General features: G+C 39.3%; 3 protein-coding genes and 2 pseudogenes across 10 annotated transcripts; 3 read left to right on the top strand and 2 right to left on the bottom strand.

Moving 5' to 3' along the window:
* Window positions 1-60,527: 60,527 nt before the first annotated feature.
* Rps6ka3 (ribosomal protein S6 kinase A3) lies at window positions 60,528-168,213 on the top strand. 5 transcript variants are annotated; one of them, XM_085837936.1, is made up of 25 exons: window positions 60,545-60,611; window positions 82,097-82,190; window positions 83,154-83,190; window positions 88,591-88,611; window positions 89,242-89,298; window positions 112,400-112,516; window positions 119,021-119,102; window positions 126,977-127,057; window positions 127,877-127,956; window positions 128,469-128,575; window positions 130,635-130,672; window positions 130,864-131,006; window positions 132,153-132,223; window positions 137,678-137,766; window positions 137,942-138,006; window positions 138,165-138,267; window positions 138,915-139,039; window positions 143,877-144,002; window positions 147,028-147,117; window positions 148,748-148,906; window positions 151,019-151,180; window positions 153,073-153,149; window positions 154,013-154,130; window positions 162,600-162,740; window positions 163,337-168,213. In XM_085837936.1, the coding sequence occupies exons 5-25, from the start codon at window positions 89,257-89,259 to the stop codon at window positions 163,457-163,459; spliced, it is 2,139 nt and encodes a 712-aa protein (XP_085694062.1). In that variant the 5' UTR covers window positions 60,545-60,611; window positions 82,097-82,190; window positions 83,154-83,190; window positions 88,591-88,611; window positions 89,242-89,256; the 3' UTR covers window positions 163,460-168,213. The 5 variants fall into 5 exon arrangements, with proteins under 5 accessions (XP_021008760.1, XP_085694062.1, XP_029328931.1 ...); XM_029473071.2 differs by lacking the exon at window positions 88,591-88,611; XM_085837937.1 differs by lacking the exons at window positions 83,154-83,190; window positions 88,591-88,611.
* Window positions 168,214-172,303: 4,090 nt separating this feature from the next.
* On the top strand, window positions 172,304-187,920 carry Eif1ax (eukaryotic translation initiation factor 1A X-linked). Its single transcript, XM_021153342.3, has 7 exons — window positions 172,304-172,558; window positions 176,512-176,595; window positions 177,592-177,695; window positions 178,067-178,117; window positions 179,428-179,509; window positions 182,380-182,471; window positions 185,347-187,920. The coding sequence occupies exons 1-7, from the start codon at window positions 172,543-172,545 to the stop codon at window positions 185,350-185,352; spliced, it is 435 nt and encodes a 144-aa protein (XP_021009001.1). The 5' UTR covers window positions 172,304-172,542; the 3' UTR covers window positions 185,353-187,920.
* A 3,183-nt stretch (window positions 187,921-191,103) lies between these two features.
* On the bottom strand, window positions 191,104-191,948 carry LOC110286437 (macrophage migration inhibitory factor pseudogene; annotated as a pseudogene).
* An 8,933-nt stretch (window positions 191,949-200,881) lies between these two features.
* LOC110286175 (small ribosomal subunit protein bS21m pseudogene) lies at window positions 200,882-201,135 on the bottom strand (annotated as a pseudogene).
* Window positions 201,136-203,722: 2,587 nt separating this feature from the next.
* On the top strand, window positions 203,723-286,615 carry Map7d2 (MAP7 domain containing 2). 4 transcript variants are annotated; one of them, XM_021153551.3, is made up of 17 exons: window positions 203,723-204,037; window positions 230,334-230,411; window positions 232,354-232,517; window positions 247,115-247,220; window positions 248,012-248,110; window positions 249,856-249,966; window positions 257,241-257,371; window positions 260,311-260,435; window positions 269,579-269,877; window positions 270,465-270,591; window positions 277,064-277,286; window positions 278,656-278,760; window positions 279,748-279,804; window positions 280,308-280,386; window positions 280,882-281,068; window positions 283,074-283,349; window positions 285,247-286,614. In XM_021153551.3, exons 1-16 carry the CDS (start codon window positions 203,872-203,874, stop codon window positions 283,321-283,323), a joined length of 2,307 nt encoding a protein of 768 aa, XP_021009210.1. In that variant the 5' UTR covers window positions 203,723-203,871; the 3' UTR covers window positions 283,324-283,349; window positions 285,247-286,614. The 4 variants fall into 4 exon arrangements, with proteins under 4 accessions (XP_021009210.1, XP_029329540.1, XP_029329542.1 ...); XM_029473680.2 differs by lacking the exon at window positions 279,748-279,804 and having other exon boundaries at window positions 285,247-286,615; XM_029473682.2 differs by lacking the exon at window positions 248,012-248,110 and having other exon boundaries at window positions 285,247-286,612.
* The last annotated feature ends 1,743 nt before the right edge of the window (window positions 286,616-288,358 follow it).

Below are 288,358 nucleotides of genomic sequence, written 5' to 3'. Positions count from 1 at the left end.
TATTGAAAGGTTGTGGTTTTTTTTTTTTTTCAAAAGATTAGTTAATGCACTAGGGCATGGATTCTATTACATGATCACATAACACTGAGTAGCAGAACATATAGTGAGTGATCTAAAAATAATTACTGCTCAGATATCAATTAGCCAAAAGTTGGCCATGAACCGGGCTTTGGAAATGTGAAGCTGGGGACTAAGAGTGCACTTTCCTGGGACCCTGAGCTTTGATACAGCTGCAGGTCAGATGTGAATAAAATCAAACTACTGCTACTTCAGATCTCACTCACATTCCCTTCCTATTTTCCATAGCCACCCCTTATACTGTGCTATCAGGGCTGCAAAGGGTCAATAAATGACTGTCACCATCCTTCTGTAAAGTTGGAAGCCATCTTAGTCCATTAAATACCAAAACAGAATCAACCTAATGTCTATTTGTGTTAGGCACTACTGTCTTTCTAGAATACTGCGTGACTTAGAAAAGTCACGGGAATGAACAGAGATGAAAGGAATGAGTGGAAGCTGGAAATGTTACCTTGATACAGTATGACAGAAAGGCATTTTGCTTCTGTGGTCCTCCTCTCCAAAGCGTAGCTCCAGTCCAATTATATGAAGAACGCTAGACAAATTTCAATAGAAGGGTGCCCTACAAAATACCACATAGGCACACTTTCTATGACCTAGTTATCAAAACCAAGAAAAATATAAGGAACTGTCACAGTTAAACCTAAAGAGGCATGACAACCAACTGTAGCATGGTGTCCTGGAAGGTGATCCTGAAACAGGAAACTAGCACTGGAAAAAACAAGGAAATGTGAATAAATGATGGGTTTGGTGAATAATAATGTTTCAAAATTGGCTCATTAACTATAACAAATATGCCACACTAACACAAGAAGGAATTGATAAAGGAACTGAATGCTGAGGAGAGGGGAAGGGGTGACACATAGAAGGACTATCTTACTTTTGGATTCATTTTCCCCAAAATATAAAACTTTTTTAAAGCAGTCTATTTTAAAATGCATGAAAGGAAGTAGAGGAAGGGAAGGGAGAATAGAGGGAGTGGAGAAGGGCAGTAACTGAGGGGAGAAAGGAAACACAGCATTAACAAACTGTGCTGTAGATAAGGGCCAAGTCAACTGTGCAGAAACATAAACAGGAAATTCTGCTATTTTATTGTATTTATTATTATTGTGCATGTGTGTATATAGTGTGGAGTGGAGAGGTCACATGTGGAAGCAAAAGACAGCTTTCAAGAGTGTGTTTTCTCCTTCCACGGTGGGTTCTGGGGGGAGGGGTCAAACTCAGGTCTCCGGGTTACTCAATAAGTGGTTTTACCCACTGAACTATCTCACTGGCCCCATATGTAAGAGAGTCTTGCAACACACAGTGTACATACGGATAACAGGCAATTGCCTGGTGGTACCCCCCAACAAGAAGAATTTAAAGGGTCAAATCTGTGCTTTAGTCCTGAATGAAAAGATGTTATGTAGACAGTGGGGAAGAGAGAAAAAATAAAAAGATGTTATGTGCCAGACTTTTTTTTAATTTACAGTAGACTTGACCCTTACCTACAGCACAGCCTTGTTTTATTGGTTATGGGATTTAAAATGGACCTACTCTCTAAGGCACATTTGTCTTAAGAGACAACCTATTGTTTTCAGACTGCCAATATCACTAAGAAATGTAGAAGAAATTTCATCTGTCTTTATCCCTGTACCCTTTATAGAGTTTGCATGAGTTATTGACTAATTTGAGAGAAAACTGAAGTATAAGGTAACTTGACATCTTGTTCATTCAGACTAGAATCTTCTATGGTCCCTCACTCATTAAGAACTAGCTTGAGCCAGTCATTGACTTATCTGAGAAATTCTGCTGCTTCCTTCTATTCTGAACGTCTATTCTGCCTAGTTAAGGAATGCGTATTGAGAGCCTTCTCAAGGATGGTATAATTGGGAGATACAGGTTCTGAGGTTTGAGATCACACCATCAATAGTAGAGTTCCTCTCAGACTTTTCGATTTCAGATTTAGTGTTGAAGATAAGCAGTAATCAAAAGACCAAGACCCTGATCGTTTCACAAATTCTTCAACACACAATTCTGTTTGCTCCTCTCTACCCACCTTTACCACTGGCCTGATCTCTGGTCTGTTGGAAGGTAAATACCAGGTCAAATAGAAGCCTCAGTGGTTAACATAGGTATAATTTAGAGTCAGAGACCTTCAGTTGTATTTCAGTCCTCTCCACAACTAATTAAAAGGTTCTTTAGTGTTCATACTGACAGACACTTCAAAGTGGAGACAGCACAGAAGATGCTGATTAGTTTAGTATAATATCATATCAATATCATATATTCAGATATATCCACATATCATATCAATAGCAACAAAGCAACTTATTACTATTATGGCAAGAAAGGCAGTGGAAACTTAGCAAATGGTTCTTCCTAGTGTTTCCCAGGGTAGAATATCCATCAGCTGGATTTTTAATTTCAAATTCCCACAAGTTGACATCAACATTAAGTGGGGGGGAAAGGGAGATTGGTGTTCTTTGGCTGATACAATACAACTAGTAAGACCTCATCAAATAAGAATCAGGATCTAATAGCAAGTGATTTTATGTTCTTCCTTCTTGGCCACAGTCCTTTCTAAAGTTTCACTGTCCCTAGATACCACTGCTAATACATCTAACAACTAAATATGTCTCCATCCTGTGTTTCCTTCTTGAATTTCAAGTCAGTTTGTACGATGTCCCACATATTCTTCAAGGCCAACATAGACAGAATGAGCTCATTACGCATCCTCCAATCCAGCTTCTCCTTAAGGACTTCCAGTTGCAATAAATAGCACCACAGTTCAGTCAACTAGAAAATCCGAAGTGTGGAATTCTTATGCTGTCTTCCTACCTGCTGCCACAGTCAACGAGTAAACTTTCTTAGGTCTCAAGTCTTCGACCTAAATAAACCTCCAAATCCTCTACTGCTTCCTCTCCCCACTCTTTGTCCTTTATCTATGATCCTACCTTTTATCAACACTGGTCTTTCCATAAGTCTAATCCCTTCCTTCATTCACAGCCTCTAATTCTTCTCTACTTGGAAACAACACCCTGTTACAGTGCTACCACCCCCAGTTATCTTTTTAGCCTTGTTCCTCTGACTTTATCTCTGGTACACTGTATACAGCAGATTGAAAGTACATTGGTTTTGCAAACATCCATGTAGCTCTTGCCTGACTACCCTGTACCCACTTTAAGACTCAGTTCAACAACCACAGTCACTTCCTCTATGAATGTGTAATGGCCTATGTCCCCCCCACCCCACCCACACACATAGTTGATTACTTTCTCTCTTGGCTGTGTACTTGAAAGTGATTCTTATTGCCATGGATTTAAATTCTTTGGTCAAATGTCTGCTCCCCACCAACATCTGGAAGCTCCCTGAGAACAAAAACTGGGCTCTACTCATCATTACATCTACAGTGGCTAGCCCAGTATTCATAAATACACATCTAAAGTATGCTGGAATTTGTTACCAATGAATCATAGACCCACTGAAGGAAGCAGAGTAAAATGAGTCCACTTCAAACCCTGACACCAAGATTTGGGGGTGATATGACTTGCTCAATTTACAGACTGATTTGACAACAACAGTAGTAAGTAGACTCAAATATCCTTCTTTATATCAGTTCTATTTCTATTATCCATCACTGTGTCTCAGATTCAAAGCATAAACGTCACTGAGCCTGTCAGTGTCTCTGTTTCTACTCATAGTCAACGGAAATTACTAATGCCTTCCTTTCCTATAGCATGGCAATTTTATTTAACCATGGTTGAATGCTGTCTCTAAAAAACGCTTTGAGTTCAGAGTCACACCACAGTCAAGAGTCAGCGGCCCACCACTTTGATTTCAACTTCTCAGTTTACTCTCTCGCTTCCTCTATTGACTTGTCTTCCTCTTCAGCCTGCAAGCCAGCAGAAGCTAGAAGAGAAAGAGATTTGTGATTTCCTCTTCCACTCTAGCTCTACTTAACTAAGGAGAAAAGTATTGTGGAAAAAATAAAACAGAAGGTCCTGCACTGCAACATTTAAAATACTGTCATTAATGACTAAAACTTCACAACAAGTTCTAATTTCTTTAAAAAGAGGGCTTGAGGGTTAATGTGAAAAATAACAATATTATAAAAGACAAAGAAAGGCTGTTGAAGTGTTGCAGATTTAAGGAGACGGAAAAAACGTGATAATCAAGAGTGATAACGGAGCCAACAGTCAAATCCTATGCTGCAGGGAAATGCTGTCATAAAGGACATTGTCAGACCAACTGACAAAAGTGGTATAAGGACCAAATAAATGTGTGATGTCAATATTAAGGTGATAAGAGATTATAATAATTTTGCTGTGGTTAGGTTTTAGAAAACTCATACAAAAATATTTAAGAGTAAAGACATGTTGAAAGCAACTTACTCTTGTGATTTAGTGAAATACTGGGGGAGAAACGGTAGAGAAATGGGTAGGTAAATTAATGGATAGATGAATGGATGGATGGATTGATAAAGTACATAGAAATAAAGTGAAATAAGACATTTCAGTAGGAAAATGTAGCCCAGGAAACTATGCAGATGCCCTTTCTACTATTTTTTCTGCTTTTTTGAAACAAGCAGTTTCATCCCAGGTTGGCCTGGAACTCACTAGGAAACCCAGATTGACCTCATTCACAATTCTCCTACTTCAGCTTCCCAATTGTTGGAATTGTTCATACTTTTTTTTAATTCTTGCAGCTCTTCTACAATTTGAAAGTAAGTCCAAGTAGTTTTTAAAATTATGTTCGAGCAAGACATTACATTTGTGATATTCGAGTTCAATAGCCATATGTCTGTCATTTATCTGTCTATCTTCATTAATTATGTTCTTTGCACTAAACTAAAAAGTACAGGATCTAAAGAGACAAATAAGCCTAATTTTGTCTAAATGGCTTCTTTCTAGTTCAGAAGAGAAGACATAAATACATAAAGTCCTGTCCATCAAGGGAGCAGTAGCCGTAAAAGGTGGGGAGGCAAAATGGAATTTCAGAGTGTTACAGCAGAGGCCAAACATGAGTGATCCCTTTGATCTAGAAAGGCATAGAAAAAGTAAGGTCATCAAAAGCAAAGTGGGCAGTGAAAGCTGAGTGGCAAGGTGGGAAAACATATCCTGTCCCGAGCAGCATAATTCCAAAGGCTTTGCGGGGAGTGGTGTCAAAGATCAGGGTAAGAATGTTGGTTAGGGTCAATTGGAGACACCTGGAAATGCCCGATTAAGGAGTTTGGACTTTGCAAAGGCCAGAGGTCAGCAATCTCTTAGAAGTGCTGACCCCTTTTTCTTCTGTTTCTAAACAACACAGATACAAAGGCTGGTTGCTAATGATTGTGCAAGAACACTAAGAAGGCTCCAGTATTTGGAATTTGGAAGTCCCTCCTTTACAGCTACACTTGAAAACAGAACTATTGCATTGCTCACAATTTTTTACTCATTTTCTATTTCACTGTGTGGGGGTAGGAGAGAGAGGAGGGGGAGGGAGAGAGAGACAGACACACAGACAGACATGCACCATAGCATGTGGGTCCCAGGGATGGAACTTGGGTTGTTGCCAGGCTTGGTGGCTAGTACCTTTACCTGCTGAGCCATCTCACCAGCTCGATTTAATGCATTTTAATTAGTTATCATAAACCTTGCCTTTAACACATGGCTGTTTTTAGTTATGTCGTCAGCCTGTGGAGGATTATCTTGATTGTAATTAATTGAGGTAAGAAGATGTGTCTACTGTGGGTAGCACCGTTCCTTAACTGGTATCCTGGACAATCTCAAATGAGAACTCAGCAGCACACATCCATTCCTCACTCTCTGCCTCCTAAATGTGAATACAATGCAGCCATCCATCCTCTTATTCCTGCCGCTATGTTCTTCTTACATCTTCCCTGCCATTATAAACCACATGCCACTGGAACTGTAAGCAAAAGTAAACCCTTTCTCTCTTAAGTTGTGTTTGTCAGGATATTTTGTTACAGCAACAGGAACAGAAATTGATACACTATATAAAGCAATCCATCCATTGTTTCCCTGGAGAAATAGAGACACTGTGCTATTTGTCCTCCAACTCCTGTCCTTTATGGTTTAAGGGCTGACCATGGGAAATTAACTCTCTAGAACCTCTGTTAAGCAGACCAAGCATTCTTCAAGGGTCATGGACTGAAGTAGAGTTTAAGTGTTGTGTACTAAATAGTGAAGACAGAAGGTCTATAAAAGAGATCACTGTAGGATCTGCTGCAGTGAATACCTATCAGTAACTTCAAGCCTCTCTCCTTCACCAGAGATGACACTGATAAAAATTCTCCCTAGAACACCAAATTGCAGCCTGAGGAAATAATACTGGGGTGTGTCCTAGAAATATAAGAGCTCCCCAGAAGAGCTCAAGGCAGCTTATAACAGAGCATTTGGAACACCTCCCCTTTTCTATTCAAGCCTCTGTCATCTTGCTCAAGATCATTCCAGAGAAACTTTTTTTCTGGGATAATCAATAGCCTCCCCATTCAAATTTTATTGGATCTCCATGTCTTCAGCTTAGTCATTAGCCAGATGTTAGTATTTCCACCTTCATGACATACTCTTCTCCTTCTCTGTGTATTTTCCCTGCCTTGTTGTGTGTACATTGTACACCTAAAAACCAAGCAGCTTACTTCCTTGTAAGGACACAATTGCTCCTTATCACCACACCTAAACACCAAACCTAAAAGAATCAGAAATGGTAAGTGGGGTAATAATTGCCTAAAGTCATGTATTGACAAGGAGTCTAAGACTACATGGTCAATTATGGTCAATTAACGGTGGCAGACTATGGGTGTTGGCATAGTGTGGACGAGGTTTACATTAGTCAGCTCCACTGAAGATCTTGCACAAGTTTGTATCTCCCTTGATAATCACATTCATTTTTAAGGGGACAGCTATAAATGACACCAGAATATATATTTCTATTCAAGACTATCCTCAGCAGTTCCAAACAAAATTCAACTCATCGGTGGGGGAGAGGGGTACATGTTAACTTTGATATTTACTTTCTAATTTAGTCTCTTTAATTTACATCTTTCAAGCTGCACTATCTTAACATCTTGCTTGTATATTCAGTTCCTTGAGATCATCTTACCTTGTTCTCATTATTTGGTGGAGTGCTCATCACTCTCCATGAGTTCTTTCCTGGCTCTTCAAATAAATAAAAAAAAGTGAAATCTGAGATAGGGAGATAGCTAAGGGGGTAAGAGTGTTTGCCATGCAAACTTGAGGACTTGAATCCAAATCTTCAGAAGCCATGTAAAAAGACACGTATGGTCACAAATGTTTTATAACCCTAGAGCTATGGAGGACAGAGATAGAAGGATCACTGGAGCTTGATTGCTGCTACCCTAGCTTAAGGTTTAGTAAGAGATCAGAGATCCTGTCTTGAGGGAATAGGCTAGAGAAACATAAAACAGGATGCCCTATATCCTCCTTTGGCCTCACACCCATGAGTGCCTGAAGATGTATTCAGATAGATAGATAGATAGATAGATAGATAGATAGATAGATAGAGATGTATCCCACATACATTTAGTACATGTTTTTTTCTTTTTTTTTAAAACTCACCTATCTTTTCCACCCCATATTTCTAATCATTTTCTAAGTTGTGCTCATCACTCATTCTTGCTGTCTCTTTTCCTTTTCCAGATAAATACACACACACACACACACACACAGAGAGAGAGAGAGAGAGAGAGAGAGAGAGAGAGAGAGAGAGAGAGAGAGAGAGAGAGAGAGGAGGCAAAGAAGAAGAAGAATTTAAAGGAGCAATATTTATCTTTCCCAAATTAGAACAAAAATATTTATTTGCAGAAAAACTGAAAGTTAGTGTCCACAAAGGACACAGACCTAATAAAAATCACCATTATCAATTTTATATGTGAATTCTGAGGTATTAATCCATATATATATGGAGAGAGAGAGAGAGAGAGAGAGAGAGAGAGAGAGAGAGAGAGATGAAATAACCCAATAACCCTTCTTTTATACTTCATCTCTGAAAACCAAACTCCTTGCTAAGTTGTCCAGACCTTGACTGAACAGGCTTTAACATGTTTTGGCAGATCTCTCTCTCCTCAATGATCCTCCTCACTGACTTCAGCCACCTCCCCCATCTCAGTTTCTTCAGTGTACTCTTGACTTTCTGTTTCAGGGGCTTTGTTCCCTGATATATGCGTTCATCTTGTTCTTTGTGTTTCTCCTACCCAGCCCTACCTGCAGAAATATTCCCTGGGCCAGATCAAATCTCACTTCCTCAAATCTGCAGTGCAATCGTCTCTTCTTTTAGCTTTGCTAAACACTTGGCTTATCATATGTTTTCATAGCATTAATAATGTATTTTATACAATCAGCTGTGTACTTCTTGCTGGAATGATTTACCTTCAATTCTTCTAAAGTGTACAGTACATGGAGTAGATATCAACAAAACTTTATTTTATATTTAAATTTTAAGACAAAAACATGAATACACATTTTTACTAATTAATTACAATCACAAATGTTGTTCCCTTCCAAGACCCCCTTTGGAAGAGTTCTTTCCCCCATCTCCCCTCCCCTTCACCTCTGAGAGGGTGCTCCCCCATATCCACCCACCCTGGGACATCACATTTCTACAGAATTAGGTGCATCCTCTCCTACTAATACCAGACAAAGCAATCCTCTACATATGTGCCAGGGGCCTCGGACCAGCCCATGTATGCCCTCTGGTTGGCAGCTGTCTCTGGGAGTTCCCAGGGGTCCAGTTTGGTTGACACTGTTGTTCTTTCTATGAAGTTGCCATCCCCTTCAGTTCCTTCAGTCCTTCCCCTAACTCTTCCAGAAGGCCCCCAACCTCCATGCAATGCTTGGCTGTGAGTATCTGCATCTGTCTCAGTCAGCTGCTAGTAGAACCTCTGAGAGAACAGCCATGCCAGGCTCCTGCCTGCAAGCACAACATAGCATCAGTAATAGTGTCATGGATTGGTGCCTACCCATGGGATAGATCCCAAGTTTGGACAGTCACTGGTCAGCCATTCCTTCAGTTTCTGCTCCATTTTTGTCCCTGCATTTCTTTTAGACAAGAGCAATTCAGGGTCAAATGTTTTGTAGGTGGGTTGGTGTCTCTATCCCTTCACTAGAGGTCCTATCTGACTACTGGAGGTGGTCTCTTTAGGTTCCATATCCCCACTGTTGGGCATTTTTGGCTAAGGTCACCCACACTGGATCCTGGGATTTCCCTCATCCCAGGTCTCTGGGACTTTCTAGAGGTTCCCCACCCCCACCCCTGGCAGCTGCACATTTCCATTCATTTTCCTGACCCTCTGAGTCTCTCTCCTGTTCTCCCTTTCCCCTTTCCCCTTTCCCCTTTCCCCTTTCCCCTTTCCCCTTTCCCCTTTCCCCTTTCCCCTTTCCCCTTTCCCCTTTCCCCTTTCCCCTTTCCCCTTCCCCCTTTCCCCTTTCCCCTCCCCCCTTTCCCCTCCCCCCTTTCCCCTTCCCCCTTTCCCCTTTCTCCCCTCTCCCACCCAGGTCCCTCCCTCTGCCTTCCAAAATTATTTTTCTCCTCCTAAATGGAATTTAAGAATCCTCACTTGTGCCTTCCTCAGAAACTGGAATCAACCCAGAGACAGAGACAGAGACAGAGACAGAGACAGATGATACAGAGACAGAGACAGAAAATATGGTTCATCTATACAATGGAATACTATTCAGCTGTTAAAAACAAGGACATCATGAATTTTGCAGGCAAATGTATGGAACTAGAAAATATCATCCCACAAACTCTAAGATGTTAAATAAATACGCATTTATGTATTTATTCCATCAACAAGTACTATGGTGGCATACTGTATGTCAGGTAGCCATATCTAACCCAAACCAGAAAACTTCCTTTGCTTTCACAGAACCATATAGTTTTCAAAATTGTTGTTAGTTTGTTTCTATGGGGTTTGTTGTCATTGTTGTAGTTGTCAGTAGTGGTTGGTGATGGCGTTGTTGTTGTTGTTGTTGTTGTTGTTGTTGTTGAGATAGGGCCTCACTTTGTAGCCCTGACTGCTCTAGAACTTGCTCTGTAGACCAAGGTTAGCCTTGAACTCACAGAGATGTTTATGTTTCTGCCGCTTTAGTGCTGGGATTAAAAGCTTGTGCTACTGTGTCCAGGTAATTATTATTATTAGAGGCAGGATTTCATGTGTTCTAAGCTGGCCTCAAACTCATATAAGGATGATCTTGGTATTCTGATCCTATCAGTTCACTTCCCAAGGTCTAAGAAGCCTGCAGTGTGTGGGAATGGAGTGTTACAGGGCAGATGCCACAGATTGCAGGTTTACACAACCACACTCAATTTGTGCCATGCTGGGTATTGAACCCAGTGTATTATGCAGGGAGCGGAAACACTGTGCCAACTAAGCTCTATACTTTGTCTACTGCATATTTTATTTTTTAATTCATGAAGAAGAGATGTGGAGTGTGTACAAATATTAAGTGCACACCTTATTGACTTTCTATATATGTGTCATCTATTCATGTAATCACTAAACACATGAAGACAGAGTGTTTCTAGCACTGCAAACTCTTTCCCAGTCAATATTCTTCTGCCCAGAGGCAACCACTATTCCAGCTTCTGTCATCATAAATTATTTTGACTGTTTGAATGCTATAAAAATGAAATTCTATAACATGTTCTTTTGTGCCTGGTTTCTTATATTTGTTATTTCTATGATATGTACCCATATAATTGTTTTTTGTTTATAGTTTGCTCTTTTTCTTGCTGTATAATATTATATTGTGGGATAGTCTATTGAATATTCTACCATTTTTTATTTATTCTTATTGGTGGATATTTGGGTTGGTTCCAGGTTTTAGCTATTACAGATAAAGCTGCAGTAAATATGGATTGTTTTAATGTACACAGCACTCATATATCTTGAATGCATACCTTGGAATGGACTGCTGAGTCATAAGTGGCTTTACTAGGCACTGTCCAACAATTTTCCTATGGGGGCAATACCAACATACACATACCACCATTTTGTGTAGATAAGCAAATAAGGTGAATATCTCATAATAACGATGTGATATGAAAAAACAAGGTAAGATGACTACTTTAGTTGCATTGACCAGGAAAGTGTCTATAAAAAGAAAATTTTCCTGCCTCGTCCTTCTAAGTGCTAAGATTACTGTAAGTTCACACAAGCCTAGTGTACACAAAAAAATGAGACAAGCCTGAGCTACATTGCAAAAGCCTCCTGAAATACCATAATTGAAAATGATATGCAGAATTTAAGAATTAAATTACAAGAAGCTGACCCTACTTGTGTGAATGGAAGAGCATATTAGACAGTGGGTAAAATCAGAAAGAATCCTGGACAAGAAGTAACAACTCACTTAAGAAATAGAAAGGACAGCCAGGCCGGGCGTTGGTGGCACACGCCTTTAGTCCCAGCACTTGGGAGGCAGAGGCAGGTGGATTTCTGAGTTCGAGGCCAGCCTGGTCTACAGAATGAGTGCCAGGACAGCCAGGGCTACACAGAGAATCCCTGTCTCAAAAAAAAAAAAAAACAAGAAAGAAAGGGTGGGGGGAGGAAGGAAGGAAGGAAGGAAGGAAGGAAGGAAGGAAGGAAGGAAGGAAGGAAGGAAGGAAGGAAAGAGAGAGAGAGAGAGAGAGAGAGAGAGAGAGAGAGAGAGAGAGAAAGGACAAGGCTAAGGACCTTGGAATGTGTGGGAGAGGAGTGTTATAGAGCCAGCTTCTACAACAGGTAACTGGAACTTAACTCCATAGGGAAATTATGAGAAAGGTTAAAAAAAAATCGCACCACAGAATTGTCCTACCCAAGAGCCAAGAAACATCAGGTATTTATGTAACAAGTCCCAGTGTCATTGGTTGAGGATTGTTCCTGGTAGATGGAGATTTTAATTTCCTAGAATTCATACATATAGTCTCATGAATGAGATTCAATGTCTTCTACTTCATACAGACTTCCACTTCATTCTATTTCGTTGCTCGTCTTCTGGGCACTGAGCTCTATAATCATCTCATTGAATTCACCCATCTCCACTCACCTGTATTCCCATGGCCAACCTTTTAGGATCAGGTCCATCATTGGCTCTGGTATTTTCTTAAGCTCCAGCTCACTGGGCATTTAACCTGGCATTGTGTCTTATCACTAAGATTGATTCCATTCGTACCTTCAGAATAACTACTGGTAAAGGATGCATAACCATGCTGTTTTGGAAAAACTCCAAAATGCTTTTTAAAACACAATTTGATTCTTGTTACTATAATCCTCTCGGTCCTTTGTTACTACTTCCTATATGTTATTTGGGAGGGGGGTGGTGCTTGAGTCTCCTATGTATCCCAAGCTAACTTTTGTGGAAATAGGACCAAGAATGGGAGTGGTGAGAGGTGACAGAGTCACATGATGAATCCCAGGACTCTGAAGACCAGCATCTGGGTGCAGATCACAGTATATTGCCCAGCCCATAAGCTTATAGACAGTGTTTGAGCCAATCCCAAGCCCCTAAATCCTTAGTCAGTCATATGTCACTACACCATTATCATGCTCAAATGAAAGCCCTGCCTAATGAAGTAACTCAGAAGGAGTTGGGGGGAGTATCATCACCTGTGAGGACTTCCATAAAAACAGGATCCCTTTTTTTTTCCTTTCTTTTTTTTTATTACGTATTTTCCTCAATTACATTTCCAATGCTCTCCCAAAAGTCCCCCATACCCTCCCCCCACTTCCCTACCCACCCATTCCCATTTTTGGCCCTGGTGTTCCCCTGTACTGGGGCATATAAAGTTTGTGTGTCCAATGGGCCTCTCTTTCCAGTGATGGCTGACTAGGCCATCTTTTGATACATATGCAGCTATAGTCAAGAGCTCCGGGGTACTGGTCAGTTCAGAATGTTGTTCCACCTATAGGGTTGCAGATCCCTTTAGCTCCTTGGGTACTTTCTCTAGCTCCTCCATTGGGAGCCCTGTGATCCATCCAATAGCTGACTGTGAGGATCCACTTCTGTGTTTGCTAGGCCCCGGCATAGCAAAGACAGCTATATCTGGGTCCTTTCAGCAAAATCTTGCTAGTGTGTGCAATGGTGTCCGCGTTTGGAGGCTGATTATGGGATGGATCCCCAGGTATGGCAGTCTCTAGATGGTCCATCCTTTCATCACAGCTCCAAACTTTGTCTCTGTAACTCCTTCCATGGGTGTTTTGTTCCCTATTCTAAGAAGGGGCACAGTGTCCCCACTTTGGTCTTCATTCTTCATGAGTTTCATGCGTTTAGCAAATTGTATCTTATACCTTGGGTATCCTAAGTTTTGGGCTAATATCCACTTATCAGTGAGTACATATTGTGTGAGTTCCTTTGTGATTGTGTTACCTCACTCAGAATGATGCCCTCCAGGTCCATCCATTTGCCTAGGAATTTCATAAATTCATTCTTTTTAATAGCTGAGTAGTACTCCATTGTGTAAATGTACCACATTTTCTGTATCCATTCCTCTGTTGAGGGGCATCTGGGTTCTTTCCAGCTTCTGGCTATTATAAATAAGGCTGCTATGAACATAGTGGAGCATGTGTCCTTCTTACCGGTTGGAACATCTTCTGGATATATGCCCAGGAGAGGTATTGCTGGATCCTCTGGTAGTACTATGTCCAATTTTCTAAGGAACCGCCAGACTGATTTCCAGAGTGGTTGTACAAGCTTGCAATCCCAACAACAATGGAGGAGTGTTCCTCTTTCTCCACATCCTCACCAGCATCTGCTGTCACCTGAATTTTTGATCTTAGCCATTCTGACTGGTGTGAGGTGGAATCTCAGGGTTGTTTTGATTTGCATTTCCCTGATGATTAAGGATGTTGAACATTTTTTCAGGTGCTTCTCTGCCATTCGGTATTCCCCAGGTGAGAATTCTTTGTTCAGTTCTGAGCCCCATTTTTAATGGGGTTATTTGATTTTCTGGAGTCCACCTTCTTGAGTTCTTTATATATATTGGATATTAGTCCCCTATCTGATTTAGGATAGGTAAAGATCCTTTCCCAAGCTGTTGGTGGTCTTTTTGTCTTATTGATGGTGTCTTTTGCCTTGCAGAAGCTTTGCAGTTTCATGAGGGACAGGATCCCTTTTTGCTGTCTCACTGGTGTGCCAGGAGCCATCTTAGACCTAATGCTGTGTGCAGCAGATCAGGACTCCTCAAGGAGTCGCAGGAACCTGTGGCATCTCACCCTCCGTCCCACCTTTTCCTTCACAAGGTTTACTTCCACATCCCCCACAGAGCTTGAACTTGCTATGTAGACAAGGATGGCCTTGTACTTCTGATCCTTCCACCTGTGCCACCCTCATACTAGGATTATAGTTGTGTGTAACCATACCTGGCCTTTGAAGTGTTAGGGATCAAACACAGGATGTCATGCTTGCTAAGCTAGCTCTCTATTAAACTGAGCTAGCCATGGTTTGTATGTTCTCTTGATAATTCTTTTCATTACTGGTTGTCACATGATTCAATGTAAGAAAACGTTCTAAGTATCAATGTCTTCAAACAATACACTTTTATTTAAAAGTCTGTGGGTTGGAAATTTAGCCTGAACTCAAATGAGCCATGCTTCTGGTTGCAACTGAACTCATAGACCTTACAGAATGATCTAGGGAAACCGCAGCTGCAATAACTAGGGAAATCAGCCCTGATCTTGTTGAATCTTCTAGAAGGTTCTCAGGCAAATACAAAAAAAAAAAAAAAGAATGACAAGGGAGCCCAAGGTCTCTTGAAACCTAACATTGAAACTGGCCCAACCAACATTTCTACCCCATTTTATTGTGAAACATAAATCAGAAAAGCAGCTTCGATTCAAGGGAAAAGAAACAGAGTCTTCCAGTTTAATGAATGAAGCACCAAGGAAGTAGGAAGACATGAAGGACTAAACTCATCAGTGAAATCTATTATACTTTAACATTTGTCTTTTGATAAAATGTTGAATATATTTTTGTACATAAATCATACATTAGACGAGTAGCTTTAAGTTTGAGTATATGGCCTCTTCTCTTTTAATCTCCAAGTTTCTACATTATAAAACATCAAAATATGTAAGCATGTATTACGAGCAGCAGGGATTTTACTTTGCATTATTAGATATTCTTTTAGCTCTCATGCTTATGCAGACAGCAAAGAATGTTGGGGTTCTTGTGTCTATTCAGAAAGCAATGTTTCCAGGTTTTTTCGTTTGGTTTGGGGTTTTTTTGGTTTTGTTTTTATTTTTGTTTTTATGGGTTTTTTGTTGTGGTTCTCATTTCAATGTAGACACAATGGGAAGGTGGAGAGTATGTAACATGCACAGTACCCTGAGTTCAGTTCCCAGTACTGTAGAAAGAGAAAGGGAGGGGGGGTGGATGAAAAGGATTATGCAAAGTATAATTCCCCTCATAAATATCCCCTTCAGACTTTAGAAACAGGATTATCACTTGACCATCTGACAAGCCATCTCAAACCCAAGTTAGATGAAGATCACCCACCACATTAGAATGTGTTTGCTTCAGTTCATGTTGAAGAGAAGAGTGTTTTTCCTATATCTGATATCTTCACTGGAATTATGTCATTTATGAAAGGAAACAAAGGAGCCACCACTGCTACCACCATCACCATGGCCAGATCATCTTAAATCGGGACAGAGGAGGTTACTGAAAACAGCCCTTCAAACACAGTGTCTCCCAGTAAGACACTGCTGCCACTGACGTCAGCAGGAAGGCCGTGTACAGAGTGTCCAGTGGAGAGACAGTACAAAATATTCAAGCTGATGAAGATCCTATGAATCAAATGGCCCTGCTGTGCTCTGCTCAACACTATTTCTGTCTTGCGTGAGGTATGTATCCTGAATTTGATTCACTGGTTTTTAACACCATTCACTGACAGTATGGTGTTTGGTTGAAGCAAGAGACTTCAATTAGGAACTGAAAAATCCTCTGCAGTACGATTGAAGCATAGCAGTTTCAGACAGGTAGAAAGCTGTAAGGACTACAAAAGGCCGGGAAGGAATTGCATTTGTAATTCCTTGCTAAGGGAGGATGGGCAATGCAAAAGGTAGCTAAGAAGCAGGTAACTCAGCCAGCCTCAGGCTTGAGTCTGGGACCATTACTAAGGAAGATCTCTTAGTATCCATTGGCCTCAGTTTCTTGATGTGAAAAAATAGGGCTAGTGCAGAAATAATCCAAAAGAAAAAAAGTTTTTACATGATGAAATGAAGCAGTCACTAAATGCAGAGTGGGACCTTTTTTTTTTAAACCGGAAGTGTTCTTGGAAGTCATTCAAGCCAGTGCTTCACCGCCCCCACTTGAGAAGATATAACACAGAGCCACAAGAAGACTGAAGTCCTGTGGTTATTGCAGCTCGTAGCACAGTCAGGCCGGTAAACCTAAGACTGTTCTCTGTGCTTATTTGCATTGTTCCTTAACCAGCATACCCTGCTGCCTACCCTCTTCCACAGAGCAGAACTCTAGGAAATAGCTAGGAACTTCTTCCGCTTCCTCTAGAGAGACATGTCTCAGGCACAGGGAACTAAAAGGTATGGACGTTTCTAATGAAGCTTTTGCCTCCTGCTCACTTTAATCCACTGCAAATGTCTCTGGGAAATAAAATATTGGCAGCTTTGTCCAACAGCTGCTCAGCCTAGAGACCACAGCTTATTTTGGTCCATTTATGTTAACTCATCTGTCTTAAGCTCTTTGTTAGTGACTCACTGCATACTGCTACCAAAAATATACACCAAAATCCAAGAATCATTCATATGAAGGGCAAACCTCTTCCTTAAAATACTGCATTTCTGCCTTGTTTTGATGAAGTTATTCCTCCCCTGCCCCCATTTCGTTTTCCTCTCTCCTTTTCTTTCTTCTCCATCTTTGATCACCACCAGTGGCATGGAAGCTGCAGGGTGTGATCAAGAGAATTGTTGACAATCTGACTTTGGTGCTGGCCTGAAATTCTTCAGCTGTTAAAACCTTGCAACATCACAACTGTCTAAAGCGTAGTTTCCTTCCCTATACTATGGGAATCGTGCTGGTTGGAGCACTTTCTTGTAACTTCCCCTTAAAGATTCCAATCTCAAAAGAAAGGATCTTTTCTTTCATTACCCTCCCCGTGTGTGTGTGTGTGTGTGTGTGTGTGTGTGTGTGTGTGTGTGTGTACATGCCACAGCACACCACACTTGAAAAGGTAAAAGGACTCTTTTGTAGAATTGGTCCTCTCTCCATGTGAAATCAATGAAATTAGGTTGCCAAGCTTGATGGCAAGCACCATTACCCACTGAGCCATTTTGCCAAGCCTGTCAGGAGGGTATTCATTTGCTACATAACCTGCATTTTAAAATGAAACATTAACATCCCGCATCTCCTATTAATTGCTCATATAAACAATCTAATTAACATACAGAAGAAATAATCAAGAATAGTATTAAATAGGAAATGAAAAATGTGTGCACCCAGACTTATCACAGGAAAGAAAACATGTCATCTTTGTTAGACTGAGCGAAATATTGAAGACAATTTATATGCTATGCTGTAGATTTAAAAATAGACAGATGTGGGAAGGATACAGACCAACCTCAGGATGATGCTGACTTCCAGGGAGGAGGAAAAGGAAGGAGATAGGAGAGCAGATTTCCAAGTGGATGTGAAGTGTATATGTAATATTTTACTTAAGATTTGACACAAACACAGAAAACTGCTAGCATGGGAAACACTAGCCTTTCTTTCTAATTTTAAAGTATATCAAATTTTTAATAATTTTACTACTCAAGTTCATGTAAAATAAGCATATCAACTGAAACTCATAGGTTGTTTGTGGAAGTATAAACTGATTTAAAACACTTTTGGAAATTTAGGTAGCTAACTAAAAAGTAAAACGTATACCAATCACATCTTCTGCAGTATAGACCCAATAGAAACAAATTGATACATTTACAAGAAGATGGGTGCAATAATGTTTGGGGTGAGGATGTTACTAACTGAGAGAGTGCCTGCCTAGCAAGGACAAGGTTCCATTCTCAGTATGAGGAGGAAAAATAGAATGCATATACCAACATTATCCATAGTAACCACAAATGAAAAAGAGCTCGAATGCTCATCAATTGATGAAGAAATAAACAAATTATAAATTATTTATGTAATGGAGTACTATTTAGCCATAAAAGGGAGATGCACTCTTTACTCTAATAGTATGGATAAATCTCAAAAAAACAAAACCATGCTGAGTCAAAGAAGCCAGATACAAAAGTGCAGTTCTATTTACATTAAATCCTAAACCAGGCAAAACAAAGCTAGAGTGATACAAAACAGAACAGCGGTTGCCTGTTATGGGAAGAGACTCCTGGGAAAAGGGGACAGAGACATTTCTGGAGTGAGGAACATATCTTGATTGGGAAATATCTTGATTAGTGCGGTGATTAGACAGGTTTTGCATCTACAAAACAAAACTTTTCAAACTGTCCATTTCATAGTGTGTAAATGTTGTCTCGATTTTTTTTTATTTTTTATTTTATTGTATTGTTTTGTTTTTGTTTTTTTGTTTTGGGGGTTTTTTTTGTTTTTTTTTTTTTGTTGTTGTTGTTTTTTTTTTTTTTTTTGGAGACATGGACTCACTATGCAGACCTGGCTCAACTAGAAGTCACTATGCAAGCAAGGCTGGCCTCAAATGTACAGAGATCTACCTGCCTCTGTCTCCCAAGTGTTGGATCAAAGATATGCAGTAGTATGCCCAGCTTACTTCAATCCTTAAAACTACCTAACACCCATAAACTCATCAAGTATCTTCATAGAGTCTCAAGAGATTAGGGAACTCCCCAATTTCTGGGAATCCTTGTACTAAGGACCCCTGCAGCTACTTTCCTCTCTGAATGATGTAGGAGCTTACTTTCCATATTGTTCTTCTCTCTCATTATAAATGAAGGTTTTCTTTGTGGATATTTTAAAGACAGTGTGCTGTAACACAGAGAACGTGGGTTTTAGAAATAGCCTAAGTTTTGCCTTTGAGCTTCTGCTCCCTAGCTGTGTAGCTCTAGGCAAGGAAGTGACCCCCTGGAGTTTATTTTCTTAACCTTACAGGGAAAGTGCAAAGCCTAATTCCTAAGGTTATTTGGAAGATGAAATTAGCTCACACAAGCAAGTGTGTATTTCACACCACCAGGCTTAGCACAGATGCTCCATACATTCTGGTTTCCTTTTCTTCCTTCCTTTACTTTTTATAGACCCTCCACGGAACGGAAACTCTGTATCTCCTCCATCATCACAGTTCAAATCCTAAGGATATAGGAATAGCCTCCCTGCTCTCAGATGGAATGAACAAAAGTACACTGCTTGGGTACTGGCAAAGGGGCTGCTGCTCTGAGTCACATGATTTCAAGGGTTTTATTCTGTCACCTCCACTCTGGCCGTACAGAAATTGGTTGTTCCAGGTCTGTGCCCATCCGGGACCTCAGACTATGCTATCTAAATGGCTAACCTGGGCATCTTGCCTGGTCCATCTTTCGGAGAGCAGACTGTCACAAGTGTGTACATCCCCAACACCAAGAAACCATTGGGAAAAACAATGTCGGAGCTGTGTGGGCAGAACTTGGACATTCAAATCAGGTGTTCACCCACTTGATGTAAGACACTTCTTGGCACTGTGACAACTTCAAAGTGGAAAAAAATGAAAATTGACCTTGGAATTAAGACTAGGATCCAGGGGGCAGGCATGACCCTGAGGAGGCCAAGAATTCTAAATCCTGATGTAGTCTTCCAAATACTGAAGAATTTTAGATGAAGTAAAAGACATAATTGTTATAAATTCAAACATTTAAACATATAGACAATATGAACTTCTATTTGTATTCTTGTACCATACCCTTAAATGGTAGGTAGGGGTTGCTTTCATGCCTGCCTCTTTTTTTTTTTTAAATCTTATTACAACTTGTCATTTAAATTTTTAAGTGGCTAACTCTCCATTTAGAAAAATTTCTGCTTTCATGACTGCTATATTTACAACCTGCAAAACAGTGCCTGGTCCACAGGAGGAGCAAAGTAAGATCTTTCTTGAACTAATTCATGGGCAATTTGATGAATGGATTTTCATTTGTATGCCTTGGTTAGACTTAATACTTCACAACATGAAAACAGAAAAAGAAAACACAATAATATTGGTGAGACTGTGGATATAGCTTAAAAGGCAGAGTGCTCACCTAGCGTACGTGAAGCCCTGGGTATAGTGGTACACACCCATTATCCCAGCACTTGGAAAGGGAAGGCAAGAGGCTCAGAAAATCGAAGTCCTCTTCAGCTACTTACCAAGTTCAAGGCCAGCCTGGAAAGCATGAAACCCTACCCCCCCAAAATTTTTTTTCTCAGAACTAAGATCTGAAAATAAAGCTTTTTAAATAGGCCAACACAGTTGCATTTTGGATATTTACTTTCAATAAAACCTATGGGCACAGACTCCATTTTTCTTTCTTTTGCTTTACTTTGCCTATAGCAAGCCGGCTCATATTACACAGAGCCCAGGCCTCTTGACAGTCCCCTACTTCATCTTTGTCAGGCACCGTTCATGCATTCATCTGCTTCTGTCTCCTTCCCTTTTCTACTGAGAAGCACGAGGCACATCACTTCCACCTTTGTTCTGTCACAGCTTCCAGAGCCATTCCCTTTTGCCTGGCACAGTCTCAGCCTGGGAGCAAATCAAGGAATATCTCCATATCCATACTTAAGCTACATCACAGTATAGTCGAGAGAGGTAGCAAAAACGATCTAAAAATACACACATTTTTTTCCTGGCTAAAACTCTTGCCTACCAACTATTGCACATTCTTTATATGGCTAAAATTAAATATGTGAGTCTTCCATGGCATTTAACTAGCAATCTGGCAGAAAAAAAGTGCTGCTCTGCTTCCATTCACAAATTTTAGTTTAATTATATTCCATACCCTTTCCCAAGCCAAGGAGGCTGGGTTCAAACCTCTGGTTAAGAAAATGCAATGTAAGGGCTGGTGATATGGCACACTGAACAAAGCTGCTTGCCAGCAAACCCAGTGACCTGAGTTTGTTCTCTGGGAACCACATGGGAAAAGAGAACAGATTGCTTCAGGTTGTTCTCTGGCTTCAACCCATGTACACACACACACACACACACACACAAATGTATAAAAAGGCTCCTTTAAAATGAAAATGCAAGGTAGATGTTACACCCCTTTTGAAAAGCCTAAAATTCAAACACCCCCCATCTAGAGTGATATAGTTCTATTTTACAGTTCCCTTCCAGAAATTTCCAATTACTTTTAAGCATAGACTTGACAATAGATAGCAAAATACAAATTTCACTTAAGTAAGACATGTAAGTTCAAGAGATCGATTGTCCAGCATGGTGACTATAGTCAGCAATACATTGCACTCTTGAAAAATGCTGACAGAATAGATTTGTCTATTATCACTACAAAAATGATAAATCTGTGTAATATTACATATGGCAAGTAGCTTAATTTAGCCACTCATTAATACATATGTGTCAAAACATCATAGTGTACATGAAAATACAAGTAATTTTTAGTTGTATTTTATTTACTTTTGTACATATAGTTGTTTTTTTCTGCATGTGCAGTGTCCACAGAGGTCAGAGATGAGGGCATAGCTGGAGTTGCAGGCGGTTGTGAGCCATCATGTAGGTGCTAGGAACCAAATCTTGGTTGTCTGCAAGAACAGTTAAGAGCTCTTAACCACTGAACTATCTCTCCAAACCCTTCTTTGTATTTTAAAACTAAATTCAAACATTAAAAAATGTGTTCTGATGGCAAGGAAGTTATGGTTATATAGAGCCAGAACTAAGGTCTACTGTTCTGCTATTGCACAGTAAGATTACTATAGATAATGATAGGATACTTACATTTCTAAAACCTTGAAGAAGAGATTTTAAATGTCTTCACCAACAAGAAGTAAATGTTTGAAAAGGTAAATATGTTTAAACATCATGCAATATATCCCTATATCAGAATACCATATAGTAACCTACAAATACAAGCATTCCATGTTTTATATGAAAATTAAAATTAAATAAAAATTAATACAGTATTGTACAGATATATATATATATATATATATATATAGAGAGAGAGAGAGAGAGAGAGAGCTATATATACTATGATTGCTAATATATCTAGAAATGTAAATATGTATAGGCAGCAAAAAAGAGTTAACAAACAAATGGTAGTCGTAGTATTAGGAATTTGATTTCCTTTTAAAAACCTACAGGATTGCTTTTACAGTAAAAAATGAGGACAGGTTAAAGAAGGTGGAGACGCTGCAGAGAGGATGTGATTTCCTTTTGAATTTCAAATTGGCATTCATGCCAATGACGTCTAAAAGCAGCATCTCTCTGACCTTTACTAAATGTCCTAACAAAGTCAAAGTGGGCGCAGTAGATGCATTCTACTTATTACAAATGTCTTACCCGCCCTTTCCAAAACAATCTCAGGCTACAGAGAATCCAAGTTATTTTGCATGGATCTTAAGAGTCTCAATAAAGCTACAAGAGAAAAATCACTATGAATTCTCATAAAAATACAATATTTTAAAGATTATAAATAATAAATGGATTGCTAAAATTACTTTGTAATATAAACATATTGCTTTTACAAAAGTAAATCTAAAATGAAATGTAGAGCCCAAAGGCTTAGTTCTTGCAAGAAGATAAGATCTCTTTAAAATTGGCACTAAATCACTACACTTAGAAATAACACCACCCCTTAGGTCCAGGTCCATAATGAACTCAGAGTTTCTGTAAACAACTTAGGTAAATGACCCATTTGTGACAGTATTAATTTCATGCAGCTACTTCCTAATAAAGACAAAAATAAACCCTAGACATAAATGCATCTTACTAATGGCTTTTCCCTAAATAAAAGTACAAATCAATAATTACGATCATTTCCTTAGCAATGCCTTAATTATTACCCACATTCTTGTATAGAAATACCAGCAAAATATAAACAAACAAAATTATATTAAGAACAACCCATCATCCCAGTAGACAAGCTTTGGATATACATTTATTATGAAGTCTAGTACTGTTATATAAAATACATTTTGTTTTATAATGTTGCTGGGGGTTGGAAGTAAGACCTTGCTAAGCACCCAAACTCCCACCAGGCTGCTCTTCCTCCTGACTCCATCTCTGCTACTGCTATCTCAGTTTTTATCAAACCTATGTGTCTTTTTATGTTGAGAATGTTTTTTTGTGGGACAGAGGCTTGAATTAATGCAATTAAATGTCCTGGAGCTTTCTAATAATGGAGGATGGTGAGCTTTACGGGCATTAGCTGAATTATCAACTGTAACATGTTTCCATTAGCATGCAATTTCCTCCAAGATAAAATTGTTTATGATTTCCCATACATTTGTATTCTTTTGTTTGCTCTCAAATTTTGTTTGCAAAAATAACAAAGGGGTGGGGTTGAACTAAAATTAAGTGCATGGACAACAGAGCCAAAGGTAAAAATGCTACTTTTAAGCATGATACTGTAATCATTCCTTAGGGATGGCCCTGCCTACCCTTTCTGTAAGGCTGCATTATTGAGTAATAAAGCATGACCAGGGCAAAAGATGATATAATCCTTCACACTTACTGCTTGCTCTGTGCTGTTCAAGTTCAAGTCAAGGGACTTCCACATCAGTAAATGTATTGTACTAAGCAGTAGTAAAGAGAGTCCTGGGAGATCCTTTTCTAATTCACAGGTTTAAATATAAGTCATAGACTTACCAAAAGTGTTGTCTAAAAGTGTGGGCCTCCTGTGTCCTTATGTATATGTACACACATGCACACACACGCTCATGCTCACATTCATGCTCACATATACACACTCAGATGTGCACTCATGCGCGCACACACACACACACATACACACACACCCCATTCAAATAAAAGGTAACTCACACTGAGAGTATTGGGCTAGTTCTGGAAGATCGGTGCTCAGGTGGTTTCTGTGTTGGGGTGGGACATGAAAGTGCTCAGACACAATTCACCTAAATTGTTGAAAACTGTGGAGAACCTCACAGATGAGAGACGCACAAAGAAAGAAAAGAAGCTGCATACTGGCCTATGCCATACTACACCGCAACATTTCCCTTCATGCAGTACAGGCTATCACCAAATACTGGCTTGCTGGATACTTTTGTATCGGAGCTTTTTCTTTCTTTCTTTCTTTTTATTTTTATTTTATTTCATTTTTTTATTTTTTTGGTTTTTTGAGACAGGGTTTCTCTGTGTAGCCCTGGCTGTCCTGGAACTCACTCTGTAGACCAGGCTGACCTCAAACTCAGAAATCTGCCTGTCTCTGCCTCCCGAGTGCTGGGATTAAAGGCGTGCACCACCACCGCCCGACTTCATGTCTCCTAATTTTAAGTTACTTCTATCTCTCCTTTATTTAAAGTCCCTGTCCTATATATTAATTGCTAATGTGAGTTAACTATGGGTCCAAATCAATTTCAATTGTTTGTTTCTTTTAAATTAAAATAATAGCCTAGGTAGCAAGTATTGTCACCAAAATATTCATAGTTTTTCTTCAATCATGAGAGTGAGAAAGAGTAAGGAGAGGAAAATCAATTTTCCAAGCAGTAAAAAAAAAAAAAAAAGTTTAATGTGTTGTCAGTATCTCGTGCTTTAGCAGAAAATCATTTAAAGATCCATCCACATCTTTTATTCCTCCTAGTGTCAGAACTCCAGAATAACAAACTTTAGTTCTTTTTTCCTCCACACACACAACACACACACACACACACACACACACACACACACACACACTTTCACCTTGGTATTCACTGAATATCCGGTTTTATTGTCTCTTAGTAGCCTTCTGAATTCGTTTGTTTCTTTGAGACAAAATCTTGCTGTGTGGCCCAGATTGGCTTCAAACTCAACATTTCCTCCCTCAGTCTCTCTACTGCTGGGATTATATGTATATACCACCCTGACTGACACTAGCCTGCTAAATTCCAAGGCTAGGTAGTTTAAGGGGAGGATTGTTTTGGGCAAAATTGCAACACTTGGCATCAAAATAGCTTTCTGGTTGGGCAAAAAAAAAAAATAACATTAAACAATGTGTAACTGTTAGAAAAGTTGGAAAACATTAGACTTATGCTTTGGTTATGCACAAGGTAAAATAAGTCCAGACACAGAACCAGGGCCCAGGTAATTATAACTCCTGCGCAAGTAACCTTGACCTACAGATACAGTCCAAGCATTTGAACTTTAGACAAAACTTTTTGTAGTGGATTTATATTGTGAACATTATCCTCTCTTCCCTTAGCTTTTTTTCCCCCTGAGGGAAAAAAAATTCTTTCCCTAATTTACTTCTCAAGTCCTACCAGAGTTTATTTGATGTCTGTCCTAACTTAGAGACATTCTCTCCTATATGTTGAGTAACAGCTAACTAATTTCGTTAAGTCACATGATAATGGGTATCATGTGGCTTCATATTAAGGTTTTTCCAAATGTGAATTTCCTCGAGCATAATAAGGCCGAGTTCTGTGGTTAATTTAAGCCACAGATTAAATATTATGATTGACCCTCACCGACCTTAAATCTTTCTGAAGAAGATGTTTATGGAAGAGTGATGTGCATCTTTACTTCTTCAGATACTCTTCCTCTCTATCCCCAGTTCTGGGCTCCTGTTGACCTGTATGGATGGTATGACTCGGCTCCCTTGACCTCTAGCTTTCAGCTCAGTTCTTAAAACAAGAGGCATCATCAGATAAAGAAAGCATTAGGAACAAGAATCTAGAGTAGTGAGTAGTAATTCCTTTGGCTCTGTGTCCACAGAATTACTTCAGCTAGCTGCATCCCTCTGTTGAAGGCAACAGCTGCTGCCATACAGCACTCCAAGCTGCTGTGTCTGCCCCCCCCCAGTACTCCCTTATTTTGTTCCTCTAAACCCAGGGATGATGGCAGCCTTTCTATTACTATTCCAGGACAGTTCACTATGCCTTGCCAGTTTCACTCCTCCCTGCTGATGCTTTTGTGGGTATTCCCTCTGCCAAATCTTCCCAGCTACACAGTTTGAGTGCATCCTCTGTTTCTGGGCAAAACCTTAACCCACACAAAGTAAATTAGACATTAAATAATCTGACTAATTAATTTAAATATTTATTTTATCACAAAGATAGGTTTGTTGAAAAGTACAATGGAAATATAAATTTGTTGTTCTCTACGAAAGAGCATCTGTGTGGAAAATTGCAGAGCACATTGGAAAATGTAATTCTCTTCCCTTTGGAAGCTTTATAATCACCACAGCTCCATCAGAACGTCTGCATTACCACTTTTGCTAGTCTTTGGCTTATAGCAAAAGAGAAAAGGGCAAGAAAATATGAAAAGAATTTCATGGTGGGAATCTGCTTTAAAAATAATATTTCAAATTATGCCCTGAACTTAGGAGACCTAGATTCCCTTTTTTTTTCTTTTACAAAATCTAATATTCTCATCTATTATTTTCTTTTTTTTACATTTCTACCCACAAATACAATTTTATAAATGTGATTATGTCCTATACATTTGGATTTTTGATGCAGTCTTCTTTTTTCTTTTCCTACTCAGCTTGGCTTCCCTCCCTCATTTCTTTCCCGCCCCTCTCCTACATATCCTCTTGCCAAATAAATCATGAGAGCAATTTAGTCTCTATCTACACTTGTGTGTTCCAAGCTCATATAATTTTACACATATACACACATCTGCACATACACATAAAGAGTTATTTTGGTCATTGTTTTGGAAAGATAAGATTATAGTGTATATTTCCGCACCTTGCTTTTCTTATTCCAAAACGCCATCTGGAAGTTTCAGGTACACTAGTTTGCCTATCATTCATTGTTTAGCTGACTAAACAATATTTAAAATGATTGGGTGTGTCAAAATTTATTCAACCATCCCCTATTACTGGGCATTTCCTTTTGTAACCATGCTCTACCAATACAAGAGAGCTCTCAATCTCTCTCTCTCTCTCTCTCTCTCTCTCTCTCTCTCTCTCTCTCTCTCTCTCCATTTGCACACACATTCACAATTGTTAATTAAAGGAATGACTGGGTCAAGTAGCATGGATATTTTTAGTTTTAATAGATGTTGCCAAATCGTCTTGCAAAAGGCTGTAACAGATCAAATTTCCTCCAGCAATGAATGAGAGTGCCCTTTTCTCTGTATCTTATCAGCAAAAACTGTAATAGGTCCTTTTAAATTTTAGAACTATTTTGTGGGCAATATCTTATTTTATTTTCTATTTTCTTTTGCTAAGAGTATCTTTCCCCATATTGTTGAGTATCTTGATTTTGCATTTGGCCCAATTATTGTTGTTGTTTGCAAAGAAATTACATGTGCAAGCTAAGAATATAGAAAGCTTAGGGCATATGATTGCCATGGTTTTTTATGCTTATTTTTCAATTACCTATTCTACAAAGAACATCCTTGAAACATACAAAGCATAAAATGATCTAGACTTTAAATTGGTGTCCATATGTCCAATTTTATCTACAATAAACAGTGTGATTGAAAGTTTTTTTTTTATTTTCTTTGAGGTGCGAGCTTTGGAGATTTCGAAAATATTTTGCATCTAATTGATTAAATTTATCTTTTAACAGTTTCACAAATTTATTTAGTGCATTCTGTTTTACTTTCCTCACCACGCTCCCTTTCGTCTCCCTTCCACACATGTCATCACTGTGTCTTCCCCACAGATCCTCTGTCCACATTCATGTTCTTTTGTTTTGGTTTGTGACCCTCTGATTTAGAAAGTACAGCCCCTGGAGTCTGATAAGCTCACAATTTAGTACACAATTGCAGGCAATGACTGTCCCTCCCTCAAACTATCTGCCTGCCAATGGTTTACCAGGGAGGGCGAGGGTGCCATGAGCCCCTCCCGATCCATGATTGGCTGTTGACAGGCCCAGTCTTGTGCAGGCTTATTGCAAGCAACTGCAGTTGCTGTGAGATCATGTTTGCAATGGTTGTGTCATGTACCGAATATAGCATTTCCCAGACCTTTCCCTATCTTCTGTCACTTACATTCTTTCCATCCCCTCTTCTGCAACGTCCCCTGAGCCTTAGAGGATGTTATATAAATGTCCTGTTTAGGACATTTATTCTAATCATCTTGATTTCTACATTCACTGCCATTTTCTGAAAAGAAAAGGAAAAAAAAAAAACTTTCCTGATTAAGGATGAGGGTTGCATCCTTAATGGGTATCAACATTATTATTTAAAGTGCAGTTGTCGTTGAGTCAATTTAGCTAAACAACAATAATGAATGCCCCCAATGGCCTTACATTCTTCCTAGACATTGGTTTTCGACTGGATTTAAAACGTCAAGCATGTATTCCTCCTATGGATTCCTTAGATCTAGTCAGAGAGCAGTTAGTAATTCTTAGAACAGTGGTACCATGACTGCACCAATAGGCACATCTTACCTGGACATTTCCATTTATTTAGTTCACAGGATTCATAGCTGGATAGCACCACTAATGCCATATCTCCCAAAGCAATCTGTGCAGCACTTTTTAGCACTGAAAAGTTGTGAAAGCTACTGACTAAGGAGAAAGCTTCCAGGAAGGTTCCAGGTCACTTCATCTGTATCTTCCAACCATTTCAAGATATATGCTATCTTTAGCATTAGAGTCTTTACCATCTAGTTCTGGTGGATAACCAAGAGAAATAATAATAGCCTATATTATTTAGGGGGGCCTCTGGGGATCCCTTACCAACAACTCATAACGAGGTATCCTACTCCTGACACTAGGATTTTTATTTTATAAACAGTGGCTTCTAGGAACACCGTTTTCCAGTTATGTGATATTTCTCCCTTTCAATTTTTTTAGTATATTATTTCCATATGGTGTTTCCATGGTTAATGACCTTGGTTAATCTTTCCTCCACACCTCTTCATTTCTCCATGCTATTTGAACTTTTCCACTTCATTATTCTTCCTCTCTACCTTCATTAATCTCAGTATTCTCCCTCTTTATTTCATATCACCTATGTTTTACTAATTTCCTCACCCACTAATCCTTTCCTATTTTTCTGGCTTCTATAGGTGCTGCAGGTTAAATACTTAACATTAAAGATTTGAAGCTAAGATGCACGTGTGAAAGAGAGCAACAGTATTAGCACATGTCCGATGTATATTTCAATGTGATTACATTTTCACATATGCAGACTGAGCCCATTGATCATATCCAACCACCTTTATTCTACCATCATCTGCCTCCTAAATCCTTTCCAGTGTCTGTTAATCAGTATTGTGCTTTGAAAGCAACTCCTTTTGGTTATTTCCACATATGAGGTCCATAGTACTAGATTTTATGTGTTATTTAACATGGTGTCTTCCATTTCCACTCATTTTCCTGTAAAAGTCATGATTTCATTCTACTTTATGGCTGAATAATGTTCCACAAAATTTCTTCATTCATTCTTCCTCTGACAAGCGCCTAGTTTAATCTTAGCTATTGTGAATACCACTGAAATAAACATGGCTCCTCGGGGATCTCTTTTTAATGCTAACTTTGTGTACACAGACACACACACACACACACACACACACACACACACACCAGAAGTCAATATAGCTAGATTATGTGTTAGTTTTACTTTTAGCTTTTGTGAGGAACGCCATAATATTTTCCATAACTATTGTACCAGTTTACATTCCCACCAACAATATACAGATTTACCACCTGCTCATCAGCTTTTCCTGTTGCTGTTTTGGTGAAATAGTGTCTCCTTCCAGTTTGGGTTTGCATTTCCTTGATAACTAGTGATGTTGAGCACTTTTTCAAAATGTTTATTGAGCGGTTGTATTTCTGCTTTTGAAAAATGTCTACTGAGGTCATTTGACACTTTTCATTAGATTATTTGTTTTCCTTATTGTTAAATTGCCTTGGGTTTTTGCAGATCCTGGACATTAACCCTCTGATATATGAATAGCTAGCCTTTGCTGGCTATTTTCTCCCACTTCATAAATACTCGAGTGACAGTTTCCTTTGATATGCAGGTGGTTTTGATCTAATTTCAAATACACAGGCCACTGAAATCTGCCCCATTAGTATGTCTTCTCCCACATATTCTCTTTTCTTTTACTTTCTTATATTGTTCTCAAAAATCTATATCTCTCTCAGGATTCCTTGTCATATGTTAAATTCTTTTTTTGTTTTTTGCTTTTTGTTTGGTTTGGTTTTGGTTTTGGTTTGTTTTTCGAGACAGGGTTTCTCTGTATAGCCCTGGCTGTCCTAGAACTCACTTTGTAGACCAAGCTGGCCTCGAACTCAGAGATCCGCCTGCCTCTGCCTCCCGAGTGCTGGAATTAAAGGAGTGCACCACCATGCCCGACTCATATGTTAAATTCTTAAAGACATTACGTTCTTTTTGCAGATTCTGTTCTGTTCTGTTGAACTATTAACCTATTTTTTGTTTAACTGCCATATGATTTGGCTTTATAATTTGTTCGTAATATGACAAAACACATTCTCCTGCTCTGGGTGTGGTAGAGCATATGGGTAATCCCGGCACTTGGAGGACTAGGGCAGGATTGTCAAGGCCAGCCTGGGTTACATAGGGAGATCCTGCCTCCAAAAACTAAATAAATAACACACTGTCCCTTTTTATTTATTAATTTTTAAAAAGATTTAACTCTTTCTATTTATTTACTTATTTATCTATTTTGTGTATATTAGTACACTGTTGCTATCTTCAGACCCACCAGAAGAGGGCATCAGATCCCATTACAGATGGTTGTGAGCCACCATGTGGTTGCTGAGAATTGAACTCAGGATCCCCGGGAAGAGCAGTCAGTGCTCTTAACCGCTGAGCCATCTCTCTAGCCCTTCTTTATTTATTTAATTTGACTCTTCTCAGACATTTTGCTACTCAAGAAAACTAGACCTTTTAGTCATTTAGAAAAGGATATATTGACTATTGGCATTTTAAATAGAATAATTAAATTAATATGTTAATTTAGAAAGAATCACATTTTTAAAATTGTTTCTTTCTCCAAGATTTAGAGTATCTTTCTATTTTGTCAGACCTCATTTTTGAAACCTTCATGCTTCTTTTCTTACTGTCCTCCTGATCATATAAATACTGTTGTGTTTCCTCCTCTTTTATAAATAGACGAGTCCCCAAAGAGAGCACTTTAAGGCTTTAGAAATGTTCACAGGCTGTGTGTGATATTTGTACCCAAGATTTGACATTTATATAGGCTCATATTCAAAACATGTCTTTCAAAATTAATATAACATTGAAGGAAATACACTCAAAGTGGCTCTGAACACACTTCAAGGTTTTACTGCAAACATTAACTAGAAACTGGCATCAGAAATGTGAAATCACAAGTATCTATTGCAGTGTTCTTATGGGCAAACCATCCTACAAGTGGGCCCTTCAACCCTAGCCCAATCTTCTATTGACTGCACTTCTGGCTGACATCTTGACATCCGCCTCAGGAGATCAAGAGGCAGACCTTCCTAACAGACTGAAAATTGCTTATCCACAGACAAAGCTAATAGGCATTTTTATTTTGTTGCTACAATGTGTTAATTTTGAGGTAATTTGTTACTCAGCAAGGAATAACTGATGAATAAGGAACTATATATAAGATCATGCTGATTTCTACGATTGTTCCAAATGCCAGCTAATTCTTACCACAGTGGTAGTCTTTATTTAAAGAAAAGGTTAATAAAATCCAAGACTTCTGAACCCAGGGAACAGAAAAGATGATCAAGAAAACAACTGTCAACCCAATGAGAAGAATATCTAGAACTTTGCCACTGACAATTTTGTTTTCAGGAAGAGATTGGGATCTTTAACAGCTCAATACTATATTACTGATCGAAAGCCAATTTCTTTTTTTTTTGATTTTTAATATTTTTATTACATATTTTCCTCAATTACATTTCCAATGCTATCCCAAAAGTCCCCCATAGCGCCCCCCACTTCCCTACCCACCCATTCCCATTCTTTTGGCCCTGGCATTCCCCTATATTGGGGCATATAAAGTTTGCAAGTCCAATGGGCCTCTCTTTCCATTGATGGCCGACTAGGCCATCTTTCCACCCTCATCAGCATGATCTTCTGATAAACAAAATAGTTTCTAGGTATACCGGGAAGGGAATGCCTTGGAGAGAAGACTTTACTGCTCAAGTCACTCGAAAAGTCTATACCCCTCTATAAATAAATAAAAGTCTCATCCTGCTTCATGAGCAGGACACCTATAAATTTTATTTTATGCTTTTCTGAGACTTGATTGCTTCCCAGAGCAGAAGGAAATATACTAATTTGCTGTTGTTTCTTTTCTCTCTCATGGCATATTCAAAAGGAAAATCAATATACTAATGTTAAATGCACTTAAAAACTTTTTAAGTATCTTGACAAATATAATGGGGAAGTCTGAATTGTAGAACACTGGTAATAAAATGGTTTGTTTAATTCCTGTGTACAAGAATCTAACCTGATAGCAGACTTTTCATAAATAGGAGACACGTTAAACTTGCTTCAGTTAGAAGACAATTCATACTGAATTAGCTAAGCCCATTTGATCAAGAGAACGTTATCTTTTAGTGCTGTGGATTGAACCCAGGGGTTCTCACATGATAGACACGCTATCACTGAGCTACAACAAATCCTGATAATGAATCACTACACTAATACAAGGAGAAGTTCTTAGCCCCTAAGTAAACCAACATAAATTGCAAGAACAGTCTTACACATATCTTGTATGTCAGTAGTATTCTTTGTTTTCTGTGAGAAATAATGGGAGCTAACGTGATCAAGATAAAAAAAAAAATCAACAACAAAACCCTCAGATTCATGGCTGGCTTAGTTGTAAAAACTACTGCCCCAGCAAGCTGCCATACATGACTGCATTCCCACCTACTCAGAAAGCCGAAGCAAGCGGATCACTTGATCTCATAAGTTCAAGACCAGCCTGGGTGACATAAACAGACTCCATCTCAAAAAAGAAACGAGCTACTAGAATAGGAGCTAGGATAGGAGTCTCTCACACTCCCTCCTCCTTAGCTTTTTTCTTTCTACTGCAAACTGGCCTCCTCCATGTGACAGAAAATATAAATAATGATAGGGTTCAGGACACAACTGCTCCAAAATAAGGCATGTTGGCATTCAAGCAAACCACAGAAGCAGGAAGGACACTCACTGACCTTACTGTGCGTCTCTTTTCTTAAGCATGTCATAAAGTCTAGGAAGTATTCACTTACCTTCCTCTAAAGCAGGTCATAAACCCTCATTAAAGAGGTGCCCTCCAAGTACCTCTAAGGAGCTCTTATCCATAAAAAGACAAGTACAGAAACAAAGAGTGTATAATTCCAATTCTCTCAGGAAACAGGGGCAAGAGTCTAGAGCCACCCTGGGCTATATGGTAAGCTCCATACCAGCCTGGATTACACAGAAAGATTCTGGCTCATCCCACAACAAAAGAACAAAGAGAAAACAGGCATCTTTGTTAAGCCTCAACCTCATTGCATCATTAATATTATTATTATATTATAACTTTTTATCCAATCATCTCCTTCATTACAATCCACTTTCCCACCAAACCTAGCATGAAAATACACAGGTTTAACCTACTTCTTTGGGTTCTAACCTTTCCTAGTGCTGCCACCCCTTAGTTCAGCTCCTCACATTGTAGTGCTCCCCACCCATAACATTATTTTCATAACTACTTTGCTAATGTTATAAATCATAATGTAAATAGCTAATATACAGGATTTCTGATCTGAACCCCAGCAAGAGGGTTATGACCCACAGATTGAGAAACAGTGCTTTAGTCAGTCTGCCTTTTGTCTCAGGGTCTTCTCCAGCCACGAACCCAGCAGAGATAAGAAAGGGAGAGGTTTTACACTCTACACTAGCAGCTGCGTCTGGCTTTTATGCTATGAATTTCAAGCCTCTAAAGAGAAAATGGTTCTCACTTTTCTTTCCAGTGTTATGAGGTCCAGACTCTGATTGGCTTGACTTGGGTGAAGTGGCCATCTATCAGCTAACTGACCTGACCTAGCAGGAATGACTGAACACACATTGTGATCCAAGTGGCTGAAAAGGCACTTATCTGTCAGAAAACAGAAAGCAGAAACCCCAAGTCTTTGTGCTGGCGTGTGCATAGTTAGTTTCTTGGGATGTGAACAAATCCTATCAAATGCTCATGGGAATTCTCAGAATCCATAAAACTTTTTTAAAAAAAAATCTCAGTGTTTATAAACTTCTGCCTTAGTGTAGCTTATGTTCTTAAACATTCCTCCAACTCAGATAAGATAAGATATACTCTCTTCAAATTTTCTGATTTCCCCCCCATTTGGAAGCAAGACATCCCTATGTAGCACAAGCTGGCTTTAAACTAACAATCCTCCCACTTCAGCCCCTCAAGTGCTAGGATTACAAGCATGCGTCACTATGCCTCACTTCTTCTCACACCTCACTTTTCTTAAAGATTTTGTGAGATAAATACAATAAGATCGCCACAAACTTTAAGACAACTGAATACAAACCAGCAACTTTGTCATACCATAGATCCCATAGATCCCTTTAGAAATGTTTTCCTTGTTTTACATTATCATCCTGTTTACTATAATGAGAGACATCCATTCATGCTTTTGCTTAGAAAAAGCACTTTCATTACTGCTATGGCCATCCTGAAGACAGAAGCTGATGCAGAGAGCATGGAGGGATGTGGCTTACTGGCTTGCTCCCCATGACGTGCTCAACCAGCCTTCTTCTTTTTTTTTTTTTTAGATTTACTTATTTATGATATGTAATTACACTGTAGCTGTCTTTAGACACCCTAGAAGAGAGCATCTGATCTCATTATGGATGGTTGCTGGGAATTGAACTCAGGACCTTCAGAAGAGCAGTCAGTGCTCTTAACTGCTGAGCCATCTCTCCAGCCCCTCAACCTACTTTCTTATAGAACTCAGGACCACCAGCCCAGAGATGGCAGCACCCTACAATGGGCTGAGCCATCCTATCAATCATTAATTCAAGAAAATGCCTTATAGCTAGATCTTATGGAGGCATTTTTTTTCAATTGAGGTTCTCTCCTTTCAGATAATTCTAGCCTGTGTCAAGTTGACATAAGACTAGCCAGCACATTACATTACCTGGGTGATCTCTAATGAATGTCTGACCATGACAATCCCAAGATTTGAGCAGCATGAAGGGACTAGAAACACCCCTCAGCTTACCAAAGCTGTGTACTGCCATATGTCTGCACTCAGGGCCTATCACCCCCTTACCGTGCCATCACCATGAAGGGTATTCTAAAGGAGATAAGCCAAGGTGATGGACAAGCCATAGAGAACACCTGCAAGGTGGTTGGTCTGCTTAACCTGATCCTTAAAGCCAGAGCCTAAACCAAACAATACCCCTGCAAACGAGGGAGCTGGGGGTGCTACAGATGCCAAAAGAGTGCACTGCTTAAATAACTGTGTATTTCTTTTGACTGTACAATTCAAAACCATTTTATCAAATTTTAGAAAAATTCAGAATTTTGTTTCACTTTTTACAACAGTTATGTTGTTAACACAGAGAACATTTCACTGTTTGAGGGTGTTATACCCTGAGGTTATAACAAAGGTATGGGGACAAAGGGCACGTGTCACTAACAAAATGTCTCCCAAGCTGAATTCATGGGAAAACACCCTCCTACTAATCTCAGTTGACTCATCTTCACTTCAGGACGGATTTCCTGATATTCACACACATGGCCCCCTTGGCACAAAATAACTAGTGCCATGGGAAGATCTCAAGTTCACTTTTAGATTTCCCCTCCCTCTCCATCACCAACATAGACTTAACTCTCTTAAAACCATAGACTTGTTGGGATCAAGGTTTAACCAGTGATCTGTACCTTGCAGTGACATCATCGGGATGGTGTTCTGCAGAAGAGCAGTGGATCCTTTTCTAAAAGACATTGGCTCTTCAGACTGATAATTCTACCATTTTTATTTCATTTCCTAAAAGGCAATGCTTGTTTGTGGAAAATTGTTAAACAACATCCTTATGTAAAAGGTCAACCCTTGCTCCAAAATGGAATTTCATAATGGCTTTCTGATCTTGATAGCCCATATAAGAAGGGAATTTGGAAGTTCTTGCATATCATTAATAATCATTGCCCCATATCCTTCCTTAAACACCATGATGGTGAATGAAATTAATAAAGCTGGCTATGTAAGCCGGGCAGTGGTGGCACACTCCTTTAATCCCATCACTTGGGAGGCAGAGGCAGGTGGGTTTCTGAGTTCCAGGCCAGCCTGGTCTACAGAGTGAGTCCCAGGACAGCCAGGACTATACAGAGAAACTCTGTCTCGAAAAACAGCAACAACAACAACAACAACAATAATAATAATAATAATAATAATAATTAATAATTAATAAATAAAGCTGGCTATGGTCCACTTGAAAACAAGAAATGAAACACAATGCAGCAAGTTTGATGCTAACTTGGGCTACATAACAAGGCCCTATCTCAAAATAGAGTACTTTTTAAAGAGCAAAAGAAATGAAATATAAACTATTGAAGATTAAGAAATAAAGCTCATAAGAGAAACTCCTTCCCTGGCCTGATGATTATATCACTATTAATATATTTAATCATTGATATTTTCCCAATATTGTTTCCTGGGCTTTTTTTGTGCAGTAATAACCTCCCAAAACTACAGTATGGCCACCCCATCCATCCAATATTATGCAGGTCACATGAGTGATTAATAAACTTCACACACAGGAACATTTCATACCATATAGACCTACATCAACAGGTGAAGCATTATCTTACACTCTATCTACACTGCTTCAGCTAAATCTTCTAATTACTCTTCAAAAATGGGGGATTTGAAGAATGCATTTAAGGAATCAACAGATTAAAAAATACTCTTTTCAGGAATTATTTGAGTTTATGCACTAAAAGATTTTATACGTGTAATTCTTATAATATTGTAAATAAAGTCAGTGTAGAAACAGGAATCAGTTTCCAATCTATTTTGAAATATATGTGCATATATGCTTATGCATACATAATTTTTAATATATACATATGTATATATGTACATATATTCAAAATATATTATGTGTATATATTTTATGTCTATTCAAGATATGTGTCTATATAAGTATATATGTATATATCTATATTTCAAATGTATATTTGAATATATATTTAAATATATTTGATAGGTAGCACAGATTAAGAAAAAGAGCTGAAGCAAACTGTATTTTAGATCTAGCTTCACACACACTCTATTTTTGTGCCCTTGGTTTATGACCTCTGGAACTGAGTCATCCTCCATCTGTAACATTCTAAAATCTTTCTGTCTACCAGTTAGAATTAGATTTGGTAGCAAATAAGACGGACCCAAACAACCATAGCTTAACAAGATTAAAAATTTACTTCTTTCTCACATAACAAAATGAGGGGCTGGTGAGATGGCTCAGTGGTTAAGAGCACCCGACTGCTCTTCTGAAGGTCCAGAGTTCAAATCCCAGCAACCACATGGTGGCTCACAACCATCCGCAATGAGATCTGGCGCCCTCTTCTGGAGTGTCTGAAGACAGCTACAGTGTACTTACATATAATAAATAAATCTTTAAAAAAAAATGAGAAGTGAGCAATGTAGCCTTTATCTTCACAGTCTAAAATAGTGGTTAGAGAGCCACTCGTCACTTACATGCTTTAGACAACAAGAAATGCAAAGGATACATAGCTTAGAAGTAAAATGCATACACAAATTGTCTTATAGCAAAATCCTGAAAATTGATAGTCATGATTTCTGCCAATATCCTGCTGACCACATGGAGTTTTGATTGAAAGTTGAAAGTGTGGTCTTAATTTAGGATAGCAATTTCCAACTGATGATGGAACAAATGTTATTAGACACACCTTGAAATGTACTGGGAGGCTAGAGAGATGGCTCAGTGGCTAAAGGTTCTTGATGCTCAACCTAACAAATTGAGTTCAATTGCCAGAACCCACATGATGGAAGGAGAAAACCAATTACTGCAAGTTCAGTTCTATTGTGTCACATGTACACACACACACACACACACACACACACACACACACATGCTGGTGTTAATTGTCATCATAAATTAAAGCAAGGGAGAGGCATAAGGAATAATGGATGATGCCAGGTATGGTAGCAAATGCCTATAATCATTCTGGGTGGGGATGAGACAGGGGGATCGCAAGTTCAAGGCCAACCTGGGGTACATAATGAGATCCTTCATCAAAAAAAAAAAAAAAAGAAAACAAAAAGTCAAAGTACAACAGAGGCGATAGTTGTTATTCTTAGTAAAGTGGCCTCTGCTCACCTGTAGGAAATGGAATCTATCTTATCTGAAGGACAAACTGCCAAGCACCACAAATAGTGTGTGCAACCACCCTAAAGACAAAGACCAGTTCTATGAGGAGTAAAGGTACTTATTCCCACTCAAGCCCCTATTTTTTCTACATATGAAAACTGAAAGTATTGTGAATATCTTGTAACCATAACAGATAAGCCAGAAGTCCAAACCAATTTTCTTGAGAATTGTGGGCCAAAGTTATGGGATTTTAAGGTCAGGAAGATGATTCCATAGATAAAAGTGTTTGCCACCAAGCCTGACAACTTGACCTGAGTTCAATCCTCTCCACAGCTCATGTTGTGGAAGGGGTGTGATGACACCCACAGGATGTCCTCTGGCCTCCATGTACATGTGTGTGTGTCCACATGTGTGTGTGTGTGTGTGTGTGTGTGTTCGAGTGTGCATGTGTGTGCGCTTACAAATGCATGCATTCACAAGCAGACTATACCACAATCATATGCAAATAAATAAGCTGATGTAAAGGTAGGATCTCAATGACAATGCCATCAACTAAGTAATCTCGTGAACTCCCTTTTCCCTTGGGCACAAATTGTACCAAAAAAAAAATGCCCTTAATCCTTAAGCACCTCTTGACAGGTATTCAGCACTCTGTAGTTCAGAAATGAAGAAAGGAAGGAAGGAAGAGAGGGGGGAGGGAGGGAGGAAGGGAGGGAGGGAGGGAGGAAGAAAAGAAGAAAAGAAAGGATAGTTGAGAAACCTCGCCTAGTATAATACAAAGGAGTGATCCTTTTGCTTGATTTTACATTAGCTTTTGTGCACTTCTCTTAAAGCTTGACCTCCAAGATAAAATGATGAATAGAGTTGAGGTTTTGTATGAAATGGAAAAAATCTTTTCTATAAAATTACTGGGAGAGAGAAAAGGTTATTCCTCTTCAGTCAAATGTATCTGGGCAGATAACAATGACATCAATGGTCTTGAATTATTTAATACTTTCTTCCACAATGTCACTTATGAGTAATGTCTTTTTCAGGTCAGGATAATAAGAAACTTGGCTTTGTGCTTAATTTACCTGAATCACATAGAGTCTTTTTTTCATCATGTATTTTGCCTTTGTAATTGTGCTTTTCAACTAATTAAATTTAAAACACCACAAGATACATGCAGAATACAAAAGCAGAGAATATCTAGATAAGAAAGCAATTGTTCCATATACGAAATCCTCAATCTAAATCATTAAGCTATCATCTGTACAAAGAGTTAAGAAAGTTCAAAGAGCCAAAAATGACCAACAAAGTATAGCATTAAAATGAAGAAAAGGTTCTGTTAGATGAAAATTATTTAAAGAGTGTTTCTCTCTAATGTAAAGCTGCTGTAGCATTAATGGACCTGGGGAGTAAGTTTAGATTCTGAGTATGAGCTTGAAATAGCACCAGGAAAAAGCATAGTTCAGTAGCAAAGGCTGAAAAATGGGAAGAATAAATTAAATGAAGCCAAAGAAGAAGCTGAGATCTTAAAACGCTGAGATCTGCTTTGTGTAAATAAATGTAAATAATTTCCATTATATTCACATAGATTTTTATGTGAATCAGCATTTAAACTTTATAAATATGTCCCCCCAAATTGCTAACCTGTCCATTATGTCAAGATATGCATGGGAATCTGCTGCTGAATTAGAGGGGATTCATTGGCATGTTTTTATAATATTTATAATATTTAGATATTCCTAAATTTTAGGAAGTGTTATTTAAATTCAACTCAATTGGAATACTTCAGTACTTTCCAACATTTGTAATTAGGCACTAAAAATTTAAAAGCCACTTAAAAATATTTCATAATATAGACTTAAGTGTATGAATTACGTTACATTACTTCCAAAGGGACTTAGGAATGATCTAACTAAGACCACTGTTGGCACTGTTTTAATGTTAGTGGTAATTCCCTTCAATGGAAATAAATATTGACTTGGTTACTATTCACTCACTCAATATCTATCAGCATGATTTTGAGTGAAGCCCCATAGAAGGTCAGGGAGAGAATACTCAAATGAATCAGGCAGCAACTCTGCCCTTTTTGGTTTCCAACTACAAGACTATAACATGAGGGTGGAAGTGGTAAATACTACAAGAGACATGATGGTATTCACATAACTCTGACCAAGTATAACATAAACAACTTAGAGAAATTACTTGTTTCAGTTCATAGTTTCAGAGGACTCAATCCACAATGGCAACAAAAGAGCAGGTGTATGGTAGAACAGAGAAAGCAATTAATATCATAGAGGCCAAGAAGCATTGAGGGAAAGTGATTACAGGATGCAATCAACCTCCTTTAAAAAAAAAAAAAAAAAAAAAAAACTTCTCAACAATAAAAGAACCTCTGGTGGAATCACTATGCCTGACCTCAAGCTGTACTACAGAGCAATTGTGATAAAAACTGCATGGTACTGGTACAGCAACAGACAGGTAGAACAATGGAATAGAATTGAAGACCCAGAAATGAACCCACACACCTATGGTCACTTGATCTTTGACAAGGAGCTAAAACCATCAAGTGGAAAGAAGACAGCATCTTCAACAAATGGTGCTGGCTCAAATGGCTGTTAGCATATAGAAGAATGCAAATTGATCCATTCTCATCTCCTTGTACAAAGCTCAAGTCTAAGTGGATTAAAGACCTCCACATAAGACCAGAAACTTATGGAGGAGAAAGTGCAGAAAAGCCTCGAAGATATGGGCACAGGGGGAAAATATCCTGAACAGAACAGCAAGGGCTTGTGCTGTAACATCAAGAATCGACAAATGGGACCTCATAAAATTGCAAAGCTTCTGTAAGTCAAAGGACACTGTCAATAAGACAAAAAGGCCACCAACAGAGTGGGGAAAGATATTTACCAATCCTAAATCCAATAGGGGACTAATATCCATATATATATATATATATATATAGAGAGAGAGAGAGAGAGAGAGAGAGAGAGAGAGATCAAGAAGTTGGACTCCAGAAAACCAAATAGCCCTTTTTTAAAAATGGGGTACAGAGCTAAACAAGGAATTCTCAACTAAGGAATACCAAATGGCTGAGAAGCACCTGAAAAAGTATTCAGCATCCTTAATCATCAGGGAAATGCAAATCAAAACAACCCTGAGATCCCACCTCACACCAGTCAGAATGGCTAAGATCAAAAATTCAGGTGACAGCAGATGCTGGCGAGGATGTGGAAAAAGAGGGACACTTCTCCATTGTTGGTGGGATTGCAAGCTGGATCAACCACTTTGGAAATCAGTTTGGTGGTTCCTCTGAAAATTGGACATAGAACTACCGGAAGATCCAGCAATACCACTCCTGGGCATATGTCCAGAAGATGTTCCAACTTAGTTGGAACATAGTGGACACATGCTCCACTATGTTCATAACAGCCTTATTTATAATAGCCAGAAGCTGGAAAGAACCCAGATGTCCCTCAAGAGAGGAATGGATACAGAAAATGTGGTACATTTACACAATGGAGTACTACTCAGCTATTTTAAAAAGAATGAATTTATGAAATTCCTAGACAAATGGATGGATCTGGAGGATATTATCCTGAGTGAGGTAACCCAATCACAAAAGAACACACATGATATGCACTCACTGATGAGTGGATAATAGCCCAGAAACTCAGAATACCCAAGATACGATTCGCAAAACACAGGAAACTCAAGAAGGAAGACCAAAGTGTGGATACTTCTTTCCTTCTTAGAAGGGGTAACAAAATACCCATGGAAGGAGTTACAGAGACAAAGTTTGGAGCTGAGACAGAAGAAAGCACCATCCAGAGACTGCCCCACCCAGGGATCCATCCCATAAACAACCACCAAACACAGACAATATTGCATATGCCAGCAAGATTTTGCTGACAGCAGTATTGGAAATGGAAATTTTGCTACCTGACCATTCAAATGAAATAAAACTGCGTTTATGTTAAAAAAAAAAAAGAGATTTTGCTGACAGGACCCTGATATAGCTATCTTCTGTGAGGCTATGCCAGTGCCTGGCAAATACAGAAGTGGATGCTCACAGTCATCTATAGGATGGATCACAGGGCCCCCAGTGGAGGAGCTAGAGAAAGTACCCAAGGATCTGAAGGGGTCTGCAGCCCTATAGGTGGAACAACATTATGAACTAACCAGTACCCCCAGAGCTTGTGTCTCTAGCTGCATATGTAGCAGTGAATGGCCTAGTTGGCCATCAATGGGAGGAGAGGCCCTTGGTCTTTCGAAGATTCTATATCCCAGTATAGGGGAATGCCAGGGCCAGGAAGAGGGGGTGGGTGGGTTGGGGAGAAGGGGGAGGGTACTGGAGATTTTCAGAGAGGAAACTAGGAAAGTGGGTAGCATTTAAAATGTAAATTAAGAAAATATCGAATAAAAAATCTCCCAATGATGTCACAGCATTACGAATCCATTGTTAATTAATCCATTAATCCATTGATTAAGTCAGAGATATCAGGATGCAACCACTTCCCCCAAAGCCAGGCACCCAGTTTCCATGAGGCCATAGGAGACATTGTATATTTAAACCATAACAAACATGGAGATGACGTTTAAAAAGAGTAAGAGTACATTTGTAGGAGGGAGATACAATAGAGGCTTTGTGAAGACTGAATACTGATGTTGGCTGTGGGGTTTTTCTAGCAAGGAGAGCTTCCCAGGAGGAGGGCTTTGAGGGTTTAGAGCTTTATCTCACTTCCAGTTCACTCTCTGCTTTGTGTTGTAGTTGGACATGTGATCTCTTTGCTTCCTCATAGCCTGCTGCTGTGCTTCCTTCCACTATTATAGGCTCTCCCAAGATTTGTATAGCTAGGTCATATGGAAGTACAATTTTTATTTCCTTGACTAACCTTCATACAGTGTTTCTCTTTTCCCATATTCTCACCAGCATTTGTTATCATTTTTTTATGGATAGCCATTCTGAATAGTGAGATTGAGACTCTCAGGCAATTTTAATTTGCATTTCTCCTATGGCTAGGTATGGTGAGCATTTTTCATAAATACCATTTTTTGTTTCTTCTGCTGAGAACTGTAAGTTCAATGCATTTAGGCATTTATTTAATGGGTGATTCAGTTTTTTGATGCTCAATTTTTATATCTCTTTCTATTCTAGATATCAATTCGCTATCAGATGTATAGCTGTCACATATTTTCCCTCGTTCTGTGGTCTCTTTTTTTATTTATTTATATTTTTTATTAGGTATTTTCTTCATTTACATTTCAAATGCTATCCCAAAAGTCCCCCATACCCTACCCTTCCCCACTCCCCTACCCACCCACTCCCACTTCTTGGCCCTGGTGATCCCCTGTACTGAGGCATATAAAGTTTATAAGACCAAGGGGCCTCTCTTCCCAGTGATGGCCGACTAGGCCATCTTCTGCTATATATGCAGCTAGAAACACGAGTTCTGGGGGTACTGGTTAGTTCATAATGTTGTTCCACCTATAGGGTTGCAGACCCTATAGCTCCTTGGGTACTTTCTCTAGCTCCTCCATTGGGGGGCCCTGGTTCTGTAGCCTCTTACCTCTGATAATTGTTTGTATTGCTATACAGATTTTAAAATCATGTGCAATCCCATGTGTCAATCTTGCTATTACTTCCTGAGCAATTGGAGTTATTTTCAGAGCATTTCTGCTATGTCTGTGTCCTGAAATGTTTTACCCCAACAGTTTTTATAGTTTCAGGTCTTACTATTAAGGGTCTCTGATCCATTTTGAAATGATTTTGTACAGGGTGAAAGATAAAGATCTAATGTCATTCTTATATATGTGGATGCCCAGTTTTAGTGACACTATTTTGCTGAAGTGGCTGACTTTTCTCTAGTGTGTGTTTTTGACAACTCCTAGAGAGATGTGGACAAGCATCCAATTACCTCAGGTAGGAAACAAACAACAGACCTAAGTAACAATATCCAAATCCACCTTGGTAAGTCAGTGAGAATTTTGGGTTACTTAAAAGTGCATATATGCAGGGGTCAGAAAAACAAATGCCACAAGTTCTCTCTTAGATGTGGATGTTAGCTATGAACCTTTAGATGTGTATGTTTAAGCTTGAGTACCCATAAAAATCATGAAAGTAGTAAGGTGACATAGGGGTGGAATTTAAGAGAAATATAGGGCACAGTATGGAAGGGGAAGAGGAAATAATGGAGCAAGAGAGGTAAAGTGCAATGAGATCGGAAGACAGGGTAGAAAAGGGAATATGGGAAGGGATAACTATATGAAAGACCTTGAAAATGTCATATGGAAACATACTACTGTAGAAGCTTCCTAAAATATAGACATAGATAAAGAGTTTGCACATGTTTCCTCTGCAGTGGGGTGACAATGCCTATATTAGACAACAAATGCTCAAAAAAAAAAAAAAAACCGAGAAGAAAAAAATAAAAGGCCCAGCACCAGGAATAAGGTACCTCTTTTGGAGTCTTTAGAAAGGAGTCCTCATTGACCCCTCCTAAACATTGTAGACTATTGCCAATGCTGTTCATATGCTATGTAGCTGAGGATAATTTACAATTACAATTACTGAAATGCCACATGCTTAAATTATAGAACATGGAGAAATCTACTTGGTACTGACATAGAAACTTCACCGTTATTGGGTAGCTTTTATATTGCTGGAAAGAGTTATGCATGCTACTGGGAGAGAAAAATAAACAACAGTTTTATATAGCCGTGATCCTTGCAAGCTATGATAATAAGTAGCCTGGCAAGATATGCCCATACACAATAGTGACACAAATGTTGTGAGAGTAACCAACCACTTTCTGCATAAAATTAAGAGCTGCTCCACAAGATAGGATTCATGCCCTGCATCATTAAAATGTCAAAGAATCCATGGTTGGATAAATCATAGAGCCCAGGAAAGAACCTCCTATTACTACTCTGCTAAATGGATGTAGCATTAAACCTACCCCTAAGTACTTATCTTCATACTCATAGATGTGTGTACCTCTAAACCCTCACCAGAGAAGCTTCTTTTTGCAGGAGATGCCAATTAACACGGGGCCCATAACTGGCCAATTTGCAGAGAATAAGAGACTACAGAGTGCTAGTACTAAATGGGGCATCCTGATCACAGCTCTTTCTCCTATAGCTCAGGAATCCTCACAAGTGAGAGGGCAGAAAGATTACAAGAGCCAGAAGTAGTAGATGACTGCAGTGAAACAATATTTTACAGACATGACAGAGCTATTGCACACACGCACTCAGAGAGAAGCTATAACAGTATGCATAAGAGCTGTGCAAGGGCTGGAGAGATGGCTCAATGGTTAAGATCACTGACTGCTCTTCCAGAGGTCCTGAGTTCAATTCCCAGCAACCACATGGTGGCTCACAACCATGTGTAATGGGAATCTGATGCCCTCTTCTTCTGTGTCTGATATACAGTATACTCCTATAAAATAAATAAACTTAAAAAAAAGAGCTATGCAAGATCATGCTAGACGTAATCCCAGTATGGATTGGAAAGGGGTCCATGAATCCCACCCCTAGCTAAAGAGCTAATAGCAACTGATGGTTGCTGGTATTGGGAGAGCCAATTTTCTCCAGGAATGCTGCTCCTGAGCGACTAACCATTCTCTCTGATGATCCTTCACCATGCAAACAATGGAAGATCTAAGTGGATTCAGTGGGGTGGGAAAAAAAAGAACCCCTAAAAATTGGGAATGAATAGTGGTGGAGGGAATAGAGAATTGGAGAGGTGTGAATGTGGGGTGGACTTAATCCAAATATATTGTATGCCTGTATGAAAATTTCAAACAATATAAAGTTATATAGGTGAGGGGTTACTTATAGCCACATCACCAAATGCTTACTCCCACAAGGTTGATAGTTCACAAAAACTGGAGCCCTGGAGTTCTCCACACTACTTGAGGTCCCCTTGACAGGTCAAAGAGTCTCTCCTCTTTTGTGGCCTTTGCTATTTACTTAAACTGGAAGAGAGAAGTTTCCTGTGCTTCTGGTAAACTTTAGGAAATTCTTCCTTCTTCAATCTTAATGGGTCTCCTTTTAGAATTTTCTGAGTCCTACAGAGTCGCTTGTCCAAATGGGATGTTTCAACTTCTAGGATATCGCTGCATAACAACTTTGTCAAAAAATTGGTGGCTGTGACAATGTTGGTTTATTTTTGCTTTTTATTATATCTAATAAGTGTTTGTTCCTGCAACAGTTGCATACTAGCTTTGTTACTATGGCTCTGCAATATAATTTGAGATCAAGTGTTGTGATACCTCTAGCATTACTTTCTCCCTAGAATTGTTTTTGGCTACTCAGGATTATTTGTGATTGCATACAAATGTTGGGTTTGTGTTTTCTAGGTCTGTGAATAATTCTGAATGAAATTTCATTGAATCTGTAGGATGTTTTTGAGAATACCAATTTATGAAGCACTGGACTATTTAAAGCCATGGACTTGGATAAGACCAACAGGGAGAAAACATTGCTACAGTAGTACAAGAAAGCTTGAACCAAGTCTTAGGTATTTGAAAGATGAATAATACTTCTATAGACAGTGATATAAACACCATCTAACCATGCAAAACACAGTGAACAAAAGCTAAGTTAAAGAAGAGCTCAGCATAAGTAGGAGAGCATAAGTAATTCTTAGGGAGAGATAAATCCTAGCTTGAAACCTCAGATTTCAACTGGAGAGTCATGGAAGGCTTTTAACTTGCAGAGAGTTTCAGCTTCTGATGATATATGAGTAGGCCCAACATATGACCACCAATTCTCTTTATAACTATAAACATGAAACAAAATTCTAGTGGCACACACATTTAATTCCAGGGAAGCAGAGGCAGATGGATCTCTGAAGTTGAGGCCAGCCCGATCCACAGAGTGAGTTCTAGGAAAGCCAAGGCTATGCAAAGAAACCCTGTCGTCAACAAATAAAATCATCATCACCATCACCAGCATCACCACATCACCAGCATCTTAGTAAAGGCACCAGAGAGTAAGCAAAAACTGTTGAGTGCTGAATGGGTAAACCTCTGAAGAGTACCAGCCATCGGAGTGTTCATATTTATTAGCTGTTTGCTCAGATAAAAGTTGTCTTCACCAAACAGGGTAGATATAACTAGTAATATTTGCTGAAAACCTAGAAATCAGTTTAGATAGAAAATTATAAATATCTTAAAGAAGATATTCAGATACCAAGTGCTTTAAATTCTATATTTGAACTGTGCCTCAATCTCTGGAAGACACTGAAAACACATGAACATGGCAGGACAAGAAAACCACCTTAAGCTTAAAGATTTGGTCTAAAAGGTCGACTGATGCTCAGTTTGAAATCGGAGTTCAGCCCAGTTCATTGCTTGTAAAAACAAACAAAAGAGACTGAAACTCCTTTGCAGGATCATAACTTAATCCAGACTCCCCAGGCATGCCATTTACAATATGTAGGATATAAACCATTATCAGTAGATAGCTGAATAGGAAAACATGACCCATGCTCAAGAGAAATAATAAACAATGGAGAAACTGTTGCAATAAACATCCAAAAGGAAAATGTACTTCCAGTGTCTAAAGCTGGGGAGTTAACTCGTTCTTTCATAACTTAGGAGAATAAATCATTTAAGTCAGTAGATGAGATGAATTTGAGAAAACAAAGGCCAGAGGTAGGAGAACAGCAAGGAAGCTATAAATTAGCAAAAATGTACTTTGAGGAAAACATAACTTGGATATAGGATGAGAAATTCAGGTTGGTACATATTCGATTTCAAATGTTAACATGATGTTCATGGACAGTATGACGGAGTGTCCAACCTAGAGTCCCAAATAAAAGATGGAGTAGTGCAAAAGGCCAGAGTAAAGCCTAAGAAAAATAATCTGGAGCCAGTCAATATGGATTACTGAAGCTTTCAGAAATGAGATTAGATTTGCAAAGCAGAAGGTGGCTACTTCAAAGATAACGTGTGCAAAGCAGAAGGTGGCAATAGCTAGCAAACACTATGATGCATGGTGCTTAGTGCTGTCAATTTAACAAGATGTAGTAGAATCTCAGAGCATGCCCTGAGGGATTATTTTAATTATATTTACTTAATATGGAAAGACCCATCTTAACTGTCTGGGGGACCCATTCCCTGGGAAGGAAATCCGAAATACATACATACTTACTGTTCTCTGTGAACAGGTTCTTCAAGAGTCTGTGGCCTTGACTACCTGTCTTGATGGGCCATACCCTTGAATTGTGAGCCAGGATAAACCTTTTCTCCTTTAAGTTGCTTTTGTCAGAGTATCTTAGCTGGAAACAAATACAGTTACCATGTGCTTAAAGTAACAACCAGCTAGAAGACAAAACACATGCCTATAATCCTGGCAGAGACCCGAAGATTTCAAGTTTGAGCCTAGCTTGGATTACATAGGGAGATCCTATCTAAAAAAAACAAACAAACAAACAAAGAAACCATTTATTTGGCCTTAAATTTCATAAAAATGGAAAATTTGGGCTGAGTTCAGCTCTTTGATATACACTTATTCTGCTCCTTTGTAGATCCCCTTATGTGTGTAGTTAGCTGTCCAGACCTTGGCTGGGCATTCACACTTTTTTTGAGCCTCATCTGATATGCTTTATCTCTACTTCCTCTGCTTTTTTCCCCCTGAATATTTCTGACCTAAATGTATTCATGTGGATTCTAAGAAAGGAAGCAAAAGGTGTGCAGTATTACTGCAGCTCAGGCTTGAAACTGGTACCACAGTACATCCATCACATTCTATTGGCTAAAGGTACTCATCAGGTTGTCCCCAGTTTAAATAGCAGAAAATTAACTCTACCTTGATGTGAGAAAATGAAAAGTCACGCTACAAGCTAGCATGGCATCTTGTGACAAAATTTTTTCCTGGGGAGATGTAACACACTTGTCTCCTCGCCCCAGAAACGGTGTCCACGACAGACTTTTGGTACAGATAGCACCAAAAGTCCAACTTGGTAAACCAATGAGTTGTATTGGGGTCACTTACAAGAATATGGGTAAATGGTTACTTATAGGAACAGAAATGACTCAAACACAGCTGAATCATCAAAGCCCACCCCAGCATGGGTAACAGCTCACAAAAGCTGGGAACCTGGAGCACCTGCAGGCAGCTCAACATATCGGGGAGTGTCCTTTCCAAGTGACTCTGGTTCCAAGATCTTTCAGGCAGCTTAAATGGATTTTGCTTCTTCCAGGCAGCTGGGCTGGTATCAGAGAATTCTTTGCAGCTTTCCTCCTTTGAGTGTTCTTTGAAGCTCAGTTTTCTATCAATTACTCTAGCAGGGAGGGGCCTAGTGAATCTGGTCAGTTTCAGGGAGTGCTTGAAACTATTTTATAGTTGTTTACCTCCTTGCTTAAGAATCTCCCCTGACTAGGCCGGGGCCTGGCAAACACAGAAGTGGATGCTCACAGTCATCTATAAGATGGAACACAGGGCCCCCAATGGAGGAGCCAGAGAAAGTACCCAAGGAGCTAAAGGGGTCTGCAACCTTATAGGAGGAACAACAATATGAACTAACCAGTACCCCTAGAGCTCGTGTCTCTAGCTGCATATGTAGCAGAAGATGGCCTAGTCAGCCATCATTGGGAAGAGAGGCCCCTTGGTCTTGCAAACTTTATATGCCTCAGTACAGGGGAACGCCAGGGCCAAGAAGTGGGAGTGGGTGGGTAGGGGAGTGGGGCGGGGAGGGTATGGGGGACTTTTGGGATAGCATTTGAAATGTAAAATAAGAAAATACCTAATTAAAAAAACTTTAAAAAAAAAAAGAATCTCCCCTGAAGGATGAAATGTTTTAATCTCAGAGGAGACAGTTACACAACACATGGATAAAAGTTTAGTGTGTGATTTGTAATCTACCATATAATCGAGGCTATAACTGAGATTTGCATACTCATGTTCATAAAACATTATTCATGATAACCAAAAAAAGAAACCCATTTTTCCAATGATAAATGAATAAATAAAATAGTTTGCTTGTTATAAAACAATACTACAAATCACAACTGGACAATGTGCAGAGATCATCTGTAGAATGTTCAACCACAAATGGGACATTTCTATTCCATCCCTTCCTCCTAAGTGGGGAGCTATTGACATTTGATGCTTTCTAGGGGAAGGAGAGTTCATTTTCTTTAAGGTTATGGCTCCTGGTAGGTCGACCATACTCCAGTGGGTGGCCCCAGACCCATGAGTATATGAGTCTCACAAATTGGAACAAGAATCTTGTCTTTTAAATAGAAGACACAACATCAGGAAGAGATGGGGGGCGTGAACTTGGGAGGAGTCAGAGGGAGGAGTAGGGGTTGAATATTAGCAAAGTACATTGCATGCATGTATGGAATTCTCAAAAGATTCAGAAAAGACGCAGAGAGGCCTTAACTGCAAGAGCCTGTAGCCCTGTGAAGTTTGGATGCACTACCCTCCTGGCACATGAATGTGTTCAACAGCCTGGAAACACTCCAAACCCCACAGCTTAGGAAAATTTAATGGCTGCTTCATCATATAGGCATGATTAGTTATTAACTCAATCTCCAGTCCCTCTCTTCTCCCTGGAGCATCGCAAAGATGAAAGCTCCAAGCTTCTAATCATATTCAGAGTCCACCAGAGTCACCCTATTACCACTCACAAAATTACAAGAGTTTTAAGAGCTCTGTGTAAGGAATTACGGGCAGATACCGTGTGTGTGTGTGTGTGTGTGTGTGTGTGTGTGTGTGTGAGAGAGAGAGAGAGAGAGAGAGAGAGAGAGAGAGAGATGTTACAACATGCAATGGAATGTTATTCAACCTTAAAAGAAGGAAAGTCTGTCACAAATTGCAACATAGGCAAATCTTGAGGGCATGGTGCTAAGTGAAATAAACCAATCACAAAAGAGAAGGCAAATGATATGTATGTCCAGTTAGATAAGGTATCTAAAGTAGACAAATCCCAGAGACAGAAAATACCATGATAGCAACCAGGGCCTGAGGGGAGGGGGAAATGGGGAGTTGTTTACTGGGCGTAGAACTTCAAGCTCTGCAGGTAAATAACAAACAAAACCCCCAATGTTCTGTAGATGTGTGCCGCAGTGTGAGTTACTAAAGACTACTGAACTGTGTGTGCACTTAAAAAGGATTAAGGTATCAAATTCTGTATGATGTATTTTTGTCACAAAAATAAAATATTGCCGGGTGTGGTGGTGCACGCCTTTAATCCCAGCACTTGGGAGGCAGAGGCAGGTGGATTTCTGAGTTTGAGGCCAGCCTGGTCTACAAAGTGAGTTCCAGGACAGCCAGGGCTATCCAGAGAAACCCTGTCTCAAAAACCAAAAAAAGTAAAAATTAGAAAAATAAATAAAATATTAAAAGACTAGACTTTATACACGATCTATAATTGTGACAGAGGAAAAGAAATGGAAAACCGAAGAAAACTTTTTTTTTTGCTATGTCTGAAACTAATGGAAACCAACCTAACGAGTGGGGTTGGAAATTGGTTTCAACTCCTCTATCTTTACATATCACTGTCAGGTACAAGGCTCCAAAATGCAGTCTTTGCTTACAGAAGTAAGAAGGAGAGCTCGTTTATTTGGCCTTCATCTTTCCAGGCAAGGGTTCACACTGTACATCCTATTTCCCACACTTACAACATCTGGTGGAATTCCAAACCCAAATACGGATTCTTTTTTCCTTTTTCTCAGACCTGTCTATGCAAAAATACTTGATGTTTATCTTAGTTTGTGGATTTTAAGAAATTAGATGAGATTTTCATTAAGAATGCGTCCTTTGGCCATAGATCAGAGCTAGTGAGAAATGCTTTGAAAGGCAGACCAGAGATAAGGAGAGCCTAACCTTCAGAAGCTGTGGGGGATGGGGGTGGTTAGAGGAGGAGGAAAGAGGAAGGGAGAGAAGAGAGGGGACAAAAGACTGCCTTACAGTTGTAGAGGTTACAGCTATGCAATGAAGGTAACCCACAGAATCCTATAGAAAACTCTTCTTAGCCCCTCCTTAGCTGGTGCTTTGACATTCCTTGGCTGGCAGAGGCACCATTTCAGTCTTCCTTTGTTACCTAACATTCTCGCCATGCTTCTGTTAACAGAGCGATCATCTTATAAGCACACCAGTTATATTGGATTAGAGGCCCACCCAATTAAAGTATGGCCTCGCTCTAACACTTTACACCTGTAAAAGACAGTATTACCAAGTATGGTCACATTCTAAAGAAGTAGGAATTAGGAATTCAGTGTCATTCTATAAGGTGGCATAAATCAACCCTTAAGTTGTCTAATGGCCTATAGGAAAATTTTTTATTACTATGATTTCAAAATACCTGTTTTTTTTAACATTTTCTTGGGAAGGGAACCCAGGAAAACATTCTACTATTGACCAGTATCACCAGTCATCCACAAGCTATTATATTGCCCTTTGGAAACAGTAAATACTTTGTGTTTTTCTAAAAAGCATTTCACAAATTTTCTTGTAAAAACAAACAATTCAAATGTACACAATTTTATTAGGTGGGGTTCATTACATTTTCAAATAAAGGTACTTATAAAATTCACTCCTTATTTAGTAAGCAATTTTAAGTTATGTTCAGGTTTTTAAAAGAATGTTTTTGGTATTCATACCCCAAAGATATTTTTATTACCAGTTATGTTTAAATAAGTTGCTGAAATCATAATCAATGTGGTTACTTGGTGAACGTGTACTCCATTCATAAATAGCATACTTAAATCAATCACCAGATTTTCTAGCAACAGATCTGATCTAACACTGCTTCACTTACACAGTTTTGTGATTAAAGTTGCATATTTCTGAAGCATAGATATTTGGGATTTGGTTAGTAGCCACAGAGTAGAATTCCATTTAATTCCATGGTATCACTTCTAATTGAGCACTGGTTATGGGATGAGTTAAAATCCAAATCTCTTTTTAAAAGAAAAAGAAAAGAAAAGCCTAGAGTTTTTCTTAAAGTTATCTTCCTAGTTGCAAACTCAAATTTACATTCAAAAGAACACAAACTTTAAAATAACCACAATAGCAGTCACATTTTAAAACCATAGTTTCACAATGTTTAGGTGTTTCTTTTTCTTTGCTTTGCTTTTTTTTTTTAATTTCCTTTTATTTTTTTTTTAAACAGTGATGAATAGAAACCAGTGGTCCTTGGGGTTTTTGCTTCAAAATGGTTTGTGAACTGGAAAAAAATGAGAACCACTGTTCTAACCAAGCACAGTAAATTGATAGTTATAAAACAGAAATGTTGGCCTCTGAAGGAACACATTATACTGTGATTTTTGCTTAATGTTAAAGCAGCCGTTTTAAATATTGGTTTGAAAATGAAATTTGAGTGTATTATCTCCCTCTTATGAATTAGTGTTTATAGACAAGAACATTTTGAGGGGCTTTTCTGCTCTAGTCAAAACCTGAAGGGGAACAGTAGCTTATTAGTGCTCCAAGAACGGCTTCTCAGGTCCTTGTCAAGTCTCAAAGCCTCATAATTCTTTCTCTTCAAACAACTCCAAAACAGAATGACACCTCCAAGGATTAAACATTTTGGAAACCAATAAAAGAGGAAAACATTAAAGCATGCCTGACGAAGACTCCGTATTTCCCTTCCCCCTTTCCCCTCCCCGCTGCCCCTCCCCCCCCCCCCCCCCGCCTTGTTCCCACCATAAGTATGAGTCAGGTACTGTTAACTTTGAATCAGGCATTTGTTAGTTTCTTTTGAGCATTCTATAAACAGATTTTGATCATAGCCTGTGAGGCAAGTGACCTGTAATCATTTGCATTTCAACACATGTAGCTTGAAACACAGGAGAGCCGGTTATCCTACGTGCTCTTTTATTTGAATCCCACAGGAAGTTACTCAGGGTACCTTTGGTTTTTTCCAGTAGTACAAGTGCCCTAAAGAAATAGATAGTACTACAATCAAATGCTCACTCAGCAAATGAAAAGAGGTAGCTTTCAAGAGTCACCTTAGGTATTCAGGAATTCTACCTTCCCTAAAAGGGTAAGTAATAAAAGTCCCATTTACTGAAGGCTTTCTAATGATGATGTTAATGACATGCTTAATACACATGATTCCCACTGAATCTTCCCAACCATCCTATGAGAAGAGCACTAGTATTCTCCTTTCAGATGAGGAAATAAAAACTTATTTGGCAAATACCTGTTGAGCAACCATCATATGCTAATGTTTTAAACAAAATTGAAGCTAAGAGAGATGAACTAATCTGAAATTTAGGTATGAGCCTGCTTCTACTCTTATCATGACCCCATCCTCCCTTCATGGAAATAATGCTAAATAAACTGTTCCCTGGGCTAGAGATGGCTCAGCAGATAAAGCACTCACTGCACAAGCCTGAGAACCAGAGTTTGGATTCTAGAAATCGATATAAAAGCTGCCACTATTCCATAGGTAGATACAGAAGAGTCCCTGGAAACTCGAAGGCCACCTTGCCCAGCACACACATGTGGTGAAGAACAAAGAAGAGACCCTGACTCAAACAAGGCGGAAGGCAAGGACCACAGACACCTGAGGTTGTCCTCTGACATCTACACATGTATGCCTGCAGTCACACATGTAAACACAAATAAATAATTTAAAGATTTAATTGTTTATAAGTACACTGCCCCTGTCTTCAGACACACACATCTGAGGGCATCAGATCCCATTACAGATGGTTGTGAGCCACCATGTGGTTGCTGGGAATTGAACTCAGGACCTCCGAAAGAACAGTCAGTGCTCTTAACCACTGAGCCCTCTCACCAGCCCCAATAAATATTTTTTTAAAAGGAAGTATTCCATGTATTTATATTGTAGAATTGCTTTACCCTTGTTCCTTATAGAATTTATTAATACTTTTCATCATGTTATTGAACTTCCTATATGGAGAGAAATCTAAGAGAAAATTCTTACATTTCCAAATATTTGAATTTTCGCAAATAAAATAAAATACCCAGAGGCCTCTGCTTCTGGAGTGCTGAAACTAGGGGTGTATACCACCACACCTGACCTTGATAACATTTTTACTTCAGTAGTTTTAAAGAAAAATCATATACATGAAAGATCCACTACCATGCTTTTTGTTAAACTGTTGTCTTGTGTGATGCACAATAAGAGCCTGAATCGTATCATTCCTTCTGTAGAAATGAAAATGACTAGTACTTGTTCACCTTATCTTTTTGTGAAAACAGATATACTTTGAATAACATAAAAGGGAAAACCTTTTCCTGGACTTGACGATTATGCTTTGTGAGTTTTCTATGCTAGCAGCAGAACCGAGATGTACAGAACCGAGATGTACAGAACCGAGACTGAGTGGCAGTTGCACCTTGAGCCCCAGCTAGTCATGTTGTGACGTTTCCAGACTGAGCGAATTCCTTCCTTTGACAAATGTTATTTTGTCAAATGAGTGCCCATTTAAACTTGTACACAAAGATTATAGTTATAGCAGGAAATTGTTGGGGGCCGAGGAGGTTAAAGTGAGGTGTCCTGTCATACATTAAGAATCATTTCTCTTTTTTTTTTCTTTTTTTCTTTTTTTGGTTTTTCAAGACAGGGCTTGTTGGTTTTTGTTTTGTTTTGTTTTTAAAGAATCATTTCTGAGAGAGAGAGAGAGAGAGAGAGAGAGAGAGAGAGAGAGAGAGAGAGAATCATTTCTTGGAAACGTAGTTTAGATTTTCTGCTCAGGTTTGCTGATTCCTCGGCTGTTTTGTTTCAAGAATTCGTTTATACGTTTTAAAGGTAAAGTCAGAAGCCAGGCATGAGGGCGGTTGCATACCTGCAATTCCAGTACTCAGGAGACAAAGGCAAGAGGATCAGATTCTTGAGGCCAGCCTAGGGTAGGTGATGAGATTCTGTCACAAACAAATCAAAAATGAATTTAATATAATGAAATTGCATTTAACACAAGAGAGTCATAATATCATCTCAATGTACAGTCCGTACAAAATTATTGATGAGATATTTTATATTCTTTTCTTAAGATACAGCGAACCAGCTCATCTTGTTTTCTTTGTTTGCTTTCCTCCTCCTCCTCCTCCTCCTCCTCCTCCTCCTCCTCTTCTTCTTCCTCCTCCTTTTCTTCTTCTTTGGTTATTTGACACAGGGTTTACCTGTGTTGCCCTTGGCTGTCTTGGAATTTGTTCACAAAACCAAGCTGACCTCGAATACAGAGATCCTCCTGCGTCTGCCTCCCAAGTGTTAGGATTAAAGGCATGTGCCACAACCACCTGGATGTTGTGACACATTCGAATTTGGACCAGCATGGCTCGGTAGCTACATAAGGCTAGTGGTTAGAGAGAGGGGACAACTCTTCTTTGAATAGCAAGATGAAAAAGTTCTTTATTAGAAAAAACCAGAAGTAATCTTGTTGAGGGCAGCATCGGCTACTGTTTCAAAATCCTTTTTTTTTGTTTGTTTTTGTTTTTGTTTTTTGGTTTTTTCGAGTAGCCCTGGCTCTCCTGGAACTCACTTTGTAGACCAGGCTGGCCTCGAACTCAGAAATCTGCCTGCCTCTGCATCCTGTGCTGTTAAGGGTCCCTCTCTCTATACCCACTGGGAACAGGACTTGTAAAAGGCAAATATGTCTCCAAAGCTGCAACGCAACCATTTTTTCTGGCTGTAAACGGGGTCTCCAGAACCAGAGCACTTGGTTCTTCTTGAAACAGAAAGTGTTTATGCCTGAGATGAGACTGAATCTGGCAAGAGATGTGCTTATGTGTATAAAAGCAAAAAAACAAAAACAAAAACAAAAACAAAAACCCAACATATCGAGTCCTGGAGGCCAACTGAACAGAGCAAGCGCAATCTGGAGAAAGGTAACCTGGGCCTGTGAAAAGAGTAGCATGATTCATGCCAAATTCCAAATTTCAAAGCAACCTTCCTGCTAATGAATGCCATCAGACACAGACTGTGTGATGCTGTGCCCCTCCTGATTGATGAAAACAACAAATAAAAGTGTACAGGGGATGAGGCAGGGATAAATATTGTAGTCTTAGTCGATATTTTTCCTAAATTATCCAAGCAAAGGGGATTATTGCACTACTTTTGGATCTGATTAAATAAACGGGGGAAACACTTGCCCATCATTTTCTTTTCTTTATTTTCAGAGGCAGAGAGAGAGAGAGAGAGAGAGAGAGAGAGAAAGAGAGAGAGAGAGAATGAATTGTATTTTTCTAAATCAGTTCCCAGTTCAAGAAGACATCTGTGGTAGGGGTGTTTGAACCCATACTTACCAGTCAGTCCCCACAATTAACCTTGTTTTCAAAGTTATTCCAGGCAGGGTCTGATGCTACTGGCCTGTAACTCCCAGCTACTTGCTAGTTCAAGGCAGGAAAACTACAAGACTTAATCTTAACTGGGAGACTTCGTGAGAGCTTGACTCAGAACAACAACAACAACAAAGTCTTGGGAATATAACTCAGAATACTCGAATACTGTGAGTGAGGCCCCAAGGTCAATCCAGAGAACTACAAAAAATAAAATTGAATTAAATTACTCTGGTTTGTTTTCAGGGTAAACAGAAACCATCAAAAGTTGGTTCTGAAAACAGCACACAGCATGCTTTGCTTTTAATTTTTTTAATTACATTAATTTCTTTGTTGAATATGTGTGTGCCTGTGCGCGCCAGCCTAGGAGACCACAGGACAACTTCTAGGAGTCAGCTCTCTCTCTCTGTCTTTCCACCATTCTTGTCCAAGGGATCAAAACTCAAGTCATCAAACAGCAAGTGTCTTTACCCACTAAACAAACCATCTCCCTGGCTCAAAAGGCTTATTTTATTATATGGTTTCTATGGGGTAATTAATGCCAGAGTGTGTTTGGGCACATAATTTAGGCATTCTGCATATAAATGCGAAATAATACATAATTCCATAACGTCAAACTTCTTTGAGCACGTTTGTGTTTTGTTGTTGTTGTTTTGTTTTGTTTTTTACATCAAGACAGCGCGGCCAACTAACCTGTGTCAGGGCCCTGGTTGTACTTGCAGCACCCGAATCAAAAATGGTGACAATCTCCTCGTCGTGCCTCTCTCCTCCAGTTTATTCTGAGCCTGTCTAGCTGTTGTTTAACGCGATCTGTCCCTGAGTTCAAGGCTGAGGGAGTGGGCTCTCAGCAAGAATTTCCGGCTGCCCCCCGACCCCCCCCAAAAAAACAGTTGGAGCTTTCATCAGATGAGGTTCCTAGGCCTGGAGGGGCAAACTGCAGATGGCAGCAAAAGGAGCCCAGCACCTGTCTCTGTCGGACCAAGCAAGAAACCTCGCACAGCTTGCACAGCCCGGGCCAGCTAGGTGTGGGGTTGTAAGGTCATTCTCACACCTGCCGAAGGGAGTGAGGCGGGGACACTCCAGGTGTCTGGATCCCGGGATGATTAAAGGAAACTGTTAAAAGGCATGCAGGGAGAGCACAGCGGGGGGACGCGCTGTGGTAGCCAAGCGTGGGAGGCTAGAGATGCCTCCCTCCAGGCCTTGGGGACTGGGGAGACAAGCTGGCCTGAGAGATGTGTGTGTGTGTGTGTGTGTGTGTGTGTGTGTGTGTGTGTGTGTGTGTGTGTGTGTTTCTTTCCGATGCAGGGCGGTTAGCCAGGGTCTGCAGTAGCTTTCCACTCAGCCCAGCGACTTTTACACATCCCAGACATACTCAGCGCATCTAAGCAGCAGGCTCGAGAACCCAGGATTGAGCCTTCCCGGAATCCACTCAGAGCGCCCAGCCATTAATTCTCAAACTCTTAGAATTCTGTGGCTCCGTTGCCGACCGAGGATTGGGTTCCCTTAACCTAGGGCTTCCTCTTCTCGGGCAGGAGGAGGAGTCACAACCTCCCCTCCCTTTCTCCTCCGCCTACGACCAGCTTGATTTAAAAAAAAAAAAAATCTAATCTTTTATTTAAAGTCAACGGAGAAGCAGGAACCCCGCGCTCCTGCCTAGAAGATATTTTTACTAACTCCTTAATCTCTGCCAAGAAGGGCAACCTTAAGGAACCTGTTTTCTTTTAAGCTTTAGGTAGCAAGGGAGGAGTGTGACAGTCTGGGCCGAAACTCGAGGGCTCTGTGCACTTGGGAAGGGTTATTAGGGCGGAGGTAGGGTGGGACGAAAAATTTCCAAAGTACTAAACATTGAACACGAGAGTCAACTCGAAAAGCTTTGAATCAAATTGGGAGCCGAACGTACGTACGTACGTATGTGTGGCTAGCTCCCGGGAAAGAAGCCTCTTGAGTCCCGTCCAAGAAGGAGGAAAGGGGTCAGGTGAATGAATACCCAGCTTGTGACCCTGAAGAAGGAGAGTCTTGGGCCAGGAGGGGATGTGCCCATAGCCTAGGCGCGCCCACGCGCACCCCTGGAGGAGAAAGGCCGAAAAGACACCTCCTGCCTCCGCCCGGGGCTGCTACCACGGGACTGCGCCCCCAGCGCCTTGCCCAGCTTCACCAGCTGAGCGCAAACCCCTCTGCTCTCCGATTCTCAACTAGTCTCCGAGCTGTTAGGACTCGTGGCAATCAAAGGCACCTCGTCCGCCCCTCAGAGCCCATTTCTCTCCCCACCCCATCTCCCGCCAACGCCCCCAAATTTTTTGGGCTCGCCCTTCCTGAAAGTAGGCGAGGCCCAGAAGCTGAGGCTAGGGGGGAGAAGGAGGAGGAGGAGGAGGAGGAGGAGGAGGAAGGGGTGGGGGTGGGAAAGGGGCGGCGCCGAGCGGGTAGCCAGGGGGCGTGTCCGGCACTGGCCCCGCCCCTGGGTGCGCGCGGTGGTGGCGGAGGCCGCCCAGCCTCGCTCTAGAGAGACAGGTATCGCTTAGACGCCATGTTGTGAGCGGAAGTGGGGGAGCGCGCGGCCGTCGCTGTTCTGCTGGGATCGGGCGCGGGAAGCGGCGGGGAGGGGAGGCGGGGGGCGGAGCCGTAGTCCGGGCGGCGGAAGGAGGAGAGGAAGAAAGGGGCGAGCCCTGGTGCCTGGCGGCGGCGCAAGGCTCTCGCTTGGAGTGCGGGCGGCTGTGGCTAGGCGCTGGGCGTTCGGGTGGTCGGCGTCGGCGTCGAGCTCGCTCTCGGGGGGAGCCGCGGCTGCCCGGCTGCTGCTTCTCGGCTCTGCCTTGGGGCTCGAGTGGCTAAGGAGCCGAGCCGGCTGTGGGGCGGGTGGGGAGGGAGGAGGCGGTGAAGGCGGCGGCGGGCCGGGGAGGGGGGGAAAGATGCCGCTGGCGCAGCTGGCGGACCCGTGGCAGAAGATGGCTGTGGAGAGCCCTTCCGACAGCGCGGAGGTGAGTGCAGCCGTGCGGCCGGGCAGGCGCGCCCCTTCCCCACGCCCCCGCCGGCGCTAGCTCTCTTCCCCGGAGCTGCCCCCCTTAGACCACCTCCGCCGCCGGCTCACCTCTTGTTCCCGGGGCGAGATTCTGCTTTGGGTCATTGGGCTTTGCCGATCTGTCTGTGCCTCCTTCCCGCACCCTCACCTCTCCCTGCTTTTGGGGTTGGGGGGTGCCGGTGTGGCGGCGCGTGGGGTTTGGAGTGGGCGCTGAGGCTTTGCAAAGAGCCTGTTTTAATCAACTTTGCGTGGGGGAAGCAGGAGGCAAAGCAGGAGCCGGCGGCGGGGAGTTGGGAAGTTTGGCCCTGCCGGCTCTAGGGTCTTCTCCGGAATCTTTGGGAGACTTTGGGTTCGGTTCACCAGGAGCCAAGACTTCAGTCTGGCCGCGGGAGGGGGTTGCTACAGGGAGACGGGCACCCACAGGGCAAGGTGGGCGAGCCAAGCCGTGAGGGTTTTGAGTAAGGGGTCCAGGACTGAGGGACCCCCCCCCCCCAATCACACCCCGGTCAGTCTGCCGCAGCGCTCTCTGCCGCTGCTGCAAAAGAAAAACGGAGCGCCTTAGGTCCCCTACTCCCAGGTTTTGAGGTCACTGAGTTGGAAGACCCCAGTATAAGTTTTACTTCCTGTCCATGGAGGTGAGCGGGTGAAATTCAAGATCATCAGCGGACGCTGTAAAAGGGCTATCTGATTTTCCTCCCGGGATCTGATGATCGGCCCTGAGATACCCACCCCAGTGTCAGAAACCCAAACAGTATACCCAAACAAGGCAAAACAGAATTTCCGCGGACACATCCCAGCACCGAGCTTTTCACAGCCGCCCCTGTCCCAGAATCAAGTGGCGATCTAAGAAAATAATGCAGACAAGATCCATTCCAGGGTATCAGCGCTCCTCTCCAAAGTGGAAAATCAGTTCCTGATGGTGGCGCGTCTGTGATTCCTCTTTCTTGACTTTTCGCTGCCTTCTATCCTCGCAGCGGACTTTAGGGGATTACAGAATGATAGGCTGGGTGTGTGTAATAGTTACTGAGCGAGTGACCCCATTTCTGGAAAGCATGACTGAAACGCGGGGGTGGAATGGGGCAGGCTCTGATGAGTGGTGTACTTGGCGGCAGCCACTGCCCCCATCGGCCTCCGCAGTGTGAGAGGTGGGTAGGGTTACTGGTTACGTCAGTAAAACTCAGGGCTCAGTTTGGTGTGAGATGCGGGACGCTGACATTCTCTGGGAGGGGGGAGGGGGGAATCCATTCAGATCGTTTTTTCTAATTTTTCTCCCCAGTCACCTCCACTACCATATAAAAATATTTACTTGTCGTTAAATGCAGGAAGAGTTGTAATAAAGCTTACAAGTTCATGCTTAATAATTTACTACTGGATAATGCTGTTCTAAAATAGCAAAGACATAGGTATATGTTACTTTTTTTTAAGGAAAGGCTGGTGTAAAAAAGGAAATAGTGTTTTTAAGACTGGCAGAATACAAGAATTTTATTTGAATTTAGAGCCAATATGATACTATAAATCTTTAATAATAAAGTTAAACTTAGAATGCTTAACCGTCATTTGAATGGGTAGTGTAGAAAAACAGTATGGCAAGGGAGCCTCTTCATTTTTTCTTAAAGAAAAAAATTTGCATTTAAAATACAGCTATAAAGGTGGTTAAAATTGCTAAACCTGTCGAAGAAATTGTATTTGCTTATAATCTGCTTCTTCTTTTAGTTTTTTTTCCTTAGTTTTTTTGAAACAGCCCAGGAACTCACTATGTACACCAGACTAGCCTTGGTCTCACAGAGATCCACCTGCCTCTGCCTCCCAAGAACTGGGATTAAAGGCATGTGTCTTCATGCTAGGCTATGAGTCTGCTTTTTAAATATACACAATAATTATGATTCAAAAAGAATCCACTGATATATTAAAATGTTTTATTAAAGCTATACCTCAACAAATTGCCTTTGAATAGTTTGTTCCTTTGGTTGTTTGTTAATCCACATTTTTCCTTGACATGCGTCAGTATGCAGGGAGAAATCATTTAAAATTCTACTTTATCCTTTTTTCTGTATAGTATGCATTTAGATAAAGTACAAGCCTACTTATTTAGCATCTACTATATCCAAAAGTACTATGTTAACCATGCTGTTTCATTTTTATCCTCCCTGTAACCTAGCAGGGAGGATTGCAATCCCTATTGTTACAGAGTAGGAAACTAAATTCGGTGGTTAAGAGCACAAAGATTATAAATAGTAAATGGCAGAGCCACAATTTGAAGCCAGGTAGATACAAATTGTATGCTTTGCTTTATGTTAGGATAGGTTCTTCTGACCATTTGTGAAAAGAGTCAAAGCATAGACATGCTAATAGTTAGAGATTGTGTATTTTTATACACAAATATTTGCATATAAAAATGTACAATCTGATTTGGCAAAGCCTTAATATATTACTGTATTTATATATATGTGTGTGTGTGTGTGTGTGTGTGTATGTATATACAGTATTTGTGTGCACACATGCATGTGTGTATCAGTGTCATGTTTTCCAAAGCCTGATGGATAAGATTCCACAAATTTTAATTTCTAAAACTTTTCTTACTATTCTGGCAATAAGGTATGTCAGAGCCAAGGGTTGCTTCGATTTATTAAAAGTAGACTTCAACAAATTGCCTTTAGATACTGTTTCCTTTGATTGTTAAGGTATTTGGAGTAAATTACTTCTGATATGATTTTCCAATACTGAAAGCAGTGAGAGAAGAGTTGAGAGTTTTCAAAAAGAGGTCTAATATTGATACCTATTATTACGCCATCTTCATGTCAGTAGATTCACATCAGGGAATAATTGTATTTTACCAGAAAAACATCAGGGTTTCTAAAGAAATATTTACTTGAGCAAATGCATCAGAAATTTTCTCTCCATGTTAAAAGATTTTAGGTTTGTCTATATAGGATTGCATTTATGGTCTCATTGCTAGTTAGACTGAGCTCTTGAAAACAAACACTCTTATTTCTCTGAATCCTCAGCAGTTAACACAATGCCTGGCACATACATATTATGAACTCAGTAAATGTCTGCTAAATGAATCGTGAAGGTAGGGAATAGGGTGCTTATGACTCTTATCTCTGTTCTTATCATTTTAATTCCTCATTGAAGTATGAACAATTTTAGAAGACCTGAGTGCCTCTAAAAGCACAGACAGTTTCTTATTCCTTCACACCACCCTTCCTGCTTTAAGACCTCACACAAGTCTCATGGTGTTCAAAACAAAAAAACCCTTGTGGTTGAACTCAAACATGGGTCATAGCATGATAGCCTAGAACTAGGCCAAATGTTTAAGGCAAATTTAGGATAATGAAGTACTGTGTAAGCAAAGTGAGGGTTATTAGAAGATTTTTAAAAAATCAAAATCACTTCCTAAATAATTAGATGAATTCAGACATCCTTAATGGATTATTTAAAGTTGCAAGTACCTTTTTTTGATATTTGACTATTTAGGGGGTAGATATCAAGAAATTATGGTTCTGCTATAAATCCATTGCTACTGCTTCCAGGGACAAATAACACTGATGACAAGCCTAACTTAAAGTATATGGTTTTCCTTAATTCGTGGAAATGCTAATCTAAATAGGAACGATGTACAAAGTAATAAAATGAAGGGTATTTTTGCTCTTTAAAAATGACCACAGTGCAATGTATTGTATATGATATAAACAGTGTTTTTATACAATGTGTGGTATAGAAATAGTCACCTGACTTCCTTTAAATAACGAGTACCTAACAGGCTCTGAAAACTACTATATTTGATCACAGAAGACAAGAACTTTGTATTGTAGATCATCTTTGGTGAACATGGGACCATTTTTTAACCTCAAAAATTATGCAGTAATCCTTAGTGTGATATAGCATAGGGTTTCTACAGTGTTTCTAGTATGTATTATATAGGGTTCCTAAGTTTCATCTGCTGGGAAAATGTTTTATTCATCTATAATGAATTGACTTGGAACACGTGTTTTAGTAGGTTCTTTTCTGCTTCCTGTTTCATTTTTACCGCTTTGCAGGGTTGTTGTTGTTATTTTAATTTTACCCAAGCAAAGATATAAGGCAAAGACAGTTACTACTTTATGTTAATTGTCAAGTAACTGTGACACATTACTGAATATTTCACCGTTTTCAGTGATTCTGATAGAAGAAAGCGTTTTTGAAAATCTAGAAACCTGCTTTCTTTTGGCAGCCAGATCCTGTGTTAGTAGAGTATCCAAAACGTGAAACTTCCCATCTTAATTTGAACCTTTTAAGATAAAGGGATTGAGGTGTTTATTCAAAGAAGCAAGTATAGACACACTTGGTCTTTTCTTTATTACATTTCTGGAGATCACAGTAAATATAACCTAACTTTACATAAGAAAAATGGCATAATTTAGATGTGTAGTCCTGAAGCAAGGATTTGACTTGGTAAGTTGTTAAATAAACAGGAGTGTAGCAAATTATTTATCTAGAATACTGAATTGCAGAATTGTTTGTAAAATTTTCCTTTAATTATCGTGTAGTAAAAACTTCATGCCATCGTCACAACAAGCTTTGCTCTACCCTTCATGTTTGAGAACATGTGTAATGTCAGGCTATAAATGATGAGTGACATCAGAGTGGCCTAATTCACTCATTGCAGATTGGATGCTTTAGGCCCAGTAGTGCAGATTGTAATAAAGGATAATAACATTTAGTTGTATCTCTAATGATGCCTAAGTGTAATAGTGTTCAATTGTTAGTGTGTTTGAATGAAAAATACATTTTTTAGCTTTAAAATAAACGTGTATGTGTGTGTGTGTTTAAATCCATCCCATCCTTGGAATCATGGGAAAAAATAAGTGATTAAATTTTAATACTCAGTATTAATACATCCTTGCTACCACCAGTGTGTTGTTTAGATTTAATACAGTGACTTGTCTCATGAATCTAGAATAAAGATCAGCTGCTAGGTAGCCTGATTTATCAGTTTAATACCAAAAAGCATAAACACAAAGGAAATGTAAACAATATTTTACTGGCTAAGTAAAATGTGTCAAATGCACATACTATAAATATGCTCATGTAGCATGTAATGATCATTTAGGGTATTTAAGTGAATTCACTAGTTATTTACACTTATAAGTAGAAAATACTGACTTCAGAGTTGTGATAAGGAGTAAGTGAAATAATAATGCATGTAAAGTAATTGTGTAATCTATGATTTGTGTTTATTAAATAATATCTATAAGTGACTCACTCAAAGAACTGTCTTGGATTTTTTTTTTTCCAGATTTAAGTAAAGCAGGTAATTTTTTTTTTTTTTTTTTTTTTTGCTTCTTTAAAACAGAATCATTGTACTATCTGAATGTAAGGGTAAGATAAATAGAAATTTCTTCATTCTTGTTCTTTTTGTATTGTTCTTGCTAAATATTATCTTTAAAGGATAAAAACCAACAAAGGGTATCATAGGGACATGTAAGGAAAAGGATATTTTCTAAGTGTGTTCACGTTTGAAATTATTCTAATCAGAAGGCATGTCATGAATTAGCATGTTAGTTTTTCCTTGGAGCTATATAAAATGATAACACACTTTACACATGATGGTATCCTATGATGAGTGAAATACAGAATCACCTGTACAGAAATGGTTAAAGTCAATATCTAGCATCAAGAGATACAAGTATCACAAAACAAGGATACACATCTCCTTATAATTTAGGAGTACTCAGTGCTTACTCAGTTCACTTTTAGGGAAATTAATATAGCACACCTCCTCATTACTGTAAGTACATTTATTTTGATTATTGAATAGGCTATGAATAAATGGAATTTTCTGTCTAGTAATGGTACCCTTTGGATTTTGTGTGTTGTGTGGTGTTTATATTTTTAAAACTTTGAGTACTATAGAGAACTTTACAAAGAAGACTTTAGAGACACTATTTTTTAAATGCCCAGAGATTCTGGAGTTGTTATTAAAGGATATATGACTCAACCCCTTCCCCCAAAATAAGAGTACATTATATTAGTAAGTGTAAAAATGTGGAATATCTTTACTGCATAATTTCTGAGAACTTGTAAGATGGTGTACACAGTGGAAGAAAAAGACAAGAAATAGTCTAGGAGTCAGTGGTACCTAGTGAGACCCTGTCTTTATAAAACAAGCAACAGTATTTGACAAAAAACAAAGCAGTATTTGAGACCTGATGTCGGAACCCTGTTTTCACGAACCACCTATCGGAACCTCAAATAACAGTAGCTTGTAACTTGATTCAGTATTGCCCGGAAAAGAACTCCTAATTTTAATTGACTGTTTGGAAGCTTTTGGCTTTGTCAACAACAACAACAACAAAATTCATTTCTTTTTTAATTAAAATCTAAGTTGTACAATAAATTTCCAACTCAGTAGTGAACTAGAATGTAAATATAACCTAAGGCCAACAAGATGGCTCAGTGAGCAAAGGTGCTTGCTTACCAGTTCTCATGACCTGAATTCTATCCTGGGGCCCACATAGCAAAAAGGTACAACCAACTGACGGAAGCTGTCCTCTGATCTCCACACATGTGTGCCATGCTACATGTACATGACATGCTCGTACTTCCTCCCCCCTCCCCCAGCAAATCAATACATGTTAAAAACAACATAATTTTTAATAAAATATTTAAAAATTAAAAAAATTTAATTCAACTTTTAATAATCATTTGTTCCATAGTTCTTCAATAATATCAAGCCTTTACTAAATAACCCCTATACTGACTTCCTATTCTTATCAGGTATTTATAATTTTTAATATTTTCCTTTTTGTTTTTCAGATAAGGTCTCAATGTAGTCCAGGCTGGCCTCAAATTCACTGTGTGGCCAGGCTGGCCTAGAACTGCCGCTCCTCTTGCCTCCCTCAGCTTTCCAAGTGCTTAGATTATAGGTGTTCACCACCATGCTCAACTTTTTTTTTTAAAGTGTGTTTTGTTTTGTTTATCATATGCCACTTTATTCTTCTGTCAATCTCCCTGCCACCTGACATTCTCCTTTTTAAAATTAACTGCTTCTAGCTTGCAGCTAGCTACCCAGAAGGTAGAAAACTAAGGTTAATAATATTTAGATGGAGCCATTTTTAACATAGGAATATTTTGACTTTCTTTTTAAAGTCACCAAATAATGTAAAAGAACATCCTCCATCTTTTGTTAGGCTCTGCTCATCACATAGACTAGAGATATCCATCTTTTGATACTGCAACATGACATCATCTACAGATAAGTCATAGTTACATGGAACATATTATATAAGCTGAGGGTTGCTGTAGACATACACAGAGGATCGGGTATTTACTAGACATGTTACCTAATTGTAAGTGATATTTTATGTTTTGGTATACCATAACAAAATGGCTCAATTATTTATTGCCTTCTCTAAAAGATGTCAGCTAGGAAGTAGAATGTGAATGAATGACCAGGCTGTAAAGTAGAAAGCTAGCTTATCTCCCCACATGGAGTCAGGTTTCCACACTGTGAGTCCAGTTTTGTGAGTCCAGTTTTGTTCTTGGGAGATTTTGCTGGCTTCCCAAATAATTAGTTATTCTACACTTAGAGGTCAATTCAAAAGCACTTTTAGATTTCTTCCTCCTTCTCTCCTATAGTAGTAGTGTTATAGCCAAAGTAAGTTAAAGAGAATTTCTCCATCTCAGCTAATACAGTCTCTTAAGTGTTGATTATGTTTTGTTGACCATATAAATTGATTTTTATATCATGATCTTATATGTGAAAATCTATAAATCTGACCTGGTCATCTAGATTTCTGTGCATTTAGCTCTAATCCTTTGGTCCCCAAAGCTTGATATAGGAAACTTAGTTCAGTCATAAGATATGTTAGGAGCAGGTATCAAATGATAGCCTAAAGCAAAAGACCATTTTGGCACTAATAAATTGAACTGCATCTTACATACAGTGGATAGGAAGAAATCTTTGTTCTACAAATCTTATAAAACTTACAGTAAAATCCTCACAATTAAAAATGTTATGTATTTCTACTTATTTGCTAACAGAGGTGACTTTTTTATACTGAAAACACTATAAGTAGTGAAGATTTACTTTTAAAAAAAGAAGTTAGCTGGCCAGAGTTGTACATGCATGACAAGTGGAGGCCTGAGCATGAGTAGTTCAAGGTCATCCTGAACTACACATTCAAGTTTGAGATCAGCCTGGGCCATAGATTTCATCTCAACTGGAGGAAAAACCTGATCGGAATAAAAGCAGTTGCCATACTACATGAAGACCTAGGTTTGAATTTGCAGAACCCATAAAAAAAAATCTGTAGCATAAGCATTTACAATTCTAACAGTCCTACTGGGAAATGGAAGGTACAGACAGGGAGAATCCCCTGAAAATCAAGGGCCAGATGGCTTGGCTTATGCAGAGGAAAAACAACACAGAGCCAGTCTCAAATAAGGCAGAAAGGGAGGACCTTCAGAGATTGTCCTCTGATCTCCATGCGTGCACTTTGGCCCATACATACCCACACTCTTTACACATTGTCCATGCACACAGATACACAAAAACAAATAAATTTTTATAAACTGAAAGGGGTCGGAACATAGCTGAGCAGTTAAGAGTGCCTGCTGTTCTTCCCAAGGACTGCACTTCAGTATCTAGCACCTATGTCCCTTGGGGAACTTAACCACCTGTACCAACTCCAGGGGATCTGTCGCCCTCTTCTGGCTTCTGTGGGCATCTGCATGCACTTGCAGCCTGCCCCACTCCATTTCAATAAAAATAAATTCTTTTCTAAAGTTAAATCTTGTAGCTCAGCACTGTTAAACTCAGTATTAATAGTGGGTTGATACGCACTTGAAATACAGTCTTCTGTGACTGAAGAACATTCTGAAGATGGAACACAGGACATATGCTAGGAAATTGCCCTATCACTAAGCTACAACCCAGTCCTGAATTTTTAGTAGATAATCTCCTGTGTTTATTGTTTATAGACCAGTGCACTCATAGATTATAGGATTTGTACAAATAGGACTGCCTTGCCCTTCTGCTTCAGTGTCCAGATTTCTAGTTTTCTACATATTAGTGTTTTGAAATGAACAGGCTAAGGTAGTTTTCTAAATAAAGATATATTTGATGCATGGCTTTCACAACTAACCATTTCCTACTTTGATGATTTTTCTAAGCCTCCTTAAGTGATTTATGCTCACAACTCACCATTCTGCTCTTCAGTAGTTTTCCTGGTGGCATTTCCTGTTGAAGCAATGAGAATATTTAGCTACCAAAATGTCGTAATTATAAGCTTCCTCTTGTTGACTGAGCTTGTGGACAGAAGTACAGAACAATAGAAATAGGGCAGAAAAGTACATAATTATATTCTGTGTTGTTGAATGAAGAAAGGCTGTGTGGTAACTTCAAATGTTGCCTTCTTTACATTTTACTCTGGCTCTTAAAATTGAAAGTGGGCTCAAGTGTCTTGTGGAACTAGAAACTTTTAAATTTTAATTTAGTATAGAATTATTTATCTAAGAATGATTTAGCCCTAGCCAGGTGTTGTGAGTACCTTTAGTCCCAGCACTAGGAAGGTAGAGGCCGGCAGATCTCTTTGAGTTCAAGGACAGCCTGGGCACATAGTGAGTTCCAGGACAGCCATGGTTACACATAGAAGCCCTGCCTCAAATACAAACACACATACACAAACTGAGACCTGTTCAGAACATTCCATTTTACTAAAATTCATTTTTCTATTCACAACATACATAATTTAAAAGAAATGTAAAGAGCCACTATGTAAAACTTCAACTATTTCTCTCTCCTTTTTGTTAATTTAACTTGGTTTTCTTTGTCAGAATAATAAAATCAGCCTGCCTTTAGTTTGTAAATTTGGAAACTGCAACCAGCCCTTGGTGTAAAGAAGCAGCTTTGGAGCATTACCTGTAATCAAATAGTGTGACTGTGAGTACTCAGATTTACTCGGGGCCCATTTGATTCGGTACTCAGTGTATATTAACTACAATGAGGTATATAATTATTCTTCCCTTAAAAACTGGGCAAAATGAAGCCCAAGGGACGTAAACTGCTCATGAGATTGCACAGGTAGTAAACCGGGCCACCGTTTCAAACCCAAGTCTCAGAGATTGCAAATTGTGTGGACTTTCCCCTGAGTTGGCCTGCTTGAATTGAGAACATCCAGATGAGTGATTCCATCTAGATGAAATCATCTGCACTGCAGAAAGTATCCAGGTGGTTTGCATAAGTAGCTGTATCTGAGAATCCAAGGAGGTTAATGACCTAGAAAGACGGGCACCTTTTCATGTATGTAAAGTCTTCTCACTGAGGGACCCAATGGAGGATGTGATCCTGGTGTGAACTAGGAATGCTGTTCACAGTAGAGACTACATAATAATAGTGTACTTAGGAAAATCAGCAAAAATTAATACTGCTTTGTACATACAGCATTCTAAACTGTCCCGAGTAAAAGTATTTCATATTATATGGGAAAATGCTTTGAGCTTTCTAAAGTTCAAAAAAGCTCTAAAGCTATGCTACCAATGAAACAAAGTGTCTTGTATTTGAAGTAGGGAAGGAGGCTGTCTAAACATTACTTAACAGCTCTCCTTACAGAAGCCCCTAGGTAGGTATCTATTTGAGTAAATGTGGCCTGATAGTTGCAGTTTTTAAATGAACCTGTTGATATTTGACTCCTGCTTTCCCGGGCAGGGAGGGGGGAGTTTATTGGGTACTCCTTTAAAGTGCCAGGATATAGGATCTGCTCTATCTAAAAATAAATTGAAAAAAAAACTGAAAAAAATAGTTATGTTGCTGTAGTATAAGAAAAAATTAAAGTTAATTAGACCAATCTGATAGAAACAATTCCCCAATTGAAGTCCCCTCTGCCCAGGTGATTCTGGTTTGTATCTCGTTGACAAAAACTAACCAACACAGTCAGTGACCTGCTTTTACTATAGTCACAATATTGTCTTATCCATTACCACTCACTGTCTGATTACAGAACATTGCCCTTACTCCAAAAAGGAATGTCCTATTCATTAACTGTCACAGTTTCCCCACACTCACTGGCAACCAGTGACCTACTTTCTATCTTTATAGATTTACCTGTTCGGGACATTTCATATTAATGGAATCCTATAATATGTGGCCTTTGTGTGTGTTGTCTTTACTCGCCGTGATGTTTTCAGGGCTCATCCATGCTGTGTAGAATGCACCAGTGCTCATTTTTCCCCACACTGTGGGAGTGCACATCTTATTTACTCACCAACTGATGGAATTTGATTGATTTCAAATTTCTACTTTTTGATTATAATGAGTAATAATATTTTGAACATTTAAGTAAAGGTTTTGTGTAAATGTATGTTTTCTGTTTTCTTACGTGTCCAGAAGCTGTAGAGTTACATGATTTATACTGTTGAACGGTTTTGAGGATTCACCAAGTTTGGTGAATCCAACTCAGTTGCAGCATTTTCCATTGTCCTTAGTAATATTCCTCCACCTTGTCCTCGACATGTGTTACACTTCTTTACTGAAACTGTCTGTAGTTACTAAAGTATGTCATTGCTATCATTTGCATTTTCCTAGTAACTAATGATATTAGGGATAGCTCCATTTGCTTTTTGTGCTTGTTACTGATTTGGGAGTTTAAATGGTGGGGTTTTTTCCTACAGAAAATGAAAGTACCCTATCTGTTTGTGTTCTCAATTTCATTTTAGCTATAATTACCAAACTTGCCCTAGCACAGTGGGTTTTCAGTTGGATTCATGAGGACCTGGTTCCTATGACCATGCTTTAGGATCCCTCGTTCCCTAGGATTCCTTATCTGAGCAGGAGCAGACTTCCTTCAGGAACACAACATGGAGCTATAGATTGGCTATAGAAATCTACAGACAGTACTTGAGGATGGGGCGGTAAATAGTTCCCTTGCTCTTAGAATCTCAACAGATTCTTAAGTAAACGTATAGGAATCCATTGATGATAAGAACAGTCAATCTTTTTAAGTCTTTGAAGTTAAATCAGCATATTAAATGACTTCTTTTTAAGAATCTATCTCTGTATCCTTTGTCTTTACTTAGCTTCTTTTCTTCAAGTTCTTGCTAGCAATTGATACAATTCAGGAAAAATAACTATTACAGTGTGTGTGTTGGTATCAGTAAAAGGAGGTTGCTTAAAGAGAGAAATACTATAGGCAAGTTAAAAATAAGATACGCCTTAGATGAACAAAAAGAAGAACGTGTAAATTAGTTTTAAAATGTTCTTTTCCTTGGCTCCGTTTTGTGTGGAATATAGTACTAGGTGATAATGAATTAAGTAGAAGTCTTTCCTTTGGATTATTATAGTCTAAAAATACTTAATTGTCTGGACAGACAGCCAAAATAGCATAAAACAAGCTAAGTTTGGCCAGGAATACAAACAGATGTAATTGGATATTTAGAGGAAAATTATAATCTGTTATAATGTAACAACTTTCCATAGTACAATTTTAATGATGATGTGCAAACTAGAAAACAAATGTCATTTCAATATAAATATCACTTGGAAGAAACTTTTGGTTCTGCCAAGATGGAGGAGCCCTACAGCTCCCAGGATTTTCCTTCCAACTGAAACTCAACAAATAAGACCAGGAACACTGGAGCCATTGGGAAAAAAGGCAGATTGCCTGAGGACCTTGGACTCTAAAAGAAATACAAGTAAAGAAGTCTGTGGACTTTCTTACTGATTACTGTATATCACAGACAAGATGCACTACAAAGGCACAAAAAGACACTCAAAGAAAACTCGATTATCTTTAAGCAAATCAGGAAATGGCAGCTCAGTGAGGTTCAAGCTTCTTGGCAGTTCTTGCTCTAATCTATGCAATGCTGACAGGTGCATCTCGTTCTACCTCCAAGAAACAAGTGACAGGACTTTGCCCCCTTCAGCCCAAGGGTGTTGTCTAAGGAAACTAGGTCCTAATTACCCAGTTCTTATCTTGCAAAATTAATGGGCAGTGCTTTGGTTCCCTCTGCTGGGTGACTTGCAGATTGTTAGGGAAGATGGATTCTCACTCTTCTACCCTTAAAAGGAAGTTGTGTTCTAGTCAGTGTATTGTCAGCAGTAAGTTCAGCCTCTACCAAAAACCCAAAATGAGACTTAAAGTGTGTGAGGTATGGATACTTCACACTGAACTTCTTTCTACCTTCCCGCCAGCATCAACCAGGTTGGTGGCTCACTCTCTGCAACCAAGCAAGCGTATAGTTGAATAGAGCTGCAACAAGCATTTGAGACATTGCTCCACTATTGCTTAGGCAGTCTTGGTAGTGTCTAGAGAACATACCCACTCATCCTGCCCTCACACTATACCTCAACAAGGGAATGCTTGCCAAAGTACATGAAATAGGAGCCAGTTAAAATGTTTGCCATACAGCTTTTTAAAATGTCATCAAGAACCATGGGGAAAAATGTGAAAAGACAGGAGACACCAGTACTGATGATTTAGATGTTACAATTTCCTGGTCAGGATTTTAAGCAGGAACTTTTAAAAGTGAGTAAATATAAACAGCTAAGAAATCTTTGTCTCAGGAAAAAAAAAAAAAAAAGACGTAAAAGGGACCCAAATGGAAATTTTAGAACTGAAAAATACAGGTGAAATAAACTGAATATGAAATCAATAAGATAATAGGAATGATGGAAAATCATAATGTGGAAGGTAGAACAAGAGAAATAACTCATCTAACTGGATGTGTTGGCATACCATAATCCCAGCACTTGAGAGGCTGAGGCAGAAGGATTGCTGTGAGTACTAGGCTAACCTAGGTTACATTGCAAGATCCTGCCTCAAAAAAAAAAAAATACCCAGTCTGAACAACAAAAAATAACCTGGAACAAATGAACAGGACATTAAAAGGAATTAAAATTCATGTTTTCAAAGAGTCCCAGATAGGAGAGCCATCTAAAGAAATGTAATGGTTGAAATTTACCCCAATCAGACAAAAGGTCCAATCCTCCAGATTCCAGAGTCTTTATCAACCACAAGATAAGCCCAAAGTAAGCTGTTATCTGAGTGATCAAAATCAAACTCTTATAAACAAGGACTTACTGGTAAATGGGTATGAAATTTCAATTTTGCAAGATTGGTTGCACACCAATATGAATACCACATAGCATGGCTGAACCCGACACTTAAATTGATTCGGAAAGTAAGTCTCATGTATAATTTATCGACATTTAAAAGCAAGGTGGAAAATGAAAATCTTTAAAGCAGCTATTGAGAATTGTGCTACTACCTATGGGAGTGATGGGCGTGCCAGGGATTTATCATCAGACTCTAGGGAAGTGCAGCATTTTTTAAATTCGGAAAAACTTTTACCCTAGAATTCTAAATCCAGTGAAAAGTTTTTCAAGAAATGTGGGTAAAAGCATAGTAGTTTCAGGTATAGTCTAACTAAGAGTTTTGTAAGTATCAGACCCTCAAAGAATTGGTTAACAGAGTTCCTTCAAAACAAGAAGAAAATGGTAAAAGGAGAAGTTTTGGAACATCAAAAATAAAGAAGCAACATAAATTCTACGACTTTTCCCAAGAAATAGAAGAGAAGAGAACATTTCATATGAGACTTGTTAAATACTAGGACTCAAAGGCAGTGCAGAAATTCTAGACCAGTGTACCATAAAAACGTAGATTCAGAATCCTCAACAAAATATTAGCCTCAAGCCCAGCAATAAAGACTCAAGTACAATAACCAACTGGGTATGATTCCAGAAATAGAAGCGTTTCAGCACTGAAAAGTTTGAATTGACGATAGTCCAGACATTTTAAAAATTAAAGAAAAATCACATTTTGATGCAGAAATACAAACACTAAGTAAAACATTTTAGGATGAAAACTCAACAAACTGAGAAGGGAACATTTTCAGCTTGATAAAGAATAAGAAAGCCCCATAGTTGACATGCTGTAATTATGAAAATAAAAATCAGTGCTTCTTAAAAATCCAGGGATATGGTCAAGATGTTCATTTTCACAATTACTGTTTAGCATAGTCTTAAATCTTGCCAGCATAATAACAAACAAAGGAGGTAAGAGGTGTGTAAACTTCACAGGAAGAAGTAAGAGCTGCTGAGCTAGCTCTACAGGTAGAAAACATTGGCTGGGAAAGCCTCACTGTATAAGTTTGAGCCCCCAAACCATGCAAGTAATCCTAGAATTCATATGCCAAGGTGGGAGGTGGAGACAGACATTGCCCAGCTAGCCTAACATACTCATTATGCCAGAAACAGCAAAAGAAACCCTACCTCAAACACAAGACAGAGGGACTACTGCCAGAATTGTCCTGTGAACTCCATTATGTTGTCCATTGTTAGCTAACCCCACACACTCCCCATATATATCCATATATATATAATTGTGTGTGAGCATATGGCTATATATGGGGAGCAATAGGACTGCCCTGTTTGCAGGCACATACTATTCTCCAGTGAAAATTCTGGGAAATCTACCAAACATTCGAAATAAATGATTCCATCAAGGTCGTAAAATACAAGGTTAGCCTACAAGAATAAATTATGTATATAAATGTGTGTATGTATAACAAATGCATAGAAACTGTACATTATAGTATCACTTATATGTAGTATTTATGTGCTGAAAATAAAAAGTTCCTAAGAGTGTCTAAATAAGTGTAGAATAGGTATGTTCACAGATTGGAAGACTCAGCATAGTAGAGATGTTAATTTCTCCCAATTCAACTAAATACCTTAGCACAAGTTTATCTTAGAAATTAAGGGAAAAGTTAAAAAGAACTAAAGCATTTAAATAAAAGTGGAATGTCCTGGCATGGTGGGAGATGCCTTTAATCTCAGCACTCAAGAAGCAGAGGCAGGTGGGTCTCTTTGATTTCAAGGCCAGCTTGGTCTACAAAGTGAGACTGTCTCAAAAAAGAAAAGGGGAGGAAGGAAGAAAAGATGGCAAACAAAAGAGGAAAACCAAAGTGGAAATGGTCACCTGATTTTTTTAAGCTTTTATATCTACCTTCACTAATCAAATACTGTGGTATTGGCAAAAGAGTAAACATAGTGATGAGTGTGACAAAGCAGAGAATCTAGAAAAGCTTTTCAAGTGTGAACTGCATATAGCAGATACAAATGCAGCACCTGACAATTAAAAAGAAAAAAGTACTGAAAAAAATCAAATACTGAGGAAGACAGACCTCTGGCCCTCAACATCTTACCTGAAATCTAAACAGGAAAGCAGGTCACTTTTTTAACAAGCTATTTAAATTCATTGTTTGGAAAAAAGCTAGAAGGGGGTGGGGCAGCACTTTTTGGATAAAACTACAAAATAAACATTCTATGAAAATATTTAGAACAAATAAACAAAACTATTGATCATATAATAAATGTGAAAATAGAGGTCCAGGTGGTTTTGCCACAATCACACCAAAATAAAGGTTTGATCTCTGAAGCAAGATTGATGGTACTTCTCGTTTAGATATGAAGGCTTCTTGCGCCTCTGGAAACTGACTAAACAACTCATCATGCTTGATCTAGAGATCTCTGAATTAGTCAACCCAAACAATAAATACAATCATTTTGGATTTTTAACTCTGAAAATGGGAGGTGACTCAGGACAGGGAATTCTTCTAAACACTCCTTGTATGATATTTCTCTCCCTAACAGGAAAAGGAGAAGCTGAAATTTACTGAATACCCTATATGGTTGAGTATCCTGCATTTATGACAGACAGCTTTTGGTGAATTGAGAGTTTGAGCCAGGATTGGGAAGCCCTTAATCAATTACTAAAGACACCTGTGATAAAGGGCAAGCCAGGTGTTGGACATCTTAACCCATACACCTTTGCTACACTGATTTTCCAGACTTGTGCAGTCAGAGACTTGTGCCATCCAGAGTGCTTAAAAAACCTGAGCTGTGCAGCTTCTGCAAATGTGATTTTGTTTCTGTGTGGAGGAAGTCCAAATAATTTCATTTTATATTGTATTTGTGTTACTAGAAATTGAATGCAAGGCTTCACGAGTGCTACACAAACCTTCTACCTACTTTATGTTAACAGAAAAGTAATTCTGATCATTGGAAACATACCATTTCGTTACAAGAAATAGGCCTTGGGAGACAGCAATAGAATTAGGAATCATTATAGGTGTTATTAAAAAGTTAGCACTATGCCAATTTCTTTACTAGTAAAATACTGTAAGATTGGATTATGGAAATTATAAAATCGAATTTGAGTCCTTCATCTGTAAAGAAAACTGTATTTTTGTTATTTTTCTTTTAGGTGACAACAGTTGTTCCATGCATTGTTGAGAATTATCTTTTTTTTTTTTTTACACTAGAAAGCAAATGCATCACTGATGGATACAGATAAACTATTCTGGATACAGATGAAAGAAACACAGAAATATAAAATAGCAACAAAAAAGAACTAATAAAACAGCTGTAAGCTTAGAATTGCTAACTTCCTCAAGTGAAAAAAAAAACTTACAAATGCTTAAATAATCTTAATCTAAAGCTTACTTTTTAAAATCAAAGGATTATAACATTTTTAAGCTGAGGAAACTCTCAGCCTTAGGGGCTTCCCCCACAGTCTATGGCAGACTCTCAAATCTAAATTGGCCAAAATTCCTTAGAACTCTGAGGGTTGTAGATAAGTACTCCCCCACGTGACTTTTCCAAGACCACACTAGGTTTTCGAAATATATTTGTCAGCAAGTCATGTTTACTTTTGATTCCTTGCCTTGTCTAGTTTTACGTTATCCTTTTTTTCATGACCCTATTGAGACTAGATTATGGAAACTCTTAGAAGATAATATATTTGAAATATATTCAGACAATTAAATATTAGAAAAATGAACCACACCCTATTAGAATAATATGCCTACAAAGTGATTATTTTCAGAATATTTTGTGTTAAAGAACTCTGGTTTTCTCCAATTTATTATAAAATGTTGTATTCTGCAAAGAGATAGATAAGCATACCTGGGTATCAATTCTAAGATATACAGCAATCACGTTTCTATGTTTGCTTAGTGGGCCCTTTGCATTTTGACTTTGATTCCGTTATTTTATTTACCAAATATAGCTGTGATTTTAAAATACTCTCACTCTCAACCTTCCTTCATCTCTACTATACATAATATCAACCCTGGTGATTTATTAATAATTGGAAATAAATTATAGAATATGTATCATTGGACAACACCATAACGTAAAAGATAGGCAGTGAGTATGTTGCTACTATTTATTTCCTTAACCAAATGGTTATTTAGAAGAACATTAGTTTCTGAGTGATTGATTATAGGGTTTTTCCTAGTTTAATTTGTCATAACCAAGGAAAATATGTGATTCCTGTTTTTAGTTATTTTAGGATTAGGGCCCTTGAGATAGGCCAAGCCTAGCAAACCAACTATGATCTCTGGGCCAGTGTGTTGGAAGGAAAAACTGAATTCCCCATGGTTTGCCCTTTGACCTCCATACATATGCTATAGCATGTGCATACACACACATACACACACACACTCACACATATACAAAATAAGTATATCTTTATAAAACTAATTTTAGAGGCTGTTTATCACTCAGAGGACCCAAGTTCAGTTCCCAACACCCGTTGTTCGAATGCTCACAATCGACTTAAACTCCAGCGTATATACACAGAATTACAAATAAAAATATTGAAAATTTTATATTTGCTTTTATAGCTTATAAACACAGTTTTAATAACTTTTTCGTATATATTTAAGAGGCCTTAATCTTTTTACATTGTTTTATGCTAAAATGTAGTATTTACCTATCCTAGTATAAATTAGAACAAAATATTGTCCTTATTCTATTTTTATATTAGTTGATACTCAATGTTAAAGTTTTCATATCTCCCTTGTTTCCATTTATTTCATGTTATAGTCCTGATACATCTGCTTTTGTGTTGTGGTTTGTTTAGTCTGTGACTGAATGTTCAGTACGTTTATAGATTTACTATTTGATTATTTCTGTGTTTAAAAAATAGCACATGCTAATTATTTAAGACCTGAAAAATAAAGAAACATACAGAAGGAATTATACATCTTTACTCTTGCTATAGTGAAGTATTATTGAAATGTTTTATGTGACTAAAGAACAGAAGGGTTAGGTTTAGATTTGAATCTAAATGTGGGCCCTACTTTTATCCTTGGACATATTGCATATCCTCATGTGTTAACCATGTATTATTGAGCATGTACTATGTGCCAGGCATTTTGCTGAGATTATACTTAAAAATATTGGCAAGTTCATCTTGGCTTAATTTTTTTCTATTTGTAAATTGATGATAATGTCTCTTGGAGTTGTTAGAAGCATCAGAGATAATAATACTTAGTATTTGCCTAGTGGGCAAGAGTGCAGTAAATGATAGCAACCATTACTAGTATCCATTTGGTACTGGACTCTGTAGTCCAAGTGACCTTTGTGATCACCTTCATAGTTCTTCGTCTTAGGTTTTATGTTTACTCACATTACAAACATCTGCTCCCATTTTTAGTTTTTAAAGTGTGTAGTAATTGTACAAGAAGAGTTTGGAGATGATATAGTTCAGTGTTAGAACACTTGCCTAACATGCATGAAGGTCTGGGTTCAGTTCCTGGAACCCCAAAAAGTTAGGTGCATGCATTCTTTTTCTATACGGTTTTCTATATTTACCTCTTTTCTTTGACAGTAAATAATGTTTTTTTTCCTTCTTACAAAATGTAAGGCTCCTAGTCACAAAACTGGCCAACTCATGACCCGCTATTTTGTTATTTGATACCCCTCCCACCAAACTACTTTACCCACTTCCTCATCACATCTCTAGTGAATTATTTTGAAGCTAATTCTATGTAAGTCAACTCCAGTGTAAATATTTGCATCATATTTCTTAAAAAATTAAAATACTTATTGTCGGGCAGGCAAATGGCTCAGTGGGTAAGAGCACTGATTGCTCTACAGAAGGTCCTGAGTTCAAATCCCAGCAACCACATGGTGGCTCACAACCACCCATAATGAGATCTGACGCCCTCTTGTGGTGCATCTGAAGAAAGCTACAGTGTACTTATGTATAATAATAAATCTTTGGGCCAGAGTGGGCCGATTAGAGTGAGCAGGGTTGACCAGAGCAAGCAGAGGTCCTAAAAATTCAATTCCCAACAACCACATGACGGCTCACAACCATCTATACAGCTACAGTGTACTCATATACATAAATAAATAAATCTTTTAAAAAATATACTGTCATACCATTATCACACTTAAAAATAATTCTGGGTCTGGGAGTGATGGTTCAGCCACATGGGAGGCTGAGGCCAAAGAGGCTTGCAAGTAAGTATAAAGCTTGCCTAAGCTGTAGAATGGTTTCAAGTCCAGGCTTGTCTACTTAGTGAGACCCTGTCTCCAAATGAAAAGTAAGAAGACTACAGATACAGCCTAGTGGTAAAATATTTGTCTGGCTTTTGTGAGGTTCTGGATTCTGCCTCTAGCTGTTCAAATAAAAAGACTCCAATAGCATCAAATACTTAGTCATGTTGTTTTAATTGGACACTTGAAATTCATCGCCTTTAAAACGATTGTTGTCATTTTGTATTAGTTCTTTTGAGTTTTTTTTCTTCTTCCATATGGAATGTTTTGTTTGAAAAAAAGTTTTAAAGATAGAAGAAAGACTATTGAGCTAAAAAGACCTGTGTTTGAGTCCTGTTTCTGAGATTTACTAATTTGTTTGCCAAACTTTTGTTTCAACTGTGAAATACCGTTAATTATACGTATATTCTTAGGTTTGAATTATAATGTCAGCATAAAGGACTATCATGTGTTATCTGCCACATAGTACCTTCTTTAGTGATTTGGACTGTAATAAATACTTATTTTTATTATTATGTGTTTTTTTAAACATTCAAAAACTTATTAGATGCACATTAAACATAATGGTTGTTAAATACACTTTTAGGAAGGATGGAGAATTAATTTTTTCTCCTATTTTTTTGAGTCACTATTAACTTATTCCAAGGTTGCAGATTTTAACTCTATAAAATATTTTTATCTTTTACATTGTTCATATATTTATAGAAATTATATATTTAGTTTTCCACATTCTCCTTTAGTGTGATTATATTAGTCAACTATTTCTGGATATTAATTTGGTGTCTGTAGATGTAACTTCTTCTCATATTCTTGAGTTCTTTATCCTCCTGGTGATCTTCTAGAGTGTGCCTTTGAACAGTTTATTTTTAAAAGATGCTTCCAAGATGGTGACATTTTATAAGATGTTGCAGATGTAAGAATAATTTTATACAACCTTTGAGCTTGAACCACTAGGGTGAGGTATGAAAGCTTTCGATCTTAACTGTTTCCTTTTAACTCACTATAGGTCATTACTTCATCATCTTCTGGCATTTTATTTTGAGGAAAATTCTGAGGTCAATTTGATTTTAGTACCTTTGAAATAACCTATTTTTCTGCTTGTATGCTTATAGGATTATATCTTTATCCTTGAAATTTAAAAACATTTGCCAGGACATGTCTTGGTGTTGATGATCTCTGTTGAACCTTCTCAGTCTGCAGTCTCAGGTATTTTTTTCAGAACTGGAAAGTTTTCTTATACTTTTGATTAATTAATCTGCTCTGTTTTTTCTTAGGAACATTTGTTATTCATAGATTATTTCTGTCTGTCTTCCATAGTTTTAAAATCTTTTCTTTTTTTCTTTCTTTCTTTTTTTCATTTACTCAAGTTTGTCCTTTGTGGCATGGATTTTGTTTTCTGCAGTGTGTGTTCTGATACTTGCTATTCACAATACAGACTTAATTTTGGCTGCTGTGTTTTCATTTCTTTATTCCCAACATAACTTGTTTCATAAACAGAATTTCCCTTAGGGGTACACTTCAAAAAACATGAGGTGGATCTAGGCCTAAACTTTATTTTCTGAGGCCACAACAACAGGACCAAAGAAAAAGAACAACTAAATAAAAAAACTTAAGAAAGGGCCCTCATAAACTTAAAAGTGTAGATACAGCCAAAGGTCATATCGACCTAGTCTAGAAAATAGAACAGTCCCGAGTACTAGCAAGTTTTTGGAAGCAAGATAGCTAATAAAGCAGGCAGAACAGCACTGTAACTAGAAGATAAACTGATTTTTCTAATTCCATTTCTTGGTTTTTTTCTCTTTAAAAATACATAATAAATGCATATAATTTTGAAAAGCCAGTACCAAGAAGAAACTCCTATGGCCCAGGTAACTGCTGACGAGAGGCTGTGTTTGCTAGTTACGAGCTCCCATGTTGGGAGGGAGGGTACAGAACTGGGATCATACTTAGAGTTTTATATCCTTTTAAATGTAATATATTGCAGGCATATTTTGCATCATTTTTATTAGGCCCTGATTTTAACCATTGCTTAGTGTTCCTACATATGAATAGATGTATTGTGATTTATTTAACCAGTCCCCTGTCGCTCATTTAGATTGTTTTCTATTTTAAAGTATAATGAATATCACTGTACATAAGTCTTTATGCACATCTCTGATATTTCCTTAGGATAAATGAGGAGCTGATTCTTAATCCTGTCACATTGGTAAGGATTATATCCATTCCTTATTAAGACTATGAAATGCTTGTTCTTATTGTTTCACTGTGATTGCATAGAAGCTTCTTTGGACTCTGAACAGTACAATGGTATCTTGGCCACAGTTGGAAAGAGGTTCTACTGCCTCATGCACAGCACCTTGATGACAGAACTTCTGCTACATACACTCTCGACAGGAAAACTACTGCTGACATCAGGGAGTTTGGAAGGCAGATATACTTGTGGAAATGTGAGGGGGTTTTGGTTTTGGGTTGCTTTTTTAAGTGTGGTTCCTGCTCCTTCCTGCAACTTGGCTCTCCATGTTAATTAAGTACGGCTTCAGGCCCTTTTCTTCTTCCTTTCCTGTGACTTCAGACTGTTGTTCTCTATGTAAAGGAGTAATTCTTCCCTCCCAGTGTTCTTACGTGCATTTCATTTCTAGGTAAGAGAGTGTAAGGTAAAGGTCAACTTTCATTTGTCACAGATCACATCTTAGTCTTACTACACTTCTTCCAGATGATCTCCTGTTTAGAAAGGCAAGGAAGTTTTTCAATTTCCCTTAGATTTTTCCCAGAGATACCAAACAACACCCTGGGAATATATGATGTAACATTCCATTGCAGCAAAATAATCTCTATAACACTGTTGCTAAGAATAAAACATGTTTAATTAATAAAATAGTTTTATTTTTAACATGTCAGCATTTTCTTTAAACTAGATAAGAATACTGGAGAGGTCTTGAAACCCTCAGGTTAGAATTACTGACTGACTCACCCGACATTGCACCTCAAAGGTGATCTTTAGTGATTCCTGATATAATGTGGAAAGTTGTTTTGAAAACAACTTGTGCAGAAACTGAAGGGAGTATCTGCTTTGTTCTGATCAGACCCATATTATGGTTATTCCAATTTGTGACTTGTTACACATTTCAAAGTAACAAAGTAAAGCATGATTAGCATTTCCTAACCTTTTGCAGGATTTCCTGTCATCTCTGCATATATCCAGTCTGCCAAGCTCTGGAGTTTTATTGTATTTTTTGGCTAGCAGGCATCTTGGGAGGATGAGAGAGGATAAATACATTCGCCTCACTTTAAAACTATTTTTCCATACTTACTCTCAGCCACATTGTACAGAAAAATAGCACACATATGAGCGATTTCTTCTATCTTGCTGTGAGTGGTGAGAGAGGAAATTGACTGCTGTGAGTGGTGAGAGAGGCATCTCTCCTGTTCCACACAGCATAATATCTTTAGATGTTATCTGCAGAAATGGAAACATTTCCATTTGAAGCAAAAAAAAAAAAAAAAAAAAAAAAAGAAAATGTGGCATTTACTATCCTGTGATGCCTTCAGTGCACACCTTTGTATTTGTCTTAAAATTACAGAACTATATTTTTTTCGTTTAGTAGCTCTTCTCCCTCTACCTTTAGAAACTATAGAAAGTAGAGCATTGAGTCATACTGGTCATCTGTTTATCCTAGTCTCTAGTGATAACCAAGGGCCAGTTTTCAAAGGGGAAATAAACCTCTTAACTGCAACAGTAACATTCATCTCGAATAATGTTTGACTTGTTGTTTTGATGAATGATACCAAAGGTTTGTTAAGACAAATATTTTCTTTTTTAGTACATAAGGGACTTTGTAAAGTTGGTATATAGGATAACACTGCCTTTCATGTTTTCCTTTAATAATGAAGTTCAAGATTATTAAATCTGTGCTAAATTCAGAAAGAAGTGGATTATTCCCCAACACAAAGCAATAGAATACCATTGAGATCATGTTTCACTTCAGTCATTTCTTAAAATGTTTATTTTCAATGTTAATCAGCTAAATAGCTCAGAGAAGATAATATGTTATCAAAATTTATAAGTGACATGAAGTTGAAAATAGTGAGGTGGTTTACAGGATTTTTATTCCACCCTATGAAACTGTAGCAATAGACTATAGGTGGGAAAGATTAATCAAAATATAAGGCTTTTCTGTGGAAATAAGTAATAACAGGTTCAAGATGAAAAGGTATGCTGTTGGCACATAATAAGTTGTACTGTAAGTTAAAGGGGGTGGGCACTACATGGTTCTTCAAGTAAAAGTAGCTGCTGGGAAGCTTGACGGCCTTAGTTTAATCTCTGGGACCCACATAGCAGAAGAGAAGCCAACCCCTTCAGGTTGCCTCTGACCTTCATACACAAACTGTACCATATATAATGCCCCCACTACCACCAAGACCAATTGAAATAAACGATGGGACTAGACAACTAGATCAATAGTTAAGAGGAGTTTTTCTTGCAGACCCACATTTAGTTCCAGCACCTATATTAGGTGGTTCACAACTATCCAGTAAATCCAGGGGATGCAACATATCTAGCCTCTATCAGCACTTGCATACACCTTCACATACCCACCCACAGACATGCAGATATATGTAACTAAAAATAAAATAAATCTTAAAAAAATCACAAGGACTGAGTGAACAGAAACTTAACATGTTTCAACAATATGTTGAGGCATACCTAAAATACAGCAAATATGAACAGCATCAATAAAAGTTTATTACTTAGGACAAGGGAGGTGATATGCCCTTATTTCTGCATTTTTAAAAAACAGAGTTATCGGGCTGGCGAGATGGCTCAGCAGGTAAGAGCACTGACTGCTCTTCCAAAGGTCCTGAGTTCAAATCCCAGCAACCACATGGTGGCTCACAACCACCTGTAATGAGATCTGATGCCCTCTTCTGGTGCATCTGAATACAGCTACAGTGTACTTATATTACTTATATACTTATATACTATAGTGTATAATAATAAATAAAATCTAAAAGAAAAGAAACAGAGTTTTAATGCTGCATATATCTTAATATGCTACTCTTTAAGATGAATCAAGGATGTGCTCAGAAAATGGGATCTCAAGTCTCCTCTATCTTAAATGTTTGAAGAAACTTGAGTTATCTGGAAAAAGATAAGACTTGGGCAATTTATAAGCATGGATGTAGATTTACTTCCATGACTTTGCAAGAGGTATTCTAAAGGGAAATTAATCTTCATTTATTAGTAATCTTAATTCAAATTCATGACTGAGGAAAAATTACTGTACAGTGACGAATTATGTCTAGCAGTATTTTTCCAAGGCAATCTAGTAGTGATGAGCCTACCTGATGAACCTACATTCTTCTGAGAGAATGTGAACATATTAAGTAAATTATTTGCAGTTGAAGCAAAAGACTTCTGAGATCTCTTACTGATTATCAAAAGGACTTTATGTTGTATCATTTTATCCTTATGAAGCTATTTCATCTCATGGTTAGTTAACAAACTGCTTTCTTAAGAATGATCTAAATTGTGAGTGGAATAATAACCTTTTGAGTAGACAGGACAAGCAATCCCCATTTGAACAGAGGAAATGATAAGGATAGGCTAAGTCCAATTTCCCCAAGACATAAGGCTTATGAGTGCCAGGTCTTTACAAATTCCAAGTTCAGTGCTATTCCTGTTGTACCAGTTTGCCTTAGAAGTAAATTCACAGTTGGGATGGTTGTTTTGCATACATCAAAGCTTACAAGGAGCTAAGGGTTCTGAAATTCTATCCCATGGAAATATAAGTGTACCTCCAATTATACCAAGAGTTCTAAAATCCAAGTAATAGAGAAAGGTAACTACAATGACTGGAGCAAATGCAGGAAAGGTAGCAGGTTGGCTGGCCACAGATGATGCGATTACATCTAGACATAATAAAAAGTAACTGATGCTGGTTGTTTATGGAATGCCAGATACTCGGCTTAGGTTTTCATGTAATTTATCTTTCATCTTCATAAACCTCTGAATAATACTCTCTAAATTGTCACTTTCCATGTACAGAAAATAAACCTTATGTGATTTAAATAGCTTACCCAAGGCTTCACTATTAGTAGTATGAGAATAGGAATTTAAATCTACATACTTGACTCTAACTCAGTGTTCTTAAGAACTAGTTTAAGGCTTCCTTGGAGTCCCTAGATTGGATTAAAAACAATCAGTAGTCAGTTAAATAAAATTTATACCTTTTAGAAGAAACGTGTGTCTTGGAGCTAGTTTAGATGGCCTTACCACAGAACTGTGGGTACTGTAGCTTCTGAAAGTGACCCAGGAAATGAAGGTTTTATTTACCTGGAGCCCCTCCATTTTCCTGCATTCTGGCATCAATTTTACCCTTTGTGTTATTGTATAGACAGCCCGTAGCCTAAGAATGTAGGTGCCCTTTGTTTTAGTTAGTAGACTTTTCAGGATGAAAAATATGCTTACATTTATCTCCAGACCAGTACCTAGAGGATGAATAAATGAACAACGAAGAATGGATGAGTGAATGGTAAATAGACCTAGATAGCAGGAGAATTCAGAGAATCTGCCTTATGTGATATTGGGGGCTACCTTTTATTGCTTCCCAGTTTATAATGTTCCAAAAATTGCTAACTTAGATCCTGGTATATTTGTTGAATTAACAATGAGTTAGAAGGCTTTTGTCCACTGAGGGAATAAAAGAAGACCCTTTCTATTCCTGGATTCCCTCAGTTTAAGTTTATTTTTTCTTTGAGACATGGGCTTACTATAAAGCTCAGGCTGGTCTCAAATTTACAGACCCTCCCCCCTCACTCCCAAGATCCCAGGTTCTGAAATTATAGGCATGGTTCATTACTCCCTACTGGTTTTATTTTTCATTTACACAAATAATACATTTTTATTATAAATACTGTAGATACATTACAAAAATCAAGTAAGCAAAATAAAAGTCGAAGACATCTGAAATTCTGCCATTCAGAGATAGCCACTGTTAACATTTTGATGTATATTCTTTCAGAGTGTTTTCCCATGCAAATATATACATGTTTTGATGTATATATTTGTTTAAAATGGGTTTGTTATAATCCATATTGTTTTGTAAACTGCTTTTTCACTTATTATATGTGACTGTCTTTCCATGTCAATAAATTTACATCTTTATCATCATGTTAATGACCACATAGTATTCCATTATATGGATGCATCAAACTATATTTAACTAGTTCTCTATTGTTAGGAATTTAGGTTTCCAATTTGGAGTTCTTTTTGGAAAAAAAATGATGGTGAGCATCTTGTATATACATCTTTGTATATTTGTCTATTTTAACAGAAGTAGAATGGATGGGAACCTTTAAACTTCTATGTGTGATATTTGTTTGTTTTTAATACAGACTCAAATTGTCTTCCTGAGAGACTATGCTGATTTATCCTTTCCCCACCACTCAACCCAGATTGCTTTTCCCCACGCCCACTGAGTGTTAGGTTCAGTCTTTTTGTAAACTCTTACTGATTCGGAAGGCAAAGGTATCTTGGGTTAAATGCATTTCTATGACTGGCACTAAGGCTGAATTCTTTTTTCCCTTATTGCTCATTTCTGTTGAGGTTCATCGTTTTTTCTTACAGGTTTGTAAAACAAAGATCTTTATGTATCAAGGATACCAACTCTTTGTCATGTTGCTTTAGTTTTTTGTAATCAGTTTGTCTTTTGTTTTCCTTTGTGTCTGACAGAATAACTTATAGATGCAAATGTCACCAGATTCTAATGCTTACCCTCTTTGACATTTGAACGTTAAGTCCATCTGGAACTTATTTTCATGTAGAGATTGAGCTTAGCTGTCTCTACAATCATTAATCAGTTTTCTGATTAATTAGTAATGGAATTAGAGTTTCAAATGTGTTTTCTGTACCAAGCATTATGAATGATGTTTGGTAAGGCTTAACTAAGACCATTTGTAATGCATTTACCTATGAAGCATAAGAGCTCACCTGGAAAGGTAATTATTATTAGTTCCATGGAAAAATGTTCAGATATTTCAAATAATTAAATTACCTATGAACTCTTGAAACAAAACTTGTTGCAAAGTTGTACCTGCATTCTTAGATGGTGGTTCTACTTCACTGAAGCCCTTTAGGGGAGAGATATTCTAGATGATGGGGTGATAGTTTTGTTGGTTTATTTTCTTTTGGTTTGTCTTCCTATAATTCTTATATAAAATCTGTTTGGTAACTTTCTACTTGCTGTGCTTTTCACAGAATGGACAGCAAATTATGGATGAACCTATGGGAGAGGAGGAGATTAATCCACAAACTGTAAGTAAAATACTGTGTCACAAAGGACAAAGACAAATCGGATACTATAACATTATTCTTAATCTTAAACTAAGCAAAGCAGTCATCTTACAATATAAGGAATTCACATTGGTTTTACCAAAATATGCCAGGGACCTTTCTTAAAACTATTTAAGATTTGTTTTAGAAGGATGACAAAGCTGGATCTGGTAACATGGGCCTGTAATCCCAGCACTTGGGAAACTGAGGCAATAGAAGCACGTGTTTGACACTAGCCTGGGTTACATACACTCTGCTTCTGTGCGTGTGTGTAAAGGTATGGGTGTGTAGATGAGGATATGTCCCTGTACATACTCATTTGTATGCGTGTACATATTAAGGTCATACTTTAAAGAAACACTTAACACAGAAAGTGGAGGTTGACCATTTCCTCCCTTTTTAAATTGTTGTTTAATATTGAATATTCAGCACTTAGAACTTGGCACACGTTTAAGTACTCATGAAATATGTATAAATGAATTAGTAACTTGTTCCCAGCTCCACCCTGAATAGCTCTCCATTATCAGCAACTCAACTGTAATTTTATTATTCTATACATATGACAGTAATTGTGCAACTTGATTTTTTTCACTGACATGTCTTGAAACATCTTTTCATAACATACATAAATGTATCTCGTTTTTTAAGTGGTGGCATCTTTTTAGAATGGTTACACGCTATTCTATTCTTTGCGTATCTTACATTTAATATAATTTCCATAAATTTTTCATAAGACTACATAAAAAGTTATATTGAGCTAGAAAGTATGAACATTTAAATTTCAATAACCATTATTAAATGCCTTCTGAAATTATTGTTTAAAGTTTGAACATATGATAGTATCTATTTGGCCATTTCCTATCCCACACTGGAGTGTTATCTGAGAAGTCTTTATGAGCAGCTCTAAATATTTATACTTTCTCACTTGAGTTTATATCTCATTTTAATATTAGATTAAGTATCCATATATTGTTGGCCTTCATGTTTTATGTGTAGCATAATCTTCTTTTGGATAACTAATTTCCTCTTTGGTTTGTACAGTTTCTGAATATATTCTGGACAATAACCTCATGTTTACTATCAGTGTCCTAAATATTTTTATAGTTTTTTTAAACACCGTTTTTAGGCTTTGCATTAAATATGCACGTAAATTTTATTTTTGAATTAGCACACCTGGCTTCTGGCTTTCAGGGTAGAATACCTATCTCTGTTATTAAAACAAATGGTTACATTGTCACCTAGGAATCTTTTGATTTTTCTTGTGTTGGTGGTTTAGTTTGTATTTTTCTGTTTTTGTATTTACATCTCATCCACTTGGTATTATAATTTATGGTATGATGTTTGCATTTGACTTTACTTACCAAATAGATAAACCTGTTGCCCTAATTCCTATTTATTCCATAAATAAAATTCATTCTTTACCCACTCATTTAAAATACCACTTTTAGGACAGGTTAGAGAACATGTAGGCCAGGAGGGAGAGGCTGATTAAGCCCCTACTACCTCATTCCCTAAAGACAAATCAGTTTAAAGAGCACACTGTTCCACTAATCTTATTTTGCCTAGTTGCTGATTCTGCCCCTGGAAAATGTATAAAAACTTGCTGAACAGGCCACCAGGGGTCGCTACCTCTCCTTCAGGTCAGGGACGATCCCAGTACACTAGTAGAACAATAAATTATTCCTCCTGCTTTTGAAAAAAATAACACTTTTAGAGTATTTTAATTTTCTTTTACATGCCATACAAGTTTTACAGTGTAGTCAAAAGTCTGATGTCAGAGTTTCCACAAGACTATATATCCCTGGCAGCTCTAGGGTAGGCTCCTTCCTCGCCTATTCCAATACCATGCCATTACATGGCTTTACTGCTGTCTATGACTCCCTCAAATTCCTGCATCAGAATGCTAGCCATTGGTTTAGGGACTGTCTTATTCAGTATAACCTTTTGAAAAATTAGTCTTATGCACTTAATTTTCCAATAATTTTATATTCAGTTTGTTGATGACTCCTGAAGAAGGTATTAGGACTTTTAAATAATAATTGTGCCAAATTTATAGGCTAACATGATAAAATTATTTCAGTAATACTGAGTCTTCACAACTAGACATATTCACTTATTCCAATATCCTTATGTGTCTTTTCTCAAGTTTTATGGCTTTTTACATACAGTTTTTATACATTTTTACTAAGGTAAGATAATTTATGTGTATTTTATAGTTCTTTTTATTGTTTTGAGTTTTTCTACTCCAAGGCTAGTCTGGGATTTCCTATGTAGCCTAGGATGGCCTCAAATTGGTAATTCTTTTGTCTTGGCCTCAGCCAAGTCCTAATATTATATGACTACACTACCACACCTCATTTTAATTTTTGTTACTGTAAATGTCTTTTGTTTATGCTGTCTTGCATCTAGTTACTGATAATGTATATGCATGTTTTTCTCTTCTACTTTAATAGAGAAGTGGTTTTGAGACAAGGTTAAATGTAGCCCAGGCCGGCCTCCGTCTCTGTATAACTAAGAGTGCCCTTGCTTTCCTGATCCTTTTGCCTTTCCCTTCCATGTGATGGAATTATAGGATGTTCCATCATGCCTTCCTAGTTACATGTGTTCCATTGGCTTTGTAACAGTTTACAAAAAATAATTTTTCAGAAATCAATCATTCTGAATTATGGAAGAATGAGTTTACTTTAGAATAGTTTTTTGCTTCCTTTAAAGAAGGGCTAAATTCTGTAGTATGACCTGTGGTGTCCTATAAAGCCTTTCCACACTTGCTACACCTCCTCTCTGGCCACACTACTCTGTCCTCTACTCAAAGTCCACTCATTCCAATATGTCAGCTTCTCTTTTACTTCAGCACTTTCACAGGTATCTTTTCTCCTGTTGTTCTCAACCACGTCCACCCTCCATTTAATTCTTTTTCTTCCTTTTTGTTTTTTAAGATTTATATAATTATTTTTATGTATGTGAGTACACTGTACCTGTACAGATGGTTGTGAGCCATCATGTGGTTGCTGGGAATTAAACTCAGGATCTCTGTTTACCTGGGGCCGGCTCACTCCAGCCCAAGGATTTATTATTATAAATACACTGTAGCTGTCCTCAGACACTCCAGAAGAGAGCATCAGATCTCATTACGGGTGGTTGTGAGCCACCATGTGGTTGCTGGGATTTGAACTCAGGACCTTCGAAAGAGCAGTCAGTGCTCTTAACTGCTGCGCCATCTCACCAGCCCTTATTTTTGTTTTTTGAGACAGGGTTGCTTTGTGTAATCCTAGCTATCCTATAACTCACTCTGTAGATTATGCTTGCCTTGAACTCAGAGATCCACCTGCCTCTGTGTCCTGAGTGCTGGAATTAATGTCATGTGCCACCACTACCTGGCCTCCATTTAATTTTCAACCATCTCCAAGGTTCCATTTTAGCTGAGACATCTTCCCGACCTAGCTAGCACTTTGACTTCCATCTTAAGTCCACATTTTCCTTTGTCCTGACATAGCTATCTATGCACTTCCTTATATAACCGCAAGCACTAGATTCCTTCCCTACTAAAGTGTAAACTGCATGAAGAGTGGCCAAATATGGCTTATTCATTGTTTTATAGTATCTAATTTTTGTCTCGTAAATATTTTGTTGGTTCATTGTATGTGTGGATTAAGTTTTAGCTGTACAGAAACCATACATAAAGCCTAGGGCTGGACTATCTTTAGATTTGTCTAGATTCCTACTCCTCTCAAGCCATTTGAGGCATTCAACATCATCATCTATAATGTATATTGATATATAAACATAAAAATATCAATAAATATTAACATTGAACCTTCTGTGTTGTACAGTTCTTTTAGAAGGAAAACCTCCAAAGTTTCTACTTGTAGTCTACAGTGAAAGCATATGATGTCATTTGGCTTGTACTTTCACCTGCCACACCCCTAGCCCTCCCATCTAGGAACTGCATTATAGAGACAGGCTGGAAAAATTTAGAACTATGGTATTACCAGCAGTGCAGATGATCATTCTACTGAATATGGAATTAGGTTCCATTACCAGGTATAAACTTAGTATTTCTGAAATGAACTTAGCTCCAAAAGAACACCCAGCTGAGGGAGTGGCCCTATGGGTAAAATGTTCACTCTGCTGGCATGAAGGCCTGAGTTTGGACCCCTGGGACTCACATCAAATCCAGGTACATGGTAACATGAGCCAGTAACCTTAGTTAGCACTGGGGGACTGCAAAGACAGCTGGATTCTTAGTTAGGTTGCTGAAATCGTAAGATAGCCTGCCTCAAAAACAAAAGTGGGAAGTAATAAAGGGGCCTGCATTGTCAATCCTTGGCCTGAATTCACATGCACAGCCAGGAACATGAACACTTATATGTACCCACTCAAATGTGTATACCTCACACATATATACAAAAGAAATAAATCTAGAAAGATTACCAACACTTATATTAGCCTTCTACTTGAAAATTGTACTTACCTTTAAAATACAATTAAAAATTTGCTTTTTGTCAATTACTAATAATTTACATGGTGATGGTTAAAATGCTATATTAATCACCTATTAAAACATTTATTATCTTATAGTTTGTACAGGCCAGTATTCTTTTTTTTTAATTAGGTATTTTCCTTGTTTACATTTCCAATGCTATCCCAAAAGTCCCCCATACCCACCCCCCCAATCCCCTACCCACCCACTCCCCCTTTTTGGCCCTGGCGTTCCCCTGTACAGCTTAACATAACATTTGAGTTTCAGAGACTCTCATAGACTACAGTCAGGATGCTGGCCCCTGACAGTCTCATCTGAAATTTGATTAGGCAAGGGTCTGCTTCTAAGTTCATACAGTAGCTGGTTCAAATTCCTAGTCCACTGGAACTGTGAAATAATAATGTATGTATGTATGAAGAGTGTTAACTGGTACGGAGGTCTGGAATCCAGAGTTATGATAAGCTAGCTTTCACCAGGACAATACAGATGATGAAGAGAAAGGAGAAAGAAGAAACCCAAGCCTCTTAAAGACCATGTTCTAATGACAGCTCTTCACCCTAAACTGCCCCCGTACATGAAATAGACACACTTTACTTGAGTCCTTGCATTTGGGGTCTTCTACTTACAGCAGTATAATCTGTATCTAACCCACTCGAATACTTGATTACGTGAGTTTTTCATGTCTTAGGTGCCAAGAACACTGCTACCTTGTTAAAGATACAAAGGAGTGTTAAGAGAACCTTGTAGTTTTAAAGGCAAAAGAAAAGCTACCTTGGTCAACTTCTGGGAGAAAGTGACACCCAGAACAATTAAGAAAATAAGAAACAGAAACTTGTTTCTTTTAATCAGAAAACTTATATAACTTGAATCACAAGACATATATTAAAAGCTAGATAGAAGCCTAATAATAGGAAGTTACAGAACCTGAGTGATTTTAGACGAATACTCTAACATGAAGCAAGCTTGTTTATAGCCCTGGAAGCTCAAGAAGAGGTGCTCCGTGTTCTACAGGAAGTAGAGTTGTAGCATAGGGCTAAGAATATGGCTGTCTACAAGAAACCGTGTCAGCTGATGACATCCAAAATTCTCATGCTATTTAGTGCCTCTTTTTGGTATAGAGCTGCCTAGGCTAACTTTGAACTCCTGTGTTCATGCAATTCTGCTTCAGCCTCCTGAGTAGCTGAAACTCTTGGTGCATAATACCCCCACCCTTATGGTAACAAAAAAAAAATCTAAAAAAAAAAAGACAATGGAAAAAGGAAGGAAAAGTAGAATGGAAACACCATTAGAAATGTATTTTTTCATATTTTAATCTCTGAATTCAGAATGGGATGATACCTTTTAATTGCCTTATTTTTCTTTCATACTTGTATAATGTTCCTCTTGTTTTTATATTAGGTAAAATACAATAGCACCATTTTACCCCAAATAAGAACGAGTCTCTGGATTAAAACAGCCCACCAGAAAAACTATTAGTAGGAGAAAGACCAAAAAGGCCTGGTCTTAAAATAGCCATTTTTTATGAAATAATAAAACAACAGGAATAAAGGTAGCTGCCCCCATCCCCGTTTTTGTTTGTTTGGTTTGGTTTGGTTTGGCCAGCCTCACAAATAACAGGGATTATCGGTATATATCACTAGGCCCTATTTCTTTCTTTCTTTCTTTTTTTTTTTTTTTTTTTTGGTTTTTCGAGACAGGTTTTCTCTGTGTAGCCCTAGCTGCCCTGGAACTCACTTTGTAGACCAGGCTGGCCTCGAACTCAGAAATCTGCCTGCTCTGCCTCTCGAGTACTGGGATTAAAGGCGTGCGCCACCACGCCTGGCTACTAGGCCCTATTTCTTTTTTTTTTTTTTTTAAGATTTATTTATTTATTATATGTAAGTACACAGTAGCTGTCTTCAGACACTCCAGAAGAGGGCGCCAGATCTCGTTACGGATGGTTGTGAGCCACCATGTGGTTGCTGGGATTAGAACTCTGGACCTTCCGAAGAGCAGTCGGGTGCTCTTACCCACTGAGCCATCTCACCAGCCCCTAGGCCCCTTTTTTTTTTTTTTTTTTTTTTTTGGTTTTTCGAGGCAGGGTTTCTCTGTGTAGCCTTGGCTGTCCTGGAACTCACTCTGTAGACCAGGCTGGCCTCGAACTCAGAAATCCACCTGCCTCTGCCTCCCAAGTGCTGGGATTAAAGGCGTGTGCCACCACGCCCCGCTTTTCTAAGAACTTTTAAAAGAGATTTTTAAAAATGATATAAAGGAGGATTAGCAAGGTCGCTGGGCAGTGGTGGTATATGCCTTTAATCCCAGCAGTTGGTAAATAGAGGCAGGTGTATTTCTGAGTTCCAGGACAGCCAGGGCTACACAGAGAAACCCTGTAAAAAAATCATATAAAGGATTATATAAAAAAATACTGTCACATCATAGAAGAGAAGGAACAATGATTTTAAAATGCATAGTGAAAATAATCTTCGGCCAATATATTTTCAGACATTACCTATTGAAGAAAGTTTTTAGAGAGTTGTTGATAAAGAAAAAGAAACATGGTACTTGGAACACAAAAGACCCAGTAGTACAGTCTCACTGAAGAAAGGCCCTTCTCATTCTGATGAATAAAGGAGTCTCCAGAAGGTTGGTTTATACAGTAGGCTTAAAGAATACTAAATCCAGACTGAGACACACAGCTCCAGGAATGCTGCCCACAGAAAGGCTAGGGAAGCCGCCAACAGTATAAAAGTGGTGAAGTATCCCCTGGATCTAAGTGTTGAAAATTCACTTGAGAAGCTGTTGCAGAGCAGAAAAAGCTTGAAATAGATACAAGGAAAGGAAGTTTTAAAACAAAGCCACCATAACGTAAGCTTAAGACAGGAAATGCAGCTAGGAAATTAACAGTTTCTACACAGTCACAATAGTTAAATGTTATGACTGCTAAGTTATAAAATAGGATGTCTAATGATATCAGAAATTGCATTGGATGACATATCAGGAACAGTAAAAGCAGGAAGGTTGCTACAAGGCAAGTATGGGCTACATACTGAGTACCAGGTCAGCCTGAGCTAAAGAGGAAGACTGTCAACAATATCAGAGGGACTGATGAAAAGAGCTGAAAGGGTTAAGCCTGGCAGCCGATTTTTGACCCTTTTACCTTTAATAGAAAATTAAGGAAACATTTTTAAGTAGCTATATCATGTAATCAGAATTAGAAATTATAAATCTTAGAATATATAAAATGAGTATTAGAGACTAGGTACAAGATTTTGAGAAGTAAACATCAATGTTGGGGTGAAATGTTTTTGTATAAACAGAAGACAGGGAGGGAAAATAAGCTGTGCGATGGTCTTATCAATTTCATATTTATGCATAATTAATTTATCTCACAACATACTTCAGCCATTATCTTTTGTCTTCTGTGCTAATGAGAGGGGGTTATTTTTATCTTTCATCCTGTGGGACTTAGAAGAGAAATTGCCTTAATAGCAGAAGATGAAACATCCCTTATAGTACCCCAAAGTAAGACAGCCTCCTAGACTTCAGACTTCTCTGACATTTCTCAGCTGGCCAGAGAATTCCATGGTCTTCATGATCTGTGCTGAAGAATTAGCAAGTCTTCACTTTCAAGACAGCCATCAAAGAATAACGGAAAACAATTTTCTGTGTGGTGGGGAATTGATTCTTTTAACAACTCTCATAATACTATGGAAACTTTCTGAAAACTGAGAATTGGAGAAGAGAAGTAAATGCCTAGCACAAAATCAGAGCCTAATAAGTGTTCATTTCCTGTATTGTTCCTTCCTTCCAGAGGCTGCTCCTGTTTCTCACATTGTTTGCCAGAGATAAAATGTGTTCCTAAGGAACTAGCACTGTAGCCAGGGTTTTCTTAGTTATTCTGTTATTTTGCTTAAAGCAGGACTGGCCCTAGGCAAAATTGTGAAATGAGTTCACTTCTCCTCTAATTTGGTCCTTTGGCCCTTCATTGGATCTGCCATTCATTCATTTATAAATAAGAAAATAAGACACAGAATTGTGCTTTCTGCTAACCAGCTTCAAACTCCCGAGCTCAAGCCTTTTTCCTGATCAGCATTCTGAGTGAGTAGCTGGGACCAAAGTCATACACCACTGTATTTTACTGAGACAGGGTTTCTCTGTGTAGCCCTCCCTGGCTGTCCTGGAACTCACTCTGTAGACCAGGCTGGCCTCCAACTCAGAGATATCCGTCTGCTTCTGCCTCCCGAGTGCTGGGATTAAAGGCATCTGCTACTTAGTACCTCCCAACTCAGCTTTTATATTACAGTTATTTATAAGATTGTTAAGAAGCAAAGAAAACTAGTAAAAGCTAGCACATTTAAAGTGCTCCAAAATCTAGAACTCTTTTAAGTATAGATATGATGGTACAATTTAAAAAATTACACACCTGCACCAATATAACAGATTGTAGTAAAAATGAAGGCTTATGAAAATACTGGATAAAATTAGCTTCTGACTATTCATATAAGGTAGATATGAAACATACATGAATTTTATGTTTAAATATACCCATCCCCAAAATACCTCATTTATTAGGCATTTGAAAATACTCTGAAACTTTTTTTTGCCATGTTGAGGATTGGACCCAGGAGCTTGTACATTTCAGGTTCCTTTATGAAGGAAGGACGTAGGCAGTAGTAATATCTTTTCAGATCTCTGGAAGTCATACCTGGGGTATTAGCAGTTGGCAACAGTTTCTTCTGTCTTCTACCTTTACCATTATTTTAGCTCCTGCTTGTTCAGTAATTAATGAGGCTGCAATGCTATACATGATCCTCTTCAAGGAATTTCACTTGTTTATTTAAGCTCCCTCAAGCTACCTTAAAACTTGAATTTGAGCATCCCAAATAACACTCATAACTACGAGTTCAACATACCATTAACAGTCACAGTTGAAGTACAAAATCAACTACAGAAAGAATCGTAAGCAGAGTAGACAATGGGCAGGGAGCTACTCAAAATAGGAAAATACGATTGATTGCTCACTGGTAAGAAAATACGTGGTATGGCAGAATAACCCTTATTGACTAATTCCATCGATTATTGTCTGTCATTCTAATTCATTGACTGAGAAGTGTAGTTTAGCACTCAGAACTTGAGGGCAAATACTCTAGTTGATCTAAATAAATGCCACTTAGGGCATTTCTGAAATAAATAGGATTATAATTAGCATGGCATGGTAGCATTAAATAGGATATGCGTGCAGTGAGCAAACTTTCCAAACGTATAGGGCTTCCTTTTGCTGATTTTTGGCATTCTTTCAGAGTTTTTTTAAACTTCCTAGAGTCCCTTTTTTCAACCCCTTAAAAACACCTCTTCACCAGAGCTTAAAACAAAACCAAACTCCTTTTCCTTTTATCCCAGCTTGCCACTGGTATGGCTTGCCTCTGCCTAGAGTGCCTCCTCCTATTTAAAATGACCTTTCTGCTCTAGTGTATTCGTCACAAAATCCTTTTGTTTAGGTGGACTGGAAGGAAAGCAAGTGACTTAACTTAGTGATATTCAAGTATGAATGGTTGACTGAGGCAAACTGAAATACTAGCATATGAAAAACCATGGCCCCTTTATCTAAGTGAATATTTTAAGCTATTTCCTACAAGCGTTACTTGAACCTTAAGAGTATGCAGAAGAAGCAATGTAGTCAAAGAGAGAGGCTATAGGCTCTTACCTGGGGACCTTGATGCTGCCTCCTCACTCTCTTACGGCCCATGGCAAGGACAAGCAGAACATAGTGCGCTTTCTTTCCATCGAGACAAGGCGTTCAAAGAAAGCGCTCACAACGCTTCAGGAGTCACTACCATTTAGTTCAAGTCAGCTGTCTTTTTGTAAAACTTGCATTCTGTCTTTCATTTAACACCTTAGACCTTTAGCACCTTATAGTAGAGTTATTGATAAATGTGCACTAAATCTCTTGTACTTTGAGGAAAATCTTTAGTTGTTGAACCCTTCAGTGTCTAAAAAACTTGGATTGCTCTACAAAAATATATCCTAATGAAATTAATTAAGAACATGATGATTTTACATTATTAGCATACAAATTTGGTTGTGTTTTTTGTTTGTTTTGGTGTGAGTGTGTGTATTTTAAGAGGGTTTCCTGTATCCCAAGCTGCCTTTAAATTTCCTTGAACATCTGACCCTCCTGCCTCCAACTCCAGAAATACTGGAATTCCAGGTGTGTGCTCCAATACCTAGTTTATGCCTGGCTAATTTTCAACCCCAGGGCTTCATGTATGCTAAGCAAGCACTCCACCAACTGAGTTGCACAGAAATTGTTTTGTTTTCCAAAAGGATTCATCTGGTACTGGATCATAAAGATGGTTGCTAATTGGGTTTGACTGTGTTCGTGATCTTGCCTTGGACCCTCTTCTGAGCTTTCTTCCTTCAAGGTTTTATCAGAAAGTTTAGCAACTTCCTTTTTTTTTTTTTTAACCTAAGTTATCCACTAGTTCAGTGGTTCTCAAGCTGTGGTTAGAACTCATTTGGGGGTTGAACAGGTCTTTCACAGAGGTTGAATATCAGATATACTGCATATCAGATATGTGATTATGACTCATACTAGTAGCAAAATTAAAGTTACGTAGTAGCTGCGAAAACAGGTTTCTGGTTGGGGGTCACCACAACATGAGGAACTGTATTAAAGAGTTGCAACATTAGGAAGGTTGCCACCTACTGTACTGGTTGTTCACTTACACTCCATCCTCCATTAAAGTGCTTTCTTATGCTGCCACTAAAATCCCATCACTTCCATATTCAAACTGTCTAGACCTGAACAGCAGTTATTTAACATTCCCTCTAAGCCTCAAGCCCTTTATCTGTAGTGCAGATAATAGTGCCTAAACATGAGTTGAGTGTTAAGAATTATCTGAGATAATTTCATATAAATGGTGGTGGGTAGGATATAGTACTATATTAAATATTATTATTATAGCTATATCTGCAAGAGAACTGCTTCAACAAGTGGGAGAATTGAAATAAAGCAATCCCATATTTACTTAACAAACAAAACTAGTAAGCTAATCAAAATCAAGAGGAGGGGATTATATAAATTCTTTTTTTCTTCAATGTCAGTGAAATAAAGTGGGTGATAGGGAGGGGGTCAAATGTACAACACTGGGAAAGCAAAATGAGCCGTATCTACAGACACAAATGAGATTGGGAGCTATTTCAGAGTAATTACATGAGTAAGGAGATGTGAACATATAAAGCAAGGTCCTGAGGTGAAAATTGTTAAAGCTGGCCTGGAGAGATAGCTCAGTTAGTAGAACCCTTGTCTAGGATACAGGGAGCCCTAGGTTCCATCATACCACATAAACCCCATTGTGATAGTGCAGACCTGCAATCCCAGGACTCTAGAGGTGAAGGAAAGAGGAGGAGAAGTTCAAGGCTGTCATCATCTACATCATGAACTCGAGGCCATTTTGGCTACAGGAGACCCTGTGTTCAAAAAGAAAATCAAACCAAACCAAACCCAGGAAAAATGTTAAAGTTCCGTGATGGGCAGCGTTTACCATACCAGTCTTTGTATTGCTGGGTATGCTCATAGTCTAAGTATAACACGAGATGAATTTGTTCTGAAATACATGTTTTAAAAGAAAATCTAAAGTATATTACTCATAAATGAACAGAAAAATCAAGTGTACTAATAGTCTTGGAAATAATTTAAATCATTAGTAAAATGAGCAAAAATCATAATGCAGGCCTTCTTGTTAGCCTCTGATTTGCTTTATAAAATTATAGCCATGAAAACAAAAATTGGCACAGAAAAATAATAGCATGATAATTTAATGTATGACTACAAATCCAAAAAATTTAATAAAACATTTGCATATTAAGTTCAGAATTACATTAAAACAATTAATTTTCTCCAAAATACAAATACAGGTCAATATTAAGAAATCTTTAAGTTAAACATTTTAAAAAACTACATCAAAGAGTTTTAAAACTAAATGTGTTTGTCTAAGTTCTTTAGTGACTATATTTCCAAAGTCAAGATCAAAGTAACATTTGATATAGCTTACTTTAATCTCCATTGAAAGAGAAATTTAATTTTGTTATAGTAAAGAGTTTTGGGTAAGACTGTAAACTATTTTAACTTCTGTTTGGTTTGTGTTTCTGGGTTGTATTTAGGATATTGTATAAAGCCATGGATAAATAAACAGTTTTTATTTGTGTGTTCCGTATTCCTTTTTTAAGATATGGTGTTTCTCATTGTATTGCCCAGACTGGCCTTGAATTCTAGGTCCTCTAGCCTCCTTCTCCCATGTGTTGGAATTATAAGCCTATACCACCACAACTGGCTATGATTTGTGCTTAACGTTTATTCTGCCTGCTGTAAAGACAAAGAACTGCATAGGGAAAAATGGAAACAAGAAAACAGTATTCTTGATAATATACTACTTTGAAAAATGAGTTCTAGGTAAGTGTGACCGTGTCTGAAAGGTAGGGACATCATAGTGATATAAAAATCAAGTGCCCCACAGTAGATTTGTATTGTAGAATTTTTGGCATTCATTAGCAATGTATTTAAGTTTTCTAATAATAGAAATGAAGTCAGCAAACTGTATCAATGGGTCTGTTACCTTTTTTTGTAAAGGAAGTTTAATTAAAACACAGTGTCGCCTATTCATTTTCCATTGTGTTGACAGGATAGAAGCCACCTGTCCTACAAAGCTGAAATGGTTTGCTATCTGGCCCTTTACTAAAAACATAGCCTTTTATTGGGTACAAGCAGTGTGGTCCAAATGTGTAAGTGTGTATGTGCAGAACAGAAAAGAAAATCTCCATGACCCAATGGGTTTTTCTTATGGTTCTAAGGATTGAACCAAAGACCTTGCACACACTATGAGAATGCTGTGTCACTGAGCTTCATCCAGACAGCACATGGGGATGGGCATGGAACAAGTAGGATAAGATCTAGTCCAGTCTGGGCTACATAGGAGGGTGAAGATCAGCCTCAGATATACATGAGATTTTGTTTCAAATGAAAAAAAGACTGGTTCTTTGTTTGCCTGCTTGAGAAAAGTATCTCTCTTTTTTGTTTTGAGCTCAGTCAGCTTTTCTTTATTTATTTACATTCCAGATGTTTCCCCCTCTCCAAGAGTTGTTCACCCCACCTGCCTCCCCTTTGCCTCTGAGAGGGTATTCCCTCACCCACCCCTATAGCCCTCATCCACATACCCCTCTTCCCTGGGGCATTAGGTCTCTACAGGTTTGGGGACATGGACTGTTGTATACCAGGAACTCTTTCCATAACTGGTCGTGATTAAATATGGTGTTTGCTGTAGTGGAGTCTGATGGAGGCACCTCATGTCCAGACTGCAATTGTGCATTAGGTGGCCTTCCTAACTTTGCCGCCCTGTTGGAGCTTCTTAAGAAGACTTAAATGATTCATTTTGAGATCTGGGAGAATTCTGCTCTGATGAAAAGCTTCTAAGTGCTTTCTTTACTGAAAAACAGAGTCATCCATTCTTAACTGAGACAAGTGTGCAGTCATCTGGGCATAATTCAAAGATCCAGTGGAGACATTTATTTTAGTTGATTTCTAATGTATTTGGTGGTGTAGCATTTTTTAAAAATTATTCTCCATTTACGTGAAGTCCTTGCCATGAAAATTTGATGTAGCAAGAAGTGCTCTGGCTTTTTACTTATCACATAATGGACACTATAATGTATGCTCAATCAATAAATGTTCAGCTGAGCCCCAACTATAGATAGCTCTGCCACCAAGAGTGCCTACCTCTGCCACAGTTTCTTCATCTAGAAAGTTAGTTTATTCTTCTTGTTCTTCCTCCTTCCCCTTCCCTTCCACTTTCCCTGTATTGAGGATTGAAGTCTGGCTTTCACACATGCTACACAAAATGATCACCGAGCTATATACCCTAAAGCCCACATACGGGGTGTTCTTAGAGTCTTTGGTGGTTTGACATTTCCATTGCTTTTATTAAAAGTTATAAGCTAGATAGATTAGTACTTGGGTTTTTCTTAAATCCACATAGATTAGATTTACATTAGCTTACAGCTCTTCTATCTGCTGATCCTTTGCTTATTTTAAGTGCCAGTTGCAGTAAAATGCCAGTTGCAGTGAGATGAGGAAGAGCTTATATGAAAGCCATGCTCCGCCTTCCTTTTCAGCTTCGTTTATGAGGACTTCAGTTTTGCTCTCTAATAAACCCAGAGGGTGGACTTTTTCATTGAGATTTCTATCAACTGGGAGTTGAATTTTAGTAACTAGAGCCATGAAGTCTATAACTTGTTTGCTAGTAGATGATTACAATCCGTGTACATTTATTTAAGTTCAGTTTACATTCATTTAAGATGGCAAAACATTTATTCTTCACTTTAAGGTTTGGGATTTTCTTTTTTGCATGTAGCCTTTATTTTCTAACCATAGTTATGAAACTCTTCCTTACTGACAGGAAACACCCATGGCATGTCTATATATAGCTTTGAAGTCATCTGGAGGCCATATCTTGTATATGTGTATAAATATTACAAAGGGTAAATTCCCACATTTGCATCAGCAGCTTTTATTTTAATAACAGTGACTAGTTTCACTTGCTTTTAAGACTCAAAGTTAAGAAATGCTGCCGTTTCTCAGGATTCTAAAATGGCGTTCATTTTACTGGTTGTAAAAGTTGTTAGGACTGCTGGGAATCAGGAGAAAAAAAAAAAAAAACAACTTCAACAGGATTTGGTTATCAGCAGATCTGTGGCAGTTTCCTGTTCTAGCCTCCCTACCTATGAGCTACACGAAAAGCCTCTGTAGGCAGGTTCCTCCTTTCTTTTACCACAGGAAAACTGTCCAGCCTCTTTTCTAGCATTTTCAGGACCCGCCTGACAGGAAATTTTCTAATTGCCGGAACAGCTGGTAGGAGAAAACTTTGCAGGGGCTTAAGTTTTACCGTCAGAATTCTTTATCATCAGCATGGTTTCGTAGCCATGTTTAAATTTTTGTCTTTCCGTGTTCGCCCTATACAGGTAAGCTTTGTTCAACTTCTTTTAAAAAAAATAAGATGTTTTATTCAGAATGAACTAGAATTATGCTACTCATTCCGTTTTCTAGATTCTTTTAAGGAACTTTTAAAAGTTCAGAATGAGTTTTGGATGAACTTTTAAAGAAGTTTCTATTTACTACAAGTAAGCTAGTTGGTTGTATTAGACGTTTCAACTCTTCATTTTCTTAATTTATTTTTATATTGAATTATTTGTGCGAGAGAAATTTTGCCCTGATAGTGATAATTCATAATTTTATATAATAAAACAAATGACCTCTCAGAATTAAACTAGTTATGAACAGAATTGCAAACTTAACTAATATTAGATTATTATTCTGTAAGTAATATTTTGGCATATAAGAGAGTATTGATTAAAGTAGTCAGACACTTAGTCAGGTTTTTGTTGAAACTGGTTCCTGTAAAGACTTGAGAGCTTCAAGCAGCTCAACAGTTAAGTAACTTGGTGGTTGAGATTCCCAAGTTGCGGGCGGGAAGTGGAGTGGGGGGAGCCCAGGGTTAAAATGTTGCTCTGGAAGAATTGGCTCATGATATTCTCTTAAAGTATTTTGTTAAGTAACTCATTTGTTAAGAACTCGTTTGTTTCATTAGCATATGCAGTAAATTAAATCTAATCCAATGTTTTCTAGAATAAATTAAAATGTTTTTTCTTACCATGGCTTGGGTAACCAGCTTCATTGTCTCGATCACATTAAAAACAAAAGTTAAAGAATCCCTTTCAAATAAATATAGCGCTCTAGGAATCTCTGTGGGAAGTGATTGTTCCATTACTTTAGTCTACAATACCTTTAAGGGATAAGCTGTGTATATTTCTTTTGTAAGGTCTTTTTTATGTTGCACCAAGAAATAGGTCCATAGTTAAATGCTTTGTATGTTCTTGTACCAAGAAGCATTTAAATACTTTTCTTTGAGCTTTAAAAATGTTTTCTGGTGTTCAAAACAATTTGGAAAATACAAATGCCTCAAGAATACATTTCCTGACTCAAGGGAGGGGAGGAAAAAGGAAATTATGTATACAAGGTAGGGCAAAATGCCAAACATTGAATCATTCTTTAAAATCAGTTAATATTACCCAGTTTGTGTTCTTAGTGCTAGCATGGTACAATATTAGGTTTTTCATTACTCAAAAAGATGGTGTTAATTTTAAGTACCTTTTCTTTAATTCTTTTTACATTTTAGGGCCATGGTTACATTTCCCCTCCTGTCTTAAAAATTATTATTATTATTATTTTAAAACAGAGTTTCCTTCTGTAGCCCTGGCAGTCCTGGAACTTGCTTTGTAGATAAGCCTGCCTCTGCATCCCAGTGCTGAGGTTGAAAGATTGACCACTACACCTGGCTTGAAAAGGAAATATTATTAACCTTTTTCCCGCTTTAAGGATGCACTTTAAAAACTGAGAAGGAGCTCGATTGAGGTGCACGGATGAGGATTGGTTCAAGAACAAGACCTGCCTAGACTTCAGAAATGAGAGAATCTTTCTCAAAGGAAAAAAAAAAAAAAAGTCAAGCTGGGTGGGCAGTGATAGCACATGTCTTTAATCTCAGCACTCAGGAGGCAGAGGCAGGTGATCTCTGTGAGTTCAAGGCCAGCCTGGTCTACATAATTAGTTCCAGGACATCCAGGCCTACATAGAAAAACCTTCTCTAAAGATTTTTTTCAATATAGAAGTGGGAAGATAGTTAAGAAAATTTCTCAGGAAGCAGAGACATAAGAGATTAAAATATATAATTACAAATCCATCCCAAAAGGAACTTGCAAAAGTAGAGGCCCTGAAAAATGATTGTAAGGCCCTGAAAAATTATTAAATATTGGAATTCTCTGCAGAGGTGAAGAATTCATGGATGATAAAAGTTATCTAAGCACCTAATATTCTGAGAAAAATTGGACTCTGACTACTTAGGGTAGTGTTTCAAAAAATAAGGACAAAGGAAAATCTTCTTTTAAAAAATTAAAAAGGGTTGGACACTCAAGAGGCAGAGGAAGGTGGGTTGTTGTAAGTTTGAAGCCAGAATGGTCTTGTTTATTGAATTCCAGCTCCTTTCTCAAAAAAGATAAGTAAATAAATAATAAGGGCCAGCAAGATGTCTCAGTGGGTAAGGTGTGTAAAGACATTTGCTGCCAGTACTGGCTACGTGAGTTCAGTCTCAAAGACCCACACAGACAAGGAGATAGCCTACTCCACAAAATTGTCCTCTGTTCTGCATGTTGTCACACACACACCACAAATAAACGGTAAATACATTTTTAAAGGCCATCTAAGGCTGGTGAGATGGCTCTGTGATTGTGAGTACTTACTGCTATTCCAGAACCATATAGCACCTTCTAGACATGTATTCCATGGGATCACACATCCTCTTCTGGCCTCCATGGGTGTACCCATGCTGCATAGGCATACATGCAGAGAAAACACTTACACACATAAAATAATTTTAAAAAAAAAAAAAAACAGCACAGAGATGTAGACCCACCAAAGTCCCTCCCCTAACCAAGAAGCTTTCCATAATCAATATGGAGTGTCACCAGGTACATCAACCACCCTCCAGCACAGGTCCAAGGCCTAGGGACAGTTGGCTAACACAAACTCCATGCTTCTAAATGTGTACTTTTTGTTTCATTTTGCTATTTTTTTTCTTGTTCGTGTTTTTTGGTTGATTGGTCTTGACCTTGGCTTTTTTTCATTTTAAGTTTTGTGATTTTTTTTTTTTTTGAGCAAGAGACAAAATGAAGTTGGGTGGGTAGGGAGGTGGAGAGGAGCTGAAGAGTTGAGGAAGGGAAATATAACCAGAATAAGTTGTTTGTAAAAACTGATTTTAAGGGGCTAGAGATATGGCTCAGGGGTTAAAAGCAATGACTGCTCCTCCAAAGGTCCAGAGTTCAATTCTCAGCAACCACATGGTGGCTCATAACCATCTGTAATGGGATCTGATGCCCTCTTCTGGTATGTCTGAAGACAGCTACAATGTACTCATATAAATAATATAAACAAATACTACAAAAAGAATGATATTAAAAGGTTATCTGCAAAGTTTGACTAGGCTAGCATCACCCATATTGTAAGCAACACTGTTGCTAGAAGGCAATGGGCAAATTCCACCGAATTTCTAAGACAAAATTATTTTCAGCATGAAATTTGACATCAAGCCAAACTTTCCAACTATAAAGACAAAATAAAATCAAGATTTATTCAGTCCAGAAAATTGCCTTTAAGCAGGGTATAACTATACACTTGTGACTTTGAGACCAGCCTGGACTACATACCTTGTCTTAGGAATCTGAAAAAAGAAAAAAAATGTTTTCTTCCATGTAATCCCTCATAGAAGATTATTAGGGGATAATCTTAAAAGAGGGAGACATAAAAAACACAAAATAGTAGATTCAGCCAGTGACAAAGTCTCCTTGGATTGGCTTTGGAATCACTGTGAGGGGCTCATATATTGTCTAGTATGCACTTGCGATGCCAGTGCTGTTCTATAGGGATTTAACTTAGTTAGGGCCAGGCTATAAAAAGTGCTTGTTAAATTGCAAAACAGAAAACAGAACACTGGTGTTCTTCTCAGCATACAAATATACAAAAGTCATACACACACACACACACACACATTGGCTCAGGATGACTTTGAAGTGCTCCTCATGCCTCAGCTTCCCTAGAACTCAGGATAGCTGCTGCAGAGCACTAAGTATTGGGCTCAATGATGTAAAAACATAGCTACCAATAGGTGGGGGAAAGTCGCAGAAAGAATATGTGAGCACTATTGACTTTCACAAAGTGAGGGGTTAAGATTATATTCCAAAACAGGAAAATAAAAGGGTTTGTATAAAACTAATATAATTATCAAGCAGTACAAAAGAAGGAAGAGATGTAAGTGATCTTTTATCTTATTTTAAGGACATTAGATGTCTTAAGCTTAGTAAATTATCAAAGGAAGTGCAAAATTAACTGCTTTTAAAATCTGTGCTGAGCAGTGCATAGTGGCACATGGCTTTAATACCCTGACTGAAAATGCAGAGGCAGGCAGATCTCAAGTTTGAGCCAGCCTGATCCATATAGTGAGTTGCAGGCCAGCCAGGGTCTAGAGAAACTGGCTCAGAAGTTAAGAGTGCTTGCTGTTCTTGATAAGGATTGACTTTGATTCTCAGTACCCACATCAGGTGCCTCTCAAGTGCTCATAACTTCAGCTCTGAGAAACTCCAGTAGCACCTACACGCTTGCTCTTTCACCTGCATTTGTCACATGCATACATACAAAAATCTTCAAAATAGAAAACTAAGTATTTCAGGCTCACAAAAGACTATTATAGAATAAATAAATAGATTTAAGTCATATTGCAAAGGACCTCGAATGTTAAGATGAAGCAGTGCATGAATTTGGGGGAACTTAGGTGTTTGAACAATCTGGTCATATAACTGGGAGCTGAATGCTTTTCAGAAAATGTATCAAAATGAACTAGACACAGGCAAGATGAGTTATTTTGCATAATCATACTCATTTCATTTTTTACATGAAAGAGTAAAAGGTTACATCTGCATGATACTATTGGCAAAGGAAGAAGTAAGGCTGAAAGGTCTCGCAAGCACTCTACTTGATATATAGCTGGTATTTCAGTATGTATTTATTAACTGAAGTGATCAAAGGGAGCCTGAGAGGAAAGGACGGGTAACCATCAAAGATGAGAATAGTAACTGCTGTTTATTCTGAGAGCCATTCCCTGATTGTAGCCTACACTGTAACAGTTACCCTTGATCCTGTTTGCTTGCTGCAGTCTGCTAAATACTTATTCAGGAGCTAGCTGTTCCTCCTTGTTTATGTTACATCCTTGTGAAAGGCATTGTAGTATGTATTTGTTGTGGACTATAAGATGCAAAATTACTGTAACAGAATTAAATCACATCCCACTTACCCAAGAAAAAATTATAAAAATGTATACTATTATAGAATATAGTTCTTTATGGCCATATGATTTAAGGACATAAATGATTCTATAGAATCTATAGAAACTAACTGATACATCCTAGAATCTAACCAGCAAACTTGGCTCCATGAGTCAAGTTTTACACTCCATTATTGGTCCTTAAAATGCAATATAATGACACTTTGGGTATGGAGAAGAAAGAGAACTTGTCTTATGTGTGTATAATTTATGAATCGATAAGCATACAAATACTGGTTCAATGATTATCATTTTGTTGTTAGGGATGTGCTACTGAGTAAGTGAAGCAAGAGATAGATGACTTGTTAAAGCCAAGCATAGCGGCTTATGCCTATAAATGCAGAATTTAGGAGACTAAGACAAGATCAAAGCCAACTTAAACAAAGACCACAAAGCCTAGGGGCATAAGTCTCTAGGTTCCTGTCATTCCAAGAACATCCATCAGCCTTAGAGGAGTGTCAGTGTATGGGCCTTGTTTGGAAGTTAGAAAACTAGAATTGAGTCCTTAGTGCACAGCATACTTACTGGCTGTGCTCTTTAGTGCTCATTAATCTCTTTAAACTTTAGACTGCAGAGTATTCAAAGCATTTTGCCTTTAAAAGATATGCTAAATTTCTCATGGTGAATGGAGTCGGGGGTGGGGAACACATGAATTCTGAAATGCTTTTGCCTGATCAGGGAATTTACTCTGTATTATCATCAGCCCTCAAAACATTAATTGAAAAAGTCAGAGGTTTGTCATGAAACATAAATGTAATATATAAGGTAGAAAAACACCTAATGCATGTTTGATACAAAATAAAAATAAATATTTCTGTATTTTCATCTAGACCTTATTTATCACTCCTACATACTCATTTTTCTTTGGAAAGTTTTTTTTTCTATTAATTTAGTCGTTCTCTTCCTGCTTTTCTTACTGTAACTGCTCAGAAAGAGGGTAACTCCTCTAAGAATCCATTAATGCTTAGTTCAGCTCAAACACTTGACATAGAGCATTGTCATGAGAATTAAAGGGATACTGCTGGGAGGTTACAAAATACATGAAGCCAGCGGGGAAATGTTATTGTTTCTAGAATTCTAAGATAGTCCAAAATGAGTAAGCTGCCAAGTAGTAGGCTAGCCTATCAGCTGTCCACTCCTCTGCCTTAGAAAGGAAAATGGAAAGGGATCAATTCCTTTGTAGCCTACCCCTGGAGCTTCCTTTTCTTTTTGCTGAACATTTCCAGGAGCTACATTATGGTATCTTGATGTAGTTTTCTGTTTTGTTGTTGTTGTTTTGTTGTTTTTGCTTTTTTTGTTTTGGGTTTTTCTTTTTAGAGAAATCTCTACTTAAATTATCAGTATTCTTGATTGGTATTAGTCGATGTTTCTGGTCCTGGGGTTGAACTTGGGGCCTCCCACAGGTTAAGCAAGTATTCTACCACTGAGCTTATTGCCACCCTTTTAAGTGTATATGAGAAACTGCTAAGGAAACCTTTGAAGAAAAGATTATAATGCTAAAAATAATGAGACCGGATATAGTGAGTGCCTCTAATCTTGGTCCTCTGGGGGCTGAGGATCAGTAGGATCATTAGTTTGAGGCTAGCCTGGATTACATAGTGAGATTCTAGCTCCAAAACCAAAAGGATTTGTATAACACTTTTGGATTCTTCTGCCAGTACTTACGCATGTAAAAAAAAGCCACATTTATAGTCAATAGAATGGGAATGACAGTATTTATTTAACAGACTTGTACTTCTGGTTTTGTTGCTGTTTTTGTCTATAACACACAGTATTGTCTTGATTCATTTGTTCATCTCTACACAAATAGGTAATTGAAATTCAATGTATATGTTATCTATTTTCTAGTATCCACGTTAGACTTTAAAGAGCCTTTATAAAACTGAATGTGGTATTACATGCCTGTAATCCCAGCACTGGAAAAACTAAGGCAAAGGGATTGCCTACAAATTAGAGGCCAGCCTGATCTACATAATAAGACACTATCTCAAAATATCCTTCCTCCCTTGGCCCAAAGAATTTTCAGTTTTATTGTGTTAAACATTCATCCTCACCCCATGATCCATATTTCCAAACGTTAAATCTTTTTCTGACCATAGTTAATAACCCTGTGTCTCTTTTGAGGTCAGGAAGGAAACTTAGGAATTTCAAACCTAAAACTTCACTCTCCTTTCCCACTCCGCTTTAGTATGCTTGCTTGGCAGCTGTGTGAAGGATAGAACCATGTTTACCCCACAACAGTTGTCAGTCCCTCTCCCCAACAAACACATCTTTAACATATGACATTTGTTCCACCTGATATACTCAGACGCCAGACACAGTACAGTACTCTAATCTGCTATTCTCAAATGTTCTCACACACTTTTGTTCAAAACTATCCTAATTATGTCCAATAGAAATAATGAAGACTTGCAAATAATTAGTGCTAGTATCGTGTAGAAGCTGATAGGGCCTAATATTCTCTAACATTTAACTTAAAAGTATAATTACTTGTATATTTTCTGCTTACTTGATAAGTCAGCAAAGAGTAGTTTTGTGTATAAATTCAAGAGATTCTTATACGCTATATTAAGTTAAGATTATTTGGTTCCTAATGAGAGTCATTCTGGGCTAACAATGGGTTGTCTCTTTATATTTACCTTAACAGGAAGAAGGCAGTATCAAAGAAATTGCAATCACACATCATGTGAAGGAAGGACATGAAAAGGCAGATCCTTCCCAGTTTGAACTTTTAAAAGTATTAGGGCAGGGATCATTTGGAAAGGTAAGTCATAGTTGTTTGCTATAAACAAAGTTTATAGAAATTCCATAGAAGTAGAAAGTAGAGTGCTAATCACACAAGGCTAGGGATAGAGGGAGGCCAGCTAATGGGTACCAACATTAGATACATAGAAGAAATAGGATCTCATGTTCTATAATACAGTAGCATGACTAGAGCTAACAACAATTCATTGTATGTTTTTTAAAGATTTATTTATTTATTTTATGTATATGAGTACACTGTAGATGGACAGATGATTGTGAGCCATCATGTGGCTGCTGGGAATTGAACTCAGGACCTCTGTTCACTCGGGCCCAGCTTGCCCCAGCCCAACGATTTGTTTATTGTTATATCTAAGTACATTGTAGCTGTCTTTAGACACACCAGAAGAGGATGTCCTGCCAGATGGTTGTGAGCCACCATGTGGTTGCTGGGATTTGAACTCTGGACCTTTGGAAGAGCAGTCAGTGCTCTTAACCGCTGAGCCATTTCTCCAGCCCCATTATATGTTTTATTTGAAGAGAAGTTTGAAGCTTCTCAGCACAAAAAGTTAACATTTGGGGAGCATAAGCTCTTACTGTGTAGCCCAGGCAGGTCTTCCTGCTTCAGTCTCCCAAGTCCTAAGGATTATAGGCATGTAACATGACAACTGGCTATAGATGTTTAAAGATACAAAAACACTAATTACTCATATTTGGTCATTTATACATTGCATATATTTATCAAATTGCCACATTATGCCCCATAAATAGTTATGTATCCATTAAAATATACAAGATAGGTCTGGAGAGATGATACAGTCATTAAGAATGTTTCATTTATGCTGTTAAATGAAACAGTCATCTATAGGATGAAACATAGGGCCTCCAATGGAGGAGCTAGAGAAAGTACCCAAAGAGCTAAAGGGGTCTGCAACCCTATAGGTGGAACAACAATATGAACTAACCAGTACCCCAGAGCTCATGTCTCTAGCTGCATATGTAGCAGAAGATGGCCTAGTCAGCCATCACTGGGAAGAGAGGTCCCTTGGTCTTGCAAACTTTATATGCCCCAGTACAGGGGAATGCCAGGGCCAAGAAGTGGGAGTGGGTGGGTAGGGGAGCAGGGCGGGGGGAGGGTATAGGGAACTTTCGGGATAGCATTTGAAATGTAAATAAAGAAAATATCTAATAAAATTTAAAAAAAATGTTTGCTATTCTCACAGATAGTGTAGTCCGAACCCCTCATCAAAGAAACTTCTAGAGAAATATACATATGAATCCTAAAGAAATAGATAGCTCATAAAATTTAGATTTAAAAGTTACAAGCATGCCTGGCATAATGGCACATGCCTGAGGATCTCTGTGAATTCAGGAGCAGCCTGGTCTACATAGAGACTTCTAGGACAAAAAAACAAAAGAAAAAAGTTACAAGGAAAACAGAACCAGATATCATGAGACTATAATCCCAGCACTCAAGAAGAATCGTAGAGAATTTGAGGCCAACCTAAACTGCATAAGACCCTATCTTAAAAGTTAAAAGGAACTGAATCCAAATTTAAAAGATGTCCAGATTTAAAAGGAGTTTATGTCTTGGGTTGGTAATCCCAGCAACTAAAAAGATGAAAAAGGATGATTGGCATGTGTTTGAAGCCAGCCTCGGCTATATAGGTGAATCCAAGGCCAACTTAGACTAGAGTGAGAACCTTTCTCCAAAAAGAGAAGAATTTTTAGAATTCGTGGATGTTTTATCACATTGTAAAACAAATATTTTATGAAATGCTACCAGTCTTTTTACCAGCAACATTTTCTTTTATATGTTTTACTAAGTATAGAAAAGATGAATAGTTACTCAGAACTGCAGTAGGAACCTTAGTAACTTGGCAGTGTTCATACTCATTACATCTTTTAAGAGTGCCCTTTATTATCACCCTACTGGGGTAGGTGTATGAGCAGATTGGTTGGTTTGGTTTTATGTCTGATAGGAAGGTTGAGCTTAGGGCTTCAGGGCACGATGAGCAAGCACACTATTGATTGCTAAACTGCATTCCCAGCTCTCTTGTTTTTTAAATAATTAAAAATCACAAGCTATCCCCTTTATATCCTCTTTTTGTTTTTATTGTTGCCATTATTGTTTTAAGACAGGGTCTCCCTGTAGCACACACTAGCCTTGAACTCCCAGCAGCGTTCCTACCTTCTCTTCCCATGATGCTGCCACTTGATTTTTCTAGACAGAAGATAAAAAGATTGCACACAACACTGGTAGTGCAGTTCTTCCTTAGCACCTCCATCTTAATAAAACGCTGCAAAGTGTCATGGTCTGTAAGCATCAAAATGGCATTAGCAGATCTCTCGTGTATATTTTATTGAAGCTGTTTAGTAGCTGTTTGCTAATATAGATAATTTGTTATGGTTGTTTAACCACTTTTAAGCATAGACCATACTTTTAATCTAAATACAGACTCAATGGACAGCAGAATATAATGTTATAATTTTAAACCCTAGGTCAGCCAGACTGAACTCATTTTTTCTTCTACTTATCACTACGTTACTTAATCTCTTGAAGCCCTGTTTCCCTGTTCTAGCATGTCATTCGATATGGAAGTTCATTGATGTTGGATTCTGAACTGCCATCTCTTTGTACCACTCGCTACTTGATTTTATCTGTGCTCCTGTATTAATTGTAACTCATATGCTGCTGACATCACAGATTTATATTCCCAACCTAAGTTTCTTCTCCAAGCTCTGAACTCTTTCCATAGCTGCTCCTCACCCCCACTTATGTCTCAAAGGCATTTTATTTTATGCTTGGCATATTTAAGACCAAACTCATAATCTTTCCTACCCCCAAACCTATCCTAGTTCAGTTTTTCTCTGTCACTATGAATGGCATCCAGTTAAACAAGCCAGAAAACCAAAGAGGCATTCTTAGCATCTTTTCAAGTCTGCTCCTGCCTCCCTTTCCTTCTCCACCCCCAATCCCTGCCATGTCTTACACCACCCCAGCCAGTATGATCTGTCACCAGATCCTGTTGATTTAGTAAATAATTTGGGAATCATATGATCCTATCCTCCATTGCCACCTCTCTAGAATACGCTGCCTCTACCTTTCCCTGGTCTAGTCAAAAAGTATTGTAGAGCAGCTTCCAAAAAACTGTAACCTCAATTGTGTCCATTAGAACTGGCATGAACTAATATTGTACCCTTTAACTCCTCGGCCGCCTTGCTTTGTTTTCATGATAAAGACGGTTTCTTACAATTGCAGAGGAGCTCCTCCTTAGTCTGGCCCCTAGCCACCTCTAAAGCACCAGTTTTTATACTTTTCAGCTGTGTTCTGACCCCACTGGCCTTTAGTTTGGGCCTAAGCTTTCTTCACCTGGTTGGCTCTGGAAGTTCTGATCAGAGAAGACGTCCTTACTACCCTACCGTCATTCTCCCTTGTGATACCCTCGAAGAACTTTCTAGACCTCTCCTCTTTGACACTTACTGCAGTTGCACTTACTCATTTGCAAAATTGCTCATTGGGTATCTCTCCCGCTAGCCTAGAGGTTCCATGAGTAGCACTATGCCTAACATCTAATTCTGAAAAACATTAATGAGTCATAGTGCTGACCTCACAGGAATATGGTGAGAATTAAATTATATAAGGCCAGACACATAATATCTGGCATTAACCGTATTGCCATACTGTTCAACAAACGAAATAGATGAGTTTATTTTTATACATTAGGTTTCAGGGAACATAATATTTAAGTTCCAAGGAATTCGAATGCTTCTCCCTTTATTTCTGTAAAAGTACTTTAAATGCCTCACTATAAATAGCAAACATTAAAATAGGGTGTCTTCTTTCTTACTCATCCTTAAAGGCCAGTATAAACCAAGGAAACAGGATGACCTGTCAGAGCCTATAATAGCTGCGTGGGCAAGTGAGGACTCCTGCTGCTCTCACTGAGCTTGGAGGCTCGCTGGCTTAAGGAAACAGTTAAAGAATTCCTTGAGCAGGAACCCAGAACTGGGTAGCTGACGTGGATCTAGTTCCACTGTGACGCCAGGCAAATGGTTTGACTACTCTAAGCCCTGATTTGGGCATAAAACTGGCATTGTTTAGTAGGCCTACTTCCCCAGATTGTCATGCTGCTGCACTGCAGATGCTTTGGAAGGCATTGTGGAAGTTCAGAAGTGCTACAAGTAATTAAGAAGGTACTTTCACGGAACTGCAACAAGTTTAGAAGCCAGCCGCACGAAATCTCCTTTTAGAATGGAATAAAGACATTGTTAGGTAAATCTCCTAATTAAGTTTACCCAATTAGAATATATTTTTATTCATAGTTATTACTAATATCTGATTGCCTTTCACATTTGAACAGCAGTCTACCTTAGAACCACCCTTATTAAAAAATGCTTTTCTCCTCCTAGATCGGCTCCCCATAATTGAGTCAAAGAGCTGTTAGGTGGGGCTTAGTGCTGGCAGAGAGAACTCAGTACAAGAGATCACATTCTGCCTCTGCGGGGCCGAGGTCACATGTGCTTTTCACTTGATTTCATTACTCATTACCTTTGTACTGTTTTGCAAAATGATAAAATTTTACCTTGCCTGAGAATCACTTAGATAAATAATTTTGAGATTTCTGGTTAATCACATTGAGTGTAAGTCAGATCAGTGAAAGCTGACGCTAAACTTAAGTCTTGATTGTAATTACTTCTCTTCTTCCCACCTGTAGCAGCTCAAGAACACTGCTCTTAGTCAGCCATGGTGGCGGCTCACATCTAGAATTCCCAGCAGTTGGGAAGCTGAGGCTGGCACATTATTCTGAGTTCCACACCAGCCAGGGTTATATGGAGTAAGACCCAATCTCAAAAAGCAAAACAACACAAACAGAGGAACACTGCTTAATTTGAAAGAAGAAGTAGAGAAAAATAGGTTAAAATTCAGGTTCAGAAGCTGGAGAAATGACTCAGCACTTGCTCCACAGGCATTAAGGACCACAGTTCAAATCCAAAGCACCAATGTAAAAAACGGAGCCTGGCCCTGTGCATCTGTGACCACAGCACTAGGAAGGGCAGAAACAGGCAAGTCACTAGGGCTCACTGGCTTCTGTCTCAGAGGAATTAGGTGGAGAATGATAGAACAGAACACCCAGCTTTCTGTTTATGATCTTTATCATCTACTACATGTACACATGCAAGCACACAGTAAATTTCAGGTCTATTTTGCAGGTCTCTTTAATGCTTGTTGGAAAAAAATCAAGAACGTAATAGTCAAAATGATTATGATGTGTTGATAGTGTTCGAATCAACCATACTACAGAATAACTGAGCTATTTAAAGCACATCTTATTTATTTTGCTTAAACCCTAGACTCTTTTCAAAATATCTTCAAATATACAGAAGTTGAAGATGCTAAATAATGATCCTAGGCTTCGTTTTTCATATTTTGATGTATATGATGATTTGCTGGTTAAAAGGCAAAAAGGTAGTGTTTTGTTAAATATCTGACTAGTATTCTTCATTAGCAATGTTTTAAATTACTCTTTCTCTAGCAGTGACATAGATGTGTGTATACTTTTCTTACACAGAAAAGACGCTTTATCTGTGAATAATTGTGTCAACAGAAGTTTGTCACAAAATGCCCCAGTGTACGAATTTTGATAGGGGCAATTCAGAAGGGCCCACCCCTCCCTGAGGATTCATAGACAGGTGATGTTTGCTCAGGAAGGGAGGCAATTTTTTTTTAAAGATTTATTTATTTATTATATGTAAGTACACTGTAGCTGACTTCAGAAACTCCAGAAGAGGGAGCCAGATCTCGTTGCGGATGGTGGTTGTGAGCCACCATGTGGTTGCTGGGATTTGAACTCCAGACCTTCGGAAGAGCAGTCGGGTGCTCTTACCCACTGAGCCATCTCACCAGCCCGCAATTTTTTTTATTAGCATAGCCACTGGTAAGTTGTCCATGCTGCCATGAGCAACCCTAATTAACCTCATTGGCTCACCATAAAAAGGCATGAAAATAGACAACTTAGGAAAGAGACGATGGCAAGAAGGGAATGGAGAAGGGGAATGTGATCTTTTAAAAAAAAACTAAAAAAGCAAGAAATTGTCGTGTGGGACTGGGGCTCTAGCTCAGTAGGAAGGAGAGTGTTTGCCTAGTTTGAATGAGACCTTAAGTTACAACCCTAGCATCTGAAAAAATTGAGGGACTCAGAAGAATTTTGTTTTGATAAAGCAGAGCCGACATTTCCTGTGGTATACTTTGAATGTGTGGAGTTATTCTCTAGCTGCTATATTCATGGTTGAGTTATTTGTCGTATTGTGTATATTACATGCTGCTTGGAAACTGGCAAACAACAAAATGAAAAAGAAAGCAACTATCCACTTACAATGAAATATCACGATATAACTACTGTTTGAAACGTCAACATATATGTGTGTGTATATGTGTGTGAATATGTAAATGGAGTCTTGGCTGTAATAAAGGAATATGGTTTGTAATTCTTTGTAATGTTTATTTTCTGTCATTTAAATACAGGTTTTCTTAGTTAAAAAAATCTCAGGCTCTGATGCTAGACAGCTTTATGCCATGAAAGTATTAAAGAAGGCCACGCTGAAAGGTAAGTGCTGCCAGTATTTAGCATGCTCATGTAACCTAACCAAACTGACGGTCTCAGAGCTCACGGGACCCTGAGGCTACCTACTAACATTCTGAATTGGCTCTGTAAACACTTTAACTTTCTCCTACTGGACTAAGAGTCATATTACTGTTAAGAGCAGGACTTGCCATGTTAGAATAGAAGGACTATGAGTTCATCTTGGGCTTTAGGCAAGTAGAAGTTGAAAAGATTAAAACTGGGTTTGACAATACAGGGGAATGCCAGGGCCAAGAAGTGGGAGTGGGTGGGTAGGGCAGCAGGGTGCGGGGAGGGTATAGGGAACTTTCGGGATAGCATTTGAAATGTAAATAAAGAAAATATCTAATACAAAAAAGAGTGCCCATGGCAAAAAAAAAAAAGAAAACTGCGTTTGATTCATTTTCAAATAATTAGTTTAATATTTTTGGAAAATATACTAATTACCTAGATGCAAAATAGCTTTAATTTTTTAGTATTTTGTCATCCTGACCTCTGGTCTCCAAACAAGTTTCGGAATCTGATTTTTTTTTTTTTTTTATAAAACTGTAATGTAAGACATGAGTTTGATAGGTAAAGTGACATTTCAAAGAGATGCACATAGATTTTCAGTACTAAAGTCTTCCTTTTATTCACTAGTACTATTTACTTTGCGACATCTCTAGTTTCTAAATAGTTGAGCTATTGATTCCTAATGTGTGTGTGGGGGGGTCTTTTAAATATACATGTAATTCATAAAGCATTAAAATACCCAAGAAAATGTCTGTATTGATCATTTATTATTTCTGGTGTTCCCAGTCATTCAGTATAGATATAATGCCAAGAAATTTCACTATGTTCTAGAAAAGATCATTTTTCTTTGCTTTCATTTTCTTGTTCTTTTTCCTGAATACATTTCCTGTCCTATATATACTTTACTTCTGTGGCGTTACCTCTTACTTGATTCTTGCTAGAACTAGGTACCCAAAGTTTTCAGCATCCTAACTTTTTTCCTTTTTTAAAAAATTGGATATTTTATTTATTTACATTTCAAATGTTATCACCTTTCCCGGTTTCCCCTCTGCAAAAAAAAAATTCTATCCCCCCTTTACCCTGCTTCTAGGAGGGTGCTCCCCCACCCACCTATCTACTCCGGCCTCCCCGCCCTAGCATTCCTCTACACTGGGGCATCAAGCCTTCACAGGACCAAGGGCCTACCTCCCATTGATGTCTGACAAGGCCATCCTCTGCTACATATGCAGCTTGAGCCCCTTCAGCTCCTTCAGTCCTTCCTGTAACTCCTCCATTGGGGTCCCTGCAGCATCCTCACTTTTAATTCCTGCCTTTGAAACTTTATACTCCTGAATCCCATGTCATGAATTCACATAGGTGGAACTCTGACAGTTGGTTCACAAAAGCAAGAGAAGATTCTTGTTCTTATAGTTAACAAGATTATGTTGTACATATATAATATTTGAAGGAAATTATAAAACTGGGAAGGTAAGATACTTATACAGAAAATAACCCCCTAAGTCCTATGAGAGAAAGCTATTGATCATACACCCCTTTATCTTTACCTTTCTCATTAATTAGCTCAGCATCCACATGCCAGTTGGTTTGTCCTTAAAACTTAACAAAATGATGCAAAGTTTTGCTTGAAAAACATACCTTCAAGAATATTTTAGAAAAGAAAAATGAGAAAGGAATATTAAAGCTTATTTACAACAGTGATAATTTGGAAAAATAATGCAAGTAAAAATACTAAAATATATATTAAATTTCATTATATCTGTCACAAATATTGAGTACCTGCTATTCTGTATGCTAAAGCCAGTAAGTACAACAATGGGAAATGGAAATAATGGTTTCACAAGTTATTTTTAAATATTTTAAAAACCATTAGTCTAGATTCTTAATAACAGACCATAACAGAATAACCATAACAGACTTCATCCTATCTAAATTTCATAATTATTTAACATAAAAAATCAGGAGAAATCTTGTAAATTTTAACAAGCAAGTTGACAATAAAAACTGTTAGGAACTGCAGAGAGGACTCAGTGGTTAAGATTAGTAGCTACCCTTGCCAGGGATCTGGGTTCTTTCCCACCACCCGCATGGTGGCTCACAAGCAGTTGTAACTCCAGTCCTAGGAGATCTGATACTCTTTCTAGTCTCCTCAGATATCAGGCATGCATGTGGTACCTGGACAGATATACAAAATTTTGCTGTGCACCTAAATATCCTAAATATTTTTAATTAACCTTTTATATAATGCAAAATAGTTTGAATGGGGAATAGAAAAATTAGGCCTCAAATATTGTATTAATGTACGAAGTTGAGATACTGTGGTGATGGATTAGTTTGTAAACACTTACTGGGATCTCAGCACCTACACAAAAGTCCAATATGACCACATGCATGCCTGTAACCTCAGCAGCTTGTGGCAGAGAATGGAGACTATCTGGAGTTCAGTAGCTATAGGTTCAGTGAGAGTTCCCATTTTAAGGTAATAAGGCAGAGAGTGATAGAGCAGGACACCTGAAATCCTCCTCTGGCCTACAAACATGCATAGGCACACACACATACCCATACTTACGTATGTGCATGCACCACACATACATATATCATAGATGCACACTCTTACACAGAAAAAATACATATACAGAGTTGTCTAAGGTGCTCCTACTTGCTAAATCTGGGATAGTTTGACTACTACAATAATACTAGTAATAGTTAAAGAATAATCTGTAGTTAATCCATAAATTAATGAAGAAAGGAAATCTCTTGTAGTACAATTGCAATTAGTCCATGTGAAACTATTGGGAAAGGTAGTTGATAAGGCACACTATTACAGCCTAAGTAAAGAACTTTGAGGAAAAGATAAATCTTTTAAGGAGGGGCTGCAGAGAGGGTTCGGTGGTTAAACATGCTGGCTGCTCTTCCACAGGACCCAGGTTCAGTTCCCAGCACCTAACATGGTGGCTCCCAACCATCTGTAAATCCAGTCCCAGACAGTCTGCTGCCCTCTTCTGACCTTTGTGGGCACTAAACTCACGCAAGTGATGCAGAGACATACAAGCAGACAGAAGACCCAAACACATTAAAAAACAATAAAATAATATTTTTTAAATTTTTGAGGAAATGATTTAGTGGCCTAAAATAGAAATGCATATTAAATAATATGCATATTTATATGCATACCAAATAATAATGAGTTATTTCATATGCTAGCAGCATCATTAGAAACCAGTTTTACAATAAGTACAGTTATTAATGCTGCTGAATTAACCTGAGGAAATAGCAACACAAAATGAGTTCCTGATATTAGCCCAAAACTTAGGATACCCAAGATATAAGATACAATTTGATAAACGCATGAAACTCAAGAAGAATGAAGACCAAAGTGTGGACACTGTGCACCTTCTTAGAATTGGGAACAAAACACCCAGGGAAGGAGCTACAGAGACAAAGTTCGTAGCTGTGATGAAAGGATGGACCATTTAGAGACTGCTGTATCCAGGGATCCGTCCCATAATCAGCTTCTAAACGCTGACACCATTGCATACACTAGCAAGATCTTGCTGAAAGGACCCTAATATAGCTGTCTCTTGTGAGACGATGCCGGGGCCTAGCAAACACAGGAGTGGATGTTCACAGTCAGCTATTGGATGTATCACAGGGCTCCCAATGGAGAAGCTAGAGAAAGTACCCAAGGAGCTAAAGGGATCTGCAACCCTATTGTTGGAACAACATGATGTACTAACCGGAACCCTGGAGCTCTTGTCTCTAGCTGCATATGTATCGAAAGATGGCCTAGTCGGCCATCAATGGAAAGAGAGGCCCATTGGACTTGCAAACTTTATATGCCCCAATATAGGGGAATGCCAGGGCCAAAAGAATGGGAATGGGTGGGTAGGGAAGTGGGGGGCGCTATGGGGGACTTTTGGGATAGTATTGGAAATGTAATTGAGGAAATTATGTAATAAAAATATTAAAAAAAAAAAAAAAAAAAAAAAAAACAAAATGAGTTCCTGTACTTGAAAATTCACAGAAACGTTTATAGTTATAGATATTGAAAAATGAATGTTTGGGAAATTGACATCATGTTTAATAGAAGATATGATTAAAGTAAATGTTGCTGAGCACTTGGTGCTCTTCCGAGAAGCTAGCTTCATTTCCTAGCATCCCCAAGACAGCTCAGCTGTCTGTAACTCCAGTTCCAAGGGATTCCACTGCCCTCTTCTGGCCTCCATAAGAACTGCATGAATGTAGGACATGGGCATACAGGCAAACCACTCATACACATAAAATGTTTTCCAGTTCTTTGTATGTAAGCAACTTTTCCTCTCCAGAAGTCTATAGGTAAAATCTTCTTTATCCTTGTGTCTTGAAATTTATGGAGTATCTTTCTATGTGTAGTGTAAAATTTCATCATACGGTATGTGGGGTGTTTCCAATGAAACTAGGAACTCATATATTCTAGTTCTGTGGAAGTTTTTTTGTTATGTATTCTTTCTTTTGTAACACATAGTCTTTGTGTATGTTGTGCTTCCTGGATGGTTTCCTAAGTTTTATTAACTTTATCCTTTCTGGGATTTTGGCTTTTGTTTTATTTTGATATTTAATTTGATTCTGTTTTCTAAGAAATTTCAGGCAAAACTTACGTTAATTGCTCCAAACTACAAAATTGATAAAGTTAGTAATTCAAGCATGCCAAAGAGAATACATAAAGTACTTCTTTTTGTTTGTTTGTTTTGGTTTGTTTGTTTGTTTGTTTTTTCGAGACAGGGTTTCTCTGTGTAGCCCTGGCTGTCCTGGAGCTCACTCTGTAGACCAGGCTGGCCTTGAACTCAGAAATCCTCCTGCCTCTGCCTCCCAAGTGCTGGGATTAAAGGCATGTGCCATTTTAAGTGAAAAGTGGACATGAGAACACACTCAAGGAACTTTATTATTTGTTTTTATTTATCTTTTCCTGGGCCTAATGTGTAAATTGGAGTTTTTCATAGATCTGTATCTGGTTGGTATTTCAGTGATGATAGGCACCCGTGAAGAGTCTCAAAATGTAGACCTTATATCTAAGAGCTTGATACTATTATTTTCCTAATAATGTCCTTTTGATGGAGCTCTAGGAATAAGTAACTCATGTTTACTGAGAAGTCTCTTTCCATTTCAAAGTTTCTACTGATAAACCGAGTGGGATCAACTAGAAGTTAATGACATCAGATCAGTTTAATGGGGAATTAGATTGGTCTGTTAGCCTAAAAGAGTTTATGCATCATTACTTAAAACAGTTTTCTATATATAGTCCTAGAAATACAAACAGCATTTTTTATTCACTCTCATATTCAAGTCAAAGAGATTTAAATCTAATAACTGTTAGAGAAATTTCACTTTGCCATCTTCAATATGCATTAACACTTTAGAAGTTATCTGATTAAAAAATACTGTGTGTTCTGGGGACTATTTGGGAAGAGGAGGGGACAAACGAGGGTAATAGAGTAATGAATATAATAAAAATATGTTACATGTATAAAGTGTCATAAGGAAACCCATGATTTTATACAATGAATGTATAATAATGAAAAATAAAACATGGAACTAGAGAGATGGTTCAGCCATAAGGAGTGCTCACTGCTCTTCCAGAGGACTGGAGTTTGGTTCCCAGCACCCATGTCTGGCAGCTCACAACCTCTTGTAAGTCCAGCTCCAGGACACATAAGCATATAGTCTCAGTCTTCTCTCTCTCTCTCTCTCTCTCTCTCTCTCTCTCTCTCTCTCTCTCTCACACACACACACACACACACACACACACACACCACAAATATGTAAATAAATAATAATTTTTAAACAATTTAAGTAAATGTGAATAACCAAAATTCATTTCCAGTGCAAGGCTACCACAGGCTATATACTAAGACCTTGACTAAAAAAGAACAAAACAAAAAGCTTTTCATTGTAGAAGAATGGAAAGGATACATACAATGGCTATGTTGGTGTGTGTTTTAGGCAAAGTAGTGGTATTTAAATGTATGAACTTTGTGTACTCTAAGAGCTAGAATTTTAGAATTCAACTTTAATGGGAACTAATCACAAATGATATAATTAACCATAATTAAGAAAAAAAAGACTTAGATCAGGCTAGAACAGAATTATCAGCCAGCCATTATGATAAGGTTCATTCATATAAAAATAAACAGAGCCTGTTAGATACAATAAGGATAACAAGACAATGAAATCACAGATTGATAATTAATTTGATACATTAGCTGAATGTTTCAGTTAATTGGTAGAGCTCCATAGCCAACAAGAGGAATTGATTCCTATTTCTGACTCATTAATTTCAGTTGGGTGGAAGATAGGATAGAGAAAGCAGTGGGTGGTCTTGGTGGTGTTGTTACTACTAGTTTATTTCATGTGTGTGATGGGGGCTGGCCCAGGGATCAAGTCAGAGGACAACTTGCTAGAGTTGGTTCTCTCCATGCAGTGTATGGTTCCCAGTGATGAAAGCAAGGTTATGGGGCTTAGCAGTAAGCACCTGTACCCACTAAGCCATCGTTCACTGGCTCTTACTTATTTGGTTTTCCCCAGAAGTCTTACTGCTGGGTTTTTTTTTTTTTTTTTTAATATCTCTGGTTCGCTTAAATTGAGAATAAAACTAATTTAAGTTTTACCTTGTCTCCTCCACCCCATCTTTCTTTTTAGTCTTAATCACTAACATAAATGGTAAAAAGGTTTTGTTGTTTTGGTTCGGTTTGTTTTTTGAGTCAAGAGTATGGTTTAACATAGGCTCATCTCAAACTCCCCACGGAGCTGACGATAGCTTTGAACACCTAATGCTTCTGCCTCCACCTCTCAAATGCTGTGATTACAGACACATGCCACTCTATCTGACTTTCAGGAGGGTTTCTGATCATTTACAAGTTCTCATCCCTCCCCTGTATTCTGAAACCTTTGATGTACTTCTTGCTCTAATGCCAGCTTAGAGGCTTTGCTCAGGAAACTTCTCCTTAATCATATTCACACTACTGCTTTTTGATATAATAATGATAGTACCCATTACTTAAATACCTCTTACACACTAGGCTTTGGTTATAAACTTTATCCAAGTGATCACAAATTGAACACTACAGTCAAATTACCCAATTTTATACCTGCAAGATAACTGATGTTCCAGAGAGGTTAAATAAGTAACTTATTCATGATTAAACAAATTTGAATCCATATCTTTCTAATTTAAAAAAGGAAAAAACCCTTGGTCTTTCTCCTGTACGACCTTTCCAATCTACCTTTCCTCCTTTTTTTCTCCCTCTTGAGATACACACACATACATACACACATATATATATATATATATATATATATATATATATATATATATATACATTCATGTGTGTGTATATGTATATATATATGTGTGTGTGTGTATCCTTTACCCTATCTACCACGTTTCATCAATCCTTTACAAAGTCTGCTACATTTTATAGAAACTTAATGAACATTTATTGAGGTGATAGGGTTAGTAAAAGTATTGAAACCTATTTCAGATTTTTGTTTTAATATTTCATGAAATGCCTTATTTTAAAGAATTCTCGTGCTTTTTACCATTTTCCACAACTCCCACTAAAATGTTTCTAAACCCAATACCTGATATGTCATATATTTTTAACTTAAAGCATAGAGTTTTTAAAGACACAGTTGCTTTTGATTATATAATATAGTAAAAGTTATTTTTAAAGATTTTAAAAATTCAACAGCAACAAAAATTCATGTTTTATGCACATAAGAAAATTTGAATTTAAAATGGGATCTAAAAATAATTTGTTTTAATATTATCTTTAAAAATACTTATATTGTATCATGTGTGCAATCTTTTATAGTTCGAGACCGTGTTAGGACAAAAATGGAACGTGATATCTTGGTAGAAGTCAATCACCCTTTCATTGTCAAATTGCATTACGGTAAGTTCTGGAGCACCTCTCACCACTTTCCCTTGATTCTTTCACCCTCTGACTATATTCAGATATACTAAAATATACATAGCTAACACTGCAGCAGCATTTTATATTATGTTTGTGTTGGCCCAAAGTGAAGACAAGAAAGAGGTCCAATATCAGCATCCTAAAACCTCTACACCTACCTTTTTCTTTTTCTCTGGAAGTCGAGTGCTACTTCTCAGGGTGTAAAAGCACAGAATCCATATACTATGTGGTTGACTGTAACCAACCCCATGCTGTGGCATATTGTTCTATTTTAGATCATGGTTAAAAGAAATCTTTCTGAATAGATAAAACAATTAATTTAAAAAGAAAAAGAAGAAATCTTTCTGGCGTGAGTTTTTCTTACTGAAAATGTCTTTAAAATGGTAGAATTCTTAAGGGACTCTTGCCTGTAGAAAACTTTGGTCTGAAGCTGGGCGTGGTGGCGCACGCCTTTGATCCCAGCACTTGGGAGGCAGAGGTAGGCAGATTTCTGAGTTCAAGGCCAGCCTGGTCTACAAAGTGAGTTCCAGGACAGCCAGGGCTACACAGAGAAACCCTGTCTTGAAAAAAAATAAAAAAAACAACTTTGGTCCATATTAAGAAACTGTCTTTGACATTTTCTCATTTTCTAAGAGAATCAATGTTTTCTTCTGTGTAGAACTAAGCATGTAGAAATAAGCTTAAGTTTCTGGTATCACTTACTTGCTAAAAAATATTTATATGTGAATGAATTGACTTAATATAAGCCACAAAAGTAAACTACAATGGTTTAAACAAAAATTCTGTTTCTTCATTCAGCTTTTCAAACTGAAGGGAAGTTGTATCTTATTTTGGACTTTCTCAGGGGAGGAGATTTGTTTACACGCTTATCCAAAGAGGTATATAATTCATGTCTATTTCTTAATTTATTTCTACTCATTCTATTTCAATGAAAATTTTGTTATTTCAGTATTGTATGTATCATAATTTCTCTTGCAGTACAAAATTCTGTCACTCAAGAAACTGAGTCAGAAAGAATTATTTCCCTATCTCTTGAATTTATACTGAAAGCAGTGCTTTATATGACAAACTTACCTCAACTGCTGCTTTCTTGGTTTTTGGAATTGATAATGGAGCAATAACTGTCCTTCATCATTGGTACTATCAATTCAGCATTTGTTCTCAAGTTCATTTTTCATTTCTAAAAATGTTAATATGCTAAAAAAAATCATTTCTGCTACAGTGCATATGACTCTACTGATTAAATCATTTTGCAGATTTCTTTCATGAGTAAATTGTAACTAAATCTGTACCTGATTGACATATTTGCAAATTGTTTGATTAGTTAAAGTCTTACATAAAAATCATAGCCATAAAAAGAAAATAAAGTTAGAATATTATTTTGTTTTAGGTGATGTTCACAGAGGAAGATGTCAAATTCTACTTGGCTGAACTTGCACTTGCTTTAGACCATCTTCATAGCCTGGGAATAATCTATAGAGACTTAAAACCAGAAAAGTAAGGAGCCATGCTATTAAGTTGAATTCAATGTGATACAAGTTTAAAGGAGGTCATGAAATGTAGTAACTTCATAGAACTCCATAGCACTTCGCATGTCTACTAACACTGTGTGATCTTAAACTTTTAAACTATTTGCTAAACACTATTAACCTATTTTCATTTCCTTTGTTTGTTTGTTTGTTTGTTTGTTTGTTTGTTTTGAGATAGGGTTCATCTATGTACCCCTGGCTGTCCTGGAACTATGTAGACCAGGCTGGCCTCAAACTCAGAACTGCCTATTATCTCTGCCTCCTGGGTGCTGGGATTAAAGGAGTGTACTATCAGTGCCCAGCTTTCCTGATTTTCATTTACATTCCTTTAATGAGGTTAAAGTCCATTGGGTGGCAGTTTGTATTTATGGGTTTTCTATTCATGGTTTCTACTTTTTTTTTTTTAATGTCATTTTTCCCATTGACTTAAAAGAGAATTTTACAAGTTAGAAAGGCTTTTAAATTACCTTCAATTCTTTATTTTGTGTGGGTGTGCACATACACAACAACAATCAGTTTTCCTGGGAATTGAGATCAGATTGGTGGCAAGTACCTTTACCCACTGAGTTATATTGCCAGCCCCAAACTAAGAATTCTAGCCATTTATCCAGGAACAGTCAAACATTCACATAGTCACATCTCTTGGGAATACTGAGACAGGAGATTACTTGAGCACAGATCTGATGCCATCCTAAAAATGTATTGAGATCCTTATCACAAAAAGGAAAAAAGGACTTTGTTTCATAAATATTACAAATCTTTTCATTATGAATGTATTTACATTGTTTTAATCTAGACACATTTTTTTCCTCATTGGGCCAACTAATCTTTTGTAGTTTCTCTTAAGACTTAGTAGTAGAAGAGTTTTTCCCAATCTAAGGATGATATTTTTCTTCTAATTGTACCATTTCTTTTTTTTTACTTAGCTCTGTGAAGAATGGTATAGAGCTAACCCTTTCTCAGAAATATAGTTTATTGAAAATCTCTTCTTAGCCAGGCCTGGGGATGCATGCCTTTATTCCCAGCACTTAGGAGACAGAACTAGCTGGATCTCTGGGGACAGCCTGGTCTACATAGGAAGCTCTCGAACAACCAGAACTACATAGAGAGACCTCTACCTCAAATAAAAACAAAAAGAAAAAGAAAGAAATTCTGTTCTTAAGTTTTCAATTTTTAAATGTAACTTTATCAAACTTTCCACAGCTCTTATAGTGGTATTTATTCATCAAGAAGCTAATATTTCATAGAATATGCATACAGGCGTTGTTTTGTTTTTCTTTTTCTAGTATATAAAGAATAATTTTAAACAACTATTTTGAAGTGAGAGCCACATTGAATTCAACCATTATAACTGTATAAGTAGCCAAGCACATTAGTACTTACCCGTAGACCTAGTAGTCCTCAGAAGAGAAGGTGAGAAGATCACGTGAGTCCAGGTGTTCATGGCCTGCCTGTATGACATAACCAAGACCCATCTCAAAAAATATAAGCATCTTTGGCTGGAGAGTTGCCTCAGCAGTTAAAAGTACTTATAAGAACCTTATAGAGCTCTTATAGAGGACCTGGATTTGATTCCCAGCGCCTACATGGAGGCTCACAACCATCTGTAACTCCAGTCCCAGGCAAGCATGTGCACCAAGCATGTACATGGTGCACATACATAGATGCAAGCAAAATACTCATATACATAAAATAATAAATAAATCTGTACTCCCAGCACTTGGAAGGTTAAAGCAGGAGGAAGACCTTGAGTGCATGTAAGATATTGATATTGTCTCAAAAAAAAAGAAAGTTTAGATTGAATATGTACTTGATATCTACTATGTATGGACAAAAAGATTTAGGTAGAAAAGCATTAAAGCATCTTGAAAAAGTATAGGTTGTTTAATTGTTTTCTTAATTATTACTCATGGCCAAAAGCATCCAGTGAATATGGTCAACTGACGGTTGAGTAATTTCCAGTTCAGCTTCTGTACATTTCTGTGTAGCATGCTTTAAAGACATTTTCTGACTTTGTTTTCTTGCAGCATACTTCTTGATGAAGAAGGTCACATCAAGTTAACTGGTAAAAATCATCATTTTATTAAAATATTCTCTCCTGTATTTCCTTTCAGGTTGATTATGATAAAAGTTTTGAGTAACAACTATTACATTTTTAAGTTAATATTTCTAAATATGAATAAGTATTGGAATTCAGAGTTTAAATTTTATATAAAATACTTTGGATATTTATTAATTCAAAATTGATTTTGGCAGATTTTGGGTTAAGTAAGGAATCTATTGACCATGAGAAGAAGGCTTACTCTTTTTGTGGCACTGTGGAATACATGGCTCCAGAAGTAGTTAACCGCAGAGGTCACACTCAGAGTGCGGACTGGTGGTCCTTTGGTGTGTTGATGGTAAGAGTTGAATTTCGGATTTTTAGAGGGGGGGGGAAGTTATTTTGTTTGTTAAATGAGTTTTACCAGGGCATATTATGAGGGTTTCTTAGAACTAAGTAACCAAATCAATCAAATGATTGCCTGAAGGGTAGGACTAGGGAACCTGTTGGTTGCTTCAATCTCATCCTAATTTGAAAAGTCCAAAATAGATTTCCTTTGATTTTTTTTTTTTTTTGGCATATGTGTCCAACTTGCAGTCCATGGGCTGCAGGTACCCCAGAATATGTATGAATACAGCTCAATACAAAATTATAAACTTACCTAAAGCATTAGGAAAATAGGGTTTGGGGTGTTACCTATTGACCTGATTTTGTGGTTCTCAAAGCATGACCTTTATAAATGACAACATTGTGTTACAGAATCATTAGGTTAGACAAACCTGAAGACATTAATGATGTTTATTCTTTGTAAAAGCCTCTTAGAGAAGTCTGTTAACAATAACCCTTCTAAAAGCTTAATAGGAAATTGGTAGTCTGTTAGACTAGTCACATATTTACATCTTTCAAATGCCATTTAAAAGAGGATTGATTTCTGCAAAATTGTATAGTTATTTATGTTTTTTAAAAAGATTTATTTATTATTATATCTAAGTACACTGTAGCTGTCTTCAGACACACCAGAAGAGGATGTCAGATCTCATTACGGATGAGAGCCATCTTTCCAGCCCCCATTATTTATGTTTTTAAATTATCAAAAAGCTCAGTAGAAACTTAATGTTTATTTTTAAAAATATATTTAGGGCTAGAGAGAGGGCTCAGTGGTTAAGAGCACTGACTACTCTTCCAGAGGTACTGAGTTCAAATCCCAGCAACCACATGGTAGCTTACTGCCATCTGTAATGAGATCTGATGCCCTCTTCTGGTGTGTCTGAAGACAGCTACAGTGTACTAATATGTAATAAATGAATAAATCTTCAAAAAATAAAAATAAAAACTATTTAATGTATTGTGATACAGTTTGCATAGTCAGTAACACTATAATAGGATGATTTTATGCAGTTTTAAATAAAAGAAAGGAGAAAATGGCTTTCTGTATATAGCAATTTTAACCTCTGGTCTTGAAATGTTATACTTCTTGGCTAATACCTGTTTTACCTTTCTGTAGTTTGAAATGCTCACTGGTACACTACCTTTCCAAGGAAAAGATCGTAAAGAAACAATGACTATGATTCTTAAGTAAGTACTTCCAAATGAGTATGTTTTGGTGAGATTTTAAAATCAATGCTTCAGGAGGCTGGAGAGATGGCTCATCAGTTAAGAGTACTGACTGCTCTTCCAGAGGTCCTGAGTTCAAATCCCAGCAACTACATGGTGGCTCACAACCATCTGTAATGGGATCTGATGCCCTCTTCTGGTGTGTCTAAAGACAGTGATGTACTCGCATTAAATAAATAAATAAATAAATAAATCTATCTTTAAAAAAATAAATGCTTTAAACTAAAGATAATTCCATATATGCATGCCGTTGTCTGTTTACCCTACTCCTAGGCATGTACTTAATGTTTATGTGACAGTGTAGTCAAGAAATCAATGTAATGATGGTCAGAACAATGTAACTGGTAATAGTGGACACTGTATTAGTAATAATATAGTAGATTATGATAATATTCATGCAGTTGAGCATTACATTCGTCTGTGTTTTATTTCTTTATCCAATATTATACAAATATAAAACAATTGGTTTTTGTTTGTATTTTGAGACAAGGTCAAATCTAATCAAGCCCAATGTAATCAAGAACTCATAATTGTTCAATATTCTTCTCAGTACTGCCATCTACATACATATACCACTATGCCTGACTAAAATAAGTCTTGACTCAGGAGTCATAAAAGCAGGTTCAGGCCTTTATATGAACATAGTATGCCATATAGCAAAGAAAATGGGCATGCCACAGTTGCATGTAAGAAATAAGGCTTAGAGCCAAAAGAATCAATTCTATGCTCCTATTTATAAAGCTTACAGAGTAGCAAAAGTAAAGCATCTCTTAAGGTGTATAATCAGGTGGTAAAAGTAGAGACAAAATAAGAAAAAAAGGTGGTTCTGTTAGATGATAGTTTCTGGCAATGCTATCATTCTTGGCCCAACAGCTATTTATTGAACTGTGTACTTTGGGTGAGCACTTGTTTGCTTTGACAGGTTTTTGGCATGGTATTCTGCACAATAAAAAGGTTAAAAAGTACATATTACATACTACATAAATGAATGCTCACCGAACTCACACTTATCAAAATTTCATTGCCTAGCCTGTAGTTTCAACTAGCACTCTCTAGTGTTTAACAACAACAACAACAACAACAAAACTTTGACCTGGCTTTCCTTTCCACTTACTACTTCATCTTCTTTCATCCTTTCAACAAAGCCTCTTTTAGTGTAGTCAGGGGATTTTTGTTACCATTCTTCAGCTGCTTTTACTCCACAGCCTATTTGTTCATACCTAGCACTTGACTAAAACTGTTCTTCATTTGATTGTGATTGCCTTCTAGTGGCTAAATCATGACAGGTTGTCAGAAGTTAATCCTTTTGCTCACTCATATTGTTCAACAAGTAATAGAGTACTTGCTACAATAGTGAGAATGTAGAATTAACAATATTGAAAAGATCTTCAGTGTCTTGCAGACCTTCTGTTCTTGTGGAAGAAGTATAAAATTGATGCTTAAATAAAGATGTCAGCTGCCCTGGGATATTATGTTAGGGTGGACTTACTTTGTTAGTGACCAGTATGAAGGAAAAATAAGGAGGTATTTTACAAGAGAGAATTAAGGCAAGTTTCTCCAAGGAGTGTCTGACACTATTAGCTCCTACATATACGTGCTTATACATACACTAGCTGTCTTGTTATTTCCTACTCTCTTCTGTTTCTCTTACCTCTCTAACTGTTGTTCTTTTTCTCTGTTTTTGGTTTGGTTTTGGGGTGTGTGTGTGTCTGTGTGTGTGTGTGTGTGGTGTATTATTTTAAGATAGTATCTCATTATGTAGCTCAGACTGGATCAATTTTTTATTCTCTATCTTCAGCCTCCTGAGTGTTGGGAATATAAGAATGTGCCACCAGACCCAGCTATTCTTACACATGTTTTTAGGGAATGGTATGATTCAAGTACTAGTAGGCTTTCACGTCCAAAAGTGGGTTGGCTTCACATATAAGAGTGTAATTACTTTGGTAGGACTGCCAACCAGTTGGCACTTGAGGTGTGTTTATATAAATGAGGCTGTTCCTGATTTGCTAATTTTCAGAGATAACAAAGATCAGTTGGCATGGCAGTTTTCCAGGAAAATTGTCATTGATAATTGAATGGATTTAAAACCAGTTCTGTGATTCCTTAATTACCTTGGTTACATAACTATTAGTCTACTTTGAGAACTGTGCCAATAACTTAGTAATTTATTCCTCTTTCCTGTTTTTTGCTTAAATTCTTGTTTCTGTGATGGTATTTGATTTGGTTTTGTAGTTCTGTGACAGTCTGACTGTGTAGTCCAGATTGATCTGAAACTTAATGCAAGTATCTTAGACTAGTTTCTAACTTTCAATCCTCCTGCCTCAGCCTCTAAAAGTACTACTAGGTATGTGCCATCATACTTGAGCATTCAAAGTTCTGGGTACTATTATTTGATGGCTTATATGTGTACTCCTATTTCATTAAGCCAGAGGCCTTATAATATGTGATTGTCTCACTTTGATTCCAGCTGAGCCCGCCATTATAGTTTCCTGTCAAATATTGTCTAAACATTATCTGATGGTATAATTTGTTAATAATCATTACTTTAAAAATCTTTTAAAGATTCTAACTGGTGATTCTTCTACTGCTGTTTTTCCTCAACTTATTAGCTGGTATTTCATGAAACAATGAAATTTTCTTGCATGCAAATAAGCAGCATGATTCAACCAGTTGTGGTTGGTTGATTGGTTGGTTGATTGATTCTTGATGCTGGAATTGAACCTAGGGCCCTGTGCATGCTAACATATGCCCTACCTCTGAACTCTCCTCCCAATGTATATTAATTTTAATGTTCAAAATGCTTTTTTTCTAACCACCCCTTAAACTGTCTTCTCACCAGGGTTCCATTTCTGATGTGTTTTTCTCCCTCCCTTCCTTCTCTGTATTCAGTTCCTTGACTTCAGCCTTTCCTCCATCTACTCTCAAACTAGTTTTTACCTTCAAAGTATTCTTATGCATGACTTCATGTCTTCTTCTGCTTCTGCTTGTTCTTGTTCGGTTTTTGGTTTTGGAGACAGGGTTTCTCTGTGTAGCCCTGGCTGTCCTGGAACTCACTCTGTAGACCAGGTTGGCCTCAAACTCAGAAATTCACCTACCTTTGCCTCCCAAGTGCTGGGATTAAAGGTGTGCGCCACCACTGCTGTGTGATTGTGTCTTTAAACTAAGTCCCTGTTTGCTGTTCCTTTCCTATCCTTATATGTCCAATAAACATTTTCTTGTATACTATTTTCCAAGCCAGAAACATGTCTTCTTCCTTCTTTCATATCCAGATATTCTGGTCTTATCTTAGAATTATTTCATTGTTCTAGGCCTTCCTTTGCAATGCATTGCTCACAGTATTCAAGCCATGGGAAATATCTCACTCTGTTGATCCGCAGTCTTAAGTATAGTGCCTCTTTCCATCCCAGATTGTTCTCTGCTACCCTTGAGTTATCATCTTGAAATAAGTCTGGGGGTGCTAGACCACTTTTTCAAGACTTCTGCCATACCCTAGTACTGAATACAACAGTGCTTTTCTGGTTTTTCCTGTAACAATCATAACTCTCAAAGGGGCTGCTAGAGATAGATATTTAGAAAATAAATGATTTATTTATTCTACATTTCTTAGCCTTTTAATTTTTTTATATCCCAATCCCTGCCCTCCCCCAATTCTCCCCCCCCCCCACAGAGTCCCTTCCCCATCACTCCTCCCCTTCTATGAGGGTGTGGCCCCCCTCGTTATCTGCCCACCCTGGCACATCAAGTTTCTGCAGGGTTAGGCGCATCCTCTCCCATTTAGGCAAGACAAGGCAGCCCAAGTAGAAGAGCGTACCCCACATACAGGGAACAGCTTTAGCGACAGTCCCTGCTCTAGTTGTTGGGGGACCCACATGGAGACTGAGCTGCACATCTGCTACATATGTGTCAGGGAGCTTCAGCCCAGCCTGTGTATGCTCTTTCATAGGTGATTCAGTCTCTGGGACCTCCTAGAGGTCCAGGTTAGTTGACTCTGTTGGTCTTCCTGTGGAGTTCCTATCCCCTTCAGGGCCTTCAATCCTTCCCCCCAACTCTTCCATAAGGATATTCGACTGCTGTCCATTGTTTAGCTGTAGGTGTCTGCATCTGTTTTCAGTCAGCTGCTGGATGGAGCCTCTCAGAGGACATTATGCTAGCCTCCTGTCTGCAAGCATAACAGTGTATTAATAATTTCAGGGATTGGTGCTTGCCCATGAGATGGATCTCAAGTTATGCTGTTACTACTTAGCCATTCCCTCAGTCTCTGCTCTGTCTTTTTCTTCAGGTTCCATATCCCTACTATTGGGCATCTTGGCTAAGGTCACTTGTACTAACTTGTGGAAGCCTCCCCCATCTCAGATCTCTGAGAATTCCTGGAGATTTTTCTCCCACCTCCCCGCCACACTCTGAAAAGCAAATTTCCATTCATTCTCCTGGCCCTCTGACCATCTCTCTCGTCTCTCCTCACTCCTGATCCTGATCCCCCAATCCCTTCCTCATTCATTGTCCTACCCAGTTCCCTCCCTTATTCTGCCTCCTATGACTATTTTATTCTGTTCTATAATAAATCACAATCTATAAGCTCACTGGGTTATAGATTGTCCTTTAATGTTGTCGTCAGATATGTAGGGGGGTATCATTTAGTAACATTTTGGGCAATACTAGCCTAGTGAGTAACTTTAAACTAAATTCAACCTTTAAATTAATTTGAAGGGGGACTAGAGAGATGACTTAGCTGACTGATAGCACTTGTAACTTGCAGAGGACCCATATCTGATTCCTGACATCCACGTGACAGCATGTAACCACGTGTAACTTTAGTTGCAGGGGATCTAATGCCCTATTCTGCCTCCTTGGGAACTACCTGCACATGGTTCACAGACATACATTCAGGCAAAACAGTTACACACATAACATTGTTTTTAAAAACTTTAAAAATTACTTGCAATTCCTTCACTATGTCCCATGTTAATGCCTTTGCTTATGAAGAAATGCTAACAGGCAGAAGATTAATCACTATAACTAAGTCTCAGATGACCTTATTCTCATAGTATTGATTTTATATAAAATATTTTACTCAAAAACCTGTACATGAATGTTTGTAGCAGCTTTATTCATAGTCATCCAAACTGAACACAATTCAAGTATCCTTCAGAAGGTAAATAGACAAACTAGTATATCCATCTAGGAGATTATTCATGCATATGAATATTATTCATTGCATAAAATTAAAACTACGTAAACATAGAATTGCAAATAAAAGTGGAGCCATTTGGATGAAATCAGTAGATTATCTCGGAGTCAATACCCCAGTTATGATACTGCATTGTAGTTCTATAAGATAGTGCCATTGTAGTTTAATGTTTAAAGATGAAAAATGCCTCCAAAAGTTAAATGTTGTTACGTGGATTTTATATTTAGAGCCAAACTCGGGATGCCACAGTTTCTGAGTCCTGAAGCCCAGAGTCTTTTACGAATGCTTTTCAAACGGAATCCTGCAAACAGATTAGGTAAAGACATTGAATTAATTAGTTTCCTTGATGAGTTTGTATTGGTTTTTTCAATAGAAGATGGATATTTTTAAGTGGGGCTATTATATATCCAGACAATTAATCTAAAGCAAAGACTGTGAACAATATATACACATTTGTCCTCAAAAATCAATTACCAATCAATTTCTGATAGGTGCTGGACCAGATGGAGTTGAAGAAATTAAAAGACATTCATTTTTCTCAACAATAGACTGGAATGTAAGTATAGTCTGAAGACACACCTGAGGGGATTGAGGGAGCATTTCCAAGGCTCTGGGATTTCACTACTACTTTAAATAAAAAGAAAAGTTTGAACTCCTTTTTGATTTTTGTAAAGTTAACCCAACCCATGTGTAAGTCTTTCTTGTTTCCACCAGAAACTATATAGAAGAGAGATTCACCCACCTTTTAAGCCTGCAACTGGCAGACCTGAAGATACATTTTATTTTGATCCTGAGTTTACTGCAAAAACTCCCAAAGGTAAAGAGAAAACATGAAAACTCAAATCTAAGACAATGGCTATCTTTCTGTTTCTAGTTCAATCAAAAATTCTTTTCCTTGAATCTCCTAAATTTGCTGTGTATCAACCTTACATCCCCACCCTCAGTAAAAATGAGGAGTTATAGCATTGATAGATTATCACGTAGGGCTGTGAGGCCCAGTATGATAGTCACATATGGCTGATTGAATTTAATTAAAATTTAGTTTCTTAATCATAGTAGGTATATTTCAAATATTCAGTAACTATATGTGGTTACTTACCATAATTGGACAGCACAGATCAAGAAAATTTTCCTTGTTCTAAGAAGGTAAATGGCATGATACTAATTTCAAATACCGTTAACCCAATAATTCATTGATTTATTATGCTATCCAAACATTAACTATTTTCTAGGCTGTGAAACTAAATTAGTAGGTTGATGATTATAGTAAATAATCAGGATAGATGTAACACACTGCTCACTGAGTTATCTTGAATAGCAAGAGGTATATAGGTATGTGTTTATACATGTACACATACTAGGTAACTGAGAACTCCAGAATAAGTAAGACCATTCAAACTGTTAACAGTTTTCCCCTTAAATACCATCCCAAGAGTCTTCTTAGTATTTCCTCATTCTTTTTAGATTCACCGGGCATTCCACCTAGTGCTAACGCACATCAGCTTTTTCGGGGGTTTAGTTTTGTTGCTATTACCTCAGATGATGAAAGCCAAGCTATGCAGACAGTTGGTGTGCATTCAATTGTTCAGGTAAGTGACACATCAGTAACTTAGAATTTGAAATGTTAATATGTATTTTATATAAATATGAATAGTTAGATTAGATTTTTATGTGCTGACTTAAGTGAACCCCTTAACATATATATTTAGATCATTTATATCAGAGAAATTTCATATATCATTGCAAAGGTTGCATGAACCAAAATCATATTTGTGATTTAAAAGTGAAATGCTAAGAGAAGTGAGATAGGCATCACTATTTTGGTACCCCATCTTCTATACCTCAAACTGTTTCTTAGGCCTAGTATATTTCATCACTTGCCTCTGTCAGGTCAGCTATGATAGGTTGAGGTCTGCAAGTTTCATTATACCTGCTCAGGAGACTTCATTAAAAATAAGAAGACATATGAGCCTCTGTGAATTATTCTCACCATTACTCAACACTGCTATTGTTGCAAAAACACAGCCGTGGTGCCATACATGATGTACCTGGGTAATGCTATTACCCAGGCTGCAGCAGTAGGCATCAATTTCAGAGTTAGTGGGAGCTGCAGAGTAAGATCAAGGCCAAGTTAAAAAAACAAAACTCACCAAAAAAATACAGCCGTAGATAATTCATATACAAACGGATATTGTTGGGTGCCAATAAAACTTTATTTATAAAAACAAGTAGTAAATAGATTCAAGGCATGAATGGAGTAGAAGCTGGCTTGCTTGGACTGTTTTCTCATAGAATCCAGGAACACCTACTCAAAAGTGGCATTGCCCACAATGGCCTGGGCTCTATCACGTCAGACATTAATCAAGAAAATGTCAGCCAGGCAGTGGTGGTGCACGCCTTTAATCCCAGCACTTGGGAGGCAGAGGCAGGCAGATTTCTGGTCTACAGAGTGAGTTCCAGGACAGCCAGGGCTATACAGAGAAACCCTGTCTTAAAACCCCACCCCCCCCAAAAAAAGAAAATGTCCCACAAACATACCATAGACCAATCTGATGGAGGCAATATTTTTCAGTTGAGGTTTTTGTCAAGTTGACAAAAAATAAAATTATTCTTTACTCCATCATATGATCTGATTATCACATTTGAAGAAAAAAATAGGTAAAGGTCAGAGAAGTAGGTTTCTAAGAACATGTGTCTGGGAGTGTTTGCAACAGAAAACTAAACTGATAAATACTGCTAAAGGTGAGTATGAACTATGAAATTTTGTTCTTTTTGTCACAGCATTGTGGGAAGATAATTGTAATTCACCCTTGTATGATCATTGCCTGTTGCGTACATTTATTGAGATATACTATACATCAAAAATGTGCAGTTACTGTGTCAAAATAGAAATCCATTTAAAATTTTTAATTCATATTTACATCATAGATTTAAATTAGCCCTTTTTGTTTTCTTTTTTATTAGATATTTTCTTTATCTATATTTCAAATGTTAACCCCATTCCTAGTTTGCCCTCTGAAAATCCCCTATCCCCTACCCCATACCCCTGCTCACTAACCCACCCACTCCCACTTCCTGGCCCTGGCCTTCCCCTACACTGGGGCATCAAGCCTTCATAGGACCAAAGGGCCTCTCGTCCCATTGATGTCTGACCAGGCCATCCTCTGCTACATATGCAGCTGAGCCACATCTCCCACCATGTATATTCTTTGGTTGGTGGTTTAGTCCCTGGGAGCTCTGGAGGTACTGGTTGGTTCATCTTGCTGTTCCTCCTATGGGGCTGCAAACCCCGTCAGCTCCTTAGGTGAATTACAATTATCTTCCCACACTTTCTCTAGCTCCTCCATTGGGGACCCTGTGCTCAGTCCAATGGTTGGCTGTGAGCATCCACTTCTGTATTAGTCAGGCACTGGCAGAGCCTCACAGGGTCAGCTATATCAGGCTCCTGTCAGCGAGCTCTTGTTGACATCTGCAATAGTGTCTGGGTTTGGTGGTTGCTTATGGGATGGATCCCCAGGTGGGGCAGTCTCTGGATGGTCCTTCCTTCAGTTTCTGCTCTGAACTTTGTTGCTGTGACTCCTTCCATGGGTATTTTGTTCCCCATTCTAAGAAGGAACGAAGTATTCACACTTTGGTCTTACTTCTTCTTGAGTTTCATGTGTTTTGCAAATTGTATCTTGGATATTCTGAGCTTCTGGGCTAATATCCACTTATCAGTGAGTTCATATCATGTGTGTTCTTTTGTGATTGGGTTACCTCACTCAGGATGATATCCTCCAGATCCATCCATTTGTCTAAGAATTTCATAAATTCATTCTTTTTAATAGCTGAGTAGTACTCCATTATATAAATGTACCTCATTTTCTGTATCCATTCCTCTGTTGAGGGACAGCTGGGTTCTTTTCCAGCTTCTGGCTATTATAAATAAGGCTGCTGTGAACACAGTGAAGCATGTGTCCTTTTTACCGGTTGGGACATCTTCTGGATATATGCCCAGGAGAGGTATTGCTGGATCTTCTGGTAGTACTATGTCCAATTTGTTGAGGAACTGCTAAACTGATTTCCAGAGTGGTTGTACAAGCTTGCAATCCCACCAGCAATGGAGGAGTGTTCCTCTTTCTCCACATCCTCGCCAGCATCTGCTGTCACCTGAATTTTTGATCTTAGCCATTCTGACTGGTGTGAGGTGGAATCTTGGGGGTGTTTTGATTTGCATTTCCCTGATGATTAAGGATGTTGAACATTTTTTTTAGGTGCTTTTCAGCCATTTGGTATTCCTCAGTTGAGAATTCTTTGTTTAGCTCTCTACCCCATTTTTAAATAGGGTTATTTGGTTTTCTGGAGTCTGACTTCTTGAGTACTTTGCATATATTGGATATTGGCCCTTTAAATTAGCCTTTTGAAAAAGTAAGGGTTTGTTTGTTTGTTTGTTTGGAAAAATTAAATTGCTTTTAGGGTATTGCTGATGCTTGAATTTGTTAAATTTGCTTGATAGATAAATTGCTTTTTTCTAATTGTTTTTGTTTTATGGTGTGTGTGTGTGTGTGTGTGTGTGTGTGTGTGTGTGTGTTTGTGTGGTGGAATACTGGTGTAGTGTGCTGCTTAGGAATTGAACCCAAGTCCTCAATCAATGTTAGACAATCTGTCTATCTCTAAATCACACCCTCAGCCCTACTCTGAAATGTTTTTTTAATTAGTTATTATTCCGTTTTCAAGAAGAGCAGTCTAAAACACCGTGTTTGAAATACATCTTACATTGCAGTAGTCTGTGTCTTTTCCTTTCTAAAGCCATGAATGTGACAACTTTCAACTCTAACTTAATTCCCTAACACAGAGACTATAAACATAAATAGTCTACAAAATTCAAGTTACACTCTATACAAAACTAATCAGTCTGAAAGGTCTCATATCAGCATCGTCAAGAGCAGCACAAGTTCCTCTGCCACTTTAGGTACCAAGGATTTGCTTTTACCATTTACCAACATGGTCCCTAACTCATGAAATAGCTTCTTTAGCCAAACATATTTAACCTATGGCTTGAAGGTGAAGAAAGGCATGCTACTGAAAGATGAAAATGACAGAAACAAGCCAGATTTCTAATTCTGAATCCTCCCAAATCTTTTCCTATGTACTAGAGGTGTCAAACTTCTATTCATTTTAGAGGTACTTCTAAAAGCCTGTAGGTGGTTGGGAAGTGAAAGAGTCTCAGGACAAGAGATATTTAAAACAACTTCCTAGCCTGGCGTGGTGGCGTACGCCTTTAATCCCAGCACTCGGGAGGCAGAGGCAGGCGGATTTCTGAGTTCGAGGCCAGCCTGGTCTACAAAGTGAGTTCCAGGACAGCCAGGGCTAGACAGAAAAACCCTGTCTCGAAAAACCAAAAAAAAAAAAAAGGGAAAAAAAAAAAACAACTTCCTGCTCTTCTGCAGGATTTGAGTTTGATTCCCTTCCCCCACACATGGCTCACAACCATCTATCTATAACTGTAGCTTCGAGGGATCCAATACCCTCTGGCCTCTATGGGCACTCCCACACATGTGACATACAGACACATACATATATATGTATGGATGTTTATATATATACATATATATAATGCATATATACATATATTCATAAGTTCAAGCCAAAGAAAATCCTAGCCATGTAGTAAAGGAACTGGACATAAAGTCCCACCCCTAGCCAAGAACCTATTTGCAGCTCATCCTGCCTGGGTGAGGGACAGTTAGGTTTTCAGTGGAGTAACACTGAGTATTAGCTATACTAATATTAGCTATTAGCTATATTAGTATTAGAGTATATCAGCTATACTCTAGAACAGAAGTAGTTGGCTCTGGAGAGGGTGTGTGTGTGTGTGTGTGTGTGTGTGTGTATACCTGTGATTTTTTTGGTGTCTTGTTTTCTTTTTGCCTTTGTTTTTTTTTGTTTTTTGTTTTTTTTTTTTTTTAAGAGAGAGAAAGAATGTGAAGTTGGGCGGGTGGAGGGATTCTGCTAGCATTTCTCGGGGAAGAAAGAATATGATCAAAATATTTTTATGAAATTCTCAAAAATAGGGAGTGAGGAGGTCTGGTCAGGTGGGAGGTGGTGACATCCTCTTGGAGATGGGGGCAGGGGGAGGTATGGGATGTGGAACAGTCAGACTGGGAGGGGGATAAAAACTGGACTGTAAAAAAGATTAAAGAAGAAAAAAAGAAAAACAAATTGAAGGCATTTCTCTTATTAATATAACAATTTAAAGGGTCTGTTTCTTGGTTATTATATGTGCATGAAGACTATATACTATGAATAATATTTTACTCATTTTATTATTAATATTTGTATTAGTAGATAACATTATTATTATGTGCTCAGTAAAATATTTCCCTATGATAAAATGCATCAGAAACAGTACAGAAGTCTTTATCAACTTATGATTTTTGCTTTTAGCAATTACACAGAAATAGTATTCAGTTTACTGATGGATATGAAGTAAAAGAGGATATTGGCGTTGGCTCATACTCCGTTTGTAAGAGATGCATACATAAAGCTACAAACATGGAATTTGCCGTGAAGGTAAATATTTTTAGATTTGAAATGCAACTCTAGCAGTCTTAGTCATACATGTCTATGAGTTACTTCTTTTTTTTTTTTATTAGGTAGTTTCCTCAATTACATTTCCAATGCTATCCCAAAAGTCCCCCATACCCCTCCCACTTCCCTACCCACCCATTCCCATTCTTTTGGCCCTGGGGTTCCCCTGTACTGGGGCATATAAAGTTTGCAAGTCCAATGGGCCTCTCTTTCCAGTGATGGCCGACTAGGCCACTATGAGTTACTTCTAGCCCAGATGCACATAAGTAGCATGTAAGTACAATCCAGCTACTCAGGAGGTTGAGGCAGGAGAATGATGAGTTAGAAGTTAACCTAGCCTGTATTGCAAGACTTTCCCTAAAACACAATATATTCTTCTCTTTGGCAAAAGTGCTTTTTGTTATAAAATAAGTTGAAGGTAAATTTAAATGTCTGTGTTAATGATCTTCAAAGATCTTAATATGGAGTCACGGATTCCCATGAAATACACAGTAAAATAGCTATATAGCCAGTTAATCCAGGGAAGTGACAGTTTCTGCCTCATGATTTTTAATAGGACACCCTGTACTAGTTCCTATTTTATGATCGGAGTGTCAGGGAGTTCCTCAACTGTGTGTCAATTTTGTATTTCTGCTGAAAATATCCATACCTTCCTTTATATGTAAAATGAATCTTTGAACCACTAAAAGAATAAGAACCATGATCATTTCTTAGCATTACTCATTTTAATTTTATAAAATATTTTAATACAAAACTGTCCAAACCAAAAACTGGGCATGTAGTTTTGTGATAAAGTTTGAGTTTCCAACCCCTAGCTGTGAATAAACACGCATTCTATTAAAATGATCTGCCGTTTCACTGTTTTGATAGTAATCTCCCCTTTCCCGGTTCAAATAACTGAAGTAATGCCTAAAGCTTCCAACTAACCTTGTAACTTTCCTAGTAGTTGATAAGTGTGAGTAGTTCATGTTTAGTTAACAAGAGAGTAAGTAGCAAATTAGTATTACTGTGCCAAACTGGATATAATTGCTTTAATGAGACACCAGTGTCACTGAGGCTTTCTGTCAGATAAAAAAATGAACCATAGAAATGTATTCAACTTGCTGTTTTGCCGTACATTGTTCTATTGAAATCTGGAGTGACTGGAAATTTGATATTTGTAATACGCAAGGAGAAAGGGGGAATGGTATATACTTATAGGCAATTGAAGACTGTATCTTGCCTCCATTAAGCATACACTGAAGGCCCACTTGAGAAAGACTGCTGCCAGCATAAGGGCAGCCTCATGAGCTATGGGGGTAATTTTGAGGCTTATCTGGAGTAGAAAATGAGAATCTGTCTTAAAAACATTTAAAAACTGAAGCTGATAAAAGGAAATTAAACATAAAGACCACAGCATTTGTTTCAGACTACTCTGTGAGTGAATCAAAGGCCAGGATTGAGCAAATGTGGTAGCACATGCCTGGCATCGCAGCCAGGAGGATGGAGGCAGGGGAGATCAAGGGGAGTTCAGCCTCGGCTAAAGAGGGACTTCGAGGCCAGTCTGTACACATAAGGCCCTGTCTCCAAACACAATACCCAACTGTCTTTAGAAAACGTGTTACTTAGGGCTGGGAAGAGAGCTGAAGACCTGGGTTTGTTTCCCAGAACTCACGTGGTAGCTCAGAGCAGTCTGTAACTCCAATTCCAGGGGATCCAACACCGACTTCTGACCTCTGAGGGCTTCTGAACACACGTGGTATACACACATAATTATTTTATGATAGAAAGAGAGCGCTTCTTCCAGCAGAGCCCGATTTTTTCCCCTAGAACCCACGTGGGAGCTCAGAACCATATATAACTCCGATTGTAAACACTTCAGTACCTTTTTCTATAACTCCAATTGTAAACACACAGTACCTTTTTCTATAACTCCAACTGTAAACACTTCAGTACCTTTTTCTATAACTCCAATTGTAAACACTTCAGTACCTTTTTCTATAACTCCAATTGTAAACACTTCAGTACCTTTTTCTATAACTCCAATTGTAAACACTTCAGTACCTTTTTCTATAACTCCAATTGTAAACACTTCAGTACCTTTTTCTGGCCTCAGTGGACAGAAGACATGCATGTGGTATGGGAATATACTCATCTAGGCAAAGCACCTATATACATGCAATTAAATTTAGAGTTATATGTATATGTATGTATAGTTCTTGAAAATAGTAAAACATTCAAAAATGTTAAGCAACTAATAAAAAAGTTTAAAAGCAGGCCAGGTGTGGTAGCCCATGCCTTTGATCCCAGCACTGGGGAGGCAGAAGCAGGCAAATTTCTAAGTTCGAGGCCAGCCTGGTCTACAGAGTGAGTTCCAGGACAGCCAGGGCTACACAGAGAAACCCTATCACAAAAAGAAAAAAAAAGTTTAAAAGCTATATTAGGATTTTTAAAAGCTTTATTATAATCAAATATAGTCAAGTAATTAGGCGTGCTTTTATATAGAGCTTTCTACTTAGCTTCAAAAATAAGCTTGTTTACTTAATTTTATAAGTAGCTTACAGCCCATGTGATAGTCCATTAGAATACTTAATTAAAAGAAGTCAATTCAAACAGATGCTAATGCTGGTGTTTCAGACACAGTTATCTCAAAGTCATCTGTACTTAAAGGGGATTAGAAACTAACTGGATTCTCAAATGTTTGAGAAATTCAAAGATGAAAAAAATTGATACGATAACTTTGTTCTTGATAGCTTTTTCTGAGACTTTTAAGTTTTTAGTAAGTCACAATTATGCTACAAACTCAGCTTGGAGTGGCCTGGTGTCACATGGGTAGCCTTATATATAGCGTTGCCAGCTGCATAGAGACTAGCTTCCTAATTAAATAAACTGGCTAAATAGTTGACTAGAACTGACTGATAATTTATTTGTATATAGAATATTTACATGTGATGATACCTAAGGTGTATAACTATAAATATTTAAGGTTCGTGTTCATAAAATTTTATGGTAAATATCTTCCTTTTAGATTATTGATAAAAGCAAGAGAGACCCAACAGAAGAGATTGAAATTCTTCTTCGCTATGGACAGCATCCAAACATCATTACCCTAAAGGATGTAAGTAGATATTTTAACAAACGCACACTTGGGATATTTTTCAATAATCAGTATTCTGAAGTAGACAAAGACTACTTCATCCTCCATACTTCAATCCTCTTCTTCCACGCCATTCCCTCTGACCTCCTGTCTCTGCCTGCTGGTTCCCTCCTGCCTACTATAAGTTCCCTCTTTTTTTTTCCTTTTTAATTGGCTATTTTCTTTATTTACATTTCAAGTGTTATCCCCTTTCCCGCCTCTTACGACCTTATGTTCTCTTCTCAAACTTCCTTTAAGATATCTTTATCACCTCTCATGGTTACCTTTGTAGTTTCATGGTTTCATGACCTACACCCCTCATTTGTACACACACACACAGGAAAATAAATTCTTGGATATTCTCATGACAAATATATGGGGGGGGGGGAGGGAGAGAGAGAGAGCCAAATATATATATGGTAGATTTGAGAGCAACATTGATGGCCAAATTCATTTAAAAAAAAATGTAGGCGGCTAGGAAGACAACTCAGTGGTTAAGAGCACTTTCAAGGGACCTGAGTCCATTTCCTAGCACCCACTTCAGGTGGCTTACAACCAATCACCTGTGACTCTAGCTCCAGGGGATCTGATGATTCTGGCCTCCACAGACACTAACACTCACATTTACATGCACGTGGGCGCGCGCGAACACACACACACACACAGAAACATAAATCTTAAAAATTAATAAAAATAGCCAGACAATGGTGGCGCGCACCTTTAATCCCAGCACTTGGGAGATAAGAGGCAGGCAGATTTCTGAGTTCAAGGCCAGCCTGGTCTACAGAGTGAGTTCTGGCTATACAAAGAAACCCTGTCGCAAAAAAAATTAATAAAAGTAAAACCTTAAAGTAATGTAATTAGTTTTCTGGCTTTGCTTTAAAAACTATTTTAACATAATTGCTTATAGTATGTGAATTTGAAATATAAAGTCTTAATGTTGATATTCAAAATTGATTCGTTTCTCTAAAGATTCCCAAACTATCTTCCCACCTGCCTTCCTCTGTAGCAGTTCTGCATACTTCATTACACATGTTCTGGCCATGCCTTATTTGGGACGTAGCTTTTTAAAGCCTGCATACCTTATTTTCTCCAAGTGCTCTTTGAGAGTGTGGATCTTAAGTGGGAATAGCGCTTCCCTTCTTTGCCTGGTGGACTACCACAACTAAGATTCCACTACAGGTGCTTCCTCCCAGGAAACCTTTCCTGATCATTACCACCCCCAGGGTTGTCCTGATAGCTCTGTCTCCCAGAGCTTTTATTATAACTGAGTAGTGATAAAAATAGCCACTTCCCAGGTAAGTAGTCAGCTCTTTCTTGCTGCTGGTGCTCACATAGGCTCAAAGTCTACCTAGCAATGGTCAAAACATAATTTTCTCAGACTAATTTGCCTTAGATAAAGAATGGTGACTTAGTCACATTAAACTGTTTACTATAAATGACTCTTTAACACAATATCCAGAAATCCTACATTGTTTTTGACAAGTAAAGTTTTCTTGAATGTTCAATTTTTATACTTCTTTTAATATATTTACTTACCTTGAGTGTGTTTAAGTAGTGATTTAGGGACATACAAAGATTCATTTTTTTGTTTTGATGTTAAATTTTATAGGTGTATGATGATGGAAAATATGTGTATGTAGTAACAGAACTTATGAAAGGAGGTGAATTGCTGGATAAAATTCTTAGACAGAAGTTTTTCTCAGAGCGAGAGGCCAGTGCTGTCCTATTCACTATAACCAAAACTGTTGAGTATCTTCATGCACAAGGGGTAAGTACTTTGAACATGAATTATGCACACATATTTATATGCATATTTATTATTAATACTGAAACTAAAATTAGAAGTATAAAAGTAGTGGAAAAACTGTAATAAGCTTCATTATCCTACTGTTCTTTCTTTATACAAATCTTTTTCATTAAGTCTGAAGTACTTTGAGATCTTAGCGTGCTTATATTCAGCTGTTATGCTTTCCAAGAAAAAGTTAATGACATCTTCGGACCTGTAAAACATAGCACTCTGTACCCTTGGAAACTAGGCCCACTTCAAGTTAGAAGCAGAAAAGGAGAAGGCTAGTTTGTGTCTAGGTGCACAAGTAAAATCCAGTAGTCACCAGTGATTGGCCTCATTGTTTCCTCCTGCATACGTATTTTAGTAAGAGGAAAAAACACTGATATTCAAAGAATGTGGAAGAAAGGGGGAAAGGAGAAAATAAGGAGGATGTAAGAGGAAAGAATATGGAGGGGTGGAGTTTTGCTTAATTTTTTAACATTTTTTAATTGACACAAATACATTTGTAGTATATACCAAAGATTTTTAAGCACTTGCACCCCTTTCTTGGATGTGTGTGCACATGCATATGGAGCATGGAGGACAATGTCGGTATCATCTTCAGGAACACTATCGCTCTTGGACCAGGGTCTCTCATTGGCCTGAACCTCAGCCCCACAGCTAACCCCACAGCTGATGGCCCCAGGAAGCCCCTTGTCTGCCTTCACAGCCCTGGGATTGCAGACACACAGCACCATGCCTAGCATGTTGATATGGTTTCTAGGGATTGAGCTCAGGTCCTTGACCTTTCAAGGCAAGCGCTTTACCAACTAAGCCAATCTCCAGGTCCTCTTGGTTCTGTTATTGTGAATACAAACAAAATCTTCTTAAGGAGCTCATTTCAGTGCAGTGGTCTCATCTTGGTTGTTTGTTCATTTTGGGGGTAGATTGTTTGTTCATTTGTTTCTTTGGTTGGTCCTTAAAACCTAACAAATGGAAAGAGATCTATAGTTCCCTGGGTGTGGGCTAGTCAAGATTTGTCCTGAACTGTAATTGAAATTGGTAGAAGACACAATATCTATTGAACAACTGATAGCTTTGTAGGTCTTTTGTGTTATTTTCCCCATGCTTTATCACTTAATTAGTAAAATATAATTAATGTTCTGGATGTTAGGAACTAAAACTAAGGTGATTAAAATATAGACTCCAAATTTGGTGATTGAAAAGAGAATCAGGGGGATTGGGGAGATGTCCTAGAGCTTGAGCTCACTGACTGCTCTTCCAGAGGTCCTGAGTTCAATTCCCAGCAACCACATGGTGGCTCACAACCCCTCTATAAGGAGATATGGCGCCCACTTCTGGTGTGTCTTAAGATCAGTGTACTCATATACATATAATAAATAAATCTTTAAAAAAGGAAAGGGAATCAAGTCTGAACTCTCTTTTTAAAATGGTTTTGCATGTGTGACATCTTGACTTGTATATCAAATAAATAATATTTTACTTGGGTTTGATTTTGAGCTTTTACTTATACTCATATAAACAACATGCCAGTTCATATATTTATTTGTTTCTACCTTGGTATATATGTACCATTCACTCACTTTAGAATTGCTTTAGTCTACTGCTTTCTTGGCTTGTTTTAAGTATCTAATTTAGGTCTTAGAGAAGATGTGATTTCCTCTCGAAACCCTCCCATACTTTAAAATGGGTCATCTGAACCTGTCATAGTCCTTCCCACTATATTGCAAGCAGCTACCACGAAACAATGAAGATCTTATGGGTCTTACTCATACAGTTTCTGTACCTCTTTATATAATACACTGGCACATGGTAGGGACTGAATAGCTATTATGAAATGAATGAATTACCTGCAATGAGTTACACAACTGGGCAACAGGGAATAGGTAACTAATATTGTTTTTTCTTCCTCCATACTCCCAGATCAGAGTTAGAAAGCTCTGCTTATATTAAGCATTTTATAATGTTGGAATAATTTAAAGGTCTGTACTTACCAGCTTGTTAGGTGTATTATATGGCAGTATAAGAATAAAGAAATTTCACTGGGGAAATATATTATTAACATAAATTTCTAATTTTTATTTCATCTAGGTGGTTCACAGAGACTTGAAACCTAGCAACATTCTTTATGTGGATGAGTCTGGTAATCCAGAATCTATTCGAATTTGTGATTTTGGCTTTGCAAAACAACTGAGAGCAGAAAATGGTCTTCTCATGACTCCTTGTTATACTGCAAATTTTGTTGCACCAGAGGTAATTGTGAGAGAGTGTGCTTACAGTATTCGGGTATATTTAAGAACTCGTTAGTTATCTTTACCATAGAATAGTTTATTATTGTTTAATTGATGTATCACTGAACTGATCATTGAAATAAAATGTTACCCTTTGTTTTTCCGTTTACGGCTTCAACGACATCAGATTGCCTGGGGCGGGTGGGGGGGATCTAAATTCCTTAAGATATTATGAAAGCTCTTCAGTTTCTCTAGAATCCTCTGCCTGAAGTTCTAGTCACTTTGTACTTCCTTGCCTATCATTAACACTGTTCTGTCCTCCTGTTTTGTTCTAAGACTGGGCTTCAATTCTGTACCCAGCCTGGCCTTGAATTTGCAGTAATCCACTTTAGCCTCCCCAGTGCTGGGATTACAATTGGGAACCACCACACCCAGCTTTGCCCTTTCTTTGTCTAAAGACATTTTACTAGAATACAAGCTAGCTAACTCTCTACATATCAAGAATAAATTGGAACTCTAAGTATACCTCCATTAGGGAATACTTTCCTAACGATAGTATACCCTGAATTTGATCCTCAGCTCCACAAAAATGAATAAATATCATCTCAGTATCAGAGTCTTTAAAGAAACTGATCTTTTTTCAAAGTTTATTATAGCTCATGACTGATAATAATCAATGATTATGAGCAAATGTTTGACTTAATCATATTGTATATGACTGTAGTCTTAGCACTATATCATTTGTATGAGGTTACATGTGTACTTAAAAGTATTGTTGGGCTGGTGAGGCTGCTCTTTCAAAGGTCCTGACTTCAAATCCCAGCAACCCCATGGTAGCTCACAACCACCTGTAATGAGATCTGACGCCCTCTTCTGGTATGGCTGAAGTCAGCTACAGTGTACTATTCATAATAATAAATAAATCTTTGGGCCAGAGCGAGCAGGGACTGAGGGAGCAGGGTTGACTGGAGCAAGCAGAGGTCCTAAATTCAATTCCCAACAACCACATGAAGGCTCACAACCATCTGTACAGCTACAGTGTACTCATACACATTAAATAAATAAATAAATAAATAAATAAATAAATAAATAAATCTTTAAAAAAAAAAAGTATTGTTAATTGCTAGGCATGAGAAGCGTGCCTGTAATCCTAATACTAGGGAAACTGAATAATAGGATCAAGAGTTCACAGCCTGCCCCTACTGTATAAGAAGCTTGAGGCAAGCCTGGGCTATAGTGTGAGACCCTCTCACAAAAAGTATTATTCATAGTAATTTCTATAGCCCCATGCAAAATATATATTCATTAAGATAAGGAATTTATCTGGTGTGGTGGCACAGGCACCTTTAATCACATCACTAAGCAGAGGCAGGTAGATAGATCTCTGTGAGTTCTAGGCCAGCCTGGTCTACATAGTGAGTTCTAAGCCAGCCAGAACTACACAGCGAGACTATGTCTGGAGAAAAAATAGACGAAAAAAATTATTATTGATTTGTTCTGTATCCTCTATCTACATCAGTGTATAATTAAATATTCAAATTTAACGCAGTGTTAAATTTGTGTGTGTGTTTGTGTGTGTGTAAATTAACAGAAGCAGAATGTTCTAATATTGAATTACTATATGGTCTTATTAATCATGCTTTATGGAAGTTTTTCATATGTGTATTGATTTGGAAAATGTAATTCTATTTACTGTCCAAATACATGCCAAAAAAAAGTGTGGTAAAGCTGGAGAGATGATTTCGATTAAGAGCACTTGCTCTTGCAAAGGACCAGCAGCTGACTGGAATTTGTAATTCCATGGGATCAGATACCCTCTCCTGGCCTTTGTGGTGTATATATACAGACAAGCTGGCATACATACACAAGTATATAAATAAAAAGATGGTAATATTCATCTTTTACTTTTTCTAGGTTTTAAAACGGCAAGGTTATGATGCTGCCTGTGATATATGGAGTCTTGGCGTCCTCCTTTATACAATGCTTACTGGGTAAGTGTGTATCATAAATATTTATTCATCAAGAAATGTGTATGATGTAGGCTTTTAAATACCTATATTGGAATATATTTTCATGTTTTTTATATTTATACCATATATAGTATATATTATACCAGATATAGTACATATATATAGCATATAGTATATGTATAAAATGTATACATATGATGTATGCTATATATACTGTGTATATAGACTTATATATAATATATATGCTATGTTTATTACATATACTATATATTATATATTACATATATGTGTATGTTATCTGTAGTATATGGTATAACCTATGTATATATGTGATATATATATATAGTATATAGCCTTATAATAATTATAGCTATATCCTTTTTTAAAAATTATCTTCCCTCTCTTTTTTTTTTGAGAGAAGGTCTCATTGTATTGTCCTGGCTGGCCTGGGACTCCTTACATATATCGGGGCTGGCCTCAGACTCCTAGAGGTCTGTTTGCTTCTGCCTCCCAGTGCTAGGGGATTGATTGTAAAGGCACACCACCACACCTGGCTATAGCTGTGTTTTAATGTCTCATGGTCTTAAATTAATTTTTTTAAACTTTTATTTTGATTATGTAACAAGCATATGCTGCTTTAATATCTAAGACTGTGTCATAATTTAAAACACATGTAATATGATATATTAAGTCTAATTAAAATAACCTATTATTTGGTCTATGAAACTTCATTTTCCTGTCTTTTATTCATTTTGATAGACTAATAAAGTGTATTACATTAACTGAATTACTCAGAATACTTTTAAAAACTACAAGTAAATACAAATATTGCCAACCAAAAGAGAAATATTATTCGCTAATATTTTAACTTTATTAAAATCTAGTTACACTCCATTTGCAAATGGCCCTGATGATACTCCAGAGGAAATACTGGCACGAATAGGTAGTGGAAAATTCTCACTCAGTGGTGGTTACTGGAATTCTGTTTCAGACACAGCAAAGGTATGTGTGACTTCTCATTTTGTTTTATTATTAAGGGTAAGAATTGGACCCAGAACATCATATATGCTAAGCATACATTCTCAACCTTTCTTTTTTCTTTTTCTTTTTTTTTTTGTGGTGATACACCAATCTCCCTTTTCTTTTAATTCTCTCATACATTACATCCTAGGCACAGTTTTCCCTCCCTCCACTCCCCCTATCCTGTCCTCCATCTCCCCTCCTTCATTTCTCTTCAGAAAAGGGCAGGCCTCCCAGGGATATAAACCAAGCATGGCATAACAAGTTAGAATAAAACTAGACACAAACCATTATATCAAGGTTAGATGAGGCAAGCTGGTAGGAAGAAAAGAGTCCCAGGAGCAAGTGAAAGGAGTCCCACAAGAACACAAAGATACACAAACATAACATGCATCCAGAGGAAGACCCATGCAGTCTCTGTGGTTGCCAGAGAGAGCCTCTGTGAGCCTTGTTTAATCGATTCTGTGAACCATGTCCTCCTGGTATTCTTGTTTGTTTGTTTGTTTGTTTGTTTAAATCCAGCCATTGACAGTCTCTGTGGTTGCCAGAGAGAGCCACTATGAGCCCTGCTTAGTTGATTCTGTAGGCCATGTTCTCCTAGTATTCTTGTTTGTTTGTTTGTTTGTTTGTTTGTTTAAATCTAGCCATTACCCCCTCCTCATACCCCATCCCACAATTCTTCACCTCATTTTTCCTCCCCCATCCCCAAGATAATGCTCCCCCACCACCAGGCCTCCCCGCTCCCTGGGACCTCAAGTCTCTTGAGGACTTGGCACACTGAGGCCAGACCAGGCAGTCCTCTGCTATATATGTGTTGGGGACCCTTGACCAGCTTGTGTATGCTGCCTGGTTGGTGGCTCAGTGTCTGGGAGCTCCCAAGAGTCCTGGTGAGTTGAGACTGCTGATCTTCCTATGGAGTCATCTAACTCATCTGCTTTTTCTATCCTTTCCCTAATTCAACCACAGCAGTCCCTAACTTCAGTTCAGTGGTTGGGTGCAAGTATCTGCATCTGTTTCAGTCAGCTGGTGGTTGGACCTCTCAGAGGACAACCATGCCAGGCTCCCATCTGTGAGCACATCATAGCCTCAGTAATAGTGCCAGCCCTTGGTGTCTCCCCATGACATGGGTCCAAGTTGAGCCTGTCACTGGACAACCTTTCCCTCAGTCTCTTCTCCATTTTTGTCCCTGCAGTTTTTTTAGACAGGAACACTTCTGGGTCAGAAATTTTGATTGTGGGTTGGTAAGACCATCCCTCCACTTGATGCCGTATCTACTATAGGTGGACTCTTTGAGTTCCCTCTCCCCCCTGTTGGACACTTCATCTAAGATCACTCCCATTGAGTTCTGGGAGTCACCTCCCAGATATCTGATACTTTCTAGAGGGTCTCCCTACCTCCCACCTTCTGAGGCTGTGTATTTCCATTCATTCTGCTAGCCCTCTGGATTACGCTACTGTCGCCCCCCACCTCAACCCCTTGCCTGATCCTATTCCCCTCCCCTTCCCCTCTCCCACCCAAGACCCTACCTCCCTCTGCCTCCTGTGATCATTTTCTTCTCCCTTCCAAGAGGGAAAGAACCATCCTAATTTGGCCTTTATGCTTGTTAAACTTCTTAAATGCTGTGGGTTATATCCTAGGTATTCTGTACATTTTTGGCTAATATCCACTTATCAGTGAGTACATACCATGCATGTCCTTTGGGGTCTGGGTTGCCTCACTCAGGATGATATTGTCTAGTTCCATCCATTTGCCTGCAAAATTCATGAAGTTGTCATTTTTAATAGCTGAATAGTATTCAGAAGACACAGCATATCCAAACTTATGGGACACAATGAAAGCATTTCTAAGAGGAAAACTCATAGTACTAAGTGCCCTAATAAAGAAACTGAAGAGATCCTACACTAGCAACTTACCAGCACACCTGAGAGCTCTAGAACAACAACAAAAAATCAAAAACACCCAAGAGGAGTAGATGGCAAGAAATAATCAAACTCAGGGCAGAAATCAATCAATTAGAAACAAAGATAACTATATAAAGAATCAATAAAACTAAAATCTGGTTCTTTAAAGAATCAACAAGATAGATAAACTCTTAGCCAGAGTAACTGCCTCAGAGACAGTATCCAAATTAACAAAATCAGAAATGAAAAGGGAGACATAACAACAGAAACTGAGGAAATTCAAAAAAATCATTAGACCTTACTACAAAAGTCTATACTCAACATAACTGGAAAATCTAGATGAAATGAACAACTTTTTAGACAGAGTGCACGTACCTAAGTTAAATCTCCTGGTGTTCTTGACCCCTCTGGCATCTCCAGAATTGTTCTGTACTTGGAATTCCTCCTCCACTTGTGTGGGGTTCCCCAAGCTCTGCCTAATGGTTGGCTGCAGGTCTCTTATCTGGTCCCATCAGTCACTAGATAAAAGCTCTCTAATGACAGACAATTGGGCTAAGCATCTAGCTATTTTTCTGGCTGGTGTGCCCTGCATCTGAGGGGTCAGTCTGATTTCTTATATGGATAGCACTGACAATAGGCTGGGGCCTCCTACATGGATCATTAAGCAAGAAGATGTGGGGGCTAGAGCAATTGATCAGTGGTTGAGAACTTTGCTGTTCTTGTTGAAGACCTGGGTTTGGTTCCCAACACCACACTGTGGCTCAAAACTGTCTGTAACTGTTTACAAGGGACCCAATGACTTCTGAGCTCTGGAAGTCACAGGCAGACATGTGGTGTACATATGTGTATGTAGGCCAAATACTCATAGACATAAAATAAGTAAATCTAAAACAGTTTTTTTGTTGTTGTTGTTGTTGTTTTTAAAACAGTTCCATGGACATGCCCACAGGCCAGTCTAATGGCAACAAATCCTTAGTTAGGATTTCCTCTTTCCAGATGACTCTAGTTTGTGTCAGGTTTACAAATACGAGCCATCAAGCACTATACTGACTCAACTATCTCCCTAACCCCTCCCTCTTACAAGCTGTTGAGAAAAAAAATATTTGTAATAATACATGAGGAGAAGAAACACAGAAGGTTTTGTTTATAAAGTAGAATGTTAAAGTGATATTACAAAATCTCTTGAACTCCAAAAGGGACCATTTTGTTTCTCTCCTAAAGGACTTTGCTTTGGCCTTATTAACTGTATACGTTCTAAAGCTGTATTACTAAGAAATATGATGAATAATAATAGTGTTGATTTGTATAACTTGTCTGTCTACTGAATGCCTCACAGGGCACTTTACCTCCTAAGAACCTAGTAAAATACGTGGTAGTGTCTTCATTTCACATAACAAAAGCAAAGGCTAGCGTTTTAGTATAAACTTGTCCATAGTTATTCACCAAGTACATACTTGAAACTCTTATTGCAGAGTATATGTGCCCTAAAAGAATTATAGTACATCCTCATTTTGTTTTGTTTAGAAGAACGGGAATAAATCTCTATCACAATTAACAACAGCCTGGTTTCTAGCCTGGCTTTTGGAAATCATGCAGAAACCCTTGGCTATAGAGCTGCCATTCTTAGACTAACACTCACATGTTTTCCAGTGCTTCTACTTTCACTTAACTCATACAACAATTCTTTTCTTTAAAAAAAAAAAAAAAAGACTTTTCCACATCACAATGAGGGAAATACAGAAGAAACTGAAGAAGCATTGGTAAAACTGTTCACTGACTTCCCTTAGAAATGGAAGTTTGAGTTTTGGTCGTAAATAAAGCACATCCATGAAGTTCATAGTTCTTTTGATGTAGAGCAGGAAGCTCTGTTAGCCAGGACTTGATGTTTAGATACTTAGCTTTTAGCTGTGCTTAAAATCAACATGTTAGACTAAGGGTAGAGCTCAACAGTGGAGCATGTGATTCACAAACATGATTCTCTGGGTGAGATTTCCCCCCAAAATAAAAAAAAGTAATGTTAGACTTTATGTTTTTCTAATATTAAGATTTCTCAAGGCTGATACTTTATTTTTCTGGATGCCTATTTTCTTCCTAATTCCCCTTATCGAGTGCTTAGAATATGCTTAATAAATAAAAAGTTTGAAAAGAAAATTTGTGCCAATTATAGAATTCTTAATCTTGGAGAATGCACAGACTGACAGAGAGACAACCCAAAATGCACAGTTCTAGATGGCCTACACTGTAACTTAGCACAGCTTTTGTGCTAAAGAAGATTACAAATAACCTAGATAAGAAAGGGACAGGGATTCCCAATGCATGCCAGGAGGTGGTGATAAGAACAATAAAGTGTCACAGACTGGTCATGTGCTGCTGGGTTTCTACAGCATACACAGCAAAGATAGCTGATGAGCCTGAATTGAAAATAACTTTGTAGCTCATACCGAGGATTGTTGACTTCTGTTGCGTACTGTGGGAAAATTTAAAAGAAAAAGAAAAAAAAAAAAAACACATCAAGCTAGCCAAGCAGGGTGTTGCAAATGCCTTTAATCCCAGCACTAAAGAGGCAGGCAGATCTCTGAGATGGGGGCCAGCCTTGTCTACAGAGAGAATTTCAGACCAGTCAGGACTATACAGACACACCATCTCAGAAGAAAGAAAAAAGAAAAGAAAAGAAAAAAGGAAAGGAAAGGAAATTAATACGCTGTGTGAAATAATCAGGTTTTCCATTTTGCACTCCATGGAACAGACATTTTCATCCACAAGAGTCTACCACAAACTGTCAAGATCACATGTGAGGTATATGAAGAAATGTTACCTATGAACGTAGATAGTATCAAAACTTGCGCATCACTTGCTTCTTCTAGTCAGTTATAGTTACCTCGATGCTTTTGCTTTCATTTGCACTCCAGAATGCTTTTTTTTAGTGAGAGATGAGGATGGAGACACAAATATAGAGCACAAAAATTATCTGTAACTCATAGTGTGTTTTATAAATTCTATGCAGTTACAGTAGTTTTGGTGCCTATGTACAGTTAAGACTCCTGATTGTAAACTCATTACCTACAAAATGGAAAGGAGGATCATGTCAATACAGGAGTGTCTCTAAGAACAAGTTGCCCATGGGAACATTGTCGGTAGTTTCGGTTACAGAATGGCTATGAGAAGTGAACAGGACCCCAGCTTCCCTTTGCTCAATATTTCCTCTAAAGGGATTCTGATACCTGTTTGACTTGCATTGTTTTGTTCAGTGCTCACTGACATAAAAGATTGCAGTTATTTTTTTCTAAGGTTTATACATTTCAGATTATGAATGGTGAAGACCAAAATAATTGTAACTGCAGTGGAATCTGAATTAAATGAAAGGAAAATTAAGGAAGCAACAGAGTTTATAGTTTATTGAACATAAATGAGTAAGAAGCAGCTCTCAAGCATGCAGTCCACAATGTACCTCAGGGAAATATAAGAGTATCTTTCACAAAGCATTTGGATGTATAAGACGCTTTGAGATTGGCAGTAGTTGCAGATTTGAACACAATGAATTTTAAATACTGTCTTAGTTAGGGTTTTACTGCTGTGAAGAGACACCATGACCAAAGCAACTCTTAAAAGGATGACATTTTATTGGGGCTGGCTTATAGGTTCAGAGGTTCTGTCCATCAAGGCAGGATCATGGCAGCATCCAAGCAGGCATGTTGCAAGAGGAGCTGAGAGTTCTACATCTTCATCTCAAGGCTGCTAGCAGAATACTGGCTTCCAGACAGCTGAGATGAGGGTCTTAAAGCCCATGCCCACAGTTACACACCTACTCCAACAAGGCCACATCTCCAAATAGTGCCACTCCCTGGGCCAAGCATATACAAACTCTCACAAATACTTATATAAGTAAGAGGTGTTTGGTTATTAAGGCAACTGGCCATATGGCTGTAGGTCTTAGAAGTCTGTGATAGAGTGTGGTTGCATCATCTATAGTGGCTGAGGTAATGATTATGAATGAGATTATCAGAGCATGGTGAGAAAGGAACCAAGGAAGGAAATCAGCAAAAATAGAAAGCTGGGACTGGGGTGGGCTGGGGATATATAGCTTAGTGGTTCGTCTTGCCTAATAGGTGTAAGGCCTTCCCGAGAACCACAAAGAAGGAAGGGAGGGTAGTCAACATGGGTAGCCATTGAAGGGTTATCAGTAAAAGAAAGAAAAGTTTGAAATGACTTGGCCCAGTCAAACACAGAGATGTTATTAAAATTATAATTGTGTTTTATTTTGCCCCATTTTTTTATTTTTTTTTTTACCTATTTTTATTTATACTTATTTATACAGAGTGTCACAAAGTGTTGCCTGGGCTGTAGGCAAACTACTGGGCTTAATGAATCCTCCTTCAACTTCTCAAAGTGGCTAGGACTACAGGCATGTGCCACCACACCTGGTTCATTCATTATTTCCAATTCTGTTCAGTAAGGTATTTCTGTTCTTAGAATAATAATAATAATAATAGCCAAAAGAGACTACAAGTATCTAAAACTGAAGAGCAGCCAGAGCAGCAACTCCCTAGTTCCCAATAGCTAGTCAGCCATCAGGTACTGTCAAGGCATTTTTTCTACCCAGGAGGGGTGGTGCATCCCTAAAAGCTTAGCACTTGAAAAGCTGGAGCCAGAAGATTAGGTGTTCATGTTCATCGGTGGCTACTTACTGATTTTGAAGCCTGCCCTATGTGAGATCTTGTCTTCAAAACAAACAAGCAATATAAATCTCCAGGCTTTGCCTCTTCCAACTATTTTTCCTCCATGCATAATGAGTATCTAAATTACAAACTTGACTGCCTTACCATCCTGTGTTAGTAGGTTGTTTTTTGCTCTAGAGTAAGTCCGTATTTGTTAATATGGCTTGCAAAGACCATCCTCATGTGTCTCTTCTCACTCTTCTACTATAGTGACTGCTATGCTCTTCTTGACAACAGATTTCTACTATAGCCACATTGCACTCCAGTCAGCTACTCAGCTGTGACATTGCATTACTTACTTCCTAATGCTGTGATAAAACCCTATGACCAAGGCAACTTAGAAGGTGTTTAATTGAATTTTGGAGGCTTAGAGTCCATGATAGAGGACAGTCATGGTGGCAGAGGCAGCAGCTCACACCGCAAGCAGGGGAGGCAGAGGGTGCTAACTTGAAACCTCAAAGCCTGTCCCCCAAAGTAACACACTTCCTCCAAGAGCACACCTCCTAATCCTTCCCAAACATTCTACTAGCTGGGGACCAAGTATTGGAACATAAGAGCTTATGGGGCCATTCTCATTCAAAGCACCACAAGCATGTTCTCTTGTACCTTAGGGCGTTCTTCTAGATGCACTCCCTTCTGTCTACCTGAGATCTTCTGCTTCCTCCATACCTTCTCAAATCGAGCTCCAGCCTATTCTTCAGCTCTCACCTTCCTCTTAAGAATCACTTTTACCAGCATTCAGGAGGCTGAGGCAGGATAATTGCCACAAGTTTGAGGCTAAGCTAAGAGTATCAGGTCGCTTGAAAGTACAAGACAAAACTATCTCAAAAAAAGTAACTATCAAAAGTAACATTTTTTAAGCTATCTCCTAGTTTATGTTCTTCTAGCTGCTATTGGCCCCTGTTTGTCCCTTGCTTTCTGATTTTTTTTAAACATTTATTTATTTATTATATGTAAGTACACTGTAGCCATCTTCAGACACTCCAGAAGAGGGAGCCAGATCTCATTACGAATGGTTGTGAGCCACTATGTGGTTGCTGGGATTTGAACTCAGGACCTTCGGAAGAGCAGTCAGTGCTCTTAACCGCTGAGCCATCTCTCCAGCCCTCTAACTGATTCTTTGTCTCTCCCTCACTGAACTAATTCTCCTGTCTTAGTCAGGGTTTCTATTCCTGCACAAACATCATGACCAAGAAGCAAGTTGGGGAGGAAAGGGTTTATTCGGCTTACACTTCCATGCTGCTGTTCATCACCAAAGGAAGTCAGGACTGGAACTCAAGTAGGTCAGAAAGCAGGAGCTGATGCAGAGGCCATGGAGGGATGTTCTTTACTGGCTTGCCTCCCCTGGCTTGCTCAGCCTGCTCTCTTATAGAATCCAAGAGATGGTCCCACCCACAAGGGGACCTCCCCCCTTGATCACTTAATTGAGATAATGCCTTACAGTTGTATCTCATGTAGGCATTTCCTCACCTGAAGCTCCTTTCTCTGTGATAACTCCAGCTGTGTCAAGTTGACACAAAACTAGCCAGTACAGGAACCTACGTCCAGAGTTCTCTGAATGTTTTAAACCTCTAGAATTAGAGCAGAACTAAGAAAAACCAGAGTAAACTGATCCTTTGCACCATAACATTGTGGCACTCAGGGAAGAGAGAGGAGAGATTGAAGTGGTTTTTTTTTTTTCTTACAAACCTATTGTAAACATTGGTTTGTGACCAAAGGGCTGCTACCAGGAAATACAGCATCATCATAAAAATGGAAGAAAAGTGCTGATGTCAGAAATATGGGAGAAGAAATGGAAAATTAACCTTGTCTTTTTCTTCTCCTTCACCTGATAGGACCTGGTGTCAAAGATGCTTCATGTAGATCCTCATCAGAGACTGACTGCTGCTCTGGTGCTCAGACATCCTTGGATTGTCCACTGGGACCAACTACCACAATACCAACTAAACAGACAGGATGCACCGCATCTCGTAAAGGTGAGCAGCCTTATCTATATCCAGTCATTGCTTTCTGTTGACCTCCAGGGTGGACCAGGCCAGCTAAGCCTCCAAGAATTCTTTTTCCATGCCCTCAGCAACTTTCTCTGCCATCTTGTTTGCAAGTTCTAGTGTGGGAGTCTCATACATGAGTGTCTGACATGTTGGGGTGGAGACATAAGACATACCAGAATGTCAGTAATTAAGTTACCTTGAGGAAAACATTTGCATTTCTGTCATTCTGTATACACAGGTGTTCACTATCAGCAAGGACAAGATCTGTGAATTTTTCTAACTGAAAGATCATGGTTTACAGCCTCTCATATTACAGGGCTATAAATATGGATTAAATGACTCTAAGAAAAATGAGGAATGCTCTATTTGAGCCTGTCTCTGTTCTTTCTCCTATAAAATTTCAACCTCTCACGTTGGCCTCAGTTTTAGTTAAATCTGAAATATACACCAGAGGTTATTCTCACTATGAGACTGGTAAAGATCTATATACATTTACATAAGAAGAATTCCTAGGGAAGAACCTTTATTTTGTATTTGTGTCCATGGCATTTTTGTTGTAACCTTCCTTTACTTTGTTGCAGGGTGCCATGGCAGCTACATACTCTGCTTTAAACCGCAATCAGTCCCCAGTGTTGGAACCAGTGGGCCGCTCCACTCTTGCTCAGCGGAGAGGGATTAAAAAAATCACCTCAACAGCCCTGTGAAGTGACCTCAGTGAGATGTTTGGTACCATGATGTAAGCTGATAGCACAAGTTCTGGCGACAGGTAGCACGTACCTGAGAGACACCTGCAAGCACACACTGTCCCAGCTGGTACCCATAATGCTGCTGCTCCTGCTGCTCCTGCTTCCTCTCTTCTCGCTTTCAGTGATTTTTAGCAAGTTCGATTTCCCTGGAGCTCCGAAATGAAAATGGAAACATGATGAAGATCTATTCACTGAATCAATAAAAATAATGAACACATGAATACCACCTAAAATACACTGAATAAAAGTACTCTACACCATATAGCATTATTTTTATAGGAAATATTTCATGTCCCCTAAATATTCTTTGTAGTTATAGGGATGGACAGTTTATGTTGAGCACTTAGCTTAAACAGTTCATTTATATTAGCACTGTATCCCTTGTGCCATCCAGCATTTTGTATGTTTTTGTAAACAGTTCATATACAGTACATTTCTGTACTGCTTTCTTTAATGTATACATGCCTTGTTTAACTTAGAGTCTACTAATCAGTTGACTATTAAATCTGGATAAATAGTTCATTCACCTGGATTAACAGTATTGTTGGAAAATCTTAGAGATGGCCAGATTGAGTGAACAGCTATTGAATGTAATTCTCTCAAATTGTACATATCGCCCCATCTGTTTCACAGGTTGGTCCATTTGTTCTTCAAGTCAGGTGCTCTGTCAGACTAACTAGAGAGCTGTTAACAGGAGAGGAAGTTGGTGTGTGTGCGTGGCATGAAATCAGGAATACACCTATGAAGTCAGTCCATAGACTTTGTGATTTCTTAGGGTTTCTTTCCCTTAATTAAAAAAAAAGTAGTCCTTGCACTTTTAACCTTACATAGCCCACATACTTAGTATTTGGCATATAATTTGAAATTTTGCCTGTATACATCAAAGACCTTTAAAAGAATCATAGTAAAGAAATTAGAAAAGGAAATTTTAGCAATTGGTAATTAAACACTAATTTGAATGTAATAAAGGCCACAGGCCTCCATATAAAATTGGATTTAAACTTTCTTATTCTAGGGACTGAAATATTCTTCAACCAATATCTGATCTAACCTAAAGTCCTAGCTGCAGACGGCTGAATGATCAGCACTGACTGTTTTCTGGATCCCTGATGATGATTTATAGCCATATGACGTCTCCTTTGACTTCAGTAGTCACCAGATTTCACAATGGCTCCTGGCTGCACTTCAAGTGCAGTATTCACTATTCACATCTAACTTGGTAGTTTCTAGTTTCATTTAACAACAACAACAAAACCATCTCTAGCCATCATTACCCATATCTTTGTCACACTACCCAGTATACATTAATATGTGATGTGATGAACATGAGCAAGGAAAAAGTAATTTAATTTCCCTCATCAGGCATGTGCCCCAATATATGAGGCCCTTACTGCTTTTTACAGTTCATAAAAACACTATCATTCCTTAATTTCTCTGCTACTAAAGAGAAAGAGAAAATCTCTGATACCCCCTTTGCCCAAGCAACACAAAATGATGACTGCATAGAAATGAAATGTATGCTTATCTTCTAACTGAAAAGAAGTTCTACATACATCTATTGAAGTTCTTGATGCTAACTATTCAAAGTTGCTTTCCATCGCCTAGCGAGAAAGCCATCCCCCCCTCCTCTAGTCAGTGTGTCCGATTCTTCCATTTATTGTATCTCCCATTTAATTTTTCCTCATAACACCATGCTGCCTTTCCTTCTTATTATCACCCAACCAGGAGCTAAAGTCATATATTTCTTCCTGGCAGTCCTCTACTATAGTATATTGCCATGTTTATTTCCTTTAAGAAGAATTGCCTTCTTTATCTAGTCAAACTGCCAGTTTTATTGGAGAAAAGCAATAGATTCATAAATCTAAAGACTTCCTACTGATAAGGCAGGTTAGGAGCATAAATGATTGCATCTGTGGCTTTAGTGTTCACATTGTCGTTGGGCAGATGAAGCCGACAATGTAGTGCTTGTGCTGGGTTAGCCTTTCCATTCCCTTCACAAAGAACATTTCTCACAGGCCACTGTACTTAATGGCTCCTGAAGTCTTCCACCTTTCACCCATCCCTGCCAGTTTCTAGGACTTATCCCAGAGTTGTTGGTCCAGCTTTTATGTTCCACTGAAGGAAGGAACTAAATTGGCAGGCCTCTGTACAGACATCTCTTGGTTTACAATGCAAAATAATATCCCAGACAATAGAAATGCATTTTAATATAGCCAAGCACACACTGGAAACTATGAATTACAATACTGTGTGTTTTGCATCTTCCCTTTCAAGTTATGATATTAAATTAAGGTAAGTTGGGTTTTGTTGGGTTTTTTTGTTGTTTTTTATGAATCATTTCAGCTCCTTCTGTTTAAAGGGTATCTTCTAAGTGCATTACTCCCTTAAATTTAACAGGTGTGAAGTAAATCTTTTTTCACAAGACACCCTAAAAGTCTAAAAATAAATTTAGCAAGACCCAAAGTCAACATGCTGTGAGGCTGGCATATGGAAGAGTCAGTTCTAGTGTCTGGAGGGAAGATGTTGGGTGTTTACAGTAGTTTCCACGTTTCACATGCATTGCACTCCAAAGACTAGGGTGAGGGTCAACGATTTTCCAACTGTTCTTTAGATGTAGCTCTTACTGGGATCGGAAGACATCAAGAGAAGTGGGGGTTGTCCTCTAAGCTATGCACGTACTGTCAGCCTAGGAAGGATTTGAACAGAGAGCAGGTGCAGAAGCTTCAAAAGAAGGCATGCATTTGATAGGGAAAGGACCAGAGTAGGCTAATCCTGGGGTGATAGTTGCAAAAGGCTTTCTAGACTTTGGGGCCTTGGTATAAGATGTCCTTAACTTTGTCTAGACTTTGGGGCCAGTAACACACAATTCAACATGACTTTGATAGTCTCCATTCCCTGGCTTTATGAATTACCTACACTTTCAGGTTGTTTTGCTGTATTTTATAAAAATAGGTTCTATCTTACTATGGTGTTGAAAATTTGAGACTTGGGAAAGCAGACAGAGAGCTCTGGAATGCAAAGGATCAAAAATAGCCAGCTCTCTTTTCTGTGACTCACAAAAAACAATGGATTTCATGGCTGATCTTGGTGCTTAAACCAGGAAGGTCCAGTCTAACTCTATCTGTTCCTCTGCAAGATCCAACTCCTGTGACTAACCTGGATGTATACTTTGAGCCTTATTTAATTCACAGAGAAGTTGACTTAAATCAGTGTTTTTATTTCAATTAATGAAAACAGTCCTCTTTCAACCCCAGGTTACTTAACATTTTGCTGATCTCCCCCAAGAGATCATTGGTGGAGACCAATTAATGAAGGAGTGAATTCAGTTTCTTGAGACTGTGGTATTCTACAGAGCCACACCTAACCACTTTTTCCAGTGATGAGTCTACACAGTAATACCCAAATATGGATGGCCGAGAAGAATCTGTATCTACAGTGTGCTATGTGTGTTTTTGACACTGCTGTATTTTGTGTTGCCAAGTGACTTGTAACTGGTTCCAAAGTGACAGTTCTTTAAAAGTTCTAGTAATTAAGTCAACTTAAATTTTTGTAAAACCTGGTGTCACTATAGGTCTCACAAGTCCCACTTTTCTTCCAGTCTTTAACTGTTCACAATGGGCAGAGCAAGGGTTGGAGTGAGAGCCTACTTCCTACCTCTTAAGGCACTTTCCTCATTGTTTTGCCATATAACCTTGAACTGCATGACAAGCTGATGAAATATCCATGACTTTTCCCAGAGCAACTAGCAAGATATATGACATTTTGGCTAGAGATTAGTGGGAAGGAAAATTTAGAGGTTTAAGTCCGGATGTATGAACCTCAAAAAAAAAAAAGTCTTCTAAACACATATCATTTAAGTACAATATATGGAAATGTATCTGAGCAGAGAGTCACTATAATAGTTCTCTCTAAGTAGATTAGTTCAATGTCCAATGAAAGTGAACATCTTTATTCCTATATTACTATAGTACTGGATGAACTGTATACTGAGTTTTTCAAACAAGTATTTAAAGTAGAACTTTTAAGTACGAGCAAGGGCATGAGGATAAAGACTTTGGGTTGTGTTTCTGTAAGTGTAGTTTACCATATAAAGCTTTGTTTCTTAATTTTAAAAAAGGTTTCAAAGTATTGCCATTCATTAGCATCCCTAATGATTATGAGTGATGAGTGTGTAACTCGAAATCATATACATGTATTAGTTTATCTTAACTTTTTACCCTAAATAAAAGGGAAGGTGTACACCTAAAAGATGTAATTATTTTGCATTTTTTGGCCATGGGTGGGAATGGGGTGGGCATCTACTTGAGCAGTTTTTAAAAAAGAAAAAAAATCAGAAATATTTTTCTACTATTATATATGATCTTCCTTTATACTAGTTTATCCCTAGTAAGGCATGCCAGAAGCCCAAGCAAGGTACCATATCAAGGGTTCTTACGTGCTGTACCTTTCCTTGGTGGGTAAATCGAATCAGATGCTTGGCACTGTGGTCATAGTTATGAAGTGCTTGTGAGGATCAGATTTCACTGAATACTAATTTGTTTTACTTAAGAGTCTAATCTGGGAAGTTTGCAAATCATACTATTAATGTGTAATCTAAGCTCTTTCCAATGTATCCATGAATAATCCTGGAACAATATTGCTTGTATTCCTGTCACAGAACAGGTTTTGTAATCTTTAAAAGAAATGGAAATTTATATAATAAAGTTTCAAGTAAAGCATGTACGTTTCTTTTTATCCGTTTATTTTAGCTATTTGATTAGACCTTTACAATATAAAATTTTCTATCCAGATTGTTTTTATGAAATTGTATTGATAAAATTTAAATCAGGAATATTTCTAACTTAATAAGTGTAAAATAATTTTGCTATGCATCATCTTAGAATTATGTGAGCAGAACATCTTCCCCAATATTAGGCCAGGCAAAAATGAAATAATCTTTTTCTAGAAGTTCACAACCACCAGATGTGGCTCCAAAAATTCCCCTTCTCTTTTGTTACCTTAGCTCTCCTTTGGGTTTTCTCTGCTATCCAGAGTGAACCTCAGGATAACCTCAGGATTGATCACCCAAACCCCTTGCTTTTGTACTGTGCCCACAGAGCGAAACTCAAGTCTTTGCTTCTTGGTTAATTCTATCTGCATCTCTAGATGTTGTATGAAACAATACAAGTATGCAAATGGTACTGCAAGTTTCTGGTTTTCTTTTTTTTTTTTTTCTTTTTTTTTTTTTTTGGTTTTTCGAGACAGGGTTTCTCTGTGTAGCCCTGGCTGTCCTGGCACTCACTTTGTAGACCAGGCTGGCCTCGAACTCAGAAATCCGCCTGCCTCTGCCTCCCGAGTGCTGGGATTAAAGGCATGCGCCACCACGCCCGGCTAAGTTTCTGGTTTTCAATTGCACTTAAGTCCTTACAATATTTGTCCATCATTTTTTTCCTTATTGAAATCCATTCTCCTATTTCATTTTCTTTTTTAAATAAAAAGTTTGTGGGGGACAGTAGAGAGGTATTTTGACTTCCCTTGGTATTGGACTTTAGAGACAGGATTTCACGATGTAAATGTTGGTCTGCAACTAAGTTTGTAGACTAACCTGTCCTCAAACTTGCAGCAGTCCTGCCACGGCTTCCAAAGTGCTGGGATTCCAGGCATGTACTGCCCCTCTGAGGTCCATTTGTTTTCAAAATATTTTTATTGAGATATAATTCATATACCATAAAGTTTGCCTATTTAAAATTTACAATTCAGTGGTTTTAGCACATTTGCAGAGTGGTGTGGCCATCATAATAGCATAGTTCTAGAACACTTCATCATTCCCCAAAGAAAATTTGTATCCTATTCTAAACTACCACAGCTGTCTTTCTTGGACAATTGTAATAATTGTAATAATTTCAGTTTCTATCTTTGTCCCCTACAGCCATTCTTAACACATAAGCCAAGTGATCTGTTTAAAACCTACCAAGGGTTACAAGTGTTCTGGTCTCCTTACATCTCTAATCTTGGTCTTCTCTCCCAAACTGCTCCCTGGCTTGCTGCATTCTTCCTCATACCATCTGTTCTAATTTGTTGTCTGTTGTGATAAGCACCATAACCACTTGGGGAGCAAGTTGGGGAGGAGAGGACTTATTTGGCTTACATGTCCTCATCATAGTCATAGAGGGAACTTATGGCAGGAGCTGAAGCTGAGACCATTGAAGAGTACTTCTTGCTGACTTGCTCTCTCTATGGCTTGCTCAGCCTGCTTTCATATACAGCCAAAGACCACCAGCCCAGGAACAGCCCATAGTGGGCTGGGTATCCTACATCAAACATTAATCAAAATGCCCCACAAAGGTGTCCACATGAAGGTAATTCCACAGTTGAGATTCTCCCCCTGCAGCTCTAGTTTGTGCTAAGTTGGCAAAAACTAAGCAGCACACTGGCCTTGGTCTTTCTTGACCATGAGCCTAGGTACAGGGAGCACACGGGTCCCTTGTCCTCCCTGTTGTCCTTGCCTACACATTTCTGACTGATATCCACATGATTCACCTCCTCCTCAGTTATTCTGATAAACACGTGGGAATCTTGCTAAAGGAGACAAAACTGATTGTATTTTCTCCTAGGAGGCTTTACATCCAGTACTTGACTTTTAAACATAGTTGTACACTTCGGATCTGATTACTTGTGTGCCAGGCATAACTGCTAAACACCTGGCATACTGCATTAATTCCCATGATGAGAGAACTGAGGCTTACAAAGATGATCTAGTTGTCCCGGATCATAGAGTAAGAAGTTTTGTAACAATCTGTTTAAACTCAGGTTTCTCTAAACTCCAGAGCCCAATCTTAGGAGCGTTTGGAGTTTCAGCCATTCATGTTAGTTAATTTCTGCAATCTCCACACTGTAGAGATGGAGGAAGGCTGGGCTACATAGTGAGACTTGCTTCACCCCCCCCCCCAAATAAGCCTGTAGGGTGAAAAAATACAAATGAAAAGAGAAAACCAGAACCTTTCAATTCCCCTGTCATTTTTCATTTCTTGAGAGCTGGTCTCACTGTATATGTAAACTCAGAGGTTCCTGCCACCTCATACTTGGAGTGCTGAGTTAAAGGTGTGTGGTAACATGCCCGGTTTCCCCTGTCATCTTTTAATTACACTCTGAGAAATCTATCTGTCGCTGAGTTTCTCGGCAGGGCAGCAGCTGTAGGATGCTTGCCAGCATTTCTGGCCTCTACTCGGGCATCAACATCATTCCTTCCTTCCTCCACTCCTGACAACCAGAAATGTCTCCAGACATTGTCAATGTCTATGGTAGAGAAGTACTGTTGGATACTTGGAAATACCTTATTTCTCTTTCATTTAGTCTCCTTCCCTAGAGAAGGTTAAAATCCGAATGTTCCCAAGAGAGTCATTTAAAATAAGCCTACCTTTAAATTTCTTTATATTATTGCCAGAATGGAGGGGTAGGTGTGGCTGTCAGAGGACACAACTCAGCTTGCCTGACTTTCCTGGCACATGCTTTTACCTACTGAACCATCTTGCTGGTCCCAATAAACCTAGTTTGAAGTCAAGTTAGTTGTTCTGAGAATCTATGCAGTATTCCTTTGCTGGAACCACCAGAATAAAGAATGGGAAAGCGAGTTGTTTAAACATCAAAAATGTACGTTCTCTTGACTGTGCTGTGTGTTTTGTAGTCAGGGTCTTACTATGTAGGCCAGGCTAGCCTGGAACTCACTATGTAGCCTAGCTTTCCCATAGATTTGCAGCAATCCTCTTGCCTCAGTTTCACAGGTGCTAGGATTATAGGCATGAATACCAGGCTTGCCTACTACTTTTGCTCAGTTTTGAAGATTCCAAGTCTAAAGTCAAGGTAGAGACAAATCTGGCTTCTTCTGAGGTCTTCATGGCTTGCTCAGGAACTGGTTGTTCTTCTTTATGCCTCATTATGCCTAGGTACTAATTGCTTTCGTTTTGGTTTTGGTTTTGAGTTAGGGTCTCACTCTAGCCTTGGCTGGCCTGTAACTCATAGTTTACTTCCCTCTGCCTCCACAGTACCGGGATTAAAGGCCTATGTTACCATGCCCAGCTTAATGTCAAGTCTTGGCATCAAGTCTTAAGGATCTCATTTCAATATAGGTTCTTTAATGATCTCATATCCAAACAGAGTAATATACATACTGGTTAGAACTTCAGCATGAATATTGGGAGATTTGGACCCTAACATCGACTTTCTTCCATCCCTTTTATCCTATGTGTGCTGAGCAACCTACTATGTGCAGACATTCTGTTAAGCATTATAAACAGAGTTAGCTACAGTGAGTTAGGGACAAGATTTATTTTTAAGTATCATGCAAATATTCTATTAAAGTTTGGAAGAGGGTGGCAGAAGTGCCTTCTCTCCTTCCCCCTTAGATTTCCTGCTTGGTTGGGCTGGTAAAAGGGCCCCATTAACACTCAACTCTGAGGTTAGTGAGTCAGCACCTTGTCAAGCCTGGGACTCACTTGGCTAGGAAGCAGAGATGATGCCCAAGCCAGCAGCCTGCACCACCTCAATTTCCCCTCCTCTCCTCCAAGCCTCCACTGTGACGCAGGGGCCCCTCCCGCCGGGGCCCCTCCCGCCCCCTTCCGGACGCCAGAGGCCCCGCTCCACCTACTGCGTGCCCACTGGCAGCAGTGAACGCCTCCCTGGCAGGCTTCTCCCTAGGCTCCCACCCTAGGACTGCCCCTTGGCCACGCCTGCGCCTTAGAGTCGCGGGAGGCTGGGCTCCGAGGGCGGGCGGGGGAGGAGGGGGGAGGAGGGGGGAGGAGGGCGGGGAGGGCGGGGAGGAGGGCGGGGAGGAGGAGGAGGGCGGGGAGAAGCCCCGCCCGCTGCCGCGACGCCATTTGCCACTGCCGAGCGTGGGCACGGGAGGCTCTCGCAAGCACGGGTGACCAGCCTCTCCTGAGCACGCTTCCCGACCTCCCGCACGGTCTTCGTGGCGCGCACTTCTCGGCGTTGCCCGTCGGAGTCACCGCAGTTCCTGCCGCCAGCCTGAGTGCGGTCCCGCACGCTGCCAGCCAGTCTTTGCCGCCATGCCCAAGAATAAAGGTAAGTACGCCGCCGCCGGGACCGGGGCTCTGCTCCCCGCCGGCTCCCTGGCTCTGCTCTCGGCCTCGAGGTCAGCCCAGGCCTCAGTGACCTTCCTGCCATCTTTTCTTGCCTCTCCTCGGGCTGCATTCTCTGTGTCCTACTTGGAGCTGGGCAGAAGCGCAGGGAAGTTACTCCTGGCTCCCAGTTTGGCCACATTGGGGTGGAGCCGACGCCATTTTTTTTGTAGGGCCTCCTGTGTGAGAATATGGGCTCGTGCCCCCGATTCGCGCCACATTGACCGCGGCGCCCGAGGGACCCGTGGGAACACCTGCCTCGGACTTCTTGGGCTCCCAACACCTGGGGAGTTAAGCCCTGGGAGCCAATCTGAACTTTGAAAAAGGGTGATGCCTCGCTTGCTTTCGTGCCCATCTGGCACCTCCTCCCTAGGATTCTTTATGGACACTTAGTTGGTACTGGTGAGGCCCGTGTAGCCAAGTGGCCAGTACTTTGATGCATTCGCAAATTTCATCCCTAGAGAATCACTTTGCTCCATAGTTTTACCGGGGCTTAACTTTTTCCACAGAGCCCTTGACCCACATTGAGCCAACTTTTCCACGTTTGCTTCTGATCGTGTATATATTTTGTTGAATAAAAAAATAATTCTAAGCAGAAGTGCAGCGTTCCTAAGATCATTCTCATTTTTATATATTTATAGTATTTTGTGTTTTTTTTTTAATGGGATCAAATCTATCTTTACCAGCACTCTACCGCTTTGCTTTGCTCTGTCTGTCCCCAGGCTGCCCCGGAACCCTAAACTAACATTGAACTTGGGATTCTCTCGCTTCAGCTTCCCGAGTAGCTGGAATTACAGGCTTGCTATATTCATTGTCCTCGTAATTTCTCAAAAATATAAAGTAAAAAGTAGTGGAAAGCTTTTATTTCCCACAGGAGAGGAACACATTACACAGTTAGAACTTGGGTGGGGGGAGGGGCTCGCACCTCCCGGCACTAGGAAAGCAGAGGTAGGTGGATTTCTGAGTTCAATCAGCCTGGTCTACAGAATGAGTGCCAGGACAGAGAAACTTCCTTTTTAGAAAAAAAAATAATAAAGTCTTTAGGCAGAAGAGATGAACGCCTTCCTGGTTAAGAGAACCAAAGTTACGTTCTCACACCCACATAGGGCTGCTCATGACTGCCTGTAACTCCAGCCCCAGGGGATCCAATGCCCTCTTCTGCCTCCCCCACCCCTCCACAATCACGCACACATTTAAAAAAAAAAACGTAAAAGTCTTTGCTCATTCATCCTTGGGACCTTGTCCCATGTCCACCCACTAGTATTCTCTTCTGCTTGAAAGTTGGTTCCAAGAAGTCTACTTAGTTACTCTTTGTGCCTATCACCATTTACATTAGCCCTCTGAGTACTTGGTCGCAGTTTTGTGACAAATTGATTTAAGAGAGTCTTGCAGTCTTTCCCCTGACTCTTCCCACAAATGTAACAGAGGACTGATTTGTCTGGCCTCAGTGGGAGAGGAGATGGTGGGGGTCAAGGCTGAGATATACTCTCAGAGGCGGGGTGGGGGGGAACAATCAGGATATAAATAAAAATAATTAATTAATTAAAAAAAATTAAGTTAGGCCAGGGGAAAAAAGATAGTCTTGCTATGTGGCCCTGGCTGACCTTGAACTTGTCTCCATGTCACTGCTAGGCCTCAAAAATGAAGGTTGCCAGTCTTTGTGCAAGGATTGTTGCTGATTGTCCTGGAAAAGGTGTGATTATAAGCATAATATGTTCACAGTTTTCAAATTCCTACCTGTAGGTGTCCCTCTTCCAAGATGGCAGCTGGACCACCTCAGTAGGCGAGGGGTCTTAATCTCACCCTAACTCTAGTGACTACTAGATTTCCAGTTGTCACACTAGTTGTAAGCCCTAAGAGGATGAGAATGGTGTCAGTCATAATCACACTGGCTCAGTAGTACTTAGCCTAAAAGATGCTCAATAAATATTTGTTGGACTTACTCACCTCCAGTCTGGTGACTCCACCCATAGGTGAATGGTAAATTCTCATTTGGTTCCAAGGAGACAGAACTTCTACACTCTACAGTCTAGTTGCTAGCCTAGTATGTTTTAAGATGTATCCTACCTGGGCTTATTTCTCTGAAACACCTCTGTAGTTTAAAGAGAGGATTTGAGCTTAAGAACTAGGCAAGTCTTTTAGAAAGAGAGTGGGGTTAAAAAATAAAGAGTGGTTATTCTTTTTGTTGCTGTTCTGTCATACTCAGGCTTGGTCTCGTTTCATTCTTTCTTTGTTTTGTTTGTTTGTTTGAGACAGGGTTTTCTGTGTAACCTTGATTGTCCTGGACCTTACTCTGTATAGATCAGGCTGGCCTCAAACTCACAGAGATCCAACTGCCTCTGTCTCTGGGATTAGAGATGCACTGCCTTCATTCGTTCAAAGAGAATTTGAAAAGCACTTGATTTCGTGGCAGTAAAATAGAAAGGGGAACAGTGGGGACTCTTGGGATTGCAGGCAAGCACCACTATGCCTGCCTCGCTCATTTCTTTTTATCCCTGTGTAGTATTGCATTGTATGGTACCACTATTGATATGTTTACCCTTAAGATATGTAGGACTAGAGAGATGGCTCAACAGTTAAGAGTACTGGCTGCTCTTCAGAGGTCCTTTGCCCAGCACACACATGGCTGCCTACACCTGTCTAACTCCATTTGCGGAGCATCTAATATCATCTTATAGTGCCTCCTAAGGCTCTAGGAATGCCCACAATAGACAGATAAACATGCACAACATTAAATAGATTTTTAAAAGAGACTTGAGGCAATTAACACCTTGCTTTTAAACTTAAAGTATCTCAGTTATGGTACACTCGACAAGATAAACTATAGACTTGTGGGGTTACTAGCCTTCTGCCCTTATGAAATCACTATGTTCCATTCTAAAAGCAGTAATTTCATTTTCCTCTCACCTGTCATGGGGTGGGGGTGGGGGATGGTTTTGTAAAATGTATCAAGCCCCAGTATGGTGGCTCATACTTGTACTCCCAGCATTCAGGAGACTGAGACTGAAGGATTGTCCCAGTTTCAAAGCTAGCATGGGCTATAATGAGAGACCCTGTCTAAAAAAAAAAAAAGAAGAGAGCTGAAGCCTATGTGGTTAGGATTGTGGAACAGACTTCTCTGGAAAGGAGCCTAAATACAAGACAGAGGGAGGACAGAGGAGGATTGAGGCTGGGTCTGGGATTCCGAGGTCATTGACTACAATTTTGAGGGAGTTATTTTATCCCTGAACTTTAGTGACCTTACTAGTAAACTGGGACTAAATGATACAATATTCAAGATGATTGTGACAAGTGGATGGTGCTCTGAGATAGCAGGTAAGAGCATGGGCACTGTACTCTTCTAACCATCTTGAGGGCAGCCCCGGGCCCAGCAGCATTGCCAACACAAAAGGAACTCTAGAATCTTGGCAGGGTTTTTTTTTTCTAACCTTACTTAACAGCTCCTTTACTTGTTTATTATTGCTTCTGGGTTCGGGCTTTTGTGGCTGACATTCCTGTGTGTGAACTTGTGTCTCTTTGTCTAGATGCAATTCTTGTGCTTTTCTTGGTGGTTTTGTCATTCCTATTTGCTATTGTGTCTTTAATTTTATTATTATTCCTTAGATGCCTTCATTTTCTCATGACACAGGGAATGAAACCATATGGGGTGGGAGATGGGGCTAAAGAATCAGAATATATGAAAAAATGAGGGTGTCACTTAGGAAATTCCATGAGGAGGATAACGTGGTAACATTACGCACCTGAACATGGTAAGTTTAACATGATTAACCAGATTGCATCAATTTTTAAATTTAATTGACTTTTAAAGATGCTTTTCTAGCTGGGAGGTGCTAGTGTACATTTCATAGTGTTTTGCAGATTACTGATATATCTTTTCTTTCTTATCAAAACCACTAGGAAAAGGAGGCAAAAACCGGCGTAGAGGCAAAAATGAGAATGAATCCGAAAAGCGAGAGCTTGTGTTCAAGGAGGATGGGCAAGGTAAGATGCTGAAGAAGCTGGGATCTTGTTTGAGTTTCCCATTTGTTTTTCTATGTTGGGGATCGAACACTTTCTGGCTAACAGACTAGACTCCTGGCTGGCTGCCTCTGATAATGTTTGAGTTTATTTGCACTGACATTTGGCTATTATCTTTTCTTAAAAGATTCTGGTTAAGAATTTGGCATTCTAGGCCAGGCATAGTAATATACACCTTTTTTTTTTTTTAGGATTTATTTTATGTATATGAGTACACTACCGCTTTCTTCAGACACACTGGAAGATGGCAATGGATCCCCATGTAGATGGTTGTGAGCCACCATGTGGTTGCTGGGAATTGAACTCAGGACCTCTGGAAGAGCAGCCTGTGCTTTTAACCACTGAGCCATCTCTCTAGTCCAGTAATACACGTCTTTAATCCCAACACTCAGAGGCAGAGAGACAAGCAGGTGGATCTGTTGACTTCCAGGCTAACCAAGGCTATATGACAATAAATCTCTCATGTCAAGAAAAAGAGAATAATTTGGCATTTGACCCAAGTGAAAGAATATTCTGGCTTTCTAAGAATAAATACTCTTATACTAATTCAGCAAGGCTATCACTAACATTTAAGACACTTTTGCTGAAAATGTCATGAGATTTCTCTAATAAAGATTGAAAGAGGGAGAAGAATTAAGGACATGAAACAAGTAAAGATGTGAGTGTGAGATTTCTGAGGTCTGGCATGTATGCTGACACCTTTGATCTTTAGAAGTAGAGCATAGTCACGAGCGGTGCAATTAAAACATCTAATAACAGACCTGGGTTGTTCCATTACAAAGTCTTCTTTCTAGTTCAACCACTAACTAGCCAAGTGTTTAGCTCCCTCTACTTATTCCATATATGCTCTTTGTATATTTATTCCTTATAAATGAAACCACGTGTTGTTTATATTCAGTGGACTACTATAAAGTTGCTTTTATCAAAGGAAGTAGGCAGTATTTCTTTTTTTTCTCTTAGAATATGCTCAAGTAATCAAAATGTTGGGAAACGGACGATTAGAAGCCATGTGTTTTGATGGTGTAAAGAGACTGTGCCACATCAGAGGGAAACTGAGAAAAAAGGTAAGTATTTGGCCATGCATTTTATCCTAATATAAAAGTGGAGAGGAGCCAGGCGTGGTGGCGCACGCCTTTAATCCCAGCACTCGGGAGGCAGAGGCAGGTGAATTTCTGAGTTTGAGGACAGCCTAGTCTACTGAGTGAGTTCCAGGACAGCCAGGACTACATACCCTGTCTGGAACCCCCCCCCAAAAAAAAGTGGAGAGGAATATGTGGAGGAAATGCCTCGGTTTGGTGGGGTGGGGCATTTCTGTTTTTATAGTAGATAACCACGTGGTTTGTAAACTCAGTTTCTAAGTGAATCATCTTGAGGATTTCATGATTCCATTTTAAAAAAAAAAAAAACATACCATACAGTGATTTTTCTTTTATAGGTTTGGATAAATACCTCAGATATCATATTGGTGGGGCTACGAGATTACCAGGTAAGTCACTTTTCAGTTTGTTGTTGATTTGCTTGAACTTGGGGTGCCATTTCCTAATAGCCCATTGTGTCTTGGGCGTTATTTATGCTGGAGATCCCTGGCATTATGGTTCCCAAATGCCAGTCTGAGGAGTCAGACACTCAGTTTTTCTCTGTCATGATCATTTGAAGTTTTCCATTTTACAATGACCGATACTACTGTGTCATGGGTTTCTTTTTTTTTTAAGTTGTCCTCCAGTTTTTCTTTTTCACTTTGTACTTCCTTTAAAATCTAGGAACCAATTGTGTAGGGTTTTACAGCTGAATGAAGCCAGTTCTAGCCCATAAATGGGACATAGCCTGTTATATTCATTTCTTGTTTTAAAATTTACTTTACATCCCAATATCAGCTCCTCCTCCCCCCTCAGTGCCCCCCACGTAGAACCTCTCTCCATTCCTCCCTCCCCTTGTCTTCTAATTGCTATGACACTAGCAAAAGGAAGAAGGGCTCTGTTTCAGCACAGCTTGGAGGGACAGTCCATCATAGTGGACAGTGCCGCAGGAACCCAAGGCAGCTGATCGGTCCCCCTATCACAACCACTAGGACCGTCCCTTTAATGCATTTCTCTTTGTTTGCCTTTCATCACATACTTAGTTTTTTACTTTTGTGTTCCAGATTAAAAGCATTGACATCTTTGTTTCAAACCATAGGGTTCTCTGTCAATGATTTGGCACTCCACAGGGGCATAGGCGGTGTTCAGGGACTACTGTTCTGGGTAGCATAGCTTGAGTCAGGGTCTGGGGTAGAGTACTGGTGATGTGCACAGCATCCCACTGGCTCACAGTTCTCAGGAGTGCTTCGGTTGAGAAAAGGTGCTCTAAATTCATAAACCATTTGTTCTTTTTGATCTTCTACCCCTGTTAGCCTCCATGGGTATCCACACATACAAGCATGAACATAGACATAGACATTTCTTAAATTTCTTAGGTTTTGATACCAAGTCTCAGTCTTGACTACCGGTGTTTGATCACTCGGTAAATTTTTCCAGGGGAGCATTTGTGCTTTTGATGAAAGGGTAATTATAAGTACTATAAAGGATTAAGTCTGTGTGGTTCTGCTGTTAAGAGATGTGAGCTTTATCTTCCCAGAATTTTTAGTCATTTCTCAGTTATATTCATAGACCTTCTGAGTTAAATCTAAGGAAGGAGAAAAAGATTTTCTAACAAAACATTGAAATTTGAATTTTTAAATTCAATTTGAAAGTATTGTATGATATTGCAGATAATAGTGTGAAATAATCAGATCTAAAAAGTGCTTGTGTTTGTTTTAAGGACAACAAAGCTGATGTCATTTTAAAATACAACGCAGATGAAGCTAGAAGTCTCAAGGCCTATGGCGAGCTTCCAGAGCATGGTAAGGACTGAGTTATTCTTAACCAATCTTATGGTGTTTAGGTTGCCTGCTGGCGTTTAAACAGTGAATGGAATTTTATAGATTTTTACAGATGACCCCATTTTTGTGTTTAACAGAATTAGAGATAAGCATACCTGATTATATACTTCATAGTAGATACCATAAGAAAGAAGGTACTAAAATTCTGTTCCTGATAAAAGTGTAACTAGTGAGACAGTACAGTGTCAGCCAAAGGAATTGTTATGGTTTGTTAAAACTCCTTCAAGAAAGGTTGGTGGTGTGGTACCGTTCAGTCACAGCCACCTTAGCATGCCCAAACCAGGTTCAGTCACCAGCACTATTAAAAACACTCCTTCATGATATAGCTGTCTCGTGTGAGGCTCTGCCAGTGCCTGGCAAATACAGAAGTGGATGCTCACAGTCATCTATAGGATGGAACACAGGGCCCCCAGTGGAGGAGCTAGAGAAAGTACCCAAGGAGCTGTAACCCTATAGGTGGAACAACAATATGAACTAACCAGTACCCCCAGAGCTCGTGTCTCTAGCTGCATATGTAGCAGAAGATGGCCTAGTCGGCCATCATTGGGAGGAGAGATCCCCTTGGTCTTGCAAACTTTATATGCCTCAGCAAAGGGGAATGCCAGGGCCAAGAAGTGGGAGTGGGTGGGTAGGGGAGCAGGGTCGGGGGTATAGGGAACTTTCGGGATAGCATTTGAAATGTATATAAAGAAAATATCTAATAAAAAATTGGAAAAAAAAACCCACTCCTTCAAGAGTGCCCTTGCTTGTGTGTAAATACAAATGGTAGTGACTATGTAGCATGGGTTTTCAGTAAATGTCACCTTTAATCTGTTGTATCCTTACACATTACTAATGTTTTTAAAACTAATATTCTTTGTTTCCTCAAAATACAAGTCTCCTATACCCTTTTCAGATGGAAAATATACTTTATACACTGTTTTGTATGTCTATATTTTTTCATGTGGCAGGTTTTTTTTAATGCCTGCACTGTGATTCCTTATAAAACCATGACTTCTGTTTTTTTTTTTTTTAACATGACTTCTTATAAACAGTTAACAGCACACTGAGAATTATAAATTTGCCATTCCATTCTAGGAGACAGTAAGAGATGTGGAGATTGAGTAGTGCCCTAATTCCTTTTCCATCTTAGGGAAAAGCAGGATCTCCCCAGCTGTCTCTTCCTAATGAATTGGTGGGAATCAGTGGTTCTCTTCTTCTCTTGTTTGTGTTCTTTGCTGTTTCTGTATGGTTCACTTGGATGAGGAGTTAAGTTTTCTGGACACTTGAAACCTTCCTCAATACCAAAGCCAGTAATGACTCCTCCAATCTTTCTCCCTCCTAAAATAACTTTTTCTTTTCCTTTCTTTCCTTTTCTTTTCTTGAGATAGGAAATAAAGTTGTTAGTATGTTTGTAAACTTCTGAAGTTCACCTGAAGGGTATAATTGCTTCAGAGTTAGTATAATTAGAGATTGTCTTTCTCAGGAGCCCTTGGGAACAAAAGAAAATTAAAAATAGTCTCAATGTTTTTAATATTTTGCTCCACATATCAAAATTAGTAGAAAATTGGAAGCCTTTTGTTTTGTTTTTCGAGACAGGGTTTCTCTGTGTAGCCATGACTGTCCTGGAACTCACTTTGTAGACCACGCTAGCCTCGAACTCAGAAATCCACCTGCCTCTGCCTCCCAAGTGCTGGGATTAAAGGCGTGCAACACCATGCCTGGCTCAATTTTTTTTTGATAGTGAAAATATATTTTTTTTTAGTGAAAATATATTTATTTTTTTAATACAATAGCTGCCCGCAATCCACTGGTGTTGATGTTCCAGAGAGAAGAAAATGCAAGCATTTTGTAATGAGCTTTCTGTATGATACTCCAAAGCTGTTCAGCATTATGGCTTGGGAGCTAAACATGTATGGCTTGTGACTTAATATTTTTTTCCTTGATAAGGTAATTTTAGTTTCCCCCACTTTGGTAATTGTAACAATGGACTTTTAGAAGTCTGTGAGTTTTACTAGCAAACACTCTCTTGCTCTCTGAACCAAATGTTGATTATTGCCAGCTCAAGAAACTGGAGAATCGGGGCTGGTGAGATGGCTCAGTGGGTAAGAGCACCCGACTGCTCTTCCAAAGGTCCAGAGTTCAAATCCCAGCAACCATATGGTGGCTCACAACCATCCGTAACGAGATCTGGCGCCCTCTTCTGGAGTGTCTGAAGACAGCTACAGTGTACTTACATATAATAAATAAATCTTAAAATAAATCTTTAAAAAAAAAAAAAGAAACTGGAGAATCAGCTGGGTGTGATGGCGCACGCCTTTAATCCCAGCACTTGGGAGGCGTAGGCAGGCGCATTTCTGAGTTCAAGGCCAGCCTGGTCTACAAAGTGAGTTCCAGGACAGCCAGGGATACACAGAGAAACCCTGTCTCGAATCCCACCACCCCCCCCCCCAAAAAAAAAAGAAACTGGAGAATCTGCCTGTTTTCCAGTGGATACTAAGAAACTATTAAACAGTGGGAAGCCTGGCTGTTTTAAGTACCTCACTTCCTTTTTGATAAGATACAGACCTTGAATGCAATGCAATTTCCTCAGTAACATTAGCTTTCGTAGCAGTTTATAGCATTAAGAGGTTCTGCCTGGTTTGTACACTAGGTGGGTCAGCTCTAGAATTTAGGCATTTATACTTTTCCTGAGTTATACCCACAGAATCTCCTCAGAGTTGCCTGTAGATAGCATTTATTTCTGCATATTTAGGAAATATCTACAAAGAAAAATGAAAAGTAGAAATTATGTTTTCAGGAAGTCAATATTTCATAATCAGTTTTTGTGTGTGTTTTTTTTTTTTTTTTAGCTAAAATCAATGAAACTGATACATTTGGTCCTGGGGATGATGATGAAATTCAGTTTGATGACATTGGGGATGATGATGAAGACATCGATGATGTAAGTGGACACATCCTGCTTTTCCTGCTTTCTGTTTGTGAGTTATATACAAAGATAATTGCCCTTTCCCTTAAATATCATAATACTAGGACTAGAGACCATTTCAATGAGAGTGTGTGTATATATGTCTGTGTATATATTTGGAGTGGGAAGGACATTCAGAAAGAGGAAGACGATCAAGGTGGAGAGATGAAAGAATAGTAGGTGAGTATTGGATGGAGACATGTTTGTGCATGTATGAAATGTTGCAATGAAAACCATTATTTAGCACAATTAATATATACAAATAAAAGTGTATTTGGGGAAACTGGAGCTATGTGATTGCTGCAAGTCAGCCTGGACTGCAAAGTGAATACCAGACCAGCCAGAGCTACACAGCAATTCCTTGCTATCTTTCAACATGGTACTATCATAACAAAAACATTTTAGCAGCTGGAAAAAAAATGGTATATCACTTAACACACATCAGGTAGCCTGTAAGCAAGCACATTTATAAAAGTAAATATATTTTTAAGGTTTTTATTTTATTTTACAAATGTGCTTCTTTTTTTAAAAAATACATAATATTTATGTGCATTGGTGTTTTGCCGGTGTGTATGCTTGTTAGAAGGTGTCAGAATCCCTGTAACTGCAGTTGCAGATGGGTATAAGCTTCCATGGGGATGCTGAGAATTGAACCCTGCTTCTCTGGCTAAATACCTTTAGAAAAACATTTTAAGACTGGAGAGATGGTTTAGTAGGTAAGGATTCCAAAGACTCCAGGTTTGAGGCCCAGAACTCATCTGTAACCTCCAGTTCAGAGGACTTCTTACCTCTTCTCTCTGGCCTCCAAGGGCACTAGGCACACATGTGGTGTGCATATAAAATTAGTAACATACTCCAAAATAGAAAGTGAATTTTTTAATGTATGTATCTTTAGAGATTATGGGGAGGGTAGTTGTGGTGCCTAAATTCTAAGGTTAAATATGTCCTCCACCACTCCCAGCAAACCATTCTTTGAGTAAATTGTTACTTGTATTTGGGCAGTAGAATGACCATACAGTAACCATATGTTATGGGTTAGATGCTTACCCTAAGGTAAGACTCTTTAGGAAATTACACAGTCTTGAGCAAAGGCCGTACATAACTCAGTGGTAGGATGTTTCCTAACTTATACAAGGCCCTAAGTAAGCACCCAGTAATTCAGAAAGCAAACAGGGGGAGAGAAAAGAAGACAGAGGAACTCGGAAAAAAGGAAGAAGCTAAGAGTCTATGGTCCTCTTGTTATAATTTTATTGTTTTTTACTTATGTGTAGTATATGTGAGTTGGGTATCATGTGTATATCGGAGACCAGAACAGAGCATCAGATCCTCTGGAACTGGAGTTAAAGGCACTTGTGATCCTCCCAATGTGGGTGCCAGTAACAAAACTCTACAGGAGCAGCAAACAGTTTTATCCAACGCGCCATCTCTACCCACAGAGTTTATATTGTTGCAAGTACTATTTTAAAATAGGTATTTAGCCGGGCTTTGGTGGCGCACGCCTTTAATCCCAGCACTTAGAAGGCAGAGGCAGGCGGATCTCTGAGTTCCAGGACAGCCAGGGCTACACAGAGAAACCCTGTCTTGAAAAACCAAAAAAAAAAAAAAATATATATATATATATATATATATATATATATTTATTTATTTATTTATTTAGCGTATGGGTGAACAAGTATAACCGTACTAGGCCATGCTTGTTAAGGTCAGTTCACATGGGTTCAAGAGAGCCTCAGGTTTGACAACAAACACACTTTCCTTCTGAGCCACTCCCTGGCCTGTGAACTATGTCTTGGTTGTTTTAGGTTGGTTCTTAAAAGCTTGTTATATCACCTGAAACCTCTGCTTTCTCTCTCGGGTACATTTCTCTATTTGTTTCTTATGTGTTTAAAGGTATTCTGTCAGTACTCCTGTAACCAACTTGAAAGAAAAGGATTTAAGACAGAACTGGTCCTTAAGGGTCCCATTCATGTTGCCTGTCTATTCCTAATTCCAAACTACTAAATGTGAAGTCAGTGCTGGGGAGATGGCTTGGCTGTTGATGAAGCTTGCTGTCTCCTTCCTTTTGCATTGTTTGCATTCTTATTTTGCTTTTTGGATCAAAAAGGAATGTTTGTGTGTGTGTGTGTGTGTGTGTGTGTGTGTGTGTGTGTGTGTGTGTCTGTCTGTCTGTCTGTCTGTCTGTCTGTCTGTCTGTCTGTCTGTGAGAGTGTCAGTGGTGGCCAGAAGAGGGTGTTAGGTTCCCTGGAGCTGGAGTTGCAGTCAGTTGTAAACTATCTTTTTTTTTTTTTTTAAAGATTTATTTATTTATTACATGTAAGTACACTGTCTTCAGACACTCCAGAAGAGGGCGCCAGATCTCGTTACGGATGGTTGTGAGCCACCATGTGGTTGCTGGGATTAGACCTCTGGACCTTCGGAAGAGCAGTCGGGTGCTCTTACCCACTGAGCCATCTCACCAGCCCCCAGTTGTGAACTATCTTATTGGTGCTGGGAACCAAACCAGGTACCTCTGCATGAGGTGTAAGCATTCTAAAAGAGCAAAGAACTCCTGAGGGAAATGTTGTCACCGGTTCTATAAGAAATCAACTTGGTCTGAAGAGAAACTTCCATGTGGAAGCTTTCCTCAATTACAACTCACTTTTAGAAGCCCCAGTCTCCATAATATTTTACGTGGTACATGTTATTTTCTAAAGGTTGTGTAGGTTTCTGTGTGCGGGTGCCCACGGAGGCCAGCAGGACATTGGTCCTGAGGTCCTCTTCCTCCGAGCTCCACTAGCAGTGCACCCACGATCGCACATACAGGGTCTTGTTTAGAATTTCCCCTTTGACTTAAAGTTCTTTTCTCTTTCAGATCTAAAGCGAACTCAACATTTTACATTCCAGTCTTCCGGAAGATTGTCCTTCAAGCTTGGAAAAGTTTTCACTATCATCTTCATTGTAATTTGTTGAGATTACAGTCTTTGAAAAACTGTTAACTGATATGCTAAGTCCACTTTGTTGATTCGATTCAATGGTCCTTAAGACTGTTTAAGAAAAAAAAAGCCTTTCCTACTTTGACCCCTTCCAGTAAGTAAATGGGTGTTTTGAATAAACCATTTGCCTTGTACTCAGTATAAAGTATGACTAAGCCCTGCCTTTGCATAGCTGTTGACTGGACAGTCTTTGTGTATATTCCAGTTGCCCAGAGATTTTGATACAAATGGAGGCAGAAATCTGTGTTTTGTTTTTGTTATATTTTGAGACAGAGTCTAACTTTGTATCTGAGACTAGCTTGGAGTTCACTGTAGTACTGGTGGGCCTCAGACTTGTTGGGATCCTCTTGAGTGCTAAGGGCATATGTATGTACCACCATACCTGGCAGAAATCTATTTAAAGGCAAAAATGATAGGTCTGCTTTTCATATTTAAGTATGTGGCTATTTTTATACTAGTTTTGATACCATGTACATTTTTTTTCATGATTTTATTTTGCAGTCATCGGCTTACTGGAGGAAGAAAGGCATTTCCAAAATGGTTTTTGGGGTTTGGGGGTTTTGTTTGTTGGGCGGGGAGTGTTGAGACAGGGTTGCTTTGTGTGGCTCTAGCGATAATGAAACTCACTCTATACACCAGGCTGGCCTCAAGCTCAAAGTCGTTTTCCTGCCTTTGCCTCCCAAGTGCTGGGATTAAAGGTGTGCGCAGCAGCTACCACCGACACCAACACCGCCCGTCTCCAAAATAGTTTTTGAAACTGGTTTTTCATGCCAGTTTTGAATTAAGGTCAGTAGTTGCAAAAATTGAACATTAGGTGATGCTTAGTTGTCTTAACATAGAAATACTATTTTAATTGTTGAGATGGTTGCTTGTCTCAACTAGTGTGAACAGGACATTTCCCAAAGAAAAGATTGTTTTAATCATGTGTGTAGAATATTTTTACCCAACAGAAAGATTGTATTGGAGTATTGCTTTTTGTTTCAGGAGTCTTATTCACATAAGCTACAATTTTGAGTACTTTATAAACACATAAAACATAGGCAAGTGAAAATATAAATATTACAGAGCAAAAGTATAAATTAATGCTTTTTCAGGCTTTCCCTAAACGTGAGGGGAAATGAGGGGATAACAAACTTAAGCCTGATGTAATGGCATGGCCTGTAACCCCGCACGGAAGGGCAGGGCAGGAGGATCAGGAGTTCAGCATGTTTTCAGAAACTGGTTTTTAATGCCAATTTTGAAGAAATGTCTCAAAAAACAACATTCATAACAAGATGCTTTCTTATTTCTGAATCAAAGAGCTATAGCCGAAAAAGCAGCATGTCACAGAGGATCTTGTCGTCTGGTTTAACATTAGGGACAAGTTTACCGTGGGGAGGGTCCAGGGGAATCCAATTTTCTTTCTACTGGGAAATTAGGTTTGCTCTTATTTAGGAGTTCTAAGACTAGAAGCTGAGCTAGTCGAAACTCACTAGACATACTGAAATCATTTCAGTTTCAAACCAAGATCCATCCTGCAGCATGTGGACCTTGTATTTTGCTATCATCCAGAAAGCTTTTCATTCATGAAAACTGACACACAAAGGAATGCGCCTTTCACATGGTTTCACAAACAAGGAGATGCGCTCTAGTTATTTCCTAACTATGACTTCATCTCCTAGGTTTGCACACTCTGCCTCAAAAGCCGAGGTACCATAAAAACATTGGGAAAGACACAGTGGTGCAGTGTATATTTCTTCTTCTGTGGAGTTCCTCCGTGTTTATCTTGGCAGACTGCATCTGAGAACAAGGCTGCCAATAGCCTTGCAGCGTTTGCTGAGCAATTGTCTTCCTTAGTAATTAGACCTCTGTACCTTAAAAGTGTTTCACCAGCTGGATGTAGCGTACCCCTGGGATCCCAGCTCTGGGGGATTTGTCATTGCATAGTAGCTAGGGCTACATAAGGCACTGGCTCAAAAACAATAGAAACCATTTTTGCTCAATGTGCAGTATATATAGATTACTCTGTGAGCAGTGTTTTGCTTCTGCTTAGGTGATACAGCTCAAGCGTTCATTTTCTACTTTCTGTACCAAACAAGATTTGAAATGGTTTTAGAAATTAGACAATGACCCCACTTCCTATCTCTTCTGGTGGTTTTATCTTTTTTTTTTTTCTTCTTCTTCCCTAAAGCAGCATTATTGAGTGCTTTTGTATCCTGGAAGATCTGGAGACATATTGATTTAAAATAGTTGAATACAGTTGTATTAATACAGTATACAAATGCTACCTGGAAGAGTTCTTTGATGTGTATTTGGTGTGGGAATCATATAGTGTCACGAATCCAGTTTTAGTTCTAATAAGGAATGGAAATAGTCTTTAAGGAAATTATTTGGTTTCTTTATTTTTGGTTCCTATAGTATAGCTCCAAGCAGCACCTAGGAAGAATAATAAAATGTTTGAAATCGAAGAATAATGTTTTTTTGTTTTGTGGAGGGGAGGATTGTTTTGGTTTTGAGGGTGGAGGTTTTTTTGGGGGGTTTGTTGTTGTTGTTTTTTGGGGGGGGGTTTTTGTTTTTTTTTTTTTTTTTTTTGAGACAGGATCTCATGTACCCCCAGGCTGGCCTTAAAATACCAATAGCTAACTAAGGCCAGCCTCAAATTCTGATCCTCTGCCTTTACCTCCCAAATGCTGGGGTTTCGAGTGTGTACAAGCACACCCAACTAGAATAATACCTCTTCCTATTAAGATGATGTAACAAGTCAGTGCTAATCAATCTGACAGGCTCATACCAAGTTCTTGGTCTGATCCCCAACACCCATAAACAGAGCAGTTTGATCGGGTTGTATTTTTCCTGTAGTTTATTCCAGTTGAGCATGAACAATGTGTGTCGCTAAAGTGGCGGTGTAACCACACCAAGTGTCTGTAAAATGACTTGCCAGCATTTAGCCATTTGCCTGTTGAATCTTTCTTAACCATCTTTTAAGGGAACTACTTTAGGAGATTACAAGTATTCATGATAGGGATTTTTTAATATTTTATTGGAGAGTAGCCATTGGTTTACTCATCCTATGTATGGAATTGTGGCTGTAAGTTGTCGCTTAAAAAATTTCGTGACTTGTAACGTGACTTAATCTGGATCGTCCTAGTACTAAACTTTAAATTACTATGCTAAACAACATCTTTCATAGAAATTGTCAGTGTTGACTGCAGAGTAACTGAATATTATCATATAGGTAATATAGCATGTTTTAAATAGCTAGATTTCTACTCATTTTGTATTCTGTCCAAATATAATGATGTTCACTATAAACTGTGGCTTTTCAGGTAAAGTATCAGAATGAAGACAGTTCATAAAGATTAAAAAGGATTTGTATCTGTATGATATTCATCCTGCTCAGTAAAGATAGGTTTCATTTATATACTGATAGGACTCCCTTGGATTTTTGCACACTACCTTCAAGTTTACAGTTTACCTTAAACCATCATTTTCCATCCTTGTTCAGAAAAAGAACAAAATCTGAATTAAGTTGTATTCCAAGTGTATGGAAACACTAGACGGAGCAATTGAGAGACTGTACTTGACACCTACCAGGTTCTTGAGAGACAGACAGTGTGCTAGAAATAGAAAAGAATATGGGCACTGGGCCCAGTTGCTCTGTCCCCCAACCCCTAGTCAGCTCTCTATCCACCTTTCCAACTTGTCTCAGCTTCACCATCCTGGTTTGCAATGTAGGGATGAGAACAGCATCTACTATAGAATTATTGGAGGGCTAATAACAGACATTTGTATGCATGACACACTTGGCATCTGCTTTTCACATGGGAATCCAGGACTGTGTAAGAAGATGCATGTCTCCTGGATTCCCTATGTAACATATCTTTTGCTTGCAGTCTTTTTAATTCCTATGATAGAAGGGACATGTAGAATATATATTTGTATTATGTGGACACTACAATGGCTGCCACACCATCTTTATTTAATTCAGCAGGTAGGAGTCTCAAAAGTTGCTTAAAGCTATTTTATAGAATCCCAACTGCTCTATATTTCTTCAGAGAAACTTTATAGTTACTAATAAAGCTGGCTATGGTGACGTGTCGTTTTTATGCTTTAACAAGTCCTTTTGCCATAGATTCTTTTTCCATCATGTGGAACAATGTAAAGAAATCAGATGCAAAGTACAATTAGAAAATAAAACACAAAAACAACCCAACAATGTATATAGTTGTTTGTTTTCCTACTAAGGTTTTTAACTACTTCAAGGTGATTCTTTTCTGAAATCTTGTGGGCATTTTTTTTTTAACTTAAGTGTGGCGCATTAGAAGAAAAAGTACACTTTGTCCATTTCCTGTTCTCACCTGGCTTTGATTGTTTGAACTGATTGGATGCACACTGTCGGGCTCCTCTGTGAAAACCTGTACTGAAGAGGACATTTTCTAGCTGGAAGCCAGTTGTCCAGAGTGATCTCAAATTACTAAAAGGGATATTCAGTGGATGTTTTGTGCTGCGCAAATATATGTATAAGTGAACCTTAAGTTGTGGCCAACATGTTCACTTTGACTGTGATAATAAAGGGAATGAGTTGCAAAACAGGATCTCACCTTGAGAACCCAACTAGACCTTGAACTCCCAACACAACTGCCTCCGGGTGGTGGGATTACAGGCATGTACTATTCACCGTCCCCAGCGCAAGGCCCAGGCCAAAACGTTTCTGAATTTGGATGTAAACTCAGTTTTTCCTTTACTGTGAATTATCACGATACTAATCAGGTATTTGACCTTGCTTCGCCACGCACCCAGCAAGCAAGCAGATTACCAGCTCCAAGGTTTTTTTTCTTTTATAAAACAAACAAAAAAAACCTTTTTATTGGTTCTTTGTGAGTTTCACATCATGCACCCCAATCCCACTCAAAACACACAAAAAGAAAAGGCATAGGAAACATGTAAGATGTAATGTGTCACACAGTTTGTCCTACAGTATATCCCTCTGTCCACACATCTTGCAAATGTTGACTGCAATGAGTCATTGGTCTGGTTCGAGGTCTCTCACTTTTGTGACACCATTAATATTGGGATCCTCTCCAGGTCTTCTCCTACTTATGGATGTTGAGATCCTACAGCTTTTGATCAGCAGGATTGGCCCTCTGATGGGTCCCAGTCATTCGGCAGATGATAAAGGTTTTGGGGTGGGCCAGCTCAGCCCTGGATCTGGGTGATAGCTGAACTGGTCAGCATGCTGCCGCTTTTATCTGCACCACCAGCACTTCTCCAGCTAGGCCACCCAGTGTCTCCGTCAGTAGGAGCCAGGGTCATTCAGCTCTCAGGGCCTCAAGGCTGGCTCATCTGCATTCACTCGTCCAGAGCCAGCTCCACTGTGCTGCCCAGTTAAGGATCAAGGAAGCTCTAAGTTTTTAACTGTGCTTTTTTGTTTGTTTTGTTTTTCAAGACAGGGTTTCTCTGTGTATCCCTGGCTGTCCTGGAATTCACTTTGTAGACCAGGCTGGCCTCGAACTCAGAAATCCGCCTGCCTCTGCCTCCCGAGTGCTGGGATTAAAAGGCGTGCGTCACCAAGCCCAGCTTTTTTTTTTTTTTTTTCCTCTTATGTAACCATTTATTTCTCCTGGCCGGAAGGTAGGCATCGCTACCGGTGGATAAACACAACACTGCGTGGAGCGAGGCTCGAAGAACAGCGGTGCAGGTAAGTGGGTCCAGGACTCAAGCGAAGGTGGAACCGTTCCAGCCCACATTGGCAGCGTTCATGTCATAATAGTTGATGTAGACCCGGTCGGGGCTGATGTGCAGGCGATCGGACAGCAGGCAGCACAGCAGCTTGCTGTAGTTGCGGTTCTGGGCACCACCGATCTTGCTGATGCTGTGCAGGCTGCAGAGGGCGCAGGGATCGTTCGTGCCGCTAAAAGTCATGAGCTGGTCCTGGACCACGTGCACTGCGATGTACTGTGCGGGCTTGCTGGTGGCCTGCGCCAGCTGCTGGGTAAGCTCCGACAGAAACCCCTCTGGCGCGGAGGACTACACAGTAAGACTGAACAAAAGACCAGGAAGGCATGGAGCTCAGTTGGAATACTTGCCTAGCAAATAGGAAAGCCAAGGTTCAATCCATAGCACTGCAAAAACACCAACCATAGTTCCACTTACCTCTAGTCCCAGCACTTGTGGGGTGGAGACTGGAGAATCAGGAGTTCAAGACTGTTCTAAGCTACACAGTGAGTTCAAAGCCAGTCTGGGCTACTGGAACTCAGAGAAGGAGACGGAGAGGGAGTGAGGGAGAGAGAAGGGGGAAGAAAAAAAGAAAAGGAAAGAAAAAAAATAGAGACAGCCATAGTGCCTCATACCTATAATCCTAGCAGTTGGGAGGCTGAAATAGAAGTGCAGTGGAGGCCAACCTGGGCTAACAGTTCCATGCCAGCTAGAGCTACTGAATTTTTCTCACCAATGTGGCAAGAAGCGAGTGTGAACTTTGCTTTATGGTTTGAAGGAGGTCCATCGTGGCAGGAAGAGCCATGGGGAGGCATGGCAGTGGAATTAGGAGGTGAGTGACCACATTGGAACTGGACATGGGATTCAGCAATGAATGCTCACGCTGCTGTCTCTCTCCCTTCCTTGAATTCAGTCCAAGATGGAAGTTCATGGGATGCTGTCACCCACATTCAGATTACAGGCTGAAATTACAGTTACGTTTCTGAAAACTGGACCCCAGACATCCTCAAAAGTCTATCCAACTCAGGTCCTCAAATGTGCACCCTGAGCACTTCACTGCCCGAGCTGGATTCCCTGGCCCCAATCTTGTAACTAACTGAGCTTCCTAAGCCTTGGACACTTTCTCAGCTTTCTGAATTCTATGAGCCTCCATCTTCACTCCAGGAGGGACTGCTTCAATAATGAAGAAAGAGTTACACAACACTGGCTTATGTGTAATCCTAGCACTAAGGAGGCAGGAGGATTACCACAAATGGAAGCCAGCCTTGGCTACACACTGAATACTGGGCCAGCCTTGGCACAATGTAAGACCCTGTTAAAAAGACAACAGCCAGGCGTGATGGCGCATGCCTTTAATCCCAGCACTCGGGAGGCAGAGGCAGGTGGATTTCTGAGTTCGAGACCAGCCTGGTCTACTCTACAAAGTGAGTTCCAGGACAGCCAGAGCTACACAGAACAACTCTGTCTCGAAAAAACAAAAACGATGACAACAACAACAATAATAATTAATAGCAGCAGCAGTAGTAGTAGTGGATATAGTCTTTAAATTTCACTCTGAGGGCTGGAGAAGTGGCTCAGCAATTAAGAGCAATGATTGCTCTTCCAGATGACTTGGTTTCATGTCCAGCACCCACAGAATGGCTAACCACCATCTGTAACTCCAGCTCTAGGGGATGCAATGGCCTCCGAAAGCACAGCATGCCTATGGTGCACATACATACATACAGGCAAAGCATTCATACACATAAAAAGTAAGAAATTCTCTTAAAATCATTCAATTCTGAATAACACAATATTTAATTCCTAAAAAAAAACAACCCTTGGATTTCCTTTTAGCAATTTTACAAAAATAGATAAAATTCAACTATCAAATCATATTTGCTGCCTAGAAAACTGAGCTTTTCAATAAAAATTAGTTTTAATAAAGAAGTTGCTGAATAATTCTGTGATATTAATGATTAATAAATGCAATATTTAAAACAGAATGAGGAGCTGGAAAGATGGCTCCGTGGTTAAGAGCACTCGGTGCCTTTCCAGAGGACCCGAGACCCAGCACCCATGTCAGGCAGCTTACAACTGTCTGGAACACCAACTCCAAAGGATCTGATCTTCTGGGTTACACACACACACACACACACACACACACACACACACACACGGCATGCACCTATAGAGATACATACACAGATAAACAAACATTTAAAACGAAGATTTTCATAGCTCTTTCCACCAATGTTTTCCAAATTTTCTATATTCAGGATGTTAGAATTACATCTAAAGTTGAAAACAGAATAATAGACTTGTTTTTCAGACAATGACAACAGAACTAAAGGTCTATCTTTGTGCATGCTAGGTAGGGCTCTGCAACTGAACTCTAACCCAAGCCCAGACTAATGGATTCTAATAAAAATAAATTTTAAAAAAAACATGGAAAGTTTCTTATTATATAATAGAGTCCTGAGGATAAGTAACTTAGCAAATTACTACTTGTTTGGCATGGTAATATATGCCTTAGATGTCACTACAGAGGAGGCAGAGGCAGAAAGTGGATCTCTGTGAGTTTGAGAGCAGTATGCCTATATAGAGAATCTCATGCCACCCAGAGCTATGTAGACTGTCTCAGAAAGAAATTTCAAAAAGAGAATTCACTGCTTATCTGGGCCAGGTGCCAGCTAGACCTTTAATTCTAATAAGTTGGGGAGCAGAGGCTGGAGTCTAAGTTTAAGGTCTACCTGGGCTACAGAGAAATCACCTGTCAATATTAGTTGTATTATGGAAGAACAGCAACAACAGTCTGTGTTTTCACCAGGTGCAGTGGCATGCATCATAATTAGATACCCAGGAAACTGATGCAGAAGGACCGCTTGAGTTCAACAGTTCAAGACCAGGACAACATACACCCCCAACTAAAAGATACAGATAGAAAATGAAACAAAGACATTCTTTTCTGTGTACCTCTAAGATCAGATTGTTGTTGTTGTTTAATAAAAACACCATATTGAATACACATTGAATACAAAAAGAGATATGAGACTATTCTGAGCCAAATGGATTTGCAAAACTCAAAAACAATTCCATCTCCAAATTGTATTGTTCCCTCTTTGCATTAAGAACACTGGCTGTGCATGTAATCCCAGCACTAGGCAGAGACAGAGGCAGAGGAGGCAGAGGCAAAGGAGGAGGCAGAGGAGACAGACTTGGAGGCAGAGGAGACAGACTTGGAGGGAGAGCAAAAGGCAAAGGAGGGGCCGGGGCCGGGGCCGGGGCCGAGGCAGGTGGATCTCTAGTCCATCCTAGTCAGTCTACAAATTGAGTTCCAGGGCAGTCAGTAGTGTTACACAGAGGAACCTGCCTCAAACGATTTTGAAAACTCATACTGCTTTTGGTTGAGTGTGGCAATTAATCCCTAGCCTTTAATCCCAGCCCTAGGAAGGCAGAGATAGGCAGGTCTCTGTGAGTTCAAGGCCAGTCTGCTCTACAGAATGAGTAGTTCCAGGACACCCTCTTGCTGTCTACAGGGACACCAGGCATGCGTATGATGCACAGATATAAATGTAGACAAAACATCCATATACATAAATTAAATTTACAAAAAAAAAAATGAAAAGAATCTGTCACTGCACTGGGTTCATTATTGAACTCATACATAATACAATCAATCCAGTAGCGATAGAACTAAGTCAGAAAAGAAATTCTCATTTCAAGCAAAGTTAACAGGTTGCTGAGATAGCTTGGTGAGCAAAGTGCTTCCCTCACATTCATGGTGACCAGAGTTCAATTCACAGAACCCACGGAAAGAAGAAAAGACGACCAACTCCACAAAGTTTTATTTTGACCTGCACACATGCACTGTACCACACACTTGCCAAAACATCACACATACACGTGCACACGCGCGTGCACACACACACGCACACACACACCCCAATACCTTATTTTATTTCATTTTATTTCATTGAGACAAGGTCTCTCTGTGTATCCCTGGTTGTCCTGGAACTCTTTATGTAGACCGGGCTGGTCTCAAACTCACAGAGATCTTCCTGCCTCTGCCTCTGAGTGCTGAGATTAAAGGTGTATGGCACTATGCCCAACTCAATAACTTACAAAGAAAAATTAGCAGTAGTATTGCCAATAATATACTTGCAAGTTTCTTTCTTTCCTTCTTTCTTTTCTTTTCTTTTCTTTTCTTTTCTTTTCTTTCTTTTTTTTTTTTTTTGACAAGTTCTCATGTAGTGTAGGCTGGCCACTAATTCTCTGTTGTACCCCAGAGTGTCATTAAGTTCTTGGTCTTCCTGTTCCTGCCTCTCAAGACCTGGGCTTACAGGTCTGGCTTTATTTGCATTTTCAAATAAATTTACAGTTTTTGAGGACTTACATGTACCACCACTGACAAAAAAAACCCCAAAAGCTTTTTATGAATCTTTTAGGGGTTGGCACACTTTCTGCCAATGACTCAATAGTGCAGAGCAGTAATGAATTGTGAAGAGTACTCAATTCTGCCGTTGGAGCACCAAAGACAACACAGATTAAATGTGACTATAGGTCTGGAGAGATGGCTCAGCAGTCAAGAGCACTGATTGCTCTTCCAGAGGACTAGGGTTCAATTCCCAGCACCCACATGGTGGCTTACAGCCTTCTGTGACTCCAGCTCAGGTGTCTTCTGACACCCTCTTCTGGCCTCCAAAGGCAGTGCACACATGCGGTGCATGTCTTAATCAGTGTTCTCCTGCTATGAAGAGACACCATGACCATGACAACTCTTATAAAAGGAAGCATTTAAGTGGGGCCTGCTTACAGTCTCAGAGAGTAAGCCCACTGTCACTGTAGGGAGCAGGGGGACATTCAGGCAGGTATGGTGCTGGAGAAGTAGCTGAGGATTCTATATCCATATCCACAGGCAGCAGGAAGAGAGAGACATTAGGCCTGACATGGGTTTCTGAAACCTCAAAGCCCACCCCCAGTGACATACTTCCTCTGACAAGGCCACCTACTCCAACAGCCATACCTTCTAATCCTTCTAGTCATCCCTGATGACTAAGCATTCAAATATATGAGCCATTTTTATACAAAACATACATGCATGCAGGCAAAATCCTTATACAGATAAAATAAAAGTAGTCATTTTAAAATGTGGCTATATTACAGAAAAATTGTGCTAACAGCAATAGTAGGCTACATTTGATCCATTGACCATCATTTGCTGACCACTGCTATGAAAGTATTCTGATACCAGGAAATTGTTTAACTGTAGTGTTAAAATTGGCATAATAGATTTTAAGAAACCAGCCAACTATAAGTTAGATATTATAGGAAGTTAGTGAGATTTAAAAAAAAAACACAGGAAACTGTTTGATGTATGTTTTTTATATAATATTTTTTTAATATTATTATATGTAAGTACACTGTAGCTGTCTTGAGATGCACCAGAAGAGGGTGTCAGATCTCATTACAGATGGTTGTAAACCACTGTGTGGTTGCTGGGATTTGAACTCAGGACCTTCGGAAGAGCAGTCAGTACTGTTACCTGCTGAGCTATCTCACCAGCCCAAAATAATATTCATTCTCTCCCTCTCTCTCTCTCCCCCTCCCTCTCCCTCTCTCCCTCTCTCCCTCTCTCCCCCTCCCTCTCCCTCTCTCCCTCTCTCCCCCTCCCTCTCCCTCTCTCCCTCTCTCCCCCCTCTCTGTAATGTGCATGCAGTGCCTGCAGATGCAGGAGACATTGGATACCCAAGTGTTAGAGATCCAGGCAGTTTTGAGCCAACAGATGTGGGTTCTGGGAACTGAACTAAAGTCCTCTAGAAGAGCTACACGTGCCCTTAACCACTGAGCAATCTCTTCATTGTATGGATACTATTTCTTCAGTAGCCAGGGCTACTGAGAAACCCTGCCTCGAAAAACTAAAAAAAAAAAAAAAAAGAAAAGAAAAGAAAACATCAGAGGACCTGTTTTTGGTGGCATACTCCTGCAAACCCAGCATCCTAGATGCTCAGGCAGGAGTTTCAAAAGTGAGTTTCAAGCTAGTCTGAATTATATAGCGCCAGACTCCATATTTAATTTTTTTGTTCGAGACAGGGTTTCTCTGTGTAGCCCTGGCTGTCCTGGAACTCACTTTGTAGACCAGGATGGCCTCAAACTCAGAAACCCACCTGCCTCTGTCTCCCAAGTGCTGGGATTAAAGGCATGCACCACCACTGCCTGGCTCCATATTTAAATTAATAGCAGCAAACGTGAGAGTAACTAGTTGTGGGGACTATTCTTGGTTGCCAACCTGACTATATCTGAAGTGAACTACAGATTGGTTTGAAGCAAGGGAATCCACTCCTAGTCCAGACCCTTGAGGTAGGAAGACACACTTTGATCTGAATCTTGAGGTGGGAAGAAATAGGCCTTTGATACAGATCTTAAGGCTGAAAGCACAGGCCTCTAATTCAGACCTTGGCAGTAAGACACACCTTTAACATGGGCCATACCTTCTACTGGAAGTCTACATAAGGACATAGGAAAGGGAAACCTTGGTCTCCTTGCCCTTGCCTCACTAGCAAGTCCATTTCTTCACTGGCATTGGAACCTACATTGGGATTCCAGCAGACACAAAAGGCCAGCTGAGACATCCAGCCTTGTGGGACTGAGCAACTACTTCTTACGTCTGCTTTCCATTCATGCTGCCCATTGCTGGATTAGTGTACTGCAGTCATTCTAATCAATTCCATATCTATAGATATACATCTGTATATCTATATGTATACACACATATAATACACACACACACACATAGAGAGGGAGGAGGGAGGGAGGGAGATTCATTTCATAAGTTCTGTGACTCTAGAGAACCCTAACACACTCTTTATGCCTGAAGAACAGAATGATAGTAAGAACACAAAATAAAAAGATCGGGGCATGGTGTCATAAGCCTGTGATCACAGTGTCTGAGAGGCAGCAGAAGAATAAAAGCGTGGTCTAGACCTGTCTGTTGTAAATAGCAAGTTTTAGGCCAGTAAGAGCTTCATAACAAGGTTCTGCCTCAAATCAAAAAGTCTATAGCTCTTTTCAGTGGCAAGAACATTACTGCCCCAAGCAGACTGAGAACCCTCGTCCCCCTCTCTGTGCATTTGTATATCATGTAACTTGGGGTAGCCACAGAAACCAAGAAAGTAAAGAGGGACTATGGAAATGGGTGGGAGGATCTCTAGAGAACAGCAGAATTGGGCAATATTGAGATGAAGGGGTAAAGGCAAAACCAGGAAGGCTTTAATTGAAGAAAGGGAAGGAGGAGGGATAAATAACACTATCTAAAAGTACATATACAAAGCTAAAGAGATAACTCAGCAGTTGAGACCATTGGCTGCAGACAACAACTGTCTATAACTCCAGTTCCAGGGGCTCTGTCTTCTGGTGTTCTAGGGCACACAAGTGGTACACATACATGCAGGCAAAACACCTAGTATTTGTTGTGTAAATCAGGCTGGCCTTGAATTCATAGAGCTGCTTTTCACATAAGATCACACAGAGATCTACTGTACACACAAAATAAAATATTTTTTTTATTTTAAAAATTGCATATATAAGGAATGAGTTCCCTAATTGGTTATTATATACTAAATGGTCAGCCCTAAAGATGTATGCATACAAGCAATGTCAAATGACTCAGCAGGTCATAGTTAGGTATTTATTCACATATATATGTAACAATAATAATTAAAGAAAAAGAGACCATAGATTTGAGAGGGAATTGGTGGGTGGGGTAGGCATGGAGAAAGGATTATGGGTTGGAGCATGGAGGAGGAAATGATGTCATACTTTAATAAAAATAAATATATAAAATACATTTTAAAAGTTCAAAATAGGGAGCTGATGAGCTAGCTCAGTGGTTAAGAGTGGTTGCTCATCAGAGGATCTGGGTTTGATCCCCAGCACCCACATGGTGGCTCCATAGTGAATGATCCATAGTGCCAGTTCTAAGGGACCTAATGCCTTCTTCTTACCCCTGTGGGCACATCACCCTTGTGGTGTGCATGCATACTCACACACATAAGTAAATGTAAACAATTCAAAATACGCATATAAGAGGAAAAGCATTGTAACGTTGGAGAAGGATGCTACCCAGACAATCATCAAGCAGGTAAGTCCAACAGGTAGTCAACTTTGCAGACATGACACTTAAGAGGAAAAAGTGGTAACAACACAACAACGCTCTCCACACATTTATCAGCTAGGCTTTATCTTGCTAGCTTAGAAACAGGATTTCATTACAGCGCCAGTGCATTTTCATATACTCTCAGCCTCCTCCAGCCATACCTTGGGCTGTCAAGAACACACTGATCACTAAAGCATTTGTCCCACAAAGGACTAAGTTTTATTTTTATTTCTGTTTTTCTTCTACCTTTCCCCCAATAACTAAATGCCAGGTCCTGATTTCAACTTCTTTTTGTGGTTGTTCTCTTTTTTTCCTTTATTTTTAAAAATATTTCTTTCCTTTTATTGGCCCTTCAAGACAGGGTTTCTCTTCATAGCTCTGGCTGACCTGGACCTCATTCTGTAGACCAGGCTGGCCTTGAATTCAGGGGCTACAGTTGCCTCTACCTCCTGGGATTAAAGTTGTGTGCCACCACTCCCAGATTGTTTTCATTTATGTTTTGAGACAGGGTCTTCTGTAGCTCAGACCAACCTCAAACTTAATATGTAGCTTAGGCTGTCCTTGAACTTCTGATCAACAACAACAGCAAAAATGGTGACCCAAAGTATCATCAGAAATGGAGATAAGCATCATGCTTATAAACTTAGAACTTGGGAGGTGGGGGCAGGAAATCCAGAAGTTCAAAGTAATCTTTACTACACAGTAATGAGTTCAAAGCAAACCTAAGCCACCTGATTTTCTGCTTTAAGAAAACTATGGGGGACAGGCCGGGAGCTGGTGAGATGGTACAGTGGTTAAGAGCTGTTCTTCCAAGCAACCACATGGTGGCTCACAACCATCTATAAAGGGATCTGGTGCCCTCTTCTGATCTGAGGATGTATACTCAGCAGAGCACTCAGACATAAAATAAATAAATTAAAAAACAACAACAACAAAACAAACAAAGAAAACCATGAAATGCATTAATTAAAAACAAATATCAAAGCAGGGCATGGTGGCCCCCACTTTTAATCAGGATGCAGAGGCAGTGAGTTCGAGGCCAGTCACTCTACAAAGTGAGCTTTGGGACAGCCAACACTACACAGAAACTCTGTCTTGAAAAACCAAACCGACCAAACATAAACCCCCCCCCAAAAACCAAATTTCATGTGTTTAAGGTGTTTTATCTCAATGGATTTAGTGTATATACAGTTGTGCAATTTTCTTATTTCCTTTGTTTGTTTGAGGCAGGATTCCAAGTATCCCTTGCTGGCCTTGAACTCGCTATTTAGAATAAGATGACTGAATTTATAATCCCCTGACCTCCACTTCCCAGATTTTGGAATTACAGTTGTGTGCCTATCACATCTGATTCTTGCAGTGTTGGGGAATCAAATCTAAGGCTAGTTGACTTTCTTTCTTTCTTTCTTTCTTTCTTTCTTTCTTTCTTTCTTTCTTTCTTTCTTTCTTTCTTTCTTTCTTTCTTTCTTGTGTCTGTATGTCCAAGCCTTCTTGTTCACCTGTGATTGAGTTTACTGTAGAGAAAAGTAGCAGAAATTGATTGGATAAAGAAAAGAGTTGGACACAGAACTAATGCTCCCCATGCGTCAGCAGCCCAGCCACGGGTCTGCACGGTTCTTTTGCATCGAGAAGTTAATCTTTCGAGCCATTTCCATGTTGTAGATCCTCCGGTATGTTTCATAGCTCTCCCGCTGGCTGTGGCAGCAAGGCTTCTCTTAGTACAGTCGTTGCTTTATGACTTCAGTACACCCTGGGTTCTGTCCAGGGTCCTGTAGGCACCTTCCATATTCCCCTCCTTAACCATCACAGTCCTGGCAATGAACTTCAGATGTTTAGCCATGGCTTTGTATTTAAATCTTCATTCTTCAGGGCCTGCGGCCACCAAATTCGGACTCCCATCTAAGGCTTTCTCTTTCCCTTTCTTTCCATTCATCTTGGACAACTCTGGCTTGTGTCAAGTTAACATAAAATTGTACAGCACAAGCTTCACCTCTTTTAAATTTTTACACGAGTATGTCTGTCTATGTAGCCATGTTCACATATAAGTTGGTGTGTATTTGTGAGGGAATATGTGGAGGCCAGAAGTTTACATCAGGCATCCTCCTGGATGGCTCCCTATATTCTGAAACAGGGTTGAGCTAGTTTAGTTAGTCAGCTTGCCCTGTGGATTCCCTGTCCCTGCTTCCAGAGCACTGTGTTTACAGATGGGCTATCACACCTACCAGGCATTTGCATGTATACTGGTGATAAAATCTCTGGTTCTCATGGTCTGTGCGTTCTCCACTGAGGCTTTTCCAGGTCCCCCGGTTTCTTTCTCAATCAAGTGTTTCTTTCTCTACCAGACTGGGAAAAAAATCTCAAGGCTTCCAACAGAAAAATATGTAGCCTGAGCTACTTGTGGAAGGGTGAGCACATTGTAGGCTATGCCTTTCTAAACCCTGGAAGTTTAGGCAGACCATGCAATGATAGATTGTTTTGTCTTCCCTTTTCTCTCTTCTGTCTCTGTCTCTCTCTTTCTTTCTCTCCTCTCCTTCACACCGTCCTCTTTCCCTTCTCTCTTTCTTTGCTATTTAGCCCAGGCTGGCCCACATTTTCTACTAGCTCAGGCTAGCCTCAAACTTAATCTCTTGCCTCAGGCTCCCAAGTGTTGGGATTATAGCTGTGAGCCAATGTTAAAAATTAATGATGTTTTTCAAAATGATTGTTTTTCTTAATTTTGAAACAGGGGTGTGGGGTTCTCACTAGGTATCCCTGACTGGCCTGGAATTCACTATGTAGAACAGGCTGGCCTTGAACTCACAGAAATTCACCTTCCTTTGCCTCTTTACTGATGGGATTTAATCATAATCCACCATGCCTGTCCACCATGGTTGTTTTTATTGTTTTCTCTCTTAGGAATCAACCCTGGGGCCTATACACATCACACGTGCAGGTAAGCAGTCTACTACTGAGTTATACCTCTGGCCCCTTCAGTATGTTTTTGAAACCATAATAAATGTTCATGGCTAGAGAAAAGGAAATAATATCTGATAATCTTCTTTGACCCCTACTCCAGAGGCAAGAGCCAAACTTGGTGGCTCACAACTATAAATCCAGAATTTCAAAGCCAAAGTGAAGAGGATTCCAAATCAGCCTAGGAAATACTGTGCAATCTAGAACAACCCTACAATGACCCAGTGTCAAAAACAAAACAAAACAAAAACTAACAAAAGAATTGATAAATGGGATCAAAGGAAACAGAAAGCTCTCTAGAGCAAAGGAAACAATTCTCAGAGAAAGCCCACAAGAAGAGGAAAAAAATCTTCGCCAGATAATCATCTGGCAGGCTGTATAAAGGGAGAAGTCGGGCTTCACATGCACGGGAGAGCTTGGTAAAGTGTGTGTGTGGCCAGTACAATTTGTGCTTGATGAGACCCCAGGGAGACGGGAGGCGGGAGATCCGCAAACAAAATTACTTAGCTATTACATATCACTCCAGTCAGAGCAAATATCAAGAAAAGAAAGATGAAATGGTGAGGACATGGGGACCAATGAAGGTTGCCAGTGGTAACTCATGCCTGCAATCCCAAGACTTGAGAGACTGAGACAGGATGGTTGCCATGAGTTAGAGGCCAGACCAGGCCTGGGATATACTATAAGGCCCTGTCTCAAAATCACTCCCCACTAGCTCTGCAGTGGTGTCACATGCCTTTAATCCCATCACTCAGAAGCCACAGCCAGGAGGATCTCTGAGTTCGAGGCCAGCCTGGTCTACAGAGTGAGTTCCAGGACCTCCAGGGCTACACAGAGAAACCCTGTCTTGAAAAACAAAACAAAACAAAACAAACACTAGAAAAATTGTCACTACCGCCCTCTCGAAGTACATAACAGACATATGAAAACGGATGACGAAATGCATTATTTTATAGGATGAATCTTTGGCAAATATATAAAGAAAGAAAGAAATGAACTGAAACCTCATTGAGGTAGAATGGATCCTATGGCCCTATGGCATCTGCACATGCATATGGCACTGGCCCATGTAGTGACAACCAGAAAACCTAGCCATGAACGGGCACTCGGAGCTGCAGGGCTGTTTTTGTGCAGAGAGACAGTGTGAACACGTGCGCGCGCGCGCGCGTCAGATGTGTGCAAGGTGTGTGAGAAACTTTAAGTGGATGTGTGCACGGGTGTGTGGAAAAGCGTGTTTAAACCGAGTGTGCAAAGAAGCCTTTTGTAAACTCTTAAGAAGAAACGCGCCAGGTGTGGTGTGTGCGGACACTGGGGATGCTGAGCCGTGAGGACTTGTGGAGCGGACACTGCGCGCGCACGTTCGGCGCCCCGCGTGCGCCTTTCACAGCAGCCCGAGGGGCTGCGAGCCGGGAGCGCGGAGCCCGTGCGGTCCCTTGGCGCGCGCACGCCTGCGCCGGCTGAGCAGTGACGCACCGGCGAGTGCGGGAGGGTCCGGTGCGGCGAGCCCGGCCAGAGAGAGGCCGGCGCGCAAGGTGGGAGGCCGCGTGCGCATGCGGACCCGCGCGGGGCCGGTGCGACACAGCGGGCGGGCCAGACAGTGCGCCTGTGCAGCCCGCGCATCCCGATGGAGCGCAGCGGTGGGAACGGCGGCGGCGGCGGCGGCGGCGGCGGAGGAGGAGGAGGAGCGGGAGCCCCCTCGGAAGGGGCTGCCAAGGGCTTGTCGCTGCTGCCGGCCAAGTCCGCGGAAGCGGCCTCCGGGAGAGCCTCCCAGTCCACCCCGCGGTCCGCAGGTAAGGGCCGGGGAGCGCCTGGGCAGGCCGCGCTGAGGACCCCCGAGGGGTGGGGGGGGGGGCGGGGCGGCCAACGGCTGTCGCCCTTTCCGGGGCCTAGGTCAACCTGCCATGGGGGATCTCAGGCTGCGTCTCTCTTTCGGCAGGTGGCGGGTCCCCTCGGGCTTGGCGTGGGTGCGTGGGCGAGTTTGTGGGGGGTGGCTGGAGAGCGGAGGAGCGGGTATCCTTGGCCACGGCTGTCCCCGAGGTATGGCTCGGCACCGGAGGAGGGGGTTCGGGGATGGCGACCCTGTGGGTGCGGGGGCCCGCTGAGGTGTTTGGACTACAGGGATTGCGGCTGGCTCGCTGCCTCGCTGGCTCCCACCCTCCATCCTAAGGCGCGCAGACGGGGAAGCCACAGCCAGCCACCAAGGTGGCCCAGCTTTGCGGTTTACTTGGCCTCTCGGGGTTGGGAAAATACTGTCGCATCGCCCGCGGGGGCAGCGACGGTTCGTAAAGGGAGCAGGGCCGCGCGCGATTGCTGAGACGACGACCCCTCCCCCCCTGAAGTCGCTGAGGTAGTTGTTTCCCTACTGGGGCGTCTGGCCCCTGCCGCTGCCCTTTCTGGTACGTGACGGCGTGGCGATTGAGTTCTAGCCCACGGGACTGCAGCTGAGAGCTGTCGCCAAGGGGTGTGGGGATGTGGGTCCCCGTTCCTTCTGCCCAAGGCGACGGAACATGGTGAGGACGCTGGGAAGAACGTGTTAAGCGCCTGCGTCTTCTGGTTCTGGGGCTAACCTTCTGTGTACTTGCAGGTGGTGCGGAGGTATACGCAGTGAGGAAAAGGATTTCATTCCGATTTTCCTGGCGACATTTTAAAAAATGTTAATAATGAGAACTAATTCTATTTTTCATCTTTCATTGCAGTTTAACATTTGAACGAAAAGAAAAAAAAAACCCCTCACACAATTTGTAGGATTTGGGAATTATCGCATCGTGGAGTATTTCCTATACGGTGGAGGGGGAAGGAGGAAGGACATCAAATGAACGGGCGTGTGGGTTGTTTATGTGTTTCTTCGTTTTGAGACAGGATCTGACTCTTTACCTTACGTTGATCTGGATTCCAGTGAACCTTCAAGTCATCATGACCAGCTTGAAGATGCTGCCTTAGTCACTTGAACAGTTCTTTTTGTTGGGATAGAGGGGACTATCTTACTGGCCTGTCTGTTGCATCATTCATACAAGGGAAAGGAAGGCTAAATTGATTTCTAGTTTGTGTTCTCGTGTGTTATTAAATGCGCAACTTAGTAAGACATTACAGGATAGTAAGTCTATACTTACATTTTCATTCCTTTTGCTTGAGAAAGGCCATATCTGATAAGAACTCAGAACCCACACATCGGAGTCTGCTCTCTGTGGTAAAGGGTATTCCGTGCAGTAAAACATTAGATGTTGTTTGAGTTTACATTTTGTTGGGTGGGGATTTGAAATAATAGATTATTTTGATGTTTCTTGTGGTAGAGAAAGGGCTGTATTGTTGGATGTCCAGTTTATCTGGGATTTTAATTAACTTGAAGGAATTTAGGGGGGCAGTTCTTTTTCCTATTGCTCAGTTGCAGTGTAGACACTAGTTTTATTTGGAATTCCTAAAATAATTCTAGGTTTTAAATATATAGCCTGTTATAACCATTTAGAGGTCATTCTTAATAGTTATGTGAAAGAAAACAGAATTTTTAAAACTTTATTTCAACAGGGGTGGGATGGAGACAGGTTTATGTGATGCTATATAACCCATATTGGGCATGAATTCATGTTCCGTTTCCCATCACCAGCATTTCTGACTAAAGTTTGGTTTTTCTTATGTGTGTGTACTTGTGAGTTGCAGTTTTCTGTGGCTGTGTGGGGGTGTGCTTGTAGAGTTCACAGGTTCAATTTAGGTCTCATTCCTCAGGCACTTTCCATTTGGTTTTTTTGAAGCTAAGTCTCTGACTGGCTTAGAACTCAGGGTTTTGGTCACGCTGGCTTGTTAAGAAGCCCCAAGGACCCACCTTTTCCAGGCTCCCCAGTGCTAGCTTACAAGTACATTCTACCATATTGAACTTTTTCATGGGGTCTGTGATCGAGCTTAGTACTTGAATGGCAAGGACTTTACTCACTAAGCTTTCTTCCCAGTCCCATGTTTAATGTTTTAAAGATTTATTTGTTCATGTATTTTATGTATATGAGTGCTCTGTCTTCTCGCACCCCAGAAGAGGGCATCAGATCCCATTACAGATGGTTGTGAGCCACCATGTGGTTGCTGTGAATTGAACTCTTGAAGAGCAGTCAGTGCTCTTAACTGCTCAGCTCTTTTTGGTCTTTGAGACAGGGTTTGTCTGTGTAGCCCCGGCTGTCCTGAAACTTACTCTGTAGACCAGGCTAGCCTTGAACTCAGATCTTCCTGCCTCTGCATGCGCCCCTACCACTTAGTGCTCAGAACTCTACCTAAAATTTGGGGCAACTCTCTTTTCTCTCTATTATCTCAGACCAGAGAGGCTGAGACTGGTTTCCCTTTATGAACTCAGGTCTGGAAAGACTCATGAAGGAATGTAGGCTGAGTCCTTTTAGGTAATTACTTTTTTTACCCCTTTCCAAGATAGGTCTCAGCTAGACATTTGTGGTAGCTGGCTGGAAGGGTATCCCCTTACATCCGAAGATGGGAAGTTCTCTATATTACTACAATTTTCTCTTTATTTGGTATGACCTTTGTGGGTAGGCAGAAATAAGCACTTGGCATTCTTTTTTTTTTTAATTATATATATATTTATTTTTAAGGCATTTTTATTAGATATTTTATTCATTTACATTTCAAATGCTATCCCCAAAGTCCCCTATATCCTCCCCCTGCCCTGCTCTCCAACCCACCCACTCCTGCTTCCTGGCCCTGGCATTCCCCTGTACTGGGGCATATGATCTTCGCAAGACCAAGGGACTCTCCTCCCAATGATGGCCGACTAGGCCATCCTCTGCTCCAAATGCAGGTAGAGACACAGCTCTGGGGGTACTGGTTAGTTCATATTGTTGTTCCACCTATAGGGTTGCAGACCCCTTCAGCTCCTTGGGTACTTTCTCTAGCCTCTATTGGATGGAACACTGGGCCCCCAATAGAGGCCCAGTGTTCCATCCAATAGCTGACTGTGAGCATCCACTTCTGTATTTGCCAGGCACTGGCATAGCCTCACAAGAGACAGCTATATCAGGGGCCTGTCAGCAAAATCTTGCTGGCATATGCAATAGCACCTGGCATTCTTTTTGACAAATTTTCACAAACAGCATCTATGACAGACCCTTATTTGAGCTACACCTTTTCCAGTTAATTAATTTCCTGCTACATTATTTTGAGTTTGTGTGTTCTTTAGTGTTTCTATACTGAAATACTATGACCAAAAGCCAGTTGGGGGTGGAGTGGAGTGGAGTGAAAGGCTTTATTTATACTTATACTTCCATATTATAGCCCATTACTGAAGGAAGTCAGCACAGAAACTCAAGCAGGGCTGCAGCCTGGAGGCAGGAGCTGATGCAGGGGCCATGGAGTGCTGCTGCTTTCTGGTTTGCTCTTCATGACTTGCTTAGCCTGCTTTCTTATGGAACCCAGGAGCTCAGCTTAGGAATGGTACCTCCCACAATGGGCTGAACCCTTTCATATCAATCACCAATTAAGTAAATACCATCGAGACCAATATTGTGGAGGCATTTTCTCAATTGAGGTTCCATCCTTCCAGATAACTCTAGCTTGTGTCAAGTTGACATAAAACTAGCTGGAAAACTGATGCCTTGCCAATTTGACACACAAAACACATTAATGTTAAGCCATAATCTTTCCTTTCTCATTCATCCCCAAGATTACACCTTAATATCAATAATAAAATACAAGCATTCAAAACTTTAGAAGTCCCACAGTCTTTAAAAATTCAAACACTTAAAAATTCAGCCTCTTTCAAATAACCAGTCTCTTTCAAAATCCAAAGTCTTAAAATTTAGTCTTTCAACTGTGAGAGTGTGTAAAATAAAGTAAATTCTATAGGTTGTCACTTGAGGGGGGAAGAACCAGGGCACACACAATCTGAACAAAGCAAACTCGAACCAGTATAAATAACTTAATGAGCAATGTCTGGAGAGTCATTCATGGTCTTTTGGACTCTTCCAAAGGGCTTGGGTCACTTCTCTGGCTCTATCCTCTGCAGGACACTGACGTCTAGGCTCCCACTGGCTCCACTGTCACACCCCTCTGTCTGTGAAATGAGTTCCTTGGTCAGAAGCAATATTGTGTGGAATACCATGATGGTGGATAAGGCTTTATGTAATATATCCTTGAGGTTAAACTGTAAAAGTATACTGCTGGCCTTGTTAACTGAAAGCAAATCCTTTCTGGTGGTCCTTATTGATAAGTACTTAGAAAAATGCATTTGCTAGATCAGTAGCTGCATATTATGTACCAAGGGATGCGTTAATCTGCTCAAGTAAGCCTTTTGTACATCAGCTGCAATTGGAGTCACTAATGATTGAGTTTTCAATAGTCAGCTGTCATTCTCCACAATCCATCTGTCTTCTGAACTGGCCAGATAGGGAGTTAAAGGGAGAAGTGGTGGGAACCACCAAGTCTGTGTCTTTCAAGTCCTTGGTGGTGGTACTCATTTTCTGCAATTCTTCCAGGAATGTGATACAATTTTTTATTCACTATTTTCCTTGGCAGAAGCAACTCTAAAGGGTTCCATTTAACCTTTTCAACCATAATTGTTCTCACACCACAGATCAGGGACACAGTGTCAGAATTCTGCCAACTTCTAAGTATACCACATATGCCGGGACTGCAAAATAACCACAGGATGAGTTCAGGGACCCACTGGACGTACTGTGAGTTGGACTTTAGCCCTAACCCCTCACCTCAATAAGCCCCTATTTTAACTGGAGGGTACCATAATATTTCTTGGGATCTTCCAGAATCAGCATTAATTCAGAGCCATTTCCCAATAGACCCCAGAAATTCTGACTGTTACCTTTCCTCCAGTGTATAGTTACCCTTGTAAAAGGCCATAAGTACCTCTGAGAAAGGACTGGGGAAAGGCTAACAGTAAAACTTTCAGTGTTTTATCAAGCTCCTCCTCAGGGGAACCTGGCCATCCCTTCAAACCTTCCCCATCAGTCACTAATGTAAAAAATGCCCTGCAGTCTGATCTTATGGAGGCATTTCCTCAATTGAGGTCCCCTCCTTTCAGATAACTCTAGCTTGTGTCAAGTTGACATAAAACTAGCCAGCATAGTTTAATATTCATTCCTGTCACTTAGCCTCCATGCCCTTATTTGCACAAACTGCGTACAGTGTAGCTTTTAACCTAGTTAAGCACCTATGACTGAATTCCTTAATCCAGTTTTGATTACAGGTTTGCTTACTGATGTCGGTTTCGTGGCCCTTTTGTTTTATATTGTTTACCACTTCTAGTTTAACTTATTTTTACATTTTTATAGATTGTGTATTTGCTTTTATTTTTTAAGACAAGGACTCACTTTGTAGACCAAGCTTTTCTCTGAACTAAACTTACCTTGAACTCATGTTGAGCCTCCTGCTTCAGCCTGAAATTACAGATGTGCTTTGCCATGTCTGGAAGTCAACCTCTCCATTTTGGGGGCAATACTAGGGATTGAACTTCCAGAGCCTCTCACATATTAGGTCAATTCTAAAAAGCCTTTAATTTCTTTCTTTATTTCTTCCTTAACCAAGTTATCATTGAGTATCGTGTTGTTCAGCTTTCATGTGTGTGTGTGCTGTCTCCTGTTTTTGTTGGTGTTTAAGATCAGCCTTACAAAAGACACTGTCAATAAGACAAAAAGGCCACCAACAGATTGGGAAAGGATTTTTACTAATCCTAAATCTGATAGGGGACTAATATCCAATATATATAAAGAACTCAAGAAGCTGGGATCCAGAAATTCAACAAATAACTCATTAAAAAATGAGGTACAGAGCTAAACAAAGAATTCTCAACTGAGGAATACTGAATGGCTGAGAAGCACCTGAAAATATGTTCAATATCCTTAATCATCAGGGAAATGCAAATCAAAACAACCTTGAGATTCCACCTCACACAAGTCAGAATGGCTAAGATCAAAAATTCAGGCGACAGCAGATGCTGGCGAGAATGTGGAGAAAGAGGAACACTCCTCCATTGCTGGTGGGATTGCAAGCTTGTATAACCACTCTGGAAGTCAGTCTGGAGGTTCCTCAGAAAATTGGACATAATACTACCAGAAGATCCAGCAATACCTCTCCTGGGCATATACCCAGAAGATGTTCTAACTGGTAATAAGAACACATGCTCCACTATGTTCATAGCAGCCTTATTTATAATAGCCAGAAGCTGGAAAGAACCTAGATGTCCCTCAACAGAGGAATGGATACAGAAAATGTGGTACATTTACACAATGGAGTACTACTCAGCTATTAAAAACAATGGGTTTATGAAACTCTTGGACAAATGGATGTATCTGGAGGTAATCATCCTTAGTGAGGTAACCCAATCACAAAAGAAGTCATTAGATATGCACTCACTGATAAGTGGATATTAGCCCAGAAACATAGAACACCCAAGATACAATTTGCAAAACACAAGAAAATCAAGAGGAGGGAAGACCAACGGGTGGATACTTCATTCCTCCTTAGAATAGGGAACAAAATACCCATGAAAGGAGTTACAAAGTTTGGAGCTAAGAAGAAAGGATGGACCATCCAGAGACTACCCCACCTGGGGATCCATCCCATAATCAGCCACCAAACTGAGACACTATTGCATATGCCAGCAAGATTTTGCTGAAGGGACCCTGTTATAGCTGTCTTGTATGAGGCTATGCTAGTGCCTGGCAAATACAGAAGTAGATGCTCACAGTCAGCTATTGGATGGAACACGGGGCCACCAATGGTGAAGCTAGAGAAAGCACCTTGGAGCTGAAGGGGTCTGCAACCCTATAGGTGGAACAACAATATGAACTAACCATTACCCCCAGAGCTCATGTCTCTAGCTGCATATGTAGCAGAAGATGGCCTAGTTGGCCATCACTGGGAAGCGAGGCTCCTTGGTATTGCAAACTTTATATGCCCTAGTACAGGGGAATGCCAGGGCCAAGAAGTGGGAGTGGGTGGATAGGGGAGCATGGCGGGGGGGGGGGGAGGGTATAGGGTACTTTCAGGATAGCATTTGAAATGTATATAAAGAAAATATCTAAAAAAAAAAAAAAAGGTCAGCCTTAGTCCGTGGTGATCTGATAGGATGCATGGGATTATTTCAATCTTCTTGTATCTGTTGAGGCTTGTTTTGTGACCAATTATATGGTCAGTTTTGGAGAAGGTACAATGAGGTGCTGAGAAGAAGGTATATTCTTTTGCTTTAGGATAAAATGTTTTATAAATATCTGTTAGGTCCATTTGGTTCATAACTTCTGTAAGTTTCACTGTGTCTCTGTCTAGTTTGTGTTTCCCTGATCTCTCCATTGCTGAGAGTGGGGTGTTGAAGTCTCCCGCTATTATTGTATGGGGTGTGATAGGTGCTTTGAACTTTAGTAAAGTTTCTTTTATGAATGTGGATGCTCTTGCACTTGAAGCAGAGATGTTCAGGGTTGAAAGTTCATCTTAGTAGATTTTTCCTTTGACCCGTATGAAGTGTCCTTCCTTATCTTTTTTGATTGAAAGTTGATTTTATTTAATATTGGAATGGCTACTACAGACTGTTTCTTGGGACCATTTGCTGGGAAGATTGTTTTCCAACCTTTTACTCTGAGGTGTCTGTATTTGTCACTGAATTGCGTTTCCTGTATGCAGCAAAATGCAGGGTCCTGTTTACATATCCAGTCTGTTAGTCTATGTCTTTTTTTGGGCAATTGAGTCCGTTGATGTTAAGAGATATTAAGGAAAAGTGATTGTTACTTACTGTTATTTTTGTTATTAGAGGTGGAATTATATTTGTGTGGTTATCTTCTTTTGGATTTGTTGAAAGATAACTTTGTTCTATGTGACAGGAGAAATTTCATTTCTGGTACAATTTATTTGGAGTTCTGTAGGCTTCTTGTATGTTCATGGGCATCTCTTTCTTTAGGTTAGGGATGTTTTATATTTAGTGGCCCTTTAAGTTGGGAATCTTCACTCTCTTTTATGCCTATTATCCTTAGGTTTTGTCTTCTAATTGTGTTCTGGATTTCCTGGCTGTTTTGGGTTAGGAGCTTATTGCATTTTTGCATTTTCTTTGACTGTTGTGTCAATGTTTTCTTTCTTTTTTTTTTTTTTTTTTTTTTTTTTTTGGTTTTGGTTTTTCGAGACAGGGTTTCTCTGTATAGCCCTGGCTGTCCTGGAACTCACTTTGTAGACCAGGCTGGCCTCGAACTCAGAAATCCGCCTGCCTCTGCCTCCCGAGTGCTGGGATTAAAGGCGTGCGCCACCACCGCCCGGCTTCTTTCTTTTTTTAAGATTTATTTTATGTATGTGAGTACACTGTAGCTGTACAAATAGTTGTTAGCCTTCATGTGGTTGTTGGGAATTGAATTTTAGGTTGGCCCTGCTGGCTCTGGTCCAAAGATTTATTTATTATTATACATAGGTACACTGTAGCTGACTTCAGATACACCAGAAGAGGGTGTTAGATCTCATTACAGGTGGTTGTGAGCCACCATGTGGTTGCTGGGATTTGAACTTAGGACCTTTGGAAGAGCAGTGCTCTTATCCTCTGAGCCATCTTGCCAGCCCTGTGTCAATGTTTTCTATGGTACTTTCTGCACCTGAGATTCTCTTTTCTATCTCTTGTATTCTGTTGGTGATGCTTGCTTGCATCTATGACTCCTGATCTCCTTCCTATGTCTTCTAACTCCAGAGTTGTCTCCCTTTGTGATTTCTTTAGTGTCTCTATTTCCATTTTTAGATCTTGGATGGTTTTGTTCATTTCCTTTGCCTGTTTGATTGTGTTTTTCAATAATTCTTTAAGGGATTTTTGTGTTTCCTCTTTAAGGGCTTCTAGCTGTTTACCTGTGTTCTCCTGTATTTCTTTATGGGAGTCATTTATGTCCTTCTTTAAAGTCCTCTATCATCATCATTAGAAGTGATTTTAGATCTGAATCTTGATTTTTCCGGTGTGATGGTGTATCCAGGACTTGCTATGGTGGGAGAATTGGGTTCTGATGATGCCAAGTAACTTGGTTTCTGTTGCTTATGTTCTTACACTGGCCTCCACTATCTGGTTATCTCTAGTGCTACCTGCCCTTGCTATATCTGACTGGAGCCTGTCCTTCCTGTGATCCTGGTTGTGTCAGAACTCCTCAGAGTTCATCTGTCTCTGGGATCCTGTGATTCTGGGATCCTTTGATCCTGAGTGTGTCAGAGCTCCTGGGAGTCAAGCTGCCTCTGGGACCCTGAGATTCTGGTATGACCAAGCTCCTGCGATCCTGTGATCCTGTGTGTGATAGAATACCTGGGAGTGGATCTTCATCTGGGTGTTGTGGGACTGGCTGCAGAGTTTGTGCCCAAGGTCTGCTCAGGGCACCGGCCCAGACTGGAAGGAACTCATGCCACTGGTCAGGTTGAGTTCCTGGGTTCCTGGGTCCTGCTGGTCCCAGTTACTTCCGGTGTTGGTGTCAATATTGTGTTCTCTTCACGTCTGATCCTGTGATCCTGAGTGTGTTAGAGCTCTTGGGAGTGGAGCTTTCTCTTGGTTTTGTGGGGAAGCTTGAAGTTTCTGGGAAGATGTAAAATTAAGCTAGGGGAGTTTGAAAAAAGATACATGGTGAGCAAAGGTTATCTTAAGTATATAAAAATCTCTCATTAGTAATCATTCCTAAGTTTTGCCTAGATCAACCTTAGGCAATTATTTTCTTTTGCTCTGATAAAACACCATGACCAAGACAGTTTATAAAAGAAATCCTTTAATTGGACTTACAATTCCAGTGGGTTAGAGTCTATGATGGTGAAGGGAATGCATTGTGGCAGGAACAGCCAAGAGCTCATCTCTTAAACTGAACTGCAAGGAGGAAGTTAAAGGTGCAATAGGGATAGCATGGGCTTTTGAAAACTTCAAAATTCACCCCAGTGATACACCCCCTCCAACAAGACCACCCCATCTAATCCTTCCCAACTACTTCCACCAACTGGAGGTTAAATATGCAAACATAAGAGCCTAAAGGGACCATTCTCATTCAAATTATCACAGGCAGATAAGAGGAAATTTAGAAAAGAAAGCCTGTGCATCTGTTACTTACAATGTAGATAATAGGAAGTTTCTTTTACAGAAGGATGTATTTTCGGCTATTTCTGTCTGTGGTTCCTATAAGTGATCACTTTAAGCTAAAGAACATGGGCATGTTGGTACATACCTCCAATCATAGCACTTGGTACATACCTTTAATCATGGCACTCATGAGGTTGGGGCAGGAGTATTGCTATGATTCCTTCCAGGGCCAGCCTAGGGCACTTCGTCAGTTAGAAGCCAGTTTGGAATACAGAGTGAGAGCTTGCCTAAAAAAACAAAAAAGAAGGGCTGGAGAGATGGCACAGCAGTTAAGATCATTCACGTCTCTTTCAGAGAATCCAGGTTTGCTTACCATTCACTTGATGGCTTTAAAAGTTTGTAACTCTAAAATTTAGGGGATCCCATGCTCTCTGCTGGCCTGTAGGGCACTGTACACTCATACTGCACACACATATATCTAACAAAATACTCATATACATAATAGTTAAATAAATACATAATACATATTGGAGAACTATCTTTTGGGTTGACATATTCTTGGATCTTATCAAATGTGGGTTCTTACCATGTAAGAATTTTAATTTGAAATTCCTTTTACAGTGATAATATATGTAATACAAACTATCATTTTATCATTCTAAGGATACACAGTTCAGTGGCATTAAGTATATTTACCATGCTGTCTCACCATCAGTATTGTTTGCAGAATATTTTTAACGTTGTCAATGAAAGCTCCGAAATGAATATGTTCAACAGTAACACCCCATTTTCCTTCTCTATCTTCTGTTTCTATGCATTTGCCTATTATAGATAACTTATATCAGTGGAGTTACATAAAATTTACCCTTTGGTGACTGATTTCACTTAGCATAATGTCTTCATAATTCAATGATGTCATAGCATGTGTTGGACGTTACTTCTTTTTTTTTAAAGATTTATTTATTACTATATATAAGTGCACTGTAGCTGTCTTCAGACACACCAGAAGAGGGCGTCAGATCTCATTACAGATGATTGTGAGTCACCATGTAGTTGCTGGGAATTGAACTCAGGACCTCTGGAAGAAACAGTCAGTGCTCTTAACCACTGAGCCATCTCTCCAGCCACCTTGTTACTTCTTTTTAAGGCTGAATAATTCATTCTTTGGATAACATACATCTTGTTTATCCATTTATCAATGGACTCTTGAGTTGTTTCCCTTTTCTGCTATCATGAATAATGCTGCTATGACATAGGAATGAAAATATCTGAATTTCTGCTTTCAGTTCTGAGTATGTACCAACAAGTGGAATTCCTGGGTCATATAGTAATTCTCTATAGTTTGGCACTATATATAGCTGAAAATTATTGTATTCACTGATTTGTAGCTTCTTAGGACTTCCAGGAGAGAGAATCTTGATGGTAGCTTGGCTATCAGGAGTTATTCAAGATTAGTACAAAAAGTTATTTATATCAAAGATTTTAAAATCATTATCAAGCCCACCATGAGGCTTTTAGACCTGAAGTTTAGAATGGCTCCCTTGCTACCTGACACATTTTCAGCCACTCTTGAGGCTTTCTTTTATGGAACAGGAAGTTGCAAGGAACACCACAAATGGGTCAGATTCTCCAGCAGTGCTCTGAATGCCTGGCTCCTAGAGTAGACTCTCCTTCATGTGGTGTTTGTTTTTCTCTATGACCTTCCTTGCCTTCAGACTACTTCTTTTCCATATTTGTTTCATGTGTATGCATGTGTGCATGCATGTGTGTGTGTGCGCGTGTGCGTGTGCATGTGCATGTATGTGTGTATTTTGAAGAATTGAGCCCAGAGACTTGTGCTTTTCCAGGTTGACCCTCTACCGCTAGGCCACATTACACCCCTATCCCATTCTCTGGTTCAGATCCCAAATTCTGCAGCTAATTGTATTTTTTTTTTTTTTGTTTGAGACAGGGTTTCTCTGTATAGCCCTGGCTGTCCTGGAACTCACTTTGTAGACCAGGCTGGCCTTGAGCTCAGAAATCCGCCTGCCTCTGCCTCCCAATTGCACCACAATGCCCGGCTTAATTGTATTTTCAAACATGCAACAATTTATTTAAAATAGATAAATATCTTAAATACTTGGTTTTCTGATTTAGTGTTCTGTGTTGGATAAAGAATAAGCCTTAATTTTGTTTTTGTTCATGTGTCCCATTTATACCTTCCCCATGTTCTCATCTTACAGTTGTGGCTTTAATGTTTTATGTCTTGAGTATTTTATTTTTTTCATAGTTTGTCCTTTCTTACTCCTTTTTATCTGTGGTGGGATGGTACTGAAATGCAGTCTTTCTATGAAGGGTAGTTTGGAACTCACTGTGTAGACTAGGGCAGCTTCAGACTTGTAGCAATCTTCCTTTATCTGCCTCCTGAGGACTAGGATTGCATATGTGAGCCTCAAACTTAGATTCTGTCTTTTGTTTTTTGCTGGAGTTAGAACCCAAGCCCTTGCACAATTTAGGCAAGCATTCTACCATTGAGCTATATAGTACATAGACCCCCTTCCCTTCCTCCCTTCTCTTTCTTTCTTGACATTGCAAAATCACCCATTTAAAGTATACAATGTTTTAGCATATTCCAAGTTCTATAAACACTGCCATAATAAATTCTACAACATTTCATGATCCCTGAAAAAAAATCTGCACTCATCAACAGTATTTCCCTATTTCCCCTCAATCCTCAACCCTATACAACCTACCACTAGTCTTCCCTGTCTTGATATATTTTTACATGCCGCCTTCCCCTCATATCCCTTCTTCTTTCACTTTTCTCACATGACATTAGCTTGTTAACTGAATCCTTGAGTAATTCCCAAATTGAATGAATTGTTGAGAGAAGCAAATACAAGAATTCAGCACCCCCAAGCCCCAGCATAGGGACACCTTTAATCCCAGTACTAATGAGGCTGACAGAACACTGATTTTGAGGTCAGCCTGGTCTACATAGTGAGTTGCAGCTCAACCAGATTTACATGGTAAGAGCCTGTCTACACACACACACACACACACACACACTTCAGCCCCCCCCCCCCAAAGTAATGATGGATACATAGCACAGTTGAGCACTGTGCTGTCCTTGTAAATCACCTTCTTTCATTCAGCCACTGTGAATCTGAATTTTCACTGGCTGGTCTGTAGGGATTACAGAGATAGGTCTATGAAAGTGGAGCCAAAAGTTGATCTCGTATTAATCTATGATATGGTCTGGAAGTGGTGAACTAAGACTTCATGTGAGTGAGTGAGTGAGTGAGTGAGTGAGTGAGTGAGTGAATTCTGGGACAGAAATTTCCTGCCTTCCAAAAGTACCATCTCCAAATGTGTAAATTCTGACACTTTATCCCTATAAAAGAACTAATATATAGTAATCAAACTATAGTTTTAAAATTTGCAAATATTAGTATTTAATACACAGAAAGTACTGTTATTGACTGATAAAATATTGGTTCAGTATTGCTTGCTTTTGTAGCTAAATGTACTTGGTTTAGGTCCTGATGCTTTTTTTTTTTTTTTACTCCTTCTGTGATCTTGACCCAGGTTGCTTCATTTCTACTGAAATGTGTTCCTTTGTGTAAGGGAGGAGTAAGAAATCTAACTCTGCGAGGTTCTTTTAAGATGTAAGAAAGATGTTATGTGATAAGCACTTAATACAGCACACAACACAGAGTTAAGAGCTCAGTAAATATTATTAGTCATTAAAAACTGTTGAATTACTTTCCCTGAAGAAGTGCACAGATAGAACAGTGACAACAAAGAAATGATTCCGTTTTCATTAATCTTGGTCAACCTGTTTTATTGAGGTCACTTACAGGAACATGGGTGACTAGACAAAGATCCCCACTCCAGCATGAGTTACTGCTAAAGAAAGTTTTTTGGTGGAATTAGTTATCTACAAAGTTTACAGGCAGTGCCTGACAGTTTCCTCTGCCCAGCAATTCTCTACTGCTTATGTAATCACCAAGAGGAACTTTTGTTTCTTATGAGTTTCCTGAGCCCCCTGCTCTCTTGGAGAGGGTGGGGGTGCATTCAATCCAGAAATGAGGAGGGAGAGAAGGGGAAGGAGGGAAGGAAGAGGAGGAGCAGGAGGAGGAGGAGGAGCAGCAGGAGGAGGAGCAGGAGGAGGAGGAGGCAGAGGCGGCTGAGCTTTTGAAACTAACTCCTAGGACACACTCCCTTCAACAAAGCCACACCTCCTAATCCTTCCCAAACAGTTCAGCCAACTAGGGACCAGGTATTCAAACATGATCCTATGGAGCCATTCTCATTCAGACCACCACAAGCACTGATATTTTACTTGTCTCTTTAGAACTAAAACTTTTTTGTGTCACTTGTGGTAGTGCACACCTGTAATCCCAGCACTCCGGCACACTTGTAATTCTAGCACTTGGGAGATACAAACAGGAGGAACAATGTTAGTCTCAGCTATATAGGGTGTTTGAGGCTAGCCTTGGATATGTAAGACCCTATCTCAGAACACAAAAAACAGATTTAAAAAATTTTAAAAACTTTAAATGCATTAAAAACTAATATTTAAAACTTTTACAAAATGCTGGGTTGATTATAAACATAAACATAGAAAGGTTTAGTTATGCTTGGGTTCTTTTTTTTAATATGCTTGGGGTCTTGCTGAGAATTTCAGACAAGGGAATTTCTTGTGGATAAATCAGAATATTTTGTTATTTCTTATATTTTTGGTTGTGAGTCGGCTGAGCCATCTCTCCAGCCCTTGTCATTTCTTATTGATCACTGTTCCCTATTAAGGCAAACCACTTTGCTCAAAACAAATGATCTTGAAGAAAGAGGATTGTCAGGGTCTTATTAATGAATCTGCTAATTGCTTGGTGTTTAAAAAGAAAGAGCAGTGTGTGTTCCTGATCATGATACATGCACATACATGCATGCACATGCACACACATATTCTATTATATCTCCCTATTGCTGGGAATACAGCAAGTATGAGCAGGTCTTTGCTGTGGAATTTTCAGAGACACAGGATAGGAAAAAAAAAACAGTGTACTCTTAGACTAAGATCTGTCCTGCATTTTTTTTTTTTTTGTATTCATGAGTAAGTTTTGGTTGGGGAAAATAGACTAAACTGTTGTTCTGAGAGCGACTTTGAAGTGTGTGAGTGTGTGTGTGTTTTATGTATGTTTCTATATTTGTCACGGAGGGGTACATAAACTTGTGTATATTTGGAGGTAAATGGCCAATATTAAATCTTTTCGTTCTTTGCTTTATATTTGAGCCAGGGAACCCCATTGAACTTGGAGCTCACTGATTCTGCTAGACTGACTGGACAGCAAGCCCCCATAATCCTGTCTGTCTCCCTGATGCTTGGATTACAGGCAGCCCCTGGCTTTCTATGTGGGTGCAGGGGATCAGAACTCAGGTCCTCATGCTTCTCCAGCAAGCAGTTTACTAACAGAGCTATCTACACAATACCTCGTTTTATTTCTTAAGACAGAAACTTGTCAGACTCCTGGTGATAGAAGCTCATCTGTTTAGCTAGGGAAGCCCTCGAGACTCACAGAGCTGGCTAAAGTGGGTCACAGAGGACCTGAAGATGGTTACTCGCACAGTTGTTTAGACAAATGTTGGCCAGGAGCAGAAATCAGGTATTAGGTACCTTCCGAGTCTACAGCCTTTTCATATTTGCTCAGTGTTAATCTATGATAAAAAATAATTCAGGGCTTGTATCCTATAAGGAAAATGGAATTAGGACACTGTTTATCTTGTTTATGATAGAAATCTATACACTTGCTGTGTTGTCCATGTTCACTCATATAGTATCATTTGCCTGTTTTTTTTCATATGTGTGTGATTACTTCCCAGCAGGAGTAGAGTCTGAATTCTTATGGGTAAATAATAGACACATAGAAAAAAGCCTGTAATGATCAGAAGCGCAGAGGGTATAGAAGCATGAGGTCTGTGTGGCTACCATATAATAAAGAAAGCTGGGGGGAACAGACTTCAGTGTTCAGTTACCAGTTTACCTTAGGGAGCCCTACTCTAAGCTGTGTAGACTTCACGTAAGTAGCAGATCATATTGTGAATAGAGTACATGGTGTATATTAGCTTCCTTTGAAATTGTATATATTGATATTTTATTTATTTATAAACATAGGAACTCTGCTTCTTTAATGAGGAGCCAGGGTAGGAGTTAGGCTTTTGCATCATGCTGTGCAGTAGATAACCAGTTGAGTTTCATTTTCTTCTATCTTTTGTCATTTGTAAGCTATCTTTGAGTATGTTAATATTATTTTTCTGAGTGATCTTTTTGATCAAATATTAATTAGAATGCAAACTGTGACCTTTAGGGAAATATGGTAGTTCCTGGGGGCGGGGGGTGGATAACATGGTGTTCTCAGGAACACTGAAGTGCTTCTGTGGCAGGACTGCAAGAACAGTCAGACACTGTCACCACTTGTTTCACTTGTGTTCTCATATATCATAAAAGAAAAGGATTCAACTATGAATGCTCCTGAGTGCCAAGCAGTTTTTTACAACCTACTCCTTCTTTATCCCTGGGATGTAGACAACACATTTTCTTTTACAGAAGATGAACTTGAAATTGTTAGTGCTAAGTGTTTACATAAGAGTCCTTAGTCCTGGGATACAGTTAGGCCGCATAGATGCCAAAATGGCTAAGATTTTCACACAAACTGGGGTACATCTCAACAAAGGCGGTCTTCCTGACAGCTATAGAAAGAGCAAGACCATTTGGACATTTGCAGCTAAGAACATGTGCAGACTGGAGGCAGTTAAAGACCGGAAAAATGCACATTTAACAGGGATCCTGAAAAACAATGATTTTTGTCAAACAAGGGCTCAGGACCAAGAAATAGCTTCTCACATCTTATCTGCTGAAATCTTCAGTGAAATCAGGTCTTTGTTCCATGCTCGTTTGTCTCTCTGGCTGGAGACATGGTGTCATGTAATTCACGTTGGCTTCAGATTTGCCCAATAGGTGAAATTGACTTTGAGCTTCAGATCCTTCTACCTAGACCTCCCAAGTGGTGGGACTGCACACATATGCCACCGTATTCTATTTCCTTGATTTTAATGAGCCTTGATATTCCAGCTAACCACTGGACCCTTGAAAAGATGACTTCAGTCCTCATGCTCATACTTCCTGATTTCTGTACTATAGACACCAGCATTGTCATATAAATCTCCCAACATTTTCATAGGGCTACATTGAAACTTGGGATATCTCAGGTATTCTCTGGGTTAATTTTTCGTAGCTTTGAACACAAATGACATACAGACTGTTAGCCAACATTAAATTTTTTATTTTCTACTTGTTATTGCAGAACTTTGAAACAGTTCTATATTATATAAACTACAGTGTAGAGATTCTAAGGGTACCAACCAATGAGTTTTGGCAGATAGGTCCATTACGTTAATCCTTAGTTAGTCCTTCTTAGCCTTCTATGCCCGAAAACAGGAAACAAAAGTTCTAAGACAAAATGGGTATTGTGCTAGGGGCTTGGAACAAGCTGACTGTGTTGCTAATTTGAAAGCTAAATTTCAATCTCAAAATTAGGAACTAATTCTCAAGTGAAGCAGCATGCATGTTGGTGAGATAGTGGTTATTATATTGAGGAGCACCAATGCTTTCCAAATATTTGAGATATATATATATATATATATATATATATATATATATATATATATATATATGTATGATAAGCACTTTCAATTACATTATAATTTAAAGGCCATATCTATATGTAGGGGATGATAACTTTCTTTCATATGTGACATAGACTAGTTGGTCTTCTGTGTTTGGAGATTATACAACTGCAGGGTTCATGAATCAGAATTGCTCAGAAGGAAACTTGCATCTATCTTGAACACACAAACACATTCTCTCTCTCTCTCTCTCTCTCTCTCTCTCTCTCTCTCTCTCTCTCTCTCTCTCTCTCACACACACACACACACACACACACACACACTCACCTTTTTTGTCTTTAGTCCCTAAATGACACAGTAAAGTAACTGTTTATACAAAATTTACCTAGACATTTCTTCATTTTTTTTCAAGGAGATTTTGTGTGTGTGTGTATTTGAGACAGGATGTCACTATGTATTCCTGTCTGGCTTGAAAGTCATATAGGCTGGGCTGGACTCAAACTCACAGGAATTCTCAACCTCCCAAGTGCTAGGATTAAAACTGTGTGTCATCAGATCCAGGATGTTTATATACATTTTAAAAACATGTATTTTGATTCCTGGATATCTGCACCTTCATGGAAGTGGTGAGTTTTGAGCTTTACTGTTCTAGGCTTGCTTCATTCAATTTTTTTAATTAAAATTGTCCTTGAAGGAAATATGTTTGATGGTAGTAAAGATTTCTCCTCACTGTTGGAGAGAATTTAAACCAAATCAGATTATAACAGGTGGAGAGTGGATTATGAGAACATCAATAAGAAAATCAAAGTATGGTCTCCAGGGGCTAAAGAGATGGCTAAGTCTTTAAAATCACATACTGCTCTTATAGAGAACCCAAGTTCTGTTCTGAGAACCCACATTGGGTGGCTCACAACTGCATGTAAGTCCAGCTCCATGGGATACAGCAACCTCTTCTGAAATCTGTGATTCTGCTCACATATTATATACACTCAGCAAACGTATATGCACATATAAGTAATAATAAATATTTTAAAAAATAAGGTCTCTGGACAAGCATGGCTCACTCAAACACTTAAGAGAAATGTAGATTCTCAGGTCCTCTGACCCAGATCTGTTAAGTCAGTAACTGAGTGTGAAGCCTAGCAATCCATTGTTTTATTTTGTTTTATAGTGTTGAAGAGCAAGCCCTGAACTTCGGCAAGTGCTCTACCTTTGAGCTACATACCCAGCCCTTGTTTTTTGTTTGTTTTTTGCTTTGTGTTTGTGGTTTTGTTTTTGAGATAAAGTCTGTGTAGCCTAGGCTGACTTCAAACTCATCATGTTCTTGCCTCTGTCTTCTAGTGCTGGGATTATAGATCTGTACCAACATGATGGGCTTTGCAGTCTGTTTTTAATAATCCTTCAGGGGTTTCTGATAGATGGCAAAGCTCAAATAATTATATTAGAATCCCTACCCTGCAGAAAAATTGTTAGGAGTGTTATTAAATTATTACAATAAATGCCTGTTACTGAGGTACATATTTCAATAGCTGCTATTTGCTCTGTTCTAGTCAGAGAGAATATGTGTATTATTTTGAAATTCTCCTGAGGTTATTTCCTGTTTAGTTATTTGTTTTCAAATTAAATATCCTGGGGATGAGTAGGTAGGTTAGTGGTAGAATGTACACCTAGTATACAAAAGCACCTGGGTTTGATCCCTAGCACCATACATACAGTATCATCATCATAATTTAATCACTATTAATTATAAATAACTAATTATTGTTATTAAATAATAATAAATATTAAGTGGAACTAAAATAAAGATCTCAAATAAATACCAGAAATCCCATATGATAGCAAAAGAAATAGCATTCAGTAGTCAAAAGGGATTGAAAGCAATTCATATTTTACTGGTGATTGAAAAAAGAAAAGTTGAATTCCTAACCTGTAGCTCTTTGCCCATTCCTATAGCTCCCAGTATGTACATGTCTGTTCAGGTACACACATATGTAGCCTCCATAACTTTCAAGAGTCTCTTATACCTTTTTCCTTCAGTTCTCAGCAAGAATTCTTCCTGGTGGCAGCTTTTGACTCCCTTGCCTACCAACTACCATTTCCTTCTCTCCTTTATTCTCTGGTCACCAGTATTTGCTCCCTTTCCCAAGTCTATCAGGACAAGATGACTCACTTTTTGAAATTCTGAAACTCTTTCTACCTTAATTCTGCATCTATGTAACCAAAATCCAAGAACTTGTATACTCCAGGCTAGACAGACCATATGGAGGAAGTCAAGAATGTAAGGCAACCACTCCTGGGCACATACCCAGAAGATGCTCCACTATGTTCATAGCAGACTTATTTATAACAGCCAGAAGCTGGAAAGAACCCAGATGTCCCTCAACAGAGGCTCTTACACAGCCCTTCCCTCTGAAATTTCATGGTTTGAAAAATTTAAAGTGCCAATAACATGTTAAATTGACTTCCCAGCATTTTATTTTTGTATCTGATTAAGCTCTGATTTTAATACTGAAGGATTATTTATTGCTATCCTCATAGGGACAAAAACAAGAGAGACCCTACATCAACAAATTAATTGATTTTAATATGTATTTCGTGTGTGTATATGTGTGTGTGTGTGTGTGTGTGTGTGTGTATGCACATATACTTGCTCACACACATTGCACAGTAAATGTGTAAAAGTTTAGAGGACAACTTTGAGATGTCAGTTGTCTTCGACCTTGTTGATGTAGGGTCTCTCTTGTTTTTGCTTCTGGCCTGCACACTCCAGGTTAGCTGGCTCCGTGAACTTCTGGGCAACTCTCCTTTCTCTGCCTCTCACTTACTATAGCAATGCTAGGATTAGAGATACAAACCACACATTCTGGTTTTATATATGAGCTCATATCTGTAATTCCAGCACTGTAGAGGTAGAGGCACAGTGATCATCAGAAGTTAAGGTTATTCTTAGGTACAGAGTCTAAAGCCAGTTTATGCTAAAGGAAGAGGAAGAAACCTGAAACTTCTTAGTTGTTCTTCATAACATTTCCCATCCCCTTCATTCCTTCTTTTATGGCTCTAGCTAGTCAAACTGCATCCTTTGGAGCTTTAATCTCTTGCTTCATCATAGTTATTACTAAGTTTTTGAGACAGGATCTCACTATGTAGACCAGGCTGGCCTCTAACTAACAGAAATCCACTTGCCTTTGCCTCCCAAGTGCTGGGACTAAAGGTGTATTATCACCATGCTTGGGGCTATTATTATTATTATTATTATTATTATATTCCAATTTTGCTACTATAATGAAACATCAGGTACAGGCTACTTTTTGAATAAAGTGATTTTTGGCTCATGTTTATGGAGGCAAATAATCAAGAAGCCTCAAATAGTAATAATCTTGCTGGTAGGATTCCAAGTTGTCAAAGAACTTGACAGAGCGTCATCCACAATGGTCTGGGTCCTCCTCCATCAATTAAGAAAATGCCCTATAGGATTCCCTGCAGCTCCATCTTGTGGAGTGTGGAGGTTTTGTTTTGTTTTTGTTTTTTGTTTTTTGGGTTTTTTTTGTTTTTGTTTTTTCGAGACAGGGTCTCTCTGTGTAGCCCTGGCTGTCCTGGAACTCACTCTGTAGACCAGGCTGGCCTTGAACTCAGAAATCCGCCTGCCTCTACCTCCCGAGTGCTGGGATTAAAGGTGTGTGCCACCACCGCTCGGCTGGAGGCATTTTCTTACCTAGCTTGTGTCAAGTCGGCATAAAACTATCCAGCACAGTTGCTCAGGTGATTCTACTGTGTCTCTAAAGCTGGGAAGTAGTGATCTGTTTTCAATGTCTTTAAAAGAGAGTTGTAGTACCAACCAGATCCACTGTTAAATCAGTGCCCCGGGGAGCTACTGAGCCAGAGATTGACTATTCATGAAAGGATATGGGAGACTCCCCACAGAAAGTGGGGGCTTTCATTGAATTTCTTATATAAGCTCTTTATTCTTGTCCCCCAGACACTGAAGTTTCATCATGAAGTTTCAACCTCATTACTTAGTATAATTGAGGTTGTTTTAAAATATACTTGTTCAGAGCCGGATGTGGTGATTAATATACATGCCTATAATCCCTGTAACCTAGGAGGCTGAAGTAGGAGGAAGGCCAGGATTTTTGACTGAGACCAGTCTGGGCTACATTGTAGAATGATCCTTTCTCAAAAAGCCAAAATAAATAATAAAATAAAATTCACTTGTTCAATTAAGTTTTAAAACAGATGGCTTCCCTTAGAAAATTTGAATTTCAGTAATAGTTCTTAACAGTATCCATGAATAATTGACTAATATTAATTCATTAATATTCTAGTAGAGTGCTTCAGGCTAATAAAATTCATTTCAAAATGAGGTTTTGCTGCAGCTCAAGGATAATGGGAAGCTATTCCCACTAACAGTAAATTAGTGAAGTGTGGGGTTATCCTGGTGTTTGCTTGCTCAGTATCACTGTTTTTTAATTTTTGTATTGACAAGTTGTATTTCAGAGGCATACATTTATCTGAATAATTTATCTTGGCAAGTGTTGCTACATCTAGAATGGGAACAGGGGTATTTCCAAAACAACCTTTTTTGTTTGGCTCTGTCCCAGGGCTTCATACTTGAGCCACATTTGTTTTCTTCATAGTTTAAATGTCTTTGTTTTGAGGTTGTTGTTGATTTACATGCAGTTATGGGAAATAGTACAGAGAGATCTCCAAATTATAGTGCAATGCCACAACAAATGTGTTTATATTTATGTAATCAAAATTGAGGCTCCCTCTATCACCACCAGGATCCCTTTCCTGATGCCCATTATACCTTTCTACTTCCTATTACCCACAATCACTGGTAAGCATAGTTCTGTCAGCCACCTGTTCTTATGGAGGCTTACAGGGTAAGATTATGTGTCTAGTTTTTGATAAGGAGAAAATAAATGTCCACATGTAGAGCAAAATAGAATAAAGGATGGCTATATAGGAAAACAAACTTTAGAATTTTAGGTGGCACAGAAAGACTTTCTTTGGAGTTAAATCCTTGAGTATATTATTTCTTTAGAAAGCGTTTCCTGCATTGGTGGTTGTGATAATCTCACATGATTCCTCTGTCTTAAATTTAGCTGTTTTGTTGTGGGTAGTATCTGCTCAAGTCCATGGACATTTCATTTATTTTCCAACTCTTTTTACATTGAGATGAACCCAAAAGTCTCTTGTTAGCCTCTGGAAGTTTGTCAGTAGTCAAAAGGTAGAAGCTGGAGATAAGTTGTTTAGCTTTTCTTTAAATGGAAAGTTCTTGAAACGTTTGGACCATTAAATAGGAGAGACATATATGCTGTGAGGAGGAGAGGGAGGGGTTGGGACCTTAGCTTTCTTAGCCAGTGTTATAGTTAATGTTCTATTAATGTGAAGAGACATCATGACCAAGGCAACTCATATAAAACAAACCGTTTAGTTGGGAAACTTGCTTACAGTTTCAGAGGGTTAGTGCATGATCATCATGGTGGGAAGCAGTCAAACTTGGCACTGGAGCAGTAGCAGAGAGCTTTACATCCTGTCTTCACAGTTGGCAAAGGGGATGGAAAGGAAGAGGGAAGGGGCTTTTGAAACTTCAAAGCCCACTTACAGTTGCAAACCACCTCCAACAAGGCCACATCTTCTAATTCTTCCAAACAGTTCCACTAACCTGAACCAAATATTCAAATATATGAGCCTATGGGGGGCCCCTCACTTGTCACTCAAACCACCGTACCCAGTAAAACTTCAATCCTGATTGAACTCACATACTGATTTTTTTCATCTGACCCAGAGTAACTAACCTTTCGGGGAAAGAGTCACAGGAATGACCTTTCAGGCTTCTACACCATTTCTATGCAGTAGAGTAGCAATCCAATGTGCCCATGGAGTCCTAATGTGTGCTATGTGACCTAGGAACTGAACTTCTACTTGTTTATCTTTGTGTAGTTCATGCCTGCCAAATGGATGATAGCACAGAGATTCCACCTTACCCATGTTAGGCTGTTTTGCTTTGCTTTGTTTTGCTTTTTATTAGTGCAGCAAAGCTGAATTGCTTGCTTAAGCCATGAGGAACCTAAGTTGAGTCTTATAGCTTTCACCCATTCTCCAGTCAGCATCAGTCTCTAAGATAGCACTGAGTAAATAGTTCCAAACCATCAGTCTGAGAGAAGAATAATGAGCTGAAGGGATACTTGCTGCATCTATGCACAGCTGTGCCCATACTTGGCTCTCAATACTGCCTATTTCATACTTCTCTATCAGACTTGCACTTATTTTCCAGATTTTCAGGCTCATGGGATCAGGATGTGATTTGTTAGTCTGCTGAATCAAAGCACCAAAGAAGGTGCTACATTTCCTTTGAAAAACTGGTCATTGAAAGTGTGAGTGTTAGAGTCATGTTCCCAGGTTAAATAGAATCCAGTTTGCCTACTTTTAACCATGTGACCTGGAACAAATTAATTAACCTTTTTGTACTCCTGTTTCTACACTTGTAAGATGTCATCATAGGGTGGTTGAAGCCAATAAATTCATATAGTGTACTTTGTCCATAGTGGTGTGTGTGTGTGTGCGTGCATGCATGCGCATGTGTAAAATGTAGCATGGATTTCAGGCTTGCCTTAAACTAGCCCTATAATTGAAAATGACCTTCCTGCCTTCACTTCTCAAGGACTGAGATTAAAGGTATGTGCTACTACCATGCGTGGCTGCAGTTGGTCCATAGTAACTGCTTGTTTGTCACTTCTGTTATGATGAAGCTGCTGCTGACCATGTCCCTGATCATAAGGATTTTCTAGAAGGGAAACTTGTGTCTTACATGTGCCCACAAGAGGGCAGCCTGAGACCTTGCATGTCCATGGAACAGCCTTCTGGGGCAGCTTTTTAACCATTTCTTTTTCCTTCCAGTTTTTCTTTCTCTAATTAAAGAGCATTTTGATCATTCCCCTGACTTGCCTCATATGTAAAGCAGGTTTCTTATCATCAAGACGGAGGATCAGGTCGAGAGTAGGCACATTGGCTGCATGTGACTAGGCCTCCCAGGCTTTTTTATTTTTTTAAAAGCTTTTCAGACAGAACAAATTCTTCCGAGTGGAGCTTAAGATAGAGACTAAAAGCTAAATTAAGAAAAGATGTTATGTTTTCTTCTTATTCCTCTATCAATTTCAGCACTATGTGTGTTGTACACCCTGTATAAGAGGTAGTAGTTGGACCTAGGCAAACCTAGGGCAGTCCCAGTTATATATCACTTTAGAGGCTGCTAGGGAGAGGAAGTTACTTTTCTCTACAGGAAAGAAGGATGAAGTAAGGGCTTCACACGTTGTATGGGAGCATGGAGCATCATGGATCTTGGAGCCTAGAAGGTGGATGAGGTTAAAAAGATGGCAGTGTTGGTGTTGGTGGAACGAGGGGCAGGCAATGTAAACTAGAAGATATTAGTGGAGAGGAGAAGTGGTGAGGTCAAATTAGATAAGGAGTTGAAGTGACATTGTTGAGGGTTTGGAATGAGTTGGAGTTAGATCTTTAAATCCATGATGACATTCATTTTGTTGGCAGTATCAGAATTAAGAACTGACTAAAACTAAACATGAACTATGTCAGTTTGTAGTCAAGGACTGAAATATTCTTGTAATTGTCCCTTGAGCTTCAAGGGACAATTAGCACTTATTTATTTAATCTTGAATTTAGAAAGTTTTTTAGGGACATGAAAGGAGTGGGGTATGGATATGGAGATGCAGGGATATTTCTTAGACATTTTGGGGGATAGGTATTATTCATTTCATCTTAACTGTTACAGACATTTGAATGCTAAGTACATAGAAGTATATTTATTTTTTCTTTGAAATTCTGAGATACTAAGATTGACATCAAAGCAAACTTGTCAAAACTAAAGTTAAATTTGAGGGATACATTTTTCAGTGGTCTAAAGTACTTTTATGTATTTGCCACAGTTGACTTATTTCAGAACATGAAATCTTATTCAACTGTATAATAATTGATATCCAAAATCATATTCACCTTGTGGCTTTTCCTCTCCCCTAAATTATTCTGCTATGGACCTTCAAGCCAGATTAGAATAGGACTAATGAGTGTCTCTGCATACAGCTAGGTTTCTGTGTCACTTAATTGCATTTCTGACCCCTCCAGGTCAGGCCTTGGGACAAAGATTAGCTAAAGGACTCTTGTCAGCACCACTACAGCACACGTTGGAAAGCACAGGTGGAAGCCATGACTGCTGCCCTTGAATTGTTGGGGCTGGCTGAGAATGTATGATGGGAAGTGAGTTCCTTGAAATGAATAGGTGACAATGGATAATGTATATGTATGTCCAGACGCAGAGGGACATGTACCCAACCATCTCTAGCACTCAGTAGATAAAGAAGAATAAAAAACTGAAAATTATGTTTTCTGTCTCACAGGAATGGATGGATTTTTAAAATCAGATGAGAGACAAAGATTAGCCAAAGAGAGACGAGAAGAAAGAGAAAAATGTCTGGGTAAGTTGTATACTTTGGCTATTGAAGTTCACAAAAGTAGAAAAGTAGAAATGAGGTAATTTCTAAAGGTCCTTAGAAATCTGTGAATGACTGGAAAGAGAACTAAGAACGGTAGACGAGTCTAGAGGCTTGAGTGTGAACTCACACAGTAACTTCCACGATGACAAAAACTGGAATTAATAAACCATTCACTCACAAAATATTGACCCTCTACTATATCCTAGGCAGGATGCTTGGAGCTACGGACAACAATTGCTGCCACTGAGGGGGCGGGGGTAGAGAGATGGTTCCGTTGTTGTTGTTGTTGTTGTTGTTTTGCTTGTTTTTCCAGACAGGGTTTCTCTGTGTAGCCCTGGCTGTTCTGGAACTCACTCTATAGACCAGGCTGGCCTCGAACTCAGAAATCCGCCTACCTCTGCCTCCCAACTGCTGGGATTAAAGGCATGCACCACCACTACCCTGCTGTTTCCATTGTTAAGAATACTAACTGCCCTGTGCTCAGTCCAACGAACAGCTGTGAGCATCCACTTCTGTATCTGTCAGGAGCACAGGACCCCCAATGAAGGAGCTAGAGAAAGTACCCAAGGAGCTGAAGGGGTTTGCAGCCCCATAGGAGGAACAACAATATCAACTAACCAGTATCCCTAGAGCTCCCTGGGACTAAACCACCAACCAGAGAAAACACAAGCATATGTAGCAAAGGATGGCCTAGTCAGTCATCAATGGGAGGAGAGGCCCTTGGTCCTGTGAAGGTTCTATGCCCCAGTGTAGGGGAATGCCAGGGCCAGGAAGCAGGAGTGGGTGGGTTGGTGAGCAGGGGGAGGGGAGAGGGGATAGGGGGTTTTCAGAGGGAAAACTAGGAAAAGGGATAACATTTGGATGTAAAGAAAAAATCTAATAAAAATAAAATACAATATAATAAAAAAATAAAAGAAGAAAAAAAAATACTGACTGCCTTTAGAGAACACAGATTCGATTCCCAGAGCACACATATCAGCTCACAACTGTCTGTAACTCTAGTCCCAGGGAATCCAGTGCCCTCTTCTGGTGTCCTTAGGCATTGCACATACATGGTACACATACACACATGCAGACAAAACACCCATACAAATAAATAAAACAAAACAGTTGCTTCCTCTGTCTGAGGAAGACTCAGTGTCCTTAGGTATCCACTATGTGCACTCACCTTCTCCTTTGAGATCTAGAAGGGCCATCCTCAAGAGAAATGAGAAAACGGGCACTCATTTCTGCATTACAGCAGTATGCCCAGTGAGAAAGGCTTTTATTTTTTAACCTCTTGTTAGTTATAGATACCACCATGGAGTTCTGTGAGTTAGGTAGATGATAATTTCCTTCATTGAACTGAGATGAATAAGAAGCTGTTGGATTCTTGTTTGGCCTTCTGGGCAGTTCAGGCACTACGACCCCCCCCCCCCCCCAGAGAGCCTTTCCTTAGCCTGGCTAGGTAGACGTAAAGATTTCTTAGTAAGTGGCTTGATGCAAAGACAAGACTTTGTAAATCTTAATGCTTTGCTCAGATCACTGTGCACGCTCATTTAACACGATTTTGATTGAATGCACCCTTAAACTATCATCATTCTAGCTACTCTATGAATTACCTATTGTATACAAGTTTGGCTTAATTATAGCAATAATAGTCATAATGCCTATGTGTGGAAGTACTTTTTGTGTTTTACATGCATTGCATAATTTTCTTCACTATATTATTACTGCCACTGTATAACTGAGAAGGAAGCCAAGACAGAGCGATAACATAGTTATTAACATGCCCCATACCACTTAACGAATGGCAGAGAAAACAGAACACCCAATCTCAATCACTGCATCCTGGGATTTCATCAGATTATTGTTTCTGTGTTCTTGGTTCTTAATCCAACTGCATGAGGAGCAGTTGGAGTGACACTCTGCTTCCATTTCTCAGCTGCTCGGGAACAACAGATCTTAGAGAAACAGAAGAGAGCCAAGCTTCAGTATGAGAAACAAATTGAGGAGCGATGGAGAAAACTTGAGGAGCAGCGCCAACGGGAGGATCAGAAGAGGGCAGCAGTGGAAGAGAAGAGGAAGCAGAAGCTCCGGGAAGAAGAGGTAAGTAGGGTCTCCGGAGCCTTCCACCTCAGCCAGCTCAGTAACTCACATAGGGCCAACATGTTGAGGGCATCTGCTATACTACCCAAGTGTCAACTGTGAGAAAGTCCTGCCTCCGAATCTTGTCCTGGTGACATAGTGTGCCTTCTTTCAGCACTGTAATACAATGAGTTTGAGGAAGTAGCACTTGCAGAGGAGCAAAGAGGTTTTGCCATTTGATTCCAGTTTGTTGTACAACCCAGGGCAAAATGCTTGCCTTCTCTTGGCTCTGGTTTGCTTGTCTCTACTGTGAGCAGTTGGATTTTCTGGTTTCCAAGGCTTCTTTCAACTACAACCTTTTCTGATGAAATTAAGAGACACAGCAGGCTTGTGGCTTGGGTTTTGGGTGATAGAAAACTAAGTATTATGCCAGGAGGAGGCCCATGCTTCTGGAACAGATCAAGGCCAAAGCATATAATAAGATGATCCTGTTATTTACTGCTAGAAAATTCTGTTTGAATACAAAGATGCTAGTGCATTTTACATTTTAATGTAGCTACTCGCATTAATCATCCTTCCCAGTTACCTTTCAAAACAGAAAGGGAATGCACTTAGCTGCATGGAGTCCGTTATTACTAAGCTCTGGGAGGATACTTACGAAGCGTATTTGAATTATAGATTTTCTTAACAAGTGTATTTTAAGGATGTAATCATACTCTTGTATCAGGTGATGACCTTTATTCATAAGGTATAATGACTCATCTTTTAGTATGAATATAGCAGTTTGTCAATTTCCAACACTATAGAATACAGAGACCTTTATATAAATTTAGTGTTTTTAAAGTCCTCTGAATGCTTACTACTATATTTATTTACTTTTGTTTTTATAATAAAATAACATATTATAAGATAAAACAAAAATTAACAATAAGATTTGGACAAGACAAGCAAACAGAAGGAAAAGATCCCAAGAAAACTTTCTTAGAAAATCAGAGATCCACTCATTCCCACACTCAAGAATTCCATATAAAACAGTAAACTGGATGCCACATGGTATGTGCAGAGCACCTGGTGTAGACCTTTGTAGGGCCTGCCCATGCTGTTCCAGTCTCTGTGAGTTCATATGAATTTTAATCATGTTGATGTAGAGGGCCTTGTTTTTTTGGTGTAGTCCTCCATCCTCTTTGCCTCTCACACTTTCTGCTTCCCCTTCCATGGGGTTTCCTAAGCTCAGAAGGGGAGGTAACGGTTTGATAGAGGCACGTCATTCAGGCCTGAGTGTTTCAAGGTATCTCACTCTGACTAATGTCTGCCTGTGGGTTTCTGTTTCTTCCTGTCTACTACAGGAGGAAGCATCTCTGATGAGTGGGAAACTAATCTATGAATAGAGGAGAGTGTCACCAAGAGCAATGGTGTTTGCTACATTTTTTTTGTTCTTTTGAACAGTATTATTTGGTTTTCTCCTAAATCCCTAAATTATCTAGTCTCAGGTTCTTGGTCACCCAAGGAGTGTCATGTATAGGTTCCATCTTGTAGAGTAGGCCTTAAGTCAAATCAGATGTTGGTTGGTAACTCCCACAAGCTTTGTGCCACCAGCATTGTTCTAACATATTTTGCAGGCAGAGCACCCATTTTAGAACAAAAGATTTGTGGCTGGCTTGGTGTTTATGTTTCTTTTTTGGTAACATACCAAGTACCTTACTGTACCAAGACCTTGCAGCGGGAGAGCCGGGGATGACTCTTTTTAGGTACTAGCTTGACTTCTCCATGTTAACTGTTTTATGTAGGTGTTGTTTTCAGCTGTCAGTTTGCTGTCAGTTTGGAGAGCAACCTATAGTCTTGGCAATAACTTGAGTTGCTTCAGGATTCCCATGAGACCTCTTTGGCCAACAGCTAGATAAAATGTAACATAATGCCATTATTCGATCTTTATTTAGTGATAAGAGATGGCCAGTCAGTACTCTGTCTAATCCATTGTTTAGTTATTTCATTTAAAAAGCCTTCATTCACACACACACACACACACACATATAGAAGCTTCTATTGTACTAGTTTAAGCTGTCTCTCCCCATATTCCCTCCCATCTTCCTCTTCCCCTATTTGATCCCCTCATTCCAGCCAACCCATCATCTTTCCATAACTATCTGTTCTATTCCACATTACTAATGAGATCTATCTTTATCCCCCAGTCACATACTCTATACCTAACCTCTGTGTTTCTACAGACTGTAGCTTGATTATCCACATATAAGTAAGTGATCATATAGTCTTTCTGGATTTGGGATACCTCACTCAGGATGATTTTGTTGTTGTTGTTTTAAAATTTTATTTATTTTATGTATATGAGTACATTGTAGCTGTCTTCAGACACACCAGAAGTGTACATCAGATTCCATCATGTGGTTGCTGGGAATTGAATTCAGGACCTGGAAGAATAGTCAGTGCTCTTAACTGCTGAACCATCTTCCCAGATCCCATGGTTGGTTACTTTCTAGTTGTATTCATTTACCTGTGAATTTCATAGTTTTTTGTTTTTTTGTTTTTTTTGTTTTTCGAGACAGGGTTTCTCTGTGTAGCCCAGCTGTCCTGGAACTCACTCTGTAGACCACAATGTAGACATTGTGGTGGTGTGAATATGTTTGGCCCAGGGAGTGACACTATTAGGTGTGGCCTTGTTGGAGTAGGTGTGACCTTATTGGAGGAAGTGTGTAACTGGGAGTGTGTTGCGCCCACCTCGTCCCGGATTCTTCTCAACAGCTTTATTGCAGGAACGCCTCGATGCTACGGGAACCCGGGGCACCCAGGGAGGACTGCTTATATACACCCCAGCACTGGGGAGAGCTATGTGTCCTCCTGGGATTGGTCGGCCTGTCAACACTTCATTAGCATGCACCCACTCGGGAGGGGTTGGCACCAGATTTGGGCTAGCGCCTGCGCAGTAGTGTTGTTTATGGCCACGGTGTAAGGAAACCAGCACCATCTTTTAGGCATCGGCTGCCTACAGGAGTGGGCAATGGGACCCTCCTCTTAACCACATGAGAGCGAGTCTTCTGTTTGTCTGTGGAACAAGATGTAGAACTCTCAGCTTCTCCTATGCCATGTCTGCCTAGAAGCTGCCTTGATGATAATGGATTGAATCTCTAATCCTGTAAACCAGCTGCAATTAAATGTTGTTCTTTATAAGAGTTGCCTTGGTCACGGTGTTCTTTATAGCAATGGAAACCCTAAGGCAGACATATAAGTTGTTTTATTTTCTGGCTATTATGTATAGATCACCAATGAACATGGTTGAGCAAGTGCCCTTGTGGTAGGATAAAATGTTCTTTGGGTATATGCCCAAGAGTGCTTTAGCCAGATCTTTAGGAAGATCAATTCCCAACTCTCTGAAGAACTGCCATATTGATTTTCATAATGTCTGTATAGTCCACCAGCAATGGATGATTGTTCCCCTTGCTCCACATCCTGACCAGCATGAGCTATCATTTGTGTTATTGATCTTAGCCATTTTGATAGGCAAAAGACAGAATCTCAAAGTAGTTTTGATTTGCAGTTCCTTGCTCATTAAGGGCGTTGAACGTTTCTTTAAATATTTCTCAGCCATTTGAGATTCTTCTGTTGAGAATACTGTTTAGATCTGCATCACATTTTTAATTGGTTTAGTTGTTTTTGATACCTAGTTTTTTTTGAGTTCTTTCTATATATTGGATATGAGCTCTCTATTGGATCTGTAATTGGTAAAAATATTTAGCATTGTATAGGCTGCCCCTTTGTCTGAATGACAGTGTCCTTTGCTATACAGAAGCTTTTCAGTTTCATGGAGTCCTATTTATTAATTATTGATCTTAGTGCCTGAGCTCTCAGTGATTGGTTCAGAAAGTTGTCTCCCATGCCAATGTGATAAAGGTTATTAGCCACTTTCTCTTTTATCAGGTTCAGTGTATCTGTTGTTGTTGTTGTTGTTGAGGTCTTGGATCCACTTGGACTTGAATTTTGTACAGGGTGATAAGTACAGATCTATTTACATTCTTCTACATGCAGACATCCGTTTTGACCAGCACTAGTGCGGGTTCCTGGAGTCATTATAAAAAATCAGGTGTCTGTGGGTGTGTAGATTTATATCTGGGTCTTCAATTTAATTCCATAGTTCAATGTGTCTGTTTTTGTGTCAATACTATGCTTTTTTTTTATTACTATAGCTCTGTTGTACAATTTGAAATCAGGGATGGTGACTTCCCCCACACTTTTTTTATTACTCGGGATTGTTTTAGTTATTCTGTTTTTTTGTGTTTCCATGTGAAGCTAAAACGTGTCCTTTCAAGATCTGTGAAGGTTTGTGTTAGAATTTTGATGGGTATTGCAATGAATCACTAGATTGATTTTTCTTTTGTAGGATGGCCATTTTTGCTATGTAATCTTACTGATGTGTGGGAAATATTTCCATCTTATGATGCCTTCTTCAGTTTCTTTTTTCAGTGAATTGAAGTTTTTATTATACAAGTCTTTCACTTGCTTAGAGTTATACCAAGATATTTTAATGATTTGTGATTATTGTGAAAGTTTTTGTTTCCCTGATTTTTCTGTCATTTGTTTGCAGGAGGAATAGTTTTTACGTTAATTTTTTATCCAGCTACTTTGCTGAAAGTGTTTATCAGCTATAAGAATTACCTGGAGGTGTTTTTAGGTTTATTAATGTATACTGTTACATCATTTGCAAATAAAGATACTTTGGCCGGGCGTGGTGGCGCACGCCTTTAATCCCAGCACTTGGGAGGCAGAGGCAGGTGGATTTCTGAGTTCGAGGACAGCCAGGGCTACACAGAGTAACCCTGTCTCAAACAAAACAAAACAAAACAAAACAAACAAACAAATAAAAAACAACACAAGAATTCTAAAGATATTTTGGCTTCTTCCTTTCTAATTCTTACTCCCTTAATGTCCTACAGCTCTCTTATTGCTCTAGCTAAGATTTTATATACTATATTTAATAGGTATGGAGAAAGTAGACAACCTTGTCTTATTCCTGATTTTAGGGGAATTTATTTGAGTTTCTCTCCATTTAAATTGAGGTTGGCTGTGAACTTGTTGTAAACTGTTTTCATTCTGCTAAGGTATGTCCCTTATATCCATAATCTCTATAGAACATTTATCTTGAATGGAAGTTAAACATTGTCCAAGGCCTTTTCTGCATCCAATGAGATGATTATGTGGGTTTTGTCTTTTAGTTTGTTTATATGGTAGATTACATTTATAGATTTCAGTATATTGAACCATCCCTGCATCTCTGGGATGAAGACTACTTGATCATGGTAGATGATCTTTTTGATGTCTACTTTGATTCATTTTGCAAGTATTTGATTGAGTAAAATTGTGTCTAGCTTTATAAAGGAAACTGGTCTGTAATTCTTTCTTAGTTGGGTCTTTATGTGATTTGGGTATCAGGGTAACTGTAGTCTCATGAAACAAATTAAGCAGTATTCCTTCTGTTTTTATTTTGTGGAATAATTTGAAGAGTATTGGCATTAACTCCTTAACTCCTTTTTTTTTTTTTTTTTTTTTTGAATCTGGTAGGTTTCTATGCTAAAACAATCTGGCCCTGGGGTTGGGAGATGTTTGATGAGTGCCTCTATTTTACTGTGGTTTATAGGCTATTTAAATTGCTTATCTGCTCTTAATTTAATGTTGGTAACTGGAATGTATGGAGAAAATTACCTTGTTTTGTTTTGTTTTGTGTTTTGTTTTTAGATTTCCCAGTTTGGTGGAGTTCAGGGTTTTTAAAGTATGCCCCTAATGATTCTCTGGATTTACTTAGTGCCTGTTGTGTGGCATTATGTTCCCTATTTCATTTCTAATTTTTAAAAAATTTTAAAATTCTCTCTGCCTTTTAGTTAATTTGGATAAGAGTTTGTCAGTATTGCTAATTTTCTCAGAAAACTTAACTTTTAAAAAATTTTATCGATTCTTTGTGTTGCTTTTGTGTGTTTATCTGGTGAGATTCCCTTTGTGGCTTCCCAAAGAGTGCCTGCTGGAGTTGGTGACTGAGATAAAGACAATGAGTAGTGGGAGGGAGGTTAGGAGGGAAAAAGCTGTGTGGTCCATTGGGGATGGGGGCAGGGAGAAAGGAAGCAGGTGTTCTGCTGTCCAGCTGAGGATAAAACTGGAGGATTAGATTTAGAGGAGCAGAGGGAGCTATAAAGATTCCAGTCTGCCTACCTGCTTCCCTAGCCAGAGTCCACTTTCTGTTTTTTAGTTTTAAAGAGGACATAATGCACATTGACCATAGATTGAACCACACATTATGAGACCCACCTTTATCTGTAAAGTGGCACCTTTGGTGATTAATTTGTTTTTGTTAGCAGATAGATGACTACGCAAAACTATTATCTGTGGTTCACCATTGCTAGCTTCAGTCTGATTGCCTTGGCTTCTTCTGCTCTCAGTTTTTATACCTCATTTCTATCACTAAGCAACTGGTAGCTAGAGCAACCCCCTTCCAACTCTGTTTCCTTAGAACCAAAGGTACTGGGACTGAAGAAGATGACTTGTAAAACTGCCCAGCGATCACCTAGTACAAAATAATTATTAGAAATGTGAAACTGTCTTCAGTTACTTTAGTTGACTTTGGTGGAGGCAAAGCCAAGATAGAGTGCCAGAAGACATGGAACAGTCTATGCACTATTTTAAAAAGTCACATCGAAATAGAGGCTGAAGGTTCAGAAGTTCAAGTTTATCCTTGATTTCATAGACAGTTTGAGTCTGTGAAACTAACCTCGGCTATATTAGCCCATGTATCAATTAAAAAAAATTCAGGATAAAAAATCCTAAAATGAAAACAAAACAAGATTCACATGGGTCTGGTGGTACAGGTCTGTTACCCTAGCTAATTAAGAGTTTAAGACAGAAAGATGAAAGGTTCAGGAGATGCCTTGGCTATAGAATAAGTTCAAGGATAACCTGAGCAATTTAGTGAGACTGTATCTCAGAGTAAATAGTTTTAAAAGAAGGCTGAGAGTATATATTAATGAGAGAGCAGTTCCCTAACACATGTGTGTCCCTAGGGTCAATCCTCAATTTTGGAAGGGGAAGCCAATGCATGAGAAGGTGTTTGGGTAATTTAAGATAGATTTATCCATTCTTAGCGTGTATGTTTTGCATGAGTCACTGGACTTTCCTATTTTCTTCCCATCCTCCCTTCCCTGATGACTTAGAGTTTGTCCCTTTCTCCCTTGCATTCACATTTTAATTCTTGACATCCTGCTGATTCAGGCAGAAGCCTGTGACTACTTCTTCCAGGAAAGAACACTATGCAGTGTCACATTAGATGCTTCTCTTGCTTCAGCACATCCTGCAATGTCACAAGGCTCCACTTTAGAGGCAATTTCTGTGCATAATTCTTCTTTATAGAACATTAGTGTTGGAAGCACTTAATGTAGTCAGTCTCATACTCCTTGTTGATGAAGGGATATTATGTTAGATACAGCCTAATCTGTAGTAGTTTATAGTCTGGATATTTTCTGATTTTGTGCTTTCTTTTATCCTTAACATAATTGAGGATATGCTCTGACCACTGGTCAGCATGAAAACAACCTGAACATGCTTTTCTATTTTTTCTAGGAACGTGGCACAGTTTGGGCAGGTTAGGTCTATGCAGGGAGCTGGGTTTTCTAAGTTTATTTAGCAACCCAAGGAAGGAGAAACTTGCCTTTGTCACCTGCACCCACCTTCAGGGTCCCAGGAGACCCAGGTGTAGTTTAAGGACTTTCCACACATAGGGTAACCAGTTCACTCCATCAGGTTAGTATACTGCTGACGCAAAGACTTGAATGTTTTCATGAGTGATCTCTGTGGAAGTGGGATTGCTCTACACTATGGAAGTTCTCCAAAGCCTTCTGTGATCAACTCTGTGGTACTTGAAGAGCTCAATGAGAGCTGTTGAATGCTCAACAGCACGTGGCTATAGAATCATTTTTGTTGTTGTTGTTTTTGTTTTTCAAGACAGGGTTTCTCTGTGTAGCCTTGGCTGTCCTGGAAGTCACTTTGTAGACCAGGCTGGCCTCGAACCCAGAAATCCGCCTGCCTCTGCCTCCCAAATGCTGGGATTAAAGGTGTGTGCCACCACGCCCGGCACTATAGAATCATTTTTAGATTTGTTTCTCAGTATCAAATGTAAGACCTTTCTTCTGTCTCTTGTCAACCAAGAAAACACTACAATGAAAAGAGTTTTCAGCTGATATAGGCCACTTTGCTTCTCTAGCATATTAGAAAGGGTTGCAGGATTCTTACCTTTCTGGGTCTGATATTTTGAAGATCATAAGAGGTCTGTAAGCTCCTCTTTTCCCTTGGATCCCTTACCTCCTTCATATTCCAATGATGTCCATAATGTTGTTCTTCCTAAACTTATGTGTCCCATCACAGAAGTGGGGTTTACAAATGGCCAGAGCCAAATATAAAAAAAAAGTCCTGAAACAAAACCACTAATGATTTAGCTACATTAATGCCAGATCATCTGGAATATCATTCTATCGGGCAAAACCAATACATTGACTCTTAAAGGTTTTAAAAATTGGCAGGACTATGGCAGTAGCAGCAGTTTTCTTATGGAGGGAGCCCATGTCCAGTATCCACTTGAGACCCTGTCCTTAAACAAACTAATATTCTTAGTAGAAGTCACCTTCAGGTGACTTCCTATAGCATGCAAGATGCCACATACCTTCAGAATTTAAGTTCTAGAACAAGTTCTTGCTACCTCAAGTTTTTGGTGGACAGTTTATTATTCTCATCTAATCTTTATTCAGTGTAGCTTCTTGACTAATTGCCCTGGAAGGTAGGATTTAGAAAAAGATCAACTCTTGATTCTTGTGCTAACAAATAACTAAGAAAAGCTTCTTTCAAAGAGTAGCTTCGACTTTTCTGTTGGATTGACCCATCTAAACTTCTCACACTGTCATTGCTTAGTGGCTAGTAAAACTCAAACTGGGTAGGTGCAAAACAAGACATTTCTGAATTTATCGAAACAAAAACTTGACTCAACTAAAGGCTGGCTATTCTTAGAGGGCCTTGGCTAACTACCTGGCTATATATAGAAATCTGTTTGTAGAGAGGAGACCTCTTGTGAAGATCCCTGTTGTAGACCACTGTGGGCTTGAGTTTCATCCTTGAACATGTACAGTAGAAGCAGTAGAAAAGGTATAGCTTGTTCTTTCTGCCAGCCCCCCTCTCCCTCCCTTCTTCCCTTCCTTCCTCCCTCTTGCCTCTTCTTTTCTCTTCCTCTATTCTCTTCTCCCTTTTCCTCTTCTTCTCCTTCCCCCTCCCTTTCTTCCTTCTTCCTCTGACCACCAGACAACAGTGTCTGGATCATTCTGTACTAGAGGACTTTTCCTGATTGATTGATTGATTGATTGATTTATACTAATTCTAGTTTTAGTTAAAATAGAACATAATGGATTTCATTTTCACATTTGCATATATATATATGTATATATGTGTGTGTGTGTATATATATATATGTGTGTGTGTGTGTGTGTGTGTGTGTGTGTGTGTGTGTGTGTGTGTATGTATGTATAATGGTATCTTGGCAATATTTCCTGCCCCACTACCTTTTCCTACTCCTCCTTCACCAAACAGTCCCTTTTCTATTTTCTAATTTTCTTTTCTATTTTCATGTTACATGTATGTATGTATGTATTGTTTAATGCAAATTCCTCATCTGAAAGCAAAGTGTGATATTTGTATCAGTCCCCCTTTATTTTATGTCACATATGTTTATGAAATAATATGAATTTATATTTAAATCTAATGTCCATGTATGAGAAAGAACATGTTATATATCTGAGTCTGGCTTATTTTGCTTATCATGATCTTTAGTTCTAGCAAATGACATAATTTCATTCTTCATTATGGCTAGATAAAACTCCATCGTCAGAGCTGGAGAGATTGCTTTGTGTTTAAGGGCACACATTGCTCTTACAGAGAACTTATTAGATTCCTAGCACCCATATGGTGCTTCCCAACCATCTGTAACTAGTTTTATGGAATCTGGCTCACTCTTCTGGCCCCCATAGGCACCAGACACACACATAGTACACTTATATTCCTTCAGGAAAAACACTCATACACATAAAATTAAAATAAAATTTTAAAACTCCATCATATATAAATACCACAATTTCTTTTTTAATCATTTGCTTTTTAACTAATTTATTTAATTTTTAAGTTGGTATACAAATTATTGGGTTCCATTATAGCACTTTTACAAAAAGATTTTGATTTTGATTTATGTCTATGTGGGGAGTAGTACATGATTCTGACCTGTGGAGGCCAAAAGAGGGCTTCCGAGTCTTCTGGAGCTCGAGTTACAGACAGTTGTGTGCCACCTGACGTGGGTACTGAGAACTAAACCTACGTCTTCTTCAAGAAACACTGAGCCATCTCTCCAGATAGATTATGACAGTTTCTTGCTCTATGTCCTTTCATTCTCCCAATTGCCACATTTTCTTGATCTATTTATCTATTAATAGGAATCTAGGGTGGTTCCATATCTTGGCCATTGTAAGTACAGCAGCTGTAAACATGGAGATGCAAGTATCCCTATGTTATGGCAACAGAGTAGTCCTTCAGGTATGTGTGCACTAGTGATAAAACTGGGTCATTCATATGCTTAATATCGGTTTTGTTTTTTTGAAAAATCGCCATTCTAACTTCCATATTTGCTACACTCATTTTCATTTCCAGTAACTATGAAAGTGGGGGTCCTTTCCCCAACATTCTTGCCAGCATTAATTGTCATTTATTTTTAATGATAGCCAATCCTCTTATGGTGAGGTAGAATTATAATGAAGATCTAGTTGGCATTTCTCTAGTGGCTAAGGATATTCAACATATTACAATTACTTATTTACCATTTTTATTTTTGAGAATTATCTGTTTAATGTATTTGCCTATTAATTGGATAAATTGGGGTGATGGAATGTTTAATTTTAGTAGTTCTGTATATATTCTGTAGGCTGTCTCTTCACTGATAATTTTTTCCTTTGCTGTGAAGGAAGTTTTCAGTTTAATAAGATATAATTTATTGTTTCTTGATATTATTTAGTGAGCCACTGGAGTTCTTTCTGGAAAATTTTTGCCTACTCCTAAATCTTGAAGTAGTTTCATTAGGCTTTCCTCTGTAAGTTTCAGTTTGGGGTCTTAAGTTGTGATCTTTGATTCATTTTTAATTTTTTGTGCAGAGTGAAAGCTAGGATCGAATTTCATTCTTCTACATGTGACTATCCAATTTCCCCCAATGCTCTACTGGATTTTTAATCCAGCTTGGCTAGCTCAGTGGTCACTGTTGGCCACAGTTCTCCAGATTTGTCTAGTCATCTAGTTAGATGTAGTTAGTCGGAAATAAAGGGATCAGGGGGTAAGATTACCTTCCTCCCTGTCTTCCTTCTTATAAGTCCACACAGCTATTAAAGGGACAAGAATATGCCTTGCCATTTCCCAACCTCTGTTGGTCACCAGTGATACTTGGGAGAACCAGAGCTTAGTAGGTACTATACACTCCCAGGATTTATGAATACTGTTTTCCTAGTGTAATTAAACTTTCTTTCCCTTGCTTTCTCATACTCAACTTTTCGTCTGTAAGTCAACAATGGTCCTGTGATCCTACTAGCAGCAGCACCTAAAAACTAGTTTAAAATGTAAGTTCGTGGGGTAGGTATAGTTTAGTTCTTGCTTAACATGTGCAAGGCCTTGAGTTCTGATCACCAGTACTGCCAGAAATAAATATAAGAATGCACTACTCCAGATTACTGAGAAATACTAAATCCTATGGGGAGGAAGGCTTCTGATGCATCCACACTAAAGTTTGAAAGCCACTGTTCTGAGCTGTTTTTTAAATCTTACTTCAAATTCAGATTCATTTAGCACTGGTAAAAGAGTTAACTCTCTGAGGTACTAGATCTAGTAATTAACCTTATATGACATGGTGACATAAATAATAGTATCTTCATTTTATAGGTGAGGAAATTGAAGGGCAGAAATGTAAAATAATCAGAGGGCTAAAAAGTGGATCACAAGTCTACTCAGAGTCTAAAGGAACAAGGCTCCACTTTTGTAATTCAGAGCTGCTTGGGAAATTGACGGTGGTTAGTAATGAATAGATTTTTCTGAAGTTGTTTTTTTTTCCTTCCTAAGTTCGCCAGGGGTATGTCTAGCTTTAGGAGAACAAGCAGTTCTTTATAATTCTGCCTCCTCAGAATTATAACTGCTCAGTAATAAGGCTGGTTCCAGCAGTCTTTGTTCTGTGTCCCCTTAATATATTAGTAACTATCTTAAGAGGTCCTTCTGATCCTTTTGACATGTAGAAAATCTACCACAACTCATCCTGAATTGAATTTATTCTAGGGTAACATGTTTAAAACAAATTAGGCTGCTAGTTAAGTACTTTTTGTTTAAATTCATGTAATAAAATTCTATTTAGTCTAAGTCTCATGTGACCATATTTCACTCATCCAGTGTTGTAAATTTCTATTCCCTCCTAGTTCCAATGTTTATCTGGAAGACCATCAGTGCTAGTCATCAGAACTTAATGGTTCAAGGACATCAGGAAAGGACATCCAAGAAATGTACACTCATGACTGGAAAGTACTTGACTCCAAACTAGAACACAAGTGCTTAAGTCATGATTACTCAGTTCTTGCTGTCCTAAATGATTTTTTTTTGCCTATTTTTATAAGCCATCAAAAATTCTAGCTATGTATTTTGGAGTCCAATAGGGTTAGTCTACTCCCAGACTACTGAAATGTACTGGCCACTCTTTTTTTTTTTTTTTTGATTTTTAATATTTTTATTACATATTTTCCTCAATTACATTTCCAATGCTATCCCAAAAGTCCCCCATAGCGCCCCCCACTTCCCTACCCACCCATTCCCATTCTTTTGGCCCTGGCATTCCCCTATATTGGGGCATATAAAGTTTGCAAGTCCAATGGGCCTCTCTTTCCATTGATGGCTGACTAGGCCATCTTTCGATACATATGCAGCTAGAGACAAGAGCTCCGGGATACTGGTTAGTACATCATGTTGTTCCAACAATAGGGTTGCAGATCCCTTTAGCTCCTTGGGTACTTTCTCTAGCTTCTCCATTGGGAGCCCTGTGATACATCCAATAGCTGACTGTGAACATCCACTCCTGTGTTTGCTAGGCCCCGGCATCGTCTCACAAGAGACAGCTATATTTGGGTCCTTTCAGCAAAATCTTGCTAGTGTATGCAATGGTGTCAGCGTTTAGAAGCTGATTATGGGACGGATCCCTGGATACAGCAGTCTCTAAATGGTCCATCCTTTCATCACAGCTATGAACTTTGACTCTGTAACTCCTTCCCTGGGTGTTTTGTTCCCAATTCTAAGAAGGTGCACAGTGTCCACACTTTGGTCTTCATTCTTCTTGAGTTTCATGCGTTTATCAAATTGTATCTTATATCTTGGGTATCCTAAGTTTTGGGCTAATATCCACTTATCAATGAATACATATTGTGTGAGTTCCTTTGTGATTGTGTTACTTCACTCAAGATGATGCCCTCCAGGTCAATCCATTTGGCTAGGAATTTCATAAATTCATTCTTTTTAATAGCTGAGTAGTACTCCATTGTGTAAATGTACCATAATTTCTGTATCCATTCCTCTGTTGAGGGACATCTGGGTTCTGTCCCAACCGGTAAAAAGGCCACTCTTACCTTAGGCTTCTCTAGTAGAGGCAAGGCATAGAACGAGTATTTTGCATTGTCATTGAGCTAGTGAAGGTGCAGAATTAGAACACCTTCAGTTCACTGTCAAGGACAACTTTATGAAAGTAACAGTTTAGTTAATATGGATAATTTGATAAATCCTCCTTTAGGAGAGAAGCCCGGTGATTGATTTTATTTTCTAATTAAAAATTACTTAGTCCCTGCCACCTACACACATACACCTAACTATGGCAAGGCATGGGTATATTATTTTGTAGCCAGAAGTCTCTGTACCTTTGTCAAATCTTGGACTATGCAATATTTTCTTAAGAGTAATATGAGCAGAAAATTATTACAATGTTGAAACAGAGTCCAAAGATGAAAATGGGACATTACAAAATAGGTTTCAAAATCAAATGCTGTCCTTAAAAGTTATATACAAGGCTGAAAATTTTCAAACTATACTTTAATTTAAATTTCCTCAAATGGGGAATAGGTTATGCTTTCAATTATAAAGGCTATATTTGGTACCAGGATCAAATTTCTTAACCAGACTTAAGACAGGCTTGAAAGAGTTAATGCTTATTGAGCATTATTCATGAGCAAGTGGAGCTGGCATAGCAACAATTTCTCCCCAGGGAGGAGAGGGAGGAGACAGACAGGACAGGACACAATGTTCACAGTGTGTGGTTGGAGAGCCAGCACTAGCCTAGCTGTATTGTTTCCTCTCCACCCCAGCACAAAGGTACTGGTGTGCTGAAGAGAGCACATGTGCCTGGCTTTGGGATGCTGAGCACAGAAAGCCTCTTTTGGTGCCTCTTCTGGAGCACTAAGACAGCGGCACTGCAGTGCAGCTGAATGGTTCATACTGTTTCTGCTAAAATTCTACACCTTTTGTAAATTGGGCAGGAGCGCCTGGAAGCAATGATGCGCCGGTCCCTGGAGCGTACACAGCAGCTAGAGCTGAAGAAGAAGTGTTCATGGGCAGGATCACCAGGGCCTGGCGGACGTGATGGTGAGTCTAATACTATCTCTGCATTGCAGGGCCCTGTAGGGGATCTCAGGAGTGACTGATGTCTGCAGGATTGGAAGATCCTGTGCACAGCTTTTAAGATTCTTAAACTGCCATGCTTCGTGTATGTGTATGCATTTCTCATAGTGGAGAGCTGTCATTCTTTTTGCTATCAGGTACTCGAAGCATGAATACTGGGCTTTAGGGAAGAGTGAAAGAAAAGTAGAGAAAATAAATATAGAGCCTGGTAGCTGAACTGAGCACACAGGTCCAAAAACAGTCTCATTTTAGGAGAGGGAAATAGCAGAAGGCACAGTCACAGCTCTAGATATGCCTGTTAAAGCAGCAGTTACTCTCTAAGAAGGGCTGGGCGGTTTCCTTTTTTTTTTTTTTTTCCCTGTTTGTTGCTCTGATTTTATTTTAAAGGAACTTAACTTACTTTACTATCTAATTCATAATCATCTTTAAATCTTCAAAGACCTAACTTATGGATTATTACTACTATCAGGATGACTTTCCCCTCTTTTCAATGTCATAGTTTGTTTCAATAATCTCAGTATTCTATTATACAGGAGTTGTATACTACCTCTTTCTGAGAGCAGATTGTAAATTACTGACTCTTGACTTTGCCATCTTGTGATTTTTAACCATTTGGCAATGAATACATTTTTTTTCTTTTGAAAAGGCAATAATTCATTTGTTACTTTTCTAATTTCTTTATTAAAAACTAAAATGCAGCAACAAATTGGAACTTTTTCTTTTACCTCTCTTTGCTCTGATTTTTTTCTGTGTAGGTGAATCAGAAAATACCCCACCCCTTCCTCTAACTTTAGCAACCAGCACCCCCCCTTCGGACACAGGGACCACTACAGCTGCTGCCGAGTCCACCTACGGTATACACGAGCATCACCATGCCATAGTGTTCTGTGACAACTGTTCTGATCACCCTCCTCCATCACTGTGTCTGTCTCAATTGTGAAGTCACTCAAAAGTGAAATCACTTTCACAATTGATTTCTTGGTCTGACTTGTCATGACTTTTCCCCCTAGAGCTGTGAACGACATGCCCATATGTTTTTTGTTCCTTTGTCATCACAGTGCTGCATGCCTTCTATCTTAGTGTCCCGAAGACATTTCATCCTCAGCTCACTAACTTCTGCCTTTAAAAAAATCTCATCAATATTTGGCTTTTGTGCATTTAGAGTCTCATTAGTCATCTTGTTTTACTTTTAAGTAGCAAAGTACTTTTTTTACTTCTTGTAAAAAAACAGAAATCACAGATTCTGAATAGAATGCTTGGGCTTGGTTAATGTGATGAATTTCTGGAGAAGTGTTTGAGAGACAGTGGTAGGGAATTCATCGGTACTACCATGGAGAGTCTACAGAGTCAGACAATTTGGCTTTCTGCCAGACATTCTATCTCTCTGTCTAAAACTACAAAACATAGAAAATATAAACATGAAAAATTTCCATGGTCTAGATTAAGAATAGAACTAGCAAAACTTTGTTTTCATTTAATAATGGCTTTAGAAATGCTGTATATTTGACTGGTAAACTGAAAATGAGATATAGAAGGGATATGATACTTATGAGCACTGTAGAAAGATATTTTAATAGTAAGAATAAATATCTTGGCTTTCTCGTATCCCTTTGATACAGACTATCCTTATTGGTAGTGCTAAGTAGCACAGAGTTTGCGTTATAGCTTGACACTTGCTTTTCCCCATAGTAAAGCTAGTAACAAGGTGAGCTGAGTGACTCACACATACCACCTATATGAATGCCAAAAATAGCAAGATGAAAGAATATTTTAATGCTGAACTTATAAAAATTAAACCACTTGGTCAGCAGAAATAGTCAGATATGAGGAATTCTCTCATTTGAAAGCATGAGTTAAATTTTGAAAATATTAGGTGTTAGCTTCCTTGATAGGAATGCATGGGTAGTTTTACTTTTGCCTCAGGTTCTAACACAGATTCACAGAGCACGGCTAGTACTTTTCTTTTGGTTGTAATGATTTAATTTAGAAGCTAATCTAGAACAATGACAGAAAACATAAGAACACCAAATCTAGGGTCAGATGTTTAAATTCTTACTATACTGTTAAAACATTTGCAGAGGAGCCATTTTGATGCCTTCTCTTAAAAATAGGAAGAAAATCTACCACTGCTAAGTTAGTGCTACTTTAAACACAAACTGCATTACAAGTTACATTCTTTTTCCAACCTGAGCCTCAAATAACCTCCAGGAAATGTTCTGTTTCGGCACATATAGTTTTATTCAAGGTGTTAGATAGTTCTAATAACTGTTGTCCCTGGGTCTAGGTTAGTTTTGTTTTTGTTTGATGTGGATGTGTTTAAAAGTCTCTGGACACAAGAAAATACCGGATGGGATTAGCATGTTTTTAGCTGAGTATTAGAATGAGTTTGACATTTAAAGAGAAGAGCACAGCGAAGAAATTGCAAACCGGTGACTGCTGTTGCCTGAACATTTCCAGCTTAAGATAATGAAAGCAGTGAGCTGTGCTGCAGTGGAGTACCACTGAACATGTGTGGATGAGGACAGGAAGGACACTTTGAGATATGATTTCACAGGCGACAGTGATAGAAAACCAATGTCTTTAATGCATTTCTCTGCAGCATGTGACAAACTTTCAACATCAACCATGAATTTGCCAAAGCAGACGGAGTCTCCTATGAGTAAACACCTGTCTTCATCCACCGTGGCAATATCTTATTCCCCAGACCGAGGCAAGTGAATGGGTAGACCTTGTCTCTCCAGTTTGCTTCTTTCTGGTGTGAGCGTCTTAACACTGCCCTTTGTGAAAGTCTCCTTTCTAGCCTTCTGTAAGACTTACCACTGTCTTAACCTCTCTAGGGTTTGGCTTACAGGACTTTGGAAAGTTAGCACTTTGTTCCATAAAGAAAGGTCATTATTAATTATTAGGAATTGACAGTATTCTAATTTGCCAGAACCTATTTCACAGAGCATAGAGGAGTTTTGTTTTGTTTTGTTTTGTTTTGTTTTGTTTTGTTTTGTTTTGTTTTGTTTTGTTTAAAGAACCTACTAGGTAGCTGGGCATGGTGGTGCACGCCTTTAATCCCAGCACTTGGGAGGCAGAGGCAGGCGGATTTCTGAGTTCGAGGCCAGCCTGGTCTACAGAGTGAGTTCCAGGACAGCCAGGGCTACACAGAGAAACCCTGTCTCAAAAATACTAAAAAAAAAAAAAAAAAGAAAGAAAGAAAGAAAGAACCTGCTATGTCAGTGATATAATTGATTAGCTAGAGTAGAATTGATTAGTCAGAGTTTTCTAGAAGAGTTGATAAGAGAAAAAAATAGGACTGTGAAGTCATTCATGGTTTGTAGGCCTGCCTATTTTATAAATGAAAACAATAATACAGAAAGAAGTGGATGCTTTTTTACAAAGGTAAAACATGAACAACCTTTTAAGGCAGTATTTTGTTTTGGGAGACAGTAGATAGAGGGACATCCACTACTTTCAGAACCTAAGTAGACTTAATAGCATCTATGTTCTAATGAAGGCTTGGAAGAGTCACTGGAGCCCTGAATTTTTGCCTTTTAGCATACATAGGTTAAGAAAGAAAGGTCTCTTCTTGTGTAACAGGAACATCCTAAAACACAGATGAAGGAAAGTCAGGTATTACAAGACTGTTGAGGTTGTCAGGACATCACCAAGGGGTGAGCAAGAAGAGGTCTGTGATTGGACAAGGCTGGTATGGTAGGTAGGCCTTTCCTGATTGGTACTCTCTGGCATTGATTTTATCCCCACATCCCAGAGGCATGATATATGTAGTAGAGTTCCCAGAAGTGTCATAATGCTGTTCATTTCTGATGTCCGTTTACGAGTAACTGCTCGAAACATGGAAGGAAGGAAGGAAGGAAGGAAGGAAGGAAGGAAGGAAGGAAGAGTTTGAAAAGAAAATACTTAACACTTTTAACTCTATGACTATTCCTTTAGGGAACACATTCCACATGTTCATTAGATCACGTGGTCATAGGTTGATCTTAAATTCATTTTTTGCATTGATAAACATGTAAACATAAACATGCCATTTCATGATTGACAACTGAATTATCTGCTTGTGTGTATATTCTAGATTGAAAATTTTTAATCTCCATACCATTTACTAAATAGGCATCTAAACAATATCTATCGTCATATATCCCTAAACCAAAACATTTTAGTTGTTAGATTTTCTTTTCTTTTTTTTGATATTTTGTTGTTGACTTTGCTTTTCTTTTTGAGGCAGCATCTCATTCTATGGTCCAGGCTGGCTTTGTACTCCTGTAATTTTGACCTTACCTAAAAAATTAAAAGCAGAGGAAAGAATTTCTCTTTCTACTATTATATGAAGGCACTTTTCATTTTTAAAAAAATCAGCATTCTAAAATATTTCTTTTATATATTTTTAAAATTTTTTATTGAAAATACATTCTTCTCTCACACAAGACATTCCAACTACAGTTTCCTCTCCTTCTGTTCGTCTCAGCACCTCTCCACCTCTCCTCTCCCCTAGATCCACTCCCCCTCCATTTCTTCTTTGGAAAAGAGCAGGCCTCTAAGAAAGTGTAAAATTAGTTTAAAATTAGTAAAGTTGGGCATGATCTTTGTTTTTCCAGTGTTATATGTACTTAGTAAGGGAGTTCAGATAACTTTGGGAAGTGGGGTTAATTCTTGCCATCTAGTACCGCTCACTGAGCTTGTTCTTTGTTCTGCTTTGCTTTGTTTTTGAGACAGGTTCTTACTGTGTAGCTCAGGCTAGCATCAAACATAGGATTTTTCTGCTTCAGTCCACAAATGCTGTGATTATAGGTGTGTACCATTACACACCTAGAGCTCACCTGTGCAGCTCAGGGAATAGTGTATTGAGTTAATTCTGATGCCACAAGAGAATGAATGAATGAATGAACTCTAAAATCTTGAGTGATGTTTTATTTATTTATTTTACTGGGACAAACTCCAAAACCATCCTTTGTTAGAGTTATTTTTATTTTCACAGTTGTTCTGCCACCAAAATGTTAAATGCTATCATTCACTATCTTGTTTAAACACTATTTTCTTTTATTTTAATTCTGCTTTTAAAAATTCAATTTAATTCCATCCCTCAGCTCATTGCATGCACCTTAATTCCATAGACACCTTTCTTGTTTCCAAGACTGCTGACACCACATAGCCTTTTTAAGCCAGCAGCAGAAATACATACATGCTCTTTGAGCAGGCCCATGGCTCAGGTGAAAGAGTCTAAGCTGTGAAATCAAAGAACATTTCTGAAACTTTTTTTTTTTTTTTTTGGTTTTTCAAGACAGGGCTTCTCTGTATAGCCCTGGCTGTCCTGGAACTCACTTTGTAGACCAGGTTGGCCTTGAACTCAGAAATCTGACTACCTCTGCCTCCTGAGTGCTGGGATTAAAGGCGTGTGCCACCACGCCCAGCTCTGAAACATTTTTGATCAGCCTTGAAAAAAAAATTCCTGAATTTTTGCATCTTACTTCTCTTTTGCTGCCTTTATAAAATGTTTTCAATGACTAAATAGTGTTTTCTGACTGACAGTATTTTGCTGTTGCTGTTTGTTTTAAAGTTGAATAATATATAGGTGAGTAAATTATTTTATGACTGGTGACATGTGAATCAGGTGGAAAATCAACTTGATAGACTATGGAGGTTAGAATTTTCTTAGGAGATTGGGGGGGGATAGCATATACATCATTCCCCTTGGAGTACCACAGCGACTACTCACTTTTGCTCATAGAAAGTGGAAGTATTTATTTATTTATTGTAATGAAAGCCACATCTTGTGGTAAATGCTTATAATGTTAGCTACTTAGTAGGCCAAAGTTGGAAGATCATGAGTTTGAGGCCAGTCTGGACAATATAGCACGATAGTGTCTCAAAATTTTAATATTAAATTGTCATGAGGATTAAATGAGATCATAGTATAAATAAGGTTACACAGTAGTTGGCACAGCATAAAAGCTCAACAAATGTCTAGAGCCTTGCTACTCAGAAATGTGATCCATGGACCAGTGATGGAAACTTTGTAGAAAGGCCAACTCTGAGGCCCTCCCTAACCTGTATATTAAAGTTTGACAAGCAGTGGATCAGACTATCAGTGACCTTTCTTTATTGAATACGATTAGAACATGATGTCAAAATTTAAGAGGGTAAGCATTCTCTTCATTTGCACATGAGCAGCACAGTGACTATATAAGGCCACATTCCAAGATATAGTGTATTCAGTGAAAATTACATCAGACTACATAGGTCTGTTCTTATTTTTACCAGAGAAGACAAGATCTCATGTAGTCCAGACTGGTCTCAACTTCACTAATGTAGCTGAAGCTAGCCTTGAACTCCCAAATTTTCTGCCTCTATCTCCCAAGTCCTGAGATTTCCAGTATGTGCCTGTCTGGCTATAAAACCTCTTAATTGGTTACAGTGTGGTGTGGCACTTCTACTCCTAGATACAGAGCCAGAAAAATTAAAAACACTTAAAGGGTAAATGTTCTCAGCAGCATTATTCACAGTAGCCCCAGTGGAAACAATTTGAATGGATAAACAAAATGAAGCATATCTATAAAGTAAAATATTGTTCAGCTTTAAATAAGAAAGTCATGCTGATAGATAATACCTAATAGATGAAGTTTGAAACTATTCCAAGTAAAAGATGGAAGGCACACATGTCACGAGTTACATGAGTTTGCTTATATAGAATGTTTGAAATAGGTAAATCCTAGAGACAGACAGTAGTTTACTGTTTAACATAGAAGGCAGGGAAGAAAGGTTAATGACTGCTTGATGGATAAAAGGTTTCATTTGAGAGCCTTAAAATGATTTGTAATTTGTTTATGATTGTGAATATACTAAAATCAATGAACTGGACATTTAAAGGGGAAAATTATATGATGTGCTGATTCTACCTCAGCAGTAACCCTAAATTCTTAGCCAGTAGGAAGTACCCTCATTCTTAAAAGGAGAAATGTTTCAGGGGGTCTTCAGATTTGCTCGGAAGGTTCAGTATACAAGAGAATCCACCAAGGGGGAAAAATGAAAGACAAAGTCTAGGAAAGACAAGGCACAAGCTTCCAGAGTCTCTCCAGGAGTCATTCAGGATGTGTTTACTGAAGTGAGTTAAGACAAGGATGAACTGCCCACCAGGGAAGTTTGGTAGATATTTGATGCTGATTTTTTGTACAGAGATGTGACCATGTGAACTCCTTGTTCAATATGTATCAAGATTTTGTATTCTTGAGCTGGGCAGTGGTGGCGCACGCCTTTAATCCCAGCACTTGGGAGGCAGAGGCAGGCAGATTTCTGAGTTCAAGGCCAGCCTGGTCTACAGAATGAGTTCAGGACAGCCAAGGCTACACAGAGAAACCCTGTCTCAAAAAAAATTGTATTTTTGAAATGAAAGTGTATTTTCAGATTATTTTTACATACAGTTTAAAGCACAATAAATGATCTCCTCACCAGCTAATGATGGGATCCTTGATAAAGTCTTACATTGCCAGGCATTGTTCAGAGACCCACCTTAGAAGCTGGCTTTTCCAAGGCCAGCAGTCAAATCTGAACACTCTCTTCTGAATAGTCCATACTCTTAACCCCGTTGCCATGTCTTTAACCAGGGCGACCCCACACAACAGGATAAGGCCAGCCTTGGCAGTGATCTTACAGGTAACCTTTAGATAACCTGGCCTTAAAAGTACAATCAAATCCCACTAACCTTAAAGGTCTGTCAGCCATGCTGTCTCCTTGTTCCGTCTGAATCTTTGTCACCTGGCTCCAGCCCAGCTCTGGCCAGTAAGTTGAAGCTTTCCTGACCACCTTCAATTCAGGTGATTTCATTGATCAAGAGACTCACTCCCCAATCTGAATTCCTGTTGTAGTTTTCCAGCACTGTAGTTGCCCGAGGGTGCCTAAGGCTATCAGTCCCAAAGTCCCCTTCTGTTGGTGACACTGGCCTACCTACCTGGTGAGTGTGGATAGTATATCAATGTGCTGTAATGGCAGTATACCAAAAAATGGCCCCTCATAGTTATCTCAGTAACACTGTTATTTCAGTCTAGACTCAGAAATCTGTGTGCACAGTAGCTTGCAGAGGCATTGTGGGAAGAAGAGAACTTCTTAGAGCAATTCTGGAAAACAAAGATTACAAATATCTTTGTGACAATGTCCCCCATGCCACTATAACCAGACTTTTTTTTTCCTTTGTATTCTATTCAGCATCCAAAACTTGATTTCTCAATTATTCACTACACTTGCACAAGCCTCTTTTTAAAAAGGGCAAAATATCTTCATTGGTGGGAGAGGAAGAGGAGAAGAATATATAGACGAAATTAAATCATCTTAATCAGAAAGATATATCATGTTTACAGATTATTCAGAGTCAAATCCTAAATTTTCAAAGAAGGAATCTTAGATATATACGAGGAAAAGGGAAAGTAAGGAGAGTCGGGCTGGATAGTCCATTTTTATAAACTACCTTTAAAAATCAAGCAGAAAATAGTAATAATGCACTTTGACAATCTTTTGCAAAGAATGTACATATTCCAGCACTGAAGAGCATCTTGGATTTTTTTTTTTTTTGGATGGTGCCAACATAGAGCATGTCCTGTAGACATTTATATAACCCAGGTGTTTCAGCAGTAGTCAGGATGTTTCACAGTTTAGGAGGGTTGTATTTGTAGTAGTCTCTATTTGAATTTTAAAATTCCAATGTATATCTCTTCTGGAAATCTCTTCTTTTCAGGTCTTTTCACTCTCTATTTTTAGACAAAAATAATAGTGTAAAAAAAAAATCCAAAACATTAGTTTGAAACTTGTTCTGGTCTCAGTACTTAGTTCCAACACACCCACTGAGACAAAAACAAGAAAAGGTTGGTCCTCCTCATTTCCACTGAAGAAGAAAACTAAAACCACTCCCTGACTGATTATTTTTTAACCCCAGTTTAGGTAGAATAGCCAAAAGTAGCCAAAGAATCCCCTGAAGCAACACTCTTGGAGTTGCAGTAGTTATCTTCAAATTCTGTATGCAATTTTTCACCTCTCACAACAGAGAATATCTTGGATGTTTCATACCATGACCAACAACACTATGGCCACACAGCACCACAGGTTCACTCTACCCCATGCCCCCCCGCATTTCCCCAAACATTGATTTTACTTTATTTTTTTAAATTGGAGTCACTGTAGCAATTCCCACCTCTGATATCAATTGTTTCTAGGGCCCCCAAGAACACCAGGGTTTGGTGATTCATCAGTACAACTCAGAGGACTCATAGCTCCTGGCTGTAATTCATTATGATAGCAAGATACCCAACCAAGTTTGCAAAAGGAAGAATGCATGAAAAGTAGAGCAGAAAGCAGGTCTACGTTTCTAAGGATCTCCTAGAAAAGTCATACACATAGTGTTGCCAACTGAGGAAGCACCCTAAAGATTTAGTGCCCTGGGTTTTTAACAGGGTCTAGTCATGTAGATACTCTCTACTAAACAAATATCCAAACTTCACACACTTAGAATGTGTTCTTTTTACAAACAGGGTTTGTGGTGTTTTTTTTTTTTTTAAAGCATTCACCTGTGAATGTCATTAACCTTCCTAAAATCTCAGCTCCTAGATACTGACCTAAGCTCACTCAACCTTGTAAGCAAACCTGCACAGACAGCAGTCAGGACGTCTATGTTCTGCCTGTATAAGGCAATTGAGGCTTAGACTTAGACATTAAGTAGCCTGTCCAAGGAATCCAGCTATCAGATAGCAGGGCAAAGTCTTAGCTCCAAAGTACATTAACCACTCAAATGAAAAGGACTGTTGAGTCTTATCTAAGATGAGTCCTAATGTATATTCAGTAGAAAAACCATAATATTTTTTAAATGCGGACTAAACATTACATTTTTTAAAAAGCTCTTTTTAACCCCTGATTGTCCTGCTTTTTCCATCTGTACTTCCTTTATTTTCTGGTTATTGTACTGTAAGTCTCTAGTATTCCATGCCTGTCCTTGTGTAGCTCTCGGGAGCCCTCTCAAATCTTCATACAAGTCTTCTCCAACCCGGACCACTGAGAAAAAGAAGAATACGCCTATATCTGCCATGGGAGATGCTGGGAAGGGAGCCATGGCTGGAGGAGAGCCTTCACAGGTAAATTTAAGTGTTCTTCTTCACTCTGTAGTTTGTCTGACAGTGGGATTGTTTCTACCATTGACCTGGGGTCTCTCTTTTGTCCATCTATCTCCAGGGCCTGTTCAAAGGATGCATTTGGTTTAAATTTTTATCAAACTTTGGAAAATTATCAAATGTTTTTGCATTCCTCTAAAGCTTAATGCCTTGTAGCAGATTCCTGATGATATTGTTTTGATAATACAGCCTTTCTTCCAGGGGACATGAGTCAGAAGGAGAGTTGCAGCGACCCATTCTGCTTCCTCAGGCTATCTGGCTTTAGGATTCTTGTCTCTGTGTACAACCTGAGAACCAGGCCATACAAAACTGAGGTTCTAGGTCAAGCTTCATTTACAATAGCCTTTGAATGGTGGTTTATGTCATACAGACACTGTTAGTGAAAAGACTATTAAACAGCTACCTCAATTTTATGTATTTATTAAGAAATTATGCTGGGCAGTGGTGGCGCATGCTTTTAATCCCAGCACTTGGGAGGCAGAGGCAGGCGGATTTATGAGTTCGAGGCCAGCCTAGTCTACAGAGTGAGTTCCAGAGCTATACAGAGAAACCTTGTCTCGGAAGGAAGGGAGGAAGGAAAGGAAAGGGAGGGGAGGGGAGGGGAGGGGAGGGAGGGAAGGAAGGAAGAAAAGAAAGACAGAAAAGAAAGACAGAAAAGAGAGAAAGGGAGAAGGGGAAGGAAGGAAAGAAAGAAAGAGAGAGAGAAGAAAAGGAAAGAAAAGAAAGAGAAAGGGAGAAGGGGAAGGAAAGAAAGAAAGGAAGAAAAAGAAAGAAAGAGAGAGAGAAAGAAAGAAAGAAGTTATATATGCCATATTATTTGTGTTATCATTTGCTACATAGTAAAGTACCCTAAACCTTGTCAGATTAAGTAAAAACAGTATGAGCAGGGCGGTGGTGCCCAGCACTTGGGAGGTAGAGGCAGGTGGATTTCTGGGTTCGAGGCCAGCCTGGTCTACAAAGGGAGTTCCAGGACAGCCAGGGCAATACAGAGAAACCCTGTCTCGAAAAAAACAAACAAACAAACAAAAAGTAAAAACAGTATGTCTTCATTCCTAAGTTCCTTGGGTTTGAAATTGAAGGTAGCTCAATTAAGAGCTTGGTGGTTTTGGTACAAGATTTAATGAGGATTTTGTCAGAATGCTGGCCAGAGCTATATCATCTGATGGCTTAATTGGGCCTCTTGTGAGAATTTCATTACAGGGCTACTGAAGGAGGGACAGGCTCAGTTCCTCATTCCACAAGCCTCTCCACAAACCTACTTGTGACCTTTCTTAGAGCAGGCCATTAAAAACAAGTCCCTCAGATCTGTTGTTATTCAATACAAAGGGAGTTGAGCCCCACCTGTTGAAGGAATCAATATATATATAATCAGTTGTGTTTTATTATGTATCAATTGTTAATACATAAAATTTACGTTAAAACTACTAAATACTATTGAAACTTTTAGCTTTATTAATTATTATTTTTATTATTTGTAGTCTTAGAGAGCAAATTCAGGAACTTCCATGTTACATTGAGTAGTCTACCTTATCCTGAGCACTGTTGAACATTTTATAAAAACATTTATTTTTTTTCAAATTTGTGTTTGCCCTGTGATGGTTAAAATAGGAGCTGGTGTTTTTGACTCTTAGATTTTCTGTAAGGTGGGCTATTTGTGGAAGAAGGTTGCCATTTCTGGGGGCCAAATGAGGACTTGTTACAAAAAAGTGTAGTAAGGAAAGAGGGTGAGGCTGTTTCTGCAGGCCAGTCAGTGATGCCCATTCCTTTCTGCCAAGAGAAGTAAGGGGGAAAATAGAGAAATGTGTGTTTTGCACTCTGCATTATATACCATGTATGCCTCAGAGTTTACAACTCAGCATCTTGGATATTAAAGTCACCTTCTGGTAAAGCTTTTGTAGTAAATGTATGGTTTTGTTTGTATGAATTTAATGTTTCAAATTATTTTTTGAAATTATAGTTACATCATTTCTACCTTCTCTTTCTTCCCTCCAAGCCTTCCCATATACTTCTCCTTGCTCTCTTTCAAATTCATGATATTTATTTATTTATTTATTTATTTATTTTTGTTTTTTCGAGACAGGGTTTCTCTGTATAACCCTGGCTGTCCTGGAACTCACTTTGTAGACCAGGCTGACCTCAAACTCAGAAAAATGCCTGCCTCTGCCTCCCGAGTGCTTGGATTAAAGACGTGCACCACCACACCCAGCTTTATTGTTACATATATGTGTGTATATGACTATGAATATACTGATATGAATATATTAGTAATTCCTAAGTACATAACCAAGTATAGGAAGCCCTTTTTTTTAATTTATTTATTTATTATATGTAAGTACACTGTAGCTGTCTTCAGACACACCAGAAGAGGGAGTCAGATCTCATTACAGATGGTTGTGAGCCACCATGTGGTTGCTGGGATTTGAACTAAGGACCTTTGGAAGAGCAGTCGGGTGCTCTAACCTGCTGAGCCATCTCACCAGCCCGGAAGCCCTTTTTTGAGTTGCCTTGGTTGCCCTCAGAGGTGGAAGGTTCGTCCTTATTGCTGAAAATACCATGCACTTCAGACACAGAACCCAGAAACTTCTGAGCTACAGGTGTATGTTTTTGTACTCTTTCCACTTCCTATATATTTAGGGCCACTATCTGGTTATGCTGTTTGTTACCTCTTGGTAAGATAATAAAATGTGGGGCAGAAGATCTCCATGTTGAAGCACAAACTATTGTTCCAACTTGATGACCTAAATATAATGATGTCATGGTTTCATAAGTCTCTACAAAGATTCATGTTACATATGTATTGATACTTCTGTAAGAAAACTGTGTCACTCTGATCTGGGTTTTTTCAAATTGTAGAAGTAGTACCAGTCATGAGCTGTGGCTATCATATTTTTTGTCCCTTACAGATGGAGAAAATGAAGAAGGGGCGAGTGGCAACTTCTGCTTCTTCTGGGGGTCATGGGTCCCCACTGAGAAGATGCGAGCCTCCTGAAGACATTTCCAAGAGGTTGTCTTCTCCTGTGAAATCCAAGTAAGCAATATTTCCCTTGCCAGAACTCTGATGGTTAATAGTCAAACTTAGTTTGGTTCCATCCAACATTGTGCCTTGTGCTCTGCCAAAAGCATGACCAGCAAAAGAGTTGAGCAAGACAAATGTCTACCTTTGAGGTATGTGCTCCATGCTTATCTATCTTCTGGATAAATGAAGGACCATTTATAAGTTCATTGCTTGGTAACATATATAGGACTGATATTTGCCAAGATTATATGTTCATCGTTTTCTCTTTAAAGCCTTCAATTCTGTTTTCTCTTCCTTATTCCCTCTGGAATTATCCTTTATCTTCTGATGAACCATGTCTAGCTCTAGATTGAAGTGATTGCATTATTTGTGGGCACCTCTGCTCACCATCTTTCATTACTGGAGCTTAGCAATTTTGTCTCCAAAACCAAGTTCTCGTGACCTTGAACTGATCTTTCTGTCTCTGATTCTACAGTCTTCAGATAATAGGTATATGTTATCACACAACACAATATTTTCAAATAAAACACATAATTTTCATTAGGGATAGATAAACTCAACAAGGACAATATAAAAAAACAAATTTATGATCATTGTCCCAAGTTACTAAAAAATTTTACCAACAGTAATTGACAAGAGTGATTCAGTTGAAGGGTCAGTGGGTCAGTAAAATGGTTTGCTTGCTAAAGGTGCTTACCATAAAAGCCTGGCTACCTGAGTTTGATCCCTGGAACTCACCTAAAAGTGGAAGGAGTTGTCATCTGACCACTACACATGTCCCATTGCACACATGCCCTCTTCATGAACACACATATAGGAATAATAAAAAGAGTGACTCAGTAACAACTTAATCCAGAAGTAGAGTGGAAAGGTATAATGTTACTTAGAAGTTTTTCTATGCAGGATTACATAAGATCATCTTCATGCAAGTATTTCGAGCATATATCCCTCAGTGTAACATTTGAGTGGAGACCTACCTATATGAAGTGAGGATGAGGCCTCAGTCGGAGCCTTCTTCATCTGAAGCTGGTTTGCATTATATCAACATGTCATGTTCAGTTACTGGTCTTACTTTGAGGCTGGAGAGGGTCTTTTTTTTTTTTCTTAAAAAGAAATACATTAAATTGGGGCTGGCTTACAATTTCAGAGTTTTAGTCCATTATCATCATGGCAGGAAACATGGTAGAATGCAGGCAGACATGGTGCTAGAGAGTTCTACATCTTGATCTAAGGGCATAGCATGACCATAGGAGACCTTAAAGCCTGTCTGACACATTTCCTCCAAGTAGGCCACACCTCCTAATAGTGCCATCCCTATGTGTGAATCATTCAAACACCTGAGTCTGTGGGGGCCATACCTATATTCATATCACCATAGACATCAACATGGGCCCAGGTGATAGTCCAGACCAGGGATATCAGCCTGGCCTTTGGTGATATCAGACCTACCACTGAAGGGCCATGGACCCTGATATGGCCCTTGTTGGCAAAACAGGCTAGGACCTCACAATGGCCTTAGGGTGACATTGTTGGGTACTCTCATGAGGCTGTTCCTCACTACCTTGGAGTCTCCAGTTCCACATCCTTTCGTGTCTCTTTTTTTAAACATCCCAATTGCTGCCCACAATTCTATCCTCCATCCCCCATCCCCTTCCCTGAGAGGATGCCCACACCCTGGGTACTGCCATACTCTGGCCCATCAAGTCTCTGCAGGGTTAGGCACATCCTCTACCACTGACGCCATACAAAGCAGCCCTGTTGGGGAATGGATTCCCCAGACAGGCAACAGCTTTAAGGACAGCCCTCACTCCAGTTGTTGGGCACCTGCACGGAGACTGAGCTACATATGAGCAGGGAGGCCTAGGTCCAGCCTGTGTATGTTCTTTGATTGGTGGTTCAGTCTCTGAGAGCTCCCAAGGTCCCAGGGTAGTTTACTCTGTTGGTCTTCCTATAGAGTTCCTGTCCCCTTTAGGGCCTTTAATTCTTCCCCCAACTCCTCCACAAGAGTCCCTACCTCCATCCAATGTTTACCTGTGGATATCTGAATCTGTTGTAGTCAGCTACTGGGTGGAACCTCTCAGGGAACAGCTATGCTAGGTTCCTGTCTGCAAGCATAAGCAGAGTATCATTAATAGTGTCAAGGATTGGTGCTTACCCATGGGCTGGGTCTCAAGTTGGACCAGTTATTGATTGGCTATTCCCTCAGTCTCTGTTCCATCCTTCATCCCTGAATCTCTTTTAGACAGGATAAATTTTGGGTTGAAAGCTTTGTGTGTGGATTGGTGTCCCCATCCCTCCACTGGGAGTTCTGCCTGACTACAGGAGGTGGCCTCTTCAGAACCCTGGGGGGGGGTGTATTTATTGTTATAGGACAGATGCTCAGTATGTGTCTGTCTTAGTTCATTAGAGCTAGGAATGCTTCACATTTTAGAGTTGCTCAGGCTTGGGGATGCATGTACAGACTTAATTGGTTAAGCATCCTTGATCTGACTATTTGAAATCTGAGCATTTCTCAGCAGTAGCATGATGCTTTAAAAAATTTGGAATATGGAACATTTCAGATTTCAAAACTTTCTATGAATGATTAACCTAAAAATAAGCCAAGAAAATAAAACAGAGCGGGGAGAAGGAAAAAAAAAGAATGCTTAACTTTGGTTAAAGAGTTGAGAGGTCTAAAGAGAAGCAAGTGTTTCTGGTTATAAAAATGTTCAGAAAAGCCAGACTACACTTGGGAGGCTGAGGCAGAGGGATCATATACATTTCTAGGCCAAAGCTGGGTGTGGTAGCGCACTTGGGAGGCAGCGGCAGCCACATTTCTGAGTTCAAGGCCAGCCTGGTCTACAGAGTGAGTTCCAGAACAGCCAGGGCTATACAGAGAAACCCTGTCTCGAAAAAAACAAAAACAAAAAACAAAACAAAACAAAAAGAATGTCAATGGTAAATTTCATTTATTTTTAGTTCCCAGATTACTACCTAAACAATGTTCTTCAGAATTAAATGTGGTAAATGAATTTTAATGAAAATAACATGGTATACATAAAATTTAGGAAGATACTGGATTCTTTGAATGAGGAAAGATGGGGATCAGACAAGGAAGGGGCACACAGGAATTTTCAACATAATGACAGTGCCTTTCTTCTGAATTAAATGGTGGACGTGTGGGCACTTACTATTTCATTCTTTACACCTTAATATATTTTATAACCTTTGTTTTATGTATTCAGTATTGAAGAAAGACAAGAAAAAGAAACTTGATATTAAAAATTGTATCCCACATAAGCAAACTCTATTTATTATCGACATTTTCTAATTTAAATATGCATGGGTGCTTTGCCCACATGTATATCTGTGCACCAGAGTGTGTGTGGTGCTCATGGAGCCCAGAATCGAGTGGAAGTGAAGTTAAAGTTACATGCTGTCATGTAGGTACTAGGAATTGAACCCAGGTCTTCTGTTCCTAACCACTGAGTCATCTCTCCATCTCTCGGTATGTTTGTGGGAGAGTTTCTAGACTATGTTATTTGGGGTAGAAAGAAATGCCCTAAATGTGAATGGCACCATTCCATGGGCTGGCAAGCTGAACATCAATGTTCATTGTTGTTTCCTGACTGCAGATACAATGTGACTAGCTGCCTAATGCTTTTACCATCATGTTATACTATTAACCAACCAGCAAAACAAACAAAAAGCACATGTCTTTCCTAAATTACTTTTGTCAGACATTTTATCACAAGAAGAAAAGTAACTTGCACAAAAAGGTATTTTGCATAGGTCAAAATAAGCATCTCATTGCTCTAAATCATTTGCTCATAGAAACCCAGGGATATTTAATTGTTTTTGTCTAGGAGCCATTCCCATAGACTTCTCTGGCAGGTGCACTATATGGTTATCCACTCCCATAGATAAGTGACCATAGGGCACCCTGTGTTGGCAGTTCAGCCGTGTTTTGTCACCACCATTTGTTAATAGGCTTTATTATCTGAGCATTTTTATCTGAACTTTTCCCTGTAAAGGATAACTGAAAACATAAAGAGATACCTGGTCCTATAGGTATATGTATTTACCCACTCTGTAATACTATATGTTTAAGTCTTATCAAAGGATCATTTGAATTTGGATCAACTTTTAAGCCTTTCTCTTTAGTTCATTTCAGTTTTAAAGAATTAAAAAAGTACCCTTTCATCCACATTTGTTTTATCATGTCATCCCCTCTATCAGTAGACATATTCCATTATCTCCCAGAACTTTTGAAAGTAAATTGCTGACAATATGTCCCTCAAAAACAAAGGCATTCTTTTATTTACTATGAATCTTCATTGTCAACTTGGTTTTTTTTTTAATTTTTAATATTTTTATTACATATTTTCCTCAGTTACATTTCCAATGCTATCCCAAAAGTCCCCCATAGCGCCCCCCACTTCCCTACCCACCCATTCCCATTCTTTTGGCCCTGGCATTCCCCTATATTGGGGCATATAAAGTTTGCAAGTCCAATGGGCCTCTTTTTCCAGTGATGGCCGACTAGGCCATCTTTCGATACATATGCAGCTAGAAACCTATTTCTGGGAACTAGAAACAAATAGCATTGTCAGGGTTCCCTTGGCTTAAAGTGGTGTGAATCAGTCTTTCCAGAAAGCCATGGAACCTGCCAGAACAACTGTGTCTTCTTTAAGAATTTCAGCTCTTGTATGGTATCCAGCAGGGTGCTAAATCCATAAAAGCATATATAGAGGCAACCTGTTCTGGAAACTCTGTACACACATAAAATTGAGAATTTCAAAGACTATTCTAGATTTTGCTTGCCCATTATACATTTCTCTATCAGTGTGTGTGTGTGTGTGTGTGTGTGTGTGCTCATGTATGTTAGCATATTCTGTTTATTAATGAGGGGTTAGGATAGTTGAATATAAACAGAATTTTGTCCCAAATAATCTATTCTCACTTAAAGGGTAGAAGGGCTTGTTCCGGTTTTTTTTTTTTTTTTTGAAATTTTATTTACATTTTAAATGGTATCCCCTTTCCCAATCCCCCCTAGGAACCCCCTATTGCATCCCCCTCACCCTGATTCTATGAGGGTGTTCCCCCACCCACCCTCCCATTCCTGCCTCCCCACCCTCGCATTCCCATACACTGGGGCATTGAGCTTTCACAGGACCAAGGGCCTCTCCTCCTGTTGATGTCCAACAAGGCCATCTTTAGCTACATATGCGGCTGGAGCAATGGGTCCCTTTGGTTGGTGGTTTAGTCCCTGGGAGCTCTGGGGGGTCTGGTTGGTTGATATTGTTGTTCTTCCTATGGGGTTGCAAACCCCTTCAGCTCCTTAAGTCCTTTCTCTAACTCCTCCACTGAGCTCAGTTCAATGGTTAGCTGCAAACATCGGCCTCTGTATTTGTCAGGCTCTGGCAGAGCCTCTCAGGAGACAGCTATATCAGGCTCCTGTCAGCAAGCACTTCTTTTTTTTTCGAGACAGGATTTCTCTGTGTAGCCCTGGCTGTCCTGGCACTCACTTTGTAGACCAGGCTGGCCTCGAACTCAGAAATCCGCCTGCCTCTGCCTCCCAAGTGCTGGGATTAAAGGCGTGCGCCACCACGCCCGGCTAGCAAGCACTTCTTGACATCTGCAATAGTGTCTGGGTTTGGTGACTGTATATGGGATGGATCCCCAGGTGGGGCAGTCTCTGGATGGCCTTTCTTTCAGTCTCTGCTCCACACCTTGTCTCCATATTTCCTCCCATGAGTATTTTGTTCCCCTTCTAAAAAGGACCGAAGCATCCACACTTTGGTCTTCCTTCTTCATGAGTTTCATGTGATCTGTGAATTGTATCTTGGTTATTCGGAGCTTCTGGGCTAATATCCACTTATCAGTGAGTGCATGCCATGTGTGTTCTTTTGTGATTGGGTTACCTCACTCTGGATGATATTTTCTAGTTCCATTCATTTGCCTAAGAATTTCATGAATTAATTGCTTTTAATAGCTAAGTAGTATTGCATTATGTAAATGTACCACATTTTTTGTATCCATTCCTCTTTTGAAGGACTTCTGGGTTCTTTCCAGCTTCTGGCTATTATAAATAGGGCTGCTATGAACATAGTGGAGCATGTGTCCTTATTACCAGTTGGAACATCTTCTGGGTATATGCCCAGGAAAGGTATTGCAGGATCCTCCGGTAGTACTATGTCCAGTTTTCTGAGGAACCTCCAGACTGATTTCCGGAGTGGTTGTACCAGCTTGCAATCCCACCAGCAATGGAGGAGTGTTCCTCTTTCTCCACATCCTTGCCAGTATCTGCTGTCAGCTGAGTTTTTAATCTTAGTCATTTTGTCCGGTGTGAGGTAGAATCTCAGGGTTGTTTTGATTTGCATTTCCCTGATGACTAAGGATGTTGAACATTTCTTTAGGTGTTTCTCAGCCATTCAGTATTCCTTAGAAGAGAATTCTTTAGTTAGTTCTGTGCCCCATTTTTTTTAGAGGCTTCTTTTTCTTTTTCTTTTAATTAGATATTTTCTTCACTTACATTTCAAATGCTATCCTGAAAGTCCTCTATACCCTCCCCCTGCCCTGATCCCCAACCCACCCACTCCTGCTTCCTGGCCCTGGTGTTCCCCTGTACTGGGGCATATAATCTTCGCAAGACCTAGGGCCTCTCCTCCCATTTATGGCCTATGAGGCCAACTAGAGACGCAAGCTCTGGGGGGTACTGGTTAGTTCATATTGTTGTTCCTCCTATAGGACTGCAAACCCCTTTAGCTCCTTGGGTACTTTTTCTAGCTTCTTCATTGGGGGCTCTGTGTTCCCTCCAGTAGATGACTGTGAGCATCCACTTCTGTGTTTGCCAGATACTGGCATAGACTCACAGGAGACAGCTTTATCAGGGTCCTGTCAGCAAAATCTTGCTGGCATATGCAATAGTGTCTGGGTTTGGTGGTTGTTTATGGGATGGATCCCCAGGTGGGGCAGTCTCTGGATAGTCCTTCATTCCGTGTCATATCTGAACTTTGTTTCTGTAACTCCTTCCATGGGTATTTTGTTCTCCATTCTAAGAAGGAACAAAATATCCACACTTTGGTCTTCCTTCTTCTTGAGCTTCATGTGTTTTGCAAATTGTATTTTGGGTATTCTAAGTTTCTGGGCTAATATCCACTTATCAGTGAGTGCATATAAAGTGACTTCTTTTGTGATTGGGTTACCTCACTCAGGATGATATCCTCCAGATACGTTCATTTGCCTAAGAAATCCATAAATTTGTTGTTTTTAATAGCTGAGTAGTACTCCATTTTCTGTATCCATTCCTTTGCTGAGGGACATCTGGGTTCTTTCCAGATTCTGGCTATTATAAATAAGGCTGCTATGAACATGTGTTCTTATTACCAGTTGGAACATCTTCTGGGTATATGCCCACGAGAGGAATTGTTGGATATTCCAGTAGTACTATGTCTAATTTTCTGAGGAACCGCTAGACTGATTTCCAGAGGGGTTGCACCAGCTTGCAATCTCACCAGCAATGGAGGAGCGTTCCTCTTTCTCCATATCCTCGCCAGCATCTGCTGTCGCCTGAATTTTTGATCTTAGCCATTCTGGTGTAGGGTAGAATCTCAGGGTTGTTTTGATTTGCATTTCCCTGATGATTAAGGATGTTGAACATTTTTTTCAGGTGCTTCTCAGCCATTCGGTATTCCTCAGTTGAAAATTCTTTATTTAGCTCTGTACCCCATTTTTAATGGGGTTATTTGATTTTCTGGAGTCCAGCCTCTTGAGTTCTTTGTATATATTGGATATTAGCCCTCTATTGGATGTAGGATTGGTAAAGATCTTTTCCCAATCTGTTGGTGACCTTTTTGTCTTATTGACAGTGTCCTTTGCCTTATAGAAGCTTTGCAATTTTATGAGGTCCCGTTTGTCAATTTTTGATCTTAGAACATAGGCTACTGGTGTTCTGTTTAGGAAATTTTGCCCTCTGCCCATGTGCTCGAGGCTCTTCCCCACTTTCTCTTCTATTAGTTTCAGTGTATCTGGTTTTATGTGGAAGTCCTTGATCCACTTGGGCTTGAGCTTTGTACAAGGAGATAAAAACAGTTCAAAGTATGGCACTGTGCAAGTAGACTTGGTACTAGAAGAGCCAAGTTCTATGTCTTGATCTGAAGGCAGCAGAGGGGAATATATATGAGACTTCAAGGCCTCATCTTTTCCAACATGGTCACATCTCCTAATAGTGCCACTCGATGTTGGCCAAACTTTCAAACACATGAGTCTATGTGGGTTTTTTTTTTCTGACAATAAAGTTTGAAATAAATAAAATAAAACCAGTTTGTCTATTGCCATATGCTGAAACCAAATCCAACTCTAATGTTCATCTAAAAGGTAGGTATAGGAAATGCTCAATATTCTGTCTTAATTTGTTTTACATTAAAATAAGAAAATGTTTGAAGCTTGATGTTTCATAAAGAAATGAGGTTTGGTTTGGATCACAGATTTTGGAGGCATAGCAGATGAAGAGCATATAGTGCCAGCATTCCCTTGTCTTCTGGTGAGGTACTCATGCTGCATGGAGAAAAGAAGAAAGGTCCTGTATATGTGAGGCAGGGAAAGCTGCTCCCCACTCCTAACACATCCAGTCTCAGAAAGTGTAGCTTACTGGGCCAGTAGGGTGATTCATTCTTTGTATGAAGGCATTTGCCACCCAAATCTGGAAACCTGTGTTTAGTGCCAGGAGCCCACATAGAGGTGAAAGGAGAGACCCCACAAAATTGTCCTCTGAACTCACATGTGCACCACAGCATGGACACACACAGACACACACAGACACAGACACACACACACACACACACACACACGTCTTTTGTTGAATAATCATATCCAAACCATGTTACTATCCTGTCCTAAACATTGACACACACACACACACACACACACACACACACAAAGATGAATTTAGGGCAGGGTATTACCAGGTAGATTTCTTAAAATATTTCTCTTTCTTCCAAGAACATCTTCCAGGTGCCATGTATTTCTTTCAGGATGACTCTGGGAAGTATATTCTAAACCCTACAATTCATTCTATATAAGGTTGAAGTTATTTAGTTTCCTGGAACAAAATTTCTTAGGAAAAGTTCTATGATCAAGCTCAGTATCTGTTATGCCTTACTTTTGTTTTCCAGGATAACTTCAAAAACATATCCACAGTCACCAAAGACAGCGAAGCCCACGTACTTAGGGTCTCCTGTGAAGTTTTACTTTCCACCCATTGCAAATGAAGAAACACCAAAGAAGAAGGCAGAGAAGGAGAAAAGTAACAAGGAAAAGGAAGGTGCCCCTGGTCAGCAGAGCACTGTCCTACCTAGAGAAGAAACCCTAGAGAAGCGCATGGCTAACAAGTATGCCACCGAGAAGTATGTAGCAGATAAGCATGCGACTGAGAAACAGTCTGCCCCTGGAGGGAAGGCTGAGCACAGTGCAGGTAAACCGGCCCTGTTGATGTTGCCAGTTAGACTTAGCTTTCCCCTCATTGTTCTCTCTCTGTCCTGAACTGTGTATCACACTCTCATGGTTTGGGGTTTTCCTCTAGGACAACTTCATCCCCTTATACTGCTTTCTCAGGTTTGCTCATAATTTTTGAATCCTCCTTTCTTTCTGAGTAGACCTAGACCTTGACTCTGCTTGTGACTGTAAGATTTCATAGGAGTGCTAAGATGAGCCACATACAGCCTATATGTGTACTTTTGCATGACAAAGCACTAGCTTTAGTCCTTAAAGTCTCTGTCATGCAATGAGTTCATTAATAATGTAGTATTGTAGAACTTGCTTGTAGCCCTGTACTGAACTATTTCCTGCCCCTACTGTGGAGTGAACACACCCAGGGACAAGCTAGCCCATTGCAGCTTCTTCTGCTTAGTGATTAATTTTAGCACTATTTTGTATTGTTTGCCATCACCATACTGAGTTAAATAGTGTTGTGTCCATTCTATGTGAGTGGACTCATTGTGTTCATTTCCCCTGATCTTTTTATTTATGTATTTTTTGCTACCATTTGTCCGACTGCCTCAGGAAAACCCACAGCAGGTACCACTGATGCAGGAGAGGCTGCAAAGATCCTAGCTGAAAAGAGACGTCAGGCTCGGCTACAGAAGGAACAAGAGGAGCAAGAACGACTGGAAAAGGAAGAACGAGAAAGGTATACAGACACTTAGATTTGTGTAATCTATTGTAAAGGTGGAGTTGGAAAAATAGCTTGCTTTTATTTTTACAATTTTTATGTTACCAAAACCTGGACAGAAGTATTGGAATCTAGATTGTATGGACTACAGGGAAGGTGCTTAGGAGACTGCATCTTCTTCTATATATTATTAACAGTTGCTCTTTTCTGAGGAGCTAGAAATTCACATTTCCAGGATCTAAATGTTACAGGTACCTTCTTTTCCCTTCTTAGATATAGAAATGAGGCAACTCTAGTAGAACTATACGGAGAGTTTGGACTTTTATGATACATTGAGTCTTTCTGGAAAGATAGAAGATACTAGATATAGAGATCTTGACTCTGCTTCCCAAATGATCCTAACTTGTGCTCAAAAGTCTGGGAGGAAAGAGAGTCAATTAGAGTCCCAGAGATAAGGGGCTAGAGAGAAGAGGCAAGCCCCAACCAAGCCCATGAGGATGAGTTATGTGGAAATGCTCACCTGGAACAGGACAAAGGATGCCATTGCAGTGCTTCTCTAAATGTTGGAGAGTATCTTATCAGAAGGGTCTGGGAAACATAGTGGACATGTGCTTGCTCTAGTCTCATCCTACGTCAGCAGTTCATCAGTGTTTGAAAGCCGCTGTGGTAATAGTACTAGGACCCTTTTCTGTGATACTGGTAGTCCTGCTTTTTCTGATCTTTGTGTTCAGAAAGGAAACAAATTGTTAAAGGACAAGGTCAATTTAATCACTACAAAGAGAAAGAATGGTCTTGGGATAATCACAGAGTACAATCCTGTACCATTTAGAGAATGAGAACATGGCAGGAAGCAAGCAGTGCTGTATCACAAGGCCAGCACTGAATTTATAATAACAAATAATTAATATTCCTGATCCTTGAGCACCTTATAAAAAAATCTTTGTGGTTTCTGATTAAATGTTTGTTGATCTATTTTTCTAACAGTTGGGTGATAGGTCCCTTCTTCTGAACATCTCTTACATTTTTTCTTACTCCAGCCTTTTGATCGATATCAACATGTTTTGTTATTGTTGGATGATGTATTCAAGCTGGTTTGGGTGGGCTGGAGGTTAAGTAAGGGAAATTACAAGTAATAAATCATGGGATTTCGAATGACAGATTGGTAAAAGTAGCCACAGAGATAACATCCCTATTGCTGTGTACTTAAGAACTAATTGTATACCTTCTAGCTACTTTCTACACTCTCACATTTCCTTCACAGCCCAGCTGCAGAAAGAATCATTAGCTCCTGTCTTTATTTTCCCAACTCAAACCCTTCACACTTCTACACACCCTGCAATCATTCATTACCCAATTCTTTTTTTTTTAATTTTTATTTATTTAATGTATGAGTGCTTTGCTGCATACACACCTGCAGGCCAGAAGAGGGCATCAGATCACCTTATAGATGATTGTGAGCCACCATGTGGTTGCTGGGAATTGAACTCATGACTTCTGGAAGAACAGCTCTTAACCACTAAGCCGTCTCTCCACCCCTACCCAATTCTTCATTTGATTCTTGGTTTCCTTTGGCTCGTGGAACTTGTTCTTGTTTTTTATTCTTACTTGTTGTCTTTCCTGCATCTCTCCGAAATGTTGCCTGGACTCCAGGCCCTTAGTCCTTAACTAGCTTTTTGCCTGACAAGTGTCCCCTTCCCGTAGTGGTGCTAGCTATTGCCCCTGACATCCTTCCAGTTTTCTCTGGCTTCAAAATATTTATGGCTGACAGCTGATGCAGCAGTTTTCATGCTTAGCCACGAACTTGCTCTCATTTCCCTTCCTGAGTCCATTTCCCCTTTACCTTGTGTTTATCACCTATTTCTGAAGCTAACTGTAACTTTGTTTTGTAAACCTTCTATACTTTTCTGCAATATACTGAAGACTCCCGAGTCTGTGCCTATGCCCTGAATTTACTCTAAAGCTGCATTTTATTATACCATAACATCTAGATATATGTGAATTGAGGAAAATTCAATTCCTTAGCCTTATTAGCCACATATCATTGTTTATTTCCACATAGCATCATTTTATAAGTCATTTCTTTATCTCAGAAAGTTGTTCTATAACGTAAATCCTAGACTTTCTAATGTATTTAACTGTGTCTCACACTTACCTCAAATTCAGCATTTCAAAGGCATAAATTAGTATATGTCACTCAGACTTCTTATTCACTTCATGCACTCCGTAACTCCCATATACCCCATTTCCAACATCTCAGAGCTACTTTCAACGTTTCTGTCATCCTTCACATCACATCAGTTATCAGTTAAGTCTTCATTAGCTCTCATGTTAACGTTCTCCCCATGCTCCTCCAGCACCAGATAGGTCATCTAGACTATGTCTGTAGAATCTTAGCTGAGTGTTTCAGATCTCCCAGAGATGATGTCCATGCTGTTTCCAGAGTGACTTTTCTTAAATAAATGTGATTGTCCTTATTAGTGATTCTTTTGACTACAGCGTTTATCAAAGCCTACCAAATCTACCACAGACCAGCCACTCCTTGCCTCTCTGCCTTCTCTGTCTAGGCCAGTCTGCGAACCTCCTCATATGTTCCAGTATGCAGCTCCACAACCACAAAAACCTTTCTTTAGCTGTGCTTTCACATGAACTCATGTTCCTTGCCATCTGATGAGTCTTTCTTGCTCACGATGCAGGTCAAGTAGCTCCTGCGGCATTTCTGGACCTGTATTGGAGAAAAAACTGATCTATTTCTCTTTACCTTTGAGCTAAGTTCCACATGACTAACATAGCCTCATTCGTCTACAGGTTGTCTCCCTTTTCTGGCTAACATTTTAAAAGGCCAGAGTACAGTCTTTGATCACTGTTGCTTGGTGCTCAGCGAAGAGGAAGAAGCTCAACTAAAATGCTGCCAGTAACAGCAGTGGGTTAAGTAGACTCCCAGGCTAAAATTTTGTAGTGAAAGCAGAAGAAAATGGTGTATACATACTGAGACAAGTTAAAAAAAAAGGAGCAAAGTTTGGAGGAGATACTAAGGTTTGATTTGAAGTATTTAGGAGGATGGTATGCCCAAATAATAGACCATGGAAAGGTTTTTTAAAAACAAGTCTGAAAAGCTAAAAATTAACCATCTGATTTTAGATAAACATAGGTACGTGCAGAACACACAGGTAGTTAGAAATCAAATAGAACCCTGAGGCCAAGATGAAATTGAGATGAATACATTTAACTCCAAATCAGTTTTCCTCTCTCTTGCCAGAATGTGAAGCGTTGATAGTGCTACCTGCAAGGTGAGAAAGGAAAGTAGCAGACAGCCTGAGGCTGGAACACAGTGGACATCTCTTGGAATAGGATCATCTTCACATCTGTTTTGTTTAGTGTTAATAGTTTAAGTCACAAAACTGTGGTTACCAGTTGGAAAAATGTAGCAAAAGATAAAAATAAAGATACTTGTGCTAAACTCTGGAAAGTGCAGTTATTGTCACTAGCTGTTGAGGCAAATATTGTCCGAGTCATGGATCTGGGAGACTCACTTTAAAGAACAGACTTACTAGATGTTCTAGAAGGCAACAAGGCCCTAAAAGAACAAAAAGATGATGCAGTGCTCTCTCAGAAGTCCACAAAGCAGTCCCAGCCTCTGGGCTTGGGGATGGCCCAAGATATACAGTGAGATTGTTGGAGTTAGGACAAGCATCCTTATACCCTAAATCCAGTCTGGTGAAGATAAGAGCTTCCTGGGATTATAAAATAGATTACATGTAGAACCTGAAATGACTGCTAGGAGCCCATATCAAAGAAGATTGAAATAAAGCTTCTCATGACCAGGCCACATAGTCAACCTGGAGTCCTTATCCAAATGAGAACACAGACCTGAAACTGCAGGCAGAGGCTCACAGTGTTGTTCTTACCTGGCTTCTCACTAGCTAAGTCTCTAGGTGGCAGGTGACTTGGGTGTAAGCTAGGGCAGGCACTGGCCTTCCAATGTTTACAGGAACTTAGATTACAGACAAGAGAGAGAAATGACACCACCACCTCATGGCCAGGGGCTGTTTTTAAGAGGGCCTCACAGGAAAGAAAGTCAGTGTTACCAGGCAAGACATGTTGAGGCTGAGAATGGTCTTGGGATTAGACATGAACAGATTTGGTTTTTGGAGTTAAATTACTGAGAAGACAGGTACAAAGACATGAAGTAGCCTGAAAGAGGTAAGAGCATGGTCATAGAGCAGAAGGTGGGTGGAAGAGAATTTAAGGAAGGTGGATTGGGATGCCTGAGACCTGAGTATTTTTGCAGCGAATGGAAAGTTGTATATAGAACGGTGAAACTAGCATTGGAAGGAATGGAAACTAGCAAAAGAAGTAAGAGTAATGGGAAGGTATGAGATTAATTGCATAAGTGATAGCATTTACAGTCATTTGCATATTAGGCAGAACAGGCAGGGAACATTCTCAGTACTAAGAGAATGAATGAATGAATGAGGGAAGTGTAGAAGCAGTGAAGTGGTCCCAGTTTTCTCTGAGAAGGAGGTAATACTGTCAACTAGAATGAGGATAAAGGTTGACAAAAGGTCCACATAGAGTCCAAGAGACACGACTAAAAAAACATGTCAGCGGAGTCTAAAGGGCCCAAGAGCAATCAGCTTTGTTTGTGCCTTTCTCTAGCCAGTCTAGGAAACCAAGGAAGGGTATGAGTGATCCTAAGGACCACACAGGGTGGGAATTGGGGAACAGAGCAGCCTCTGTGTGGTCACAGGAACCAGAATCCTGGGGAGATCCTGATGAAAGGAAGAGGATATAAGTTATTTGTACAGTGCTCACCAGGGAAGGTCACCAAAGAGGCAGAAGGATGGGCTAAGATCAAACCAAAGATTGGTGGTGAAGGTGAAGCTTTTAAAATGAAAACTGAAAACACAGGAGTAATGAACAGCAAAGTCCACATACTCATCTACAAGACTAAACAATTCAAGACCTATCGAGCACATCAATAGTGTGGGCCAACTATGACGATAAGGGACTTAAGATGTGAAATGCTAGAGATTGAGAGAGAAAGTCCACTGTATGAAGACTCTCCCCAGTAGCCAATGACCAAAGCAGAGAAGGAAAACTGGGCTAGTATGGATATGATAACAAAGATCACGAGAATGACAACTGTTCAAGGTTTGTCGAACTCTAGAAGAGAAACTAGAGTGTGGAGGAAGGTTAGTGACAATGACAAATGCAGGGTAGGGGTGGGTTGTGGTAGAGGGCTAGGAGGAAAAGATGAAGTGGTTCTTTTTTTTGGGGGGGGGTCTTTTTTTCTTTTTTTCTCCAATTTTTTATTAGTTATTTTCTTCATTTACATTTCAAATGCTATCCCAAAAGTCCCCTATACCCTCCCCCCATTACCCTATCCACCCACTCCACACTTCTTGGCCCTGGTGTTCCCCTGTACTGAGGCATATAAAGTTTGCAAGTCCAATGGGCCTCGCTTCCCAATGATGGCCGACTAGGCCATCTTCTGATACATATGCAGCTAGAGACATGAGCTCTAGGGGTACTGGTTAGTCCATATTGTTGTTCCACCTATAGGGTTGCAGACCACTTCAGCTCCTTGGGTACTTTCTCTAGCTCCTCCATTGGGGACCCTGTGTTCCATCCTATAGATGACTGTGAGCATCCACTTCTGTGTTTGCCAGGCACTGGCATAGCCTCACAAGAGACAGCTATATCAGGGTCCCTTCAGCAAAATCTTATTGGCGTATGCAATAGTGTCTGCATTTGGTGGCTGATTATGGGATGGACCCCTGGGTGGGGCTGTGGTTTTTTTGGTTTTTTGAGACAGGGTTTCTCTGTATAGCCCTGGCTGTCCTGGAACTCACTTTGTAGACCAAGCTGGACTCGAACTCAGAAATCCGCCTGCCTCTGCCTCTCGAGTGCTGGGATTAAAGGCATGCGCCACCATGCCCTGTGATGAAATGGTTCTTAAAGTGAGAAGTTTCATACTTGGAAAAGATAGTGAATTACCTAGTTTCCCATGAAAAAAAAATTTTTTTTTTTTTTTTGGCTAGCTTTAAAATACTTTAAGGGAGGTAAAAGGGAATCTTTTCAGTAAAAGGATGGGGATTGAATTTCCCTGAATCCACCAAAGAGAAGATAAGCAGAGGCTGGTAGGTATATGGGAAAGAATTGATGTTTTCAGTGATAATGAGGTTTAAGGAGATTTAGGGCCATAGGGATACTACTATAACAGTCTCAGTCTCTCTCATGCACATGTTCTCTCTCTGGCTTTCTCGCTCTAGCTTTTGCTCTCACTCTCTTGCTCTCCCAGTCCCTTGCTCACTCACTCTCTGACTCACTTTTAATCTTTGAAAGAGAGTGAGGGTGAGTGTGTGTGTGTGTGTGTGTGTGTGTGTGTGTGTAAACATGTTGAACTTTATCTGCCATGGTTAGCACATGGTCCATTGGCAGTTTGCCTTTGGAGTATATCATCCTCTCACAATGCTTTTGTTCTCAAAAGGCTGGAAAAAGAGGAATTGAAAAGAAAGGCAGAAGAGGAAAGGCTGCGCATAGAAATGGCCTATAAACAAGAACAGGAAAAAAAACGGCAGGAGGAAGAAGAGAAAAGAAAGGCAGAAGAGAAGGCAAAAGAGAAGGCTGAGGAGGAGCTCTTGTCAAAAGAGAAGCAAGAAAAGGAAAAACAAGAAAAAGAAAAGAAGGAAAAAGCCATGATTGAAAACCAGGTACAGCCTGAAGTCTCAGACTCTTGTTATTCAGTGTCATTAGTTAATATTAGGCAACAATCTGTTCAGTTGGAAGGACTGATCATAATAACCATGATAATAACTCCTTGTACTGGTTATTAAATGGAACTCGTGTGAAATAAAGTGAAGTCATTTATGTGGTTCATGTCAGTTTGGATTTCTCTACTAGAGGCAGACACTGCAATAAGAATATGGGTTCCATTGGTTTATTTGGGAGAAAAAACTCATTAATCTGGTGTGAGAATAAAGAAAGTCAGTATAAGTATATCAATGAATAAGTTATTGTGGGCAACTGGAACTTAGTGCCATTGGAACCCCTGAGACTAATGATAATGACTTAGAATTTCCTCCCTGAGTAAGGAAACTGGGCAAGTTATTAACTCTACTCCTTACTGTGTGTCTTAGTTGGAGTTTTATGGTGTCTGTGAAGAGACACCATAACCAAGGCAACTCTTATAAAAGAGAACATTACTAAATTGAGGCTGGCTTACAGTTTCAGAGGTCCGGTCCACGATGCAAGGTTTTTTTTGTACTAGTTTTAAAATACTTTTAAGGAAAGTATGCAGGAAGCATGGCAGCCTGCAAACAGACATCATGTTGAAGAAGGATCTGTGAGTTCTACATCAAAGGCAGCCAAAAGGAGACTTGACTTCCACAGGCAGCTAAGAGGAAGCTCTGATTCCACACTAGGTGGAGATGGAGCACTAGAAGACCCCAAGCCCTTCCTCCAAGTGACACACTTCCTCCAACAAGGTCACGCCTCCTAATAGCACCACTTCTGTAGGCCAAGCATTCAAATGCATGAATCTGTGTGAGCAAAACCTATTCAAACCACCACATTGTAGACTACTGCTTTTTGAGGAATTAACTTCTGGAACTGTCTGCCTATATGCATGCACACTTCCTGGCCAGAGCCTGCCCATAAACACAGAGACCTTCACCATCTTTGAAAACTACAGGGCCGGGCGTGGTGGCACACACCTTTAATCCTAGCACTCGGGAGGCAGAGGCAGGCAGATTTCTGAGTTCGAGGTCAGCCTGGTCAACAAAGTGAGTTCCAGGACAGCCAGGGTTATACAGAGAAACCCTGTCTCGAAAAACCAAAAAAAAAAAAAAAGAAAAGAAAAGAAAAAGAAAACTACATGTGGTTTATATGGTGGGGTGAGAGTATATGCACCATGTTCAACCTTCCCTTCTGTGTCAGAAGTATGTTGCCTAAGTGTATATTAAATATTGAAACCTTGACTTTGAGGGAGATGGTGGGATGAAGGCACCTGTACAGAGCTCAGGGAACTACTCCACTGTTTCTTACCTTACTAGAGCCTGTGCTTTGGTTTGTTTCTTTCAGAAAGAAGCAGCAGAAGCAAAGGCACAGGATGCTGCCAATCAGATGCGTTTAGAAAGAGAACAGATTATGCTGCAGATTGAGCAGGAACGACTGGAGAGGAAGAAGGTAAGAGTGGAGGGATCAGGAGGACTTAAGGTGAGGACAGAAACAGGAAGGAAATCAGTCTATATCTTTATTATGTTTTTTTTTTCTGTCATCATATTCTATTGGTTTTTGGAAAAGGAGTGGTTAGAAAGCCCCATTAGTGGGCTGGGGATGTAGCCCAGTGGTGTGAGTGCTTGTTGATCATATATATGGTCATTTTATTAACCCTCAGCTCTCAAAACAACAGAGATCTTTTTGTGATTTTGAATTTTTCCATTTTGCCTTTCATTTCTGTCAGTTTTGTTACACATACACACACACACACACACACACACAGAGAGAGACAGAGACAGCGAGACAGAGAGAGAATAAGGATGTTGAAGCCCTATTATTAATATAGTTACATTTTCTTTGTAAATTGACAATTTTATCATGAGATTCCTTTCTTAGTTCTTTTTTGTGTTTCAAGACAGGATTTATTTATGAGTGTCCTTTGTAAACAACATATAGTTTAGTCAGGACTTGCTATCTGAATCTAATTGAACAGTGTTTGTCTTTCTATTGAAAATGTTATTTCTTTTCAACTTAATGTACTTATGTATCAAGTTGACTTTAAGAAGACTGATCATGCAGACCCATTTTTGTTGTGGCCTAGTGTGGGCTTTGTATTGCTATAGGTCTAGGAACTAAGAGATCGGAGATCCTTTCTGAGCTACTGGTCAACTTAGCTTTCTATTGCATAGTCTTGAATGGCAGACAGTAATTTGTTAATTTAAGGAGAAGAAAGGGAAAGTTAGTGTACAAATTGGATGTTAATTCTGGATCTGCTTTGACCTTGCTTGTAGCAGTGGAAGTCCTCGGCAGTGCCAATGGGAAACATTTCTCTGCTACTTTCCGTCTGCTGACATTTATCTTTTACAACTTTTCTGAGAGATATGAAAGTGCATATGGAGCCAATTTCCTTTTTATATAATTTTATTCTTAGAGGCCTCTTACTTTTCCCCCCAGAGAATAGATGAAATCATGAAGAGAACAAGGAAGAGTGATGCGTCTCTAGAAGTGAAGGTAGGAATTCAGATGGCCATTATTTCATGAGTGAAGAACAGCAGAATACATTTAGTGAGGTTGAAGATTGGAGACGAATGCATAGAAAACGGAGACTTTTCCTGTTCTGGTCAAGGTGGGGCTCAGGAAGGAACTGAGACCTTAAAGGAAAGAGGAGTTTCAGAGGTAAAAGATTCCCTTAGAGCAGTGGGGTGGTAGTATAAGGAAAGACAGAGTAGTTGAACAGAAAGGTGACATAATAATTAAGGAATACACAGAGCTTCAAAGAACCACTTCCTGCTATGGCCCACAAGGGTTCTAAATACTCCCTGGTACTTTAAAAAAATATATTTGTTTTTCTTTATGTCAGTCTTTCATCCTTACATCACCTTTTGATTTCTTCCTCAGTCATTGCCAGTAGCTTCATTTTAAAAATAATTTCTTTTTTATAGTTATTTCTTTATTACTCCTCTTTTGTCCCTTCCCCGTTCTTTCCAAGTCATTCCCCTTCTGTTTTTTTCCAGAAGGAAGACCCCAAAGTGGAGCTGCAGCCTCCTCCAGATGTTGAAAATAAAGCAAAACCAGTTGTCCCCAACAAAATAGGTGAGTGTGAGGTCTGATGTTTGGATCCTTTAGGTAATGAGGACTAGTGAACCTTCCTGCTGGAGGTCAGGGTAGTGCAACTGGGCCCAGGACAGTGGTTGCTGGCAGTTTTGCTTCCTGAAACATCTTTCCAGCATAAGGGCTTTTGGCTCCATTTGGAAACCCACTGCCTTCTTTAGCTGCTCTAATGACTGACGGTTGGCCCAGGATCCTTTCTAGGGACCTTGACTGCATATCAGATCTTACTAAGACCTGGCTTGTCTCTTAAACTGAGGTCCTGCAGACACTCATAGTAAGGTCATACTCTCTTCTTCTTTGTGAAGCTGAGTGCATGCAGTTCCTGCTGGCTCTTTTTCCAAAAATAATAATAATAATTAAAAAACTATTGTATTACTGGTGAAAGGAAAGATGAGAATAATTGCCTTGTTATGTTTCCTGTTGCTTTATTAAATTTGGACATTATGATTCATCTGAAGACTTTTTGTTCTTGATCAGAAATCAATGTGTTGAACACCTGCCAGAAAGTAAGTGGCTCAGAGCGTGCTGCTCCAGAAACCTTTCCCCAAGACATTTTTTCTACTGGTCTGAAACCAGTTGGGGGACCTGTTCATCTGGATGTCCTTGATGGGAAATCAAACAGTCTGGATGATTCAACTGAAGAAGTTCAGTCTATGGATGTGAGGTATGTTCATTTATGTTGCATTGAAGTTCAGTCTCTTGGCCAGTCCATGCTTCATCTTTTTTCACTTTTTCATTTCTTTTAGTTATTTCTTTACAATATGCCTTTCTTTTTGTATCCCTTCACTCATCTTCTTCATCTGTAGTGAATCACCTTGGGAGCAGGTTCTGTTGATTCAGGAAAGCTGTCATGGGTGTTTTGCGGCATATGATGTATTGAAGAAGAACTGTGGAGGGAGGGAAAGCACTAAGCAAAGATGTGTTCCCAATCTCAACAGGCTATCTGGAGGTTGGTTTTCCACCAGGGCGTCATTTTTATTACTATATATATTATTCATTCAGTGTTAGGCGATGCAGGAGTAACTGTGGTCATAGTCGCTCCTCTCAGTTAAAGCTGTCAAAAGAAAGGGTAGCAGTTCTGAATCTTTGACTAGCCAGCCCTCTGAGGCTCGGAAGTAGGTGCACCTTCAAGTAAAGGAGATCTTAGCCAAGCCACCGTCAGTCTCCTGTGCCCACAAAGTCTCACATTTAAGTAAGCTTTTCATTTAAATCTGAGAATGGTGTCAGGTATTTATAATCCAAGTACTCTGGAGGCTAAGATGGGAGAACCAAGAATTCCATGGCAGCCTTGGCCGCATAGAATTATCTGTCACAGAATGATGATAGGGGAAAAGCTTGTTACTAAAACACAAAGACTGGCAGGAACTGGGCAATAAAATAACTGAGACAAAGTCAGCCCTAGCTAAGGTCAGCTATAGTCTTAGAAGCCTTAGGTGTGAGGTCTTTACACTCCCGGGGCAAGGGCTTTCATGCCCAAGTCATGGTTCTAGTTAGGGAGTTCCGTTCTAGCTAACCATCTCATGAATAATGTAATACTCTAAAACCACAGCCCCATCTACTTCCTAAACCATTGTAAATTCCTGTGTATGGGAGCAACTTGGCTTTTATTCTAAGTGATAGTGTAATACCAGAGGCAATTCTGAATGTCACTGAACAGGCAACATTCTTCCTGAATTCCAAGCCCATGGTCAGTTCAAGGACTTTCTAGGACATTGGAATACTGGCGAAGGCTTAGCTATGTCAGAATTCAATCTTAAAAGGCACTTATAATAAGATAATACTAAAACAGAGCACGTGGATCCATACACCAGACTAACGCGGGGACAGGGTATGAGTATACGGGTTAATGAGAACACCAAAACTCTAGGAGATGAGCTTCCGTGAAACTCTTTGCCTCGTGAGCGCTTCCAGGCCTCTCGACCTGCCAAGCAGACTTCACCGGAGTGTGCGTGGCAATCTCTAATGAAAGGAAATAAAGAAAAAGCAAGCCTCAGCTGGGTTCATCTAGATCAGTCAGGGTGAAATGGAAGCCTGGTTTTAGAAAGGATGTAGTGGGTGAGATTGGGTTTGTAGTTGCCTGGGGTGACAACAGGTTCATGTCCCCATTCTTCAACTTTAATTGAGCACATGCTTCGTGTGGCCCTGCATTAACTCTCCTCAGCATAGTCACCTCACAACTCGAAGAAGTAGTGGAAAGAAGAAAGAACTCCTCTCCCCATTATCCAGAGGAAGGAACCTGAGGCCAGTGATAGATAGGAAAAGCTACTCACCATAGACGGCACTGCTAGAAGGGCAGCACCAAGAGGCCCAGTGTGCATCAGTGGCTCATTTCAGCTAACTTGGAACTTTTAGCCCTTGCTTGTTCTTGGGATGTCCCAGCCTGAAAGCTCTGGGAAGACATTGCTTCTCTCTAGTAATGTGATGGTGCCTGTTGGTATTTTTCTTTCAGGCCTCAGACACCGCACTCACTCCTTTTCACTGCTCTACCCCATTTGCTTCTTGTGTCCACTCTCTTCCCAGATGTGAACTCACTTGTTTTCCCAACTTGAACTTTTCCATAAGAGCAGTATAGCAAAACCATAGCAAAGTGTGGGGGGAGTGTACATTACCACATCATGTTTAGTTCTCATGTCCTCTCTCCTCTGTCTCTCATTTTCTGTCTCTTCTAGTCCTGTTTCCAAAGAAGAACTTATCTCCATCCCAGAGTTTTCACCAGTGAGTGAAATGATTCCTGGGATGTCTCTGGACCAAAATGGAACTGGTAATGCCCGGGCACTTCAAGATATCTTAGATTTCACTGGCCCTCCCGCATTCCCCAAGAAATCCAGTGAAAACCTCAGCCTTGATGACTGTAACAAAAACCTCATCGAAGGATTTAACAGTCCCGGGCAAGAGACTACTCTGAACACCTTCTGTTGACAAAGACAGCGTTCCTTTACTGAAAGGTACGGTCTTCTAACGGAGATGTGTTAAGACCAACACCGCCCAGCCTCTTGGACAGTTGATTTTAATGAAAAGTACAAACACAAATATATATTGCAGCACAGAAACTGAGAAGGATGCTAAGTAATTGCTTTATACGTGGGCCCCTAATGTAGTGTCCTACTCATGTCCATTCGGATAGGAAGGTTGAGAAGGTTGGACAGTGAGACAAGGAGAGAAAGCTCAAATGGCTGCAGGGTAGTTGTAGTAAAGGAAACCTCACCACTTAGTTTCCCAAGCAGCCCTCTGTCTTGGATTAGCTGAGGTGACAGAAGAAAGGACTTGATTTTTGTGTCCTGAATGTCCTCTCCCAACGCTGACCTTTCTGTTGCCACAGAGCTTTTGTTCTCACTGGCACTCTGATGCTCACTCTTGCATGGTTTCTCAGGAACACTTTGGCCTCTCGAGTTGCTCTTCCTCTCCCTTTCTCCCCCTCCGTGCTGTGCTTCCCGTGCTAAGCTTACAGTTTACTACTGAACCCGACCAGTCCCTCCCATGTGAGAGTCTGGATGGTATGTTCATTCCATAGTTGTATGCTCCGATATTTTACATTTGATTTACTTCAAGTTAGGACTTGAAAAAAGAAAAGAAAAAATGCTTTTAAATGTGTGTGTGTGTGTGTGTGTATGTTTGTGTGTGTGTGTAATATGAGTGCTAGGAATCAAATTCAGGTCCTATTCAAGAGCAGTAAGCACTCCTAACCACTGAGTCATCTCTCTAGCCCCTGAAGCTTATTTTTAAACAATGCAAACATAATTGGGTCTATCATCAAATCCATGGATAAGTTAGTAATTCCTATGGCTCCTGCTATTTTATATTTTTTGTTATTGCATTTTTGTGTATAGTGTCTGCCTGTGTGTGTATGAAGGTGTCCTCTATCACTCTCCACCTGATTCCTTCGAGAAAAGGTCTCTCACTGAACCTGGATCTCACCTTTCTGGGGGGCTAGAGTACTCTTACTGATTGATGCCTGCTCAGCAAGCACTTGTACCTGCTGAACCTTCTCCCCAGCCCTCCTATCTTAAAAAGGTTTTAGATTCTCAGAATTCCATCACTTTTTTGTGGTACTGTATTCTTTTAATAGAAATTTGATGCCTAAACTGAAGTCTAATCTTTTTTTTGTTTGTTTTCAAAAAATCAAATACAGTTGGACGTGGTGGCGCACGCCTGTAATCCCAGTACTTGGGAGGCAGAGGCAGGAAGATTTCTGAGTTCGAGGCCAGCCTGGTCTATAGAGTGAGTTCCAGGACAGCCAGGGCTACACAGAGAAACCCTGTCTTGAAAAACCAAAAAAAAAAAAAAAAAAAAAAAAAAAGAAAAAAGAAAAGAAAAAGAAATACAGTAATAGGGTGGGAAGGGCACAAAGTTGCATTTTGTGTACATCTTTCTACCTGACCTCAGCCCTTGTCTATAGAGTCTTCAGTATAGACATTGGGCTCTAGAGCCTCCTTCAGTCAGTTTTCTGGAAAGTTCCTAGAGTCCTTTGACACAAAACAGGAAATTCGTGAAAGGCCACTATTAATTTTTTGAGAGAGGGTCTCATATAGACCAAGCTGGCCTGAAGTCACTTTGTAAACTAGAACATATTCCATTCCTCCCTCCCTCGTCCCTCATAAATCTGAGCACTAGCCCTGCTTCCTCAAGGGAGAACTGGTCTTCACTTAAGGGCAGAACAACCCAAACAAAACACATGCCACTTTTGGAGAAGTCCTATATGAGGAAAACTTGAACCAGTAAAATCATGATTCTATAAAAATTGTACACTATTTCTGTTGAGAAATATTGCATTAACCAAGGAAGAATGCAAAATACTTGGTGTCTGCTTCAATCTCACATGCTGTTGCTTTTGACTTGACACAGGTGGCGTTTGGATCCCCCTTGAAGCTGTCGGTGTTACGTCTGAGCTGCTGGCCACCTAGAGAAGCTGCTTTTGCCCTTAACTGCTGGGTTCCAAATTCTAGATTCCAAATGGAACTGTAGTCCTAGGTAGTTTGGCAACCACTGGCCTCTCTTAGTAGAAACTTTGCGATTTTTGCTTTGTGGGGCTTTAGCAGAGTTTCATTTTATGGTTCTCCTTATGAGCTTCAGCTGCTGCTAAAGCCCTTCCTTGACCTTCTCTACTATCATAGCCTGTGTGATGCTGTCTGGGAACCCTACTTTAGGACACTCGAATTCCCAGAGATGGAGCACAGAGACATTTAGATGTCTCTTTCTAGAAAAACCTTCTATTTACCCACACTCTAGTTAAATGTGTACTACTCAACCTGGCTGCTTCTCTCCCTGTCTTTTGTGTGTGTGTATGGGGTGAGGGAAATCTAGCTACTTTCTCCCCGTCTCAGGTTTCTGTTATTTTATTATTAAGCTTCATCATCTGCAGAGCATTACTCTCCTTTACTGTTTAGGGGTTGAAGAAATGTTTGGTTGAATGAATAATTAAATAGTGGCAATTATTTCTTTTCCCTTATGGGAACTGAATCTAGCAAGGACCCTTTCATGTCACCCCTTTAAAATCGCCAAATTGTTGCTCCAAACCATTGAATGGCTTTTCAGCTGAATGAATCAAGTAGCATACAGGTGGTTATTTTCATGGTTTTGCTGTTGTTTTTCTATTAGATCTTGGAATTTTCTTTTGTTTGCTCCTGCATTTGACTAACTGTAATAAAAAAGTCAGTGCTTTGAAAGGGGGCCCCAAGTTGGTCCCAGTATGTCACTTTAATAGACTTTAAACATTAAAAAGTCTGAACAAGGAAAATGACACTAGAATGTATAACTCCATGTATGCCATATGCTATATTTAAATGTTTCATTTCTTGTGGTGAAATGTAGCTTTATTATTAAAATGACCTTTTCTTTGGAACTTTTTGTTTTGACTTGTACCTTAAAGCTTTTGAAAAGATCCTTAATTGTGAGAATTACAAACAGAGGATATAAAGAAGTCTTAAAGCTGGTACAGTTGATGAATGTATTAGTCTCAGAAGCTATGTATGTTTATGTGATAGAATCTAAATAAAATACAGACATCTAAGAATGCTGTGCCATTGACCTTGATGAATATCTAAGGAGATAAATATTTTATGATAAGCACACAGATAATAACATGGTCTGACATCCAAAAAACTACCTGGCCATTTTTCTTAAAGCTTTATTTTGCTAAGTGTCTGTTTCATTGAGTTCCATTGCACCTCTCAACACAATTGTGATCACCTGATGCCTCATTTGCAGGATGTGTACATTCGGTTTAATGTTAATACATCGTCATTGAAGAGTCTAATAGCTTGCTGTTGGTTTGTTTTTGTAACCTCAGTAAAGAAGGTCTCTGAAACCAACTCAGATTTTAAAACCTGAAACTAAGTAGAGAAAAAAAGGCCAATTGATTTCTGCATAGGCGTTCTTTCTCTGTCAAATTCATTAAAATTTTCTCAGTTGTCAGTGCCAAGTGGAGCCAGCTATAGATAGCTTCATTGGTGGCTTGTCTGTAGAACATGATGAAGTTCCAAGAATAGGTAGGTTGCACTGATCAAGCAGTTAGCTTAAGTGAAAAAATACCTAATTATGGTGTAATTGATGAGACTTTCACATAGCAGTTTGGCATTCACATAATTGGAGTGGGAATATTGGCTGTTTCTTTCAAGGATAGGGAAACCCAGACTTGACTTTTTGTATCTGTGGTGTGATTTTCTTGGGGAGACACGAACAGTGACAGAAACCCAAGTCTGGTTTAGTGAACCACTGAGTTTATTGGGATTCCTTCAGGTGTATGGATGAGGGATTATTTATAGGTGCTCAGATGAATCAAAGGCAGCTATGTTACATAAAAAAAATACTCCAGTAGTCTTGGTGACAAATCTCAAGAACTAAACCCCTGGAGTTCTAGAATGTTCTTACAAGTCACTTGCAGGCAGCTTAACCAGCAGGAGACTGCTCTCACCAGCTATTGTTTACTGTTTGTATAACTTTGAAGGACTTTGTGAATCTTGTAACTTTCAGGAGTCTGTTATCTTTGTTTATATCATCAGGTTTATGAGTTTCCTACCCTCCAGGGAAGGGTACTTCTATTCAGAGAAAAAAGCTACACATAATACACGACTCAGGCTTGTCCCCACTCCCTGGGTAATAGTACGACCCAAGAGATTAGACTTTTGAACTTTCATGATGACTTCCTCCAGAGCAACCGGAAGCTTAGGGTCCAGTCAGCACAGCCTTTCCGGGTTCTGCTGGCAGGCAGAGCCTCTGACGGAATTAGAAGTCATTTGTGTTAGAGTGGGAGAGATCTTGGTTAAGAGCACTGGGTCAGAGGTCCTGAGTTCAATTCCCAGCAGCAACATGGTGACTCACAACCATCTGTAATGGGATCCCATGCCCTCTTCTGGTGGGCATGAAAACAGCATATTCATATACATTAAATAAATCTATCTTAAAATATTTTTTTAAAACAGAAGTCATTTGTGTCATCATAAGCTCTACCATAAGGCTGAGGGTATTGACCAGTCAGCCCTAAGAGTAATCGTAAGTTTTTCAATATCCTAATTGTTTGCAAGGTGTATACAGGTTTTTTTCATTCGTTCTTTCTTTTTGGGAGGGGGGTGAGACCAGGGTTTCTCCGTGTAGCCCTGGCTATTCTGGAACTCTCTCTGTAAACCAGGCTAGCCTCGAACTCAGAAATCCACCTGCCTCTGTGGTTTCTAGGATTTGAACTCAGGACCTTCAGAAGAGCAGTCAGTGCTCTTAACTGCTGAGCCATCTCTCCAGCCCCCCCCCCCCATGGAGTTTCTTTTGGACCAAGTCAGAAGTCTATAGTTTATGTAAGAAAACAAAACTAAGAAACCTAAATTTTAGAAAGTGAAATTTCTCCCAGCAAATAGTAAAGTGTATACAATTTTTCTTACTTAAAACAATATATGCTGATAGAGAAATTTAGAATAGCATTGAAAACCAGCAAGAGTGAAGATAAACTAGCACTAAATATTGCATG

This window comes from Mus caroli, unplaced genomic scaffold, assembly GCF_978045245.1.
Source record: "Mus caroli unplaced genomic scaffold, Mus_caroli_1 scaffold_5, whole genome shotgun sequence".
Classification (NCBI taxonomy): Eukaryota; Metazoa; Chordata; class Mammalia; order Rodentia; family Muridae; genus Mus; species Mus caroli.
This window is presented reverse-complemented; position numbering and strand designations above follow the sequence as displayed.

Excerpts from the sequence above, each read along its gene's own strand:
- Rps6ka3 (XM_021153101.2), top strand. The coding sequence starts at position 60,543 with ATGCCGCTGGCGCAGCTGGCGGACCCGTGGCAGAAGATGGCTGTGGAG. Across the intron at positions 60,612-89,241 it reads GCCCTTCCGACAGCGCGGAG|AATGGACAGCAAATTATGGA; the intron begins GTGAGTGCAGCC and ends TGCTTTTCACAG. Across the intron at positions 148,907-151,018 it reads AGTATCTTCATGCACAAGGG|GTGGTTCACAGAGACTTGAA; the intron begins GTAAGTACTTTG and ends TATTTCATCTAG.
- Eif1ax (XM_021153342.3), top strand. Across the intron at positions 176,596-177,591 it reads GTTCAAGGAGGATGGGCAAG|AATATGCTCAAGTAATCAAA; the intron begins GTAAGATGCTGA and ends TTTTTCTCTTAG. Across the intron at positions 178,118-179,427 it reads TGGGGCTACGAGATTACCAG|GACAACAAAGCTGATGTCAT; the intron begins GTAAGTCACTTT and ends GTTTGTTTTAAG.
- Map7d2 (XM_021153551.3), top strand. The coding sequence starts at position 203,872 with ATGGAGCGCAGCGGTGGGAACGGCGGCGGCGGCGGCGGCGGCGGCGGA. Across the intron at positions 257,372-260,310 it reads CTGGAGGAGAGCCTTCACAG|ATGGAGAAAATGAAGAAGGG; the intron begins GTAAATTTAAGT and ends TGTCCCTTACAG. Across the intron at positions 279,805-280,307 it reads ATGCGTCTCTAGAAGTGAAG|AAGGAAGACCCCAAAGTGGA; the intron begins GTAGGAATTCAG and ends GTTTTTTTCCAG.